This window comes from Pecten maximus, chromosome 12 (genome assembly GCF_902652985.1).
Source record: "Pecten maximus chromosome 12, xPecMax1.1, whole genome shotgun sequence".
In the NCBI taxonomy this organism is placed as follows: domain Eukaryota; kingdom Metazoa; phylum Mollusca; class Bivalvia; order Pectinida; family Pectinidae; genus Pecten; species Pecten maximus.
The window spans coordinates 25,413,462-25,701,819 of record NC_047026.1 but is presented as its reverse complement, the minus strand read 5'-3'; the positions used below and the strand labels follow the sequence as shown (position 1 = coordinate 25,701,819).

The 288,358-nt window shown below is 36.4% G+C and overlaps 6 protein-coding genes and 1 long non-coding RNA gene across 12 annotated transcripts; 5 read left to right on the top strand and 2 right to left on the bottom strand.

Annotated features, from left to right (window-relative positions):
* Positions 1-5,623: 5,623 nt before the first annotated feature.
* LOC117339182 (M-phase inducer phosphatase-like) lies at positions 5,624-11,517 on the top strand. The gene is made up of 9 exons (XM_033900630.1): positions 5,624-5,736; positions 6,802-6,923; positions 7,089-7,181; positions 8,109-8,279; positions 8,823-8,993; positions 9,420-9,512; positions 9,847-9,980; positions 10,185-10,302; positions 10,672-11,517. The coding sequence occupies exons 2-9, from the start codon at positions 6,810-6,812 to the stop codon at positions 10,807-10,809; spliced, it is 1,032 nt and encodes a 343-aa protein (XP_033756521.1). The 5' UTR covers positions 5,624-5,736; positions 6,802-6,809; the 3' UTR covers positions 10,810-11,517.
* Positions 11,518-17,450: 5,933 nt separating this feature from the next.
* Positions 17,451-31,955, top strand: LOC117339435 (pyridine nucleotide-disulfide oxidoreductase domain-containing protein 2-like). Its single transcript, XM_033901010.1, has 15 exons — positions 17,451-17,734; positions 18,008-18,027; positions 18,486-18,579; positions 19,090-19,163; positions 19,710-19,865; positions 20,211-20,364; positions 23,965-24,026; positions 24,508-24,605; positions 25,279-25,420; positions 27,333-27,464; positions 27,635-27,864; positions 28,298-28,452; positions 28,637-28,743; positions 29,186-29,306; positions 30,339-31,955. The coding sequence occupies exons 1-15, from the start codon at positions 17,578-17,580 to the stop codon at positions 30,431-30,433; spliced, it is 1,797 nt and encodes a 598-aa protein (XP_033756901.1). The 5' UTR covers positions 17,451-17,577; the 3' UTR covers positions 30,434-31,955.
* A 3,444-nt stretch (positions 31,956-35,399) lies between these two features.
* LOC117339850 (protein MIS12 homolog) lies at positions 35,400-43,512 on the bottom strand. Of its 2 annotated transcripts, XM_033901556.1 has the most exons (8): positions 43,385-43,512; positions 42,309-42,419; positions 41,412-41,479; positions 40,518-40,616; positions 38,239-38,382; positions 37,245-37,365; positions 36,012-36,144; positions 35,400-35,876 (listed from the first exon to the last, which is right to left on the bottom strand). In XM_033901556.1, exons 1-8 carry the CDS (start codon positions 43,464-43,466, stop codon positions 35,843-35,845), a joined length of 792 nt encoding a protein of 263 aa, XP_033757447.1. In that variant the 5' UTR covers positions 43,467-43,512; the 3' UTR covers positions 35,400-35,842. The 2 variants fall into 2 exon arrangements, with proteins under 2 accessions (XP_033757447.1, XP_033757448.1); XM_033901557.1 differs by having other exon boundaries at positions 35,400-36,144; positions 43,283-43,392.
* A 122-nt stretch (positions 43,513-43,634) lies between these two features.
* On the top strand, positions 43,635-85,868 carry LOC117339980 (pleckstrin homology domain-containing family A member 1-like). 2 transcript variants are annotated; one of them, XM_033901708.1, is made up of 13 exons: positions 43,635-43,737; positions 50,963-51,231; positions 51,736-51,795; positions 52,675-52,720; positions 55,904-56,001; positions 56,608-56,727; positions 57,054-57,167; positions 57,812-57,880; positions 58,204-58,265; positions 61,810-61,870; positions 62,672-62,752; positions 72,833-72,925; positions 79,255-85,868. In XM_033901708.1, exons 2-13 carry the CDS (start codon positions 51,091-51,093, stop codon positions 79,327-79,329), a joined length of 1,020 nt encoding a protein of 339 aa, XP_033757599.1. In that variant the 5' UTR covers positions 43,635-43,737; positions 50,963-51,090; the 3' UTR covers positions 79,330-85,868. The 2 variants fall into 2 exon arrangements, with proteins under 2 accessions (XP_033757599.1, XP_033757600.1); XM_033901709.1 differs by lacking the exon at positions 79,255-85,868 and adding an exon at positions 66,279-66,332 and having other exon boundaries at positions 72,833-72,942.
* Positions 85,869-87,993: 2,125 nt separating this feature from the next.
* Positions 87,994-98,706, top strand: LOC117339979 (coiled-coil domain-containing protein 1-like). 2 transcript variants are annotated; one of them, XM_033901707.1, is made up of 8 exons: positions 87,994-88,127; positions 89,519-89,647; positions 92,987-93,112; positions 93,526-93,625; positions 94,511-94,863; positions 95,519-96,661; positions 97,947-98,059; positions 98,254-98,706. In XM_033901707.1, the coding sequence occupies exons 1-7, from the start codon at positions 88,076-88,078 to the stop codon at positions 98,057-98,059; spliced, it is 2,016 nt and encodes a 671-aa protein (XP_033757598.1). In that variant the 5' UTR covers positions 87,994-88,075; the 3' UTR covers positions 98,254-98,706. The 2 variants fall into 2 exon arrangements, with proteins under 2 accessions (XP_033757598.1, XP_033757597.1); XM_033901706.1 differs by having other exon boundaries at positions 92,987-93,121.
* A 37,442-nt stretch (positions 98,707-136,148) lies between these two features.
* Positions 136,149-259,921, top strand: LOC117339083 (protein slit-like). 3 transcript variants are annotated; one of them, XR_004535058.1, is made up of 36 exons: positions 136,149-136,880; positions 141,999-142,070; positions 147,419-147,490; positions 151,582-151,653; positions 209,144-209,215; positions 213,147-213,218; positions 215,865-215,936; positions 226,457-226,620; positions 228,947-229,088; positions 229,962-230,033; positions 234,280-234,351; positions 238,217-238,288; positions 240,313-240,456; positions 240,765-240,928; positions 241,047-241,197; positions 241,916-241,990; positions 242,254-242,325; positions 242,762-242,833; positions 243,401-243,472; positions 246,184-246,255; positions 246,439-246,602; positions 247,026-247,085; positions 247,328-247,460; positions 247,873-247,941; positions 248,214-248,285; positions 248,390-248,461; positions 249,013-249,084; positions 250,401-250,573; positions 250,741-250,957; positions 251,478-251,632; positions 252,425-252,518; positions 253,017-253,303; positions 253,869-254,348; positions 254,628-254,828; positions 255,106-258,767; positions 259,121-259,921. XR_004535058.1 is itself a non-coding variant. In XM_033900463.1 (35 exons), the coding sequence occupies exons 1-35, from the start codon at positions 136,684-136,686 to the stop codon at positions 255,342-255,344; spliced, it is 4,446 nt and encodes a 1,481-aa protein (XP_033756354.1). In that variant the 5' UTR covers positions 136,149-136,683; the 3' UTR covers positions 255,345-259,921. The 3 variants fall into 3 exon arrangements, 2 of the variants coding, with proteins under 2 accessions (XP_033756354.1, XP_033756353.1); XM_033900463.1 differs by having other exon boundaries at positions 251,493-251,632; positions 255,106-259,921; XM_033900462.1 differs by having other exon boundaries at positions 255,106-259,921.
* On the bottom strand, positions 167,143-180,798 carry LOC117339084. The gene is made up of 3 exons (XR_004535059.1): positions 180,644-180,798; positions 167,880-167,920; positions 167,143-167,434 (listed from the first exon to the last, which is right to left on the bottom strand). It is a non-coding gene; the product is annotated as an uncharacterized LOC117339084 (long non-coding RNA).
* Positions 259,922-288,358: the final 28,437 nt, after the last annotated feature.

Genomic DNA, 288,358 nt, shown 5'->3' with positions numbered 1-288,358 from the left:
GGTTTTCTCTAACACGCCTTGCCAATTATTTCCACATTTATATCTTCAAAGAAGCGTTGATACCCTGATGAATTCCTTGGGTTTAATATTAAGACTCTTGCATAAACTGATTTACTACCCGCGGGGTATAATACAGAAAGTCTGGTGACTGACACTCGGGACTCATCGGCTGTGCTTCACACACACTGTAATAGGTGTAAGGATATGTAGTATAATCATACATTTTATTCGCCGGAAAACTAGTTACGCCTGTTTATGCGCGTTTGAAAAGGATGCGTCTAATCACATTCGAGGAGTTCCGAGTGGATTTCCGGTCCACTAACGGAAGTAGATTATATACCAATGTTTCTGTTCTGAAAATAAACATTTTAGATGTTTCCAACATGTACACAAGGCACGTCCAATACAATAAATCGTCTTCCGATGATATTTTAAACCTAAACATCTCGTTATACTTACTTAAAATGTAAAAATGGGCATTTTTACTGACTTGATTGTTTAAGTTTTTTTACTGGGCCATGTCCTGTGAGCAGTCAATGTAATTTTGAGGCTGAGCCGATCCTTGTAGTATCGGGTGGCTATCTCATTTAACAACCTACAAGAGGGTCGTCGTATGCAGATCAATGAGGTATTTTACCCAAGGAGAGAACCGAGACAGCACATGTAGGTTCCTGATTTCAGCTTCAATGAGAAACACAACCTGCACCGGGTAGGGAGCACGCGCTACATACCTTGGCCTGAGGTTAGACCTACATGTACCTATGGTCCGATACTCTACACTGTACGCTGATTGAGCTAATGCGGCCTTATGTGACCTTATCTGATAAAAAAAAAACACTAAAAAACTAGAAGCATTTCTTGAAATTAAAAGAAAACAAAAAGGGGAAAAGAAAATGGAATGAACTAGAACTATGAAATAGTTTAACAAATTGCTTTCGCACTGTCTGTTGAAGACATCGTCTTTATAAGACCGGATTTCAAAAATGTAATTAGACAATATGAGAAGAAAAGTGACGTATAGATATTTTGGTGTTGTTTGTACATACGTCACCACTTACTGTGTAATATTTACAATGACGCAGTCAGCGTCAACATCTTAGCGACATGGTATCATGAGAAATAAAACAATGTATATGCCTTTTTTTTATTATACTTTCGTTATATCAACATTTGTGGTAAATCATATATGGCGATATGAGAATTACAATCGGGATTCAAAAACCTTTCCGTGCTAAGGGGCCGCGGTGGGCAAGTGGTTAAGGTGTCCCAACATTTTATCACTAGTCCTCCACCTCTAGGTCACGAGTTCGAAACCCACGTGGGGCAGTTGCATGGTAATGACCATAGGCCGGTGGTTTTTCTCGGGTACTCCGGCTTCCTCTACCTCCAACACCTGACATGTCCTTACCTGATCCTGGATGTTAATAGAACATTAAACAAAATAAAGTAAACGTTTCGTGAGTATAGAAAGGTTACAGAATAAGTAATATACTGCGCATGTCAGAATTGTGTAATGATAAGCACATATCTGGCCGAAATATGGCACATTTATTGCCCACAATAAAAGGTTTACTCTGTAAAAAGGCAGATCAAATAAGCAAAATCATAGTAATAGTTTAAAAGGTGTAATATCAGTAGATAAGAAAAACAGCGGCGCCATAAACTGTCATATCACAGTAATAAATGTTTATGAGGGTAGTTGCAAGTTCTTACATGAAGAACAACTTTAGCACAAATATGTGCATATGAATTAATTGATGAAGACATTAGTTCCACAGGGACTTGACTTGACATAAACTCCTAGCCCAAGGTCTACTATACATGTATATGGACCGGTACCATGGACTGATAATTTGTGCCAAGACCCCGTGGTCAATACCTGGTGCACCGTTTGACAGTCTGACCGTCCGAAACTAACAACCTGGGAGCTTTTTTTTGGTCTTATGTATATGTAAGTATAGATGTATTGTAAATTGAGCGTGATCTTTAAATCTTAAAAAAAAAAAAAAAACAAACACCTCTTAGGCTTTTTTTTTTTTTTTTTTTGAGAAATCAACGAATCTGAAAAGCCGACTTCTGTTTAATACAAATGTTAAGACAAGACGGTAAACCTACAATTCACATTCTCGGATGTATTTTAGTATCATTGCGGGGTTGTCTGGGAGATAGGCGCTGATATCACTGTATCAGGAACGATAACTATCAGCGCCACCCTGTGGCGTGATTACACTGCTGAGAGCAAGGGGAGATAACATCACAGTTGAAACATGACAAGAAACGATGTCATAACAGCTCTCTGATTAACACCAGACATCTAAGCTGTGATAGAGTGCATGATATTTTGGCAGGAAAAACTCAGTTGCCCGAGAAAAATCGAAATGATTAAGAAGCGATACAGTTCGTATACGTACTATAGTATACCCATAATTATGATGACCAAGCAATCTCTCTAGGTATAAATGCTTGGCGATGCTTAGTGCTTATAATCATACCCAATTCTCCATTGGATTATAACAGTGTTGTCTTGTCTATGAGAGAGAATGTACGGTACCACATATGATGTCTTGTTTCTTCAAATATTGCCATTCATACTAGTTTTATCATAATCAATAAAACCATTATAATGGAAGTCTATCCAAAATACTGCGAAACGAGTCTTTAGAGTAATTCGCCGTTTTCACCACCTAATTAAACTGTATACCACAGGTCCCGGGAACTCGTTATAGTCTAGGTACATATAGACACACAGGGACCCGGGAACTCGTTATAGTCTAGGTACATATAGACGCACAGGGACCCGGGAACTCGTTATAGTCTAGGTAAATATAGACACACAGGGACCCGGGAACTCGTTATAGTCTAGTTACATATAGACACACAGGGACCCGGGAACTCGTTATAGTCTAGGTAAATATAGACACACAGGGACCCGGGAACTCGTTATAGTCTAGGTACATATAGACACACAGGGACCCGGGAACTCGTTATAGTCTAGGTACATATAGACACACAGGGACCCGGGAACTCGTTATAGTCTAGGTACATATAGACACACAGGGACCCGGGAACTCGTTAGTCTAGGTACATATAGACACACAAGGGACCCGGGAACTCGTTATAGTCTAGGTACATATAGACACACAGGGACCCGGGAACTCGTTATAGTCTAGGTACATATAGACACACAAGGACCCGGGAACTCGTTATAGTCTAGGTACATATAGACACACAGGGACCCGGGAACTCGTTATAGTCTAGGTACATATAGACACACAGGGACCCGGGAACTCGTTATAGTCTAGGTACATATAGACACACAGGGACCCGGGAACTCGTTATAGTCTAGGTACATATAGACACACAGGGACCCGGGAACTCGTTATAGTCTAGGTACATATAGACACACAGGGACCCGGGAACTCGTTATAGTCTAGGTACATATAGACACACAGGGACCCGGGAACTCGTTATAGTCTAGGTACATATAGACACACAGGGACCCGGGAACTTGTTAGTCTATGTACATATAGACACACAGGGACCCGGGAACTCGTTATAGTCTAGGTACATATAGACACACAGGGACCCGGGAACTTGTTAGTCTAGGTACATATAGACACACAGGGACCCGGGAACTCGTTATAGTCTAGGTACATATAGACACACAGGGACCCGGGAACTCGTTATAGTCTATGTACATATAGACACACAAGGCCACAATTTCGTCCAAGGTGCCCACAGACCGTGAGGTGCTATTAATGTCTGCCATGTCCCTGTGTTAAGATATAACCCAAGGTATGTTGGAGGTTATGACAACAAAAGGTCCATGTGATTCATCTGTTCGTAGTGGTGTTAATGAACACCATATAGGAGATTTTATGATCGTTTGAAGATTTTGATATTATTTTGAAATATTTTCTTTACACTGTAAGAATTCCCTTTAGTGTGACAGGTATTAGTAAGGTTAAACGCCTTCTATACATACACGGCGTCTCATAAATATAATGAAATTATCCTTATAAACAAAAATTAATACTCATTCGCATTAGAATTATTACCATTCATTTAACCAATTAACAGTGAGTTTAATGTTGTTATAGTCGATATGACAGCAAGATGTAGGGGCCTTCTTCGATACCCTATGGGTACATTCATGGAGACATCCTCGATACCCTCTGGGTACATCATGGAGACATTCTTGTTACCCTATGGGTACATTCATAGAGACATTCTCGATACCCTACCGGGTATGGGTACATTCATAGAGACATTCTCGATACCCTATGGGTACATTCATAGAGACATCCTCGATACCCTATGGGTACATTGATGGAGACATTCTCGATACTCTATGGGTACATTCATGTAGACATTCTCGATACCCTATGGGTACATTCATGTAGACATTATCGATACCCTATGGGTACATTCATGGAGACATTCTCGATACCGTATGGGTACATCATGAGACATCCTCGATACCCTATGGGTACATTCATGTAGACATTCTCGATACCCTATGGGTACATTCATGTAGACATTATCGATACCCTATGGGTACATTCATGGAAACATTCTCGATACCGTATGGGTACATCATGGAGACATCCTCGATACACTACCGGGTATGGGTACATTCATAGAGACATTCTCGATACCCTATGGGTACATTCATAGAGACATCCTCGATACCCTATGGGTACATTCATGGAGACATTCTCGATACTCTATGGGTACATTCATGGAGACATTCTCGATACTCTATGGGTACATTCATGGAGACATTCTCGATACCGTATGGGTACATCATGAGACATCCTCGATACCCTATGGGTACATTCATGTAGACATCCTCGATACTCTATGGGTACATTCATGGAGACATTCTCGATACCGTATGGGTACATTCATAGAGACATTCTCGATACTCTATGGGTACATTCATAGAGACATCCTCGATACTCTATGGGTACATTCATAGAGACATCCTCGATACTCTATGGGTACATTCATGTAGACATTCTCGATACCATACCGGGTATGGGTACATTCATTGAGACATCCTCGATACCCTATATGGGTACATCATGGAGACATTCTCGATACTCTATGGGTACATTCATTGAGACATCCTCGATACCCTATATGGGTACATCATGGAGACATTCTCGATACTTTATTGGTACATTCATGGAGACATTCTCGATAATCTATGGGTACATTCATGGAGACATTCTCGATACCCTATGGGTTCATTCATGGAGACATCCTCGATACCCTATGGTTATACACTAATGTACACTGCAAATGTTACACGCTCACATTCCTATTCTGGTTTTCGTCCTTTCCATCTTTAGTATAATGTGTATTATTTGTATATTGGTTTTGTCATGTCGCCTTAAGTTCCATGTACATATGGATGATTTTAACTCCTGCCTTACTCCTTTTAACTAGCATCTGCCATTCTTACGTTGTTGTACGAGCATGGTCGCCGACTGGAGTTTGAATGGTGATGTCATTGAATTAAGACCTAGTTATTAGAATTACCTGTCACTGACCAGAGTGGTCAACACTAATGACCTACGGGTTGTAATCATCATTACTTATTTGAAAGTGTTTAGAACAGGTCCTTACCTGGAGCGCGAGCGACAGGACTGAACACGTTATACCTGTAATTATTACTGACGTAAACAGTCCGTCAGGTAAAGGTGATATTTGGACGGAGAAACAAGCAAGGTATGTGATATATGTCTGTTTTAGCAATCCTTATAATGCTGTTTTATATTTAATTTTATTATAATAAAAGTTTACGATTCACAATAAGAAAATGCTGTAATAACTAGAAATCAAATTTAATAGATAGGTCTTGCAAATCGCTTCAGAATCAAATGTATACAAAACCGTTATATGGGTTTGGGAGTCAGAGGTATCACATTTAGCAGTATATGTCAATTTACGATAGATCTATTCATTTTTTATCCGAAACACTTCCATTTTGAAATAATTCTACGTTAAAAGTGAAATTAACTTATTAATCTGACCACTTCTAATATTGACTGTGGTCGGCAGTTTTAGATTTACAGTTGTACCAGCAGATTTTCTATATTCAAAGATAAGCTATGAAAAAAAATCCATCCTTTTGTGATATTTTACTGTATATCAGAATCATTTACTGTTCGTATGATCCCGTCGTCGCAAATTCTCGTAGGGTTCTGACGATGGTATATCGTGTCTAAAAAACATAAGCAAGGGAAGTGACCACAACACTTCTGTGGAGAAAAAACTGTAAATCAATGTTAGTGTGATAATTTCAACAACTACCACGTCAAAAACAGTAACCGTGGTTTAATGTATATTTTTTTTCTTATGAGCCACAGTTGGAGTGGTTTGTTTCCTCTACATAGGTGTTAAAACGGGTTTTGTTACTCAGTGGACGGACCTTGATAGTATCTGTCCGGATAAGACCTGGGTTAGATTCCTGTCGGGAAATTCTACCGGAATATGATCTTTCACAGACATGTCGTTTTAACAATAGGCACAACTTGAATTTTTCAAGGACGCCCCCAATTCATCTGTTCAAAGTACTCAGTTGTGAAATGATTACGGATATAAAGATAAATATAAAAACTAGATAAAATAACTATTCCCTGTTACGTATGTCCCTTGCGTCAGTAAAGGGAGGTACACAGACTACGTGCTGGAGACGGATGTCACACACATTATTGCGTTCGAACGCAATGTTATCTTTTATGATTAATCGCTGTACAGGTGATACTTAACTATGTTTTTTTTCTCGTGAAGGTTTTACAATGAGGCCGAACAGGAGTCGAACACGTCTTACCAGTACCTTGGATCATGTGGTGACCCCGTCTGTCAGGAAATCGCTTCTCCGAGATTTCATGACATGCGATGTCCAAGAGCAGGTATGTCCGTTTGATTCCAAGCCTTGGCTGACTCAACCGAGAAAATGAGGTTGAAAATACGGTAACTAGCGCGACAAAGACAATGGCCAAAACGACGTTTAATTGGGTCGAGCTGTGGATTATATTTCATGATATTCTTATGCTTCGTTTTGGTCTCAATTTCAGGAAGAAGAAAGCGGGATGCAGGTAACGATGGTTACCGATGAGTCTGGATCTCTTGAATTAGGCCATCTGAGCCTGGACGAACTGGACGCTGTGGTACGTCACTACTCTGTGATTTAATGTCATCACTGCTATAACGTTTTCTTGTTATTTTTTAAAGATCGGGAAGATATTTAATTTGTAAAATAGTGTCAATCACACAGGGACTGAGAATTTTTTGCAGACTAAATGTATTTGGACCTTTCCTAGTGTATACCGAGTGTACCATTTTTATAAAATTTAAATCTAGCCCCTAAAAGCGTCTGAAATGTACTATTGATTCAAGGGAAGGTTCAAATACACATAGTCTGTAACGAATTATCGGGTCCCTGTGGTCAATCATTAATCAGAAAACCCCATTAGAAAACTACAATAGAAAACTTCATAAGAAAATCTCATTAGAATCTCTACAAGAAACCTTCATTAGAAAACATTAGAAAACTTCATTAGAAAACTACATTAGAAAAACTCCATTAGAAAACTACAATAGAAAACTACAATAGAAAACTACATTAGAAAACTCCATTAGAAAACTACAATAGAAAACTACATTAGAAAACTCCATTAGAAAACTACAATAGAAAACTTCATTAGAAACACCATTAGAAAACTACAATAGAAAACTTCATTAGAAAACTCCATTAGAAAACTCCATTAGAAAACTACATTAGAAAACTACATTAGAAACACCATTAGAAAACTACAATAGAAAACTTCATTAAAAAACTCCATTAGAAAACTCCATTAGAAAACTCCATTAGAAAACTCCATCAGAAAACTACATTATAAAATACATTAGAATCTCCACAAGAAAACTTCATTAGAAAACTACATTAGAAAAATGCATTCGAAAGCTGCATTAGAAAACCCCATAAGAATATTCACACGAAAATTCCATTAGAAAACTACGTTAGAAAATTCATTATAAGCCTCCATCAGAAAACCACATTAGAAAACTACATATATTCACGATGGTTATTTCAGTCAAAATCGCCAGTATCGCCCATACCGAAAACACCGGAAGCGTTTAATGGCAGCTGTCTGGAATTACTTGCTCCTCGAAAAAGCCAACAGGATAGCTTGGAAGAGCGAACAGCAACCATAACGGGCCCTAACCAGAGATTACCACGAGTGAGACGAAGTTTGTCGTTCGGGGTAAAACATCGTGACTTTAACAGTCCGTTTACAAAATATCTTCATTTCCATCTTGGTCTATAAAAGTCTATTTATATCTACTCATCGTATTCTAGATTTGTCGCCAGGAATTGTCACCAGAACTCGCCATTTTGTCCCATTTTATCTCGTTCAGTTCCACCAAAGCTCGGAATCAAACTGAAGAATTCCGGGCTTTGAAGGAATTGGCCGAGATGTTACATATTACTTCCAATTTGCATACACAGTCAATAAGATAATCAGTGCTTTGATTATAAAATGATAAGTTTCGTCCCTTTACCATATTTCCCACAGTAGATTTAACTTATATAAAAAAAAACCATATTGCTCATTTATCCCCCTTCACCATACTACAAAAGGTCTTTAGAAACTAGAGTAATCCTGTTTTAGGATAACCTGCCAATTCTAAATATATCAGGTGTACATCACATCACGATGTTTTAAAGTCTTATAATCCGGAAATAATTCATATATTGTATTGTCTGTTTCTAAATTGTTTATCAACATTATGCATTTTATTTAAAGGCCATGCCTGAGGTTAATCTCCCCTCTCAAGAGACAGATCATTCCGACATTCGGGCAATGGTAGAAATGCTGTCCGACAACGACTTTCTGATCGGGGACGGAAGTGCGTCACACCATTTAACTACAGTGGCGGGAAAACACATCGGTATCAAGTGTGTCAGCTCTAACATAGTAAGTTACGTCATTCCGTCGCTTCCGGTTTTTATTCGAAGCCTGTATACCGGTTAAATCTGGGTAACACATTAAATGATTATAAAATATTCAATTTCAACTAAAAGTATGTTATAATTGTTTAGCGAAGATGTAAACGTTATAAGATAGGGGAAATGTATATAATTATTGGGCAACAGGAGATAATATATGTTAGAAGCCAAACCTCAACAGATCGGCAAGTTTCGTGATGACTGTGAATCAAACTAATAAATAGGAACATCAATCGGGCCTTTCCGGTATTTGTAGTAAAAACTAAGACAGGCGGAAAAGGCCGAATGACTCTCCAATTGCCTGATATCGCTTGATCCGAGTTTTGACGGAATTGGTCGAGATATTGCGATCACTTAGAATTACATTATGAATTGTACCGTTGTTGACCAACAGCTGTCGGAGACCATACGGAACAAGGACAAGAGGGAACAGATCAGGCTTGTTGACTGTCGATACCCATACGAGTACACCGGCGGACACATCCAGGTTCGTAACCGGAACCGGATATGCAAATGCATCTAAATTTAACCAAACATATTGCAGGATTTTTTTTGAAGTGTTTATAACCATGTACATGGTACATGTGGACCAATGGCATAGCGTGGTTCTTGGTACATTGCAATAGAGAATACATTAAAATAAATTTCATCTAATGAAAATAACATCTTGGCGTGTTGTCGTAGTTCGTCCGCTGATGGTATCCATCCTGTTAATTATCATTTTAATCTAAGACAAAAAGACAACAATAAATCCATGTTTTAAAAAAAGCGTGCATATGTAAAAATAAATGTTCATGTTGGTTTTACGCGTGTTGATTTAGGGTGCTGAGTGTCTGTACAGCCAAGAGCAAATCCTCAATCTGCTGGAGGAGGGGTCAAGGTCAGCAGAGAGCGGAAGAACGCCTCACAAACTCGTCTTTTACTGCGAATTCTCCTCAGTACGGGCGCCCTCTATGTAGGTACATGTATACAGTAGCCGAAGATTATATACATATTTGTCTCGACCACTGGACGACAGCTGTACGCTACATATATCTAAAATGATCCGATATGACCACACGGTCTCCTCTCCTTATTTGTGAAGGTTAATGGAACTTCTCAGTTTTGACCGTTAGTGTCGATTTTCGCTGTTTGAACTTTCCCCTTCTCGTTGATATAGGTACCGGTTTCTCAGAGAAAAGGACCGCGCGCTCAACAGAGACAAGTACCCGTCCCTTATCTACCCAGAGATCTACCTCCTGGACGGTGGCTACCAAGCGTTCTTCCAGTCATTCAAGGTACAAGTCACACCTTACGAAATAAATACCTATACATCAGATGCTTCATTTATTTACAATTTGTATGTCCTTTCTCGAGAAATGTATATACATCTCATCAATATACAATTACATGTACATAGAATATAATCCAAGTCAGCCTGGGTAGAGCAATGCACTGGCATATGACATTATAGCATGTTATCTAATAACTACAGTACACAGTAGGTATACAATGTATATGATTCAATAAAGTTAAAGTAAAGATGCGTGGTAAAAAAAACTTGCCCATATTACCAGATGATAGTTAATTGATTAGCTTATAGACGGAGGGATTAACCCGATAGTGAGGCTTTATGTATTTTATTCTGATATTCCGTTATTTTACAGGAACTCTGCACACCATCGTCTTACGTGCCAATGCGTTCACAGTCTCATCTCGACGACCTACGTCATTTCCGGGCAAAGTCAAAGTCCTGGACAGCGGGAGAAAAGAGGCGGCTATATTTAAAATGTTTGCGACTTTGACGTTCGAATAAGAACGTCTCATGTGATTTTTATTGTGTTCATATTTATGAAATGTTTTGTTATCTTATTTTGTTAAATAAATATACATGCAAAGTGTCAAAGGACATTATCTGTGAACGAATCGTTGATACAAATTGTACAATATACATATTTGATGAATGTCCGAGCCAAGTTGATTTAGAATACATTACATATTTTGAAGACAAAAAACTTCATCTTCCATCTCTAATATCTTCTTATAATGTTTCTCTGAAATGCATATGTTAGCTTTACGATACTCGCACTATGTGAATTAGTTTGTATGACAATAAGTAGCAGGCCATACACCAGAGGACCTCTGTTGACTATTAGGACTGACCTAATGTTAACACAGCAGCAACTGGCTAAATAGCACGACTCTTGAAAAGACCTTCATTCGCACATTGTGTGCCATTCCTGTCCACGAGGACCCGATAATTTATTACAGTCTACTTGTAGGCCTATTTGGATCTTCCCTATTATTTAATAGCACATTTCATATTTGAATAATTGTCGATAATTAAGAGATAAAATTAAGTCAATAAATTCACGAAATCTGGCGTTTTAGGGGGCTAAAATTAAAATTCTGTAAAAATGGTGTAGTGTTCATTATATACCGGGAGTGTCATTTTTACCGAATTTAGCCCTCTTCAAAATGTCTGAAAATGTGCTATACACACTACGGAAGGTTAAAATACACATAGACTGTTACAAATCCTCAGGACCCTTTGCTATAAAAAAAAAAGCTATATGCTGACCAAATGTCTTGAGCATGGGTGTTAGGGTATTCAGGTGAAATTTTCTGGTGTTAATTTTTACCCTTGTGACCTTGGATAGGAATCAATCCTTAGGCTTCATCTCATGATGTTTTTCTAGTCATATACTACGACACTACACCAAATAAATTAGCAGTCCATACCAGCAAGCTATCCAGACCAAATTAACGTTATGACTTTTAGTTAGCTAAATGTAATCTGCATTTCATTTTTTTTAACCATTGTCGAGGCATCATAACACTTCTTCATCTTTTAAAGAAAAATATCACTATTTAGACTTTTAGAGCCCCCAGTTTATTGCCAAATGTGAAACTGTCATATGCAAGGGGTGGATTATGAAGACATAAAAGGGATATTAACCTATCAATTGTAGGAATTAAATATAAAATAACCTTTTTGTATGCCTATTTATCAGAAGCATGCACGGTAAAAAGTTTGCAGAAAAAATTCAATGTATTTTAGAAACAAATTAATTTTCTCAGTGAACCACCACATACTTGCATAGTAATGAAACTTTGTTTTTGTTGCTTTTGTTTGCCTTGTGTGAAATACTTCAGGAATTATAAAGTCCATCACAATCTTTAGTTCGATTTTTACTAACAAGGATAATTTGTCCTAAATGAAAAAGATTCTGACTAAAACCTCAGAAGAGTTTGACCAACTAAGGACAGATTTTCTGTTGGCTGTCTTCAAGACATATTGAGTTATTGCCCTTATGTTTGTAAAAGTTATTGACCTTGGGCTGACCAAGCTAAGCACAATGGAAGAGCAAGACAATAAGTATCAGTACATTACTTAGAACCAGTAAATTTTTTAAAGATCATAAAAATCTGTTGCAAGTTATTTTTTTCTTTTAATATTTCTATACATAATACATGTACACCAACCATTCTACAGAAAATTATAACAGGATGCAGTTTGTATTAATTATATGGACAATTGTTTTCTACATAATGTACATATACATAGTCACTATTGCTCAGGTAGGAATATTTTGTAGTCTTATTTTCGAAAATCTAAAACATACCAATTAACAGAAAAGACATCTTAAGTGGAGGTCAAAATTAATATTTCATAATTGAAACTTCTAGAACTACATGTAATTTCATGAGATTTCAACAAATCTTGACAACGACTTAACTCATTAGTTCTACATCATCTCAGTAATGTCCAGAGTTACGTAAATAATGACATCAAATCAAATTACTAGTGCTGTCCTGTCTTAATAATATGAGGAATGTCTGATTCTATACTTATAAACTTTATAACCTAATGTCAATGATCAGACATCAGAAAAACAACTTGTTTTGATATTCCATAGATCTACTAAAACTATTTAAAAAGACCATTACAATGTGTTACTTAACATTGGGAGATTGGCAACTCTCTCACACATCACTAGAACACATGAATATCAATGAATACCACAAGTTACACAAACCCAAACATAAAATAACACTAATTATATAACTTGTTTATATCCACATAAATCATCCCCCATTAACATCATTATACAATCACTCATGTATCTTCCAAATCTAACTTTGCATGTATTGCAATTGAATCAACCACAAGACTCCCATCCCACTCTACCCCATCCCCTTTAATCAACCAAAACACAAAACCTGTGTTTCTTATAAAAAATTCTTTGCATGATCCGATTGTTGAGTGTATAACCAATTGATGCTTTAATCAAAAGAAATTTGAGTTGTTTATGACATACAAACATTAAATGATTTACTTAAGGGAATTTCCACATTTAGAATTTTAAATACTATTTAATACCTTAATTAGGATAAAAACAGTTTGAAAACTGTTTGTGGGAATATAACAGTATATAAAATCAAATATCACATAACTTATATCTTGATTAAATAAATAATGAGCTGACAATAGTCTAATTACAATTACAATTAAACAATGATAAGTTTGTCCTTGCAAGCTATAACAAATTGTTCGTGCGTTTCCACTCTGATGAACTTCAGCACAGATTCTTATGCAAGTAAGACTGATGGGAATGATATCACTGGAAAGACTAGCATGTCATCTGCAACAGAAAGAAGTTCTGTATGAAATAAATATCAATTAGTCCAAATTATTACACATCGGCTATCCCCCTTTAAATCTGTAACAGTTTCTGTAATGAAGAGATCATGATCACCCATCCTGTAATATAATACACATTTCAAAATCAAAATTAATTTTTATTTCATTAAATTCAACAAACAATGTAAGTTATATAGAGCTTCTATTACAACACTGCTAAGGGAACAAATGTTGTTTTGGATGTTTTCATATGAAAAAACTGGATTTGTGGGGAAACAACTATTAAAGTCAACAGAAATCATCATTCCACCTGTGTTTTTTTAAACCATATTCTAAAAGAGAGTTGTCTGAAGCTTAAGCTTGACTGTGCACAATTAGAAATGACTAACTGAACATGATACAATGTATATACTAAAAGTAACACTTCTACAGAGATGAGGAACATCAGTCTACCTGGTTTTTGACTGTTTTGTGACAATATAATTTTGACTATTCATTTAGATAATATAGATGAGGGTCACTATTTTTTTTTTTAACTACAGAGGAGCCCACTTATTTGCATATCGGTTATTTGAATATCCCGCTTATTTGCATAAAATTCTCAGGTTCCGATTTTTTTCTTCTTTATCTTTGTATTTTAATCCCGTGTATTTGCATCGACTAAAACACAGACTCCCGCTTATATGCATATAAAATTCCAAAAAATCGGAAAAATTTTAATTGATTTTAGGGTATTTTTGTGATTTTCCCATAATAAAAGTTTTATGAAAAGTGTTTTAACTTACATATTGATTCGACACGATGTACAACGTTATCTTATCATTGGTTCACACTTCGTCATTACAGGTTACGTTCGATGCATCGATATCGACATTAAGTTATTATCCAGACCATATCAGTAGCAATGTGCAGAAGAATTACTGAATAAAATATTTATATGCCTCATCTTTTGAAAAGATTTGTTTATTTATTATATCATCGATCCAAACCTGTGTTCTGTGCACTTGAACACTCGCTGAGGCAGGTTGCGATCGCCATGATTGTTTACTAGGCGCATTGCATTGTGGGGACATATGTGTAATGAACGACAACTCTTTGTGTTTGTGCGCCATTTTCCAAAACAAACCCAAACGACAATACACATCTCACGGTCATTTAAGACAGTCTATTGCTTAAGCAGTTCATCATCTATGGTCAAACAACTAATATACTCATAGCAGGAACAAAACGCATCTCGAGACGATAATGAATGTTAATTGAAACGATGACATTGTACATCGTAGTGCCAACCCACGTGTGTATGACCGATATCGGACCCAGAGACTCGGAGTGACAAGTAGTAAACGATGAAGTATATGCAAATATTTGTACATTTACAAAGAATAACAACCCATGTATTTCTTATTTACTCTTATATTTTAAATACTGTTTTTTTTTAAATATATTTTTAATTCAAATAACGTAAACAATCATATAGCGCCCATTTTGAGTACCGACCTGACGATCTACATAGTGTATAAGAGGGGCCAAAACCCAACTCCGCCTAGACGAATACTCCGGTTATTTGCATATTTTGTCATGGAAAAAGGGCTATGCAAATAAGCGGGTTGCTCTGTATATAGATAATATAGATGAGGGTCACTTGATGTTTTTTTTTAACTATATAGACAATATAGATGAGGGTCACCCGATTGTTTTTTAACTATGTAGACAATATAGATGAGGGTCACATCTGTTTACCTGTTTATTTTGGCCCTTGTCACTTTTTGTCTCCCCACTCATACATCATCACTCGTATCAGGCCTGTATCAAGATCAGGTCCCAAAAGGGGATTCAGTTGGAAGAGGAATGCACAAAGCCAGCTGCAAAATATATAGAGTCATGATAATATAATTATATATACATTGTTCAGTCTGCTGTAACCTATCTATTGTTTGAAACTACTGTTAATTATTTTAGGTTTGTTACAATATCTAATTATGGGGGAAATTATGAATTCATGCTATGACATTCTAGCTAGCTAGGCCGTACAAATTTTATTTTCTCAATTTTATTACACATAGAGCGATTTACATAATTCAGTTGTACATTATGTAGATAAAGTTCCAATCTTCTCTCACTTACAATATATAGCAGCATGCAGCTGTCATCATACACATCAACTGGACAATCCTGGAAAGGAAAGAAAAGTTAACATCACGATGTAAAAATTTACAAGAAAATTAATGTATATAAGTAGATTTATTTTTTGCATATTATATTAAGAAGTTTGATGTAGATGTCATCCCTGTTTTAAGTCTTGTGTAAACTGTATAATTAATATCGAAGTTCACACAGCAATTCTCTGAACAGGGATCACTGTTAAACTCCTTTATACAATTTTATTAGCCCTTTACATGATTCCTGTTTATGTGGGAAAAGAAACTGTTTGCATAAATAAATTTGTATTCTTGTGTTTCAATGCATATCTTTTGATGCCTACAATGCTGATTGTTCTAGGCATGGTTCCCAGTTTAGGTCTTGTTAATAACTCCATTATGAATATTTTCTGCAGTTTTTCTTGGCCATTTATTCTATCACAACTTGCAGTTTATTAAGTCCTTTTTTGAGAGTATGCCAAATATGCTATCGCTAAATAAATTGGGGAATTCAATAAATTATATTATGGGATTTCAGTCTACAATTTGGTCATATTATTTTGTATGTTGTTCTCTGATTTCTAGTCGATATATACTTAATTATAACATATAACTAATATAATGTAGCCAGGAAAGCAAATTCAACATTTGGCTTCCGAAGACGAAATCTATGCAACTGTAACCAAATCTGTAAGAAAACTGCCTACATCTCGCTAGTAAGATCCATCAAGTCAATCCAAGTTCACAGCTCTAAAACTACTCAGCACAAGAACTCTTTCTTCATAAGAACAGTAGTTGACTGCAACCATCTGGACGACAATATTGTGTGCGCCAGAACAGTGGAGGGATTCAAAACTATCCCTCTCAAAGCAACACCAATAAAGTGCTGTTCCTTCTCTCTCTCTCCGTCGCGAAAAAAGAACAGAATTGGGACCTGCGACGTACCTATACAGATACAGATACTTCAAAGCTATATTTGTTTTGTTTTTTTTCGTTATTATTTTCGCTGAGCTTCACTTTGTGCTTTTCCACATTACAAAAATTACAGTCAGATATCAGCATGTGTAACTATATCTATACCTATTTTAGTAGACAAATATATGCTTCCAAGTTCGGTATTTTTTTTTGAAATGTTTACGTGTAAATACAGAGAATCTACAATCACATATCCGTAACTGTAGGGCATTCCTCTGTTGTCAGTGTCAATCTGATTGCCAACTCATGATCATATGCCACCTCACGAAGGAAGATCATATCCTTTTTTCAGGGAAGATGTATCAAGTCATGGCTAATCTAATAGATACAAACCCTTTGTTTGGCGATCCTCTCATGAAAAATTGGGCCAAAATGGGGAAAACAATCCCCACGACGGCCCAAAATCCCGTAACAGCAACTAGCGGAACAAGGTGTCTCTCCATTTTTATTCGCCGGAAGTTAGACGTATCACATGATTTTGTAATTAACAACTAATATCCGCACGTTATTACCGTAAATTCCGGAATATTTTGTATTTATTTCCAAGGCAATAAGTTTACGTCTCTTCATCATATAATAGAGAAACAAAGATTGAGCTAAGTATCTATGTCCAACAGCTTGATGAATTAAATTAATTGAAAAAATAAGTTATCAATATTTGAAACTACATTTTGATACAATCCCTAAACGAAGGTCACATGACCAGAAAATGGCGTCTGTCATCGAGGAAAAGCTACTGTAAAGTTGCACAGGTGCTTTGAGTTTGCACTGAATGTGTTATATTTGCATGTATGTTTGTCTAAACAATCTCGAGAATGGCGTTTAGAGGGAAGTTAAATGTGATATATGGTACAATATATAACAGTGCAATTCGGAATTGGCGTCAGCCAAACTGCAAATACAGCACAACGTGCACCGTTAAAAGTAAAAGTGACCTGAAATCGAAATATGATGTCATTATAGTTGGAGCAGGTAAGAAATGATTTTCAGTAAAATCCTATTAAAGAACAGAAACTTGCAAAAAAAAGTTCATAAAAAAATTAAACAATCGGAATCTTATTAGATACATAGTAATGATGTTAAATGAATGTATGTACATACAAACTGTATCAGTGTATGTGTTATATTTGCATACACGTATAAGTTAATACACAGTCATGCTTATGTTAATGATAAGATGTTTATCACATAAAATAGTGAACTGATACATTTGGCTTTTTTAAAAGTCATGTTATTTTTTAACAGGACATAATGGATTGGTGTCAGTAAGTATAAAATCATTTAATCTTAAAGACCTTCTTGGTTCTTCCATTTTATTTTCAAAGGGGAACTTTTTTTTATAGAAATCTTTTATTTGCAAAGTAAACCAATTGTTCATAATGTTGATTGTTGCATTACAGCTAGAATTTGTATGCACAACTTTACACACATTTGTGAGGACATCTGCTTAATTTATTGGAGAAATGTGGTGTAGGGCCCCTAATAATAATAAGTAATTGCATTGTTCTACAGTCTGTGATACTTTGATTACGTATGACAAATACAATGTATATATGGACTTGAAGGATAGGAACTCATGCTAAGCCTTCATGCTAGGTATCAGTTACATTCCTGTTCCTCCAATTAAAAAGATCTTTGTGGTGTATTGGAGTTGGATACTTGTTTACACTCTATGATATTTACACATTTGAAAAATCTTATTATCTTATTTAACAATAACCAGGCAGCCTACCTACAGGAGGCAGGACTCAGTGTGTGTGTTTTAGAGAGGAGACATATTATAGGGGGCGCCGCTGTGACGGAAGAGATAATTCCTGGTAAGTACAATTGGACCGATTGGAAGAATGGTGAGATTTATGAACAATGGACAGACCTGGTGATTAATCATTTCATTTCCTGGCTGGCATTGATGAACATTTTCAAGGACTGTAATAACATCCAAAGTTCCATTAAGATTTGCTATGATATACAAATGTTTATAAAAAGAGAACATACAGGGGAAGTAAGTTTTCAAGTTTGGTGTATTGAAGTGGCAATTCAACAATAGACAATGTATATGGCAGCTTCATCTTGACAGCTTGATTATTACCAAGATCAATACAATAGCCTGACAGTCCAGTTAGTATGGTGAGCATTGCTCACATTCTTTACCTCTATGTATTGTATATAGACACCATTTCATCAGTACCTGTCATCAGCATTTCATTTTAAATGTATGTTTTGCTTCATCATGATTAATGGTGCTAGATGGATTGTTGACTATATAGCTTTAGTCACCAAGATATCGTCATATTACAAAAAAAAACAATTTTTTTTTTTTTTTACAGGTTTCAAATTTTCTCGGGCATCATATGTCTTAAGTCTACTGAGACCAAAGATAGTACAAGATCTGGAACTTAAGGTAAATTAATTCATTTGTAAGAACCTTAACATGAAATATAAAAGCATTGTAAGTGAAACCTATTTTTAGAAATATCAATTAGATGTAAATGTAATTTGTTTAACAGTAGGCTCTAAATTAATATCAGAATCCATCTGCCATCTTATTACCATCATTAAATTACATTTTTGTATTTACACATGTTTAATATTTCAAAGTGTTAATTTACTATTCTCTTTGAAGTTGAAAAAACTGAGATTTTGATCATTACGTTTTCCAGTATATGTATTAATAAAAGTTGCATAGCTTTATTATTTACAAAAAAAAAAAAATGAATTTTCATCTTTTTTTTTTTACATTTAAAGAGTAACTTTGGATTTTAGTGCTGTATCTTGTCAAATAATAACATATGCACAATTAACAGTACAGACTGACTTTCTTGTTGTGTAGATGTCCGTTACATTTAAAGATGTTAGAAAGAAAAATCATCCAGTACAGAAAGTATAGATATCATATTTTCACTTAAGATATTCAATATTTCATTTGTCTTATTCCTTGGTTATATAGAAGTATGGACTGGAGGTATATCTTCGCGACCCCAGCTCATACACACCCCTCCTGAAACCTGGGGGCAGGGACGGAAAAGCAAGGTCCCTCCTTCTTCACAGGGACAGCAAAAAGACAGCTGAGTCTATTGCGCAGTTCTCTCAGAAAGATGCAAAGGTAAATATGTAAATAGATTTTCAAAGGCAAATCAATTATTCATTAATTTTTTTATGCATGTAAAGTAATAAACAAATATCAGAAGTGAAAATGCTGTCACTCCTAGGACTGAAAGGTGAATCAGAGTGATGTCTCTTCTCAAACATTAATTATGGGCATGAGTATCACTGCTCACTCACTATTACTCAATTTCCTTTTAACATATTCATACCATTCTGAGTTGGTAAGGATGAAACATGTCAAGGTCACTGTGACCTTGATTTTCTGTTTTGTGTCTAGCACTGTCTTGATGACCTATACATATATTTTCTTTTTTGTAAAAGATGCTTTTATTTACATTTCTAGAATTGGTTTGAATATGAGAAACAACTAGAACACATCGTGTCAGCTATTGAGCCCCTGATGGACACTGCCCCAGTCCACTTACCAAGTGTCATGGCAAACAATATTCGAGATCAACTCAAAAGTCTGCCTGCCATATTTACCCTTCTCAAGTCTTGTAAGTATATAATCACTATGGTAGTCCAATAAACAGAAAACCAATCAAACTTCAAATTGTTTAGCTATATTTGTTTGCTAAAAGTGTTACATGTAACTGTGTCAGTGGTCACCAGACTCGCCTCTCACAAGTCTAAACTGATATGAACTATTGGTTGTAATTTGTCGCAGGCAAAATACTTAAATGTTGAAATATTTATATGGTGTGAAGGAAACATTCATGATGGTATTGGCATGGACTGAATGATCTCTTTAGTTGGTAAATATACACAATGTAGTCATAATGAGTTTTTGTACCCAATGTACAGTAACCAGATAAGGGAAACACTTTTTTTGTCATTTTGTGATGACATATGGTAGGGGAGATAACTTTGTCACCTTGTCGTGGAACATTCTAGGGGAGATAACTTTGTCACCTTGATATGGTCTAATACTGTTTTAAGTCCTATCAACAGGTATGGTCATCAGGAGGGCCTCTCTGTGTGTGAGATGAATGTATGAGGTGAATGTGTGTTCAATGGGGGCAGCAAGTACAATTATTGAGCCCTACCTGCAGGACAGCGTTGTTGTCTGTTTTAGTAGGGAAAATAACTTTCTACATACTCCAGGGATAGGTTCACCTTCACTTTCTGCATTCTTGGAATTATATCATGGCTTTTAGGAAAAAAACAAAAAGGCCAGATCCTCTGATGTGAATGAAATGAATCTTGGGGTCACCATACAATTACATGGACTACTTATTGAACTTGTTTGTTGCTCCTCTGTAATCTTCAAAAGAAATGTATAAGCTTAGCGTTTGTCAGGTTTTGTTTTTCCAGACACCAATCCAATAGACATTTAATTTAAATGCCATGACATATTCCAGGAGTGCAGAAAGTGAAAATGAACATAGCCCTTGGAATATTAATGGTGGGTAATAAAACTGGTCGGCTGGTATTGAAATACCTGGTAGGGGAAATGACTCCTTGTAATGGTATAGGAAGGGGAGATAACTTTAACACCATGTAGTGGTATAGGGAGGGGAGGTAGCTTTGACTCCTTGTAATGGTATAGGAAGGGGAGGTAACTTTGATGCCTTGTAGTGGTATAGGAAGGGGAGGTAACTTTAACACCTTGTAGTGGTATAGGGAGGGGAGGTAGCTTTGACTCCTTGTAATGGTATAGGGAGGGGAGGTAACTTTGATGCCTTGTAGTGGTATAGGAAGGGGAGATAACTTTAATGCCTTGTAGTGGTATAGGGAGGGGAGATAACTTTAACACCTTGTAGTGGTATAGGGAGGGGAGGTAACTTTAACACCTTGTAGTGGTATAGGGAGGGGAGGTAGCTTTGACTCCTTGTAATGGTATAGGGAGGGGAGGTAACTTTGATGCCTTGTAGTGGTATAGGAAGGGGAGATAACTTTAATGCCTTGTAGTGGTATAGGGAGGGGAGATAACTTTAACACCTTGTAGTGGTATAGGAAGGGGAGGTAACTTTAACACCTTGTAGTGGTATAGGGAGGGGAGATAACTTTAACACCTTGTAGTGGTATAGGGAGGGGAGATAACTTTAATGCCTTGTAGTGGTATAGGGAGGGGAGATAACTTTAATGCCTTGTAGTGGTATAGGGAGGGGAGATAACTTTAATGCCTTGTAGTGGTATAGGGAGGGGAGATAACTTTGATGCCTTGTAATGGTATAGGGAGGGGAGGTAACTTTAATGCCTTGTAGTGTGACAATATATGAATATTTTATCCATGAAAAACGTATCTAATCTATATTTTGATTGACCCACAATGATGTCACCCTAATGATGTTCTACCTTCTGTTGCCTAGGAAACCACTGGAGGTAATTACTGCGGTAATAGTTGGTTTGGTTGTCGCATGGTTTGGTGGTGTCTTGTTTGTGGATTATCTCTGACAATAGTACAATAAGGATAATAAAACACTTATTGTTTGATTCCCATAAAAGACAATACAATAACTGATACTGTATTACAGGAAATGATGGTGTGTACTTTCTTTTCTGGTTTGGTGCTTTCAAATCACTTTGTTGGTACAAATTCTCCTGGTTAGCCCATGCAACAAATTATTAATAACAATAACACTTAAAACAATTTTCATTGTTTTTATATTTGTGGTTCTGTAACAACAAAGGTTAATACACATTGAATGTTTCATGTTATACAGTATAGCTTATACATTGTCTGGCCCTATAGTTTCATCAATGTTCCTTAATGTAAGGAAATTTCCTTACTTAAAATTTTCAATAGAAAAGCATCACTTGATTAACATTCATGAGTTTTTTTTATAAGTTAAGGAATATTGATGAAATAGGGGCCTTGTTTTGTGGCTGGACACGTCTATGTACATGTATTGCAGTATTAAGTACATCAATACCATGGACTGCAGAGACAAAAAGCTCAGTCTTTTTACTGATTTCAGACTTTTAAATAACAATTAAGCATATGTAATTTATAAGTATATAAAAAAAAATCCCTTTGCATGGAGTCATACAATTTTCTCTATGAAGTCATGAAATGTTCCCTAATAAGTCTTGAAATGTTTCCTATGGAGTCGTGAATTGTTCCCTATGAAGTCATGGAATGTTCCCTATGGAGTCATGAAATATTCCCTATGGAGTCATGAATTATTCCCTATGGAGTCGTGAATTGTTCCCTATGGAGTCATGATTTGTTCCCTAAGGAGTCGTGAAATGTCCCTTATTGATTTGTGCATGGGTTAATGCATGTGCCTGTTACACTATATGTACAGGATGATTTGTCACCATGATGGTTAAACATTATAGTAAACCAAATGTTTGACCATTGGTGTCGTGTATATGTAGAGGAAAAATATTATGTATAAAATGGAGCTCAAAGTGTCGCAGAGCTTTCATTGTCTTCTCTGAAGTTTACCATTTGACATTGCCAATACTCCTAGTTAGAAAGGATCTTTAGGGACAGAGGCTCAAAACCTACACAAGTTGCTGACATCCACAGGGGCATGAGGGTGTGGCCCAAAACGGTCACGGGTGTGAAAACATCTATTTCAGAATTTTGTCTTGACTTTTCTGCTGTCAAAATATTTATGCTGTAACATGCACACAAAAGCTGTATAAAGATATTTTCTTTATTGTATGGTTCTTTGTTAAATCAAATTTCCAAATATGATATAATTATATACCCTCTTTGTGTATTGTTATTTGTTTGAAACACAACAAAAATGAACGTATTTAAGTGTCATGAACTCGATTTATTACAGTCATTGCTATTATCCATTCCCAATAACAGCCGAGTTCAGCCATAAAAGAGAAAATCTGATTCTTATGATTTAATTTGTTAGATTGTCACTCATACATATACAGAATAATTAATGCATTGTACCTTGGGTCAGAAAATTGTATATCAATATATCAAGGTCTATTAGGTGTGTAAACAATTAAATATATTGTTTTTATATGATGTAACATCAAATGAAACAACTTTTTTGTACTTTTTCAACAAAAGGAAATATATTTCTAAAAAGGTACTTGCTTTTTTCAAGTTGGAATAAAGATTGATATCTATCTGTTAGTAAATGAGTGAAGTAATGTTTAAATTTATTTACTTTTTACTGCAGTCAAATCCCTGGGAAAGGAGACTGATGCCTTTTACGAACTGATGACTGCACCAACTACAAAGGTATACTTTGTGTAAATGAAAAAGAAAATCTAACTTCAGTCAAATGATCTCAGCTGTAAAATTCTGATTTCTATTGAATTAAAACTTTTCTAATTAATATAGGTTTTATTAGTAATAATTCAAAAATTATGAATCAAATATTTGTATCTGTATGTTGAATCACTACTTGACATTTACACAATAATGTTTTGAGCTTACACATGTTACCTGTGATTATGCCTATTAAATTTTATCACAATTTTAATTATGCCTTTATGTCATGGTTGTCATATCTAATCAATTTAACGGTTTCTACTAGTTACTTATAAATGTCTAAAATTAAAATCAAACGTGCAATAATTTACTTGATAGAGAAATTCCATATGTGCATGTGCAAAGTTTAATTTCTATAGGGGGTTTTTCATTTTAAAACAAAGAAAATACTTTGAAATGTTTATGGTTGTCTAATTAGATATAAGACCGCTGTGATATTTGATTCCAGATTCTGGACAAATGGTTTGAGTCTGAGCCTTTGAAGGCAACACTAGCCACAGACTCGGTCATCGGAGCTATGATCAGTCCAAAGACACCGGGCAGTGGGTGAGTACGTACCCAGTACTGTGGGTCAGTATCTCAGCTACTTGATGATATTGTACCTGGTGGGTATTAACTTTATAAGACAGTATGTTGAGGTGAATTATGGAAAGGAAATGTTGCATGATAAAATATGTTCACTGTAACCTCCATCTACTTAACATTTTCAATTGACCTTAAACCACAAATACTTAAAAAAAATAAAATTTTATAGACTATATATTGACTGTTTCCTATACAGAAAACAACTTTGTGTGACTGAATTACGTTTAAGAAAGTCAATGTGTCACATGATAAAGTGGGTTAACTTATATCTTCACTTGATCTTTGACCCTGACCTGAAGTACAGAATAACAGCATATTTGCAGATTTCTGGAGTATACCACAGCTACTCTTTCATGTATGGACATTGTGTGACACTGAATGAAATGAGGAAGAAACATTTTTAACACTTTAAAAATGGAAGTTGTTCAACAAAATTGCTAGGAGAATTTCCACCAACATATATCTTCAGATTTGCCACGTTTATTGCTATATATGCTACATTTTTTACACTTAAGGTATGGGGGTATCTATGATTGAAGCCCAGTCTCCGAATTAAATCTAATTTAAAACACAAATGAAAAGACATGTTTTTCTGTTCATGAAATTGCACCTGTAACTTTGTTTCTCGTTACAGGTATGTGCTTCTGCACCATGTGATGGGGGAGTTGGAGGGCGTAAAGGGGGCGTGGGGAATTGTCAAAGGGGGCATGGGGGCAGTGTCCCAATCAATCGCTAACTGTGCTGTGGATAGAGGGGCCAGCATCTTCACTGAGGCGGTGTGTATAACATTATCAACAGTCAGTATACTTTGGCTGAAAACCTACTCCTGGCTCAATTACCTATTGCTTATATGGTATCAGTGTTTTTGGTTTGTCAGGAAACAGGGGCCGCGGTGGCCGAGTGGTTAAGGTGTCCAGACACTTTATCACTAGCCCGCCACCTCTCGGTTACGAGTTTGAAACCTACGTGGGGCAGTTGCCAGGTACTGGCCGTAGGCCGATGGTTTCTCTCCGAGTACTCCGGCTTTCCTCCACCTTTAAAACCTGGCACGTCCTTAAATGACCCTGGCTGTTAATAGGACGTTAAACAAAAACAAACAAACAAACAAATTGTCAGGAAAACACTTCTTTTTTGCTGATTGACAATATTCTGAATTAGCGTTATTGATGAAACCTGATCTTTATAATAATAAAAACTATGTAATGTACTGATAGGTTTGTATGATAGTTGCCTGTTAATTTGTCTTTTTAGATATTTTCTTTTCCAGAATATTATATTCAGTGGGGTATACTGTATAAGTGTTCATACCAATATTTTGATACCCTTGTATTTATCTTGTCAGAGGTTAAAGGTCGAATATGGATGAATCATTTAATGGATATTTATCAATATTTTGTCACTTTCAAAAAGGTTATGGATTTTGTGACATGATAATTTTAGAACTGCCCTTAAACAGAAGATTAATTGATAATTATATGTTTACTATCATTAAAATCAAGGTACTGGTACTTTCACAACAGAACAAAGTCAAAGTTTAAGGGTCAAGGTCATTGATCTTATTGTTACGGACATGTACCTTTATATGTGTGGCATTTATACCCAAATTTAAAATAACTCAAAATTCTAGACCAACACTGTAAACTTACTTTGACACACTCTTTAAGTGCATAACTGACTTAAGAAAGATTAGTCTTCTGGTGAATTGAGGCACTAACAATGCTCTCTGTAGAAAATGTATAGGAACTGTGGTTAGCAGAATCATGATTTTATTATAGACCTATGAATGCTTTTGGCATGAAAAAAAAATGCTTAAATAAGATCATAACTGCAATATTAAGCTTACAGTATATTGATCCATCTCAACTGCTGCCCTGCAGGTAGGACATAAGAATTTTACCTTTTACCTTTAGTATAGATGACTTATAGATGAATGCTTTTGGCATGAAAAAGATGCTTAAATTAGATCATTACTGCAATATTAAGCTTACAGTATACTGATCCATCTCAACTAAATTTGGGATATCCTCTTTTTTCTAGCAACTTTATTCTTCCTAATGTCTCCCTAGACACGGCCTCACTTTTTGCCTTTAGTTGAACCCTCTGAAGAAGGCTTTGGGTTCTGTCCCCTGGTCGAGAAATACCAGAATGTATAAAAATGGTAGTTACTACTCCTGCTTAGTGCCCAGCATTTTTGGACTAGTTCATCTGTTGTCAGTATAATGTGACCGGATGGGGTGTCCTGCTGGATGTCTTCGGAAGTATTCTTCAGTAAGGTAGCACTATAAAGTCAGCAGCAGTTCTGTGCTATCACAAGGAGACAAACATGACCATACCACATATACTACACAGACATGCTGCACACAATGGAGGCTGTCCTATAAATGATCATACCTGTTTATAGGATGTTAAACAATACTAAACCAAACTCATCATTTCAACTCTAGTTTGATCAGCATGGAGAAGACTGTTCCACCTATAGCCATCTCTGCTACACTTATCGTTGTAACAACGTTGGTAAAAACTCAGCCTGCTGTATAAATTATGTAATACTATGTCATAGCTTAATTAAAGGCTGTAGAATGATATGATGAAAACTATTTTTGCATAATTGCTCTAATGATCATAACATCGTGGAACATATTGCTATGGATACTGATTTTGTCATTTTGTTTTGTATCATTCTTTCAGCCCGTTCAGGAAATTCTGACCAGTGACAATTCTGTAAAGGGAGTGCTCTTACAAGATGGAACAGCCATTGAAGCCAAGGCTGTTCTATCAAATGCTACACCAAAAGTGACTTATCTAGATCTGTTACCAGAGGTGAGGATTAAGTTCACCAGTCTACTGAAATAATGGCTTAAGTTCATGTTTATAATTCTCTATCTTTCTGTCTCTATACACTTAAATATGAAAATGCTTTTGAATCTGTTGTATTAATTTTTAAAACATATGAATGTGACAATCATGCAGCAGATAACTTGTATGTACAGGGTAATCTCCCTGAGGATTTGATGACGGAGATCAGGAACTTTGATTACACATCACCTGTGACAAAGATCAATGTTGCCTTAAAAGAACTACCAAACTTTGTGGCAGATCCCAATATTAGAAAAAATGAAGTCATGCCACATCATCGAGCAACCATTCATCTCAACTGCGAGCATTCTGATCTTATCCATGATGGCTTTTTGGATGCTCAGGCAGGCAGGTTTTCTAGCAAGTGAGGATCTTTGAGTTTATTTAGACATTATATGGTATGTTCATACTTTAAAATGATAATGCGTGTATTTTGTGACTCTCAAATTTTAATACAATGGAAAATAATGACATATCCCTGCAATGATAAATTGGCAGTGTGACTCTCATTAGCACAAAAAAGTACACTGTACTATAAAGACAAGAATATACTGCTCAAGTATATTTACAAGTATTTGATGGACTAAATATCATTTTAATAATGCCTCCAAATTTTATTGTCATTAAAATTGTTTGGAAAACTCATGGTTATTGATTACAGTGCTGGTAAAAATTGTTCTAAGTTATCTTGGATCAGGAGCATGGGAGTTTTGAGTTTTGTACACGATGAAAGTTTATTATCAAAGTGAATGTAGTTGTGTTACGGAGATTCATAAAACTGTTGATATCTTTGCCAGGCCTATGATTGAGATGGTGATTCCCACAAGTCTTGACCCTACCATGGCGCCCCCTGGCTGCCATGTTTGCCTCTTGTTTACACAGTACACCCCTTACCATTTGGCCGACGGTCAGGAGTGGGATGACCATAACAGGAACAAATATGCAGATACTGGTAATCCACTGCTCATTTTGAAATCTTAAATTCTGTCTTTGGTCATGAAAAAAATTGACATATAGCCTAGTGAAGAGCGACTATCATTTTAAATCTGATAACAAATCACGATATGCAAAGAAAATGTTTTTTTTTTTAAAAACCCACATTTATTATGAATTGAAATTGCTTGTGTTTCTTGCAGTCTTTGATGATATAGAAAGGTATGCACCAGGGTTCAAGGCCAGTGTTGTGGGACGGGACATCCTCACTCCACCAGATCTCGAGAAAACATTCAACCTAACTGGAGGAGTAAGTTCTCATTTCCTCACACCCACTGTATATTAACTGGGTTAAACTAACATAGAGAGTATCAAAATGCAAAAACACAATAATTGAATTCAGTCCGTAGATATGAAGAGTTTTTGCACTGAATTAAATCAGCAATGTCAAGATGCATTAACATAATAAAGGTGATCTACAGGTTTACCGCTATACTTTAGTGATCATGATTTTAACAACATGCACCGCCTTGACAATTGCCATGAAAAGATAATTAAGGTTAGTAGGATAACAAATATTGTTAAATTTTATACATTAGTATATTTTTAAAGCTTTTTGGTTTGATATAAATATTTATTACTTTGTACAGAAACTAGAACATTATACAGGTCACTGATCAATAAACACTGCTTTGTACTGATGTCGGCTATAACAGAAACAATTGTATTCTATTGTTCTTTTTGTGATGTAGAATATCTTCCATGGAACAATGGGTTTAGATCAACTGTACATGTCCCGTCCAACCACCAGACTCAGCAACTACACATCTCCTGTGAGGGGCCTTTATCTGTGTGGAAGTGGAGCACATCCAGGTAATTAGTGTCCCTTTGGTACCGCACAGGTCACCAAGGCCCCCCTCCCCCAATTATTGTTTTGGGTAATATATAAAAAAAAATCACTGTCATTATTCTTTAGGAGAATAATGTAGGACAAAGAATCACCAACAAACACATATTCATTAATGTGAAAAAAAGACAAAGAACCATGGTAAAGCATTGTTCCCACATTTTGAAGCAGTTTATAAGAAAATGGATAATGTTTGGTATGAAAATAAAAATATATCCTCCTGTTTTTTCACCTATAAAATGATGAGTAATAAACTTTGTCTCGCCTTATGTTAACATTTATATGCCACTTCAAATGTGTTGCTATGCCATATGAACATTAATGATTAGTAGAATTCTTCTTTTTTATCTTACAGTATACATGTACATTCTTAAATATGATTTTCCTCGTAGCATTTAAGTCTGTAATTGTTTTAATGATTTGAAATAACAATTTATTTAGTATTCTCTGATTATTTCTCCCAAACACTAATACTTTCAAATGTATTAACCACCATTCCAACAGAGGGGCAAATATATTTCTGTACTTTTATGTCTCCATAATGCTAATCTACATACATATAACACTATTGGTTGCTGGTTACCAAGTAACACACGCAGTTGGAAAAATGCTAGATTCTGACTAACATCTACGAGATGAGTCTATCCCAGACTATAAATAGGGTGTTCTCTCAATACTAACACATTTCTTCTCCTGATCATTTGAGATTTTCTTTGTTTCACACTGATATTGTTAACCTAAACTAATATTCAGTTGCTAGTTATCAACCATGAATGATATTCAGTCATATTCACTGTTTGAATTGTATAATTTTGGCAGTTGAAGTTTTTTGTTGCCATTTCTCAGGAACAGCTTACATTAGGATATACTGGACAAACAGATTACCTTTTGTTTATGTTATAAACAATTTGAATCTTTTGTCTCTTGTCTATGATAGGCATTCAGATTCTTTGTTCCTTTTTTCACCAGTTATCCCCGGTATATATTCTGTATTACAGGTGGCGGTGTTATGGGATCAGCTGGAAGGTTGGCTGCCATGGCAACTTTGTCCCATTTCAAAAAAAAGTATGTCAAGCAGAACTCTAAAAAGTAGCGATAGACCCAGCTCAACATTTTATTTGTATTACTGAGATCTGCAAATGGAGAGGAGCTATCATTAATTTGCCTGAACATACTACAGTATTGATATATAGCTCTCATGATTGGCTGTGATGTAGGCCTTGAGATATTTAGCCAGTAACCAAGAAATCATCTGAAAATCATTGAAATCCAAGCTGCTGTTCATAATTGATCCTAAAATTAAAATAAAACACTGGCTATATATCAAGACGTAATAAGACAATCAAACATCAATACACAAGCCTGATCAGCTCCATGGAATGTTGTGATCATTAGAATTGTATCAGAAAATCAATTTTTAGTTCATTTCCTATGATCCTAGAAATCCATTTCATGTACATGTCTCTGAATGAAAAGCTAGCAAAACTGTTATTGATATGGAAGTATTGACACTAATGTGGCCAATATTTTTCCTTATATGTTGTATTAGTATCATTTTTTTTTTAAATGCACCATTACAAAAGGTGCATAACCAATTGATAAAGCTTGTACAATCAAAAATTTATAGAAACTGTGATATTTACATTACAATCTAATTGTTGAGTTTAATTTATTGTTATGATAACTAGAGTATTTATAGTTGATACAGTTATAAATAAACCCAAGTCTGGTAATAAGCCCTGCCATTTTAATGGCAGTTCTATGAAAATGCTAACACATTCTCAACCTATTTACAGTACAATATAACCTCAATATCTTCATTTCATCAGGTCTTATTTCAGTTGTATAATACAATATTACCAAAACAGTTCATTTTGATACCTTTATTGAAATTTCCAATACATTTATTTGAAAATATTATATACGATGTATATACATTACCATGGTGTCAAAGATTAACTATTAATATGTAATATAATTTTTTTCACCGTTTACCCTAACATTTCAGGGCCAAACAACAGATTTATGTTAAGGTTACCCTAACATTTTAGGGCCAAACAACAGATTTATGTTAAGGTTACCCTAATATTTCAGGGCCAAACAATGGATTTATGTTAAGGTTACCCTAACATTTTTGGGCCAAACAACAGATTTATGTAAAGGTTACCCTAATATTTCAGGGCCAAACAATGGATTTATGTTAAGGTTACCCTAACATTTTTGGGCCAAACAACAGATTTATGTAAAGGTTACCCTAACATTTTTGGGCCAAACAACCGATTTATGTTAAGGTTACCCTAACATTTTTAGGGCCAAACAACAGATTTATGTTAAGGTTACCCCAACATTTTAGGGCCAAACAACAGATTTATGTTAAGGTTACCCCAACATTTTAGGGCCAAACAACAGATTTATGTTAAGGTTACCCTAATATTTTAGGGCCAAACAACAGATTTATGTTAAGGTTACCCCAACATTTTAGGGCCAAACAACAGATTTATGTTAAGGTTACCCTAATATTTTAGGGCCAAACAACAGATTTATGTTAAGGTTACCCTAACATTTCAGGGCCAAACAACAGATTGATGTTAAGGTTACCTTTACATTTTCAGGGCTAAACAACAGATTTATGTTAAGGTTACCTTCACATTTCAGGGCCAAACAACAGATTTATGTTAAGGTTACCCTAACATTTTTGGGCTAAACAACAGATTTATGTTAAGGTTACCCTAACATTTTTGGGCCAAACAACAGATTTATGTTAAGGTTACCCTAACATTTTCAGGACCAAACAAGATTTATGTTAAGCGTTGTCTCCCTTTATTCATAATAATGAGATTTGTCTCATTAAATCAACCAGCTGATCAACTTCATTTGGTTTCAATTTAAATTTTCATATACAGTATACCTGTATATGAGTTTTATATTTTTAAAGAATATTTAAGATATATAGAGGATATCTAACAGTGTCTTCAGAGTGAAAAATATCAAAATATTAGCCCCACTCGTGAAATATATTTGGTATTACTGAAGACACTGTTAGATATCCTCTATATATGAGTTTTATATTTTTAAAGAATATTTAAGATATATAGAGGATATCTAACAGTGTCTTCAGAGTGAAAAATATCAAAATATTAGCCACACCAGTGAAATATAGTTGGTGTTACTGAAGATACTGTTAGATATTCTGTGTAATACGTTTTTATAGCAAAATATACCGGGTCAGATTTATTCTTATCCTTGGACTTTTGAAGATAACAGGCGACTGGCATGATCTATTTACAATATTGCCATTAAGTACTAAGTAATGTATCAGTATTCAGAATGGTTGTGATAAAGTATACCATCACTACCTCTGTACAAATCAGCATTATTAGTGATGTACTTTTGATACTGATAAACAGTGTAAGTGCCATTTTATCAGTCTATTTTTAATTAAATATGTGATATTTTATTAATACATGTATACTACATATAAAATTTATTGGGCTAATAAAATTGTATTATTTCAATTTCATGTTTTACTTTTTGTCCTCGACACAATACCATGACCATATGCCAGTGTTATTCTGATTTTAGGCAAGGTTTACATTTGACCCAAGTGATTTTCAGGCAAGGTTGACATTTGACCCCGGTGATTTTCAGGCAAGGTTGCCATTTGACCCCGGTGATTTTCAGGCAAGGTTGACATTTGACCCCGGTGATTTTCAGGCAAGGTTGACATTTGACCCCGGTGATTTTCAGGCAAGGTTGACATTTGACCCCGGTGATTTTCAGGCAAGGTTGACATTTTACCCAGGATAGCCTCCAATGACCACACATGGAATTCTTATAATGACAAACTATTATCATTTTACTCATGTCAGCTGAAGTGTAGGTCAAAATGATTCTATTTCAACTTCATAGCATTCCATCCCAGGTAAAATTACTTTTGACCAAATAGCATGGCCTAAGGTTTCGCAGTTATCAAAAAATTACAATACAAATTTTACAAGTGACAGATTAACCTTGCTACCACCATCACCATAAGATTTCATAGCCATTGAGCTGAAAGTATCCTTGTTTGAATGTTACCATATTTATTTAAGAAATAATTAACGATGATTCATGTATTGTTGCAGGATATCCTCGTCCGAGTTGTATATCCTGCAACAATACACGAGTCAAAGTTGATTATTTCTATTCTACCATGTACTGTTTAGTTCTGAGATCGACCTCTTTCTAATAGAAAAAAAGCAAAGAAACCCTGAGAAAACCTTGTAATTTATTTCTGGAGTATTGCATTATTTGTTGATGAAATATACAGGCAATACAGTACTACGATCAAGAGCATCTATCATATGGCATTGATTTTGAAAAAAAAAAGGATAAAAAAAAATAAAAAAAATAAAAGGGGGGGCCTCCGTAGGATTCGAACTCACATCGTGATAAAAATTTATTGAAAGACTAACCCATTAGCCCACTCGGCTATAGTAACCTTTTATAAAATGTGTGAATATTAGATATATAAAATTGTAACAGCCGTGACTCACTACAGTGTATTATTGGCACGAGCATGGGTTATTGGAAAATAATACATGGTTTTAAACCAATCAAAACTGGCGTTACATAGCAAACATGGTAGAATCACTAATAAGCCTAACAACGTCTAATGCATTTCAGTGAAAGGTCCAACAAATTTTATTTCAATGCCCCTTACAATAATAACCCCATCCCATATTTTACGTCATCAGTAAAGGGAGGTAATTTGTTACATTTGGTATTGTTTAATACTCCAATGTCCAACATATGGTGCATTGATACTATTCCCTTCAATACAAACTACTGATACATTAGTCAATTATTACAATTCTAATTAGAGGTAATTTGTAAGTGAAACATCTGCTGTCAGAGGAGGATCTCCCAATATAATCCTGAGAAAATGTTGAGGATATTTTAAAGAGTTTTCCAGTCATACATATATATCCTACAGATGTACTCCAGAAATATAGAAATCTATGGTGGGTGCCGACGTGTCACTGTGGTTTATCATATGATACTGTTTTCATTCAGTTCTTTAGGTGGTTCCTGTTTGACAAATTTCCCCTGATTGGTAGATATTTTACTGGAATAACCTTAAACAGTATATGTGAGAAATAGAATATGAATATCTATCACCATGGACTAAAAAAAAACCAAGAGATCCCAGAGGGATCTTGGCGCCCACCATTGAATGATCTTTACAGGTCCCATGTCAGATTGATCTTCTCTCCATTTCCCCCTTCCTCTTACTAATATGTGTAAATTGAGAAACATCCCTCCAGTACTTTTCAAACAAGGGGAACCTATATATGAAATTTGAGATTTAGTGATAATGGCTGTCTGTAGGCCATGTTGTTTTTAGATTGGTCCCAAAATGTAATACGAGGAACCAAGGGGAACCTACATATGAAATTTGAGAAAGATCCCTTCAGTACCTTCTGTAATATAGCGATGACAAACTTCAATTGTCAAAATCCAAGATGGCTGCCTGTCGGCCATGTTGTTTTCAGATTGGTTCCAATATGCAATATGCATAATTAGGGACCAAGGGGAACTACATATGAAATTTCAGAAAGATCCCTTCAGTACTTTCTTCGAAAAAGTGATAACAAACTTAAATGGTCAAAATCAAAGATGACTGCCTGTCGCCCATGTCCCCCCCCCCCCCCCCCCCCCCGACTGGTTCCAAAATGAAATATGCATAACTAGGATCAAGGGAAACCTACATATGAAATTTGAAAAAGCTCCCTTCATTACTTTCTGAGAAATAGCGATAACAAACTTCAATTGTCAAAATCCAAGATGGCTGCCTGTTGGCCATGTTGTTTTCGGACTGGTCCAAAAATGCAATATGCATAACTAGGGATCAAGAGGAACCTACATATGACTTTTGAGAAATATCCCTTCAGTACTTTCTGGAAAATAGTGATAATAAGAATTGTTTACGGACAGGGGGACGGACGGACCACAGACGCAAGGCAATTTGAATAGCCCACCATCTTATGATAATGGGATAAAAAACCAGAACAATAGTAAAATGTGAAAAAATATATATCTATTGCACAAAATTACAGAAACATGTCACAAGATTCACTTATACAGCACTTTGCAGCACGAACATTGGGTATTGGCATTCCTGGTGTTTCTCAACAAACAAATTATTCTGTCACGTCTGTTTCCGTCGTACTACACTTGTTGTCGTGTCAGTCTCTCTTGTCTGTTTCCATAGTACTGGATTTGTGGTTGTGTCTGTCTCTCTTGTCTGTTTCCGTTGTACTACACGTGACTTGTTGTCGTGTCAGTCTCTCTTGTCTGTTTCCGTTGTACTACACTTGTTGTCGTGTCAGTCTCTCTTGTCTGTTTCCGTCGTACTACACTTGTTGTCGTGTCAGTCTCTCTTGTCTGTTTCCATAGTACTGGATTTGTGGTTGTGTCTGTCTCTCTTGTCTGTTTCCATGGTACTACACTTGTTGTCGTGTCAATCTCTCTTGTCTGTTTCCATGGTACTGGATTTGTGGGTGTGTCTGTCTCTTGGGTCTGTTTCCATGGTACTACACTTGTGGTTGTGTCAGTCTCTCTTGTCTGTTTCCGTCGTACTACACTTGTTGTCGTGTCAGTCTCTCTTGTCTGTTTCCATGGTACTGGATTTGTGGGTGTGTCTGTCTCTTGGGTCTGTTTCCATGGTACTGGACTTGTCCTTGACCTGCATGGCTTTTACTTTGGACACTAATTCTAACACCTTCTGTGATGTAAACATTAGACAGTCCTTCATATCTGAAACTGGGAAGAAAAGAAAAATATTGGTACAGTAAGCACTAAGCAAAACAAACTTGCCCATTACAACACACAAAACATTCATGTGATCCAGATGATCAGTGGATCAAATCACACAAAAAATGAGATGACCATGGGGCCTAAAGTATCACCTAAGTGATACTTTTATGTCAAAACAAATGACAAGAGGCCCACAGGCCTTAACAGTCATCTGACTACAAAGACTTACAGCAGGGAGAATGATAAGCTTTCCAACTTCAGTAAAATCACACTAAAAACCTGTTTACCACAATAGAAGTTTAGGTGACCAGTGGGTAACTACCTATCAATATAGTTATCAAAAAGCATTTAAAGCCAAATTTGAGTTAATTTCCCTATTGAAACCCCTCCCCTTTGTCCCCTATCTTACTTATTTAAAGAAATGATTCTCCCTCTTTCAGTGATATATTTCAGTCCAAATTTAGTTGAAACCAGCCAATTTCATGTTGAGACCTTATTTAATTACCCTTCTGTCCCCAGGGGTTCAACCAGCCTTATATATTATTTAACAAATGACTGCCCTCCCCTTTTGATGTTTCAGACCAAATTTGGCTATATAATCCACTCAAGGATAAAGGAAGAGTACCATTTTAAAGCAAAATTTAAGTTCTCCTTTTTCAGCCCTGCCATTGCCCTTCTGCCCCAAAGGGTTTGAACCCACCTCATTTATTTAAGAAATGACTCCCCTCCCATCCAATGAAGTTCAAGGCTAAATTTGGTAGTAATCTACCCTGGCAGGCATTAGGAGGAGTTAAAATATTTATTAAAGTAAATTTTTTGCTGAATTACCCTTTACCAGTCTCACTTTTTAAAGATACAATTACCATTTCTCAATGAATCAGGCCAAGTTTGGTTGAAATCTGTTTTGGCATATGCGACTAGGATTTTCAAGTAAAACTTAATGCACAGCACATGACCAAAGAGGAAACATGATGGCTATCAAAATTTCAGAAATATATCACGACAGTTTATGTGGAAATGTATGTCGCTTCCTTCTGGTCCCACAACTAGCCTCTGTTTCACACAATACCAACTGGGTTATATATAACCTATTGTGTTATACGAACCTCCAGAGTCTGAGTTGATGTCGTCCAGTCTTTGGAGCTGTTTTTGTGCCTGGTCAAAGCGGGCCTGGACAATATCTATCAAGTTCATCTCCTGCTTCAGTTTACTGTTAGCATACTTCAACTGTCAAAATACAAAACAAGACACTGTTAGCTAGGGAGCTTTATTGTTCACATAATTAAATGTCAATATTATGGGAAAAAATTGTTCATAGCATTGGATGCTGTTAATGACATGGAAATTCTCTTTGTCTTTGGAAATTGTTAATACCTTTGGAAATTGAGTGCCAAAGCAGGGCTTTCATTCAGTCCTTTGGGATCAGAGCCTTTTTGTCTCATTTTGGGCAGAAAATTGGTGAGATGAGAAGGAAATTGGTGAGTTGGGAAGAAAATTGTTGAGTTTGGAAGAAAGTATTTGAGTACTTATGTACACTGGATATTTGTGTTTGATATGAAATAAATTCAATCAGAAATAGGATTTTTTACCAGCCCCTAAAACCCTCAGAACAAATCCTGCAAAGTGTGATGAGATGAAACTGAAACAAAAATATGTTTGAAGATATAAGGAAAGGTAAGTGTTACCAGTTTTTAATCTGAATTTATCACGATGTTCTCATACACTTCACAGGGAGATCTCATGATTATTATGGATGGGATAAATTGATCCTACAAGGGGTAAGGAATGATCCGTCAAATGCTATCATTCTACTCACCATAGCATAGCATTTCAAATTGACGTAAATTTTGATGCACAATTTCATGATGGGGTGATGAAAAAGATTCTCAACACCTTAAAATCTATAACTATTTTAAGTACAGTATGTGAGAAAAAAAATCAAAGAGATATTTCACCTCTTGTGTTATTGTTTGACCAGCCAAACCCTTACACTCAGGTTGTGATATCCCTGTCCATGGAACAAGCCCATGTAAGATTCTATATTTACACCTACCCTATTCCACTTGCTATGAGCCTGGATATAACACTGGTGATACCTACCGCCAGAATCTTGTCCTTAAGATCCTGTATCTCTGTGTCAAGGACGTCCTCCTGTTCTGCCGAGTAGGTCTCTCCTGCTTGGGCCTTATCCTCAGGGAGCAACACATTATCTGGTATGGTCAGCACATTCTTTGTCAAATAGGTCTGGTAATGTAATATATATATATTAAAGTACAGAGAGTGAAACAATGTATGTCGAACATGCCACAGGGATCATTTTGGAGGGGGCCATTGGATCACAATTTTCCTTTATGACCCACATGATTCAGAAAAATCTTTTAAATTTCTATAATTATAAATGGTCCATAAATTATATTACAGATAGTTTAAACTTGCTTTCTTGAAAATGACCCATCCATTTGGTAAACCCAAAATAATCCCTGTGCCATGTATTTCTTCATACTCAGACTCTTAATGTCAGTATAGTACATTTGGTGAACCAGCAAAAGTGTTATGAATGTAAAGGAACACAACATCCGACATAGTCAGTATGGAGTAGTACACAGCTATTCAGCTGCTATCTCCTTTTGACAGACTCAGAAGTGATAAGTATATTACTATGGTTTGCATAGGTCCATTGAAGTATATTTGAAGCATTTTTTCCCCAAAGCTAAAAAAAACAAAAACTGAAGAGCACAAAATGTTTGCGCACAAGTTGCATCAACATTAGTAATACGGTATATACCCTTTTCTTATGTGAATCATTGTACATGTACAGTCTATATACCATACATGTTTGGTTTATTTGGTTTAACCATCATAGTTAGAACATTTAACGATCAATTGACTTTGAATTAAAAAAAATACTATCATTTTACTTATTTATATATGTGCCATTGTTCAGGCCGCCGTTGTTACGTATCAGATTTACAATGGATGTGTGTGTGTCTAATGACTTTACTCTGCCGAGATTTTCGTCGATATCGACTCGAATAGTTCGAACTCGCACTTATTTTCTGAAGCATAATTTTGAACAATTAATTCGAACAGGTTTGTCAATATTTATTTAGTTTTGTTCGAACTAACTGGAGGTTTACTGTATTTTGTTTAGTGTCCTATTAACAGCCAGGGTTTGGAGCAGGAGGAAAGTACCCATAGAAAAACCACCGGCCTATGGTCAGTACCAGGCAACTGCCCCAAGTGGGTTTTGAAATTGCAACCCAGAGGTGGAGGGCTAGTGATTAAGTGTTGGGACTATAGGTGATGAAGAATAATGAGGAAATATCCAGTGGTCACTGGTATTGAAGACATACATGTATATAAAGGCCACTATATATCTTGTCTATTATGTATAACAGTAAATCACTATCAACAAACTACATTCAAAGTTAAAGCAAACCAACATGCCAGTGTTTGCCAAAGTCCGATTTTGTCAAAAACAAACAAAAAAACAAACAAAAAATGCTGGATGTTTGGCAAAATCTTTTTTATCAAAATCAAACAAATTGTTGATGTATTAGACTAATACAAGTTAACTTTCTGATTTCTGTACTGTAAGTAGTTAGTAAGCTTGCCCCCAAAAGTTTAAAAGAAAATAGCAGACTTCGTGGGCATTTTTTCCGTATGTTGTGTTTTCAATATATATAGAAAAAAAAGGTTTTGGTAATCATCTAGCATTAGTGAGGAAAAATTTTACTTAATTTTATTTAGACATTGCATTGAACACTATGCAGCATTCTAGGCATTGCTATCCAAAGGGAAAGTGGAGCAAGCTGCCATATTGTTTATGTTACTAACCTTGGGAGAAAATATCACCTTTGACGGAAAATATGTAACCTGGCTGATAGAAACACCATTTTGCAACCAAAATGTTTGCTTCAAAAGTCTTAATCGCGTTTTATATACATAGTATTTTGTGAATGTATGTGTATGTGTGACTGTCATCTAATGTCTTCAACAGGTCAACATTTAGTCACTAGTCAACAACAGGGAAGAGAGGGGCAGTTATTTTTGCCAAATATAGTTTACAATGGGAAGAGGGAGCACACATTTTTTACAGTATCATAAGAATTAAATTCTGCAGTACAGTGAAAAATCAAGCACTCCAGAGTCAATTGAACAACAATAATTGAAATGTCGAAATTCATGCGCTTCACAAGGAGTTTTTGAAAAAAAAATTCCAATACTTATCGAGCAATGCTCTGAATGAACCATGACTTTAAAGTGACTTTGGACGGTGAACATAAGTAAAACAAGGACAACATATGAAAATGGTAAAACTTCATGAAACTGTTCCATGCCTTCCCTATACAGATTAATGACATTTTATAACCACTCACCTCTATTATGTCGAAGTTCTTGTCCAACTTACTGACCATGGTAGATAGAATCACTTCACAAGCTTCTTTGATTTGTGTCGGTGTCATTACTGTACTGTACTGTAACATCAAAAAGTCTATTAATACCACACAACCTGGTCTCTTTAACAGCACTGATAATAAACACAGAAAAAAACAATCTAGAAAAGTTAGCTGACGGCTGAGTAATAACTTCCTAGTAGTTTCCTATAAAAATGTAGAAATAAATTCATAACACAGTAACATAATTTGATGAAAATGTGGAGAACCTTTCTTCATATTAATGTTTTATGTGCATTTTGATTTACACAGTATATTCTGTGTACTGTGCAGCTTTGCAAAAAGGGGCATAATTTCCATAGAATGTTCAATTATAGTATAATTCACCAAAATGATATGAAAAGTGTCTGAATTATTTATACAAGATTTAGCTAACATCATTTCACAGTTACTTTCCCTCCATCATTTTGAAATACATTTTTTTTCTTCTTCTGGGAAGAAAATTGATTCATTCAGGAAAAACACTCATTGAGTACAAAAATATTAGTTTAATGGTCTCAAAAAGTCCTCAGTTAAAGGGTTATGTTATACAAGGGGCATATTTATCACAAAAGTAAAAAAAAAAAAAAAACTTCTGTTCTTTATGTCTTGGCTTGTTGCACGCTAAGTATCCAAAGTAAACTGGAGAAAAGTATCTTGCCCAAAAGGAAAAGATCTAGACATAGCCACAACAGCATGACCATGATCTCCAATTCTTGAGAAACATGCATGGAGAGCACAGTTGCACAACTTTCGAGTATGGTGACTTATATCAGTATTGTTTTTGTCATCTTGATTCACCAAATTAAAGGGAGAACATCTGCCTACATGTCTTACCTCCTCCGACAGGTAAGTCTCCATTTCTTGGATAGCTTTCTGGATGTATTCAAGTGCTGCATTGTATACTGAAAGTTAACAATATGTTGACCAGTTACCATATTAGTATACATATTGAAGTTCTTAGATCTTCTGATGAAAACTACCATTGATTGATCTCAAAAGTATTTTCAAATCAACATTAACTATGATATATTCCTCACGTTGTACTGTACACACAGTAATTATATTTGCATTGACCATATGAAAAATGTTTTGCAATTTTTTGTGATGTTTTATTTTGACGTCTTCACCTGCACTCAGAGCTGATTCCAATTACCTGCCTTTGTTTTAATAACCTCTTGCTAAACATTTTTATATTATTAATAATATTATAATTGTGAAGAAGTAAAGCACATTCCTGCCAATGTCCTTGTCAAGAAAGGTTGATGCCGCACTACAGCATATTACTAATAAATTCATCACTTGCCTTTCAGGTGACCTCATACTACGTATACATCAACAGTGTCATTTTCTCCATGCCATTTGGGAGTTAGTTATCCAGTGAACAAAATGCAAGATATTTTGACATTCCTACACATATCACATTCAAAAATATGTGTGTACTGCGAAACACATCCGAGGAGTTTCAATGGGGCTCGCGGATAACCTCCCTTGGAGTTTCCTCCAACCCCCATCACAGTTCTTGATAGATGTAGTTTATGTCTATAGCTATTGTCTGCAATGTCGAAAAGTCTGGTCTTTGGCAAATTTGAACAGGGGAGACTTGGATTGACTTATCTACATGTATCTATAGCTACCAGAGAAAAGAAATAATAAGCTAACTTTATGACAGCAGTGCTGGCCTAGGAGTAATAGTGGATACCGTATCATTTGCCTTATGTATTATACATATACCTCCATTGCAGAAAGCCTTTGGAGTGAAGCCCAGATGCTGTGTCTCATATTCAAACATCCGTTCCTCTTCCTCTGTTGAAACGCAGGTTGTTGTGTTGGAAGACATCATGGCTACAAGTAATAACTTGAAATAAACAGCATGTCATTTAACAGCACAACAAGATCTTAAATGGGAAATCCCACATGTACATTAATAACACTAAATATCACCTGGAAAGCAAACAAGACCATGGGCATCCTGAGAAAAAATTAAAAGAAGTTCCAAGAAAATAAGCAATTTAATCAAATATTAATACGCCTATATACACATCACACGTCGTCCATCCCTTCGACGAGTGTGCATTTCCTATTTGGGACCCTCATGATCACCTGAAATAAGACACAGATGAATTAGAAATGTTACCAAATGAAAGAATGGCTGCATGCTATATATAATATAATGTCACCAACAAATTCCCTCTAGCATTGGTGACATTTTATTATATCTTGGTTGGCGCAGTCTTAAGGCATGACGTAGGGATGCAAAACTCTCAATGTTATACAAATTACACACAACATATAGTCTCAGTCCAGCAAAACAACCTCAAACCCCAAACATGACAGAACAGATTTTCTCAAGATTCCAAAAACTTCACTTCAATAACAACCCTTCCTCCACAGAACCATCTGCTATTGGAAGACTGCTATATTTCTACACTACAGTTTATTTATTCAAAGCTGCCATTCTAACGTTTCAATACTAAAATTTTCGGTGTACCTAATGAGTGACCAGGGGGTGTCCCGAGACATTTTGCACGCCCAGGAATTCGTTAATTAATATTTTTGTAACATACCACTTATGACACCTTTATCTGTTTATCTAATACCGTGCAAAATGTTATCGCCTGCTGTTTTGACCTAGGCCTATAGTATAGGCCCCTATAAACGATATTGATAATGAAAAGAATATTCTGAGCAAAAAACTGTGGGATTACCCTTTTCAAAAGTTATGTCTGGTCTAAACGTGCGTTACCAATAGGAATCCGTGTTAATACGGACACGCAGAATTTTGTTGATATGCCAGTGTTTGCACTTACCGCCATTACACGTCGTTCGTAAAGTTATCCGGGAATCCGAAAAGGAAATCCGGATAAAAATATGTGTGTGGATATCTCTCATGTTAGATGAGTCAATCACATAATATTTAAACTAATAACAAAACATATCAAATTAGTTTTTAGTTACATTGATGGATTGCTATTACCCTTGTCATAACAATTAAATTTCTTGTTAAATTTCTAAGTTTTCCTTTTGAGATTGTCCATTTCCGCCTAACTTCCGGTAAAAATTAATATGGCGGGTATGTACTCCGGCGCTTCCTTGATTCATGGTTGATCAGTTGCAGATGGGGCATTAAACTGGCAGCACATGTTCTTTGTGTATATTGAAGGTAAATCAAGGTTAATGTGATATTATTCTTAAAATCTGTGCATTATTTTCCTTATAAAAATGACGCTTTGCCTCTAATATGAGATCAAACGAGGAACTGGAGTGTTTGTTGCTGTCAATTATCCCAATCTTTGTTGTATATGTACGTATACTAACGGTATCTTATATATGACGAATGCTTCGTCTGTATTTTGCAGTTTTTAGTGATATGTTGATATAAGGGAAATATACGCAAGGAAAATCAAAGCAAATCTTGTGAAAAACACTTTAATGAAATCGGATTGTGAAAATTGATCTGTTCATGATGATACATATTTGTGCATTTTTATCTACACTGATAAGTGTTACGATATAGGCATACACAGTATGTAATCATATATACAGAGAAAATCACAGAGCTGTCTAGACAAACTAGTGATAGTGATCCCTTAGTTATACACTGACAAACGCAGATGCTGCAGGGCTGCATGTATGCATACTGAACATGTAGAGGATTTAGATTGAGTTAACATATTTATATATGCAGTGTTAAAAAGATGTTCATGCTTATATTGATGATGTCAAAATAATATGAGCAATGATTTAATTGGGGTACAGAAATATAGTTATATATTAAATGGCCAAAATGGCTTTAGCGTATGTGACACAGATCATTGAAACCTTATTTAATTAGCATTTTCAAATTTAGTAATTATACTTTCAGAATGATGAGATATTGAATAAGGTTATCAGCAAATTTTATATTTTCCCAATGAATAGAAGCAAACAATTAGCTGAATTTTGTAGTGATATCGACTTGTTTCTACATTTTAATATACAAATGACATGTTTTGGTTGTTGCACATCCCAGGAATTATATAACTAATACACTGGAAGTTGGTAGGCTGTGATTTGATGGTGAGTTGTTATATGTAACATGACTTGATATTGGGAATTTATATGGTTTCAATATATCAAAAAATCAAGATTTGATTCTTTAAGTCGAAGTGATTTTGGCCTAACTGGTTATTTTACATATCTTTGGGTCATGGATGAATGATATACTGTAATTACATTCATAAATATGTAAGGGAGAGACGTGATATTGATCAGGCCTAAATACAAATGTAGTGACTGTGTAGAGTCTATATTTATAAAATGGCTGATGCGTTTCTACAAAAAGACTGCAGAGAGGAAGTATTGTAAAAAATATTTAAACCTGCATTAAATGCCAGTTATTTCTTTAAATTAAATTTACATACATACGTATTTTATTGATACTTAATTAATTATAAACAGATTAATGTCAAAATACTGTTAGCAATATACCTTCCAATAACATTATTATCTCCCCTTCTATTATATTATGCTATGTATAACATCATAATGTGGTTATAAAGACGTTATAATTAATGTATTGCCTGAAGATGTGTTGCTGTATAGGCGTGAAAGTGAAAACATTAGTGAAACACAGTTGTCATGTTGTTTTTTTTTTTTTCCAATTATCTAATCGATAAACAAAGCATCTAAACGTGATATCTATCTTGTCCTCAATTAATGATCATATAATGTTGTACAAATGTTCCAGTTGCTGCCTGACCAAGTGTACATATTAATATTTACATCTTTTGGGTCAGTAATTAAGTTATCTTTATAACACTATGATTGTCTCTATTCAATTTCTTGTCTCTATAGTTCTGTTTAATAATTTGGTTAATACAGATCCATTGGGCCTTTTATTTAACCTGTGCTATTCTATCTTTTAAATCCTCTTAAACATGTAATATAACATTTGCATGCAGAATTATGTAAACGTACCTTGTTACTCTAAAATATTTGAATTTAAATTTGGAGGACCCAGGCAGAACAAGGAAATAGTGATTCAGGAATGCCATTATGTTTGTTTTTTATTTCGTCAGTCAACATATGCATGGTACAAGATGATTTATCTTGGTTGTAAATTTTATAAATAAGACCTAGCCCTTATAATCAACACAAGTGCATGACGGAAGCAGTGCTGTCAACTGGGAGTACGAGATGTGTGTACGTAGTACTTATGTATATAGGGACACTTCAGAAAGGGTAGATGATGAAATTCACAATGGCATTACAGTATTTTACAGGTTTGTAATATGTATAGCTAATGATAATAGATCATTAAAGGTAGAATGGAGTCTATCAAAATGAAGTTCCCAATCTGTTTATTCCACTTCAGTCACCATGAAAGTATAATTCTGTGATTACTTACTATAAACCAATTCTAACAACTGTGACAAAGCTTTATAGACTCGGGCAAAGAAATCTTTAGCAGTGTTCTTTGATAATTATCAGCAAGACTTTGAAATTTCATCTGCATTTGTCATCAAAGTTTTCCTTTTAGCTTGAAGCAGCCTGTGTCAATTTGTTATATCATCTTACTATCCAGTTTCATAATGCTCTATAACCTGCATATTAAAGTTTTATATTGAAAGATATTTTTTGAAGACAATATCAGGAACTTTGACTGTACCTTTACTAGGAATGCTCCAATTTTGAGCAAAACTTCTTTTTATATAAGCAATCATTTTTACCTTCTGTTATATACTTAGAGATTCTCCACCAAATGCGTGATCAAATTCATTTACTTCAACTTTACAATCCTGTCTTGACAATGAAAAAACATAAATGCATACAAAGAAAAAGCCTACCGTATATGACCTAATAAGGGCGCAGGGCGCGGGTAATTGACAGTTGGGGCGCCCTTATTAAGATTCATTATTCTGAAGTTTTATGAAACAGACTATACCTTATAGCAGAGTACCCAAGGCTGTGGAAACGGTAAAATATTCAGTCATAAAAAATATTTCAGATGAAGATATCTATTCATTATCATATATTAAGCTTAAATATCACTTGAATATTCCTGTAAACTTGTAAACCATGCCAGCTGATCTTAGCTGACCAGAGAACGTGTGTTCCACCATTTATGTTCCAATGGAACTCTTTTGTGTTCTATTTATAGACACAGGTGATTTCCCAGATCATATCAGACATCGTTTTCTTTGACGTAATGATTGATTTACAATGTCTTTTGCTGGCTTTCTGTTCGGAACAATAGTTATTTATCAACAAGAATGAAGTCTTTTTCTTTATCTTCAAATAAAGATGGTAAGTTATTATTTGTATATATATATGTGTTTAGTTTTGGGTGCACTTTGCACTGACATCTGTAGGAATAGACAAAATGTGGTGAAAACTTGTGACTTAATTTGCTGAAGAAAATGGACACATAAAGTAGCAAAACATTTCACATGAATTATTACTTTTGAACACCATTTTGACACTCAGTCCTTATTAGGGCAGGCGCCCTTATTAGGTCATATACAGTATGTAATTTTAGTAGTACTGAAAGGATATTCTCAAGAAATAGTGATAACAAGGAATGTTTACAGACGGATAACAGACCACAGTTATATTTGATAGCCCGCCATCTGATGAAAACATGTACCCGGGTAGCTATTTATATAGGTTCCCCTTGGTCCTTTGTTTTGCTCATTCAGTTTTGAGCCTGATCGGGTAAACAAAATGGCCAATAGGTGGCCATTTTATATTTTGAAAAGAGAAGTTTAATTTGTTATTGCTCTTTCTTCGAAGTACTAGAGGGCATATGTTTTAATCCTAACATATAAGTTCCCCCTAGTCCCTAGTTGTGCCCATTCAATTTTGAGTCTGATCAGGAAAACAAAATGACTGATAGGCAGCCATCTTGGATTTTGACAGCATAAGTTTGTTATTGCTGATTCTTGAATAGAAATGTAGGGATATTTCTCAATCTTGATATGTAGGTTTCAGTTGGTCACTAGTTGTACCCAATAAATTTCAAGTCAGATCTGGAAATCAAAATTGTCTATAGGCAGCCATCTTGGATTTTCACAGTTGAAATTTGTTATACAGGTGTATATATCTCAGACTTTTATCACAGATCTTTCTAAGACATGTATATACAGGTTCCCCATATTAGTAAATGATTAAGATGAAGATGGGAAAGAAGGGGCAGTAGATAATTAGATCAGTATTAATATTTCACAGGACCAATAAGGATCATTCAATGGTAGGTGCCAAGATCTTGTAAATTTGGTACCACAATTACCAAAACGCCAGATATATATTGTGTTCAATTACAACTGGAGTGCAGCACCTCATCACACGTTCTACCTCTATTATACTAATGTAGTGTCGAGGTTGACAATAATACTCTTTACTGGATTGTAACAGGTACGATGGTAACGTTCTACTTTAGTGTTTGCCCTTTACATGTATAACATTAATAGTGTAGATTTATGAAATATTTGGCAATGACTCCTTAGATTGGCTTAAAATAAGTTAATGTACAGATCTAGAATTATATACATAAAACAGAAAGATTTTCAATAGCTGAATGACATCTAAATATATATATGATACTGTGTTGCAAAAATCGATCATCCCCCAACCCCTTATATTACTCTAAGGAAGTTACTTGTGTTATCAGATGTAATACTGCTATTTCCGTATCATATAATATTGAAATGATGTTATCACACTCTGTACATTTCCTGGCCATTGTTTACAGCAGGGTAATACAAATGCACAAGTATCCTTGACACTTGTTGATGTTTCCTAGTGGGTTAAATATAGTTATACAAAAACAACATGTTTCATCAGTTTGAAATGAAATTAATTAGTTTTTAGCTCATCTGGTCCAGTGAGCTGATGCCATGGCACAGCGTCCGTTGTCTGTCAACTTTTCATATAAATCACTAGTAGCTACTCATGAACTACTGAGTAGATTTTAATGAAATATGGTCTGAAGCAACCTTGGGTGAATGGGAACCAATTTTGTATAAACAGTGGGTCTGGCTCCCATAGGAATCAAGGAACAAGGCCCAAACATGGAAAATTTAGCAAATTCTTCAAAATCCCTTCTTCATCTGTAGGAATGAAAGGATTTGATCTATCTTGTATTTGATATGAAGTAACCTTGGATGAAGGAGAACTAATTTTGTATGAATGTTGGGTCGGGTCGAAGTCAGATTTTCAAATTTTTCACTAATGAACATTTTGTTATGACATCATAAAGAAAAGTTGGTTGATATTGAACAAGCTGTCAACTGGCCAAATATCAAGCTAGGTCAGTGGGCAAAGTTCAAGGCCATTTAATTGGATCCAAATTTAAAGGTCAAGGACAAATTTGATCTCTGACAATGACAGTGGATTAGAAAAATCATTTGATGGAGGATGCAGGAAACAAGAGCCACATCATCGTTAAATTTTGCCTCCTTTTTGCAATTGCTTTTGAATTTGCAAAATGTCGAATGTCATCCTGAACCTCAGCGATGTGATTATGGGGAATACATGCATGGTATCTACATGACTGGGCTCTTGCTGACCTGTCAGTGTTCTAGTTTACTTTGAATTTACTCTGAAACCAGAACATTAGTTTAAAAAAAAAAAGCTGATGGAAATACATGATACTGAGAGGCAGATCTATAAGTATCTGTAATAAAACTTAAAGTGCTTTGTCATAATTACTGAAATATCCAGGTGAGTGATACAGACCACATGGACCTCTTATTAAAATATTTCTTGTTGTGTTTAAAAAAAAATGATTGTTATGTTTCATCAGTTTGAAATGAAATAAAGTTTGTAAAGTACTTTTCTGGTAAACAAGTCACTATGTGCATGTATCTCATGTATAGTTAGTAGAGGTCAGTCACAACAGAGGCTAGTTCATCAACTTATAAGTCATACAATAAATTGATGAAATCATTCGCCTGTTGTGATTGACCACTACTTACCTAGTTCTTTTATCCATCAGTCACCCTCCATACTTAAGGGTGTCCAGACAGGAGGCCTAGGAACCCTTTATCCACCTCTGAAGACAACCAGTTTTCAAACACTATTCCCCCCTACCTCATTTTTTTTCTTCGTATCATATATTCCGTTTACCTATAAATAAAATGTATGGTTTACATACGAACACACACTCATATATACATATGAGACTTTTGTCATCTAGCCAAATTGATAATTGAAGTTAAATAATGGCATTATTGCACTGGTTAAAGTTCTATTGATGACAATCAGTACACAAAGATATAGAGATAGTTCCTGGCTTCCTTTGTGATTTATAATTAACTTATTGTCAGGTCTACATAAGGAATGGCAGTCACTTTGTTATAGCTTATATAGTTGTCCAGTTGTATTGAATCTCATTCACATTTGGAAAAGTAAATAAAGTATTTAGAATCTGATGAAGGTACATTTGATCTAAAGGATCATTGCCGGAGGCCTTCATGACCTACAGTTTTGAGCTCGAGTCTGTTATATATCCGACTTGAAGACTGAAGTCAACAGGTCTACTGGGAACCACGGGATATAATATTTACATTCTGTGCTGTGATCTTTCATACCTTTTTCTTGTTAATCTGAATTTAATTAATATTGTAGTCACAGAGATATAGATACATTCTGGTCACATGACAATATATGACATCATTTTGATATCATGTTGACTTACGTAGCGTTAACACATGGTATAGCTTTCCTTCAATAACAAACATGTAGATGATCATGATTCTCAGGCCAACATTCTGTCAGCATGGCATCTAGTAGCTCTCCTTAGTTGGTTGGTTAATTCATCGATGATTTGTTGGCATGCAGGTGGTATATCTAGTAGTTGGTTGGTTAATTCATCAATGATTTGTTGGCATGCATGTTGTATATCTAGTAACTCTCATTAGTTGTTGGCCATGGCTCATCAACAAAATTAGATAAGGTAGCTGGCTGGCTGGTTGGCTGGCTGGCTGGTTGGTTGGTTGGTTGGTTGGTTGGTTCACCAATAATTTGTTGGCACGTATTATATCTACTTTCAATTGGTAGGTTTAAATTTTGTAGGTTGGTATTTCTTTTGCCTGACTCTGTCTGTTACTGCATTTGTCTCACCAATGTTTTCAGATTGTCTGTTGCCTTTTGCCTCTAGCTATATCTGGATAGAAGTTTATAAGACATGTACATTGACTGTAGTTTTAAATTTACCTTAGCTATATATATATGGCCATTACTTCATATAACGTTAGGTTAACTGAGACTATGGTTGTGATATAACAATCACAAGGAAACAGTACCATACATTGTATCTTTTATCTATCATAAACACTTCTGATATCAGCAAACACCATTTCTAGCATGTAAAATGAATTTAGGCTTTTAATATTTCCTGTTACCAGATAAACGGATGTCAGACGAGGATTAAGGACCACATCAGAGATGTATAGAGTCCAGACTAACAGACTTTACTAGACAAATTAACGATGTATTGTGTGTAGATCCTTACTGTCTCCTACAAACCTCCACCATGCCTTATATGGACAAGCGCGGGCGCTTGTGCGGGTTCCTCAATGTGGAGGAAAAAGAAAACAGTGGACGTTTTAGCCGAAGATACTTTATACTTAATACCAAAGAAGGGAAGTTTCAGTACTTCATGGATAATCCATTGGTAAGATATAAAAATTTCATTTTTTTTTCTGTATTTAGATTTTTTTTCACAGTATTTAGAAAAGAGGGTTTTATCAGCTATATCAAAACTTTTTTTTTCTGTATTAAGATTTTTTTTCTGCTGTATTGAGAAAAGAGATGTTTTTTTCAGCTGTATCCAAACATTTTTTCTGCTGCATTGAGATAATTTTTATATGCTATATAAACAAGATAATTTTCTGTCCACAGACATGTATACAAGCTAAGAGTGTATTGTGTAGAACTATCAAGTCTCTCTTCCCTAATTACCTCTTCTTTAATTTCTTGTTCTCTCAGTTATGATAAATTATAAATGATACTTTTAATTTATTTTGAAACTAAGTTTACATGTATGAGAATGTGATGTATGGAATCCTTTTCAAAGTATCCAGAAGGTCATCATTTAATCTTAGAGGGATTATTTATCAATTAACAAGCATAAACTCTGCATATGCTTTATATTTATTTTTTGTTTTTGTTTACACAGAATCTTCCCCACAACAATAGAACACCAGTAGACGGTATTCCTCTACAGTTTATTTCTAAGGTAAATATCACAAGGACTTTGGATGTGATTCTGAGTTAGAAAAGTGATTGGCCATTTAAGGAAAAGTCAAGCGAATATATCTGTTTTATGAGACTGTCAGTACCAAAGTATTAGAAGAATTGGCAATTACTACAATAGATAATAGAAAAAAAAACAAGGGAAAATTAGAAAATTTTGATATTCAAATTACCTTTGATGCCCCTTAAAATGAACTTCCAAAAGTGCAGATGTGTCTACTGTATACATCATGTATCCTCTTAGCTGCATCAGATATTTATTTTCTACTTCAATTTCCAATTTTATAGTAATTTTCATAAGAGGAACCCAAGTTATTATACAATAATCCGGATGTCTGTATCTCCCTTGGTATGGGATATTGTATCTGATCCATATTTGTGTAGAAGTTACATGCACTCTAGAAGGTAGGGGGCCGTGGAGGCCGAGTGGTTAAGGTGTCCCGACACTTCATCACTAGCCCTCCACCTCTGGGTTGCGAGTTCAAAACCTACGTGGGGCAGGTGCCAGGTACTGACTGTAGGCCGGTGGTTTTTCTCCGGGTACTCTGGCTTTCCTCCACCTCCAAAACCTGGCACATCCTTAAATGACCCTGGCTGTTAATTTAATAGGCTAGGACGTTAAACAAAACAAACCAAACCAAACTCTACCAGGTACTTTTCACTTGAAATTGTTCCGTTTGGTTTCTGCACATTTTTAAAACCTCAATTCTATCATAGACAAAGTAGGCCTGATTAAATTGAGCAGAACAGCTTTTATAATTGTCATGTTAATATTTATAGCTTACACACTGCACATTAAAATACTACTTAATGATACTGACATAACTGATCAGTATATAATTATCATCTTGTATTTCCTCAGGTTAGTGATGCAAGAAAACAGCGCCCAAAAGTTGATAGCTGTTTTGGTAAGTGAATCATATTTAACATCTTATGATATAGTAGCTAGTGTTTGATGGGCAGCAATAGGTCTGTAATGATCAGTAGAGTATCATACTATAAAGGCAGCGTCAGGTGAAGATCTAGGGTGGGTGGTTTGATCCCTATTCAGGGTGGATAGTTTGATCCCTATCTAGGGTGGATGGTTTGATCCCTATCTAGGGTAGATGGTTTGATCCCTATCTAGGGTGGATGGTTTGATCCCTATCTAGGGTGGATGGTTTGATCCCTATCCAGGGTGGATGGTTTGATCCCTATCTAGGGTGGATGGTTTGATCCCTATCTAAGGTGGGTGTTTTGATCCCTATCTAGAGTGGGTGGTTTGATCCCTATCCAGGGTGGGTGGTTTGATCCCTATCCAGGGTGGATGGTTTGATCCCTATCTAGGGTAGATGGTTTGATCCCTATCTAGGGTGGATGGTTTGATCCCTATCTAGGGTGGATGGTTTGATCCCTATCCAGGGTGGATGGTTTGATCCCTATCTAGGGTGGATGGTTTGATCCCTATCTAGGGTGGATGGTTTGATCCCTATCTAGGGTGGGTGGTTTGATCCCTATCTAGGGTGGATGGTTTGATCCCTATCCAGGGTGGATGGTTTGATCCCTATCTAGGGTGGATGGTTTGATCCCTATCCAGGGTGGATGGTTTGATCCCTATCTAGGGTGGATGGTTTGATCCCTATCTAGGGTGGGTGGTTTGATCCCTATCTAAGGTGGGTGGTTTGATCCCTATCCAGGGTGGATAGTTTGATCCCTATCTAGGGTGGATGGTTTGATCCCTATCTAGGTCGGGTGGTTTGATCCCTATCTAGGGTGGGTGGTTTGATCCATATCTAGGGTGGATGGTTTGATTCCTATCCAGGGTGGGTGGTTTGATCCCTATCTAGGGTGGGTGGTTTGATCCCTATCTAGGGTGGATAGTTTGATCCCTATCCAGGGTGGGTGGTTTGATCCCTATCTAGGGTGGGTGGTTTGATCCCTATCTAGGGTGGATAGTTTGATCCCTATCCAGGGTGGATGGTTTGATCCCTATCTAGGGTGGGTGGTTTGATCCCTATCTAGGGTGGGTGGTTTGATCCCTATCTAGGGTGGATAGTTTGATCCCTATCCAGGGTGGGTGGTTTGATCCCTATCCAGGGTGGATAGTTTGATCCCTATCTAGGGTAGATGGTTTGATCCCTATCTAGGGTGGATGGTTTGATCCCTATCTAGGGTGGGTGGTTTGATCCCTATTCAGGGTGGGTGGTTTGATCCCTATCTAGGGTGGGTGGTTTGATCCCTATCTAGGGTGGGTGGTTTGATCCCTATCTAGGGTGGGTGGTTTGATCCCTATCTAGGGTGGATGGTTTGATCCCTATCTAGGGTGGATGGTTTGATCCCTATCTAGGGTGGGTGGTTTGATCCCTATTCAGGGTGGGTGGTTTGATCCCTATCTAGGGTGGATGGTTTGATCCCTATCTAGGGTGGGTGGTTTGATCCCTATCTAGGGTGGATGGTTTGATCCCTATCCAGGGTGGATAGTTTGATCCTTATCTAGGGTGGATGGTTTGATCCCTATCTAGAGTGGGTGGTTTGATCCCTATCCAGGGTGGATAGTTTGATCCCTATCTAGGGTGGGTGGTTTGATCCCTATCTAGGGTGGGTGGTTTGATCCCTATCTAGGGTGGGTGGTTTGATCCCTATCTAGGGTGGGTGGTTTGATCCCTATCCAGGGTGGATAGTTTGATCCCTATCCAGGGTGGATGGTTTGATCCCTATCTAGGGTAGATGGTTTGATCCCTATCTAGGGTGGATGGTTTGATCCCTATCTAGGGTGGGTGGTTTGATCCCTATTCAGGGTGGGTGGTTTGATCCCTATCCAGGGTAGATGGTTTGATCCCTATCTAGGGTGGATGGTTTGATCCCTATCTAGGGTGGGTGGTTTGATCCCTATCTAGGGTAGATAGTTTGATCCCTATCCAGGGTGGGTGGTTTGATCCCTATCTAGGGTGGGTGGTTTGATCCCTATCCAGGGTGGGTGGTTTGATCCCTATCTAGGGTGGGTGGTTTGATCCCTATCTAGGGTGGGTGGTTTGATCCCTATCTAGGGTGGGTGGTTTGATCCCTATCTAGGGTGGATGGTTTGATCCCTATCTAGGGTGGATGGTTTGATCCCTATCTAGGGTGGGTGGTTTGATCCCTATCTAGGGTGGGTGGTTTGATCCCTATTCAGGGTGGGTGGTTTGATCCCTATCCAGGGTGGGTGGTTTGATCCCTATCTAGAGTGGGTGGTTTGATCCCTATTCAGGGTGGGTGGTTTGATCCCTATCCAGGGTGGATGGTTTGATCCCTATCTAGGGTGGGTGGTTTGATCCCTATCTAGGGTGGATGGTTTGATCCCTATCTAAGGTGGATGGTTTGATCCCTATCCAGGGTGGGTGGTTTGATCCCTATCTAAGGTGGATGGTTTGATCCCTATCCAGGGTGGGTGGTTTGATCCCTATCCAGGGTGGGTGGTTTGATCCCTATCTAAGGTGGGTGGTTTGATCCCTATCTAGGGTGGATGGTTTGATCCCTATCCAGGGTGGGTGGTTTGATCCCTATCCAGGGTGGGTGGTTTGATCCCTATCCAGGGTGGGTGGTTTGATCCCTATCTAAGGTGGATGGTTTGATCCCTATCTAGGGTGGGTGGTTTGATCCCTATCTAGGGTGGATGGTTTGATCCCTATCTAAGGTGGGTGGTTTGATCCCTATCTAGGGTGGGTGGTTTGATCCCTATCCAGGGTGGGTGTTTTGATCCCTATCTAGGGTGGGTGGTTTGATCCCTATTCAGGGTGGGTGGTTTGATCCCTATCCAGGGTGGGTGGTTTGATCCCTATCTAAGGTGGGTGGTTTGATCCCTATCCAGGGTGGCTGCATTTCGTAGGAGGCTGAGATCATGGACTGTCCTTTGCTACTGTGGTAATATCCTTGGGGAAAACACTTCACCACAATTAACAGTATGGGAAAGGTCTCCCATACATTCTTTACAAGGTCACTAATAACTTATGTTTAATGCCTGTTAAAGAGAAAAACAATTCTGTATATACTGGTAATGTTCTTATTTGCAATATATGATTTGAACTTTCACATAAGCTGCATTGTAACTTATATATGCATATGCTGTGTTACAGTGGTAAATTTTGCGGGGAAGATGATGTTCCTACAGGCCGATGACAGTAGTGACATGAGGAAGTGGATAGAGTCTCTCAACGACGCCAGCAGGATCACGGTAGGTCTACTGTGTACAATTAGATCTTAGAGGGTCTACTGTGTAGTAAAGTGTGTGTAGTTTAGGACCATTCAGATCACGGCAGGTCTGTTTTGTAGTAAAGTGTGTGTCATTTAGGACCAATTAGATCACAGTAGATCTAATGTGTATAGTAAAGTGTGTGTCATTTAGGACCAATCAGATCACAGTAGATCTAATGTGTATAGTAAAGTGTGTGTCATTTAGGACCAATCAGATCACAGTAGATCTAATGTGTATAGTAAAGTGTGTATCATTTAGGACCAATCAAACCACAGTATTTGATTAGGAATATAGAAAATCTTAAATTTGTGCTTTGTACAATTTTACAAGAAAATCATCATTTGCTTCAGTGGTGACCACCTTTACTGTTTATTTGAATTATACTTACAATTCTAATAAAATGTTTTAAATTGAGAAATTAACTTTCCTCTTTTTTTTTCAGTTTTTTTTTTTTTTTATATATGTTTGTTTTATAGATCTATGATATAGCTATATTTTACTAAATAACATATCTTACTAAATAATAGACTGCAAGACTACATGTTATGAATTTGATAAATATACAAGTTTTTTTAAAATGAAAAGGTTCCAATGTCCATGGAGAGTCCTGAGGAAGGAGTCAATGAATGGCATCAAGATGGTGTGTCAGACCGGGGTTACAAAACAGAGATAGCTGGCGGTGTTGTGTGTAAAATCCCTATACAGGTATAAACTGTTGTTTAATATCAAATTCATTGGGAGAATGTTTGTTGCCTCTAAGTTGTTTATGGATATATGTATTACAAATACATAAATTATCAAGTTTCTTGTTTACACTCCTATAAATTAGAATTGTGACAGTCCTATTGTGTTTTACAATTTGCTGCAGTAATGCCAGTATATTGTTCTCTACTGTCATAAAAAAACAGTATTTGTATTGGCTCTTGTCAAACTCAGTTGATAACAGTGACATTGACAGTGAAAATATCATGATGTACTTCTACAAAGAAACAGGGTTATCATGGAAATGATATTGAACATTATGTTTACAGACCAGCGATGATGAAATGTCAGAGTCCAGTGAAGGGGAATTTGATTCACACGGTGAGCCTGCGTACCGCCTACCAGCCATCAAAACAGGCTTCGGAGTCAAACAAGGGGGAATGGTAAGGACCTGAAGCACTACTGTAGTGCTAGAAACACTGATACATTAAGAGGATTATTAGATACAGACATGCAGAGATAATCTATTTCTCTGTGTTATAGATAAAAGAAGAGCATTACTATGACATGGTATAAGAAAAATCATGTTTTATGATAAATAACCTATTACATCATATTGCAAATTCTGGATAGAAATTGAAATAATTATAATTAAAAAAAAAATGAAAATCAAAACATAATATTATCATTAAAATATTCTATGTCACAAATTACAAATATTTGTTTAAGGGCTATTTCAGTCAAATATACCTAACATGGAAGGATTACAGAAATAAAAAATAATATATGCGTGGTGTTTACTGGAGAAAATGTGTCTTAGTATATGGTACTCACAGTTTTAATTAAATTGTGTTTTTCAGGGATTGCTGTTTGACAAATGTGGAGTCTTATATATATTTTACTAATAGCTGTAACGATGTATGATACTCCTGCATGTAGGAACAAGATAGACATTATTAAAAACAAAAAATATTAATATTGAAATATGTATCTAGGTTTTTCCCTCTCTGGTATATACACTTTACTGGATCAGTGTTTCTTGGTTTCAAACCACGATATTATTTAACTGAAGATTTTTGTTTTACAGAGAAAAAACTGGAAGAGAAGATACTTTGTGTTAACAGAACAAAATATTTTATACTTCAGTTCCAAGAAGGTGAGTCAGTCAGTTTATTTGAAAACAACCGGAGAATTACTGTATCAAACTGATTGCTAAAACAAAAGAGGATGTCGAAAAAGGAAAGAGTTTCCAGTAAGGGATATTTTATAACAAGCTTAAGCTTGATAATAAAAGATTTAGGTGGAGTAGAAATAACCTTAGAGATTATTATAATTATATTAATTATTTTCACCTAAAGTATGTAAAGAGTAGAGTGAACCCTTGGATTTTGACTTTACCTCTACCTGTGAAGAGTATCTATACTGAACAGAATGATCTGCTGTTTACAGTGTATATGTATTTGTTTACTATATATATAGGCTAAAGAACCCCTCGGTATGATACCCAGGAACGATGTCCAGGAGGTGAAGATATCTACAAAGTATGTTACAGCCTGCCATCTTTTACTTCACAATCATCATTGAAATCATTATTGAATATAAAAAAAAATTGAAAATCTAGATCTCTGACATTAGGCCTAATGTGTCTTGATGTTAATTTGAAATTATGATTACATTGTTCAAATCATTTAAAACTTGCAACATTGAAATCATTATTAAATATATAAAAAAAATTGAAAATCTAGATCTCTGACATTAATGTGTCTTGATGTTAATTTGAAAGTATGATTGCATTGTTCAAATCATTTAAAACATGCACTGCTCTCTTAAAGTGAAATGTTCTTGTGTTTGACACTGAAATGTAACATTTTTGACATTTTTTCTCAGTGATGTATCAAACCGAGTGTGATTATGTATGCCCACTACCTATACTGTTGGTGTCACAGATTTTTATTTATTTAATCAATACAGATCTCCTTCCCTGTCAGCAGTTAGACAATGGTGTTACTTTATGAAATATTTATGCTAAGCAAAAAATGGGCTTTTTTCCTGTTACATGTTCCCAAGATTTCGATAGTGATTTGTATATTAGGGATAAAAAGTTTAAAAAGATGATTATGACTGAGAGGTTGTGGTACAAGCTTTATAACCACAAATGATTTGTTTAACTAAGGGTTACAATGTATGATGCACAGTGATCATATCATAGTAATGCTTCCTTGAAAAATTGACTTAAACTGTGTAAGATAAACACAAAATATTTTTGTTACAAAGGAACAGGAAATATATTTTACCTTATGTGGCCTATTGAATATTGACATCGCTGTATGCACTCTAGAATATTCTCAAGCCCGAATCTAAAGAATTGTTGTTTGTAAACATTTTATACAGAGTGTAAATAACAAAATTTGGATTCAAAATGGTTTTATTAGCTCACCTGGCCCGAAGGGCCAGTGAGCTTATGGCATGGCGCAGCGTCCGTCGTCCGTCCGTCGTCCGTCCGTCAACTTTTCCTTTAAATCGCTACTAGTCCTAAACTACTCAGTGGATTTTGACCAAATTTGGTCTGAAGCATCCTTGGGTGAAGGGGAACCAATTTTGTATAAACGGTGGGTCTGGCCCCCCAGGGGCCTTATGGGCGGGGCCCAATAGGGGAAATATAGCAAATTCTTTAAAATCCTTCTTCTTCTGTAGAAATGAAGGGATTTGATTCATATTTGGTCTGAAGCATCCTTGGGTGAAGGGGAACCAATTTTGTATAAACGGTGGGTCTGGCCCCCCAGGGGCCTTAGGGGCGGGGCCCAATAGGGGAAATATAGCAAATTCTTTAAAATCCTTCTTCTTCTGTAGAAATGAAGGGATTTGATTCATATTTGGTCTGAAGCATCCTTGGGTGAAGGGGAACCAATTTTGTATAAACAGTGGGTCTGGTCCCCCCAGGGGCCTTAGGGGCGGGGCCCGATAGGGGAAATATAGCAAATTCTTTAAAATCCTTCTTCCTCTGTAGAAATGAAGGGATTTTATTCATATTTGGTTTGAAGCATCCTTGGGTGAAGGGGAACCAATTTTGTATAAACGGTGGGTCTGGCCCCCCAGGGGCTTGGGGGTGGGGCCCAATAGGGGAATATAGCATATTCTTTAAAATCCTTCTTCTTCTGCAGGAATAAAGGGATTTGATCCATGTTTGGTCTGAAGCATCCTTGGGTGAAGGGGAACCAATTTTGTATAAACGGTGGGTCTGGCCTCCCAGGGGCCTGAGGGGCGGGGCCCAATAGGGGAAATATAGCAAATTATTTAAAATCTTTCTTCTTCTGTAGAAATGAAGGGATTTGATTCGTATTTGATCTGAAGCATCCTTGGGTGAAGGGGAACCAATTTTGTATAAACGGTGGGTCTGGCCCCCCAGGGGCCTTAGGGGCGGGGCCCAATAAGGGAAATATAGCAAATTCTTTAAAATCCTTCTTCTTCTGTAGAAATGAAGGGATTTGATTCATATTTGGTCTGAAGCATCCTTGGGTGAGGGGAACCAATTTTGTATAAACAGTGGGTCTGGTCCCCCACGGGCCTTAGGGGCGGGGCCCAATAGGGGAAATATAACAAATTCTTTAAAATCCTTCTTCTTCTGTAGAAATGAAGGGATTTGATTCATATTTGGTTTGAAGCATCCTTGGGTGAAGGGGAACCAATTTTGTATAAACGGTGGGTCTGGCCCCCCAGGGGCTTGGGGGTGGGGCCCAATAGGGGAATATAGCATATTCTTTAAAATCCTTCTTCTTCTGCAGGAATAAAGGGATTTGATCCATGTTTGGTCTGAAGCATCCTTGGGTGAAGGGGAACCAATTTTGTATAAACGGTGGGTCTGGCCTCCCAGGGGCCTGAGGGGCGGGGCCCAATAGGGGAAATATAGCAAATTCTTTGAAATCCTTCTTCTTCTGTAGGAATAAAGGGATTTGATCCTTATTTGGTCTGAAACATCCTTGGGTGAAGGGGAACCAATTTTGTATAAACGGTGGGTCTGGCCCCCCAGGGGCCTGGGGGGTGGGGCCCAATAGGGGAATATAGCATATTCTTTAAAATCCTTCTTCTTCTGCAGGAATAAAGGGATTTGATCCATGTTTGGTCTGAAGCATCCTTGGGTGAAGGGGAACCAATTTTGTATAAACGGTGGGTCGGCCTCCCAGGGGCCTTAGGGGTGGGGCCCAATAGGGGAAATATAGCAAATTCTTTGAAATCCTTCTTCTTCCATAGGAATAAAGGGATTTGATCCATATTTGGTCTGAAACATCCTTGGGTGAAGGGAAACCAATTTTGTATAAACGGTTGGTCTGGCCCCAAGGGGCCTTCAGTGTGGGACCCAATAGGGGAAATAGGGTTAATCCTTTAAATCGCTACTAGTCATAAAGTTATGAATGAATTAGAACCAAATTTGGTCAGGAACATCCTCGGGAGAAGGGGAACAGAGTTTGTATACATTTTTACTCTGAACCCCCAGGGGCCTGAGGGGCGGGGCCAAATAGAGGAAATAGGGTTAATCATTTAAATCACTACTAGTCATAAAGTTATGGATGAATTTGAACCAAATTTGGTCAGGAACAAGTTTGTATAAATTTTTACTCTGAACCCCAAGGGGCCTGAGGGGCGGGGCCAAATAGGGGAAATAGAGATTAAGTCTTTAAATCGCTACAAGTCATAAAGTTATGAATGAATTAGAACCATATTTGGTCAGGAACATCCTTGGGGGGAGGGGAACAGATCTAGAGTTTGTATAAATTTTACTCTGAACACCCAGGGGCCTGAGGGGCGGAGTCTAAGAGGCCCAAGGGTCTTTCCCCACCCTAAGGGACTTATTTTCTTCACAATTAGGTTGTAAAAATAATCCATAGGGTCTTTCAGTCCCTTAGAGAGTATGTGTATGAACAAATTGAACATGAACATTATTTTGACATTTGGTCAAATCAAACAAGGTGAGCGATACAGGCCCCATGGGCCTCTTGTTCATCAGATGTTTCCCTTTAATTTATTGAAGGTGTTTTTCACTCTTTTTGTTGATACAACACTAAAGTTTTGTCTCATTTGTGTTTTCAGACATCCTAATCGTGATAACTTGTATGAAATAGTAACAACAAAAAGAACATTTTATATACAGGTAAGTATCACAAACCGTTCACACTGTACATAGAGAATTATAGAACAGAATAGTACATTCATGTACATACATCATTTATCCTGTTTGAAACCCAGGGGCCAACACATAAACGTTGATTCAGTGTAGGGTTAAGCTCATTGCTGAACATTGAAATAACAACTATTGACTTTCTTACTGAACTGCAAAAGACATAGGTGGGCTTATTACCAGGCAAGAACTTATTACCTTATCAACAGGACATGGGCTTATTACCAGACATGGGCTTACCAATGAACTTATTACCAGATATGGACTTACTGCCAGACATGAGCTTAAAGGCAAAACATATGGTCCCCCAAGAAGCTTCTTCTCAAGACCTAAATAATGTAGAATCAAATACTCTTCATAGATGGAAGGGTCTTAAGGTGCTTTACCATAATTGTGAATTTCATGACCCTGGGGTCACACATTTGCCCTGGGGGAGGGGGTAAGTTTTACTTAAGTTTATATAGGGAAATCACATTTTTGACTATCATTTGTTTGATTTCTATTTGAATTCATTCTAACTTTGTTAACATTATCAGCATTGGATGACAGCTTGATGGTATGCACATGTTGGCACTGACTGACCCCCAGGGGCTTATTGGCGGGGCCAAAAAGGGTCAATTAAATTAACTTAAATATTTCAAAACTCAGGTGACCGTTAAGGCCCATGGGCCTCTTGTATATAATTATCTACCATTTGATTAGAACCTAAGCTAATGTCACCTGAACATTAAATCTGCTTAGTTGGGTTGTTAATGTGATACTATTGTGTTTCAGTGTGATAATCCAGAGGAGATGTTCAGTTGGGTTGATGTCATACAGAAAACATATGCTCTTGAAGCAGTTAAACCTACCCAGGTTAGTTTTTCTAAACATGCACTTTTTATTATATAATTTATTTATTTTTTTCATACCAAATGATCAAATCTCATTGGTCAATATCTTTTTTTTTCATACCCCTATGAAAAACAAATAGGCCACGCTCACTTATTAAGATTGGAGTGGTCAATGGCAATGCTCCACCTACCGGAAACTCCTTTTTCGTGAATGGAATTCCTGTTAACTATAATTACTATTGTTTGTTGTAAAAAAGCGAGCCACAACAAGTGAAATATTTGAATATATTTCATTAAGAAGAAAAATAAAACAATGAGGCAGTAACTTAAGAAATTAATCATAAACATTGATGGGAATATTTTTTAGTTTCATGCTTTTATGAAAGAAAAACCCAGCATGAAACTAAAAAAATATTGCTATCAATGCTTAAATAAAATAATTAGGAAAGTGTTGGAATAAACATCTTTTTATTATTATTTTTTTTACTGTCTCTGTCTTAAGGATTACAAAGTATACCTTAGGGCCCCTGTGTCCTAGTGTTAAAGCCATGTGTCCTAGCGTTAGAGCCCTGTGTCCTAGCGTTAAACCCCTGTGTCCTAGCGTTAAGATGTAACAGACTCTCACTAACTACCCCTAATAGTTGTCATTTAATAACTGTCCCTGTAATGGTTTTGTATAATTGGTAATATTCACAGCAGATTTGATTTGTCTATAATCGCATTCATTTAATACAGTGAACACTCGGTGAATATTTATATATACAAACCAATGTGTATACCCTAAGTGTATACTGCAGAATGTCTGCGAGGCATGTATATGTAAAGCTGTGAGACATTTACTACCCACGAACAAGGTCCTTCTGGGAAACTATCAAATAACAACTATACAGTACTGATTCCTCATTGTAAAGAGTAACATTTCCATCATATTTAAATTGGTCTTTGACCTGGAATTAAGAAGTATTGAGTGAGTGGTCAATGTTTTGAAATATGTAAAGGAAGTATTATCTGAAATGGGAGTGAACTTTCATCACAATGTGATTTTATTTTGCGTAAGACATTTTATAAGTTTAACTTAGTTTACCTTTCTTTTTTATTCTTCATAGAAAAGTAACACATTAAATTCCCCATTATCGTTATGGCTTTTGCCAAGATTTCTCTGTTTAGGGAGTTAGTCCATCTATCATGTGATAGTCTGATTGTCAGAATGCTACAACACAGCTAAGACAGCAGTTTGTGAATCTGTTTCTATGGAAATGACTGAGCCAATCAGTTGAGAGGTAGGATGAGTCACAAGACTCCTCCTAGTTGTTACTGATTGAGTCGATACACCTGTAGATAGGATTTTAGAAGTATTGGGTTACTATTTTGGGTTATTATAAAATATTGGCTTCCTAGTAGAAGTATTGGGTTACTATTTTGGGTTATTATAAAATATTTGCTTCCTAGTAGAAGTATTGGGTTACTCTTTTGGGTTATTATAAAATATTGGCTTCCTAGTAGAAGTATTGGGTTAGTTACTATTTTGGGTTATTATAAAATATTGGCTTCCTAGTAGAAGTATTGGGTTACTATTTTGGGTTATTATAAAATATTGGCTTCCTCTAGATGAAGGCTATTTCTCTGTTTCATTGAACCAGAGAATTAGTGTCAGAAAATTGAAAAAAAAAGCTATATCCATGTCACACAGTGTGTCCCTCCTGCTCAGTAGAGGATAACTAGTACATGTAATCACTGCAAAGGTCAAGGTCACGATCAATATCATTCGGTATCAAGGTACAATGTATGATATTTTCCTTATCTAACAGAAATACAAAGTGGGAAGGTATTTGTGAGTTGATTTGCATGCACATTAAAGGAAAATTCCTTCATGTGAATAAAGTGTAGGTTGTCAAAATGAAATTTAATGCGAATTATGTATTTTTCCCATAAAGTAAAAGTTATAATCTTTACATCAATAGGAAAGTTCTACTTCAAGGGAAACCAAATTCTTTCAAGTATTAAATCCTAAACATTCTCAATTCACCCAGAAGTTTCACTAATTACCGAAAAGATAGATGGTATTTGTGTATGAAACATCATTTTTCTGTACATTTCGGTGTTACTTTAATTACTGGTAGGCCCAAAAATCATATAATCCTCATTCAGGCATAGATTTTATCAATAGAAATTTTGCTTGTTTCTGATGTACAAATGAAGGAATGTCCCTTTAAATTTTGCAAAGAATTACAAAAGTGGTACAGATATTAATATCAAACTTCCAAATGTTATGATTTTTACAAAAAAACTATTTCTACAACATACACTACCTTGGAGTACTTTCCGGTCAAAGGTGCAGAACAAATTTAATAGGAAACAAATTTTAAAGGTCTGTATACAAATATTAAGGAAATACATGTAAATCTGAGGAAATTCCAAAATACAATGATACTTATGTTTTTTAGGATAATAAGGTTATGATGGGGAAGGGAAAGATGTTGGTGTCGTAAATAATAGAATAATTCATAACAAAGTTTCTTAAGTGTTCCTTGTGCCTTGTGTTTTGTATGTAATGTAAACTTAATTTGGTGTATCAATTTCAGATTACTAAACTGTAGTTTAGCATGTAAGTGTTTAACTCGCTATTATCTGCCAATGTAAGACAGTTGAGACTTGCCTGATATTGTTGCTGCGTTAATTTTTCTGATCAAGCAATCTAACAAATTTTAGTCTTAGACTATGTACATTGGATTAGAAGGGAATATGCCTTTTAAATTCTCTGATGTACAACTCAAAGTGTTTTGTATCAATTAAGTCTGTTAATACATTAATACATTTGATATTAGGATGTCTTTCTGATAATCAATTGTCTCTGACTGCTGTCGCTTTGAAAATTTGCCAAATAAATGGAAAAAAAAATTTCATGGTGGATCAATTTCCATTCATAATTATCCAGTTAATGAAACAAGTTTAAGAATGTTTTATTATAGTGAGCCACTGGTAAGGTTAAAATTAACAATAAGTGCCAATTTTCGTAAATCTAATAGAAAATGGAAACTAGTATAAGGTTCTGTTCATCACATAATTAAGATTTTTTAAAACATTTGTAAAATCATCACTTAATTTCTATCATATGCCCTGTCTTTTATGATACCAAGAGATTATGATGTCATAATTAAAACAATTGGATCTACAGCCAATCAGATATCTTTAAGGTGTTAGTACACTCACATATGATAATGGGGCAGTTAGGTGATACACCATGTAGTCTCTTATGCTACTATATTGCTTATAATGTGTTTAAGGTTTCAGTTTTAATAATTAATTAATATTATGTATATAGTTTGATATTTATGGAACCATATGAATGTGTAGGATAAAATATGTATGAAAGTATTTGATTTGCATAATATTATAACTAGGGAGGAGAAATATGCTTTTAGTGTGAAGCTCCTTATTGTTAAAGGGAGTGAACTCATGTTTTAAGTGTTGAATGTGTTACACGTGAGGTACCTGTTTTAGCCATATATTTTATTTGTCCTTGTTTGTAATGCTAGCACTGTTTTCAGGCCTGTAAGAAACGTCGCTATGTGTACGAATCAATGATCTAGGCATGATGACAGGTATTGTTTACCCATTGTATCCATAGCAACAGCTAGTCAACATTTCACAGAGTTTGCAGTTTATGGAAGAAAAGTAAACTTTATTTCATCTTAATTTCGTTATTTTAGTGCTGGAATGTATATTTTCCGTCGTCTTGGTAATTTTTTTCTTCCATAAACTACATTTTGAATACACTTGTTTTAGAATACAGAAACCTTCACGTGTGTGTCATATCCTAGTGAGTCACTTCCTCCACTAAGGCGACGTTAAAGTTGCAGGCACACAGAATTTCTTAGCACAACTTAATATATTCTAAATAGAACATTCTTTTATTAGGTCACCCGAGAAAAAGTCTCATGTGAACTTTTCTAATCACCATTTATCCATCATCGTCCGTCGTGCATCCATAAACAATTTACATTTTCAACTTCTCGGAAACCATGAACCAATTTCAGTGAAACTTTGTAGAATCTTTTCATGGCCAGAGGTTTACTAAAATTGCGAATTATATGGTTCCCACCACCCAGGGACTGAGGGGCAGGGCCAAAAGGGGTCTAGTTGACTGAAATTTCGAAAAAATTTGCTGAAGACCCAAATAAGGTAGATCAAATACTCCTCATAGATGGAAGAGTAACTGGTGTCTCATGTTTGCCTCTGGGTAGGGTGTAAACTTGATATAGTTTATATAAGGAATTAAGGAAATCACATTTTTGTCTATCATTTGTTGGATTTCTATTGGTATTAATTCTAAATTGGTTTGATTTAGCATGATGGGTTGACAGTTTGATGGTATGTACATGTTGTCCTGACTGACCCCAAGGGACTGATTGGCAGGGTCAAATTGACTGAAATATTTCAAAACTCTGGTGACCATTAAGGCCAATGTGTCCCTTGTTGTAGTTTTGTGTATCAATCTCGATATAATAATTTTCTCCTAGTATCTTTTTAATCTGCTGATATTTTATTATTAGCAGGAGTTGTCATGAGAAAATAGGGTTTTCTGAAAAATGAGAGATAACTTTCCTTTTATGAGCAAAACCACTTGTTATATATGTATAAAAATCCTTATCCTATTAATAAAGAAAAGTACATAAACCCATGATATTTTAGTATAAAATTATTTTTTTTATCTTATTGAAAGATTTGTGAGTGCAAAAAACATTTCCGGAACAGCATCATCAGAATCTTTCATTGTAGTCTTAGAATATTTTAGGCAACACTATTTTGAAAAGAGGTATGTACTGTCAATTTTAAGTTCCATAAATGTTTGATATCCATGTTTTTGACATTTTTGTTTTTGAATGAAAGAAAAAAAAAACTCATCTTTTCCTTTCAGCTTGACACATTATATTATATATGTACTGCCTCCCTCATCACACCCCAAACTTATAAACTTTGATAATAAAAAATTGTGCCTCATTCTTTATTTCTTTCTTTAGAATCAAAGATTACTATCCTTTGTGAACATGTTTATCTAGGAAAGTTTCCAACTGAAGTTACCTCTCTTGCTTTAACATTGATATCTTCTTTAACCTACCTTAGTTACCTCCCCTGTTTTATCATTTTGCCGTGTTAACCTACCTTATTTGTCTCCCCTGTTTTACCATTTTGCGATCTTTACCTACCTTAGTTACCTTCCGTTTTACCATTTTGCCATCTTAACCTACCATAGTTGTCTCCCCTGTTTAACCATTTTGCCATCTTTACTTACCTTAGTTGCCTCCCCTGTTTTACCATTTTGCCATGTTTATCTACCTTAGTTACCTCCCCTGTTTTACCATTTTGCCATGTTAATTTACCTTAGTTACCTCCCCTGTTTTACCATTTTGCCATCTTTACTTACCTTCGTTACCTCCCCTGTTTTACCATTTTGCCGTGGTTACCTACCTTAGTTGCCTCCCCTGTTTTACCATTTTGCCATGTTTACCTACCTTGGTTACCTCCCCTGTTTTACCATTTTGCTATCTTTACCTACCTTAGTTGCCTCCCCTGTTTTACCATTTTGCCGTGTTTACCTACCTTGGTTACCTCCCCTGTTTTACCATTTTGCTATCTTTACCTACCTTAGTCGCCTCCCCTGTTTTACAATTTTGCCGTGTTTACCTACCTTAGTTACCTCCCCTGTTTTATTATTGGTGCCTCCTTTTACCTACCTTTATTATCTCCCTGTTTTACAATTTTGCCTTGTTTCCCTACCTGAGTTACCTCCCCTGTTTTACCATTAATTGGGCTCGCTGTATCTGAGTAGGTAAGGTGTCCCAACACTTTTTTTTAGCCCTCCACCTCTGGGTTGCGAGTTCAAAACCCAAGTGGGGCAGTTGCCTGGTACTAACCATAGACAGTGGATTTTCTTCGGTTCTCCGGGAAACCTGGCATGTCCTTAAATGACCCTGGTCGTTACAAGGACATTAAACAAAATGAACCATTGATGCTTCCTTTTACATACTGCAGTTACTTCCCCTGTATCTGGCTACCTCCTCTATTCAATTATTATTGTAGTATTTACCATGTTATCTACATCACTTAAATATCTAATTTTCTGTCTGGTTTTGCATCCACAACATGTCCTATGACCTATCAGATGTTATAGTGTTACACTATTCTTATGTTAATCATGATTATCTCCCCTAGTACCTACTGTGATGTTATCACTATAGTGACCTTAATCATGGTTATCTCCCCTAGTACCTACTGTGATGTTATCACTATAGTGACCTTAATCATGATCATCTCCCCTAATACCTACTGTGATGTTATCACTATAGTGACTCTGATCGTGATTATCTCCCCTAGTACCTACCGTTATCTTATCTGACTACAGTGACCCTGATCGTGATTATCTCCCCTAGTACCCACTGTGATGTTATCACTATAGTGACCTTAATCATGATTATCTCTCAGATACATAATGCCTACATTGGTATTATATCTGTAGCCTCTAAAATCATGATAATCTGCCCTAAAAGGGACATTGATTATAATTATCTCCCCTAGTACCTACCGTTATCTTATCTGACTACAGTGACCCTGATCGTGATTATCTCCCCTAGTACCTACCGTTATCTTATCTGACTACAGTTACCCTGATTGTGATTATCTCCCCTAGTACCTACCGTTATCTTATCACTATAGTGACCCTGATTGTGATTATCTCCACTAGTACCTACCGTTATCTTATCTGACTACAGTGACCCTGATTGTGATTATCTCCCCTAGTACCTACCGTTATCTTATCACTATAGTGACCCTGATTGTGATTATCTCCCCTAGTACCTACCGTTATCTTATCACTACAGTGACCCTGATTGTGATTATCTCCCCTAGTACCTACTGTGATGTTATCACTATAGTGACCCTGATCGTGATTATCTCCCCTAGTACCTACCGTTATCTTATCACTATAGTGACCCTGATCGTGATTATCTCCCCTAGTACCTACCGTTATCTTATCACTATAGTGACCCTGATCGTGATTATCTCCCCTAGTACCTACCGTTATCTTATCCCTATAGTGACCCTGATCATGATTATCTCCCCTTGTACCTACCGTTATCTTATCCCTATAGTGACCCTGATCATGATTATCTCCCTAGTACCTACCGTTATCTTATCTCACTATAGTGACCCTGATGATTGTGATTATCTCCCCTAGTACCTACTGTTATCTTATCACTATAGTGACCCTGATGATTGTGATTATCTCCCCTAGTACCTGCCGTTATCTTATCACTGTTTTACCCTAATTTTTCACCTAGCGCCTGCTGTAATATTGTCACTATAGCAAACTGTATTGTGATTAACTCTCATGGCAGTCACATATCACATTGTGTTGGCTTTTTAGTTGATGGGACATAGTCCAAGGGGGCTTTGCTTTACCCCTGGCGTCCGTTGACAGCTCGATTAAAGTTTGATATAAAATAGTACTGTGTCTAATGCTGGTACTAATACTAATGAGGATACGTCTTAGGTATTTGACACATGTGTTCCTTGTGACAAGATCTTTCCATTGATACTACATAAGGAGACCTGCTGACCATAACCATGTCACTTGACCTACTTTTAAAAAATCTTAATTTCAACCCACTTGGCGAGCTATGTTGTCTCCTGACACCTCATGGTTTTTTTTACTCAGTACAGTCTTTAGGATTATGCTAATCTGGATGGTTTTAATTCTATTGGTTAAACAGTGTTGCAATGAATGAATCAAGCCTGACATCCTCTCAATACAATGGTTAAAAAGATTTTTATAACTATTTATTAAATGAAAACATATATTGTACATCAACAGATCTTGCCTGGCTTATAATGCATCTAAGTTAATGATGCTTAGCACAGGTGATGCTTCAGATGCTTGGTATATCTTTGTTTTGAATATAAACATAAGATCTGAATTGCATATTTTTGACATTGATAATGCCTAGCATATCATTCAGCTCTGTGATGTTTTCTGTGATTTGTTGTTCAATTCCCAGAACTCTCGACACACCATAGTTTGTCTTTCCTTGTTTTAAGGAATTTCATTATTTTGCTAAAAATAAATAATTCTTAATTAAACACATTATTCCTAATCCAGTAGATAAAAATGTGCATTTTTGTTACATTTACCGGTAATTGTTTGCCAATATGAGCAAAGTTTTTGTCAGCTTATTGCTATGATGCTTCAGTTTTATTGATGAATGAAAATGATTTTTTTTTTTTTTTGTGGCACAACATGGCTATTATCCCTCAATATGGTCATTTCCATTCTCTTAACTGATAATCTAGCTAATTATACCCCCGCAACGAAGTTAGGGGGGGTATACTGGAATCAGGTTGTCTGTCCGTCCGTCTGTCTGTCTGTAGACGCATTTTGTCCGGACAACTCCTCCTAAACCGATCGGCCAATTCTGATGAAACTTCACATAAATATTAATGATCATGTGTAGATGTACATGCCACTTCTTTTTCTCAAAATTATGGTTGCTATGGCAACTGTTCACTATAAACAGGTTTTCCGATAAGAACCATAACTTTAAGTTTGTCCGGACAACTCCTCCTAAACTAAATGGCCAATTTCAATGAAACTTCACACAGATATAGAGGACCATATGTAGATGTGCATGCCACTTTGTTTTTTTCTTCAAAATTATGGTTGCTATGACAACTGGTCACTATAAACAGGTTTTCCGATAAGAACCATAACTTTAAGTTTGTCCGGACAACTCCTCCTAAACTAAATGGCCAATTTCAATGAAACTTCACACAAATATAGAGGACCATATGTAGATGTGCATGCCACTTTATTTTTCACAAAATTATGGTTGCTATGGCAACTGGTCACTATAAACAAGTTTTCTGATAAGAACCATAACTTTAAGTTTGTCCGGACAACTCCTCCTAAACCGAAAGGCAGATTTCAATGAAACTTCACACAAATATAGAGGAACATGTGTAGATGTGCATGCCACTTTGTTTTTTTTTTCAAAATTGTGGTTGCTATGGCAACTGGTCACTATATTAATGGGTTATCTTAGTTAGCCTCGAATTAACAGTTCTAATTCACCATTGACTCGTGCAGATTGCGGGGGTATTAGTCAGCCATCCTGGCGACAGTTCTAATTGAACTCGGTAAAACCTTAATAAGGTTACCTTTTGATAAAGCATCCTTTATCTCCTGTGAGGTTTGTCCCATATGGTTTAACACCGAGAGATATTTGTGTAGTATGAACTTAATAAACCGTTAAGTTAAAATCGTTTGAAAGGAGAACAATTTAATTGATCCAGCAATGTATTTTGTTTTAACATTACAGACCCCCGGAGATCTCATGGTTTTATGTTAAGAGTCTCCTATCTAATCCACATAGTTTGATGATACTTAATCACAGTCTGCTATCTAAACTAGATTTTGCCAATATTTCTTCAGTCGGAACCAATTCCCTGGCAGGTTTAAACAGATTATATCATATATTGTGTTCTTCAATGAATGACCGGTCACAATCATATTGAGAGTGTCAAGGATTTTTCCTATTACGTTATAAAAGCCTCCATTTCTGTAAAGGCCTTGACTGAGTAATATTGTCTGGTTAACAATTTGGAGATATATATTGTGACTTTGCGGCCTAGTTAGTGCACAGGTCTAAATCGACCATAATTGGTACAGTTGTTAATTTCGTGATTTCTCAAATTATTTTTAAAAATGAAATAAGTTCTGGTTAATATATTATAAATCTGGTATATTGTATGAAGGTAATAGTTAATATATTATAAATCTGTTGTATGTTGTATGAAGGTAATAGTTAATATGTTATAAATCTGGTATGTTGTATGAAGGTAATAGTTAATATATTATAAATCTGTTGTATGTTGTATGAAGGTAATAGTTAATATATTATAGATCTGGTATGTTGTATGAAGGTTATAGTTAATATATTATAAATCTGTTGTAAATGTAATATTGTACCTAGGTTATGTTTCCTTGTTATCACTGTCTGTTAATTATATCCATTTTTTTTGTAATTAAGTTTATGTTTTATATTTACAGTCATCAGGAGACCAACAAATGAAAGATCCTGCCACGGAGGCGTTTGATATGGAGAATTTTCCCGTCACCAAAGTCTACCCCCACGGGGAATGGGTATGACCTCTCACCATCTGCTGCATGGAATTTTGTCTAGTTATCTCCCCCTTGTTTATCTTGTGAACCCACCTGACACTTGAGGACGGACAAAATCACGGAGATCAGTGATACAGTCTTCAGACAATGATATAACTTTGGGGGGGGGGGGGGGGGGGGGATTTATTTGATATTCTTCTTAAATGCTCACTGTTTGTGTGCTATTGTGGGGGGGGGGGGGGGGGGGGGGGGGGGGGGGGGGGGATTTATTTGATATTCTTCTTAAATGCTCACTGTTTGTGTGCTATTGTGACCATCAGTTTCATTTTTGATAAAATAAATTAAGATATAAGATTAATATAAACACATTAAGTCTCATAAATAATCATTATTGTTTTGATTTCAGTACCCACCATCATTAATTATTTAAATCACTTAACATCAGTCCATCCTGTGAACAAATTTTGTTCTTTTTGTCCCTATCATCATACCATGTTCAGTTTTGAAACTTTTTAGAATAAAAGTACTATTTTTTACACAAAGTAAGAAAAATGAAGGAAGAAGAGAAAAGTAAAACCTACATAAAGAACCAATAAAGAAAATACAATGGAGCTTTTAGGTGATCCCTCTGGGATCTGTTATTGATGTTTATAAGTACTAGTGAAATCCTATCATTGACCAGTTCACTTCAGACACAGTTGGATTTGGTAATGATTAAAACAAATGAGTGCCTCAATAGTTAAACTGATGAAAGAGCAGATGAGAGAAGTCCCCTGAAAGAAGGACATGAGATCCTGAGATATTATATTCTGATTGAAAAAGAAATTGTTGATGTAAGACGTAAAAGTTTGAGGATGAGGATCTGTTCAAGTCGGATGTACCTCTCTGCCCTGATATACTCCCCTTGATAAGGCCGACGATAGTGGGTATAGAAGTTTCTGGTGGTATTTTGTCAGTTGTCAGACGTGTTACAGCATGCTTTGTTAGTTTATTTTGATGTTGTCTTGTTGATTATTGTTTGTTATTAACAAGCTGTATATTGAATGCAATATATGTAGAGTAGATTTGCTTACTTTTATTTCGTATGTTAAACCATACAGATTTCCCAAAAAATGACAATGTTGAACATGTAAAATGTACAGTTGCCCAAGAGATTAAGTTTGCCAAAACTAGACTGTGGAAATAACTCCTGTTATATATGAGGTTTTGTTCTGTTAGACTTTAATTTTAAATTATGCATAAAAGAACAAACATTTTAGCATGCTCCCAATTAACACTTTACCGTCAACTATAGAATGTTTGAACTGTCATTAGACCGTCACACAGAACAAAGCTGAATCGATTCCTAGAAGAGTTTTAAGGGGAGGTAACTGTTGAATTTTAGAGATATTGGTGAAGAAGATACTTTATTTTTCTGCAATAAATACTGCTGTTTGTTGGATAAAACACTGTTAGAATGTTCAGTAACCTATAAAATGTGTATTGCGAATTTTATTTAGCTACAATTAATATCACAAACTGTCTCATTTTTTCCTGATTCAGGGCTAATGAATGTTTTATTTATGTTATACATGTATATATATAGTACTAGTTAGTGCTAATTATCGTCAAATCATACACTATACTTCAAATCAATATGACAAAATGATTTTTTGACAGTGCTCATTAGATTTAAACATGATCATTGCTTGCAATATATAATGTTATTTGTGTTGATTTTTACAATATGCTATTACCTACACACAATCATATACTATTGTACTTTAATGTTTAGTGATAACAGTGATTTGTATCTAGATATAAGTAGATATATATTAGTTAACGAGGTCGAGTGGGAATTATTGTTACTTATAAAGTAGTGTGGTTTTATCAGCATTATTTAGTTCAGTATTACACATCAATGTGGTGTTAGGTTTATGATCACACACTCGTAGATTATATATAAAAAGTTGATGGTATGATACATTGACCTTCACAATGACCTTATAGAGAATGAAAAGGAATTCAGAGATATGTCACCATTTGTCATTATCATCAACATACTGTTTGTATATATTCTACAATTAAAACAACGATCGGTCAGTCATTATCTAGATTATTTGACAGTGTGTATTGGATTAAAACCTATTGTATTACCTTGTTAAGCCAATAGATTTCAGCATAAGTACAACATTTGTAAGTAGATGGTTTTAAGTTTGTATATTGGGTTTTGTCTTGGTGACATTATAACTTTTGAGATAATAAAAAATCTTATTAATGTCTGAATTCAGGTTATTAGGACATCAACTATAAAAATCATTAAAAAAAAACACTTTTTAATTCTCTCATATGGTCATGATTATATCAATTTAAGCTGAAAGTATGCAAATAAAACCTGAATTAGTTGACGCTAGTTTTAATTGGATGCTTTTTAACTTGCACTGTCAACTTAAAATCTATACTATTTTTAGAAGAATTTTTTTTTAATCTTATGGCTTCTTATTTAATCCTTATGTGCATGGAAGACATGCTAGCTGAATTGTAACACATAATTGTATTTTGTTTTATGTGCACTTGATCATGCCATGTTATAGTCTTGGTACATCTACATGGATTAAATTGAAGATCCTCATTACCAAAGGCTCAAATTCATTAAAATGTTATTGCTAAGAGAAATTATGTTAATGATACAAAGTAGATATGTATTAGACGCAGTAGATATGTATTGGACGCATCTTGTTTTTGCCTGATTTCACACATCCTCAAAGTTTCAGGGGTAATGTTCACACGTGATCAGTGATCAGGAGGATATAATTGGGAAATGTGAAATCCTTGGATTTTGAAGTACCTAGATTAGAAGTACATTTTTATGAAGGGAGATAACTCTAGTTTAATCAACAACATCATATTGAAATGGATGCATGAACAATGAACAATTTGAAGGTTCATATCATGATTTTTTACGTTTGTTATTGGATATTTACATTTTTGTTATTTGTCGAACCTCGAAGTCTTATTGATAGTTGCAAAAAACACATACATATTCATTCAAACATTTCAAAATTTTCCTTAAAGTTGAAAAGTTTCACAATGAAATCAGAATACTCAGCCAAACATGAAGGTTTTTGATTATATACATAGTAACAATAACTTTTTTTATGTTTGTTTAAATAGAATGGGAAAATCTAAAATTAAAATGTAAGTTTGAGCTTTAAAAGACACTATCTCAGGTCACTGAATCAAAGGAGTTGATGGAAGGCCTGATACGGTAGGTGTATATCTGAAGATTTTTAAATATGATGTAAAGATATTGGACATTGATCGATAGTAATGTTCCTTTTGAGTGCTGTAAATCAGAATATCTCATAATCATTTGTGAAGTAAAAAGTCTACAAACCACTAAGTTACCATATCAGTTTTGTGTATATTTATAGATTAGTTACTGATCTCATTGACGACTTGTCCTATTGTGAAATCTTATTCATTATACATTTCCTTATATTTAATTAATTAGTCTGTGTTGGTGTTTATTTGAAGTTTCTATAATAGTTTTATCAGCTCTCCTGATTAAAAAAACTGGTGAGCTTACACTATGGTGTGGCATCAGTCAGTTGTCTGTCAATATTTGTCCCATCTGTGACAAAAAGTTACAGAAAAAAGACTGGTATTACTTATCCACCGCAAGCATCAACCTTTCATTTAAAGTTTTTGAACAAGATATAAGTCCACCTCAAGCCAACTTAAATCACATAGAGGATATCTCAGCACACCATTCTGTGGTCTGGTGACTATAAGGGAAGCTGGGTGACTGTTAAAGTTTTGTGTTTAGCTCAGTTTCTCAATAAGCCTTTTTTTCCCAAACAAACCTGGTATATGTTTGTATTGTAGTATGGACATCCAACTAAACCTATAGATTATATTAAGTCTTTTTAGTTTTGTTTTTTTTGTTGTTTTTGTTTGTTTTTTTAACTTTTAGAGCATTTCAAATTCACTTGTTCACTAAATAAGTTTTAGGTCAAGTTCTATAATAAAGCAGATGTAGTTTCTTCTCACTTTTCATGAAGAATAATTTTGTTTGGGGAAAACATCTTATTTAGATAAATTTTGAGCATAAGTGATTTTGCGTAATTTTAAAAAAATTTCCTTTGTAATTTTTCAATTATTACAAATATTTAGGTCACCTGAGACAAAGTCTCAAGTGACCTATTCTAATCACCTTTTGTCCGTCGTTGTGCGTCGTCCTTCGTGCGGTGTGCGTCGTCCGTCGTCCACCGTGCATCCGTAAACAATTTACATTTTCAACATCTTCTTCTCTACTCTCAGACCCTGGGGTCTCACATTTGCCCCTGGGGAGGGGTAAACTTTACTATAGTTTATATAGGGAAATCACATTTTTGACTATTATTTGTTGAATTTCTATTGGAATTCATTCTAACTTGGGTAACAATAGCAGCATCATGCCAAGAACTGTCTGTTAGGAATGTTTGTAATATCATAACTGATAATGCTTATCCAGTCACTGAAAAATTTAGGTGAGTGATACAGGCAGTTTGGGCCTCTTGTTATTCTCTTTTTGTTCAAATTTGATGGAAGTGTTATGGTAATGGAATTGTCCATCCATTCATCTGCCTGGCATAAATTTTTGTTTGTCCAGAGATCTGCATTTTTTTCCCACTGATCTCTTTGAAACATGGTTTGCATTATAATCATGATATGAAGTTGTGTTTCTCTGAAAAGAACTTTGATTCGACAATTTTTCCAAAAATGATCACTATTTGTTTATTTTCGTATTTGGTTTTTGTACGGAGATCTCCTACAATTTTTGAACGATTTTTTAAAATTTGGTTGGCTTTATAATCATGATATGTTGTTATGTTTGCCTGGGAAGAATTTTGATTTTTTTTTTTGTAAATGTCATTGACCTTTGCTGATTTCAGTATTTGATTTTTGTCAGAAGATCTACAATTTTTGACTGATTTCTTTGAAAGTTGAAGTACGTTATAGTCATGACATTCATGATATAAAGTTATATTCCCCTGAATTATAAAATTGAACATTGACTTTGTAGTGAAAGGTGAGATTTATGGCATGCAGCTAGCCACTTTTAGTTTATGAACACTAAGGGTATTTAATGGGCGTATAATGTTTATATGATACTCCTGTTTATATTAGATTATCTTAGCACTGCTTTTTGCCTCATTAATACATGAACAAAGTTTCAATGAGAAAAGTTTACAATTTTTTAATTTTTAAAAAAAGCAATAATAATAATGTCAAAAAAGTGGATACTAAGCTGTATGTAGTCTCATGTGTTGCTTTTCTTACTTCACTTGATTACAAACAAAACAGTCCCCAAGTGTTGCTATCAATAGTCAAAGTCTTTTCTGATGAGGAAGGATCAACCAATTAAAATTTCAGAAAATTGATTATTCCCAGCTCTGTGATTGGTTGAAAAACATCATTGATGTGATAGGTTGAAAGATATTGTTTATCAGTTTTCAGCTCTGTGATTGGTTGAACAATACAGTATATATGGAATACAATATGGCCTAAAACTTGATAAACATGTAAAAAGAATAAATGAGATATGCCAGAACAACTGGTAAGGATGTTTGTTTCTGCATTATAGGCCAAGAAATTAGAATTAGTGGTAAAATAAAAAATATTAGGACTAAATTTTAATGTAATCCCTAATTTATTCAATGTCTCTTCTACAATACATTAATTGTTATGACCACATGTATCTCAGAGAGCATGAAGCATCCCAGCTTCACTGTGTCCTGTTCATGTTTTGCATGTATTTTAAAATAAAACCACTTATTCTCACAACATGTAGTTTTTTGTTGTATATTGTAGTTTGAATGTGCTTCTGTGGTTTAACTTGCTGGCTGCTGTTCTGTTGTGGTCAATTTTTTCTTGTATTGTTTTGCTCAAGGTCAGTGAAATGTCTAAAGTTACAAAAAAGATCATGCATACCTGGATTGATGAACAAAACAGAGAATGCATGGGACTGGACTAATTAAGTTTTGAACAGAGTAATAGAAAGGTTTCATTGTTAAATTCATTGTTATGCATCAACCAAGGTTGGGATTGTAAAAGGTATGTATTAAAGTTATCAGCTTGATGGAAAGTTATAATATGAAATTTCATGAGTTCAGCAAACTTTAGTGGAGTTCAGCAAACTTAATTGCTGCATTTTTATGCAAGATGTTCTCATTTTTATTTTTATTTTAATTATATATTTTTGAAGCCTGCATGTTTTGAATATGCATTAGTTAGTATTTAATTCAGTATGCATGAGTAGATATATTGATTTGATGTTTGAATTATTTGTTGATTGTATTGTTAAGGATTTTTATATTGTGTTGCAGTGTGCCTCAGATGATGCAGCAAAAACTGACAAGGACACAACAAGACAGAAGAAAAAAAGTTGGCTGCTATGGTAGACTGTTGCTAGGGTTACCAAAATGGTTGCCACCTTAATTGTGTCTGAAATATATGATACTATACACTACAAATTTATAGTAAAAGAGAAATTGTAAAAGTTAGAAAAAGTACCAGGAACAGATCCAAAATTTCAATAGAATACACTCAATTATAACAATGGTCTAAGTTATATCGTTTCACTCATCCAACATTTTGTTTATGTTTATTGAACCCGCCACTTTTTCTATAGATTTTACAGATAATGTCCCATTATAATATCCTCTTGTATCAGTCTCTGAGGTGAAACAAAGACCCAAACTTACTAATACTAGATATTGCTGTGAAAATGGGAACAGTTACATCAGTATTTCATTGCAGGGTAGTTGTGATTTCATTAGATAAACCTTACCAAATACCATAAATCTCATGAAACCGAAAGACTTCTCCCATACTTAGTGCGAATTTCACCAACGGATAATTTTTTTTTCAATGGCAATGGGTGCCACTGCATCAGTTTTATCCAAACTTAAACCAGGCAATAAACATTGTACTCATATTGCTGTTAAGGACTATTACAGACCCGTGTACAATTTGATTCAGCTGATTCATCATTTCTACGGAATTGCCAAACAATATAGATAATTTATGAGACATGTAGCAACTGTGGTGTGTATAGTCAAAAATGAGGCCAGTATTATATTTGAGAGTCCGTTGTCAAAATTAGCTAATCAGAATTATCAGAATTCAGTGTCTAGGTACAAGGTAGTTTTATGAACAAGGTGTTTTAAGTCAAGAAAAACCTGTAAACCAATGCTGTATCGTGGTGTACATTGTCTGTCCTGCATAATCTTTATTACTTAATAACTTCTTAAGATTCATAAGGTCCAGAATCATTATGTCTTGGCATATGAAAGCTCAATGTAGGGAAAATATTGGCATGTTTATTTAAACATTTAATGGAAAATGACCTACATTTAAAACGACAAAGGTCATACATTTCATGTTTTGGGCAATCAATTTTAATGAACCTTGGAACATATCGACTGATACGTTCAAATTCAAATAAAACAAACATTAAACAAGGGTGTCTAGTTTTAAAAGTAAATTGTTCGTATTGTTACTGCTTCGCTACCAATGTCCTTAGCAAGGCCTCCATCATTAGGTGTTTCCCTCGGCACATCGTTCGGTTGTCTGATGTCAAAAGTAGTGAGCATTCACATAATTCCCATTGTAGTGGGTGTACAGTCACGTCCTTCTCTCTTCTTCCCAATCCAATAGGGATATGATTCTCTGTACTGAAAAGCAGCATTTTGGTTTCAACCAGTTATATAAAGTGCACTAAACAGTGCATCGCTTGGTTTGGAAAGCCCCTATGCCCAACGTCTACAGGAAAACCCATGTCTGCCACCCCTTGTATCTGCATTCTGCCAGTAGTTCTTCATATCCGCTCTCTTTCCTCATGCGAAGCAGAACACTTCTCCTTCCGGGATGATTTACTTTGTTCAGGGGACCAGAAGACCTTGTCAGTGCCGAAGATATTTTGGTATTCCTTTTAGAAAAGCAAGTAGCTTCTAGTCTCCAGCTTAGTCCTTACCTATAAGTTCTTGTCAAAGATGCAAACCCGTTCCTCATCGACAGATTATTTCGATTTTCCATCTCCGAGTACCCCGTTGTGACTCCAAGAGTATCTCTCCCGAGAGAGTGGCTTGGTTATAGTATGTGGTCTAAGGTTCCTCTTCTGTCACAAGCTGGCAGTTAGCATTTTCGACACTGGTTCCTTTTTTTCAAAATTTACATTGACAGTATCATCTAGTGTCCAAGAAGAAACCTATTCTTCTTGACGGTACTTTGGGATCTCAAAAAGTGTTAAATCTCTGTAAAACGTCCCACCTTACACATGCCCCTTAATACTGCCCTAGCCAGTCGTCTTTCCTCTTCCTTGTATCAGATTTCCTTCTGGACCTCTTTTCTTCTTTCTCTTGCACTTCCTATCAATCCGTCTTTACCTGTACACCTGTCAAACGTAAGGACTCCACTACCGCTGCTGTAAAAGCCGTGTGAATTTATGTTAAGGCGTTTGAAGTGGTCTGGAATATTCCACTTGCTGCCTTACAGACACAGAGGTGGATCTGGTGTATATTCGACTAACGTAGATCTTAGCAGAATGTTCCACAGTGGCAACTGCTTTCAACCGTTGTTCCAGGGCTTGTTTTGGCTTATCTTGTATTTTAACATTGGTTCAAATCCTGAATGACCCTTTCCTAATAAACCATGATATCCCAGTAAGTTGTAAAGATTTAAGGTCACTAAAGTTCAAATATGCTAAATTTAATGATACAGGACGGCACACAAGATCCCTTTCCACGGACTATATAGGTAAATACAGGCAGTAGCGTCTCGTGATTGGCCTTAACAGTGTTTTAATTGTTTTGGTACTACACGTATTTTTAACCTGCACAATACAAAAACAGATTAGCGATACTAATTATTTGGACTTCTTGTCTTCACCAAATTTATTCTTGTCATTATCAAGTTTACTCTTGTCTTTATCAAGTTTATATTATTGATTTTCGATATCGCGGTCATTACGGTTTGCCAGTGATAGAAAGCCATAGTCAAATGTTTTGTCACAAAAAGGCAGATAGTACAAGGTTGTGTGCCTTATTGAACCGTTATTATGGCCCAGCTAGGTTCTAGACTGGTGATTTAATCTTTATACAAAGTGGCACGTCATCATAGTTAGATATGTCATTTCTTCAAACCCTGTTTTTTAAAGTGACGTAGATTTTTTCAGCGTCTGTGTACAACATTAATAGGTAATGCTACACTAGTGGTTGTCGGTCAAAATACTCAATTACGTGTGGACTGTATTGGTACAGGGATATTGGTTTCTGGATACACACTATATGATTTATACTCGCATGTCAATTAAGTCTTCCAGAACATTTAATTGCTTTTATTTTATTTGTTTTAAAGTAACAATCAAGTCTGTCAAAACCATTTATGATTACCAGTGTCTGATATTTTCCGTATTATTAAGATTTTAAACAATGGGTTTTAAAAGATGCATTGTAGATGTATGTATGCATATATGTTTTTCCTTACTATGGCTACAAACCACTTGTTAGTAATGAGGGGTGGGCTGGGGAGATGCCTGGTCTGGATACACTTTTGGTCGGTTCCTTGTCCGGATACACTTTTGGTCGGTTCCTTGTCCGGATACACTTTTGGCCGGTTCCTTGTCCGGATACACTTTTGGCCGGTTCCTTGTCCGGATACACTTTTGGCCGGTTCCCTGTCCGGATACAATTTTGGCCGGTTCCTTCCCAACTTAATTCTTGTTCCTTCGCCTTTATTTACCCCCACTCCTGTCGAGCTTGCTGCCGGTTCCTTCCCTTCAGTTATCTCGGCTGAAATCTATCAATTTTACAAAGGTTCCATGACATATGTTAAATTCTCTTTACTTTGTGAGATATAATCTGAAATCAATTTCTGAGGGAAAGCAATTTGGAATTAATATTGCTTGGAAACCGTGCATTTACACAATATACGTAATTTTCATATTTTCATAGCAGACATCGCAATCATTTACAGACAGACACTCTCCTATGACAGACCACGTCCTCTTACCCTGACATGTGTCGATGGAACTACAGATACCATGTCCTTATGATAGACCACGCCCCTGACCAAGCCTCCGTGACCGACCTCATTCCTGTGACAAACTAAAATATCATGTTACTGTGACAGTGGCTAAACCTGCCTTGCCCCTGTGACAAACCTCCCCCACGATGATAGTGACCACTTCCCAACCCAACCATCACCTTGTCACCTCCCTGGTAATGGAAGCCACATTCCCAATCTCTGAAAGAATCCGCCCCATATCAGTCACCAGGCCTTCATCAGACGCCATAGATAACATATACAAACCTCGTTTAAGAACTCGCCCCAAGACACCTAAGATAACAGACACATGCTTCGTTAGAGACCACGCCCCCGTGACAGTGACCACGCCTTCATCAGACACAATAGATAACAGAGAGACAAGCCCATTACAGAGACCACGCCCCCGTAACCGTGACTACGACCTAAAAAGACACCTTACATAACAGAGACAAGCCCATTAGAGAGACCACGCCCCCGTGACCACGACCTAAAAAGACACCTTAGATAACAGACAAGCCCCGTTAGAGACCACGCCAACATCAGATACAATAGATAACAGAGACACAAGCCAATTAGAGAGACCACGCCCCATGTGTTTGGGACCATGCCCCAGTGTCGAGGGTATGTTGAAGTGATTAATTTATTTCGCTGTATACTTTTAGATTTGTTTTGTAGAATATCTGTATAATAATATATGCATTGTGTACATGTTATTAAAATATGCTTTTTACAAATATTTAATCATTTTCCCCAAAAGAGCATGCATGATCTCATAACCTGCAATTCCCTTTAGAATTCCACAACGCTGTTTTGTTTTGTAAGATATGTTACTACACCAATACGAACCATATACTTTAATGAATATGTCTGATAGGTACAGGTGTGTAAAATGGCCTCCACGTGGACTGTTATCAGCTCTTAATGTAGATGTGGTAGTACTTGAACCATTGTACTATTACTTCGTTGTTATGCGATAGTGTCCTTTCTAGGTAGAAAAGGCCACTATTCCCTAACAATAAGTATATTTCGAATTTCGGAAGAGCTGTCATACCAGGTAGTTTCCACTGACACTATCCGTGCGTTCCTTTATTGGGTTCGTACCAGTTGTACCGATACTAATCGGCTGTACTCGTAATGGAACGCGGCGTACCAGTAGAGCCGAACCGGTTCGCTTTTTATGTTTGGAGCGTATACCTTGAAGAGAAGGCCGCCATCTTGGAAACTCACCTAAGATTCAATTGCGTTTCATTATATGTTACCGAACCTATTCAGTACAACTGGTACAAACCAAATAAAAGAACACGCGGTATGTCACCTGGCTAAATACCTCCAAAAGGTGTGAAGCCTGTGTTCGTGATGGAGGTATTTTATGTTTAATCAATGAGACTATGCTTCCGATGAAATCATATTTTCATGTCATCATTGAGCCCTAAACATGAGGTCTTCTACTTAGGTCTTTCGTCACCTAAACAACTGTACAGACCGTTAAACACCCGTCACTGCCGTTTCATATTGGTAAACAGAAAAAAAAAGCATTCTCAGAAAATCCATGCTGCCATGAAATCAGGGAATGGAACCCGACCGGGTTTTAATCCGTCTTTTTTGCCAGATGTATGTTAATCAAACCTGACATGCAGGATTGATAAAAAAACATGTACAATATGCATGTACAATGTAGTTAAAATCATGGTATATTCAATGACTATACGTTACATTTAGTTTCATTTTTATAACTCCAATTAAGAGACACCTTTTTCAACCTTTGGTTTTTCGGAGACTGCTGTAATTGTTGCGATCAAATCAAATCCTCTCCTGGACAGTTCGGTCCTGCAGTGCTAGTTACCTGGACTAGATAATGTCTTTATGTCTAGAACTGTTGTATGTATTGTTTTTTTTATTTATTCTGTGTGATAACACGTGTAGTATAACATGTTATTTGTTGTTTCAATGTCGTTTTAGATAAATTTCTGTGCTTGTAAACTTTCCAAATTTCCCATAATTATCCACATTTATTGCACTTCATACCGTATAAGGTAGGTGACGACCATCACCATATTACTAGATACATGGAATGCCTCGATATTTTTATTGGAAGGTGTAAATGAGACAATATTAAAAATTAAATAACCATGTAAGATTCATAGAGGTGTTAATAATTGAAATTTACATTCTATCAACTAGATTTAATGTGTCGCCTCATTGTGATATGATTTAGGGTTAACGACATTCTAATCTTCAAGGTTACCGATTTACTTCCCTTTGTTCCAGTTTGACAGCTGACGAGGGCTGAGAATTTGGTTAACCCTAACTTCTAAGCATACACAAGGATATCTCAACCCGAAGGGAAATCTATCCCGTGTGTTGAGATACCTCTGTTTACATGACATGATATTACTTATCGCCTACACATTCCTGGCGTTAAATTCCTCAGTAATATAAAGGAGAACTAAATGACACCATCGGTGGCAAACAATGATGACGTTACTTCATTGTCATATGGTTGCATTGTATGCATGAAGTGATGACATAGCCAGTGGTGACGTTTTCAGAATAAGGATGCGTAAGAGCTGTCTTTTCATCGGTAGGGAAAGACAGGTTTATCTCTTCCCGGCAAAAATATTGAATGTACCTGTGATGTGTGGGAGAACGATGTTTCGGTAATAAGGAGAGATATTGTATATTTGAACTTAATGATTCCCGTTAATTTAACCCCAGAGTTCATGTAAAGTTATGGTGTTATTGTGTAAGCAGCTGTGAAGTGTTTTATGTTTTTAGAATATGGCTTCACCATGTGTAAGATATATGTATTTTATGCAAATTATATTTATTTTCAGCAATTTTGTCATGCCTGTGTTATATTTTGAATAAATCTTTGAAAGAAGATGTTATCGAGGAGAATTGGTTTGTCTTTATTTATACAATTAATTAATTATGGTTGAAGTGAATATACATGTATGCTGAAGGGATGATATTTTTTGCATATTATCTTTTTACATATTATGTTCAAGTTAAGATTAAAACGTTACTTCTGGTAATTTTCGATTATTTACAGGGTTAGATATTTACCATATATCAATGCATAATTAAAAGAAGCATTAAAAATAATCAGATTTTCAAAGGAGCAGGGGCAATACTGAGGTGTAATGGCCTTTCAAAATGTCAATTTATAATTTCATCACGATGCCTTTCCTTGCATACTTTTGGTTTATTTACTCGGTGATTTTGCTGAGGTAGTGGATCTGACGATGAGTTAGGCAGTTTGCTGTCCGTTGTAATATATATACATACCTATTACCTCAATATTATGACAGTAATACAACCATTAAAAAAATAACATGCTGTAGAAAAACGCGACACGTGGGAGGAGGTTTTATCATAACAAAGACTTGTTCCACTATTTATCACTATGTCCGTGCCAGATGCCTTCAATAACATTTGGAAATACTCTGTTTCCTTGTGCTATATGAAGTCCGTGTTCGATGATCTTTGGTATACCTTTTGTTCCGTTATTACAGCCCTAGTTCTCATTTTGAGAATGTGAATAAACCCAGATTGGCTGAGAATGTGAATAAACTCGGATTGGCTGAGAATGTGAATAAACTCGGATTGGCTGAGAATGTGAATAAACTCGGGTTGGCTGAGAATGTGAATAAACTCGGATTGGCTGAGAATGTGAATAAACTCGGATTGGCTGAGAATGTGAATAAACTCGGATTGGCTGAGAATGTGAATAAACTCGGATTGGCTGAGAATGTGAATAAACTCGGATTGTCTGAGAATGTGAATAAACTCGGATTGGCTGAGAGTGTGAATAAACTCGGATTGTCTGAGAATGTGAATAAACTCGGATTGGCTGAGAATGTGAATAAACCCGGATTGGCTGAGAATGTGAATAAACTCTGATTGGCTGAGAATGTGAATAAACTCTGATTGGCTGAGAATGTGAATAAACTCGGATTGGCTGAGAATGTGAATAAACTCGGATTGGCTGAGAATGTGAATAAACTCGGATTGGCTGAGCATGTGAATAAACTCGGATTGGCTGAGAATGTGAATAAACTCGGATTGGCATGTTTGTATTGCGGGTGTCGTGGATGAAGCAAAAGACGCTTTCCTTTCTGGAGTACTTGGATTTTTTTCCTTGTACTTTGATGAGGGTCTCTAAGCAAATTTTTGCTTGTGTTTTGCCCTCGCTTTATGGATTTTCAATACAGATTTACGGTTTCTTTATAGATTATATTTCATTTTAAATTAAAATACATTATTCATTACTGAGACTGATCCGTTATGATGGAACAACCATTTTGACGGTGAACGGTCGCTGTTTAAAGTTTATTTATTTACCAGATGTTCCTCGCCAGCAAAACATTACTCAGACTGAAACAGATAAAAAATATATTATTTATAATTTGTTTCCTTTACAAACTTTGATACAATTAAGGACGATTTAAAATTAAGAATCCGTCCTAAATTTAAACAAGCATTCCCTAATGATTTATATAAAACTATATAAAATGGCGTCGTTGTTTGTTACATTGATTCCGATTGGCTAATAGAGTGGTGTAATGATTTCGCAGGGAAAAGAGGCCGTTAGATAAATATCTAAGAATTAATTAAGAATTGAATATTATTTATCAATTTTAATATTTTGATTTCACGATTAAAAATTAGATTACGTATCAATATTTTGATTTCTCGATAATGAGCCATAACACAAAATAGCACTTCAGATTACATGGTATACCTTTCTCTTTGTGTTACGCTCCAGAGGGTTAAGGTAATTAACTATTTGGTTAAACAATAACAAATATAGGAATTAATCAACGGCAAATTTCTTTGTAGTCCTTTTTGCGTCATAATTTACATAAGACCGTGTGTACAGCCATAGGCTATACAAGGACCGGGGTCAGTTGTCATCCGTTGATTACACATTGACAAGCTTCTGTACAACAATGACAGGTTAGCGTGCCACTGCATCAACTGTGTCATTACCAATATCACAGTAGCGTAACATACCTCCAACACATCCAGAAACAGTATTAAAAGACACTTGTGGTGCATTAGTAAGTCTTTTTAACTGGACGTGTAACCGGCGACATCATGGTCACAACAAAGATTGGAATTATTGTGATTTTGTGTTCTGTGATATATGGTGAGTAAGATGGAATTGCCATTTTTTGTTATTAATTAAGTTTTAACTTGTTTTATTTACAAAATCTTGGCTTACCTGTTGTTACGTTCATGGATAATAATTTACTTAACTTATTACTAAAATAAAGTTACATTTTCAAAATGTATTGTTTTATAAGAATTGCGCGTCGACAATCGTTAAGAGATCATCTATTGTCGGTCGGTGGACTATTTCTTGACGCTCATTTGTTAGACTTGGTATTCTAGGAAGGTATTAAACAAAACATGAAAATAAGTGGATTTAACTTTATAGCAGTTATTCTTTTTTCACATATAGGGACACTTTCTCTTTAAGTATTGATAAATAATTAGATTTCATTCGTGATTTTGTTTTCTTTCGTGAAATGTAACTGTTAGTTCAGGACTGACCAAGATGTAGATAACCGAGCAGCATTCATCCCGAATAAAAATTATTTTTGTAAAGGGTACATTTCGTTTTTCAGCCTAGACATCAGTAGATTGTATATTTCAGACTAAGTTCGATCATGGTAAAGGTTAAATATACCCCGTCCTTACAACAAGGGCGAAAATTGTACAAATGACACAAGATATTAGCAAATCAAAAGTTACATTGGAACCAAACAAAACTGTTTCGTCCTTCTAGTTAGGACTCGTCAGAGATGCCGAGGGCCTAGTTTATTGATCATAGAGGGGCGATCAAAAAATCGAAACGGGTTAAAAGAGATGACAAGAAAGTACAAAATACACCATGGTGTCGCCTTACAAGGACAAAATACACCATGGTTTTACCAAACAAGGTAAAATGCACCATAATGTCACCAAACAAGGTAATTGCATCATGGTGTCGTCACCACGCAAGGACAAAATACACCGTGGTGTCACCAAACAAGGACAAAATACACCATGGTGTCACCACACAAGGACAAAATACACCATGGTGTCATCACACAAGGACAAAATACACCATGGTGTCACCACACAAGGACAAAAATTATCCTACTATCAAAACATCGAGACAAAATATATGGTATTGTCAACACACAAGGAAGAAATATAACAACATACTAGGACAAAATTATCCGAAGCATCATCAAAAAAAGTTACAACACGATATAAACATATACACAATGTCACCAAATAAAACCGTGTCAACAACTAATGACAAATTCAACGAAGCGTTAACGAAAGAGAACAGTACAGAACAAGTTAATACTGTTACTCAATGTACAAAGGTTAAAGTTACATAGGTCAACTATGTGAGGTCAAAGTTGGTAAGGTCAACAGTGCGAGGTCACAGTAACTGGGAACAATCTTGTTAAGTTAAAGTTGACAACGTAAGTTTGATACATCTTAGATACACTAGTGACGATATACTTTTCTCTTTACTTTCAGTCTCATCCGTCGAAGGAAGGAAGAGTAAGAGCCGTCGTCGTTCTATGATTGGAATGCTGGAAAACACAGCACCTACCAGCAAGTACAAGATCCCGATATCCACCATATTAGGAGGACAGCGACTGTCGGGTAAGTCAATACAACGATATATAAGTCATTGTAGTGGGCATCGCCTGTAAAGTATGTCCGCACGCTGATTTCTACTCTTTCTAGGGAGGTAGCACTTTCCAGTCAGTCTGCTCGCCTATAAAGTCCTCAACCCGATATCTATCACACTTAGTTCCATATCACAATACTGTTCACGCACTTATTCCCGCGCGCTTTTGGAAAACATTGTACAATCTGTTTGGATAACTGTTGAGAATTTCAGCGCGAGTTTACAGTTTATTCGTTAGCTAAAATAAAACTAAAAACAACTTATCTACTAAACGCGAACTCAAGAAAAGTAAGCGTGCGTTTATTAGCTCCATGAATCGGATGAACCTTATTAAAATTATGAAACTCTAGACTGTATTGTGTCACGCCTGAAAATGATAAGATTAATTAATTATTAATTATTTGCTTCTGACACATATTAATATGCTAAGGACAATTTTGAACGGATATGCGACAGAAGATACGCATGCGTACAAACAAGTATCTGCTAGTTTGAAAATGGACGATATTTATAAATATCGATAAATCTCCTTCCAAACGAGAATTGAAGATAAGTGTTTAACTTTGTCGGAGCGACAGGGAGAAAAGTTCATAATCATAAATCGATATGAATGACCCAAAACTGTAGCTCTTATCACTTTGGCATTCGCTCTCAATATTTCAAAAACAAAACAAGAAAGGAGCTTATAGGTATTGCTTACGGTATTAAGATATATGTAAAACAAAACATGTTCTTCGATGTAGAGTTCGCAATCTTGACACAAATATATCTCTTAGATTTAACGTGGACTTTTTTCTTTATAAACTTCATGAAAACAGACGTCTGCAATTTAAAAAAAAAAGTTATTTCAAATGATATTTTCAGGGATAAACTCAAATTAATTTGATTTTCGGTAATATTGGACAAAGTTTTAACATAGCTGAGTTAGATAACAAAGAATGTTATCCCATTGGGATAGTTTCCTACTTACGTAATCGGTCGTTTGTCCACATCATTATTACACAGGTTATATGTGATTGATAGGTCAGTTTGTCATTAATGCTGACGGCGACTCTGTCCGACTGTCACAGCTGTTCATATTGTACAGTCATGTCATGAAATATTTCTATAACAATGACTCAAGGCTACAGCTACTCACGACAAAGTGAAAGACATATAATTCATTATTCAATTATAAAATAAAGAATGTTTTCATGTTAGATTACAGAAGTTAATAGATATGTAGATAGAATATATACCCTTTAACAAATAAAAAGATCATTATACTGCTGTTTCATCATATGCTTCTAAAATTCAAGTATAAGACTAGGACCCAATAGTAAGCTTTAATGTAGCCATAGTATAGATTGTGTAACAAATATAAAATCACCATACTGCTTTTTCATCATATGCTTCAAAAACTCAAGAGTGGGGCTAGAACCCAACAGTTCAGAAAGCAAGAAGTTAGAGGAATCGAACTGGAACTTAACCAATACAGAGGAAAAATGTATCAGTTAAGTAATTTTGTATGTTGGATAATTAAGGAGCACGAACCCTTTTGTTTCGACTGATCACACAACTGAATTGATTGAATCGGTGCCCCTCCTCTGCTATGTTTTAACATTTGTTTCGACTGTATTTCATTTCATTTGCTTTGAGTCGATTTTGTTTTTCCCAACTTCTCTTCTGTAGTTCAGCGCTTGTGGTCCCTGCCATCGCAAATGAATCTATAAAAGGAAGAAATAACTGTATAATACAATTTTACATCCGTTATGAGGCATATTCTGTCGTTATTACTACTTGTATTCATATTGAAATCTGTTATTAACTTATGTCTCCGTACGGTAATATATATAATTGTCAAGTAGTAATAACGACAGTACAGACAAGTAAATTGTCGAATTTTCAAGGCAATCTGCCCCTTTATCAAGACACAGGTAAATTACAAACGATCACATTTAGACATAGAACATGGAACAGTTACACAAATTTGTTTGTTAGGATCCAGTACCTATATTGGATTATACCGTCGTTATTACTTACTAGACCCTATATATATATTTTTATATATATAAAAATCAATGGTATACTAATAATTAAACATGACTTACAACAATTAAAACGTTCCTTTTGATATGGAATCTTTTAAGAACTAAATTAGATAGTTTTCCACACTATGTGGTACATGTATTCAGTGTAACACAGTATGCAGTCATTGAAGACTCGAACAAAAGACACACGTGTAAAACACACCTTTCAATATGAATTATTCATCATACACCTGTTTCGTTCTTCTAGGATGTGTCAGTACTTTATGAACAAAAAGCGTGGAAACCCAGAAAGGGAGAGTTGTTCGGAAAGTCAATTTTCAATGGAGGTCATGAACACCTTAATCTAATCAGATTAGCATTTGTTCTATTGGATATTTTAAAGAGGCTTACCCGCAGACGGACCGGTAAACGGCACAGCTCCGATCACTAAATAAACTTCAGTACACGTTTCTATGTGACAAAATTAGAGGCTTTCCGACTTTATTTCTTGAAAACAATTACAGAATATGTATTTAAAAGACGTTTTAAAACTCAACCTGAGAGGGAAATGTATGGAATATAACGGCAAATCTTCTTTGCAAATCGCCACTGCCTTTGAAGTTATCACTGTGCGGCACTGTGCACGTGCTTGTTTCTTTGATGTGTCAATCAAATTAGACTCCACTTTATAGCGGGGACTTATTGCGGGTTGCGATTAAATAAATAATATTTAAAAAATGAGGTTTTATATCACTTTTCAGCGTTTTATAAGGAAAATAAAATGAAAAACTCAACAATTCCAACAATCTGTCATGTGTAAAAAATCTTTTTCTTTTAGCCAATTTTTCTGATCTCTCTGCCGGCAAGCCTCTTTAAGAGATCATGAAATACCTGCGTATACCTAGAGTTCCGAACTGGTGCAATCATTCATAACAGTTCAAACGTGGTGTGCAGGGTAACGGCAAGCATCCACCAGTAGAATTTACTGACCAGTAATCTTAGAATACTTGCTTAAAATCTGTGACGCCCAACTATATCATTGATACAGACATGAACGTTTAAGTCAGTGACGGCAGGATGGGACAATTAACCAAACAACCATAATTAGTAAATTTAACTAGTAATGAACACAAAAGTGTTTCCAAACAATGAGGATCATTATAATTAAATTTCTTTTGAAAAATGGTTAGAAAGACAGTGCATATATCTCCACTAACAGTTAAGACATTTTATGTGGTTAACTAATATTGCCGTTAGAAATAGACGGATTGATTGGATGTTGGGATGTTGTTCATTTTTCAGTACCGGAAGATGAGGGAAAGACAAAAGAAATGGGAGGAAGGATTGTAACAGGGTCCATCTCTAAGAACCAATACAAGTTGAAGTCCCCCGTCTCCCTGATGGGCCGGAGATTATCAACCAAAAAAGGTGGCTTTGGTAACTATTGCCCGTCCACGGGAACTCAAAGTGTTGCTTATTCCCAAATGATTTTCCAAGAATTAGTTTACGTTTGTATTAATTATTTGTAGGAAATGTGATTTAAAATTAAGCAATGATGTCATATTGTTTCAAGACAGGTTTGTGTTTACTACTCTAGTATTTAATTTAACTAATCAGATTTTTAATACCCATGGACTTTTAAATAATATGTAAAGAAATATCCAGCAATCTAAAAAGGTTTTTAAAACATATTTTGAAAATATTATAATATCTCGGAAAACTGATAGCTTGTAAATAGATCGACAAAATCAAGATCTGGTTATTAAATTAAATTATTAGGACCGCGAAAATTTGAAGTTTCACAAAATGATAAAACTATTCACCATGTATACTATCCACAGTCAGGAAGTTGAGTGGTGGATGTGGGCGGGGTACCTGTATACGGACGATGGAAAGTTTGATTAGGGCGTACAGGCGAGGTTCTAAGGTACTCTTGTGTAGGTAAGTTACGGTAAATGTACTTACATATGTATATTGATACACTGAAGAATTTGGTGCATTTACAAAATTTGATAAATGATTGAAATGATGAATTGCCGTTCCCACAATGCAGATGACAGGAAATAATATACAAAATATACAGTTAGTGCATCCATATCTAAGTTAGAGCAGCCATATTTAAATTAGTGCATCCATATGTAAGTTAGTGCATCAATATGTAAGTTAGCGCATCCATATATAAGTTAGTGCATCCATATGTAAGTTAGCGCAGCCAAATTTAAATCAGTGCATCCATATTTAAGTTAGCGCAGCCAAATTTAAATCAGTGCATCCATATGTAAGTTAGTGCATCCATATCTAAGTTAGCGCATCCATATGTAAGTTAGCTCAGCCAAATTTAAATCAGTGCATCCATATGTAAGTTAGCGCAGCCAAATTTAAATCAGTGCATCCATATGTAAGTTAGCACATCCATATGTAAGTTAGCGCATCCATATGTAAGTTAGCGCAGCCAAATTTAAATCAGTGCATCCATATGTAAGTTAGCGCATCCATATGTAAGTTAGTGCATCCATATGTAAGTTAGTGCATCCATATATAAGTTAGTGCGTGCATATCTAAGTTAGAGCATCCATATTTAAGTTAGCGCATCCATATGTTAGTTAGCGCAGCCAAATTTAAATCAGTGCATCCATATGTAAGTTAGCGCAGCCATATGTAAGTTAGCGCAGCCATATTTAAGTAAGCGCATCCATATCTAAGTTTAAAGCTTAACATTTCCAGTGTGATATGGGGTTCGGTACTTCGGTAACAGTAATATTTCCTGTGAGCGTATATTCTGTTGATTTTTAGTTGAAATTAACTTATTTATATTTATGTATACAGGAAACTAAATCGTCATATGGATTGTCTGAATTACAAACTACAGAAGTGTCCAATGACATACTGGCGCGCCGTACGGATGCTGAGGAGAACGTTTGGGGAGTACCTATGGCGGTGTGACATTGACATTCCCATCCGACTGGATATTGCTCTACAGAAACAAATCCCCAAGTTTGAAGATGATGTCATCCCCGCCAACACTCTTCCCGATAACTACCCCGAGGAACTGGCCAACTACTTTGATAAGGACGACGATGACGATGACGACGATGATGACGACGATGATGACGATGATTATTATGAAGATGATGATGATATTAAGGAATTTAAAGAGAACATGAGGAAACTCGTTAGAGGTATGATTTTAGGCTCTTCCGTCTTCTGATAGCTGTCCATTTATGACTGAATTAAATAAGTTTTTTTTATCTCTGCCTGATTAATATCAGAAGATAAATAAAAGAATTTTACATTTTACAAAATTAACGCTCCTAATACGTACCGAACATTGTTGATAGGTCACATTCTTATTGTATTCGCTCTGGGGTCTTGATACATATTAGTATTTGGAACTCGTTTTATCGACACCGAGTCAGATTTATTACGTTTTCGTTTACACACCGGAAGTCCTCACTGTTTATGTAGCTATTTCTTCTGATATTCTGCTATATCGAACTATATCATTCACTTAATTTTTATTTGACTTTTAGCGATTTTATTCTTTATCCTCGGAAATATATATATATACAAAATGTATACTCTTTACAGTATCTGCCAACTCTTTACAAACTCTGCCAAGAACCAGTATTCATATATTTTTAGTCATCAGTTATCATGATTATATGTAAGATGTATGAACTACGTAGTATCGATAACCAGAACTTTGCTAGTCTATCACAGAGGTAGTATACGATCAGATACTGGCACTAGGGCCATGAGGATAGAAACCAAGCATTTATTTTAGAGATGTTATATTATGCAGTTTTACAAAACAGTTTTGTTTTGATTTTACAGCCGATGACAAGGATCTAGACATCTCTGATGATTTTGGATTTGACGACGATGATTACGAGCTGGATGATATATTAGAGGATACGAAAGAAATGATTGATGATAAAAATGACAGAATTGACGAAAAAGATGATATTTATGATGATATCGATGATTATGAGATCGATGACATGTTAGAGGATGCAAAAGAAATGATTGATGATAAAAATGACAGAATTGACGAAAAAGATGATATTTATGATGATATCGATGATTATGAGATCGATGACATGTTAGAGAATGTAAAAGAAATTATTGAGGATAAAAATGACATAACTGACGATAAAGATGATATTTATGATGAAATCGATGAGTATGATAATGATGACAAACGCGATGATATAGACGATGAAAATGACGAATTAGTAGAGCATATCGAGGACATTATAGAAGATATAACGGACAATGATAACGACGACAACGATGATATCGACGATGACTCTGAACGTGAAGATATTGACAATGATAAAGATGATGTCGACGATGACGATTATGAGAATGACAATGATAACGAGATAACAGACCATATCGAAGACCTTATAGAAAATATAACTGAGAAAAATGAGGATGATAATGATCGTGATGATGCCGATGACCGTTACGAATACGATGATCTCGATGATAAGGATAATGACAACGATGATTTTATGGATGATGACGATGATAGATATGATGATGATAAATATGACGATGATAGATATGACGATAGACGTAATGCTGATCGTATTAAAGACGACGATGATTATCGTGATGAGTACGATGATCTCGATGATCGGTATGAAAATGATAATGACGATAATGATTTCGATGATAGGTATGAAAATGACGACGATGATGATGATGATGATGATGATGATGACGAAGATGATTACGATGACCGTTACGAAAATGATGATCATGATGAGTATGCTTTGGACGATAATTTTGCCTTTTCCGAAATGGATGATGATAAAAAACACATTTCTGAAAATGATGAAGAGGAAGATGACGTCGTCGTTATGCCTATGCAACTGTATAATCGATTGGCAAGAAAAGCTTTTGTTTCACGTAGAACTCGACACATGAGCAAACTATTAACAGACATGAAGAGGAAAGGCCTTCTCAAAGGTAGATAAACTTACTGTTGTATCTAACATGTGATACTTTATATAGGAAATAAATTCAACTTGAATGATTGTTTACGATATAGATCAATAAAACGGTTGCAATGTAAATCATTTATATCAGAATGTACCTCTGCTTTTGGCGTTCTTTTGAATTTCCGATATCTATTGTGCTTCTCCATGCTGATTTTTATACATATATGTAGTTCAATCTCTACTTTTTTTTTTTTTAAATTCCCTCCGTCGCCTCCTAGACATCAAGATCTTTATCAGAAATGTTGAGTTCTAGAAGGAAGAAAAAGCTTAATGATCTCGTTTAATTTATTTTATCGCTGCCATTCATACTTTTTGCTACAGTACCTAACTTTCAATTTGTATTGAAATGTGCTGAATCTTATGTGTCTTTTGTCCAATCCTGGTTAATCATGTTACTTAGCGAGCACACTTAGATAGATATATATGCAAAATAGTTCTTATAATTTATCTGTGCAAGACCTTTTTTCTTCCATCTATTGAATCTTCAACTCAGAGAAATTAATACGCAGCTCGTAAAGCTAATCCGAAGTGGTGTTAAACTTGTATATCCTGGTACAATACCATGTTTAACTTGTATGTCCTGGTACAATACCGTGTTTAACTTGTATATCCTGGTACAATACCATGTTTAACTTGTATGTCCTGGTACAATACCATGTTTAATTTGTATGTCCTGGTACAATACCATGTTTAACTCGTATGTCCTGGTACAATACCATGTTTAACTTGTATATCCTGGTACAATACCGTGTTTAACTTGTATGTCCTGGTACAATACCGTGTTTAACTTGTATATCCTGGTACAATACCGTGTTTAACTTGTATATCCTGGTACAATACCATGTTTAACTTGTATGTCCTGGTACAATACCGTGTTTAACTTGTATATCCTGGTACAATACCATGTTTAACTTGTATATCCTGGTACAATACCATGTTTAACTTGTATGTCCTGGTACAATACCGTGTTTAACTTGTATATCCTGGTACAATACCGTGTTTAACTTGTATATCCTGGTACAATACCATGTTTAACCAATATAAATGATTGTTGCTAGCAGGGTTACATTAGCAAAAAATATATTTGATGATCGCGAATGGGAATGATATTTTATAAATTCGTCATTATCACAATAACGGGGAAATCTGTTTGTTTGCTATTATGATATGGATGGTATCTCAACAATAGAACACGGATATCTTCCACAGAGAAATATCTATGAAATTTAGATTGAAATATGTTATATCTGCAGGAAAACGGCCATATTTCGATATGAAAATCCCCATCTACAGACGGATAGGAACAAAGAAAATCGACAGAAGTAAGAAGATTGACTTGGCGAAGTGGGGTGTGAGGTTGATGTAGGTAAGTATCAACTAGATGGATTCAGTCAGTAAACGTATATTATATTGTTTTCTTATTACTCATCTGTGTTTATTGAAAAGTAAAACTGCTTTGTTTATTAAAAAGTAAAACCTCTGTGTTTCTTGAAAAGTACAAACCTGCAAAGATCTTTCCTTTATCAGTATGATTTTATTGTTTGCCTAATTTTGTTGCAGGCACCAAAGGGCACAAATATACAGCGGATTGAAAGGATAATTCAATTAGTGTCTGGAAATATATTAAGTGGTATTGTTATTGAAAATGTTTTGTTTGCTATAAAGAAACTGTGAATACCTTAGTGAACTCTCAACTGTACTTAATGTACCCTTGTACGTTGACATAAGCAATTATTTTGTGTTGACGGAACAACTTGTTTTTTATGTATTTAGCGGTAGTGTGCACTGTCACTGTTTCGTTTTTATTGTGAGTATGTTTTTCATCTATAAGAAAAAAATGAAAAAAAGTTTACATGGATTTCGTTAATCAACACAAGCGATATGTCAAAATACATGTTCTCGTAACAAATGATTTTTCGCAATTACAATAACAGATTTCCGGCTCTTTGTAATCTAAATTAGACATAGTTTATTTATTATTCTGACATTATAAATACAATGATTATAACAAGAGGACCGTTTTTGTTATTTATCCTCTATCACTTGTTCACAGCTCAAAAGAGTTAGTGCCCTTTTATCGCTATTCTGCAATACCCGATTACATTCAAAACTCCAAATCTCCGAACTACATCATGATAAGTACCCCTGTACTAGCACCATACACCCATGTACTAGCACCATACACCCATGTACTAGCACCATACACCCATGTACTAGCACCATACACCCATGTACTAGCACCATACACCCATGTACTAGCACCATACACCCATGTACTAGCACCGCACGCCCATGTACTATCACCATACACCCATGTACTAACACCGCACGCCTATGTACTAGCACTATATACCAATGCATTAACACCATACACCCATGTACTAGCACCGCACGCCCATGTACTAACACCACCGTTATTCGTTAATATAGTTTATCTATTATTGCGATATTATTTCCATCAATGCAATAAGTGGAACTAGAGGAGCGTTTGTGTTTGCCTCTACCACTTGTTCACAGCTCGAAAGAGTTATTGCCCCTTAATCGCTTTTCTACAATACCCGTTATAAGCACCCATGTACTAGCACCATACAGCCATGAACTAGCATCGTACATCCATGAACTACACTATACACCCATTTAGTAGCACCATACATACATCTACTAACACCGCACGTCAATGTACTAGCACAATACACCCATGTGCTAGCATCGTACAACCATATTTTAGCACCATACACCGAATTCCTAACACCACCGTTATTCGTTGCGCGCGCCCATGTACTAGCACCATACACCCATGCACTAGCATCGTGCTTCCATGCACTAGCACCACACACCCATTCGCTAATGATACATAACTCACTTTATATTGGTTTAGTTTATGTAATTTTAAAGAACATAATTCGGGAATTTTCGGAAACAATATGTGTTACAATTCAGAATGGTTTGCCTAACACACTTCATACACACACACACATTTCAGGCAATTGAAAACTGAAAAATAAAATATTCAAATGAACCAAAGAAAAACGTCTGAAGACGCCTTAACACTTTTCAATGCTGTAACGGCGACATTGTAAGTTTCCACAAGTTTCTCTCAGAGTAAGTAATACTTTAGATAATTACACTGTGTCTAATCTACGCGTGAATAAAATCTAACTAAGGGTTCCGTTCTACCAAAATAATAATAAGATAATTGATCGTCGACTTTCAGAGATCTCTTAATGATATCCAATGAAGGTGATTACCTAATAGATGTATTGAATATATTCAAACAGCAATATCTCCGTTAGGTCATCACCTTAATCAATTATCTTTGAAAATGCAGGTTTCCGTGTGGGCCGTGCTGATAAAGAGGTTTTTATGTTTTCTAATTAACATGGTTGTGTTTACACATGTTCTGTAATCACCTGACATGGTCTACCCATTGTAACACCTATCTGGTACAGCCATATCTATCTCTTCAATGTTGTTTTAATATTTACACTAGATGGTGTGATAATTGATATATCAAAGATACATTGGCAGCGTATATCAAGGATCGTTTACATATCTGACAGAGTATGTATAAATAACCTACCACGCGCACACTGTACCCCCGCATTCGTAAGGGCACGTCTGTCCGGGTCACGTCTCGGCAAACTCCGTGAATTTGGGACCATAGTTTCTTGATCTGGAAATAATTAATACGTCATTAATTAACTAGATAACGGCGATCATTAGCCCAACCAGTCAAATAGGATATGACAGATAAACAGGCCAATCAGATGCTATCTTACAGATAAGCAGGCCAATCAAATACAATCTGACAAAATCACATGGCAGTGAATCTTTATAACGTTTATCAAGCGGATCAATTGACAACGCCTTTATTTCAATTATGAACAACGGATTAAGAAATGCAACATGAAAATTTACTTCATCAAACGTCGTTTACAACGATAACACACACCATCAACTCTATAGAGCTTTTATTGTGCTGACATTAAGGGAACAAATGTTGTTTTAAAAAATAGCTTTTAAAAAATAGCTTGTTAAGTTGTGTTTATCGCATCTTGGTTTTAAGCACAGGCGCTTGCATAGAAAATGAGAATAAAAAAAAATGATATCAGTGGAGCCGTTTCGCTCGTGGCGGAGTTGCCAACCTTGTACTTTAGTGTACACATACCACTGTCATATCGACAACAACAAAATGAAAATCACATTTTCTATGCAAGCACATGTGGTTTTAAGTGGAAGTAAATGTTCAAAAAGAAATGTTGTTAAACCAAACGAAATGACCAGTAGTTCTTCTGTACTTTGATCGATAAATATACTTATATAGACAGAGTATGTCACTATCATTTGTGATAGACGATACAATTTCATTAAGATCATGAGGATTCAGAAATAAGGTTAAACAAACGTACAACATAGATAGGCCTTTTGTAAAACCTTAATCGAGATAAAATCATATATCACAGTGTAACCGTAAACAATAATTGTTACATAGTTTATTATCGCCAGGCCCTTAAGTAGATTACGATAGTCCCGTGCTATTTAAAACTTAGCAATGGTTCAAAGACTGCTGAACCTTCCGGAACAAGTCACTCCATGAAAGCGCCCTGGTCGCTGTAGTAGTCACGGATCCAAGCGTTTTGAAGATGTGCCATTGATTTTGAAGCTCCGGCTCAAAACTTGTCTGCCAGTACAGCCTGCGCTGTTGATGTGCTGATTTCCATAAAGTACGTTCAACATCATTAAAACTTGAATTTCAAGAAAGATTTGCTCCAGACCATGACATATTCATATGTATATAATATATATATATATATATATCGTATTACATATCGGAAAGGCAATCAATTCAAGAGGTTTTCCTTGGTTTGTATTGTATGGGTTCATGACAGTAGTGTATACCATACAAACAGCTGAACCGCTATCTATTGTGTTGAATATTTCTCAGAACTACCTCATCAATATTACCCAGGGCAATGATATCAATGTTTAACATTAAAGTTATTGACCTATCACAAGCGAGAGGAAAAATAAAATAAGTTTTCAACAAACAACAAGAGGATACTGACATGCAACAGGGGAGTGAAGATGCAACGACCAGATCGGGACTGGAACACGGGACCTTCGAGCTCTTAAATGATGGTCTACCCATTTGAGCTACCTAGTGACCGATGCTCAGCCAAGTTCATTTCAGCTATATTCCTATCTCCTTCTTCGACCCCGAAGACACACATGAGACCCCATACCACCTCCGTGGGTATTTATTTTGGGCGCCAAATGTATCAGCCTCATAAACATCCATTATGTTAGTCGTTTTCAGGTTATGTCATGTTCACTAAATGAGTATAATTGCATTGACAAGGAGCCACCAGTCATATCAGCGAGCTTCAAACATGTCGTACTTTACATCGCACAAGGGAATATGCTTCCTAATGATATCGTAGCGTGTATCTAAGCATGGACAAGGTAACATCTTATCTCTATCCATATCGTAATAATTATAAATAAGTGAAATAAAAATGATAATTAAAAAAAAATAATAATAAAAACAATGATTTTGTATCTTAAATTACATAAGGGAATTTTCAGTTCAGAACGAAAGAAGAACTTAAAGGAGTTCCGAACGGTCGGAAATGACTACAGTACGAATGGAAGGATTGTTTCCGCCTTATATTAACGCACAGTGTACCTATCCAGAGATAAACGTTCTTTATTGCATTTCATGTGTATTAAGTATATTTTATATAACACTATTAGTATGTATCTATTCTTGTTGAAGAAAATGCACTTTTGACAAGAACTTAACATTTTAAACAGAGTGAGACGTGACCTTGGACCAGAAAAGAGATACGAGCGCCACCTACAGCTTCGTCACGGAAGTTAAAGCCATGCTCCATTACTCCGCACTCAAGCTGAAAATGTTGGCACACAAAATTCGCCTAGTAGAAGGAGGCATACATTGTAGTCTTTCCCCTCTCCAAACAGTGCAAGTCGAGACACTGATGAGATTATCTGGATTTTATCGTTAGTAAGGCCTTTGGATTTCTCTGAAATGCACCAATAAAGTTATGAATCATTGGCATCTTTCTTAATTAAGTTCCTTAATTTAGGCGGGGAAATGTACATATCTATTCACGGTCTATCATAAAATATACATAGAAACGGGTATTTTTGTCATTGATCTTTTTCGATAATTTCTGTGATTGGTCGGTCTTAACATTCTAACGTTGGCATGTTACTGTAAATAACATAATGTCGTAAATTTGTTTTCAGGATAAAGTAAAAACTTACTCAATTATCATACCATGACGTTTCGAGAGTACAACTCTCTTGTTCAAGTGGAGAATGTTTTTTACTCATCACCAGGGAAGCTCCATGGATGATTGTTTGAGCTTCCCTGGTGAAGAGAGCTGTGCTCGTGAAACGTCGTGGAATAATTTAGTGTGTTTTGTCTATGGCATGGCATAAAATGCTATTAAAGTCTTCGGGTTTAGGTTTGAGGTTTATGAGGTTTAGGTTATCACCCTCGCCAATATGATTACAGCATTATCAATCGCGTGACCTTTAACCTAAGAATTTAGAACTTGTTGACAATACACATCAACGGGGAGTGGGCAGCACGAGAATAATTTACATTGAATTCACTTTCTAAATTAGTTAAATCTATAAGGTTCATTATCATTACAAAATATAAAGATATCAATTTTATTATTACACTTTAAAATTTACAACATACTCGGTAACACAGCCTATACTAGTGTTGTAATCATTTAGATAACGTGATAATGATAGAAAGAGATAAATACCAGCCTCGTTAATTGGGCTCCTTTCTTTCATTCACAAAAAAAAAAACAAAAAAACGAATAAACAACAAAACCCACAAAACAAACAAAAAACAATAAAACAAAAAAAACAAACTAATCAAGTGTGTTATTTTGCTTGGCCAGTTGCTAAAACTAATGAAAATTTGTCATTACCAGTAGTTTTGTTGAATTTAAAGAACTCCAAACAGTTTTTGATTAATCTTAAAACATCTCCTAAAAAATCTCCTCTTCCTTCAGCACATAAACGTATATGGTTTTCCACTATCATTGCCCATCTACGTATAATGTGCTCTTAAGAGCTTTCTGTTCCAGACAAACGAGGATACGAACATATGGTTGTTAACTAACTAAACTGAGAGAGTATGTTTTGAAACACAAAGCGAACATACTGGTATCAATCATACAGTCGTGAAAATGATTGCATATCAGATTGTCATCTCTGTGTTTAGTGTCTAAATTATCCTACAGACTTTTGGCAAAGTGATGGCAAGAAACTGTGCTCCTCTTTTGGTCGGCTTGGTTTTGTATTCAACAAGGCTGCATTCCTCTAAGAACTTATGTATCGTCTTTAGATACTAAGAAATATATCGACCATGTCCATCAGATATGCCCCAAATACTGGACATCAATGACACTGAGGACTCTTCTACCGCAACCGCTTACCTAGATCTAGATTTATAACGTCACCAATAGGAGCAGCTCATCACAAATTGTGTGACAAGTATTGCGCTATCAACTTTCCTGTCGTGCATTTCCAGTTATAGTAATCAAAATCACTAACTCTCCAACCCATGGTATTTAACATGACAAAGTTTATTCAATGTTTAAGGGGATATTTCCAATGACATGATTGCTGTGATAGATGTCAGAAGGTGACGGAAAACCAATACTATTTTTAACAAAACATTTCGAGAGATGTGGTTTGATGAAGAATGTGGAAATTCGGCGCCATCCACTCATTAGGAAGTATTCTATCACAGTGTGTGATATGAGGCCAGACGTATTCGATAGTCGTTAGTATATTGAGTGGTTCTGTTTTTACTAATCCAGTAACAATGTTGACAAAAGCACATTGCCTGGGTTAAACTAGATTTACCTGACAGGATCCCTCGACGAAGTTAAAGACGCTTATCTGTCCGGAACTCCCAGTGCTTTTGTCCGTGTAAAATCTATAATTTGTTTATATTGTTATAGACTTAACAATTCCTTTAAACATTGGTATAGATTAACCTGGTTCTCAACTTTTAGAATAAACTTTTCATTTATATGTATTAGTATAGAATTACCTGTTCCTGTATATATCGGTATAGAATTACCTGTTCCTTTGTATATCGGTATAGAATTACCTGTTCCTTTATATATTGATATAGAATTGCCTGTTCCTTTAGATATTAGTATATAATTACCTGTCCCTTTATACATTGATATAGATTTACCTGTCCTTTATATATTGGTATAGAATTACCTGTTCCTTTATATATCGGTATAGAATTACCTGTTCCTTTGTATATTGGTACAGAATTACCTGTTCCTTTATATATCAGTATAGAATTACCTGTTCCTTTGTATATTGGTATAGAATTACCTGTATCTTTATATATTGATATAGAATTGCCTGTTCCTTTATATATCAGTATAGAATTACCTGTTCCTTTATATATCAGTATAGAAATACCTGTTCCTGTATATATCGGTATATAATTACCTGTTCCTTTGTATATTGGTATAGAATTACCTGTTCCTTTATATATTGATATAGAATTGCCTGTTCCTTTAGATATTAGTATAGAATTACCTGCTCCTTTATACATTGATATAGATTTACCTGTTCCTTTATATATTGATATAGAATTGCCTGTTCCTTTAGATATTAGTATAGAATTACCTGCTCCTTTATATATTGATATAGATTTACCTGTCCCTTTATACATTGATATAGATTACCTGTCCCTTTATATATTGGTACAGAATTACCTGTTCCTATATGTATTGGTATAGAATTACCTGTTCCTTTATATATTGGTATTATCTTGTGTATCTATAAATGTGTAGATTGGTCAAGAATGAGTTGCTTGTTGGAAACATATTACACCGCTTTTTAAATTAGTAGTTAGTGTTTTATTTTATGATACTTTTACTTTGCCGTGTGTGTGTTATATATTATTCTTACAATATCAAACCCTGCTGCTGCCGCTAACGACATATTACATATTCTGAAATGTTAAACTCCAACAAAAAGCAATTTGCACTGTTTTCGAGTTTGAAGTTTATATTTACTTTGTAACCTGGTACACGAACATAAACATGTTTTTACGACATGTTTCTACGACATGTTTCTCCAATATTTTTATTCACAAAAAATGTTATGTGTATTGAATATTTCTTTATACCACCGGATGTGATTCGTTTAAAATATCATCTTCATTGTTTGTCTGGAGTTCCCTGCATATTATCATCTATTATGACTGAATAAAAGGAAGGCAACTCCGAGTTCAATGAGTCGATAGCTCGCCTGGAACGTTGCAGATTATGATGGTGACTTTTAATCAGCAATACACCTCATTCTTGAGAAGTTCCTGGAGAGTTCTCAGCATTTTCCTTACTTACATCGGGAGCATCCAGGTACGGCTCGATGCGAAGCAAATAGCGGTTAATTTAAGTGGCGATATGGTCCGCCATTCTTCTTCAAATCAAAATTCCGTCAGAAACGAGCTTAATGAATCCGCGGGAGCTCAATACATCTCCTCCGACATTTTGGTTGCTAATTATCATCATCTAAGGGGTAGTTAATGATGTTACTCGCCCACGCCAGCCTAACAAAGTGAGTTGTCGTTTTGGCGCCAAATGGTCATCCATATAGTGTCACTAGCTGTGTCGACCACTTTATGTGAACATGCATTAGATTTTCTATAAAACATCTGTAATTCAGGATAAAGTTAGCGATACATTACTTAAGCACACTTTTGGGTTCGGGGAATAGTTTCCTCCTATGATAGACGTTTTTACATATACAACGAATTTACAAATTGTATATTGCAATTTGAAGAACTACTCTTAAACGGATTTTACAAAATGCCGCCAAAAATCAGCACATTTGATACATCAAATTCGTATCAAGGTAGATTATAACATATGTATATGTGGAAATCCAAACAAGAAGTCTTCGAAATCAAAATGTTTCTGAACAAGGACGGGGAGGTAGATTACCCTCTGATTTAATCAGAAGACGTATTGTGACAATTAATTTCACAGTTTATGTTATACAAATAGTGGACTTTAGTAAATGATCATCACATCAACAAATAAAATGGTGTGTGACCAAATATGGAGAAAGAATTAACAAACCTTTGTATTTCTGGTTTTATGTGTATAGCATTCCCACGATATGGTAACATGAGTCATCAGAAAGACTTTTTATAGAAACATTGATTCAGAGTTAATTCAATGTTTAAAACAAACATTTTTAAGTGCAGTCCGCTCGATGCATATTCAAATCTCTTATTACACGTTAGAGGTAACGCCCCCTCTCTCTATCAGATTTGCATAATAATAAGATTGGTTTCTTGTTATCGAGTCTCAATCACTTGAAGCTGCCTGTCAGCTCACGATAGATGTTGTCATCGTTTCCCTAATTATACTCCCTGGTAATCACACTAAGGGAAAGCCCTTAGGACCCCCAATTAGAGGCAGGGATAGCCCCAAAGCATCATTTGTACTTGTTAATGTTTTTCCCAAAGTGCCTTTGTCTGTGTCTGTGTATTGAGGATTGGTAAGGAGTCTATTTCATGTATTGTTTACTTTTTCACATATTGTGATTTATAAGTAATATATTACCATTAGCTTGCAAAGAAAATTAAACAATTTAAATTTTGATCATGTAATATCATCTTATAACAATCTGGTTGAGTGATGTTTCGTATAAATTGGCCTACGAGGTTAAACGAAGTAGTTTTAATAAAGCAGCTGAGAGTATGCTGGCAGCGACTGAATTATGGTTTCAGACCTTTCGTTACTTCTCGGGACTTTCAAATATATATCAACACCGGATGTATGGTGCCTTCATAAGGTCTGTTGTTGAGATCAATTTTCATTATCTGCCTCACTAGGTACAATTTCATAACCACCGTAACCAATATTGAAATGCATATATCATTATGGTACAAAAAAGAACCCAACCCTTGAAACAAAATATATTTCTTTTATTATTACTGTTTGGCGTAGTGGTCACGGCTTTACACAATCTTGGGCTACCACAACTGGTGCCCTAATTATAATAGTTATTAATACAATAGTAAGATGGAGACAATATATCCTTATATAAACAATAAACAATGTTCCTTTAAATCCAAAATTAATATTTGGATGTACCAGGTTATTTGTCATATTTCTTTTTGCAACTGTAAGTTAAATTGTCCATAGACACCAAAAAAAGACAGTTTAATCCTTAAAAACCTTGCAAACAATCGTGATTTTGCTAATTGAATTGACCAATGTTCTAATATGTTGAATTTACTCATATTTGAGTAAACCAAAAACAACAAAGAATAGCGATATGATAACGAACCGTAATTCCAACTCAAAATCGAAATGTATACCAAGAAATACAGTAATGAATACATACTGTACATATGGTGATATTCGCGGGTAATGAATACATACTGTACAGATGGTGATATTCGCGGTATGTTTAATTTCGCTATGTTCTCCATCATTTAGCGCAACGAAAAATTAAAAAAAAAAAACTAGCAAATGAATAATACTTAAGCCTTACACATATATAGATAATATTTTGCTTACTGTTAAGGTTTGACAAGGAGATATTCCGCGAAATGAAATCCTCGCGAACTAGTCTCAAACGGAAACGTTGCGAAATATTAGTCCTGCTAATTTAAACGCCTATACTATGTTATGCTTCTAATTAGTTATAAACTCTATCAATATACATTTAACCATTCAGAACTGTTTGATATTTATAAATATAATTTGATTTTTTCCCAAATGAAGCCACCAGCCAGAATAACGAATGTAGTACACAAGACCCCGGGTGTCGGGGTGGACATAAATAAATGTCATCACGGCACGTGGCTTTGTTCCATGTTTTAATTAAGTCAGTCATGAATGAATTGAGGTTAAGGAATGCGTGATACTTTAGGACGTATTTTTAGAAATTTTGGCGAGAGGAAACTACCTTTCGTGTAAAGGTTATACTAGCTTGTTCGTATCTACAGCAGCAGTTGTATGCTGTGTCACAAAATTGATTTATTAGTTGTACATACATTATATATTCAATAAAATTATAGTTTGATACCGATCTCTTGACGTTATATTTTTTATAGTGGCATTTTCATATTAAAACCAAACAAAAACAATCAGATAAACTGTGATGTATGTGATAAGAATTGTATTTAAATATTATATATAGTTAAGTGAGGCCAACGAATGATTAACACGATGTAGATATAAGGTACAAAGAAAGTAAGACAACGTCATACAGATAGATAGACGTATTCGGCTTCATGTCAAATACAGGTAATGTCACGTACTCAACATAAGAGCTGGGGCAGCGTCAACGAACCAAAATGGGTATTTGTGTGCATAATACAAAACATCGACCCTCATATCGCATCAGAGAACTAATATTTGTCAATGAAATGATGATGGCGACAAGGAACAAGAGTGTAGAAAGTTTCAGTTTAGCGAAGTTCAGTTGAAAAAAATATGAATGATTCGAATGTAATATGAAATGGGAACATTATAATTGTTTTAACCCATCAAAAGAACCAATATACCTGAATACTATTGTCTTCAGTGTCAATCAATAAAGAAATATTACAGATGTTTTAAAAGACGCGTGTCAGTAAAAAGTCTAAAAAAAGAAAGAAAGATGCAGTTTAAACACCAGTAAACAACAACAAGAAATATTGTTTATAGTAATATTTTGACAGCGTTTTATTTATGCTACTTAAAAAAAATAAATAATAATCGTCATTAATTTGACGTTATATGTACTGACGGAACAGTCCGACAACTGATGGAATCATTCTGATTTGGCGGGAAAGGTTCCAAGGTGACGACACTGGACGTCATACCAGGGTTTGATTATTTGGTTCTATACAGGGATAGTGTAAACGAATTTCCATCTTAAAGAAGATTTACCAAAACCAGCCAATAAGTTGTCCCTTTCATAAACAGCAGTATGATACAGATTTAAGGTTCCATATCGTGTATGTCTTTAATACTATTGCTTAATAAGCATGACTACATTAGAATTTTTTTTCAATCTGATACGAAATGAAAACAAACTTCCGATTTTTTTCTATCGCATGATCATAGTGTGTGGCAAACATAACAGAAAACACGTTTCCGGTGTATTCCTTTAATTTGTCTTAGCCCCACATCTTTAGTTTCCACTTTGAAGTCATGTTTTGATTTGCAATGGAATATTGTTTTATAAAATATATATTCAATAATATTTTACTTGTTCATACTATCTTTTCATACAATACCTTCATTGTTTTCATTGAAGTGATGGCAGATACTATTTGGATTTCCATTGAGAAATTAAACAGAGATAAAATTCATTGCACTCTGTATGAATTCAGTTTCATTCACAGAATGTAATGGTCTCGGACCATTCCCAAATAATGTATTATACAAAAAGCAATGGAATTCAAATATTATAAAAGTACTTGATATTAACAACATATAGCCTGTTATATGTGAACACTGCAGCTGCACCATAACTTTATTACATAAGTATTGCCCATCTGATTAATTAAGTGGCATTTAACGGCACGTTTAACGAATATAGTTCGCATTAAATGAAAGCACATCGATCAATCACACATTTCCTCGCATTCTGTAGTTCTTCTACATTGCAATTATTTTAAGAGTTAGATCTTCTCGATATTTCAATAAACAATTAATAAAAATATAACACTAGAAATCTGAAAGAGGTCTATAATTAAGTGTTACATCATATTTATGATCTACAGAGAATGATATTCTAGAAATTATTTTAGAGATTGTTTTGTAGATTGTTTATTAAATACTACCACTGTAGCGGACACAACTTGTTAGTTAAACAGCAACAAAGTATGTTTACAGATAACTTGTGGAGTATTCACCGGAGATATAAACGTGCATGTTATATGAAAAACAAATAAACAATGTCTGTTTTAATATATGGAATTTGCCTTGATAATACATATATTAATGTACAATGCGTTAGATAGATCCCTAATTTCCTACACACGTTGTAACTGATTTTGATTCACTTTATTGTCGCTACAGGTATAAATGGCGAGAACAGCAAAGATAAGACAAAATTAGAAAAATCCATTCAAAAGGGATTAGTAAATTTATAAAATTGTGTGTTTTATCTTGTTCAAAGTAAAATACTGATCCATCCTGTTTTACTAAGACTCCTGGCATGTTGCAGTGCCCCTCCTTGATTAGAACAGACATCGTTCATTACCGTGGAAGAATGTTTACCATAGCAAATCTAGAGTTATAAAAGGCCATGAGAAGGTAAACCCGTACGCTGCGTGGAAACTGCCAAGGCGCAATTCGTTCAAGAATGTATCCTGTCAAGGGAATACATTCTCTCGACCTTTTCTAAATTGATTGTACCTACGTTAGAAAGTTTGTACATCTGACAACTATAGAGAAATAAGTGTAGATAATGGAGATACCAACTTGTGTGGTGTCCAAAAGACTATCACCGATCAAAGAGCAAATGATGATAAATCAAAGAAATAAAATGAATATCTGATAAAGTCTTTCATACCCTTGTTATGTGGACAAAATGTAATGAAGGTATAATAATAATAATGATAAAAAAAACAAGTTAGATTTTAAAAGACATGTTTACTTAAATAAATTTATATTTTCACGATATGAAATTGTTTTTGACCTCTCACTGGATTTTCCCTATCGCGAAAAAGAACTTTAAAGATTATTCATATATTGCACAAGTAGATACAATCCATGCATATTGGATTATATTCCTACACTGCAGTTTTATCAACACAATCACAAATACTGTAAAAGTACATACTCTATAATTGTACACTCAAAGTTAAGTGCCACCGTCAAACGATTAGCGCAGTGACGAATTGGTGCAACAGTATAATATCTGGAATGAAATAAGATGTGGAACGTGAAATTTGCGCAAATATATTTTGACGCGATGGTTCCAGAACGAAAAAAGCGTACAAAATAAGTTTGAAATATAAAAAAAAATAAAATAAAATATTGTTCACCAAGAACGCAATAAAATGTCACTTCAAAAAAGGAATCAAGTAAAAGTAATAGAATAAAGAGATCAACCTTATATAACTACATTCCATTAATGTTCCGTCCTTCCAGATCTCGTCAGTAATGCTTGGGACATCATACATCTGTTTTGTCCTTCTAGGACTCGTCAGTGATGTTAGGGACACCATACAGCTGTTTCGTCCTTCTAGGAATCGTCAGTGATATTAGGGACACCATTCAGCTGTTTCGTCCTTCTAGAACTCGTCAGTGAAGCTAGGGACATCGCCCTTTAAGACTCGTCAGTGAAGCTAGGGACACCACACTGCTGTTTCGTCCTTTTAGGTTTCGTCAGTGATGTTAGGGACAGCACACTGCTCTTGCGTTCTTCCAGATCTCGTAGGTGATGTTAGGGACAACATTAATCTGTTATCCAGAAAGGAAGTAAAGGATATCCTAACTGGACCTTAGTATATACGTTTAAAGTGCATGTACTTAAAATCAGGGATTTAATAAATGAATAATAATGCCACGCTTATCTGTTTTTGTTGTTTTTTTGGGGTTTTTTTTTTGTGTGTATATTATTTTTCAGATAACTACATACCCACGGACTTAAGTTGAAGGATCGTGTTTAGAAGGATGTAATTATAAACTAAATCTTTAATATGATGTAAAGGGGTGCAGAAAGCTTTTAACAAACACTATTTAAATGAATACGTATTTTACTTATTAAAATCGTTAATATTTATTCCGAAATACAAATTGGATATTAGTATAGATCTGGCAATATTTAACCATAGAAACTGGCCAAATCATAGCATGTCAACGAGTACAGTATTGAAACTTCCCTTACTTCGTAAATTGATTAATTACATAGGTATGTAGACAGATGTTAGCTAGATGGAAATCTCAGTCTTAGGTTAGCTTCATGTGGAATAAATTGCGATTTACTTTTTTATCAGATGTAGCATTTACTACAAGTGTTATCAGAATTATACAAAATAAATTTGAAAAAAACAAATTAATTTTACATATTATCGAATATTTCGATTTGAAGAAGATGTTTGGTGTTTTGTAAAGCTAACTATACCGAACTAAGGAATCTTATACTGACACTGAAACGAATTAAAAGTCGAGGGTGGTTTACAGGGAAGGGATTCCAAGATGGCGGACTCTCGCGTGACGTTATCTCCAGGTGAGATAAGTAAGTCGACGTAAGCACGGGTCAGTGAAAGTACGAAACTAAAATGTAACGTTTTATCACATGTTGATTGCTATTCGTCACCCAAAGATTTCTGTCAATACCCCGGATGTTACTGAATGAGATATTTACCAGTAGTGTAAAATGCGTTGAATACAGAGATGTTTAGTTGTGAATGGCTTGTTCTCGAGGCTATCGTACTACACACGGCCGGTAGTTTGATACATATTGCTATATCAATAATATAAATAAGATTAACCCCTGAGAGCGTTAAAACGACAGTAGTTCATATGATGTGCCTTCATGCTGCATCGTCTTACACACACAACATGTGCCATCCTCTTTAATTGAAACAGTTGTAGTGGAGGTTAGATTTTTTATTTAGCAGTGTATGAGGTCTTCCCAAGTGATAAAATGTTTGTTTGTATACCTCCAGTTATCAGTGTCTGGAAGTTGTATCTTCATAGACATGCTTCCTGTACGTCACGAAAGGCGAGAAGTGTTTGGCAGATTCCACGTGATCATTTGAGTACACTGGTCGGACATTGGTCATTTGAGTACATTAATAGGGAATTGGTCATTTGAGTACATGTACATTGGTAGGACGTTGTTTTTGTTACTTGTTGGCCGTATGTTAATTAGGTAGGACGTTGTTGTTGGTCACTTGTTGGACGTAGGTTAATCAGGTAGGACGTTGTTGGTCAATTGTTGGGCGTAGGTTAATTAGGTAGGACGTTGTTGTTGGTCACTTGTTGGACGTAGGTTAATTAGGTAGGACGTTGTTGTTGGTCACTTGTTGGGCGTAGGACGTTGTTGTTGGTCACTTGTTGGGCGTAGGTTAATTAGGTAGGACGTTGTTGTTGGTCACTTGTTGGACGTAGGTTAATTAGGTAGGACGTTGTTGTTGGTCACTTGTTGGGCGTAGGTTAATTAGGTAGGACGTTGTTGTTGGTCACTTGTTGGGCGTAGGTTAATTAGGTAGGACGTTGTTGTTGGTCACTTGTTGGGCGTAGGTTAATTAGGTAGGACGTTGTTTTTGTTACTTGTTGGACGTAGGTTAATTAGGTAGGACGTTGTTGTTGGTCACTTGTTGGGCGTAGGTTAATTAGGTAGGACGTTGTTGTTGGTCACTTGTTGGACGTAGGTTAACTAGGTAGGACGTTGTCATTGGTCACTTGTTGGGTGTAGGTTAATTAGGTAGGACGTTGTTGTTGGTCACTTGTTGGGCGTAGGTTAATTAGGTAGGACGTTGTCGTTGGTCACTTGTTGGACGTAGGTTAATTAGGTAGGATGTTGTTGTTGGTCACTTGTTGGACGTAGGTTAATCAGGTAGGACGTTGTTGTTGGTCACTTGTTGGACGTAGGTTAATTAGGTAGGACGTTTTCAAATACAAATTTGGACGTTGCTGTCTATTTTATTTACATTCTTTACTGTTTATTTTAAACCTCGTAAAATGACAGCAAAATTAACACAATATCGGCCGTGTCAGCGCAGATTTTTCTGCACTATAAAACACCATTAGATAATGAAATAATATCACTAGTTGTGATTAACCTAAGTAAGTTGTAATTATGTAAATGGTGCACAGCCTGTCATCATCTTATGTTATGTGTTTTGTTGTGGAGAATATTAGAGGAACACAAATTGCCCTGGTGCCATAGGCTGGTAAAAATTAACAGACTTTAATTTAATATTGTGTATAATAACTGCATCAGCTTTACCTAATGAAAGTCGTCCGTTTTACATCAATATATCGTATCCACAGGAACTTCATCTAGCATGTTCACCAGAAAAGCTGTTTTGTTGATAGTTAGCCATTTTCATTCAACCTATAGATAAAATGAAAAACAAACTGAAGATATTTTTTCAATGCATTCCACATGTGTATCAAAATAAATGCTATCATTTTTATAGATTGGAATATCTCGGCCAGGGGACGGAGCCAAACGCCTTTCTCATAGGAATGAATGCTCATCTAACGGAATTGAGGTAGTGTCAAGGGAGACATTAGGAAAAATAAAGTTTCTGAAAAGAAAAGATAAGATCCCAAGTTTAGTCGCCTCTTACGATCATGCAATGGAGGCAGCAGGTACAATTCTTACGCCCTACCTGCAGGGACTTCCCCGTTGTCAGTATAATGTGACCGGGTGAGGTGTCCTGCTGGATGTCTTCGGCAGTATGCTTCAGTGAGGTAGCACTATAAAGTCGACATCAGTTCCGCTATATCATCAGGAGACAACACGAACATACCACAGTCTCCCAAAACTCACCCATATTCACTACACGCATGCATCTTGCATACAGGGGAGGTCGTCATAAATGACCTTAGCTGTTTATAGGACGTTAAACAATACTAAACCAAACCAAACCAATCTTCTTTCTCACGATACATGAATTTAACTGACTGCACATCAATTAAGTGTTTTATGCGCGTGCTTAACTAAATTACAACTCCTTAGGTTTAAAACCACGGCAAGACGAATAACACTTGAAATGTCTCCAGTGATATGGCTGTATTTATCGCTACGTCACAATTCTGGAATTCCGTTCAAAAAATCTAGGATGATGTATTCGGACACTCAAGTCATGACAAATTGGAAAACTTTTGTGGTGAATCAAACAATGTCGTAATGTAGTCTATGCTATTGATGGTATTGTAATTGTTGGTGATATGGTTGTGGAAGTAGGGGGCTTTTGCGGTGGAAAGAGATGCTTTTTGATGGCGAGATGGATTTTGGAAATGAGAGATTTGTTTGTGATTAGATTTAGATATCTTGAATTAGCAAGATGTTTTGGTGGTGATTTTTGTTTTCGGTGGTAAGATAGTTTCTGTGGTGATTTGTTTTCGGTAGTAAGATATTTTAATTAGTGAGGTGGTTTTGCCTAAGATATTGGCGATGGAGAAGTTCAGGAGATTAAATGTTGTAGGTCGTAGGATTTTTGGCGGAGGGATATTTCTGATAATGAAATGCGTTTCGCGGTAAAAAGTTTGCGGTGGTGACATGGTTTTGATGAGTGGTATGGTATTGATGGTGACATGGTATTGATGGTGACATGGTAGTGATGGTGACATGGTATTGATGGTGATATGGTATTGATGGTGACATGGTATTGATGGTGATATGGTAGTGATGGTGACATGGTAGTGATGGTGACATGGTAGTGATGGTGATATGGTATTGATGGTGACATGGTATTGATGGTGACATGGTAGTGATGGTGACATGGTAGTGATGGTGACATGGTATTGATGGTGACATGGTAGTGATGGTGATATGGTAGTGATGGTGATATGTGTTCGGTGCTAAGTTTTTTTTGTACTTTCGGTAGCAATGAGCTTTGGTGCTAAGACGATGTGAGAAAGTTTAGTTTAAAAAATGTCTTTGGTAGCGAGATATTTAATGTTGATATGTTTTTGGTGGTAAGCTATTTTGGTAGAGATATGTTTTAGTGGGAAGATGTTTTCGGCGATCTATGCAGATATGGGTATTACCTTTGTATCATGTTAACAATATGATTTAAACATTACTCTGCATATAAAACCTATACCAAAGGTTGACCTTCCTATTACCGATAACCTATGTGATTTACAACAGGAATTGCGCACGTGACACACACGTGAATAACACATTTATATGTGAATTCATTATAAGATATACTGTAAACGTGGAAATTTTCGCGAGAGGAAAATTTTCTCTAAATACATGTAGGCTATTCGACCGCGAAAATTTTCCCATGCGTATTATTTTTTGACCTGCGCAAAATAACCAGGTTTATAGTAGTGCAATCAAATTACTGAATAAAGATGCATCATAGATCTGGACAGGTAGGGGGGAGGAGGGGGGGGGGGGGGGAGGGGATTAGGAAAGGGATGTCGTTATTAAGGCCCTTCGCATCAAAGTCGAGTATATGCACTAGCAGGGCGTTTTGACATTCCTTTTTACCTATTTCGAATTTTTGATCACATTTATGATCAACGCTTTAGGCTCTTAGCATCACTGACGAGTACTAACAGGGCGTTATGACATTGCTTATGGTCTATTTCGAACTATGAGGTTGGACTTTTCTCAAGTAATATCAGGTACGTGTATCACAGTGTGAGACCTTGGGGCAAGAAAATATTGAAACAAAATCTCGTCCAGAGTAGTAATACTAGCCGTTATTGAAGCCAGATATTCCACAGCCTTTCAAACACTGATGTCGACGAGTTCATGATCAGGTCGCGAAGTTTAAGTCGGTATAATTATCAGATTTGGTGTTAATTGCAACTAAGTTAGAGGTCTTACCCAACATTAATACCATAAATAAAACAGAGCAAAAATCTTACATCCATATCTACCTCCTAAACCAACCATTATCGTATGATCGTAATCTATATATAGCGTGAGTCGGTTTTAGTGTTGTTTTGTCACGTTTTGTTTGGTCTTTTGCTCGTCATTACAAGACTGGTAACAAGCACGATTTTCTCCAGATTCATATCTACTATCATATATATGCTGAACTCAAGTCTAGTAACTGTATCTAAATCTGTCAGGATAATCACGTGGTACAACGCAGGAGGTCTCTTTGTGATCTAGTTTCCACACGTTAACTGCTACAAGCCCTTATAATAGGCGCATCTAAATGTCTCTTTATGAGTTCTGATCTGCTATGTTAAATCACAAAGGTGCGACCTTATGTCAAAGATTACAGTGGAGGTATCAACGGTTTAAATGGATATGGTTAAACTGTACACGAAGTTCAAATGAAGGCAATCATGATTAGCGCCGATTTACAAGGGCACAGTTTGTTTATGTTTTGATTAAGATGACTGATAAGCAAAGATCACAGACGTTTCGAGGTTAAACATTCATGCAAAGAAATTAACGATAAAGCTTAGACGTTAATTGTTGAAAAACAAATCGGCTGTAAGAACAGCCATATTCTCAGTATCATAATGTCATAACGTTGCGATTCTCTCTACCGCAACAAAACATTCCATTCGTATTATTGACTGTTTACATCAACCACCCAGTCATACCTGCATGATGCAGAGACAACAGTACGAGTCCTGGCAACACCAAAACAAAAGGAAAAACAACATGATTATCCATAGAGACATCTAATAGAGACAACATTACGAAAGTTGGCAACACCAATCCAATACGAAAAACAACATGATTATCATTAGACACGTATGATAGAGACAAAAGTATGAGTCCCGGGAACGAACACACACACACACACACACACACACACACACACACACACACACACACACACACACACACACACACAACGGAAAAACAACACGAATATCCATAGACACGCCTGATAAAGACATAGTATGAGTCCCGATAACACTAAAACACACCCGAATGAAGATTATACTGTACTTTTAATAAATTTGCTGTATAAGAAGTACTAGTATCAGATACAAGTTCCAGGAATGGGATTAAACTCCTGTCCGTTACATGTGGGAGAGATGGTCTCTAATCACAAAACTCATTGACCTGAGAAAGTTTTAAACATCCTTTTAAGAATGATTGCATTCCTCTAATACTTAATACCCAGAACAATTGTTTCTCTCTAATAACCATTTAACTTGAAACAGGCAATTTATTACAGACGATCAAGCTGCGGAAGCTGTAAAAATGACCCACCATAACGTCTTATGGTAAGAGGGTTTTGTAACAATGGGGCCAGTACTAGCCTCGTAATGGTGTGTACAATGACAGCTGATTCCGCTTCCCACATATGAACGGTAGACGTATTTATCATACTTCCCCATACCCCTCCACTAACTCCTCTAAATCGACTCATAAAACAACCTCTGTTGCAGTAGGTGCAGTGTAATAGCCCTCGAATTTACGACTCAGCCCTATAAGGCTTTCTCTATCACGTTTTTAGATGCTAAATCTCTCCTGACTGACAAAGGAGCAGCTTAAGTTGGCGCATTTAACTAATCTCACCTTAACAGGTGGTCTATATGTTTGTTGATCTCAAAATTCACCATAAGCAATAAGTTTAGTCAGGTTTGATTTTATATAGCAACGTATTTGACGATTTGCTAATAATAACTTATGCAGCATAATAAGTTTACATCACGTGCTACAAAATAAGTTATAATTATCATAATGAACTCGACTGTCAAAATACCAAAGCTTACCAGTCTCCCCCTTGTTTTGGCCATTGTCTTGCTCGTTGTAGGGGTGTTTGGTTCTACACTAATGGTTATATATGATGAGAAGTACTTGACGTAACGATATTCTATTCCCTTCTCAAATCCTGTTTAGAGTTTGAACACACGTTTGGCATTGACCTCGAAGCCTCTTCTCCCCCACCCGTTCTTTGATACATCTCAATTTGCGCTAGACATACCTGTTTCCTAATACTAATATGTTTCAGTTAAGTGTGTGAGCGGAGTATTCGATTTCGTTTAACTCTGATTTCAATACATATACACCGATTTGCATTTCGATGGTGTGTATGCACAGCTGCACTTTTAAACATCACTACTGTAACACGAACATATCAATTAGTGATCACAGTGTCTGTCACAAGGTCTTCAGACGGCCGTCCCAAATTCGGCAGATCAACCACCACTATTAAAGGGACTCGAAACACTTTTATTACAACCAAGTATTCTTGAAGAAGAGAATAAAATCAACACAAAGGAAAAGTGAGCAACGTGTCTATCTTGGAACATCTTTTAATATCCACGTATTTCAAAACGTGATAGAGATCATACTCTTCAACGAGACCATGCACATCCCCTTAATTCACATTTCCAAACCAACCCAAGTCACATCTGCCAAATTCCACCTAAGTGAACATTTGAACTCAAACCTTGGAACACTAGTAACAGTGGCATTTCATTTTTCCAAAGGAACTGCTCTTCGTGTGTTGGTTAGGAAAACTCAGAAATTAACTATTGTATATCATATAAATTCTCCTCTACTTAACCTTAACTGACGTAAATCGTATGTGACGATTCTTATGCAAATCACGCGTAACCAGTCATGTTCTGAGTACAGAGAACGTCTAGGAAAAACAGATAAGTATACGTTGTATACACCACGTCTCAAAATAAAATAATGGCATATCCAAAATGACAAAAGATTTGTATCATACTGTCTTCCAAGCTGTCTTTAACTATACATGCATTGTATTTTATCAATAAGTATTTACAGGTATTGTTTTCATGTCCCACAATTTATATTTCCAAAGCCAGACATTCGCAATTATAAGAGGTTAGCGACTCGCTACCCAGATGCTGGCCATTGGTTTCTGCCGATCGAGGACATTTTATTCTATAAAAGGGTTATCGACTCGCGTGCCGTTGCGACTGCTGACTGGCGGTTTCTCCTGATCAAGGACACCTTGTTTTAGAAAAGGTTATCGACTCGCGCCTGCCACAGTTGCCCCTGCCGCATATCTACCTCCTATTAGGACATCGTGTCTATTGGAAGCAATATTCCGGAAAGGAGCCGCGGAATGGTGAATGCTGGAGGAGAGGGTTGGGTTTCGTACTTCATAAGGCACGTGGGAAAACATGGCTTATCTTTTCACATCAGGTTTAAGTTTTTAAAGCATCTACAATTAAAACAATCAAATATATTTTACTCGACGCAATATACATTATGGCGATTCACAACCTTTAAGCGATAGATTCCCCACAGAGAAAAGTAGTTCAAGTTGAATTCAAAATAACTTTGGTGCTTAATACATGAACATATAAGATGTATATGGATGCTCCTTTTTCTCTGGACGCAAATGAGTTAAATTCCTAGTTTTTGTTCCAGCTAACGTGCAGTCTGTCGCGTGCCTCTCTGGACGTTAAGAGATGTTTCTGGTTCGTACTGAAGAAGAGTACGTCCCACACATCCCTGAACGGTTAGGAGTGGAATACGTTTGTTCTATTGTAGTTTTTCCTATCGTCAGTCTGATATACAAGTAGTTAGACGGTTTATACTCCCAGTCCGTGTTTACACTAGCCCCGTCGTTGCGTAGGGGGGAGGCGAGATGACGGGATTCATTGATAGTGGCAACGGATGAACAAGTGTCAAAGATAATGGAACATCGAAAGCCATCAGATCTGGTGTCTACCTTATCATAACACCCCGACAATATACAGCTGTTCTTTAGTCTTCTACTCTATACTTATTTCTGTTGTTGTTGTTGTTGTTGTTGTTGTTGTTGTTGTTGTTGTTTATATCAGAGAATGCAAATTGAAGAATATGAATACTACCAATTGAAAAATATCCTTAATTCTTAGTGAATCAATATACAAAAGATAGCGTAAATATCGTGATAAAATTGCTTCTTGAATGCAGTAATACAGGTCTGATATACGATGTTAGGTACCGTAGGTACATATTATATATAGTACATACTGAGATATAAAAATATACATTGTATGTACAATGTTGTTACTATCTACAGTGTTACAGTTTATTCCAGAATGTTATGTATATGTAGCTTACGGAACCAATTTAGAAGCATTGACCCTGAAAATGTTACACAAACATTTACATCTCATACGACGGACGACCATGATGGTGGTCAATGATTAGTGATACGGCAGCATCATATTGACCACTTGTCACCTTCTGGGTTAATTAGGGGCCTGTGATACGTATGTACATTGATTACCTGTAACGAGTATTTGTGGCTCCACGTGCTGCCCCGTAACTGTCCAACCATAACAAATCAGACCGTTCCTTTGGCTGCCCCCGAGCAATACAATCAGCTCAACCAACTTTGATCAACTGCCCTATCTCAGGCTACGAATGCCTGTTCCACGTGTTTTGGATGATTATTTTGGAAGCCATTCTTTTTAAAACATAGCGCTATATTGTACATGCATTGGTTAATGTGTGAATTAAACTATGATTCGCTGAGGTTTGAGATCGCGGTACACATCGTCTGTAAATGTAACAGTTAGATACTACTAAACGAATTCCTCCATCTTGTTTATATGGGGGTAATAATTAGTTATTACTAGTCCAGTCTCCTTAAGACATCCCTGAGCAAGACGGCTTATCCTCTGTTGTGTCAAAGAGTCAGCCATTTCTAAATAAACCAGTCTATTCCATCTATCCCTTTCTGTATAAGTTAGGACTGGATACCTGGATCTCAGAATAGCATATCACTATGCAATACAATATTGCTGTCTATATATGTACATATTGGTGTTATTTAATAACGTATACATCAGATTATCACGTAACGGAATGTCGTGTCATTCAAACGGCTATAACAACAAAGAGTCAGGTCAATTATTAAATTAGTTAACGTTGTAACCACTCAGGCGTATAAAGATAATAAAACCATGTGTCCTGGAAGGGTAAGCGTCTTCCGATTCATTGACGACATCCGCCGTGTAAATCTAGGTCAAACAAATGTAATATCATCAAACTGATAACCTTGATGCCTCTTTATAATTAAATTAAAATGTGTGCTTCCGTATCTTCATCTTATCCTTTTATTTTCATTTTATTTCAAGATTGGATCGATTTAATAGCAGATACATATCCGATTTTTTACGTCACATGTCACGTGGTGACCTTCATCATTACGCACGTGCACTTTGAATACATTTTGCGTAACTGTGATTCTTTAATGTTTAAAGGCATAACTTGTGTGTGATATATGACCAATAAAAGAGATAGTGATCTGAATGTCGATACTTAATACACAGAAGGCTGTTTCTCCTCTTACCTGTGGAGGTATATATCATCTTTGCCGTACAGGTGGTAATAAAGCACTACTTTCATCATTCCATTTCAGTGAGAGGTTTATTTTCTTCCTTGATGTACAGGTATACCCTATAGATCATTGTTGTATTGAACCCATTCCTTTTAACTTCTGAATAATTTATTTCCATGACACATTTCAGAAGAGGAGGAAAGTTATTTTCCCTATCCGAGAGTCTGTCTGCCATGATGTCGTTGTCATTGTCATTACTGAAATATTAAGATTTGACGAACTTGCACGTCCCTGAAACAGAAAGATTCTTTTTAGTATAAACGAGATTTGTTTTTATTTTAGCGATTGAACGCTTACATCAGATGAGCTACAAGAGCATGGTGGAATTTCTATGAAGTGATTGACAAATGTGAAATTAATAACAGCACGGCAGTACACATAGACATGAAAGACACGGATCTTTAGGTGTTTTTTTGAAATATCACTTAAACAGGACGACAGCGCGCGGAATGAAAAACCTCTATCCGGCCGACATAACTGAGATCTGTATCACTCCCAGGTCGATGTAACCTCGGCGAGTGCAGGTTTTATTAGTCTCATTAAGTGGGTATAAGGGAGCTGATCAGTTTATGATTTATGTTGTAACCCTGTTTAAAGGAATACAACCATAACATCGCCCCACACGGGACGAGAGGTAATCCCCAACAGGCAAGACGTATCAAAACTACTCTACTTGAATAGCTAATGCAAATTTACGTTAAATTGTCAATCACGTTCTATAACATTAATATAACACACGTGAAATATATAAAGTAACAAATATTAATCCACTGTTAAACATTATATGTTGAACGTATGATACATTGTTCTAAAAATGGGTAACATTGTTTACTAAGGTTTTCATTATCCCTAGAGATACATAACACACTGCAAGCAATACAATAATGTATCGGGTACAAATGGAAACAAAAGCATGTTTATCAATTATGTTCAAATGATATGTATTTATGTAGGTATAGGGATACATTGCATGGCTTTTGGTCACTTCAGTACATTTCAAACCATATTATATTAAAAACCGTTTTTGAAGGGTGATACATGCATAGGCTTAGACATGCTATATACTCATCTATTAAGACACAGGATATTGGAATTATAATCCTAAAGAGAATTGAGGCAAAACATTAATGAGCGTTTTTATCTCTTTCAGCGATATGGAGTTTAGCTTGATGAGTGCTCGATAATGTACCGGTTCTCGTTTGGAGAACATATCATCCATTTGATTTGACCAAGTACGTGGCGATGTGGTTGGTGAAGTCGAAGACGCTTACCCTTCCGTGAACTCTGGTCGTATTCTACTTTTACTTGTTATAGAGTGTCCCTGTGCGTGCGACTCTATATTTTCGCTCTCGTTTTATCCATAGAGTTCGAGCTAGGATCACGATCTATTTTACACGTCGGTAATATATTGTTCTTTTTAAGTTAGACTCGAGATTATTTAGTTTATGTAGTACATTATTGGCAAAAAGCAAGAAAGTCATCTAGACAAAGGCATATCGACTTTTCCTATCAGTTAATGCCACGTTTTCATTACAGCTTTCGGTGTCCATTTTGCCTAGCCACACATAGTGCTAATTGATTAATCCATTTGTGAGATATATAATCTTCATTTGATATATTTCCCTTTGTGCTATGTAGTGCGTCTGGACGTGTGTATACCTTGGTATACATAGTAGATACATAGTCATCCCGTCGTTTTCCGTGCCAATCTTTTCTCACTTTCCCATAACGCACGCATTGGCTATCGGAACAGCCGCCTGTAATGTCCGCGTCTTATCGTCCATGACCGGAAGTGAGTAACCAACGGTAAGCTCTAGGGTTCTGTTCCGGATCGTATGACGTGAAAGAAGATTATTCATGAAATGTCTTAATCTCATACCGTCAAGGCTAATGCAATTAATTCTGGGGCCAAACTTCCTGAATTAATGAGTACGTTTAAAAGGTTTTCCTATAATCACATAGTTCCATAAGGCTATGGTTCTATGTTGAATTTTCCTTATGAATCAAAACTTACTTCATTACCCCGGTTAATAATGGCAATGTCCACATGTCTTTATATTGCTTGATGTAAGATTTAAAACCCTATCACTAGCTGATTTGAGTTATCGTCACACATGGTGAAGAATAAAGGGAAATGATTGCCTGCTGTTCCCTGATTCTGATTTGAACGTATTTTTTGTTTAAACACAATTAAATTGGGCACAAGTTTTTTACAACTTATAAAAGCCCTCTCCACAAATATATATTACAAAGATTGTGATAGCGACACAGTATACTTATGATGATTATAAAGAAAAAAGCAAAGAAAGAAATGAAATGACAGGAAGAAAAACAGGAAGTAAGATGAATGTTCTACAGAAGAACCAGCCTTCCCTGTTTCATCGAACACATCTGTCACAGCAATAGCGGACCAATCCAAATAGTGCCATCGTTCTCAAAGAGAGAACCGAGGCAATAACAATGACTCTACGAGTCATATTGATCTGAATGATGCTTACAATGGTATCACAATGTTAGATACACTGATATAATGCATGTTTAAAACAAGCAAGTACAATTTAGTGTATATTGTTGGGGCTTCCTACAACACATTTAAAAATGTATAAAATCTCCATTAAGGGTGATACTATTTAAACACTTAGCGTAGTTTTACTAGTTTCATAACTCCATGTTTTCAAACAAAAACAGTAAGCCGACAATACCAGAAAAGAATTACTTTGGTAGCACACTAAAGTAGGAGAGCCTGGCCATGGGCGATTTTTTTGTTTAACAAATAACTTCTGTGTTATGATATCCATAAAAAAATGAAAAAATAAATGTACATACAGGCTTCACATTTGTTAAAACTAAAATAAATAAATTGGCTCCGGATAATAAATTTCCGGATTTTCCAAAAGTGTGTTTACACAGGAAATTTAGTTTTGCCTACAGCGAAAAATGGAGGCTCATAATCAAGGTAAGATAGCGGAAAAACCTAATGTACAACATATGTCAAAACAAAATTAATTCTTTCTTTGGGATAGAGATATTTAATTTCAATTAAGTTTCAGAAAAAAAATGTGTAGAGAATTGTGTCATTTTGGGTCAAATATCATAATATTTCGCAATTTTTAAGCTATTTTTAAGTTGTTACCATGGTATTCACAGCTCTAAAAAAAAACATAGAAAAAATAAGTTAACTTATCCTTCAGAGCTGTATTTGAAATTGCAAATGTATAGATTACAAATATATATACGTTATTAGAGGTAATATGTAGGGTTAACTGGCAATGTTCACATATCTAAAACATGTGCCATATTTTTAAGAATTGGGCTTTTTTTCTGTACACTGCTACCTTTGTTAGCCCGTTCCTACTTCGAATCATATAATAAATATTCCTCCTACGCTCCGTTGTTACCGATATGTACAAATACACAAAGTATATACATGTAGATGTATTAAAGTGATGCTGCGGTAAAAAAACAGTTATGGCCGAACTTTTATATCCATAAATGTTTTACGTGCATATAGTTTTCATACAGGTGTAGATGTATTTATCAGTTAATACTACTCAAAAATATCTGTTCTCCCAAGTTTTACACTCACCTAAATGTCAACTAAAATAGCATTTCGCATATTACAAAAATAATATAAATTCTGATAATTTCCCGCCGTTTCGGATATATAAAACGGATAAAATTCATCCATAATGTTTCTTTTAACGGCTTGCTTCCAATAGTGCGGCGACTACTGTACATGTGGCATAACATTGTTTTTTACATAATAACCACGTACGGTCTAAAAATCTTAAGTTTTAATGATTAAGTCGTGAAACAAAAGATTTGTTGAAAATTATCATCAATTCATTAATTGTGTATATTCTTTTCTTGAGACTATTGCTTTCCTCTGGTCAATTTGGAACGGACCCGTCTCTACTGAAGGATTCGATTTTACCAAATAAATGAGGGCGTCCCGAGTTAATCTGGTGTAACGCGATGGTTGACTTTCATGGATTTCCTACTACTACATCATTAATGTAAAAGCATTAATATAAATCAGAGGGGGTGCGTCCATAAAAACAAATAGCCTTTTTTTATGATGAAATCAAACAAGATTTATGACAGAGTTATGACAGGAAGCCTTTAAAATTCTGAGATTTATTTCAGATCTTGTCAGTCCTAATATGTGTGGTACCATATTGAAAAGAGAGAAAAAATGCAATAAAGTTGTATATTTAAATGAGTATAATGGCGTATGTGGTATTTTAGTAGTATAGTGCTTTATGTGAAATAAAAACAACTGTGCAACACAAAATTGCTCTTTTCATGTTTTACGCCATTAAATGTGTCTGCCATATACAACCAAGGTTCAACTGTTGTCTCGAAATTTGCATCTTTTAATTAAATTCCCAGAGTTTCTCTGTTTTGTTAGATATACACAACAGTTATTTCATACAACTATTGAACTTCATTTTTTACAATTACAAAAGTGTATGTAACTCCAAGTGTGACATTTTATCGCAAATCCCGAACTGATTCGTATATTTCTTCCTATGTATCGGAAGAGAAGTCCATAGGTAACCAAATTGCTTAAAACGTTTTTTGGAGAAAAAAAAAACAACATTATTTCTTCTCATACTGCTACGGTACACGTCGGCCTTAAATTTAATCAACCACATTCCAGTCAAATACGACAGGATTTAATTAATAGAATTCAATTACCGTATATAATGAAAAACTTAATTTATAAACTTTCTATCCTTAAGATAAAGACAATTATATTCAATTATCGGAAGTTCTTTCGGTGCTTTTTCGGTAAATTGAATTAAGGAACTTCAATATTAATTAGAATGGAATCAAATAGGGCTTATTTTAAAGTTGCTTCCAAGCGTCCCTCAGTCTTGATCTCTGATATGCTTGAAGGCCGCGGTGCTGTTTCGATGAACACATTGTAATGGGAAGTTCCCCAATTAGAAAGTTAAGTTATCGTGGATGATGATATTGGGAAGCTAGTCGCATAAAGCATTTTAAGATCGTAAGAATACAATGTATATATCGACCAATAAGAAGTTTTTAACCTCTTTTTGAATAACCATTTTGTATAACTAACCTTATATCCGCTAGCCTCGTATTTTGATACTTCCGAGGGACGCCTGGCAGATTTATAGAAAACAATTTATTCTAATAATAACCGAGGTCATGGCCACTGTATCGGGGCAGGGTTCAGCAGAGATTTACTTCAATCATCAATTCATTACGGTGACATGAGCAATGGATTTATCTCGCTTACTTAGTAAGTGTTTTACAAAGCACAGGTCTACGAAATGAAAATAATTATTTAGAAGATTGTTAATGTTATGGCTGAATCAGTTAAGATATGTATACATTAAGTATAAAACTTCCAGTGACTTCAGTACATAAACAAAATGACCAAGATTGTGGCTATCGTTTTCCATGAAATTCCAGACGTCATGATATCGGAACGGAAACCCTCATCGAAATAGCAACCAATCAAATAACAGGATTGGTAAGGAAGAAAAAATGGCCATGGAAATACAATTTAACTATGTTTGTGATTGTAAGTTTGGGGAGAGACAACATTGTAGTGTATGATCTTCAATGTTCTATATCCGATTAGATGACTAGTTGTTGAATGTCCTTTATTATAACATATCTGATACAACACGTCAGAACAAGTCATCCACCCAGCAGTTAGAGCGTAAGAAATTTTATCTGCTTTCTCCATTGCTTGATCTAAGAGACGACTAACTTTTGGGTCTTATTTCTTTTCTCTTCTTTCCAGCAATTTTCTTCCTAATGTCTCCTTTGATACTCTCTCAGTTTTGGTCTTTCGTTGAGCATTCGCCTTTGTCAGGAAGGCTTTGGGTTCTGTCTCCTGGTCGACACATACCGAAGTTTATAAAAATGGCAGTTACTTAGCGCTCAGCATTTTGGAAATTGGACGATTTGTTTGCCTGTTGTTAGTATAATGTGACCGGGTGAAATGTTCTGTTGAGTTTCTTCGGCAGTATACTTCAGTGAGGTAGCACTATAAAGTCGAAGTCAGTTCTGTGCTTCACACATACAGCTCCCAAATCACATTCACCACAAACATACACGGGGGAGGCAGTCCTGAAATGGCCATTCAATATGGCACCGTATTATCAACTAGTCTAACAATAATTGACAGGAAACAAAGACTATCGGTAGACGTGAGATTTCAGGGACTGTGTGTGCGTGTAGACATGATGTATATATTTTGTCTTTTTCAAATCGCACCAATCATCTCTTAGTGTCATACATCCAGTTTGTTTCTCTTGACACAGGAATCAGTGATTTCCTTTTGTGTTGGGTTCAAGGGTATGCTAGCGGCTTACTTATTAAATAGGCTTTACTGTCTGCTGTTACGACCTTTTGGGTCAACAGACTACTGAAGTTTACTTAGACATCGCAGCACTTTTTGAATATTCATTAGGGCTCCGGCGAACACCTAAAGTGTCAATGGCTGATTGCCTTAGTCTTTGGCTATAATAACGGAACACGTCTACAAATCCTGTCATTTTTAATGACCAAAATTTACGTTTCGCTTGCCAAGATTAGGTTTGGGAGAAAAACAAATTTTCACTTCTTCCGATCGATCCTGTCAGATAAAATGTGGTGTCTCGGTTCCAGTCTCATTCACTTTTCCTCCCGAATATGGGTTTGGCCATGTAAAGACACTTTGTGGTTTACCGTCGTCCTCGTGCATAGTTGCGAGGGGTTTCACGTGGTAATGCTGGCGTGACGCTGGAAAATCTTATAAAATGGTGCTTACTAGTATTATATTTTGCATGTATTCTTGAATTTACTGTTTATTTCTCCGTGACATCGAAAGTGTAAGTGCCCGGAAAAACGTGTCGACTTAGCCGTAATATGATTGTTTGGTTTGTACTATCGTATACACTGTCAGGATTCCGAGGTCTTGTTTTTGTTTTTAACTTTACGGTTCGCCTTGATCAGCCTGATTGTGCTGACCACTACGTCTACATAAAATTTCGTTTTCTATATTCCTTGTAATTCACCATATTGTTTGTTTGAGATGTCTGTTTGCAGGGTTTAACTCCTCATGAAATGCTAGGGTGTTTTGAGGCGGAGTATCCCTGTAGTAGCAGGTGGCTACCTCAATGAACAGACACGTGATCATGAATGCCTGACGAATTATATGCAGAGCAATAGGAGTACAACAGCGACAGCACATAGCGGTTCGTGATTTCGGCTTCCTGAGAAACATAAAACGCCCTATTTAGTGGTTTTGCGTCCTCACAACAGACAAAGAGCCATATGAAGTAATCTCTTCGGTTCTACCCCACCCCTACACCGATCACAAAAACAAAACAAAATTAAAAAGCAGCAAACAAACAAACAAACAAATGAATTTTTAAAAAATACACAGACACAAACATCAACCCTAATTACTTGCCTCATTAGCATTTATCATTAAATTATCAAACATCCATTTCAAACGATGAAGTGGATGTTTGTTAAGAGAAAAAAAACTAAACACTCGAAAGATTATAAGAATGTCTCCGGTCCAATTCCTACCTTTCTCTACCTATACATAAAATAGATTTAACTCACGCTGCCTAAACAAGTAATGAAACGGAACCATTGTTTGGATTAGTTTTATTTTTTTTATCTTTTTTTTATATTTTATTTTTATTTTATTTTTTAAACTAAAATAGAGCTTTAATAGACTCATTTTATATTGGCAGAGACATATATATATATATATATATAATTTTTATTAATACGTATTTATTCAATATTTTAATCCTTTAAATTGATTTCTCATTTTTTATCTTGACAAAGACCCTCTATATATTGTAGGCGGACAGTTTCGACCAAATCTACAATGTATAAGAAATATAATACTGGACAAAACTGAATGACCTTCACCTCAGTGGTAATCGTATAGGTCATAGGTCACTGGTTCCGGTCCTGGAACACGGCAGGTCACAAGGTCATCGATACCCTCCCTCTGGTGGTGTTCGGAAATATAGGGGGTACATTGTTTGGATTACACACATTCTTCTTTGTCTCAGGGACGATTTGTAATCTAGGTGTAGTTAAAGGAACACGTTTTACAAGTTATCAAAATTAATTTTATCTCAGTCATCATGAGAAGAATGTTTTAAGTGGAAAATCTGTACATTTCAGACGTTTACCTGCCAGTTAATTACACGGTACAGAAAAGTGTGAAATATGACGGAATAAGTGTTATCCAACTTTGTGGTAAAAGTTAGCAACCGAAATATCCAGAAAGAAACCGCAATCTTAGAAATTAGCATGGACGTCGAAGTAAACAACAGTTTTGACGTCACGTGGTCGTTATCATATAAGCTACATGGAAGTGAATGCTATGCACCCTTGGAGAATGTGTACGCATTTTTTTCATCGGGAACATAATTTTATGGCATTCTCTGTAAACAACAAAATACTGCAAGGTAGGTCCTCGTTTCCGAAGGTTCGAATTTCCGATTGCCCAATCTCTACGAAGAGTTGTCGTTCCTTAATCACACATAAAGTGACAGGAGTTACGACTCTGGACCCTATACAGTTACATTTCCCTTGTGTTCCTTTAACCGTCTGCTACGTTTAACTTATATATTTGTATCAAATGTGATTTTAATCTCATCGTATTTCCAATAATGGCATTATAATGTCTGATAAACTCAACGATCAAAGATTTACAATAAAGATACATCCTAAATTGCCTCTGAGCGATTGTTATGTAATACATGCAGATCTTAGGGGTGGGAAAGTAGGGGGAATCAAAATACAAAATGAGGGTGGACATTATTGTAAAATTGCAACTAATATAATTTATTTCGTTTATTTTCGTTCTGCAATGATTTGATACGATAAAGATCAGTAATTGTACAAAATCGACTTGTTATTAAATACCCATATATTTCTGCTACATTAGACTTTATTGAGCGTCCCCTTTTCTTAACTTAACCTGCCTCTCCCCCTCCCCACGGGTTGGATGGACTCCTCCTGTACATTGATCTGTTGTCTGTGGGGTAGTTTCTGTACACGTCATTTATTAATTACGTAGCTAATTGATAAGCACGTTATTAAATTACGATATTTAAAACAATCCTGTGTAACAAACTGTTTACATAATTTATGATTTATAGGTTTATTTATACACATATGTATATCTATGGTACGTAGGACTAACCAGGGCCATTCCGGGGAGGTCTCGGCTGCTGTTAGAGACATAATAAGTCATATTGTACCTGTCTGATCACGTGGACATGGGAACTCATACGTGTATTTTGTCCTTCCCAGAGTGTGTTACGTGTAAACTGTTAGAGACAAGTTCCGTTCTATTTAACGAGTTACTATGATATCACACCAATAAACACATGGATTTGTTACATTTTAAAGAGGCTATGTCTCCGACACAGAGTAATTATGATCGATTGAAAGTAAGAGTATATTTTTATACATAACTAAAATAACATACATTAAGATATTACCACCCTCAAAAGGTCTGAGGTTCTCTTACATCTTTTAAATTTAAAGTAAATAAATAATTAACTGTTTTAAGAAGAAATTCTATCGTGATCCGCGTCATCATTTGTTACGTAACTTTTGGCTGATTAGCAATCATCGACGCTGTTATATAGAGGATATCTAACAGTGTCTTCAGTAATACCAAATATATTTCACGAGTGGGGCTAATATTTTGATATTTTTCACGAGTGCGCATCACCAGTGAAAAATATCAAAATATTAGCCAAACGAGTGAAATATATTTGGTATTACTGAAGACACTGTTAGATATTCTGTTTATTACATTTTTTATCAACGAAAAACCTACCCCGTATGCTAACTAGGCCTACAGCAAAAGTTTGCATACAAAAAAAGTAGTTCTCCCTGTCCAGGTGCTGACATATATGTCGGGCTTTCTGATTGGTCAATTATTTTGGTATTTTCTAATCATTAATTTGATTGGTCAAATCAGCAAAAGTGATCATATTTTCACTTTTATAGAATGAATAATTTTTGATATTTCACTGGTAAAAATGTAATAAATGTTCTTTTCTGTTGTTAGTGTTAATTAGATATATTTTCATACCGTGTCATTTTATACATTTTTTTATGCAGACATATATAACAGTAAAAAAAACAACGCGGATTTAAATTCGAATCCAAGTCAGTGAAAAAATGCAAGTATCAATCTGACTTAGATTTCTGCTAGTTGTTGTACCAATAAATAAGTTTATTTGAATCTCGTAACATCTTTCTTCATCTCCGACCAAAATCTGTCAAATCTGTCTTGTTCCTGCAGTTTCCAAAAGCTAACGCGAAAATTTGGAGGTGACTTAATTGTTTCATATTTTAAAAGTGGGTTTTTATACGGGCTTAGAATAGAATATAAGTCCGTGTGATTTTCCGTTAATACTGTATGACGCGGTCTGAATTTACCTATCAAAAGTATAATCTCTTACAAAGATAATTTTCCGTCTTATCACGGATTTAGATTAAAATCTCATTTATTCAGGTATAACACGGATTAAACATATCTGTAATACGATACCTGAACTCGGAAATACACAAAAAAATACTTAACTTTGTGATTATTGTTTTTAATTCTTAATTGAATCAATAGAATAACAATAGATTTAAACTGAAAGTACAAATTACATCACATAGATGAACAGGTGAGCTTGGTATGCCATCTTATAAAGTGTTGTTTGATGAAGGAGAGTAACTCTGGTATACAAAGATTCGTTTAGGCGTGGACAGGTGTGAAATCCGCCCTTTCGTGATAAATAACTTATTGATTACCCTGTCTGCGGTGGTCAGTCTTGGTGGTCAGTCTCGTCCGTAATTGGCGATTGAATGACCGTCGCGACCGTTATTTGTTCTGCCATTAGCAGTGAGTCGAGGTGACGTAACCCGTTGTGATGTCTACGTAACGCAGCAGGTAAATCATATACCTGGAATTATCAGCATTGTGATATTGTTCTGACTGTAGGTACAGGTATCACCTTTGTAGTTTCGTCTGTCACTCACGCATGACCTAGCGTGGAAATCGATCAATCCATAAATGATCTGTACACAAATTCACCATGCGTTATTACTTTTACTAAAATTACATTTCATTATTTTGTTGTCGTCCTGTCACACCACGACTTACATGTTAGGTTAGTGTCAAACCCCATGTCGCGTGATGTGCAGTTATAACATTGGTGTTTTATGTATAGGTATACCATCATTATATACAAATTAGGATCGTCCATAAAGCACAAAAGATGCACAATTGCATGCTGACAATACTTCAATCTAAATTAAAATATACGTACGCCCGGCTAAAATTTATAGAAGATTTGCAATAAATGTAGATGAAAACAGCAAAACATTCTACCCAGACAAATATGACACATTTATCCATCTCCGACACACAATACCCAAATCTCCTCCACAAGACGAAGGAGGTACAGTATAATATGTATCTATGTCGGACGTGATACTCGCTACACGCTCCCTATAGGTCGTTACTACATGTTTAACTCCAGGAGTGAAATTGACGACTGTGTGTAGCAAAAATAAAGGTGTTTCCTTTGATGTTGCCGATTACAGGTGTAAAATCCTTCCCCGTAACGGTGAGTTATTAAAGGCCGAGAGAGTTAGGCTATTCTGCTGTCAATCACTTCCTTCTATTATATTGAATTTTGAACATAATCTGGATAACGAGAGGGAAAAGTGGTAATGTAGCATTAACTATCAAAAACTGACAAACCAAGTGCAAATTTATGTATGGGCCAATGCTTACCATATTTAATAAAATTACCTCAGATATGCTATTCGTTTCATGTTGTATTTTATTTGTGAAATCAGTTCTTCATCCGTGGATGAAAAGTTAAGAGGTGAATCTGGAAGCTGCAGGTTGTGAAGACTTCCATATTTAATGGACAAATGAAAAATCGATGTAATCTCATATTTTTTATAATTGTACACGACTGAAAATGGTGATTTTAAGTAAAGAGAGGATTAAGATGACCTAATCTGAATAATATAATCTACTAATTACTCAATCAGCGACGTTCACTGGGCCCAGTTGTTCAAAAGGTAATTAGGCTAATCACATTTTAACAACATTTTTCAAATCCTGATATAAAAATTTCTGGTAGAACTTGCTTGACAAAACTTTATGAAATTCTGTAATTCTTAGTTCTCTTCCAACTGGCATAATTTCAAGACAATATACTCACAGGTTTTGCAAGAAATGAGAAATGATTTTTTTACTAATCAAGTGATTAAGCTAATCACCTATTGAACAACTGGACCCAGATATTTATATACCCAACTGTCCGTTAACGAGTCCGATAATTTCAGCTAATATAACAGGAGTTGTGTCTTGATTACCTGGAGTAAAATCGTCCTGTCATCTGTAAACCGACTCTGGGTATACGAGTGACTCGTGTCATTCCCAGGCCGTACCCGACAGACGTCGGGAGTGTGTGTGGGTCCAGGTACAGTTAGTATATATACTTACCAATCCAGCTAACTGATAACCTCACATACCTGTATACAGTTGTCCTAAATATGACGAGATGTAGTACACAACACTTTTTAATTAAGCTTCCAGGACAGACATAACATAAGATAAGACCAAGCTTTGAGATTGCTGGTCGAGTTTCCCACGACATGTATTTAGATCTCCCGAAATATATGGACGTTTGGAATTAAATATGCTAATTGTTTGATAATTATAAGTGTCGAGGTAAAAGTCTAAAGAGATAAGCGACGAAAACAAACATTTTATTGTATATGTTTTCCGTCAGACAAGTATCGAGCTAATTATCTATAATATGTACAATCTAATGTACATTGATAATGTTACGAGAATGCGAGACACTTTTCTCTAATTGTTGATAGGTAAGATTATATCAAATGTAAGGATGCTTCTGGTATTACAAACGGAATGTTTATAATTAAAGCATGCAGTTGAATTTTGACATCTTGAGACTTAAATAACACACTATTTAATTACGGTACAGATATTTTAATTGCCACTTGCGTAACTTAATTAAAACGCACAGTAAACATTATTTTTTGGTGAAAGGATAATAAAAGGTAGCTTTCGATAGTGACGTGAAGCTATGTATAATGTGTTTTGAGTATTTTACTTAATTCAAACAAGTGTGGACGGTTTTTTTTTCGAACATTTTGTAAATCATTTATAAAACATGTTTTCCTAAACTGAAATTTGTAAAAAGCGAAATATTTAAAACAATTTGAAATATTGATTTTAAACAAAGATCCAAACAATTTCGTAAAGTAACGAATTTTTTTTAATTAAGTGTATAACCGTTTGCTCCGAGTGAATAGGTTTGACAGTCCCGCGTTCCGACGAGCGTACGGACGAGACCGGATTGGCTCAGAGTTTAGTGTGTACAAACTTAGTTATCTCCCCCACATGGCAATGGACCGTACCAAGCTCGGCGTGTGTAGTATATGGTCAGGCTAACGGTATGGACTGTACGGAACAACAACAAATGGATTTACCTAGGTTGTGAGGGGAAAATTCAACAAAAAAAAGTTGGAAATACACCGATTGTAACATCGTGGTGCATCCATAAGGTTTTCGGATTATTCGTGTGCTATATATACCTGTACAGCAGTCTAGCGGATTGTAGCTTTTCGTCGAGTGCCTCGGGGATTTATATATCTCTGTCTTAGCGTTAAAGGGGTAGTAATGTGATTGTGAGTGTTATTGATAAACCCCGTTTATAGTGTATCACTGTATCGGTACCTCGACACTCACACAGCAAGGATTGGTATCCACTCTCGGTGGAAAACTTACGATGTAGTGCAATCATCATATCGACATGGATTAATATTTTAAAATTAATACTAGATATTTTTTGTGATATATTTTTTTTTCAAAAAAATAAATAAATAAATAAATTTGTAAAAAAGGCAAGATGAAACCCAAAGGATATTTAAAATTCAACATGGATTTTTCGTTTTGGATTTACTGTGTTTGTATACTTATAAGTTGTATAGAATGTGTGTATGGAGGTTGTCCCGAGAAATGTGTCTGTGAAGGGAAAACTGTTAATTGTGCATTTAGAGGATTCAACAATGTTCCCCAGGATATGCCGAAACAAACACATAAAATGTAAGTATTTCTCAAAATCCAACAAAAACATCTCTAATTCATCAATAAGATCACTAATTTATTGATTTTCAAAGAACGCAAACTATATATAACGTAAGAAAAATATTACATAAATCTATAACATTCAATGATTTCAAGGAATGTGGTGTGTATTCTGGAACACATGAAGTGTAGTTAAACAAATGTAATTAAAATCTCGTTTGTATATATCAATAAATTGTATATATACAGGCGCTAGATTGGCACGTGCAATATAAACCACTAATGTATTTCTGGCCTTAATCCAGAGAGGCTGTCCCTTTAGAAAATTCAATTTCAAAGTGTAGGTAAAAAATTCAAATGTCCCAATTAAATTTTACATGTTAAGGCGAGAATAGAGTGTCGAGAGACCCCAATACACCAGGGCGGATTGTGGAGTGTTTTTTACATCGTATATATCTCGTGTTAACGACTCGAGATATAGCTCTTTGCCCCTATTTGTGTATTCCTAGACAATACTAGCTTTACAGCGAGACGTCTTTTGTGGCGTTTTTACATATTTGATGTCTCTAGACCAGTTTCCTTTCCGTTAAGTACACATTCCAGTGTTTTTGTCAAGTGTCGTCTTGACACAAAAATGTATTCCACAAAGTCCCGTCTTTCTGTCAAAGAAACAATAAAAGGCAACACTTTCCACAAAAATAAATTTATTTACATCTGGAACCAAACAAATGATAGGGGTATCGTGTATTTTCTCTCAAAAGCAAACCAATTTATCAACAAATGATATAGCACAGAGCCTCTGAACTGATGCCGTATAGATTCTTTCACAGAAATTAAAATAGCATTGTATACATTCTGTATATACAATGTAACGCCATGCATAAAGTATCCAAAAATAATTTAAAGCCAGTAAATGAAAATTCAAGTCTTGGCAGACTATTTAAGATAATTTTCAAAAACCTATCAAATATTTAGTGATGTTTGATAACATCAAATATTTCAAAACGATTTAAACAGTTGAATCTAATTTGACCAAGTATATGTTATATATATTATTTACATCTGTCCGACTTTCCTTTACGTCTGACAGACAGTAGTATTTCGTGCCATTACATTAGAGTACACTAATGGAATTGCTAATGAGAATTCAGATTCATTTCTAATTAATGTTGGCCCTTTACATAAATTTGAAGAAGAATGACAGAAGAACTCAGCCCATTCATTTTTTAAGTTGTCGCCAAATGTTAAAACCTAGATATATCCCTGGCAGGTTTATGATATTTTTGTTACGTAACCTGATTGCACCATTAAATAATCCAAAACCTGTGTGTTGACAGACGTTATAAACTGTTGATTTACAATATGGCCTCAAGACGTTACAGAAATGACATGACAATATTTTTAAAACGAGTTTTATACCCCCTGGGACATCACAAAATATCGACCGGTTATTGAAATATCACCAGCAATTTAATCTTATCTAACCATCGTCATTACGGTATCCTAGGGGATTAGGGACCGTATCGTATTCCTGGTATCATTACAAATATATCTTATTTGTAAATAATAGTTCTGGTACTCGCTGGCTATCTCGGCATTCCAATGCGATATTTAAAAGAATATTGGTTAGTTCAGCACGTTACCTATCTATCACCGTCTGACACTAGATCTCAATAGATATATCATCGATTTCATTTCGGTTGTCATAAAATTGTTTTCTAATCCGCTAAAGTACAATTTCTGATTCATAAAAACAGTTATTATTAATCACGAGAATCCCTTCTGTTTGTATCCCTTTATTGCCTGAAATGGACACCCTCATTCATCTCCTACAGACTTACTATATACCCTCACAGTGTATTTAATACTCCCCAATCAAGTGTCGCCAGTGAATTACACGTATATTTATCTCACCTGTAACACAATAATATACAGGTAAGTCTACACCTACAACATTTATTATCAGTCAATAATTATATATAATTGGTGTTCAACCACTACGAACACCTCTAAGTCTCGTGTGTTATACACTGGGTATTTACTAGATTTATAATCGTTATACAACAGACATTCCAATCTAATGTCTTTTAGATCCGATTAATTTCATGTCAATTTTTTACTAAGTACTTTAATAATAGGAACAATGAAACAATAAGTTCACAAAGTATGCAAAATAGCCATTGTTATACTTACTCCAAAATTTAACCGTACATATAATTATAATCTACATCTTACTCGTGTCGGTAACTTTTCGGACTCTATTGTACCTTACGAATTCAAAGTGTATGTGAAGGATACTGATGAGTGGGAAGACTCAAAGTTAATAAAGAACTTGAACTTGTTGCTACATATCTTTATTAAATCGATAAAAATATATAGACAATGCACGTGCAAATCCCGAAGTTATGTTTTACAGTTAAAGTCAAAAGCTCGCTTGTCTTGTTGGGAAAGGCATGGTGTGGCAGGGAGGAGGTCGTACTGGTGTTTACAAGTAGTATTACGTTAATACCCGCAAGATGTATGTCACAGAAATCCTACGTCACCGATAATTAACATAGCTTTTAAGAAGAACGCAGCACGTGCGACGTTTCAGGGCAGATAAGATGTGAGAGAAAGCGAGACACAAAGAGTGTGTTATCATCAGTCCCCATGACATATCACTCACCCGTACAGAGTTTGTCAAATCTCGGGTTTTAATCCAAAACTACAACCAGCATGTACGGTACAAAATAAATGGTGGTCGCCTTTACTTACACGTCACAGCGTGCACATCAAGCAAAACTTTCTCAAAAACATTCTTAATCTAAAACGAGCAGAGTGAATGTCAGTTTTGTTTGAAAGTAGAAAAAATAAACAGGCGTGAAAATGTGTACCGAGTACCATAGGGGTTTGACACGAATTTCCAACCCACAGTTAATACCGTATAATTATGTATTATAGATACTGAAATTTTAAATATAATGTCTGAACCGTGCCAAGTCCCTGTGTCGAGTTGTACATCTTAGAGATTCACGATCCTAGATATCTGTACATGTGTCTGTATACTATCCATGTATTGCGTGTTAATATGGACGTGTTCTGAATAAAATTAAGTTTAGCAATAGAAAGACGGGTGGCGTTCATTGGCCAACACGTTTGAAAGAAAGTTGGAATGAAAAGTATGAACGCAAGAAAGTCTTGGACATAAGGCCCATGTTTTTCTCGCCCCTCGTGTACGCTTCGCCACCGGTACAGTCAATATCATCCAGACCTCAGAAAATCCTCCCTACTCGAGATAAGCTTTGCATGGACATCTCATCTCACAAAACTGTAAACAAAATACTTTTACAGACAAACTCGGTAGTGTAAAACGCATGTGTGCACGTGTTTGCTGACTTCTCCGCGCGCCAAGGCGACAGGAGTTGGCCATCATTTTGACTTCACGTATAGTCTAAAAATTAATATAGATAAAAGTATGGGGCGCTGTTGATAAAGCTCAAGTGGTCTTACTGTAGGTTTTGATAAATGCACGCGCTAAATAAAATCACGTGGCCCCAATAAATAATTTGTTTGGAGTAGGTCTCAAAAATTAATATAGATGTATGCGCGTCCATAGCTCCAATAATTGGTGATCGCCCCGATAACGCGGAAGCTCTATATTTTCGCGTTTCACGTGACGTGCTCGCGATACGACGGGCTCTCTAATATATTGTAGGATTAACATTGAGTTAGAGATAATTGATAAAACTAAGGCATATCTACCATAAACTACACAGATACCTGTAGCAGAGCGCTCTCTGTATTTTGAATTATTTGCGCGCTCTCATGCACGTGAGAAACATAAAACAGGAGTTACGACTCGGGGTAGGTCTGCATGTATACATGTACTGACACTCGACAGACCTACACACACTAATTGCTGATTTGCCCGTAGACATATTAACTACATTTGATGTGCCTGCTCCTACTTCACTCAGACAAAAGGGACTTTTGTAGCCAGAAAGAGAAGTGAACGTCATTTATACATGTACCAAAACAAAAAAAGATTATAAATAGTATATCTAAATCTTATATTAAGGATTGGAATAATAATTGAGAACTTGTGTGTACGAATTTCATTTACCTAATACATGGCTATACGTGCTAGAGACATATTATGACTTGCTTATCTTGATAACTATAAACAAAAAATTTCATATCCGATAATTCTGGTAAAAAAAGGGAAATATGTAATATCTATTAATATAAAATAGAGCGATATTTAACTGATATTTAAAGAACTATAAGGACTATAAGTAAAATATCGGTTGTACATTTACTGCCTTGCTATACGTCACTACTTTGCTGTGTTTAGTTTAGTTTAAACATATTTTATTTGAAAATATTCAAAAGGAATTGGACACGTCATTTTCCATAAACATGTATACAATAGTATTTACAAATGGCAGCATTTGTGATATAATATAAAGATATAAATATAATATACATAAGAAAACAACATCAATATATAAGGTGTCAATACACAATTTCGTGTTCCACACCAGTACCAACAATTTACATTAAATCTATTGATATCTTTTAAGCAAATAAGTACAATGAACATGACTTCGTTATTAAAGTGAATATCATGCACAAAATACACTGTAACAAGTCAAATATTGGTATATTACTAAAGTTAGTAGTATATGATGATCACATGCAGTGTCTCGCTACCTTGTGTCCCACTACCTTGTGTCCCACTGTCTTGTGTCCCGCTACTTTGCCGTGTCGCACTGCTTTGTTTCCCACACTACCTGGTGTTCCACTGCTTTGTTGTGTTACACTACCTTGCTGTATCCCATTTCCTTGTGTCCCACTACCTTGTGTCTCACACTACCTTGCTATGTCCCATTGTCCCACTACTCTGTTGTGTTCTATGCTTTGTGTCCCACACTACCTTTTGTCCCACTGTCTTGTGTCCCACACTACCTTTTGTCCCACTGCCCTGTGTCCCATACTACCTTTTGTCCCACTGCCTTGTGTCCCACTACTTTGTTGTGTCCCACTACATTGTGTCCCACTGTTGTGTGGTAGTACGAGGTCAGGATGACAGCTTTGTATGGTTTGATATCTATATGGATGCATATCTATTTTATTTTTTCACTTTTATCATTTCAGAGATTTACAAGGCAACAATATTACAATTATAAGAAGAAGGGACTTTGAAGGATATCGTCAACTTCGAAATCTGTAAGTAAAGAAAGGCTAACTAATACATAATAGAATAATAGATAAATATTTACCCTATATTTCAATGCCACGCAGGTACAATGTATCTGGTTTAGAAATAAATCAGTATCGTATATGTCATTTGCATTTGTTAAAAATAGACATGGGATCGAATGATTTAGTATATTTCATATATCTACTCTGGTATAATTCATAGATCTACTTTGGTATAATTCATAGATCTACTCTGGTTTAATTCATAGATATCTGTATTGTATCTAATATCACAATGTTTTGACATGAGGTGGATACTTTAGTTTACCAACCTCAGATTTATCTATAAATAGACAAAGTCAAAGAAGTGTATGGAAAACAAAAACAATAACATATCTGTTTATCGATACACACGATATCGTTATACAATATATAGTTCTTTGATGTGTTAATCCCTTAGTCTTCTTCGCGAGGGACGACATGGGAGGGGGAGAGATTATACAAACCTCCCAGCTACGTATAGACGTGTAGCGAGGGACACGCTAAGTAGATTTCACGGTGTTTAAACGTAGTAGTTAACTGATGTAAAAACAGATGTCCCCCATCAGCCCCGAGTAAGTGTTCTGCATACCAAAGGAGAGAAGACTACTGTATTCTGCATACCCTTGGATCGAGGTTCTCATGTGAACGAGATACCTTACCAGACCTCTGTCTGTTCCTGTATGTGCCGAGAGTGTCGTCTGGAGTTGTAAACGTCGTCGTTATTGTCGTTAGGGCGATGATAACGCCTATCGGGAATGCACGTGTGGTATAGGTTGGGCTCGTTTTTCTTGTTTTTGTTAGTGTTTCAATGTCTGTGAAGAACTGATTTAGATTCAATGTGGACAAAAGGTGAAACACAAAAAGACAATGAAATGTATGGTCGTATTACTTTTTATTAGGTTCTACAAGAGTATTTACCATCGAAAAATGTTTTGACACCGTAGGGCAGTGGGTAACGATTATACAGCACGTGCATTGTAGGCACGGCATCACACGCCACCTGGTGGTCTACGACAGTATACGTACTATGGCCAGGTTCTGACATGGATATGAAGACTTCGCCGGTAACAAAACAAATAATAACAGCAAAAGAAAATTGTTTACAGAAAATGCGGCAATCTCCAGCTCCCCTGTTCTTCTCTGGAAACGAACACAGTACAGTAAAAACAAATTAGATACTCGAAATAGCAGTATAAGCGCCCAATAATCCCAGAGTACATACAGTTAGTGTTTCCAATGGCCATCTCGCCATTTTTCTTGTTCAAACAAAACACCCTCAACAAAATCCCCTCTATTTAGTATCCGTGGGTTATCGTTAGCAATATCCGTGCTTATTTGACGGTTATAAGTATTTGGCAAACTTTGCATACAATTTAAATCTGTAATATACCATAGAAATATTTCAATTTCTCTCGAGTTCTTCTCACGTGAACAAAGACTGGGGCTATCATAAACACGGGAATGCGTAGTCGAAGGCTTAAGTGCCCGATAAATATAATCCTTTCTGCAAATATCAGACAATTTTGCACCCGTTCGTAATACGTTCCTCTATTGTTTCCGTCCGCGCGTAACTTTCAAACATGAGAAACAATCAGCGAGGTTTAGGCACTATCGGGTAGGGCAATATGACTGTTTGATGCTAAGGTATTTGTCAACTCACACACTGTACAAAGTTAATCAAAAATAAAACGATGTAGATTTTTTGCCCAAAAAACGTTTTTTGTCCAACCTCATTGGAAGTGATATTTACAAAAATAATGTCACTATACCATGATAATGTGGGAGACGTGACTTAACAACAATATTCAATTTCCAGAAATGCTTGTTAAAACTAACAATGCATTCATTAAAATGTTGGCACCCATGTGATATGTTGACCCTCTGTCTTAGACTCCGGAGATCGATACTCATACAGAACCAATATTGATGACGTAATAAATCATTACCGAAACACGGTTGTTTACTTATAGTGAGTTTGTGTGAATATACCCCAACAAAGACAATATTCTGGGCCGGTGTGAAAACCTCTTCATCATAAATAAATATCGCAATAGGTTAGATAAGCCAGGAAATTGCTGTCAATGAAGTCACTCGTATTAATTCGCGTCTTGCGTTATGTAGCCCGAGTTTCCTCGATCTCCAAACACCATTCGTTAGACGTTTTGCCCATACTGGACATAATCTTTTTGCCTTCTCGAAAAAATCGTCAATTTATAGAAAATAGATTACATACTATATATATATATATTAGGAGAGGACAGCTTTCCCATCGCTTTCTAAATTGAAATATTGTTTTTTTCTGGGCGTGTTCCGTAAAGCCAGTCCTACATTTCTGCTTCATGATTAAGCGATTTTCAATATGTAAGCACTTTCTTTCATAGACAGTTGGCACCACTATCGGCTTTGATCAAAAATAATAACAAATATTCTTTATACTATTAAGATATTCTGTACTATTTTTTAATATTTTGCAACCGCACCCAGGTCAACTTTTAACTTTTTGGAAATCTCATCAGTAAAGTTCCTGACTTTAATCTGGTAAGATAAATAGAAGTTTAGCAAATTGTTTATAAATTGCGACTTTTAACCCCTATCAGGAATTAAATACCAGTATTAAAAACTTCGATTAAATCAATACCATTATAAGTCAGAATTGAAGTTGGCTTTATAACAATTTCTTTTATGTTGGTTTTCTCCATTTAGAAACTAAAAGTGGACCGAAAACTTGAATTTCTAACCTTACACCATCTGATACATATAGGTGTGATTAATGCCCAATATCAATCGGTTATCCGAGATTTAGGCTTACCTTTTAACCTATCCCCAGAGACTTGCCTAATCTTGGTCTGGATTTACGATTTTGGTGCCGTTATTATGAAATTCAAGCTAGAGTATCACTAAATGGGCGGAAAATACGTAACTCTGTAATGCAAACTGGAGAGAAACGCGATGTTAGAACTAAGAGTTCACGTCGTGTAATCTGATCTGCGTGAAAATGGACAATTGTAGAGTGTCGTACACTTATCTCAATGAGTAACCGATACGAGAGGAAAATAATGTCAAATGCTTTGTACAGATACTTCGGTACATCATATTAACGTCAAACTTAATTATAAATCACATTGTATCTGAAGTTTTTGAATGGAAATTCTTTCATATCTCCCTCCTCCTCCGTTTGTACACTTCAACAGTGGAGGTACTCTAACTAGTGGTATACGGGCGGTACGGGTGGTGCATAAGGGAGTCTGTAGGACCCAGACAAATAATGGACACTAAGTTTCTATCTAGTGATACCAAGTCCAAGTAGATGGTATCTACGCATGCCCGCAGGTATGTGACTTTTACCTGACTTGTGGCAGCTACCATCGTAAACCGATATGTCTAGAACAGTTAATTCATAAAATATTTACTCATGCGGAAGAAAAATAACAACTCGGATCAAGATTTGTGGAGCCATTAGATTAGAAAAAGTGTATACGTGAACTACTCGATTACGTGATTTGAAAATAATCTAAAAAGGAACAGCAGATTTGAAATCGTTTGTGTCGGAGGACGAAGAATTTTAAAGACTTTTCTGTTAATGCGCTCGTCGTTGACTAACAGATAACAATACGTGGAATTACATATATTAATTAACATCTGATTAAGAAACCTAAAGGAGGGAGCTTAACCCAAATCACTGCATCGCTTCCGATAACAGTAGGTCGTGGGCTTATCTGCGGTCATATTACTACATGTCGTGTGTTTCTGTCCAACACGGAGGGCTAAAAATTGTACCTGCTGTCCCCATATTGCATGATCGAAAGAGGCCACTGAAGGATCTTATCTTTTCTCCTCTTTCTTAACTTTCTTCTTCCATATGTCTCCATTGACAATGCATCACTTTGGCCTTTAGTTGAGCGTTCGCCGCTGTGAGGAAGGCTTTGGTTTCTGTCCCCTGGCCGAGACATACCAGAGTCTCTTAAAATGGTAGTTGCTACTTTTGCTAAGCGCTCCGTCCAGTGGTAGTATAATATGACTGGATGAGATGCCCTATTGGGTGTCTTCGACAGTATGCTTCAGTGAGGTAGCACTATAAAATCGGCTATCAAATACAAACAAACCACAACCTCCCAAAACACGTCCTTAAATGACCTTAGCTGTTGATAGAACGTTAAACAATACCAAACCAAATCCATGTCTGAATAGCGACTCCCGCCCAGTCAACAGTGTGTCATTGTAGATAAATCTGATGACGTAATTTGCGGAGTGAAGAGGATACCAGATCATCTAGCTTTTAATTTAAAAACCCGGACTGAAACTTAAACAAAACAAAACGAACTTCCGGAAAAGTGATAAAGATCGAGTCGATGAATGTATGTTTTCTGTATCAACGATTTCCTTTCAACTTTGCGTGAAGTTCGAATCGTTAAACCAGGAATCTGGTTAAAGCGTTAATTCCCATCCAGGTGCAAAACCACTACGCCATTTCTAAGCTCAAAGGATTCACAGATTCGTTTTACAACCAACTTTTTGATTTCGTGAAATTTGAAACGACGTGCGTAACCATATTAGTGTTTTATCTGTTCTCGACTCTGCTTGACGGGGAAATCTTTTTAAAAATCTAATCAATCTCTTTAAAGTACTCTACTGTAGGTTCTCGTCTTTAAAAACTCGACAAGCTTGTCTTTTAAAATACCACTGTATTGTTATACATTTTCGTTTTGTGTTTGAAATTTTATTTATGAAAAAGCTTACTATGTGAACTTTCAATGTTGTTTTTGCTTTGTTTAAAAAAATGTTGTTTTATTAAAAAAAAGTGTGATATATAAACGTACCTTATTCCATTTATACTTCAATTAAAACAAATAAATTCTCAATAAATATCATCAAGCTGACTGATCTGCGCAACGTTAGAACGTGTTGAATAGAGTTCATTAGAAATTAGACACGTGTTAAAAACATCTTTAATCGTCATGAAGGGTTTCGTATAAAAGGGTTGACCCGCCACCCAGCGCGAATATTACCTTGTAATCAGTGACATTCCGAGTGGATCAGATTACCTTCGGATTGTCTCTGGTATTACCTTAATACTTAATCGATTGTTAAGTTGTCTTTTGTTCGATTGATTTCTTTTCGGTGTTAAAAAGTTTTGTTTGAAGGACAGTGGTTCCTTTTGTGGTTACTTTACACCGCAAGCATAAGTTTTTAATTAGTATACCATTAAGTTTAATATTACCATCAAGTGAAATATTCCCTTCAGAAAAAAACAATAGACTTCATCAGATTAAAACATGCATTATATCGATATTTTCAAGCTTGAATGTACATTTTGTATTTTGTTTTTATTTCAGATTATTGTTGGAAAATCAAATACACACAATAGAGAGGGGGTCGTTCGAGGACCTTACAGAAATGGAGCGATTGTAAGTATAGACAGAAATCACTTTAAGGTCTACTGAACCAAAAAAAAATCAGAAATGCCTTGTTGTAGATTTTAACTGCACCCCAAGTGTTCCACTTTTATAGTGCGCACGTCTAACTCTACACTTCGCAGCTACATACGCCCTACTGACTCTACAGCTAAGACGTGCGATAAAATATTGCTTTAATCCAACAGATTAAATTTATTGAACATGTTAATGGAATATATTATTAGATTAAGAAATAAAATGAGGGGATTTCAGTTATACAGACACGCATCTAAAGCGCTTTATGATCGTAAACATACAATAATGTTATTTCTGATCTAGCGTTAGAGGAGTCCTATTTTGTGACATTTCATGATATTTTAAGTTGCTGCCTTGTTCAAAAACAGTACAGATCAATGGACATATATCATTTATCATGTCATCTCTACCTGATAGTGTTAAGATACCACATTTGGGTAAACGCCGCCCCATGTCGGTGAATAGCGTGTGACGCGAGGGGTTGACGAAAGACTATGACGTAACATCATATCAACATGTCGGCCCTATCGATAACCTAAATCTTGCTCAAATATAAATCACGTCCGTTAACATTGGCTATGATCGGCCCCTATTGTAGGTCCGACAAAACAGTTTGTGCTCCATTATCACCAGCCTTGGGCGTTAATAAAAACGCCGATAATTGAATCGAACCTGTATCCGGTGCCATACAGTCCAAACATTACGTTTATGTTTGCATTGCCGGAGACCAATATCTTAAATTGATTTCTCAAACTTCCTTGTTACGATGTTAAACACATTGCTCCATTTGTATCAACAGGTTAGGTAACTCTATGGTACATTGTTGTAGAAATATGCCCCGAGTCATTGGCCTCACGACCTTGTCAACATATTTGTTGAAGCTATGTCTTGTCCGCCGCAGACCTGTCCAGCTGGTATATAATGAAAGGGAAACATTGTATAGTTTTGATCAGTGATTAACGTCGGTACTTTGTCTTTATCAATTCTTTATACAATGAACTTGGGACATTTATATATATGTAACTCTTGTATACTTTGTTTATATAGTATATAAACGGACTGTTGTTCCGGTTTGGAGACGGTTGTGACCGGTTCCGTAACTTAGAAAGTACAATCTCATTTGACCCAATCCTCCCCTTTTCGAAATGTTTATTTATTAACATACATGGGTGGACTATTATCTGTCCATCTCGGTAATCAATTGTGCGACAGTAAATCTTGACCACTAGTTGACCCCAGGGGTCAATCTTCCCTTTTGTCCCGGCCGTTCGATTTCAATGATACTGATTTAGGATAGATACAAATCACTGATTTATCTGTAGATCAACAGGCTTAGGCCCCACAGCACAGTCGGCCATTTTCTGGGGTTACGGCATGGGGCATTTTATCCTAGACTCGCGGACTCCGGGATAGACAGGGTCGGGAATCTCGGACTCCTTGATACGCACTGGAAATCTCGGACCCCGGGATTTTCACGAGGAATCCTCTCCATCAACAGTCCCATCAACTAGGGACTCAAAATATTCTTCTAGATCATGCACAGATCCATAGAAACGTATACATTAAGTTCTTAAAGAAAAACTTTTGATAATTGTAAACCTGTCTCTTTCGTGAAGATAGGGAATGATGACAATTCATACTCAATTTGAAGACTTTCGCGAGAAAGAAATTGAATTATTTGATATGATAAACTGTGACATGCAGTGTCGCTTCTAAACCTTTCTAATATAGGTCACTGTGAGCGAGTTATGATATAAGCTAGGGGTAATGAAAATTCCTTACATATCACATATTAAGTAACTAATCAGGCAGTTTCATCCAATCACATGTTCTAAATGTCCCGCGATAATTGCTCTGCAGAATTCCATTAGTCTAAACATATCTTATTTGTACTTTAACCGATTCCAGTGATACATTTATTTGAGACTGTAAAATTCTGCCAGGCGTTTTCAACATTATGACATCTTTCTGGGTTTGGTTTGGATCCGCTGCCTCTCGGACCCCGTTTGCTTGTCTGTAACGTATGGTCAAGTATACGCACTAATGGTTTATTCTTGTTCGGACTACAGGTCAGCAGTCATCACACTTATTATTTTATCTAAACTACGTCTGCATTGGCCGGCTGGTAACGGACAAAGTGGACATCCTTTCCGGTTTCTTTATTGTGACCAGCGAGGGTTTCTGTAAACAAACTTTAAAACTTTTTTTTTCTGGTGATTGATTGAAAATAGAAACACTAAAATGCTCGAAGGTCAATCTGCTGATAAAGAAGCGACTGGCCGCCCAGGAACACGTGCTCATGACCGTCGGCTGACCAGTGGTGCGGATAGCTCTGGTTAACGTCAAACGCTTTTATCGTTGCAAAAAAAAAAAGTTTATTTTTCAAAGCATTTTTTAAATAATGAGTTGGAATTCGACGACATAAAGTGTTAGCTATTTATTTACTCATTAATTACATAATTCGTTGAACTCTAACCTTCACTGGCAAGTAGCTCTTTATTGTCTTTCTGTTATTCTTCGTGTCAGACGGAAGAAAGCAGGGACAGGACATCAAACGACAATTGACGGACGTCGGACCACTTGAACTCAATTGGCCAAACATTTTTCGAGACGGCATCCTTTTTTTTAGTTATCTATCATTTACCCATATCAGTTCGCATGCTTCTTTCAGTAGAGGTTATTACCAAGAGTTCGTCTTATCGTTCAAGTGTACACTCGTTGACCTCATCTCGAGACCTGGGGTGAAAACACAACAGATTAAGTGTCGGAGGACTTAATTAAATAAAATCGATATGGGACGTTCACATAATATACTTCATTTATTGACAGGCGACATCTAGCAGTGGGTTGATTAGATGAGGGGATACCACGTGGTTTATCACGAGACAGATAAGGCGGGAAAGTATTATCGTGGACATCTCGATTCTATCGACGTTCGTGACGCTGGTTCTTTTTAATGAGAAAATGAATGATGGGGAAATCAAAGACGAAAAGATTTCTCTGTGTAAAGCGGGAAATCTTTTAACCTGACGATCTACGTTATGATCAGACAGCAGGTGTGTTATAGGAGGAGGAGGAGCAGGCAGATGTGCTACCATAGCTGCACGGCTTTTCTGTTATCAGAAGAGAAAATCCAACGACGAAAACCCTTTTTGTCTGATTTGATAATGATATCTCTGAATGACACTGGTACCATTTAACAGCATCGGAACCGTTTAACTGGTCACAGTAATATCCTGATTATCTCATCCGCTCTATTATGACAATCCGGTAATGGATCCGACTGAAAGACGGAAATACATTTTTGTAACGTTCGTTTTAATGATAAACCATATCTTTCTACAGTAATTCTCTGGATGCACGGAGCTTTGAAGTTGGATAAAATGCGACTTTTTCAGAAAATAAACCAGTCCAACAGAGAATAAAACTGGGTTGATTGTTTTTTTTTAAATCCGGACAAATGTATACGGCAGTTGGTTTTACTAATTCAATTAGTATAAACTTAACCCGGAAGTAAATAACAGCGGGAAATCTGATGAAAACAAACCTGGAAAGTTGACCGTATTTGGTTCCTGTGAACCGTTATGATACTTTAATCGTTGTTTGTCGCTGTGGTATAGTCAGCAGATGCATTTTTCAATCCAATGGACGGTTGTCACTTTTGCACGACCGAAAGTCGTCTGTTGACCACAATGACCTGTACCGTCATGAGACCCAACAACATGTAATATTTGTAGCAACTTGATAGGTTAATTATTTCACCATTTAACACTCAAAATAAAAAAAAAGTTATGGATTGAATAAAATATGTTTTTAATAAAGATCATACACAGACTATCAATCTAAATATAGGCTTGATCACAACAATCTGTTACACTGTAAGTATGGTATGTATTTAATCACGGACATGCTATATAAGATAATTTGATATGCGTTTCGGTGATTTGATGTAGACTAGTTCGTACCTGAGTATGTGCCATCATATTTATATAAGTTTCCAACACATCAGTATTTATACTGTGGTGGTTAAAGTATAGTGATAATAAACTTAATATTTTATTTTACAGGAGACTGGATAGAAACCGACTTGTGGCTGTTCCAGGACATCTGTTTAGCACAATGCCCAACCTACAGAGATTGTAAGTACTCAATTCTATAACTCTATCATAATTATAACCAGAGACCTATATACTAGTATATAGGTCTCTGTTATAACACAAGAACAATTGAAGCCTGCTGAAAACTTGGAAGACATTGTTTTTGTTTTGATAATAAAATGTTGATTTTCTTTTTATGCCCTACAACATTTAAGTGTTTGCAAAGAAAAAAATGAAACACTAGAACAGTAGCCTACAGATAAAAAGTTGTGTGAAATATAGCCTTGCTACAGGCTTCTACATGCCTCTCACTACCAGTCTTAGTGTGAACAGTTGGCTTACAAATCACTTGTGAAATGTTTCATTCACTACACACTATCAATTACTGAATATATACAGGTGTTAGCCCAAATGTTACGTTCACAACACTATCAGCTGCTAATGAATGTTTTCATTCATTAATTTAAATATTTATACACTGCACGTTTCGGCGTTTCATTCACCTTGCGTGCTGATAGCAGTACTGTAGTGTATAGTATATATATGGTTATTGGCAGGTCTGAAGATTAGTCCACAATTCCAGACTATTAATATTATTATGTGTACACAGTCTTATATTGCTAAAGATCTGCAATCTACATCAATGAACTTGGCCAATACATATGATATGTATGGTTACAAGCCTTAGGTTTATATGTGTAACGAGTGGGGAAGACACTTGTACTGCAGTGAGGGGACATGGTGTTGAATGCTGCCACACAATTTTAGAAGTTAGCTGATGTGACATAAAAAATTTAAATGTGTTCTAATAAATTTTCTTGATGAATTGTACTCATCAGCTCCTCAGACAAGGAGAATTAATAATCCCTCCTACATATTTTGGGAAAGTGATTGTTTCAAATTTGTGGTTAGGTTTTTGATAAACATTAGGGATTTTAGATATGATTGGTATTCTCATGCATGATGTTATAGACACATTTGTATGAAAACATATCCTCATATATGAATTGGTAACTTTTTTCTAAATAAATCTCAATTATTGTGAAAATCTTTTATCATTTTGTTTAGAATTTATCCAAAAAGTCAAATACTAAATATTTAATCTACATGACACAGGTTCTTCAGAATGGACTTCACCTGAGAGGAGTGCCATTGTCATCCTTTTTAAATATTTGTTAGTTTGCAACATAGAAAATGTTGTGTTAAAGTTTTCAGTTTTTTGCTTTTATTTTCACCAACAAAAACATTTTGTATAGGTTTTAAAATCATAATGGTTTGATAGATAATATTGTTTTATTTCTTTTCTCTAATCAATTTTTTAAAAGTAATGAAATCTGAAAATAAAAAAATAAAATTGTGAGAAAGCTGACTTGTTTGTAAATGATGGCATCCAGGTGTCCAGATCTGTTTTCAATATTTGTGGTTGACATGAATTGGTTCCCTACAAGCTGTGTACCAAATCCTACATTTGAGATTGAAGTCATGCCTTTTTTGTGTTATCAATAGGGGAACTCTTTTAAACGTGGCAAGCAAACCCTTAAAAGAGTAATTTGAAAATCGTATAGGGCTGATTGTTGTACATATCTCCACAAAAGAAGAGGAAATCCCATCGTATAATATTTGTAGCAGACCGTCACGATTTGAATACTGTACAAGTCCCAATTTCCTTGCTGTTGAATTGATTGTGATATTTTTACGGCTGTGATGGTTGATCTGAAACCGTTATATGCACAACAGAGATCTCAAATATAAAATAAAAAAGTTTCCGGTATCAATCAATTACAACCCTGACTGAGCATGTGACCCTGCTACTTAGTTGTGGTGACTTCAGTCGTGATTGTGTAACTCTGATTGTGTACGTATCTTTTAAAACTTCAGTAAAAGGCTAAATCATGTTTATGCTACTTCAGTGAGCAGAGAATATTTGTATAGATATTGTAGAGACATGCTTTGAGATACTTCTAATATTTGGCCTTAGCTGTTGATAGAATATTAAACAAAACCAAACCGTATACTGAGTATTAAAGAAGAATATTGTTAAAATAAATTACAACAAATTTTAGATGCTGATTTCGTATTTACTGAAGCAGTTTTTTACTTACTGTGTATGAGTGTATATATAGAATATTTTCCATGTGTGCTTATCAAATACCCTTTTTGTTATAAGATCCTGTAAGATTACAAAATAAAACTGATAAAATGGTTTTCATTTCTTGGGACCATTTTATAATGTAATCTGTTTTGAAGTTAGTTTCCACACAAACATCATTCTCCAGATATAAACATTAACAAGTTCCATGTGACGCGCAGCTATATATCAGAGTTACGAAATCAGGCTGTAACAAAAAGTATTTTCAAACATTCGTTTCTTGGAAATTAGTATCGGCAGTAGGGTGAAAGTTTAACCCACTGACAAAATAATTTTCCATTATGTAGAGAAAGTGTTGAAGAAGTGATATTGATTTTTGTGAAAACCTTTGTCAATAAAATTAGGGAAGGTTGTGAAAATGTAGAAACAGATATTTATTTGTTTTGGCCTGATATCTTCATCAGTATGAAATCCTTTCCTGTCTGTAAAGCAGTGAAACTGTAACATAGAATTGGTCTATATTACCGAGTGCCATTGCTAATGACCTTTGAAGTGAGTTGAGATGCTGATTGCTGAGGGGCCCCTGTTTGAATGGACCCAGTATTATCCTTTTTCTGACATGATTTCATGTGCAACTGTATACTAGATAAAGGATATAGACAACAATATCAACTAGAGATCTGCAGTCAAGCTGACAGTAAAGTATGGTTTACTTAACCCCCCAAAAAAACTGTAAAACCTGGAACTAAATATAGTTAATGCAAGTAATTTAATGTTTAAATGAAAAAGGTTATGATTTGGTCTGAGGTTTTAGCGAGTCTGTTGATACTGCGTCAGTCAAACTCCTTATCAGACAAGACTACATAGAAATGTTGTTGTATAACACAGCATGTTCTAAGTTAACTAATCAACAGAGTTGCCACATGTCGGAATCAACTTGTAAAAACATGAGTTTTTCAGGATCAGATTGTGAGCTCCGTATTCAGAAAACATTTCCTATCACATCTAAATGTTCTGAAATACATTTAATTGACAAAAGAACTACTAGGGGTTTATGTTTATGCACTCAAGCAATCAAGTAATTGAAAATGAATTTGGTATGAAATTCCTAAAAATCTATATTTCTCGAAATTATTAATGTTATCAGCCATCTTAATACTTCTATGAATAGCAGACTGAAGTTTTTTATGTATGGTGCATTTTTCGGAAAATATTACAAACAGATAACAGAATTGGTTGAGTATAAAACAGGATAGAATATTTTATAGGAGATGTATGAAATAAGTCTCACAAAATTATCAAAATCTTGGGAGCTAAAATGAGAATACTTTGTGCCAACATTCATAACAAATTTTTGTTTCGTTGTTGTGCGATAATGATTTGTTCATTTATATGTGATAAAATTAAAATATACATGAACATGTTTTGACAATTTTTCTGTTGTAACTGTGTAACATTTGTGGAATTTTAAAAACCACATACCACACTTAACTTCAACAGAAAAATGTGTGATATAATTTTTTTTTCTAATTAATGTAGGATAGGTCCTTTAGTGAAGTGAAACGTCTTATTTCTCCATTATCATACTTATCTAAATTTATCCTATATATATGTACAGTAGACAGGATATTGCACAAACAGCTTTATTTAAAGGTCTGAGCATTCAGATTTTATCTATTTGTAAATGTTTTACTTTGAACAAATATTTATGACGTCATATTCTAGCCAGCAATCAGCATCTAACTTTTTACCCTTGAGTAACTTAACTGGTATTCTTCCCCAAATATGATTTTAATTCGAATAAAATGAGATTCTCATAAACATGTAACTGTTGATACTTTATCGGTAGATGGACTGTAGCTACAGTATCCAAGTCTTATGAGTACCCATGTCTTATGAGTATACAAGTCTTATTAGTATACAAGTCTTATGAGTATACAAGTCTTATAAGTATACAAGTCTTATGAGTATACAAGTCTTATGAGTATCCAAGTCTTATTAGTATCCAAGTCTTATTAGTATACAAGTCTTATTAGTATCCAAGTCTTATAAGTATACAAGTCTTATGAGTATCCAAGTCTTATTAGTATACAAGTCTTATGAGTATACAAGTCTTATTAGTATACAAGTCTTATTAGTATACAAGTCTTATGAGTATCCAAGTCTTATTAGTATCCAAGTCTTATTAGTATCCAAGTCTTATGAGTATACAAGTCTTATGAGTATACATGTCTTATTAGTATACAAGTCTTATTAGTATCCAAGTCTTATGAGTATACAAGTCTTATAAGTATACAAGTCTTATTAGTATCCAAGTCTTATAAGTATACAAGTCTTATGAGTATACAAGTCTTATAAGTATACAAGTCTAATGAGTATACAAGTCTTATGAGTATCCAAGTCTAATGAGTATACAAGTCTTATAAGTATCCAAGTCTAATGAGTATCCAAGTCTAATGAGTATACAAGTCTTATGAGTATACAAGTCTTATGAGTATCCAAGTCTTATGAGTATACAAGTCTTATGAGTATACAAGTCTTATGAGTATACAAGTCTTATGAGTATACAAGTCTTATTAGTATACAAGTCTATTAGTATACAAGTCTTATTGAGTATACAAGTCTTAATGAGTATACAAGTCTTATTAGTATACAAGTCTAATGAGTATACAAGTCTAATGAGTATCCAAGTCTTATGAGTATACAAGTCTTATGAGTATCCAAGTCTTATGAGTATACAAGTCTTATGAGTATACAAGTCTTATGAGTATACAAGTCTAATGAGTATACAAGTCTTATAAGTATACAAGTCTTATGAGTATACAAGTCTTATAAGTATACAAGTCTTATGAGTATACAAGTCTTATAGTATACAAGTCTTATTAGTATACAAGTCTTATTAGTATACAAGTCTTATGAGTATACAAGTCTTATAAGTATACAAGTCTTATTAGTATACAAGTCTTATTAGTATACAAGTCTTATGAGTATCCAAGTCTTATGAGTATACAAGTCTTATTAGTATACAAGTCTTATTAGTATACAAGTCTTATGAGTATACAAGTCTTATTAGTATACAAGTCTTATTAGTATACAAGTCTTATGAGTATACAAGTCTTATTAGTATACAAGTCTTATAAGTATACAAGTCTTATTAGTATACAAGTCTTATAAGTATACAAGTCTTATTAGTATACAAGTCTTATTAGTATACAAGTCTTATAAGTATACAAGTCTTATGAGTATACAAGTCTTATAAGTATACAAGTCTTATGAGTATACAAGTCTTATTAGTATACAAGTCTTATAAGTATACAAGTCTTATGAGTATACAAGTCTTATTAGTATACAAGTCTTATTAGTATACAAGTCTTATTAGTATACAAGTCTTATTAGTATACAAGTCTTATTAGTATACAAGTCTATATTAGTATACAAGTCTTATTAGTATACAAGTCTTATTAGTATACAAGTCTCTATAGTTACAAGTCTTATTAGTATACAAGTCTTATTAGTATACAAGTCTTATAGTATACAAGTCTATTAGTATACAAGTCTTATTAGTATACAAGTCTTATTAGTATACAAGTCTTATTAGTTACAAGTCTTATTAGTATACCAAGTCTTATGAGTATACAAGTCTTATGTATCCCAGTCTTATTAGTACACACGTCTATTAGTATACAAGTCTTATGAGTATACAAGTCTTATTAGTATACAAGTCTTATTAGTATACAAGTCTTATTAGTATACAAGTCTTATTAGTATACAAGTCTTATTAGTATACAAGTCTTATGAGTATACAAGTCTTATTAGTATACAAGTCTTATTAATAAGTATACAAGTCTTATTAGTATACAAGTCTTATGAGTATACAAGTCTTATGAGTATACAAGTCTTATGAGTATACAAGTCTTATTAGTATACAAGTCTTATTAGTATACAAGTCTTATGAGTATACAAGTCTTATGAGTATACAAGTCTTATGAGTATACAAGTCTTATTAGTATACAAGTCTTATTAGTATACAAGTCTTATTAGTATACAAGTCTTATGAGCAATATCCTGAAATATGGGATAGTCACTTGTCCTTTCCATTGTCGGCTGTTATAAACAATATAATGTACTGTAGCGATAGCCGAGATGCCAATACCATCAGAATGTGTGATGTATGTACTAATACCTGTGAGAAGACACCTCAAGCCTATCCTTTGGTATATCGGTCTATGTAATAATAAAATGTTTTAGGTCTATAGTCAGAAGCCTTACCCACTTCAAAGGAAACGGAATAATGATTTATGAAATTAATTCGGATGATTCATTATTTGATCAGGTCCTATTCATGTTAGAGGATGAACCTTTCTCGTGTTGTACTGCGATCATAGGTATATTGACATAATATTTCCGATCCTTACAGACAGCATCGCCTACTCATCAGTGGCAAGTCATGTAAATTTCCAAACCTCCATGGAGTTGTTAACGCATCAGTGATAATTAAAAATGGCTACCTTGGTCCAGGGTAACCATCATTATGTAAATGATGGGGCGTTGTAACGACTGTGGCTCATGTGTGTTTTTACAGGTGTGTTTAATGACGCAATTAATCGAATATTTACAATTGCTTATTGTAATTGATTCATGGTAAAATGCACCTTCAACTGGCTTTCTGAGAAAGCCTTCTTAATTAGTATTGGCCTGTATTAAAAAAAAAATTCTGACCTTTTTAGTCCTTATGTTGCTAACTTGGAGTTCTAGCCCCTGGCAAGATTTCCCGAACCCCTAATGTTCTATTAAGTGATAAAGACATGCCCATATTAGTGAGTAGGATCTTGGTGGATTCCCATTGAACTTATCATCAGTTTCTTGCTGGATCTAGTCACAGATTTATATTAGATCTATGTCTGATCTAGCTTAGCTCCTTGTTCCTAATGGCTGGTTGGTCATCCTATAGGGAGCAGAGGTTGTCTCTGTTCATGAAGATCTTAGTATTAAGTAAGTGTCCTGTATTCTTAAACACTCCCCAGCTTAGAAGCATTGTCCTAGATAGGTTGTACCAACCCTTCACCTATTTCTATAAATAATGACCTAGTATATACCCTTTGGGATGTGCGAGCTCCGCATTGTCCTTGATAGGTTACCTATAAGCTAGTGGCCTTGTCCTTAGGACGTGATGACATGTCCCCGGGAGATTTTACCCCAAACTTTACCTGGACTGACCTAGATCCTACTGACAAGCTGTAACCCCCACTTGCAGAACTATCCTGCTTCAGTAATGTGAAAGTCTAATTAATCTCCTCCCAATTGTTCCTTATCTCATCAAGGTGGTTATGGAGGAGATATCTCGTTATTATGGCAGAAATCATGATGCCGTGGCCCATTGTAACATGGCGGAGGAGATTAGAGTTCTAATAAACTTGGCCGCTATTAAGTAGTGTCCGATAGGCCACAGGAAACCACCAGGTGGACGTGCTTACAGAATCTCGTTAGAACAGGTGAAAATGACTGTAATCTACCTGTGTGTTAATATATCTGGGTACTTACCATTATTGATTAAAGTACAGTTTCTCCTTTCAAATTCAATGTTGTTCAGCAAAATGTTTTCCTGTTCCGCAGAACCAGATTTTCTATGTTATTGAAAAGTCATCAAATGATATTACCGTTAAGACCCAGCTATTCAAAAGTCTGTGTTGGTTTCACTCTCTCAATCAGAATCTAGATCCTCACATAAGTTGAGAATAACCTCTTGGTCGTCTTATAAAACCATTAAATGCTCAACTATTCTTACGGGAAGTTTTCTTTATCACACGACTCGGGTTCAGAATAGAAAATGGCTAACCTTATCTTTTAATGAGGTTTTGGTCTTTCTAATAAATATTTATTTCTGAATATGAAATTGATTTTTAGACACTTTTTATCATTTCTTATTACTCAAATTTGCTGTGGAAGTTTAAATTAAGCTGGGTGAAAAAATCTCAATCTTTGCTATGATTGATAGCTAGTCCTATGTGTACATAGATGTAAGTGTACCACAATATATAAAGGTATTTGTCAGATTTTAACGGGGATATTTCGAGTTTTCGAGGTTATGTATCTACAAATTGGTCCTTTTTTTCCATTTCAAATACACCTAGTCCTTGAAATGACTGCTTTCAGAATTTTTTATGCAATCATTTTCCCCCAGGACCAATGAACAACAATTTCCTTGTCAGAATATTATTTTGGAAATTAACATACCTGTACATGGGTTATAAACGAAATATACCACTTCCTTATCAGGAGAAAAATTAATCACGAATCTACCATAAAATATCATTTTACACAAATGGCATATTTATACCTATAATACTAGTAAATTAGTTTTGAGTTATCTTGAAAAAATGAATTAAATTCTTATTTATTTATTCATTTAAATTCATTTGTTTTTAAATTATTTGGTATGGTATCTAAAATACAAATCTTATAATTACAGTACTTTTTATATTAATATATACAAAGTGTATGAGTATTTGGTCGACTGTTAAACATACAAATGTATGCAGTATGTAAGGTAACTGGGAACTAACATTATTTATTTGGTCTAAATGGCCTCATGTAACTAAGATGATAATACTGAAATGTATGTATAAATTATTTGTGAATAAATTATTATTAAATGAATTGTAAATCTGAGACAATGTTTAATCTTCAAAAAGAATAGTTTCTGTTGTGTAAATTGATCGTAAACACCTGGGAAACAAAGATGTAAGGATATTTTAGTTGTTGGTACGTACCTGTGTGATACAGGTAAATGGTCTCCTATGTGTCCATGTATATGCAGGAGTTGGTCTGAGATGTACATTACTTTATGATAATACATCATTGCTTTTTCTCCCTTGGTGGCTGACCCAGAAGTTTGACCTCATACCTGGGGATAACTATACATAAATTAACACTTTCACACCTGTGGCTGGCCCGATGCCCTTACCAGGACCATAAATAACGTTGATAGGGTCTCCATTCCACACTGGCTACCTTCTCATTGACTCATTGCCAGGGACATTTTCCTATGTTCAGCCAGAGACCTGTTTCCTTGCACAGCTTTCCTCAAAAAGATTCCCTGGGAGACCTATTGTTTTCAGAGCCCAGTACTATTTCCCTGGGAGACCTATTGTTCTCAGAGCCCAGTACTATTTCCCTGGGAGACCTATTGTTCTCAGAGCCCAGTACTATTTCCCTGGGAGACCTATTGTTCTCAGAGCCCAGTACTATTTCCCTGGGAGACCTATTGTTCTCAGAGCCCAGTACTATTTCCCTGGCAGACCTATTGTTCTCAGAGCCCAGTACTATTTCCCTGGCAGACCTTTTGTTCTCAGAGCCCAGTACTATTTCCCTGGGAGACCTATTGTTCTCAGAGCCCAGTACTATTTCCCTAGCAGACCTATTGTTCTCAGAGCCCAGTACTATTTTCCTGGGAGGCCTATTGTTCTCAGAGCTCAGTACTATTTCCCTGGGAGACATTTTGTTCTCAGAGACCAGTACTATTTCCCTGGGAGACCTATTGTTCTCAGAGCCCAGTACTATTTCCCAGATTTAAGTTACCTGGTGATGTGTTTCCCCACAAAGCTTTCCCCAATAAGTTAATGATAGAGTTCTCTATTCCAACATGTCCACTTCCTCAGTCTGCTGACACCAATCACTTGATGAAGATTTCTTTCTATAACATAATCTCTTCCATTTGCTTACAAGGGTTTTGTTCAAACATTTTAATCTATGGTCAGATATGGCTTTTCCGTAAATATCCATGACCCTACCTTCTTCTCAGCAAGCACTAGAGATTCTACTGCAGGGTCCCTCAATGATCCTTACAGTCCTTCAGTAAACCACTTGTTGCTGTCCAGATTTCGCTGTACAAATAGTCTCTCTGTAGAAGAGTGTACAGGTATCACCGACAGGTAATGTTGTAATAACGATGGAAGTAAAGTTTTGATAGGGTTTAATTGTCTGTGATTATAGGTTTACATTGTTATACCAGAACTTGGCAGACCCCTATGGCTCTCTATGCTACAGGTATATGTCATTATGTCATAGAGAATCTGTGTGTACTAAATATACCACACCTAGGTCATCTTTGATTGCCAAACATACTTGAATGGACCACCCAATCATATTTCCTATACCATGGAATGTGAAAATTATTTTGAAATAAAACATTGAGTGATTATTACATGTACACTTTGGTGAAATATTACATAACAAGCATAAGTATTATTACAACAAAAGAATTTGATATTCTATCAAAAAAATAAAGGAACAAAGGAAAAATGTCCATTTCTGTCTAATAGAAAAGTAGAAACCTACATTGGTTTTCTTTTCTACGTTTTTTTTGTAGTAGAATATCAAATTCCTGTGGTTGTAATAACTTGATAAAGACATATCTCTTCAACTGAAGAGTTCCATGTAGTGACATAATTATCTCTTTAACTAAAGAGTTCCATGCTGTTCGACAATTATCTCCCATAAACTGAAGAGTTCCATGTTGTGACGTAATCATCTCCATAACTGAAGAGATTTGCATTCAAATTGGTATAAAGTATCTGTCTTGAATCTTGGTCCTAGCCATTGTTAACAGTTTCTCAGAATTATTTAACAATATTTGAAAAAGGGACATAACTCTAACAAAATCAAATATTTGAAATATAACAATTGCCAGTGCTTACTGCTTATGTCTATATTCTAAATATGCATTGTCTATGATGACTTAAATGCTTTGTAAGACCCCCAACTCTGGCACGGTTTTAGTTTAGATCCAGTTTAATCTGATTGACAGGGAGGGATAAAAAGATCAAACAAACCGAAACAAGAAGAAATCAAGTGATATGAATGGTACTCCAGACAATCAATATCGCAACCGAGAGTCTCAACACTATCTCGAAATATCATAACCTCCAAATCGGCAAAGGAAGGGGAGTGTTTTTTTGACAGAGAGAGTAGATCTGATACCTTTAAATGTGATAAGTGCATAGAATTCTCCACGACTATCTCTCTGGTACTGTGTGTTGGTACCCCGCCCCCTCTCTCTTTTATCTCAGAAACAGGTAGACTTTGTCACAAAATTAAAGGTGACTGACCCCAGAAATACCATACAAGACAAAATTCCCAAGGCGTACCTATGTACATATCTTAAGGCGTTGGTGTGATATCGTAATTCTCCGCCCCAAAACATAAAGTTATCTCAAATAAGGGTCGGCTTGGTTATTCAGGACAAAACCGACTATCTCAGCATTGACAAAACAGCATACACTGTCTGAGACTCTGGAGACGTATCAGAGGAAATGGCCATTATATAGTAATGGAGTGCTCCTTAACCTTCTACATATCTACACAGGGGCGACACTGTACCCTGAACACCGGGCGACTCGGTAGCTCTAAATGACCCAGTGACAGAGAGTAAACAGGGATCGCTACTAGACATGTTTTAATGTATGTATAGGACATGTGTGTCAATATTTAACTCAGAACCCATTCTAACTGACACAGAATGGGGAGATATTGTAGTGGACCAAGGGTAACACTACCAATCCCTTGGGAACACTGTTGGTGGCCTTCCAGAAACACCAGTTCTACTGTATATTGTGAGCCCAATTTTGTGCCACTCAAAGCAAGGCCTGGAGATATATGGGCCCTAAGTTTCAGAGAAATTTAGGAAATTCCAACAAACACACTGAGCCCTTGAACAGTGCTTGGTCATACCCTGGGTTAAAAGAAAATTTTGGATTTTCCAGCAAGCACTGAGCTCTTGAATAGTGCTTGGTCATTCCCAGGATCTAAGGAGATCTTGTGTAAGATATTTGTCAAGATGTTGCATAGTGCTTGGTTGATGCCAACACTGTTGAACCATAGCGAAACAAGTAGGGAAAAAAACAACACTATAGTCTATATGACAGGTAGTGGCTGTATTTAAGCCTTAGCTTCCATGCGGTCTTCTACTGTCATGTGACCTCCTTAACAACCAATATCCCGGAGGGCTTGCTGTAGTCCTAGGATATATGTTACCACATCATACCATTTAAACATTACAAGACTTTTCTCTAGAGGAAAGCACCAATTTAGGATGGAGCGTCAGGTGGAACAATGAACTGTCGATCATGATTATTTTATTAATGTCTGACGGCTGTAATGCGGCTCTATAAGAGGTAGACATATTGTAGGGATGTCGGATGTACCATCTGGTTTTAAAATACTGGAAAATTAGGCTTTTATAACGGTTTTATTTGGCAAATATTAGAAAGTTGGGGAAACTGGAAACACAAATTAAATTGTTTTGCCCTATTGGATGCATACTTATATAAATACAACGATTTATGCTAAGTACATGTACTTAGAAACATTTGGTGATTATATGGTTTCAAATTTAATTTCTAATTGAACAATAAGGGCAGTTCTGAATGTTTTCCAGGGAATTGTTTATATAAATATCTATGTATACTGTGGATATATATAATTCTACTATTGAAACCTCGGCTATGTGGAAGCTCTCAGATAAGACTGCTATGTAACCTGTTTAAAACTTATGACCGTGCAGACATGCATTTTTAGTGATAACCTGTGGCAATATCAGAATTGAGCTATATATTTCTATGCGAACTTGCACATTTTGATATAAGATATTTATTTAATTTAGATTGCCAATGTAGATAAATGCTATTGGGTAATTGAGAAATACATGTGTACAACATATGCACTCTATTTTCATGTTATGTGTTGTTACATGTTTTACGACAGGACACAATGAACTGAAACTTGAATTATCACAGTCGTGGTCAATCACAGTTTTGTACGTGATGTGTAAACAGAATGAAAACTTTACGTAACGTCATTAACTTCAAAACAAATTCTTGGACATAAAGTAAAGCCAGTTTTTTAACCTGAAAACTTAGATTTTCCATGGTATATTAATTCTTCCGAATCTTTATAAAAACTTTGGAGACCATTTGAAATCGAAGAAAAAAAAAACCCATTAAAGCATGTCTCACCTGGATTTTGTGAAGTGTAAAGTTATTTTTAAACTTCATTTGTGCACACGCGATAGAGAAAGTGGATTTTGATATGTTTCATTGTCCGAGGTTTTTGTTTATCAATGATCGGATGTGTACACTCACATCTTACCTGTCTTATATGTAATCTATGGAGTTTCTCAATGTACTTTGGGTTTTCAATTAGACTATTTGGATCTACAAAAGTGATTAATTGTAAATAAAGCAGGCTGTTCCATATTTATCATAAAGTTGACATGGTATGTCCAGCTGGTCCAAGGTCAGAGATTTGTGGTCGTATCGGGTACCTAAGGGTCAGTGACCTTATCAGGAACATTGTATATTATATATATAATACCATTGGTGCCGAGAAAGCGTTAATTATTCGCTTCACTGCTTACTGCAGAGCTGTTAAGAAATTTTTGTGATATAATATTAGTTTTCTGGAATATTTTCATTATTGTAGAACATATTAATCCTGATGGCCAAGTCCTGTAATACACATGTGGTCACATACAATGAAATCAGTGATTGTATATAATCAATCAGGTCTACAACTAATAATATTAGACCAAGCTCATTAGGGTTTGTAGCGACTGGAATACAATCAGTGAGCTTTATATCTGTAAAGGTGAGAATCCTACAGGTGTTATGACCTTAATATCACTGTACACACAATCCAATCCCTCAGAAAAATTACACATAATAACTTCATCAGTCATCTAATAAAATCATACTTAACAATGTTCTGAACTGAATACATTTTTTGAGGTAATTTTCATAGAATCTTCAAGTCACCTGGAATCTTGTAACAAAGGAACTACAATGTATACTATTACAGTTTTAAATAAAACATCATCATTGCTTTAGTTGTTAATGATACATGTAATATCGGTTAAGAGATTTATTTAATTTTGAAGATTTATCAAACATTGAAATATCATTACAGAATTGTAGTTAAAATTCAGAATTCAGAATAAATCAAGTTTTTATAACCTAAGGTTTTTGAAAAGGGACATGTATTCAATATTTAGTATGTAGTGGTTTTAGTAATAACTGGTAAGATCTTATTAAAGAAATAGTAAAAAAAACCTTAAAAAACCTCTGTATGACATAATTAATGATGCCCTGAGAAATTGTCACATGGTACTGGTAGTATCAATCAAACATATTCATACCATTCAATTACGTCACAGGTATTTATTGTCAATCTTCCTGTGGGTTTTGTTTTGTACGTTAAAGCAACACTCGATGACTGAACATTGGACCGTGGGATACTTTCTCTGATTGAATTCGTGAAAACATTGGGAACTTGAGATGTCCACCTCCTCCCTGAGGATCGGTTATGTATTTGATACACAGATAAAAGGTACTTGTTGATAAAATCCTTGAATGTGAGAGACAACATTGAGAATTGTTCTGTGAGCATAATGAACCCATTAAAATATATTTGTTCACACACGTCCGACTTTAGAATGTCTGTTTACAGACAGAACACCTATACCCTGGCTAATTTTGACATATAAAACTAGTTTGATGTCTTTATTTCAAGTAGCTCATTAAAATCTAAAAAAAAATCATCAATAATAAGGTGGATTTCATATAAAAAATTCAAATTTCATCTTAAGATTTATGAAAGTACAAAGGTAACCAGACTGTTTCTCCTATCCAGGTGTATTAATGGGCCCTGCCTATAGTACACTGTACTCCTATCTACCCTAATAAGCTGATGACTTATGAAAGGGTTTTAACTGTGACACCTACTCGCGCTTCAAATTGGTCACTTTAGGGGTATCTCGAGTGTCCATAAATTGTTCCCATTTCTCATAGTATTTACCTGTCCATTGTTAACTAAGAGGCAAAGCGTTGTCACTTTCAACAGAGTCTCAATACACTAGGAAAACCAGGTAGTGTTAATAGTCGTCGATAAACATCTTGATGTCTGATGGAAACGTCAGGATTCAGTCGCCTGGAAGACGTACCTGTACAATATTTACCTGTTGATTGGAGATACCTGTGTTGTACTACCTGTAGATTTGTAGGTAATTAACCTTCTAACCTCTGTAAGACCACAGATTGACGAGATTAATAGACCACTATAGGAACATTTTGGCTCTCTATTATTGTTGTCTAGTAAGTTAATTCTGAATTATACATCTCAGATTGTCGGGTAACACACTGAGAGGTCATGGTGAACAGGATCTCAAAGCCATATCAAACATGGTATAAATCTGATACACGACCATCACTAATAAACAAGGGAAGAGATCTTGAAATATTAATCACAATCTTCTTTCAGAAGAAAAAAATCAACCCCAAAACCCAAAATATTTAAAATACACGCGTACCAAAAAAAAAGTCTATGGAAATGGAGGAAGCAATGCCATGGACTTATTTTAGAGACTCTTACATTAAAAAATTGACAAAATCTATTTTCAAGAATTCTTTATTATTTTGATTGCTGTTTATCACAAATGTATAACAATGGAAAAATATTGATCCAACGAACCAGTTGAACTTGCAAGTTTTGATGAGGCTGTGGGAAAAATAGTTTGAGTCCTCTTTAGGAGTAAGACAGGGCGCTGTGTTGTTGCTGTGTATCTAAGTATAGGAGATGAAATGACCCCTAGCGTGCTCTCCTGTTAGTGTCAGCATTCTTGGTGAAGATTTTCCTGGTAGGGATGACCTGCTATCTCTTCCGATCTCCTGGGTCATTGCCAGCCTAATTGGTCAATTGGAAAATGTATGTTGATATAAAATGATACAAAGGAACTTACAAAACATGGCAGAAAAACTCCCTCAAGCTGTTTACATAAAAATGTTAGATTTTTACTGTTCTCAGATTCACATTTTATGCTAGAGAAACTTGAATGGGTCTCTGTATGATAAATGAACACAAATAAAACAAAAATTAATGTGATAAGTTTTTTACAGGAAAAAATTGACATAACTGAATATTTTTTTTCTGTCAAATGCATAACATAGTAAGTACCGTATATAATGTGCAGTTTATGAAAGCTGAATACTACTTTTTATCCTGGATATGCTTAAGAACGAAAACTTGTCACTAATATCTTATGTACTAAGTTACACAGATAGATACCGTATGTATAAATGTAGTTGATACATTTGTGTACAGGGTTCAGAGGCGGATCTCAAGTACATACCTGGGCACTGAACCAAAAAATATCAGATTTGATACTTTAATCTGAAATATCAATAAATTAAATGTTATATACCTGTTAGTAGAGCAAGAAAAAAGTGGAAGATTTTGAGCTGAGATATTTCAATGTTGTTTGCACATCAAATTTTACCAGCCCATTAAAGGGAGATAATTTTTGCTAAAGGTGTTTCAGATGTCCCCATTACATAATTGTTCGTTGATACATTAGCAGGAGCTATAACAGAGTTCAGTTGTATCCCAATCGTACCATTAATCTATAGGGTACAGCAAAATATTCCTTCAATATAAAAAACACAAGTACATGTAATATATATTTACTGTCAATTTAAATCAAGCTTTTCCCTTAAGTTGAAGCATACATTTTAAATTTCTGCAAATGGCTGGCGTTAACTTAATTGAAATAATTTGTACAGGTAGTCCTTTAAAAATAAGTGGCAATAAATTTCTCCAGGCTGATCAAGATAATAGAAAAAATGCAGTTAACTTATTTAAAGTAAAATGTTGTTTACTATAATTGTTATTTTATTGATTCAAAAAAAGTTTTATGTACTATAATTGATATTTTATTGATTAAAAATGAATTAGTACATAATTAATACCATTAGAAACTATAGTTTGGCATCATAATGTCATATTAAATTGGTTCTACACTGAGTTTGTTCTGTATACTAGGTGTAGATACATCTTTGACTAACTTCCCTAACTAGTAACATAGTAAACGTGCCTAACTTCCCTAACTAGTAACATAGTAAACGTGCCTCACTTCCCTAACTAGTAACATAGTAAACGTGCCTAACTTCCCTAACTAGTAACATAGTAAACGTGCCTAACTTCCCTAACTAGTAACATAGTAAACGTGCCTAACTTCCCTAGCTAGTAACATAGTAAACGTGCCTAACTTCCCTAACTAGTAACATAGTAAACGTGCCTAACTTCCCTAACTAGTAACATAGTAAACGTGCCTAACTTCCCTAACTAGTAACATAGTAAACGTGCCTAACTTCCCTAACTAGTAACATAGTAAATGTGCCTAACTTCCCTAACTAGTAACATAGTAAACGTGCCTAACTTCCCTAGCTAGTAACATAGTAAACGTGCCTAACTTCCCTAGCTAGTAACATAGTAAACGTGCCTAACTTCCCTAACTAGTAACATAGTAAACGTGCCTAACTTCCCTAACTAGTAACATAGTAAACGTGCCTAACTTCCCTAACTAGTAACATAGTAAACGTGCCTAACTTCCCTAGCTAGTAACATAGTAAACGTGCCTAACTTCCCTAACTAGTAACATAGTAAACGTGCCTAACTTCCCTAACTAGTAACATAGTAAACGTGCCTAACTTCCCTAACTAGTAACATAGTAAACGTGCCTAACTTCCCTAGCTAGTAACATAGTAAACGTGCCTAACTTCCCTAACTAGTAACATAGTAAACGTGCCTAACTTCCCTAACTAGTAACATAGTAAACGTGCCTAACTTCCCTAGCTAGTAACATAGTAAACGTGCCTAACTTCCCTAACTAGTAACATAGTAAACGTGCCTAACTTCCCTAACTAGTAACATAGTAAACGTGCCTAACTTCCCTAACTAGTAACATAGTAAACGTGCCTAACTTCCCTAACTAGTAACATAGTAAACGTGCCTAACTAGTAACATAATAAACGTGCCTAACTTCCCTAACTAGTAACATAGTAAACGTGCCTAACTTCCCTAACTAGTAACATAGTAAATGTACATTTTTACAGGATTATGTTCACCACATCTTATCACTGTGAAATATACTGTAAGTTTTTTGTCCAGGAACATTTACACCATTTGGAATGACAGCATTACTAGACTGTTTAACAGTTTTTCAAAATAAGTAATATCGTGTGCAAACTTCTCTAAACTGAACATATATTTATCGAATGTATTTACCCTCACAGCTAATCATAGGCAATTATAAAATATAGATAAGGGATAATTAAAATACAAGTACATGTATGTAAAACAGTCATTTCAGGAGTAGATATATATATATGTATAGTATCATAAGTCTGTATTGACCATGGTGTTGTAGTATCGTAGGCCACCAGGTGCTGTAGTATCGTAGGTCTGTATTGACCATGGACTGACCACCACCAGGTACTGTAGTATCCTAGGTCTGTATTGACCATGGACTGACCACCACCAGGTACTGTAGTATCGTAGGTCTGTATTGACCATGGACTGACCACCACCAGGTGTTGTAGTATCCCAGGTCTGTATTGACCATGGACTGACCACCACCAGGTTGACCATAGACTAACCACCACCAGGTGTTGTAGTATCCTAGGTCTGTATTGACCATGGACTAACCACCACCAGGTGTTGTAGTATCCTAGGTCTGTATTGACCATGGACTGACCACCACCAAGTGTTGTAAGGTTTCCCCCGTACATGAGTTGACCAGCTGGACTGACTTTTGCCACTTTGGATTTTTCACTGACTGTTGGATACTGACATGTTTGATGAATATAAAAGCAGTCAGAAATTTGTTTATGTTTCTCCCGCCACTACTACAACACATCACTTCTCGAGATGCTATGTCATAAAGCCATGAATGCCTGAGGTGAAAAAAACCATAGTGCTGTCCACAGCAGCTTGAGTATTATTGGGGCTACCAAAAACAGCATTAAAACTTTCTAAAATATACATATAAGTAGTTTGAATACTAATTATCCTCATTTAGTGAAATAGAAGAGTAGAAAGATATATATATGTAGCAGAAAACCATAGCTACAGTTGCGAAGATACAATTGAAGTATGACACTGTTAATTTATCAGGGCAGTTCGGGCCGCAACCATACCTAAGTAAGGTACTGTGCATAGATAGCTAGAAATGACCAAGGCATGGTCATAAATCAAATCTACACCTGTGTGTGGAGAAAAACTTCATCATAAGGTCTCCCTCTCTATAAACTGACCAGCGCACAGGTGAGGTTGCTTGACCAGTGCAGGTGAACAAGGAGAAAAATCATATCACCATAAGTCAACTGACCAATAACACTTAACATGATGAGCTCTTCAGGTGAAATGGCTTGACCACAGCTACAGGTGGGAATTTGACCAGTACGACACTGGCTAGAGAAAGGTGTTCAACCATTAACAACAAATGGCAAACTTCATTAGCATCAATCATGCCTGTTTTTGTCCAGAAATTGTAAGAGGACAACGCTCTGTTAAATTATATTACCAGGTTTCAAGGGTTGTGGGATAGGTGTAGGACTCTGGTTACCTAAATAACTTTTAAGGTTTGGGATAGGTTTCTTGAATAACTAGGTGTAGGACAGGTTATCTAAACTTTTACGATGTGAGACGTGAAACATGAAATACATTGTACAAGTTTGGATAGGTAATAATAGATAAGTATAGTGACAGTTGATGTTAGACTAACATTGTATTGGCTACTAACCTTTTTTTTTTGGTGCCAAAGGAATTAGGATTGGGGAAAATTTCTTTGACATAACTGGTATCTTGGAACTAGCCTTATCAAGTCTCTGCAAATCAGAAAAATAAGGCTTGTAGAATGTTAAACCTTCCAGGATCATAATTCACTTTTTCAAGTGTATTTGTAAGTTATGGTGTAAGAACGTTTTAACAACAGCCGTTCTTCCTAGTAATGTGGCTAACACTAGCCTTGTTCTATGTATATCATATGTAGACCATGTTAATCAGGTAGGAGTACAGAGGTGACTTCAGCATTAAGGTACATCTCACAGATACCGCTGTAGTAATCCATGCATTAAATCATTCACACCTGATAATTTTATGAGTTAATATCTGGCGTATGTTCTTTTTGTGGTCACGAAGAGTGTTTGGTATGGAGAATAAGGGATAGACTTGTCCCCTAAATCATTGCCCCCGCTACCTGGTCCATGTTTGGTACAGACATCCCCTAAATCATCCTACCTTACCGACTTATAATGTCATTCTCAGGTGTATTGTTCTAAACGAGCTGAGAAATGATATTTGTTGAATGGGCTCTAGTATTCATTATATGTCAGTCTCAAAATATCAACAATAACCCCCTAAAGAATTAATCTACAAATGTTTTATGTATACATTTTCATTGAAATATAACCATTAGATACAAAGAGAAATGATTGCATGGCAATAGCTACTCTATAGTATAGATACCCTCCCGCAGTCTACCAATCCCTTCTCCCCAGGCCTCCACACACTTTCTACCAATCCCTTCTCCCCCCCCCCCCCCCCCCCCCCCCCACCCACCCCCGCCCACCCCTTCTACCACCCTTCCCCTCTCCCCGACCTCCCCTCCACACACTTTCTACCAATCCTTCTCAATCCCCCCTCCACACACACACTTTCCTACCAATCCCATTCCCTTCTCCCTCCCATCCACTTTCTACATCAATCCTCTCCCGACCTCCACACACTTTCTACCAATCCCTTCTCCCCCGACCTCCACACACTTTCTACCAATCCCTTCTCTCTCTCCCCGACCTCCACACACTTTCTACCAATCCCTTCTCCCCTCTCCCCGACCTCCACACACTTTCTACCAATCCCTTCTCTCTCTCCCCGGCCTCCACCAACTTTCTACCAATCCCCACTACCCCTCCATTCTTCCACACATCCACCTCTTAACCATTCTACCCCTAAAAACCTCAACCCCTTAACCCTTGAACCCCTGAGCCCCTGAGCCCCTTCTTTACTTGCTCCATTTATGTACATAAGTATGCAAATTGTGAAGTCTATAGGTGAGTCTGATTAATGTACCTATTCAACCTTACCCAAGATATGTATAAGATTTACAAAACAATTCACCGAATTAGTCCCAGCTTACAGCCTCAATCCCAATTTTTAGATCAGCAGAGATCAGGGTAGATCGGTTCTGATATGAATATGTCCCATTCATGACTAAACTGGCTTGATTACATAGCGAGACTACTGATGATTGTACCTCGCTCACGACCCTCTTCTAAACCAAGACACGTCCCATATCATATTTAGGATACAACAGGAAAGCTGGCGTTTTTGTAATTGTTTGAGTTGTCATTATAGATGGTGCTGTCAGCTATCATATCCTCTAACAACAACAGATTAGATTCTGTCTATTCAAACAGAGCAGAGTGATAGCAAAACCTGAGAAATTAATTAAAAAATAAATTCAATTCTAACCATTGCAGATTTTTCGACAGTCCAAAAAGGAATACAATTTTGAATTGAGTTAAGTTGCGTAAATAGAAATAGGATACATCCTGTGCATTCACAGACTAAGAGTTGTGATATTTTATGTCTTGAGAAAGGTCAGAATTCTGAGCATGCATATATATAGTCACACTAACGTTCTGAATTTTTCATACATCAGCATTTTGAATAATCATGTAAAATTTCATGCAGGTAGGGCTTTATGCATAACTTCATTGTTGTTATTTCATATTCTGGTGATAAATTTAATGTTTTTCATCTTGTGTCCATCATAATTCGTCTTTGCATAGGCAAGTAGGGAAAAAAAGATAAAAATTCCATATGGTAAACAATATTATATACTCCATATATGGTAAACAATATTATATACTCCGTATATGGTAAACAATATTATATACTCCGTATATGGTAAACAATATTATATACTCCATATATGGTAAATAATATTATATACTCCATATATGGTAAACAATATTATATACTCCATATGGTAAACAATATTATATACTCCATATGGTAAACAATATTATATACTCCATGTATGGTAAACAATATTATATACTCCATATGGTAAACAATATTATATACTCCATATATGGTAAACAATATAATATACTCCATATATGGTAAACAGTATTATATACTCCATATGTTAAACAATATTATATACTCCATATAATAAACAATATTATATACTTCATATATGGAAAACAATATTATATACTCCATATATGGTAAACAATATAATATACTCCATATATGGTAAACAGTATTATATACTCCATATGTTAAACAATATTATATACTCCATATAATAAACAATATTATATACTTCATATATGGAAAACAATATTATATACTCCATATGGTAAACAATATTATATACTCCATATGGTAAACAATATTATATACTTCAAATATGGAAAACAATATTATATACTTCATATATGGAAAACAATATTATATACTCCATATGGTAAACAATATTATATACTCCATATATGGTAAACAATATTATATACTCCGTATATGGTAAACAATATTATATACTCCGTATATGGTAAACAATATTATATACTCCATATGGTAAACAATATTATATACTCCATATATGGTAAACAATATTATATACTCCATATGGTAAACAATATTATATACTTCAAATATGGAAAACAATATTATATACTCCATATATGGTAAAACAATATAATATACTCCATATATGGTAAACAATATTATATACTCCATATGTTAAACAATATTATATACTTCATATATGGAAAACAATATTTTATACTCCATATGGTAAACAATATTATATACTCCATATGGTAAACAATATTATATACTTCATATATGGTAATCAATATTATATACTTCATATATGGTAAAACAATATTATATACTCCATATGGTAAACAATATTATATACTCCATATATGGTAAACAATATTATATACTCCATATGGTAAACAAGCCCCTCATTTACATACAGTAAAATCTCTATATAAAGCCCCTCATTTACATACAGTAAAATCTCTATATAAAGCCCCTCATTTACATACAGTAAAATCTCTATATAAAGCCCCTCAATTACATACAGTAAAATCTCTATATAAAGCCCCTCATTTACATACAGTAAAATCTCTATATAAAGCTCCTCATTTACATACAGTAAAATCTCTATATAAAGCCCCTCATTTACATACAGTAAAATCTCTATATAAAGCCCCTCATTTACATACAGTAAAATCTCTATATAAAGCCCCTCATTTACATACAGTAAAATCTCTATATAAAGCCCCTCATTTTACGTGCTTTATCCATTCATCTTCCTCCTCACAAACTAATATAATTAATTTTTTTTATTTTCTTTTTTCTTGTCGTCATTGATATCACCTCTATGCTATAGTAATCGTTCATGATTACTGTTATTTTAACGTATTCACAAACAGGCATAATAACGTTCTACTTAGTGCAGCAAAAAATTGTTTTTCTTTTTGTATCAAAATATTATTAATTTGTGTAGCATTGAACTATGCACAGAAAAGATTACATAAGCAGGAAAAAAATAACAAAAACCTGAACATTTACATCTGTTGGTATCATTTGAGCTTTGTAGTACCTTTGTGGTTAGACTTAAAACCTAATTCAATAAACGTTGAGGTGAACGGTCTATTGAGAAGAAATACGGTAGATAATGAATGTGTTCAATGTTGGTGTAATCATATTTTCCATGGTTAATACAACACTTCTGAGCTGAAAGTGAGGAGTGGAAACCTAATTCTGACAATTCCCTTCATTATCGGTGGCACACTTGTTAAATAAAATGGCTTTTTTCTCAGAGACTTTTACATAGAGCTATCCTCTTTTATCTTAAATGAACTGTATTTATAGGATCTTTGATAACATATTTTTTAATTATGATAACGATGCTAATGATTTGATAAAGCTATTGGTGCACTGAGCACTATTTACTCCCAAATTCATTTGTGAGCTGCTCAAGAGCAGATATATAATTTGACAAGAAATGGAAGAAATTCTGATAATAATACTATTTTGAAATATTTTCTTTGATAAAATCATTGATATATTTTTTGAGTTTCCAATGTTCCACAGTAATGTACTATGTGAACCACATGCTTTTACTACCATAATACAAAACGTTTTATCATCGGTAACATGTATTACACATCTGAGAAATTTGATCGTAGAATTTAAACTGATTTTAGCGTTAAGTTATTAATAAATTTTCTTTATTTTGGATACTCGCGTGATATTTTCATTAGCAGGTTACGTATAGCTTCTACCGGATGTTTACGTGTACATGTAATTATTACAAGCTTGTCTTATTTTGTCACTGAGAATAATGTCGATGCTTTTGAAAGATCAAACACTTCTATAGCTATTAGTAGACATTTATAAATTAATGGAAAATGTACTTTTAAAAAATATATATCAGTCTTAAATCCAATGATACAGTACTCCATTCATCCATCATTGCTTTTGCTTTTTCTGACTGCAAGACGAGTCTTGTAAGTGGTAAGGGGATGATGTGGTTAAAAAGGGGAGTGGGAGGGCTTGGGTCCAGGTAAAAAAAAAGGGGGAGGGGGGCAGGGTAACATACATCATATGTCTTATATCTACTACACCTAGCTACCATTAGAGTCTATCACAATCGTTCAGAAAACTCAAGAGAAATTGATTACTGCACGATTGCTTTGCAGAGTCTTTTTCTTCTTCTTAAAAAAACCAAAAAAACAAGGAATATATTTGTAAAACAAGATGGATCATTTGTTTATTACAGGGTAAGAAGGAAGTGTTTGAATATTGCATCTAAGGTGTAGCCAAGTTCACCTTTACTTACTATAGATCTACAATATATATACATTGTACATGTATCCACATACACGAAGCTACAAAATGCAATGGACGTCATTTTGCATGCTCCTTTGTGCATAACGAATTCCTATGTAAATGTGTTAAAGCTTGGACACAATTGGCTGGTTTTACTTGTAGTTGCTTGGCTTTCATTCTTAATAGTGACATTTTCTTTTCTAAGCGTCGTGAGTGAGACATCTTCACCAGAATAAGTTAATGTAAATTTCCTTTAATGGCGTTGTCATTATTAGCTGAATAACTTGTTTAGATTTGATGGGAGATATTTATAAGCAGAAAATTTAAAGATGTTTTACATGAATTATGATTTTTTATGAAATAGAAGTCAATGTTTTAATACAGCTTGCGGTTTTCATGTGGATTTTATTTTCCTCAGAGTATTTTGTAAGATTTATGGCCATATTTTTCATCATAATACCCTTTTGTGGGAGAGGTGGTTATCTTGAACATCATAACATACGTAGTAATAAAACGTCCTCCTTTATTGCTATAACTGGTTACAGAGTTGGGAATAAAACGTCTACAACCTTCATATAAAAATGATATTTTAGTACATTGCTTTGAGTTCATGTGAGTTTACGACAAAACTATAGACTTAGCCTACTTCAAGGAAAAGTCTATCAGTTTACTCGACTATTTGTAGGACTATAAATCACAACAGTTTTACTTACATTTATGTGTTGAATGCTGCTGGGATTTCTTTTTTATGAGACAAATTTATCCTGTCAGCAATTTTTATAAAAAAGATACATATGTTTACATTGCTATCAGTTAAAACATTGTTGAAGTAAATTGAGTTTTCAAAAAATCTAAATTAGATTAAATTTCTTAAAAACAATAGTATAGTTGTATGAAGTGAATATCTTGGTACTATCCAGCAATGTTACTCGAGTTAAAGGTACTAAGAAATGTAACAATGTTTCTAAGAGAGTCTCAAGTAATATACTACAATTAGTAAAGGAGACTTGAATAGGAATCCTGAAATTCATCACCCTCAGAAAAGTTGGCAGTATTTGGCTGAATTCCTTTCAGTTTTTATATCTTTCGTACAAAACTGTTCTCAATTGTCTGGTTGAAGACTGACCATCTCTGATCCGAAACCTCTCAGGCTGAAGTGACCATCCCTGATCCCTATCCTGTCAGGGTAAAGTGACCATCCCTGATCCCTAACCTGTCGGGGTGAATTGACTATCTATGATCCCTAACCTGTCAGGGTAAAGTGACCATCCCTGATCCCTAACCTGTCGGGGGTAAAGTGACCATCCCTGATCCCTAACATGTCGGGGGTAAAGTGACCATCCCTGATCCCTAACCTGTCGGGGTAAAGTGACCATCCCTGATCCCTAACCTGTCAGGGTAAAGTGACCATCCCTGATCCCTAACCTGTCGGGGTAAAGTGACCATCCCTGATCCCTAACCTGCCGGGGTAAAGTGACCATCCCTGATCCCTAACCTGTCAGGGTAAAGTGACCATCCCTGATCCCTAACCTGTCGGGGTAAAGTGACCATCCCTGATCCCTAACCTGTCTGGGGTAAAGTGACCATCCCTGATCCCTAACATGTCGGGGGTAAAGTGACCATCCCTGATCCCTAACCTGTCGGGGTAAAGTGACCATCCCTGATCCCTAACCTGTCAGGGTAAAGTGACCATCCCTGATCCCTAACCTGTCGGGGTAAAGTGACCATCCCTGATCCCTAACCTGTCAGGGTAAAGTGACCATCCCTGATCCCTAACATGTCAGGGTGAATTGACCACATATCATCTGAATGTTTCCTTTAAATCCACTGATCTTTCTACTTGAACTATAGGAGATAATCTTTTTAGATAATGTGCCAATTTCTCTTCATCTGGAGCCAAATCCTGCTAAGCGCTTAATGACATTCTGAAAGACTGATGGTTATCTCGGCACCTTTCTCATTGAGTTTAAAACAAAAATCAGCTTCGTTTCTGATTTAATGAATCAAATTACAAGGATATAAAAGGGATTTAGCCTGGTAAACGTATTATCAATTAAATTCTGTAGACTATTGTTTTAAGTTTTAGAGTAGATATAGGTATTAATTTCTTTAATCTTGATTTCATTAACAGATCTCTTGCGAGCCAATAAGATTCTATTTGACTGCTTTTATCTATGGCATATTCATTTCTCAGCACAAGAGATATGCATCTTATTACTGGTCCAGTGATTGGCTGTACCCAATCGACACATTCTTCATCCACAATTCAAAGTTTTGCCACTGATAAAATTGATCTAAGAATTTATCTGATCATGCCGTGAAGAAAATTGCTTAAACTGAAATCAGATTTAGATAAATAGAGGTGTTAACCTTAAAACACCTGTCTTAAATTGTTTCATTTTATGTCGTTTGCTTTTCTTTTACAGGTTATTCACTGTCTGGAAGAATTTTAACTCATGATAGTTGGTACCTTTAAAGATATTTTGATTTCTGGATGTTCTGAGAATAGAAATAGAAGTAATGTCAGTGCTTTATTGGAGGTAGTTTAACCAGATTATATTATAAATATGGTTTTGTAGGTATATACCACAAATACTGTTTGGGGGGAAATTAAAGTGTCTTAAGACTTCATACCTTAATAAGTTGATAAATTTGTCAAGATAATTGATATATTTCCAGTAATTTGATATTGTTCCTGCTTAATTTAGAATTAATATGGAGGCAAAAAATTGTTTCAAATTGTAATCACTCGATCTTTTCATGAATTGTGTGATGTTGTACAAGCATGGATCAAAATTAATTTAGATTATGTTTAAGGCACTCTTCCATTCTGGCCTCTTTAATAATACATGGTGCGCTGATTGCTGCATGGTGTCTTCTGTATAATGAACAGGAGAGTTCTGGTGTCAGGGACAGGTGTGGTGATACTGCTCCCAGGGGAAAGTTACACAGGGACAGGTGTGGTGATACTGCTCCCAGGGGAAAGTTACACAGGGACAGGTGTGGTGTTACTGCTCCCAGGGGACAGTTACACAGGGACAGGTGTGGTGATACTGCTCCCAGGGGACAGTTACACAATAGATATACAAGTTCTATATATACAGCATACAGTCTTTACTACACAAACCAACATTCTCAAGTAAGGAATTATTAGAACTCCTACATTTCTGTCTGTGACCTTCAATTGACCTTGACATGTAAAGTCTGATTAAACATTCTCAACCTGCTAGAATTTGTAGTCTGATTATATTTTCACAGTAGGAGGAAGGTTAGAAAAGGAATTCTTGGCTGGAGTAGAATAACTCTGTCTATACAAGAGTTCATTAGATACAGAGAAGATCTGAGATTTTTGTGGTGAGGTATCAGTGTATATTGATAGACACATTCCAGATCTATACCATCCTACCAGGGTACAGCCTCACTGATCCCCAGTTTTGTCAGCAGTATTCCAAAGGTGATCTACGTATTTGAAATCAACATTTTTTAACCTTGTTACCATTCAGTTTACTGATTAAGCTGAATTCAGGTAAACAGTGTTCTTTGACTCACCTTGGTGGGAGGTCATCAGAGTTGATAACTGTAATTAAATCTAAATAGAGTGGGGGTAATTTTCCCTCAACCCTGTCCAGTTGTTAATAACGCTGAACTGAATCAGGAACCCAATACCTTACCCATATGTCTGTATCCCTATCCTTATTTACCTCACACCTACGTGTACACCTGTATCCCTATCCTTATTTACCTCACACCTACTAATGTACACCTGTATCCCTATCCTCATTTACCCGACACCTACTAATGTACACCTGTATCCCTATCCTTATTTACCTCACACCTACTAATGTACACCTGTATCCCTATCCTTATTTACCTCACACCTACTAATGTACACCTGTATCCCTATCCTTATTTACCTCACACCTACTAATGTACACCTGTATCCCTATCCTCATTTACCTCACACCTACATGTACACCTGTATCCCTATCCTTATTTACCTCACACCTACTAATGTACACCTGTATCCCTATCCTCATTTACCTCACACCTACGTGTACACCTGTATCCCTATCCTCATTTACCTCACACCTACGTGTACACCTGTATCCCTATCCTCATTTCGTCACACCTACGTGTACACCTGTATCCCTATCCTCATTTACCTCACACCTACTTGTACATCTGTAAAATTCTTACCCTCTCAAAGCAGCATAACATTTTTTCTGGATAAAGCTAAGGACTCTTGTAGCATCAGGCATTGTGGATCATCGACACGAATTAATAAACCAAATCAAACAATTGTGGTTTTAATCATTGGGGTATCTCCCAGGGACAGATCGAGGAGGATGACACCTTCTCTGTGTCCTGTGTGGCTAGATCAACACACATCCGGGGATCATTAATGACAATGTTTGCTCCGTCACGCCAGTGTTACGGTATAGCCCTTCAGATATGCTAATTCAGGAGAAAACCTGTGATTGCTACATAACGATTGAAGTGGATATTATTCTGTTATGTAAAAATTCCTGTATCGGCTGTCACATACTTAACTCTACTAATTATGTTCAACTCATCACATTGTCAAAGTAGAATATACATATATAGTACAAGGTCTTACACAAAGTGGCTCCCGGGGCCTGCACAAGACTATGCATGAAAAGATGACAGGAAGAGGTATCCAGGGCCTTTACAATATACAAGGCTGTACACAAAAAAGATGGCAGGAAGAGGTACCTAGGGCCTGTATAAGGTTGTACACCAAAGAGATGACAGGACATGAAGAGGTACCCAGGGCCTGTACAATATACAAGGCTGTACACAAAAAGATGACAGATAGAGGTGCCCAGTGCCTGTACAAGGTTGTACACCAAAGAGATGCCTTGGGCATATAAATAAAAGAGGTGCCCTGGCTACTGGGGAATCACTGTAGATCTTAAATGTGATCATTTCGGTAATTGTTTTTATTCTTGTGTAAAGTCAATATCCAGGAGACTGACCCTGCCCTGACCCTATGGAAACAATGAACTGTGACCTGAACTACCCTAAACCTTTTGCTAGTTAATTGTGTGAGAGGATGGCCCTGCTACTCTGAGACTTCCGCCCTGCCCTCAACCCTGTGTATTGTGAATTGTGTCCTTACTCTGGCCATGGCCCTGTCCTGACATTAACAGTGAATTAATTGTGTCCAGCCCTGCCCTGACCCTTTGTAAACATGGATTGTGTACGGAGACTTCCGCCCTGCCCTTAACCCTGTGTATAGTGAATTGTGTCCTTACTCTGGCCATGGCCCTGCCCTGACATTAACAGTGAATTAATTGTGTCCAGCCCTGCCCTGACCCTTTGTAAACATGGATTGGGTCCTGAGACTCTAGCCCTGCCCTGACCTACTTGGGCTGCTAAGAGCAGCTTCCTTTGGTACTTGTGTGGGAGATTCCTATCTGAAGAGGGAGCACTTAGATGATATGGTGATATCATTGCCTGATTCCCTGCTAGACAGGGCCACTTTACATGCTCCCAATCTAACAAAGCAGGTCTAACAATGCAGAAGACTCGTGTACAGTAACCCCATCCCTACACAGAAATCAATCAGTATATATGTGTCCCTATTCCAGAACCCCTTCCCCTTCCTCTTCCACAACCTTGAACCTATGACAGGGCGGGTCCATTAGGAATTACCGTCTACCAGCTCAAACATTGCTTCTTAATTAGTTATTTTGTAAATAATTAGTAACTCCGACATTTGTTTTTAAAGTTTAATTCAGTACATGCTTAACTGATTGGAAAGGTTTTCTGGTAATTGACCTTTGTCTGTTCAGTTGCCATGGTGACCTTTTGTTTTGAAGACTGGATTGGTTTGTTCAGTTTCCATGGTGACCTCCTGTGACTGGCACATCTTCCCAAGCGATGTACCAACTCAACTTCCAATTTTAACGACTTAACCGTGCCATGGTGAGTCTAAACCCTGGGAGTTGAAAGATAACAGAAGATTAGTGGCTTAATTTCTTGTTAATCTTGAGGACCTAATTCCTTCATCTTAATTAGATAAACCAATAATCCATGGAATCCTTTAATCTAATTACCCTCCATAATCAAAGTTGATTTAATTTTTGACGACAATTGGAATAATTCCCAATTTTAATTCACCTGGATGGGAGATGATAGTCAGGTATACAAAGTATACTTCCTTGTGTTATAGTTTGAGACCCTATTTTTTAGGTTTCTAAAGTACAATGTTTTTGGGTTTTTTTCATTTTTTTTTTGCTGTTTTATATAAAGCAATTACAATTATTAGTATAAAAGTCCTGTGTTGGGATATGTTTACTTGGTGTCAACATCAATCTTATCTACATGGGGGTTCTATACCGGCCACCTCAGTGTTTTAAACAATCACAGTCCTATTTACTTGTAGGTAGACAGTGGCAGTTATTACAAAATTATTCCATTTGTTGATCGCTAAAACAAGAGTTAGAGAGATTTAGTAATTAAAAATGTCGGTATAATTAAGTCTGTCCAGAACCCTGACTGTTTGGAACCTTCTGATTTACTGCATGGCATTAAAAGCTTTGCCCTCTTACACTGATCATTCCTGGCATAGCAAGCTTTAACAGTATAAAACATCAGTTTATATCTAATGACGTCACACAAAAAATAAAGTAAAAAAGATTGTAAAGGAAATGAAAATAATTATATGTCCATAAATAGATAAAGTATTAAATCCGGTATTACTTTAATTAAGAGAATTGATGAAATGAGATGATAATAAAATAATAAAGCTAACAAGTCATGTCTATAGAGACCAGTTGTCAATGTCTGGTTAGCTTAAACAATATTGACATGATGTCATCATAATCCTTATACAATGTAAACTGTATATTATAAAAATGACTAGACCTTTCAACAAGCCAAATTGGTTAAAGATTAGAGCATTTAGTGGTCTTAATAGGTTTACTGGTGACCATTTAGTCTCAGTAATGATTAGGTATAATCTGACAGAACTTATACACTGGTCAAGCTTGACCTGAGAAATGACCAGTAAGGTACTAATTTTATATTTCAACTGTAAAAGAAGAAATGGTTCCCACCCTGGAAACCTTGAAATTATATTAGATCTACCAACCTCGGCATTGCTTTCCATGGAGGTGTTTAACCGCTCCTTTTAGAGACCGTTAGATACCACAATTCTCTGAACACTTGGTATCAAACAATCAGGATAAAGCCACTTGTGTCTACTTTATCAAATGAATTGTTCTACTTAATGAGATTAGCCACTCTTCTGATCATTCTATTGGCAAATTATGGCCTCACTTGATCTCTAAATGATGACCTAACAAATGTTTTCTTTTTAGGGCACAAAGATTCCCCCAGGGGACATAACTCAGCTTAGTCATACAGGAAACTCTCTGTTACACTAGACTTTGTCTTTTCTCTATGGTTTGTCATGTGAATATTTTATACAATGTAGATATAAAACACAACTAGATTAGTTGAACTTAATTCTAGTAAGATCTTGTATTTTTCATCATATAATTGATACTCTTAGTCTTGATCCCTTCATTGAGAATTACAGAAAGCTAAAAACAAGGCATTCTCTGTGCTTCTGAATTAATTAACTTCACAGAAATCGTCTGAGAATGTAATCTTAAACCTTAATTGTATAAGATCTCTAGCTATGGGACCTTGCAGTCAAATTTATATAAAAAATAGGAAAAGCATTAACATAACGTGTAAAAGCAAGAGTCCTTTTTAAATGTCAGAGTCGACTGCAGGCTGTTTTATACAGAATGCTTGAGCCATTTGGGGAGGCATGTTTCCAGTACATTATTATCTGCTATAGTGGACAAAACACCGCATGACTGGAGCAGTGTTGTGGAAAAGTGCATCAGGATAATGGCAGTCATGTCAGGATCCACAGATTCAATCGAAACTCCAGAAGAACAAATGGTGTGCATCCTTACATAATCTCATTTATTCTGGGGTAAAACGGCAGAAAAGTCAGACTTCTGTCAATTAAAAGATGGTCACATTTGAAGATTTGATGGTAATTCAGGCTGATTTTCAATTCAAAAAAACATTTTTTACCGAACCTTTGTAATTGTGATGCTTTGTAAGGACGGTTACTCGATTCCTTCTGATGTCTGGAAACTCCAAAAATGTGTCGCCAATGTTCGGACAAAGAAAACCTCATCTAAATTTTTGTCTTCCTATTAATCATTTTGCTTAATCATGTAGCTTTGTTCTAATCTAATAAAAAAGCTTTTTGAAATGTTGGTCTATTCTCAAAATAAAGCTTGGTCATATCTTTTTTTTAATGACCTATTCAGGTAATTTTCAACACATCACATATCCTCTTAAGTCAAACCTCTTGACTGGTAGCTGAACACCTTGACAGAGGTAATGGGTACTAAACTCTATAAAGACCCCAAATTAGGCCCTAAATGGGGAAACAACTATTGAGGTGAGTTAAAAAATACAACTGACTACCAGCTTAGATCTGATTTGAAGATGTTTATTACATACTTTTGACTGTATATATGACAGCTGGCCTAAGATAGTGTTGAACATGATCTGCCATTACTGATGAACCATTGCACTTTGACATGAATGTTTCTTGTGTAATCGATGACAGTGACTATGTTACATTTGATCAGATTGTTCGCCTCTGATCACCTCTGCATTATTGAAACGCAATGGAGAATCTGAGAAATAACTCTGTCCTTTGACAGACACAACTGTATCTAGTTTCATGGAAAAAAATGAGACCCCTTTTAACAGCCCTGATAGGTTTTACTGACAGATTCCACAAAGGTTTGCGAAAAGTAATATTTCCTGTGTGTTTTAGTATTTATATCGTACCTGTTAAGTTTGGAGCGTGTTTTCGCTGATTAAAATCATTTGTAACACATTAGATCTAAACATCTACAGATAACATGCAGTTTAATCTGGCCTATTTTATGAATTAATTTTTTTTGTGTTGAATTGTATTTTTTTACGTGAAGGAATTTTAAACCTGAATTATGATTGAAGGGGATAAGGATAGCATATAACAGGAAATGTCACCTGATCAGAAATATAAAGTAAGGCATGACATGAGATGAGCTTATAGATAAACAGATTACATTCCATGTTGCTGTCGGCTGTTATTTTGATTATCGTCCTGATATATCCTGATATTTTTGGGACTCTGTACTGTATTTAAGGTTGCGTGCGTTAACAGAACTAATAAAGCACATCCTAAAATAACAAGATTTTAAGGCAGCAAACAAAAGCAGAACTATGATAATATAGTTATAATGAGCTAGGTAAATGACTATTTCATGGTCTTAAGTAACTTCAAACTGCATGGCATATTTTGAAAATGTTGGATTATTTCAAAACCATTGTTTACTTCATCAGTCAACAAAATCAGCATTACGTTGTGATTAAATTGCCTCAAATGTCTTTTTTTTTTTACGTCATCCACATTTAAACTATAACAGTCCGGGAATGTTAAGGCTACTGTATACATATTATCCATTAAGTTCTACAAAGTGTGCCTGCTAATAGGGGACAAGATCTGTCTGTACAGAAATTCAGGTAAAAAGTTTACCTGTAACGAGTTTACCTGCCAGCCAGGTAGGGTGTACCTTTACAACCCAGTAATTGTTCTTGCGTATACCAAGTGGAAATATCTTTCTGTCAATCTACCCAATTTTATTTTGTCTGGAGGGTGAAATGGGTATTCATCGGTAAATGAGTTCATCAATGGCCGCAACATTTTGAGTACAGGGGTGGTCTTTTGGTGACTCGCAAGGTTTCAAATAAAGCAACAAAAGTTAAACTACATAATTAGAGTTTGATTGGTCATGTTTTCAGGCAAACAGATTAGAACCCATTAGTTATATGTATTTCACACCTTGGGAACAAATCTATCCCATTAACGATTTAAGCTTATGACTTTCGATAATGTACTTACCACAGATGTATATTTTCCAGTAAACTTTTTTCTCCCTGTTTAGGAAATCATCCATCATTATTTCAAAACAGAAAAATTTAATGGTTAAAACTGTTGCAATATCTATGATAGCATAACCACTTCATATGAATATCTTTTAACAGATATCATCACTGAAACTGTTCTTATATTAGTTTCAAAATTAGTCAATTAAGATTTTTCGTTGTAAATGTTGACAAATTGTTTTTAGCATACTGTATATTACTGGTCTAATTTTGATGATTTGTAAGAAATCCTAAAAAATGTACAGGTAAACAAAAGATATTGAAAATGAAATGTTGTAGGATTATAGTGTATTTCTGGTGACCTCAGGCTTATATCATATGTACCCAAACAGTCATGTCACACAACAGAGTTGACAGGTAAATTTACTTGTAAACTGTAAAATCACTTGTATTTCATATGTTTGGTACAAATCTTCAAAAAATATCAAACAAAATCTTCTACTAATTCCTGACGATGTATTTTTAATCCTTTCCAATCGTTTGTTATTGGTTTATCATGATTAGGTTGGCAAGTTTTCTCTAACAGGAAAAACAAAGCACTACTGATTGTCTGTGACTATATGTGGGGTGTCGTGGGATGGACCTCAGGCAGATTCTTCTGTAGCAGCCATGCTTCTAAAGTTTATGTAACGTACAGGTCCTGAAATGGTTGTTTGTCCAACCACATAGTCATTAAGGATTTAAATAAAATAAAAATGATACAGTATTTAATTTCGTAGGCCAGACGTTATGTTGTTATTCTCCATGAAATAAAGAGTATTTAAAAACAAATTTATGGCATGATAAATCATGAAAGCTGAAGGCTTCCCTCACGAGAGTCAGACCTAAGACTGTAGACCTGTGATGTTTGAAATGTATGTTCTTTGCAAAGCTTGACATGATGGTTGTTTGAAATGGCGGTTGTTGGAAACCAGAGGAATTGTTTGTAGAATTGACCATGTTGTTTTGAGATAAACACAGTCAGAATAAAGGGTGTTTTGAACCTGTCTGCCAGGCCTGAGATGACCCAGTGACCCTGTGATAAAGCAAGAGAGCTTGCTCTCATTGCAGTATGGTAACAGCATGGCTGAGTGATGATAAAGGAAATTTCATTGGTACCAATTTTCGTTTCTCTCAAATCAGTATCAAATAAAATAGATTCCTATCTTGTTTCCTAAAATAGACCACAGAATATTTCTGTCAGGTGTGATTTTACCTGGAGCAAAGTTGTGTTATCTGTTATGTACGAACCACTTGCAGTTTTCATGTTGACGAAGATTTCAAAGGATTCGTTGTCAGACTATTAAAATCACAAAAATTATGAAAATTTTGAAACCCTAAAAACATAGCTGAAATTTATTGATATAATATGCTTTGCTGTTGAGTGTAAGAGGAAAACTGCATAGTTATGAATACTGATTTATTTGATATCCGTGTTTTGATTGACAACATGAAGTACGATAACTGGTATCATGATTCCAATAGATAGATAGAACACATTCCTGTAGTTTTCATCCAATTTTTGGATCTTCCAAGAAATTAATCTTTGGAAGGTGAAACTTAAAGATGGAATAGCTTTGATTGATTTGGAGACATTTAACCAGAGTTACATGTTTTGGTAATAGATCATCTTCAGATTGAGCTACGTATACACTGCCATACTCCCTAATGTTTGTCTGGGGTTCTCACCAAATACTCCTCGGTTCACGGTCTGGGTTCTCACCAAATACTCCTCGGTTGTCTGGGTTCTCACCAAATACTCCCCGGTTGTCTGGGTTCTCACCAAATACTCCTCGGTAGTCTGGGTTCTCACCAAATACTCCTCGGTTGTCTGGGTTCTCACCAAATACTCCTCGGTTGTCTGGGTTCTCACCAAATACACCTCGGTTGTCTGGGTTCTCACCAAATACTCCTCGGTTGTCTGGGTTCTCACCAAATACTCCCCGGTTGTCTGGGTTCTCACCAAATACTCCTCGGTTGTCTGGGTTCTCACCAAATACTCCTCGGTTGTCTGGGTTCTCACCAAATACTCCTCGGTTATCTGGGTTCTCACCAAATACTCCTCAGTTGTCTGGGGTTCTCACCAAATACTCCTCGGTTATCTGGGTTCTCACCAAATACTCCTCGGTTGTCTGGGTTCTCACCAAATACTCCTCGGTTGTCTGGGTTCTCACCAAATACTCCTCGGTTATCTGGGTTCTCACCAAATACTCCTCGGTTGTGTGGGTTCTCACCAAATACTCCTCAGTTGTCTGGGGTTCTCACCAAATACTCCTCGGTTGTCTGGGTTCTCACCAAATCCTGTTTGTCTTTGTTTTCGGGTGGACTCAGTAAATTCTAAACTGCAGGAAAATGTTTTCAATTATCTTGCTTTAATTGAAATAGTTTTCATTATAAGTGCTGAACACATAAAACTAATTTGTAATTTTGATAAAGACAATCACTTTTAAGAATGATGATCTCCACAGAATGTCAATAAAGAGCAATTATCACATTCTTATAGACGAGGGCCTCAAATTACATTTTGGTTGGGTTTTTCTGTTCTGGTGTCTTCAGTAATGGCAAGAATCCTTCCCGACCTATATAGCTCCCACATACATACATCGGTGATAGTTTAACATTTGAATATACACCTATATATACAGATATTGATTATTCACATTCTATTTTGAAATTTTGATTTTGTTATGAACATGTGCAGGTGAAAAAAAAGGTGTTTAGATTATTAAGCTGACCATACTGAGAAGTGAGTGAGAGGGTAAATTCGGTGACAGATGGGATTCGGCCATGAAATGATCCAGTGACTTTAGGGTGGAAAATGTGTGCAAGGTATCAAATTCAGTCTACTGCTTAGAAATATAGGCTTAATTGTAGGAGGATGTGGTTTAATCGGGAGTTAATGATGGCATTCGAATGTCAAGGTGTGAAAAAGGGCCAAGTTCAACTCTGCACATTTATGGGTGTAGTTTTCCTAGACCATACCTTTCCAACACAAGACATAGCGTGGTTAATATATACAGACTCGTGAGGTAGAGGTTAAAAAATCATGATAGAAAGGTGTTTGACATAGGAAAGGTCTGTTGCAGTGACCTAGAAGGATAATAGCATATATGACATACAATTTGTTCCTTCAGAAATAATTTCCCTATGCATCTTGTGACAATTATCCAGAGGACACTGTATAATTTTGTTGAATGTGTCAAAGTAACACATTTGTAATTTAATTGGTCGAAGTAAAACATATGTAATTTAATAGGTTGATGTAGAACATTTGTAATTTAATGGGTCGCAGTAACGCATTTGTGATTTAATTGGTCGAAGTAATATTAAACATTTGTAGGTCCTTGGGTTAAGACACTGTAGAGGATGGCCTAGCCATTCGAGTTCAGGTAAACAAAAGTTCACTGATATACCGGCCTATATTTACTAAATTTTTTATGCTGTTCAATGTTTTGGTGAAAACATCATCTATCTGTTAGTAATTTGTTCCTGAAATTCTGAGTAGAGAATTTGAATGGGTGGGGGTTGAGGGTACGTGAGGCCACATATATCCACATATATCCCATATAATATATACTTTTATCATGTCAGTATAGAGCAAAGAAGATTCCCCATGGCAGACATTTCACTGTCCCTCCCTATTCAGGAAGGACAGTTTATGAGTTCCTGGGTTTTTCATTACTTTTCCCAAATGTATACAGGAATCAGACTGTTCTATATTTACTAATACAAGTTAAAGTGCCGAGCCAGAGCCCTATATTATCTCATAATTGGCAGTTTTTTACCCTCCCAAAAGAGATTTATGTTTCGATGCGGTAACCTTGGACTGGAAGGTAAAATAGTTAAGTTTAGAATGTAGAGCAGATGTTCTATACCACCCTCTAGAGTATGGCATCTCTGGTGGGTTGCTAGATTCATATTGGGCTTGTCCATAATGGAAAGCACTGTCCAAAATTTCTTATAAATAACACTATTCAGTACAATCCAAAGACTTCAGTCTAGTATGGCAATGCCGGTAAATAAGTCCACGCATGTCTGCTATCTCATTTTCCTGTTACCTTTTTGAGTCAAGTTATGTTGATGACACCCCCCCCCCCCCCCCCCCCCCCCCCACTCCTTTTTTGTTGATGATCCCCCCCCCCCCCCCCCCCCCCCCCCCCATCATCATTTTTTTGAGTTATGATATATATTGATGATCCCCCTATCTTCCTTTTTGAGTTATGATATGTTGATGACCCCACCCCCCACCCCCTCCCACCCCCTCCCACCCCCAACCTGGTGTCCAGGTAATTGTTGCAGTAGATTTAAATAAATAATTCTGGTAATCAAAGTCTTCATTCATAGAGAAAGATGTGTTGAACTGCTTACACGACAAGGTCAAAAGTGGAGGTCAAAAGTTCAACCATCGTAACTGTGCTACCATACTCTTGAATGACTAGGCTTTGTGTCCATACTAAGGAGCCCTGGTATACATGGTATAAGGGACAATCAAATAAGCAGATGTCATCAGTTGTCAGAGAATGTGAGGGGGTCAAGGTTGTAGAAGAGGCACTAAGTCCATGGTCATCATAATAACTTTACTAGAAAGTCCTGTGAAGAGAAATATTTTAAGATTGTAAATAATGTATGTAGATCATTGTTAGTGTGGAGTAGCATTATTTCATTATAGGTTTTTCTGGATTCAGCATCTTCAGCTGGCCTTGACTTTCGATTAAACGTATGGGGATATATAACTAGTTTGGGAGGGGGACTGTGGTATAATGCTTATCGGACCAAATGAGACGCTCTCCTCAGTAAAAACAAAGAACAGATTAGTATTGAGTTTCCCCTACAGCAGTGTGTGTCCTGGAGATTACCAGTACAAGTATTCTCCATCCCCCCAACCTCTCTCAAAACACATCTCCTCTCCTTGTATACTCCACTCCGAACAGATCTATCTGCTTTCATCACCTGCAAAAACATGTTAAAAGTCAGATAGGTTCCTGATGAGTCGCCCAGCTGACAGGCTGATTTCTCCAAAGACATTAATTGTACTACCAACCAGACTGGAAATTTTTAAGAAATGCCACATGGAGAAAACATGTGTTCAGGAGGAGTATTTAGTAGATTTCCTTGTAAACTAGGCATTATAGATATTTATTGTTTTTAATGGTCTAAGAATTTGTACAGTATTTATCCTTTTTAATGGTCCAAAGAATTATACAGTATTTATCCTTTTTAATGGTCTAAGTATTGTACTTTATTTTCCCACTTAGTAAGATACAGGTTTACCGCCTACATGACTCTCCCTATTGCTAGGTATTGTCTCACCGACTATATAGTCAGTGTTAGGTATTGTCTCACCGACAATAGTCAGTGTTAGGTATTGTCTCACCAACTATAGTCAGTGTTGGGTATTGTCTCACCGACTATAGTCAGTGTTGGGTATTGTCTCACCGACTATAGTCAGTGTTGGGTATTGTCTCACCGACTATAGTCAGTGTTAGGTATTGTCTCACCGACTATAGTCAGTGTTAGGTATTGTCTCACCGACTATAGTCAGTGTTGGGTATTGTCTCACCGACTATAGTCAGTGTTAGGTATTGTCTCACCGACTATAGTCAGTGTTGGGTATTGTCTCACCGACTATAGTCAGTGTTAGGTATTGTCTCACCGACTATAGTCAGTGTTAGGTATTGTCTCACCGACTATAGTCAGTGTTAGGTATTGTCTCACCGACTATAGTCAGTGTTAGGTATTGTCTCACCGACTATAGTCAGTGTTAGGTATTGTCTCACTGACTATAGTCAGTGTTGGGTATTGTCTCACCGACTATAGTCAGTGTTGGGTATTGTCTCACCGACTATAGTCAGTGTTAGGTATTGTCTCACCGACTATAGTCAGTGTTGGGTATTGTCTCACCGACTATAGTCAGTGTTGGGTATTGTCTCACCGACTATAGTCAGTGTTAGGTATTGTCTCACCGACTATAGTCAGTGTTGGGTATTGTTCTGTCGGCATTAGTTAGATACAGGTTAACTGCCTACATGCCTCTACCTATTACTAGGTTTGATGGTAATAGTCAGTGTGTACTGTCAGCGTTAGGTTTTAGTTACTGGTTACTGGTTTACTGCCTACATGACTGTGCCTTTTGCTGGATTTCGTCTCACTGATTAAAGTTAGTGTTCTGTTTTGCATTTTTATTTCACAATAATACCCCAACCCCCAACCCCAACCTCCCGACCCCTTTTGTATTTCAATCATTACCCTCTATTTTGTGTCAAAGTTAATGTGCCGGCCTTCTAAGAAATGTTACAGGATTAAAAGTTGAAGGATTAGAAGGACACAAAGTTAATTAAATAACATTAATTAATGCACTTGTCCAAATGACATCAGAACCAGTTTCTGATATCAAAGTAAATTTGATCATGTGTATGTATTAATTAAAGCTGTCTGGTATGGTGTCCCAGACGATATTGGATAGCGGGTTTGTATATCACAGAGGAACGGCTTTCAGGTTGTCATGTAAGATACCTCAAAATAAAGCCATCTCGGTCTATAATTGAATATTTATGTCAAAGTCATGATGACCAGTCACGTTAGCTAAGTATTAGCTGATATTTGTGTTTTAATTAAAAACCTCAGGAAATAACCTATTTTCAAACATATGTTTATGACAGTAATCTTCTTGTGAAATTAATCTTGTGAATTGTTGGAGACTAAATCTTGAAATTAAGTGTTGACTAACATGAAGCATAATTAAGTAATAATTTGATATAATTGTATATAAAACATGAATGGTGATTTAAGACTTTCTTCTGTTATCTTAATATTTATCAAATTGTTTCGTGTACTTGATTTTAACTGATGTTAGGGGGGAGGGTCTGTGAAACTGTAAAGATGAGGGTAAAATCTATATATCGCTAGGTGGGAGGGTCTGTAAAACTGAAAAGTAATGGTAGAATCTATATCGCTAGGTGGGAGGGTCTGTAAAACTGTAAAGTAATGGTAGAATCTATATCGCTAGGTGGGAGGGTCTGTGAAACTGTAAAGATGATGGTAAAATCTATATATCGCTAGGTGGGAGGGTCTGTAAAACTGTAAAGTAATGGTAGAATCTATATATCGCTAGGTGGGAGGGTCTGTAAAACTGTAAAGATGATGGTAGATTCTATATCGCTAGGTGGGAGGGTCTGTGAAAATGTAAAGTAATGGTAGAATCTGTATCGCTAGGGGGGAGGGTCTGTGAAACTGTAAAGATGAGGGTAGAATCTATATCGCTAGGTGGGAGGGTCTGTGAAACTGTAAAGTAATGGTAGAATCTATATCGCTAGGTGGGAGGGTCTGTGAAACTGTAAAGATGAGGGTAGAATCTATATCGCTAGGTGGGAGGGTCTGTGAAACTGTAAAGTAATGGTAGAATCTATATCGCTAGGTGGGAGGGTCTGTGAAACTGTAAAGATGAGGGTAGAATCTATATCGCTAGGTGGGAGGGTCTGTAAAACTGTAAAGATGATGGTAGAATCTATATCGCTAGGTGGGAGGGTCTGTGAAACTGTAAAGATGGTGGTAGAATCTATATCGTGATGGAAGGTCAAGAAGTGCCTTGTCATTCTACACTAATAGGACCAAATAGAAAACATTTTCTTTTACCAAGGTAACATACCGTGTGACATTTAGCTACTATAGTGTACGGAAAATACATGTAAGTAAGTCATCCTGTAAGTGTTTATCTTCGAACTGAATGGCAAATGACAACAAATACGTGTTTACCTAAAAAAATTACAGGTAACACGTCAAAGAAAATTACAGGTGTCTGTACGTAACGGCAGGTTAACATTTATGTGTGGACAAATATGATGATAGATCAGTATCTCACACTAACTCCTGGACGACTTACAAACCATTGTCCAGAACGGCCAGCCCAAGGCCATACACTTGTCGCTTGGATGGACAACAGGTAAATGGTCAAGCGATTAGCGCTGTATCATCACAGTGTTGGTCCTGTAGTGACCGTGGCCGGACAGTAGGTATCAATTAAGACTTGTTATCTGTGTTGATAGGTTGTCTACCCCTCCCATACCTGTCCTAGTCATACAGACAGGGGTCTGTACAGGACTAACAGGGACTGTCTGTATCAAACGCCCGGCCCTTTATAAGGCTCTATTACTGTATCAAAACATCCGGCCCTTTATAATCTATTATCAATGCCTTGTTGACTTCTAGCTGGATTCTATAATGATATTGAATCAGATCTCACCGTCAGTCCTATATGAATGAGTGATGTTTTGAAGTCTTTGTTGTTTGTCTTATTGTTAACTTGCTACTGTAATTTATAATATATGCTATGAATTATAGAAACCCTGTTTTATAAACCTATGTCATTAGGGAACAACCAACACAACAACAAATTATCAATTAATGCCTGTGTCGTCTCTGTGAGCTGCATTTAACTAAATGCATCATGTAAACACTAATGTTTCAAGAACAAGAAAAGAACTGAAGAGGTGACGCTCTTAGCGCCATCTAGTGCCAGCTTTTAGCGCCATCTAGTGTCAGCTCTTAGTGCCATCTAGTGTCAGCTCTTAGCGCCATCTAGTGTCAGCTCTTAGCGCCATCTAGTGTCAGCTCTTAGCGCCATCTAGTGTCAGCTCTTAGCGCCATCTAGTGTACGTAGTAGAAAGTGTGGTTATTTCCCCTGACTACACACTGTCTAGCAGAGAATATTTGCCCAGTGATAAATTGCTTTTTACTGCTAAAATCTGTATTCATCTTAATAATCAATTTACAATAAGCGCAAGTAGTAGTAACACGGTCGCCGTTTTAAAGTAAGGATTTGCTTATTACAGGACAACATAATAGGATTGGTTGGCATTTCAAAGGAATATACAGTAATGATATGGCTTGGCTTATTACCAGGCATGGTCTTATTGTGGGATAAACACAGTAAGTTTGCCACTCACAGTAAATATGCTTACAATACCGAAGGTAATAAGGGCCAGTCTTTAGTGTGAGCCAAAACAGTAGGGAATCACACTCTGAGTTTATAGATCCTGTTCGTGCAACTCTCCATTAATTATCAGATGTGTGGAATGAAAATTAACTTTATTTAATAAGATTTTTTTTATTTTCCAGAAATGATCTTTAATAACATGTGATTTTTGAGAAAAAATTATGCATGGTTGTATTCATGGCAGTTGTTTTGAATAAAGAGAGAAGGAAATCTGGGTTGGATGGATGATGGTGATAGCTGTATCCCACTTTATATCTTAAGCTAATATTTTCCTGCAGCAGATTTTGATAGCATCACAGGTATTGGGCATCCCCAGATAATGAGAGCTTACTATACAAACACAGGACGTGTGTGTGCTCATTACATGTGTATCTCATGTTTCTTGTGGACCCAGGTGTGCATCAACAGTCCTAGGTGTCTCACTGCATTCCATCTGATGTAATCCGATTTATGGGAAATCCTCAGATTCTCCGAATGAAAATATAACACTGACTCTATAACCGCTGAACTTTTTCAGAAAAGTTACTTTGAAATTATGATTGGGTGTTCCATGCCTAGGTGACAATGCATTCAAATTACCACTGCGATAAATGACATCGGTGTGCATGTATTTAAAATATCTTGAAAGACTATAAATATTTGCTGGTCACAATTTCAAAAGACCACCTGGGGCTGTCTTCAAGGCGACAGAGCAGGTTATAGTGTTAGAGATGTTGAGAGCTATAGCTTAGTGTTAGGAGGTCAATTGTCATGGTACTTGTTACCTATGGTTGTAAGGGTGTAGATATGTCTACTTTAAAGCTCAAGGATGTATATACAATGTACAGTAGAACGATTTGTAGGACTACAGTGGTACGATTTCTTCAAGATGTAGGATCAATGTTTTTCAACCCCAAGACATCTTTTAAGCTACAATCATTTAATAAAAGAAAAGATTTTCCAACTATGATTAGTAAGAACATGACACCAGTAATAATCACTTCCCCAGTTCTTATTTTGAGAACATGAAATTACACTTATTTATAACAGACTGATCAATTTATTCACCTTGTACTTCTTCAGGGGTATCTATGGAAACTTACCGTTCATTTATGGTTTACCGTCATTTAAAAAAAATTTATATCATTATCACAATTTTATTTTTCATGGTACATGTATTACCTCTTTATTCTAAACCGAACAATCCAAAATTTTAAAAGGTTACAGTACTGTGTGGGGTTTTACATTATGTCCCTGCCGGCGGTGTTTTTTTACTGAAGACCAGTGTGTGCTATGTTATAGATGACTCCCCCAGGTTGACAAAGTAATAGATGTTTAATTTTAGACAGCAGAGCTCTCTTTTTTTTACTTAATATCATAGTAATTAAAATACTTAACATCCTTCTTTGAAGAGTATTCAGTTTTTGCCAATTTATTTATGAGGAATGCCAAGAAATTAAGCAGTAACATATCAACAACTAGGCTGAGAGGCTTTGTTTGTGACTGACAGTGTTTATAGACTACGAGAAGGAGTAGAATCGAGTGAGACCAGGCTGTTGAAAAAAACGTATGAATCTATTTGAGATGTCAAAAAAACAAAACAAAAAAAACTCAAGGATGTTATGAGACGTTTTTTCTATTTACACGTAATTCTAAGCTTAATGTAAAGTGGCGAATAGACGAATAATTTAAACAGTGATGACTTTTGTTTGAGGTCAGGGGTCAAACATTTGTATTATTTTCTGACTGTATTTAAAAAGATAGAATTGTTGCCCCATTCTGTATATGGCCCGTATATCAGCAGGTGGAGGTGTAGGTCGTACATCAATGTAACACTAGTATACCTATAAACACCATAAAATTAGATTACATGGTCCATAGCTCACAAAGCAAGCGCTTTCTCATCAAATTTGTCATTATGAAAAATGTGGCTGTATATTTAATAAGAGCAAACCCATCTGGTGTTAGGGGGTATGCAGTGTGGAATAGTCTGTAGAATATGTGTGTAGAATAGTCAGTGTGGAATTGGGTGTGTGGAATAGTCAGTGTGGAATTGTGTATGTGGAATGGTCTCTGTAGAATAGTCAGTGTGAAATAGTCAATGTGGAATAAGTCTTTCTATTAGTCAGTGTGGAATAGTCAGTGTGGAATTGGGTGTGTGGAATAGTCAGTGTGGAATTGTGTATGTGGAATGGTCTCTGTAGAATAGTCAGTGTGAAATAGTCAATGTGGAATAAGTCTTTCTATTAGTCTGTGTGGAATAGTCAGTGTGAAATAGTCAATGTGGAATAAGTCTTTCTATTAGTCTGTGTGGAATAGTCAGTGTGAAATAGTCAATGTGGAATAAGTCTTTCTATTAGTCTGTGTAGAATAGTCAGTGTGAAATAGTCAATGTGGAATAAGTCTTTCTATTAGTCTGTGTAGAATAGTCAGTGTGAAATAGTCAATGTGGAATAAGTCTTTCTATTAGTCAGTGTGGAATTTTTGTGTGTGGAATAGTCTGTGTGGATCATATTCTGTTATTTAAGAACATTTAAAAAGAAAAAGTTATTCAAAAGACTGGAAACAAGAAAAAATAGAAGTCATAATGAAAAAAAAACTAATATTACAATGACATTAACGTCAGCACATTTCCAAAGATTACAAGCTTAAGCTTGAGTGACATCAGCACATTTTCCTTTTAAAAAGTTACCTCCCTTTGATGTGTTATTATAATGGATATATAGAATTGACTGTAAAAAGTCTGTCAAAACATCAAATCTTTTTTATTGAAGTCTCGACTAGATAAACATAATATTCATACAAAATTGTTGCGTTCTCATGTTTTATGCCGTAACTTTTTATCACATAAAGGTGAAATATTACGTTTTTTTACTATAGTAATTAGATAGATGGGTTTAAAGCCATTTTCTTTTTGAAAGGAATGATATGTTTAGATATCGTTGTTGACAGCTTGGAGGTAATTTCCAAAGCTACTATTTATGACTTTTCTTGCTATAATTTCAAATGCCTGTAAATATTCATAACTTTCTTTGACAAATATTAATATCGTAGGAATGAATGATATAAAGAACGAGAGCTCGAGGGTAAGGTCCGGCTCCGGTGGGAATACAATCTGTTTCATACTCAAATAAGGAATACGTATCATTGTGTATTTTGGAAGATCTGAAAACTGGTCTTTAATTCTTCAAAAAAAAATATACACTGTATGAAGGTAAAATTCTACTGTGTGATACTTTGATACCTGAATTGTGTGCTTTACAACAACATATATCCTCCATACGATTCTCTGAAAAGTCCATGCATGCTGCCGAGTGTGAAATTACTTCCTGAAACATGTAGTAGGAACAAAACAAAAAATGTTATTTGAATATTATCCCTTCAATATCTCAGCTTAGTATTCAACCTTATATCTATATCTTATCATTATCTGTTAGCTTTAGAAATTTTTTTTTCAAACATGAAGTGTATGTAGAAATAAATTTCCTCACCATTACAACATTGCAAAACCCTCCCTCTGCCAAAAAGAAAAAATAAATAAAATAAAAATAAAAGATCACATACACATTCAACCTGTTAGTTACACTTATGAAAATTTATATATATTTGGAATATTTTCTCCTGTTCTCTCTAACCCTTGTGAAGTGTAGAAACAGCTAGTTCAAGTACTTTTCACTCAGATTTCCCTCAATGGCAGATTGAGAAATGATAAGAAATACCCAGAAGGCTAATTCTGCATAACAATTCTGTCAAAATGAATGTTGCTCCCCATCAAACAATTTAGGGCCTAAGTTCTGTCCACACAGACAAATATCTGTTAAAAAAAGAATTGTTATATCAATATCATGCATCAAAGAAAAGAATTGTTATATCGATATCATGCATCATACATGCAAGTGATCACAACACAGCTAGTTTATACAATTAGGTAATGGACATCATACTAGATTCAAAATGTAGTTAATTCAATGTAGTCAAACCTATCATTTTTACAGGAATTTATGTTCAGCTAAATTAGTTTCGGTGGTTTGTACTAGAAAAAGGTTATTTTTGCAAAAAAAAAAAAAATGTTGAATGATGTACATGTATTGTACTTATGTATATATACAAAGTTATATAGTTAATTACAGTCAAACCTGCCTTAGCGACCACCTGAATTAAACGACTTCCTTTCATATGCGACCTTATTTTTTCCTCCCAACGTTATTTACTATACTAGTGACCTGAATTAAGCGACTACCTGTCAGACGCGACTAACGACCATCATTTCCGTGTCCCAAATGCTGAAAAGCGACTTTTTTCAGCGACTTTCCGAGTTTTAAAACGGAAGCAGAAGTCATAATCAAGAAGAAACCGGACGAACTTGTCTGCTTTCAAAGATTAAAAAATACTTTAGAAATGTATGAAATGTCTTATTCTGTCTCAAAAAATGTATTGAATTTATTATCTTTGCCCTGATAACACCCAAAAACGAACGAAACTGTACTTTACTTCTAAAGAATGAAAGGAGATGGGATATGGCGAAAAAACGTCCTCGCCATTCAGACGATTTTCACGAAATTTTGATAGATAAAAATACAAACATTTGCTTGACAAGTATGAAAAAGAGTGAATAAACAGTCAACTTACTGTTTAACTGAAATTTATGTTCTTTTTGAGACATTAGGACAGATATTTGCCAGTTAAAAACGTCTCCATCGTTATGAAGGAAATGCAGTTACGTGACTAATAATCCGGACGGAAGTCCGGACCAGGAATTCAGGAATGAAAAAAAAAAAATTTTTTTTTTTTTTTTTTGTAAATGTATCCGGCACTGGAAATAATCAAATTAGCCATTCAAACTCTTTGATTATTTTTTGTATTTTAAAATTAAAAAAATTATTGTAACATGCTAAAAGAATTTAAATATATATATTAATGAAAATAAAGAAACTGAATTAAATTTAAAAAAATAGATATTGTACTACATACGTAGAAATGGGGATATTTCTATATATTGTCCATTATTAATATTATAAGCATTTTATTTCATTAAGTGAATAGTGTTGTTTTTTTTTCTTTTTCTTTTTTTTTCTTTCGTTTTCCTCAAGAGGTCTCTTACAGATTTGATTATATTCACAATCTTAATTGATGACTGAGGTAATTCCTTTTCATATATGTACTAATATTTGTAGCTGTTAAATTTTACATATGTGGCAGACTAATCATGAACTTTCCTTTTCGGGTAATTTTCTTTGAACCTGGATTAAGAGACCACCTGTCATATGTGACCTTTTTTATTGACTCCCTTGGAAGGTCACATATGACAGGTTTGACTGTACTTTTTTTTTACACTCAGATGCTGAAAAACTTATTATTTTGAACTTTTATTTGATTTTTTAGAAGATTATCACATGAAATGAAAACAGTATGAAGTAATATGTCTTTTGATTTCAGAGTCAGACATTCAATGAAAACACATCAAAACAAGATATATCCAGAAGTATTTTGACCGCAGACACGCCTAAATAATGAAATTAACATTAAATGTCAGATTTGTGTTTTTGCTTCGGCAGCATGGGGACGTTAATACCCATGAGCCTCTCTGATCCACACACATCCAGCCACAATGAGGCTTCTCTGTGATTCTGATTGACAGTAATGAAATCAAAGATCAAAGAGATTATTCAAGTCATTATTCTTATAGAAGATGATACTGTCTGACAATGAGGTGTAGAATGTCAGACTGATACATGGAGTGGAGAACAAACACGACTTTGTGTGACCTACACTGTTATATTCCTTGGCCAGAATCGATTGTTGTACTTGATATTTTTTGCATGAAAAACTGTTTTTATATTCTTAATTATAACAAATTTCATACACTATTTAATTATTACTATGATTCAGTTTTCTATATGAAATTTGAAATTCATTTAAATATTCCAATCAGTTATTTTATCTATCTGCAAGTAAAAGTTTGTAATATTTCACTGAAACCATTGGCCTATGATAGGAATGACCCTTCCTGTAGCTTCTTATCCTCTAAATAATGTTTTGTAGATAAGAACATTTATATTTGATGTCTGACATTATTTGAGACAATATTTTGTAAAGAGAAATATTTTGTAATAGGTCAAAGATTATACAAGTATTAGTGCCTTATTATTTATTAACAGGCCTGTTTAGTGCGGCCACTTCGCCCATTGATCAATTGTCAGTATTTCGTGGTTGAATGGTCTTTTGAGCTTATTCACCCTGTCAATTCTTGCAGAAATCAGAACATAATGGCAGCTTTATTTAAACTAAAATCTCAAAATCAGCATTAAACAACACTTGTTTCATGGATGTAAACATTCAGCTGGATAATCTTTCAATGGTTATATAGTTTTTGTGGATTTGATCATTGCTCATAGTTTTGTCCCTGTGAACCTATTAGGATTGATGCCTATCAACAAAGACTCTAGTTTATGTTTTAACGGATTCGTTATTTCTGGTCAGATAGTTTTCTATAGAAGATTCACCCTTCAAGCTCTTAAAACAGACCTTACAGGTCATAGGTCAACCGGTTCCTTTAATTTGCTTGACATTACGGCGGTATATCGAACACTTAGAGATCAATGAAACTGAATGACAATGGGGAGGGGGAGTAATCCCCCTCTACAGGTAAAACAGTTATCTGTATATGTTTTTAACCCGTGTTATGTCGTACACGATGAATGACTGGATTTTCTTTAAGAGGTTTAGATATACGGGCCAAAAAAGGCATAAACTTTGCAAAATGACATTATCTTAGAGGTTAATCTAATCCATTGCGCTGTCAATAAATCCAGCGAGGTTTTTAAATCGAATTCGGAGTTATCACTGTGATAAGTCATTGTGAGTTGACAAATTTTAAGTCGGTAACGTCACAGAAGTTGTCATATATGTCCTATCCCATTTCTGTTATACATACGTTAGGGGGATCACGACAGCTGGTCGTGTCGAAGATAGGGTAATGTCGAGTGTGATAGGGACCTTAGAGGTACCGGATAGTGCTGTATATTACCTGATATGTATCAAACGTTTTAACGATACTGCTGATTAACTCCGTACTCAATTACCAATCAAATCTCGGGATTGGTTTTATGGCCAGGATTTAGATCTTTGAGTGTTTTTTATCATAATTTTGATGGAATTGTTTGAATTAAGTCCCATTTGATTCCTGTTTACTGTAGAGTGACCTCTAAGTTTGAGTTGGGAGTCGTATCTGTTTCACTGTTTAGTAGTAGTGCCACCATTAAGCCTGAAACAAGGGTGTTAAGGATATTAAGATTTGAATTCAGGAAGAAAGCTTACTATCAGTGCAAATAATACCTTCTACTAATATCTAAATGCAACAGGAGAGTCCTTTTAAGTTGAAACAGACTTAGAGAGCTTCCGTCTAGGAATGAGAAATGCAGTTTGTCGATCACAGTAATGCATCTCTAGGTTTCACTCTCCATAGCGTAACTAAATACAATGTCTGTCGTGGTGAATCTTTAAAGCGAACTAGAATGTCATACGCTTTTAAACTGATGAAAAAAGGCACAATGTCTTTTAAACTGATGAAAAGCTGTAGTATGTCTGAACTAATGGCCAATAGAAGTATTCTAGTGTTACTGGTGATGTGTACTGTTGGTGTCGAGATGATATTACACTTTTATTACTGGGGGAGGCGGGGAGGAGCAGTAGATTCATCAGATAGCTCCGTTATTCACCAATGACTATCCATAAGTATACAATAGACATTTAGTAAAGTCTCACACATGGTTTTTCAAAAGGTAAAATAGAGTTGAAAGAATTGTTTTTCTGTTAAGAAAATTATTTTTTTCCACTTGGCAAAGAGAAGGATTTCATGCAAATTGAATTTATATTGAAATTAGTATTAATCTGAGCATAGATTTGTTAACATCATATATGTCATACAATTTTTACAGTTCTGAAATAAAATGAGGATGCCAAAAAGTCAAGTTTTAGTGCAGACCAAATTTCAATAAATACATCTTTTACACCTATAGGTATTTGATGAATCTTTTTTATATATCGCTTTGCCAGATTTTTAATGTGTGACAAATATAATAAAATATTTGATTTGTGTGGTATTGGGAAACTGGTGAAAAGCATAATACATTACCTACGTCATAAGTCGTCCACATTAGTAAACATGGGCCTAATTATGTGTGTATGTTAATTAGTAATGTATACATATACCACTGTTTTAGAAATTCCTGTGGTCATTAGCATTTTGTCCCGTTCTATTCAAATTAACATCCGTTTACGTATTCTGCCAGGTGTCTCACTTTAACATTACGTACCTGACACAGGAGCGCGACCTTATTGTCAAGGTCACCCAGGTACTTGAGTCTAGGTCATATAAATCACCGTTGTGGAATTCTGTAAGTCTATCATGTTAAAATGCTAAAAAAAATAGAAAATTTTATTTAAATGTAAATTTTGGATATGTTATCAGATAAAGTAAAATCATATCAATATTAATTGTGGATTGTGAGGATTGCGACGTTTATAGAGTTGACTATGCTTTAGTACATGACTCCGGTCTCAATATGACAACCCGGGAAGTATCCGATGTTACGGACATAGTACCGTGAACATGCTGGGAGTAGAAAATACACGAGATAGCAGTGGATCAACAGTTACCAATAAAACCTACACAGTCTACTGTCAGGAATGTACTAGGTGCTTCAATGGAGGAACGTCAGGGGTCAATACCTTACAATAGGGGCAGTGTTAGATCTCCACTAGGGGGAGACACTATCTCTAAATTCCATCAATTGTCTTAGTGTTACCTGCTTGACCTGTGTCAGTTTCGTAAATCTTCAATAACCGGGTCGTGTTTTAATTATTAGATATTGGTCCGTTTTTAACGCAGTCAACTTCAAGGGGGTACACAATGCATGGAGAAATTCCAAGTTTTGTAATTAATTATGGATAATTAGTCAAAATAAAAACACAGGTGCAACCAGATGTAAAATCAATATAATTTGTATATTTACCAAAAATATAATTATATATATTATAATAATAAATTAATATTTAAGGTGCCTGATACAATAGATGGTCAAAATTGAAAAATAAAATATATTATATCAGTATTTTTTTTTCTTGCATAGATGTATTAGGTGTAAAACTAAAACAAAAAAAGTAAGTGAAATTGACTGGACATTTTAGTCGTGTTTAGATATTAGTTGGTCGCCGCTAACTAGCTGGCTGATTATTTACGGGGTGTAACATGACACCTGGATACTGTAGTTTGTGTGAGGTAAGGTTTCTTGGTCCGTTTGTAACTGAGCCTTAGTTTGTAATCATAAAACAATGAAAAGGCATGCTTTATCTGCTTCATTTATTACAAAGGGGAGGTAAACTCGTCCTGGGAGATACCTGGACTGAACAATAACTGTTTCTCTAATGGTGAAGGGTAGCTTTAGCAAAATGCGAAATTTGAACCATCAGGGGAGATAACTTCATATCCTCTCTCCTAAAACAAGACAGAAAAAACTAAGAGATATCTGAATGTGTGTGCAAAATAAACGTGGGAGGCCCGATTTAGACTGATATCTTGGCTTGAACCCTTATCTGTAGATAGTACATGCTGTTTCATGCAAAAATGCTATTTCTTTTGAGAAGTATATGCAATATCTATTTTGGAAGGAATTTTGAGTCCTGGACATTGTCCAGACAATAAAATTAGGATCAATGTGTTTAATGTTTTGGCAGGCTGCAAACATATAAACACACCAACCTTTCTTATATAAGTAATAATAAGGCCATTCATTGTTTGATATTTTGTACATTCACATAATTATGTCTGTTTTCAATAATGAGTCACAATGGACTAAGATACCACTCTGCCTGTATGTTGACAGTAATTGGTAGTAATTAATATATTGATACAACTACTGACTGTTTATCTTTATATACATGACAATCTAAGAGGTGTGTTAGTATTACATTTAGAGACAAAATTCAGATACTTTGGTTAGTTTTCCTTTCTCAGCCCTGTCTTCCTGACTAGACCTACTCCTCCTTAGTCCCATTCCTCCTGACTAGACCCCTCCAACTGCTCTCGACTAGATCCTCTCCTCCTGACTGGACCCCGTCCTCCCAACTAGACCCACTCCTCTCTAGTCTCTCCGACTAGACCCACTTCTCTCAACTAGACCTGCTTAGGATGAAAAGACCCTCTTAACATGAGTAGACCCCTTCCTCCCCACTAGACCCACTCCTCTCCAGTCCTCCTGACTAGACCCTGTACTCCAGAGCCTGACTAGACCCACTCCTCCCCAGTCTTCCTGTCTAGATTCTACCAACTAGACTCGCTTAGCGGGACTAGACCAACTCCTCACAGACACTTCCGCCAACACCCTGAGTGTCCTCCCTGATGTTATTCCATAGATAGACAATCTGTACTAATTACACTGTTGAGTTATATCCGTACTAATTACTCTATTGAGTTATATCCGTACTAATTACTCTATTGAGTTATATCTGTACTAATTACACTGTAGTTATATCCGTACTAATTACTCTATTGAGTTATATCTGTACTAATTACACTGTAGTTATATCCATACTAATTACACTGTTGAGTTATATCCGTACTAATTACACTGTTGAGTTATATCCGTACTAATTACACTGTTGAGTTATATCTGTACTAATTACACTGTAGAGTTATATCCGTACTAATTACACTGTTGAGTTATTCCTTACCTGTACCCATTGTACATGTCACCTGATTACTATTGATGATACATTGTTATTACGGGGAATCCACAACATATACATGATAATATTGTTAATCTAGAGTTTTATTGTTGTTCTTACATAAACTAATTCTACAGGTAGGCAGTGTATCATTAAAAGATCTTTTGATACCAATTCTGTTGAATCATTCTCAATAATATAAAATCAATGTTTTGCAATTTTTCCTCCATATTTGATTACTAATGGTATTGTAGAGGTATTGATAAGCTTACCTAGAGATCAGACGTCATAAGTCTGCGACCGTCTCAACACAAGACAATGATTGTACCCGGTATTCACTGTCTGTTCATTTAGAATGCATACCATTAGGTACTAGTAAGTAAATCGATAGCTTTTAATTGAAAAAAATTAGAAAGAGGCATGCATGCTTCATTATACAATTGTTATAGATACCAGAGGTTTATTACATGTATACAGCAGAGTCATCGCTCATTGCTAATATCATATTTTAATATTTGTCATGTTATTTAGCTTTTGGATGTTTAAACAATGGTATGGATATTCAAATCAGTGATTTGAGCAATTTTGATGGGAGTTATCTGCTCGGTTACGGATCTGAGGTGTTTACTGAGACAGTTTTGTGGTTGTACTGCGTAAATATGTAAAGAGTTAATTAATGACGGGCACTTTGTTGTTGTTTACAAGTTCAAGTTTACAAGGCTCGGCTCTTGGGTCAGGACGTCTATAATACACCGAGTTCATGCTTGTCCATGTGTGCTCAGACACCGTGATTAACACGGGTTGAATTCTTTTGTATTTCAAACATTCAATCATTGTTTTATACTAAATATCTGTCTGTTACTCATCTGCGTGTGCCGAATACTTAATTCTATTTAGTTATTCAATAAAAAAAGAACAAATGTTCTGTTTGAACATCTGCCACCCTCAGACACATAGGTCATCAAAAAATGTGAAAATATGTCTTTGATAATATTTAATCAGTAAATCTAATCAGATTAAGTAGTTAACGATCTGTCATAAGTCATTGACGCCCCGACATGTAACTGGTGATGTTTGGCTTGACGGTAGATTGTCTATAGTACTGTATATAAGGTTGACATACACATGTTAATGTTGTATTATATTTGGCTGCTTATGATCTAGAACATTTTTGGTCAAAACACTTGCTGAAAATGACTAGCTGTCTTCTCTAGCTTCATATATTGACTGATTTAGAATATATATCATCCAACAACTCATACATTCACTTACTGTTGAATTTGGCATCCAACACCTAAAAAACATTCACTCTTCACGGATGCTATTTTTTAATGTAGATAATTTGAAAATGTTTATAAACATTCACAAGTTATTAGAATTATATAGTTATTTAGATTTCATTTTGATGAGTAATTCATGTATCGTTGCCATGGTAACATCCTAGGAAACAAATTACATGGCCATGTCTAGGACAATAAAACAGGCATAAACAAAAATTCTGATTAATTAGAGATGAGACTTGCTGTTCTTAGGGCCATTTTTTTTTTACTAGAGTAATATTAAATGATTTGTGTGTGTGGTGCTTACATATTAGTGATATGAATCACACGGATGTCTGAGAAGAGAATCTTAAACTGTTAAACCCTATTTCAGAATTGTATACAAACAATTATATAGAACTTAGCTTCTCAGGTCAATTGTCAGGATGACATCAATAATATTGGCTAGCATTTTTCATTGGTCATAATAAATGTGGCCAATTAATATTTTTTATTTATTTTTTTATCTTGCATTAATAAAATTCGGATTGGATAACTTTCAAATCCATTATTTGAATATCAAAGTCACGTCCCCATTCAAACAAAGACTAGGACCCTTCATTTTGATTTCCCATTCAAGAATCCGGATGAGGTTGGGGATATTTTTAATAATTTGACGATTTTATACAAGAGGCAATGTTTTATTGTAATATAATCTCAATTATGAGTTATGACAATTGTTTCTTTATTTATGCAAATATTGTAATATTTAATACAACATGTAAGATGAACATACATTGTGTATCATGTACTGTCACACTAAAACGTCACCTGGTATTTATATAGAGGCATTATTTAACGTAAGGTTATATCATTACTGTATGACTCATCTACAATAACGCATACCTTTTATGGAAGTTCATAAATTTTTTACATATAAATGACAAAAAAGATACAAGATTCTCTTTCTCTTTTTCTCGTGTAGCTAGCTGAGACACTTTTTAAAGTCATCTAACCAATCATTAACTAAAGCTGATTCTAATCCTGATATCTTTGTATATTTTAATAATAAATATGATTCTGTTATACCTCATTTGCTAGTCAAGTCACTTTTCAAGGGTTAATGTCAAGCATAAATCAATCAAAGAGAAGCTGCTTTTAATCCTAAAAATATGGTATATATTATAAAGTTTCTATTTCCTGTTCCTACTCCAGTCAATGGTGAAGTGTGGAATGTGATGAAAACCTTTGTTAGGTTTATAGGGTTAAACACTTATATATAACTGAGCCTGACCACTGAGACAGTGACAAGAGATCTCTGTCTCATATTGTAACAGATCACAGGATTAATTAAATCAGACACAGGTTTACTAGTTTTATGCTCAACTGATCAAGCTAAAGAGAAGATATCTCTGGCTGAGAGGTACATTGCGGCTAGTATTTACCATGGTTACAAATGAACCACTTAAATTAGTCTTCTGATAGGGTAGTTGTCTCCCTTTTAAATCTGTATACTGATTATCTGCCCCTGTAATTTCAGATACATGTTAGTTATCTCCCTTAATATATGTATACTGATTATCTGCCCTTGTTGTTAGTTATCTCCCTTTATATCTGTATACTGATTATCTGCCCTTGTCATTTCAGATACATGTTAATTATCTCCCTTTATATCTGTATACTGATTATCTGCCCTTGTTATTTCAAATACATGTTAGTTATCTCCCTTTATTTATGTATACTGATTATCTGTCCTTGTTATTTCAGAGACTTGAGCTATAACAGACTGCGGTTTATTGGCAAGGACACCCTCACAGGATCGATGGTTCTCAAAAACCTGTAAGTGTCAACTTATCATCAGAAATCTGATGGCCTTCCTGTAAAACATTCAGCAAATTAAGCAGAAATTATATTTATATCCCAAAAGACAGTGATAAGTTTCAAAACACACAACATTATCAACTTAGCTGTCTTTCGAAATATTAGTAAAAAATTATGTTTTTGATAAAAATAAAGTGTTTAAGAAGAAATTTCATAAATGTTCCATGTGGTAGATGTTAAGGTGCTTCCTGATAACAACCAAACTATTTAGAACCGCGTATTTTATTCATAATTATAGTCTTTATTAAGACAACTATTCTGTAATGGCTTAAATTGTATTTAATCTCTTGCCAGTCTTGGCACAAGAAAGATATTAAATTAAAAACAGTCCTCTGTACTCTATGTGTGACATAAGTAAAATAGTTTTGTTTTATAGGAGGAAGTTTTTATAGCTACCATGTAGAGAAACAGGCAGGTTTTGTCATAACAATACTGAGTATTCAAAAGTTACTTAAAAAATGGTGAAATTTTTCGAGAGAAAAAAACAACCTTTTATGACACCCTTAATGCTTCCAAAAATATTCTAAAAAAAAGCCTCTTAACAGCAGTTTAAGCAGATTTTGTGAAAATTTCCCCCAAACTATATTGTAAGTTTTATGACAAGGTCTTTTTATCAATGATTTCAACATGACACATCACCAGGATTGTACAGTACCCTGGTGAACTTTAGTCTGAACTCGTGGGGATCTGTATATTTAACAACAGATTGTGACCAGTGCATTATTGGTCTAAACAATAAACTTTTCTGTATGTAATAATACTGTAGTGATGTACTCAAACAGAGGTCAACAAACCTCATGACTGCTATCTCAAATTTCACAAAAAAATATTTCAATCGTTTTGAAATATTTTTACTCTGCTGCGGTTTATTAAGTTAGAAGTGTTTTATAATTTGAACAGCCACCTCAGTTTTCCCCCCATCCTATCAATTATGAATTTGGGATGGGATGAGTGCATAATGGTCACCTTATTAAAATTGGATTTTTAGTCCAGCATCATCAGCAGCTATTTGTATGAAATATATTCTTATGGTTATATTTATATATATATATAACATTTTGAGAAGTTCTGAAACAACCTTTTCCAAATCTCATATGTTCATTATCTCTCTGGTCCCTATTTTATATTATGAAACTTTCTGGTTGCCATATGTCTGAATTAATGTCACATAACATATTCAGGTCAGTTCTCCAAAGGTCAAGGTTATTGGAAGGGGTCAAATGTCAGACATTGTCCAGCAATATAACCTCAGGTCACCTCAAGGGGAGGATGGTATTTCATTAATCAAGCACCTGTTCACTTTGTTTTATGTATTAATTAACCTAACTTAAATGTAGAATCATTTTTTAGTAACTTATTTCATAATGCATAAGTGTTATAATTATGCAAACACAGCTCAGCCCAGAATGTACTTTTGTTGTATCTTACAAATGCCAGTGTGTTTTGAAAGATGACAGAATGTGATCTCAGTTTGTAGTAGATAGGGTTTGTGATAACCCCAGCTGTTTTAGCTGGTAAAATGGTTCATGGCCTAAAGGAGACCTACAGATGGATTACACGCCCTTCTTACACAGTTTCCGGATACATGTGCCAATATTTTTATTATTGAGAGTTGTTCAAGGTGGTACAGTTGAACTTCAGCTAAATTCCAATGGCACATTCCATGTTGGGTGCACACAAGCTGGTATATGTCCTCGATTAAACACACAAAAAAGTGATAATTTGGTAGATTTTGTTTGGTCTCTTTATCAAAGTGAGTGCATTTCCATAAGGTCAAGGCCTTTGTTCTAAGTTGGTGGTCATCTCCATAACCTCAGTCAAGAGTATACGTAGATACTCTAAAAACAAAAATGTACTTAATTTCAGTGTCACAGCCTATTCTTATTGTGCAATTTCATTTTAGATATTTTTTTTTTTTTCATGATATTTCAATTCAGATGAAGATATTGTGTTAGCTATAAAACTAGTTTGTTGAAATTTTGAAGATGAACAAGAGAAAGTTGATGGGATCCTTATCTGTCTCATTAATAACCTCGGCTTAGTGACACAGAAAGCCTATATTATTTTATGATAAACTGGGAATCGTTTTCTAGTATCATGTTGACAGCTTCAGCATTTTTATGGTAATTGCAAAAAGCTGCAGACAATTGGCTTAAAGTATGTTTGCCCCTTCCTTCAGAATAGAGGGAATACTGACTCTGGCAGAGCCTATTGACGACTAATAAACTACAGTCTAACATAAAGTGCTTGTTTCAGGTTTTGTGGTAGGGAATCTAATTTACTTGCCATTTGTAATTACAATGACAAAAGGATACTTAATTCGTACACGTTGCTCTTGTATTTTCTATTATCTTTTTTATTGTTTTCTTTCTCAAGAAAGAAATTACAATTTTAATGTTTGGAAGGACAGGCTGTACTCTCTGTAGTCTAAAAGTTTTAACTAAGTATCAAACAAATGTCACTTAAACTTCAAAGCCCTAGTGATTCAATGTTTTATCTCCAACAATGAAGAGTTCCGATTAAAGGATGTAAGGTATGTCAGACTTGGTGTTGCCTGTCAACTTCACTATAGTTATTTCATTATATTAATACTGTTATGCCACATAACTTGGATTTATTTCTAAAATATGTATAGGTCTACAACCTATAGTTTTGTTCGTTTTTATATAGATCAAAGTAGCTAAAGTGAACTTAATATTTACATTAAAAATCTGTAGTAGAAAACTAGTGGAACTCTCATCTGAAAAAAATGTAGGAGTGTACATATGCTTTATTATTAAAGAGATATTTTGTTTTGTGAATTGGCCTACTACAGATATCACATGATCACAATATCTAGATGCTGCATACTTGCGGTGGGTGTATATATAAGTCCATGAATGACATCTGTGATCATGGAATTCTTCTCTTTGAATCAGTAAAATTGTTCCTCACGTTTGCACTACTACCAGGTTTATGAACTTCCCTGTTGATAATAAAGTCAGGCTCCATTTAAATAACAAAGCATTATGGATATAGCTGGATATGATAAGATGCTAAGAATGTTTTTGTTTTTTTTAAACTTCACCCAGCATCAGGGAGGAGATTTCTCCTGTAGATAGTAACTGTCATGCCTAATAAATATACATGATGATCCTAGCTTATATGATGCTGTTGTGATATTGTTTATACTTCAAAGTTTAGAGAAACACTATATAGCTTTATATACTGCTTTCTAGTTGTCTTGTAGCTTCACCATAAATGTCCATGTTACCTACGAGGTTGTGATCAGATTGCTTTAAAGACAGGCATTTTAACATACTGCAAAATTATGGTAACTAGAATACATGATGACTTCAGAAAAAAAATTCTGAATTTATCTGAGCTGATGTCCCACCTGGGTCAATCTGAACAGAATTTAGCAGAACAAAGCTGACATAAAGTACTGTATTTGTAAAGAGAAGCTTAAAACCTCAAAACTTCCGTAGCAAACCTCAAAGTATGGAACTTAGAAGTGACAAATTATGATAACAAGCATACTGGATACAGACCGTTTCTACTCTTTATGTACTAGTGGTTGATTTGTCCTGAGGTTAATGTTGATGATTTGATGGGAACCACAACTCCTCATCTGTTAATAGAATTAACTGGTATGTTTGTAGGATGTGATATACAGTTTCCCCCAAAGACAACCACAACCCAGGTTCTTCAGGTCCAAGGAAGGCTCACGATCTCCTATTACACTTGTACTGGTCATGCCATCTCTACTGTAGGAAGATGTAATGAAAAACTAAATGTCCTGTTACTCTAGTGGTTATCCTACTAGGTTAAAGGGAACTTCCTACCCACCTAGGGCTAGTTATGTTACCTATATTGTCCAGTTTTGCATTCTTTTTGTTTATTTTTGTAGACAACTTGACCACAACGAGCTCACCTGTGTATCCGGCCAGGCTATCAAGACACATCGCTTCATGGAGATTTTGTAAGTTCATTTTGAATACATCCTTAACGAATGAGTCGTCATTGTCTGATTTCCAAAATAAATATTGCTTTTGATTTATGCATGTACATTACAGCTAAGCTGGCAAAACCTAAGTTTATTTCTGGGGATCTGTTTGATCAATGTTATAATCATTATGACAGCTGTACGATATCACGCTGGTCGTTAGGTGGTGGATTATTATTGACTGTCTACATCATATCATCTTTATCCCCCTAGGTACATGGCCACACAGATCTGATGTAAGCTTCTCCGCAATTATCATTAAGAAAACATTTTCACATCATATTAACAATTTTGTATATATTTATAGAAGTCATGGTGAACTTCTTTGTGAAGGGTAGAAATCTAATTATCATTAAGAATGCATTTTGATATTGAGATAATGTTTTCTGTAAGTAGAATGTGGGATATCGTGGTATCAACAGCTTGTACATCCTGCTGGTTTCTTAGTTGGATATTTTAGGCTTCTGTCCACGTCTCAGTAAGACCATGGGGAGTAATCTAACAAAACACTTCAGACGTAACACCTTCGCCAAGACCTCGTCACCCCACACCAAAAACCTGACAGCATACACTATACACAACATTTCAGTTTAAAGCGACATGTATTTATGATGGAAAATTATTCAAATATATTTTCAAACTTTCTGCATTATCAGAGGGATTTAAGCTAGTTTTTTTAGAAAAAATTATAAATATTTCAAGAACATGTATGGAAAAGAAAACAAGTAAAAGCCTGAAGATGTTGAGTTTGAAGCTAACATTACTTCCTCGGACAAACCCCAGATGGGATGAAATGACAGGAGTAAAAACGACATTTATTCGTTTGTCATTGGAAACCAGCACAAATGAAACAGACATTTTCATCATAGCTAGCATCATTAAGTGCCAAAAGGGCCTCAGTTATGTATTTTCTGGCATCTAGGTCAATACTTTCTTCATTATAGTCTTGTTTTGTCTAGCTCAATTCTGATTTGGCTTTTCTACAATTTTTGATTGTTCTTCATTATAGATGGCTGTTCCTTGTCTTTCCTCCCCCTTTCCTTCATTAGCTATAACTGTGTATTTTTCCCTTCTCATATGCCTTATTTTTCCCTTCTTCATTCTTGTCTTTCATTTAAGATGGCTATATAAATGCTGTATTTCCTCTGTAAGCGATGATTTTGCGTTGTCTTTTCTCCCGACCTGCCCTCCTTTCTCCCTATCTTCATTAATGTCCTCATTAAAGATTAAAGATATCTTCCCATTGCCTTTTTCCTCCACACTATCCTCTTTTCTGTCCTTCATTAGAGATGACTGTATATTGTCTTTCCTCTTTTCTTTCCTTCATTAGAGATGACTACATTGTGTTTCCTCTTTTCTGTCCTTCATTAGAGATGACTACATTGTCTTTCCTCTTTTCTGTCCTTCATTAGAGATAACTGTATATTGTCTTTCCTCTTTTCTGTCCTTCATTAGAGATGACTACATTGTCTTTCCTCTTTTCTGTCCTTCATTAGAGATAACTACATTGTCTTTCCTCTTTTCTGTCCTTCATTAGAGATGACTACATTGTCTTTCCTCTTTTTTGTCCTTCATTAGAGATGACTACATTGTCTTTCCTCTTTTCTGTCCTTCATTAGAGATGACTACATTGTCTTTCCTCTTTTCTGTCCTTCATTAGAGATGACTACATTGTCTTTCCTCTTTTTTGTCCTTCATTAGAGATGACTACATTGTCTTTCCTCTTTTCTGTCCTTCATTAGAGGTGACTACATTGTCTTTCCTCTTTTCTGTCCTTCATTAGAGATAACTGTATATTGTCTTTCCTCTTTTCTGTCCTTCATTAGAGATAACTGTATATTGTCTTTCCTCTTTTCTGTCCTTCATTAGAGATAACTACATTGTCTTTCCTTCATTAGAGATGACTGTATATTGTCTTTCCTCTTTTCTGTCCTTCATTAGAGATAACTACATTGTCTTTCCTCTTTTCTGTCCTTCATTAGAGGTGACTACATTGTCTTTCCTCTTTTCTGTCCTTCATTAGAGATAACTACATTGTCTTTCCTTCATTAGAGATGACTACATTGTCTTTCCTTCATTAGAGATGACTGTATATTGTCTTTCCTCTTTTCTGTCCTTCATTAGAGATAACTACATTGTCTTTCCTCTTTTCTGTCCTTCATTAGAGATAACTACATTGTCTTTCCTTCATTAGAGATGACTACATTGTCTTTCCTCTTTTCTGTCCTTCATTAGAGATGACTATATTGTCTTTCCTCTTTTCTGTCCTTCATTAGAGATAACTTCATTGTCTTTCCTCTTTTCTGTCCTTCATTAGAGATTACTGCATTGTCTTTCCTCTTTTCTGTCCTTCATTAGCGATGACTGTTCATTGCATGTTCCTTGTCATAAATGAATGTTTTAGAAAATCAAGTTAATTTGTTTCACCAACTGCTATTGCTGACAAATTAAAATCTAATAGGTTGTGATCTCAACGGTTTGTATCCATAGGATCAATAGGTCAGAGGTCAATGTCACACCCTCAGATAATTTTCACCATTGTTTCAGACAGAGGCTTTTGATATCCTTTGACATTTTGTTTGTTTCTGAATGTCTTTTATGTTATTTTAATGTTATTTTCAGGACCCTAAATAACAACAATTTGACCACGATGCCAAACGACATCTTTGAGAACATGAGGAAACTGAGAACACTGTAAGTACTGAAACGTACCGGCTGTTTAACCTGACCTGGAAGGGGGGGGGGGGGGGGGCACTCATGTAGCTGGTGTCCAGCTGACCTTGAGGGGCTACACTCACGTAGCTGGTGTGCAGCTGACCTTGGTGGTGGAATCCATAGACCTATAGGGCCACATTGTTATTGGTAACCTTAAAGGGGGTTTCTACTTGACCTTCAGAGAGAATTATGTAGGAAGATTCTATTGACCTTCACTAAACCTTGTGAAAGAATCTTGGTTAAGATTTTCTGATGTTGGTGAAGAATTATTTTGTGTAGTGATATTATATGAGACACTATATATAAGTACTATTTTAATTAAGATTGAAGGTTTTAGTAAACATACATGTGTAGAACATCAGGACACGTACACAGCAGAACCAAACATCTGTCAGAGAGGCAGAATTGTCATCAGAATTCAGTCTTTGCCTGGTGGAGGAGTTGGGACAGATGTATGGAATATATCATAAGCAGTGTTTATAGGCGGAGGCCGGTTGTCATGCTGAGATCTATCTCTGTGAAGTGTATATCTGCACACCACCACTGCAGACTTCCCCTGCATCTGTTTCTTTAGATGTAATCTCAACGCTCACCTGTGCTGTTATACACCATCCCCTCCAAGCCCTGTTAGGCCCCCATATCCCAGTACTGAGAAATCAGGTTAACAAAATGGAACAGCTACATGTAACCTACAGGAACGCCATGCCCTTTAAGGTTAAGTGTATTATACTTAACAGATAGCAGTTAAGGAATTAAAACATCATATTTCTGTGTTATTAAATGATCATATAGTTTGATTTTACTGACCGAGCTTTACCTATTACTGACCAAGCTAAATTACCTATTACTGACTGAGTTTAACCTATTACTGACCGAGCTTTATCTATTACTGACCGAGCTTTACCTATTACTGACCGAGCTTTATCTATTACTGACCGAGCTTTACCAATTCCTGACCGAGCTTTACCTATTACTGACCGAGCTTTATCTATTACTGACTGAGCTTTACCTATTACTGACTGAGCTTTACCTATTACTGACCGAGCTTTACCTATTACTGACCGAGCTAAATTACCAATTCCTGACTGAGCTTTACCTATTACTGACTGAGTACTAGCATTACTGACCAAGCTTTACCTATTACTGACTGAGCTTTACCTATAACTGACTGAGCTTTACCTATTACTGACCGAGCTTTACCTATTCCTGACTGGGGTTTACCTATTCCTGACTGAGCTTTATCTATTATTGACTGAGCTTTACCTATTACTGACCGAGGTTTACCTATTACTGCGGGGCCGCGGTGGCTGAGTGGTTAAGGTGTCCCGACACTTTAACACTAGCCCTCCACCTCTGGGTTGCGAGTTCGAAACCTACGTGGGGCAGTTGCCAGGTACTGACTGTAGGCCGGTGGTTTTTCTCCGGGTACTCCGGCTTTCCTCCACCTCCAAAACCTGGCACGTCCTTATATGACCCTTGCTGTTAATAGGACGTTAAACAAAAACAAACAAACCAATTACCTATTACTGACTGAGCTTTACCGATTCCTGACTGGGCTTTACCTATTCCTGACTGAGTTCTAGCATTACTGTCCGAGCTTTACCAATCACTGACCAAGTTTTATGTATTACTGAGATTTACCTATAACTGACTGAGCTTTACCTATTACTGACTGAGCTTTACCTACCATTAATCAGTGTTATGTTAGGTATCCTAGGGTCCCCAATTCCTTCCCAGCACCTCCAACCATGCTGAGTGTGATTTGATCAACCGGATGTTAACAAGTTAATCTAGTTCACACCCTATTCAGCTATGATGTAGGAATTCTTCTGACAATCGAAAGATAATGCTTTTACTGATATTTTCTTATTTTGATGTTGTGATGCTATTAATAGAAATGAATACAGAAGTTGGGTTTTATAGCAACATATTAAAGAAAAGACTTATTTTATGGATATTATTTTGTTAAACCAAAAATCAGTGCTGATGTAATACATCTTATAAGAAAGCTGTATAGAGATAACATTCTGAACAAATTGTGTCAGTGTGTCAAAAGGAATAGTTTTTATTAGATTTTTTGTCTCAACGTTGGCTAAAAATTACATGATCATGATGGTACTACATCTAAATATAGACTAAGGTTAGCGTTTTTTGTCGGGTGATCAATACCTGTTGTCTCCCTCACTAGATAACTTAATAACAATGGAACATCACACATGTTATTGCATTGTGATAAAAAACTTCAAAATAGTTAAATGTTATTCCTTATACAATTTTTATATTCAATCAAATCATGTTAGCTTTAAGTCACTTGGGCCAGAGAAAAACTCTCCTGTGTATTGGAGGTGAAAGAGTAAATTTCATATATGAAATTTTTACTTGTGTGAAGTAGGTCTTCGTGTTGTCAGAGTTCTAGATAACGGATTTATCATCAGTAGGGAATTAAAATCCGAATATTAAAGTATTTGTGTACTGTATGCAGGTGTTCAGACGCTATTTGCTTGTTCATACAAAGAGACTTGTTGGTACGTTGCAGATATTTTTTAGGGAACTTAGAACATTTTTGAAAATGTTTTTTCATTGTTAGTCATGTTGCAAAAATGTATTAAAATGACAGATATGGTCAGTAGTACAGAGGATATGAAAGTTCATATGTAATATAGAGGTCAAGAGTTCAAAGATATGTGCCAGATATATTCTGAAGAAAAGTGGATTTTGTGATAACTTTTTGCTATCATAAATGAGTTTTAAAAACAATGCAGAACAAATCAGAACTCTTCGTCATTGGAGATACAAGATAGCACTGGGACACTCTTCTTTAAACATGTTATTTTGAGAGAGAAAAATGTTAGTCCAACAGTTTAGTTTAATATCACTAGACAATCGAGAGTCTGAAGAGGGGTTGAAAGGTGGATTGAAGAAGGACAGACTTAAGAGCGGTATAAATCCTTGTCTAGTCTATGGCCAGATGGTTCCTCTCATTATACACACTTGATATGGAATCCTTAGCAGTCAAAATATCAACATAGACATCAGATAGGAATTACTACAACTGTATATGTGTGTGTGTGTGTGTGTGTGTGTGTGTGTGTGTTGGGGGGGGGGGGGGGGGGGGGGGGGGGGGGGGGGGGTACACCAGTGACAGGTCAGAGAATATCTGAGGGTGGAGAGGGGGGATGAACACCAGTAACAGGTCAGGGACGAATCTGAGTGGGGGAGGGGGTTAACACCAGTAAGAGGTCAGAGAAGAATCTGAGGGGTTTAGAGGGAGGGGCGTGGCGTGTGACAGAAGGAAGAATCACAGAATAGGGGGGAGGCATAGGGATGAAGAATCCAAATCATGGTGTAGTGGGATACAGGAAGGAAAATATGGGGTAGGGGATGATACCATAGGGAACATACAAGATATTGGCTATGAAAGGGGAGATATGGTGAGGTAGGATACAGGGGGGAGAATGGTGTCATGGTGGATACAGGAGGGAGATATGGTGAGGTGGATACAACAGGGAGATATGGTGAGGTGGATACAGGAGGGAGAATGGTGTCGAGGTGGATACAGGAGGGAGATATGGTTTGGGGATACAGGAGGGAGAATGGTGTTGAGATGGATACAGGAGGGAGATATGGTGTGGGGGGATACAGGAGGGAGATATGGTTTGGGGGATACAGGAGGGAGATATGGTGAGGTGGGATACAGGAGGGAGATATGGTGTGGGGGATACAGGAGGGAGATATGTTGAGTTGGGATACAGGAGGGAGATATGTTGAGTTGGGATACAGGAGGGAGATATGGTTTGGGGGATACAGGAGGAAGATATGGTGTGGGGGATACAGGAGGGAGATATGGTGTGGGGTATACAGGAGGGAGATATGGTGTGGGGGATACAGGAGGGAGAATGGTGTTGAGATGGATACAGGAGGGAGATATGGTGTGGGGGATACAGGAGGGAGATAATGGTGAGGTGGATACAAGCCTTCTATGGGCAAAGGAGCAGATCTAAATCACAGCTTTAACAGGTGTAGTAAAAGAAGAGCTTATGGGTGTTTAATTTTTGGATGAGAAATCATTTGATCTTCCTGGAATATTTTGTTTAGATAAAGGTCAATATTTATAAAGAACACAAGCATAGCTTTCAAAGTTAATGTAAAGCCCTTGTTATATTGAATAACATTGCATGATTGATAACCCTCGGTTTTACTGATATGATTCCAAAAGTTTTAACTTCCTGTTGTCATTTGTGTGGAAATTAAAGGGATTCCCCAGAGTTTGATACATGATTTGATAACTATATCTGCGCTTTGATGTCATAAAGTGCATCAGCATCACTTTTTACGGTGATTTTATTACATCACTGATGACATACACCAGCAGCATCAGTACCTGTGGAGAATAGCGGAAGTTATTATCATATAAAGTTACTTTTCGTTTCTAAAATTACTTCTGCTGAAATCTTAAACAAGCATGTGATAGAAGGAAACAAGAAAAGGGGGCTGGGAGGTAGTGATGTCATGGGAGGGGGGCTGGGAGGTAGTGATGTCATGGGAGGGGGGCTGGGAGAGGTAGTGGTGTAAGAGGAGAGCCTGGCTAGGGGTAGTGGTGTAATGGGTGGGGGGCTAGGGGTAGTGGTGTAATGGGTGGGGGATAGGGGTAGTGGTGTAATGGGAGGGGGGCTAGGGGTAGTGGTGTAATGGGTGGGGGGCTGGGAGGTAATGGTGTAATGGGAGGGGGGCTAGGGGTAGTGGTGTAATGGGTGGGGGGCTAGGGGTAGTGGTGTAATGGGAGGGGGGCTAGGGGTAGTGGTGTAATGGGTGGGGGGCTAGGGGTAGTGGTGTAATGGGTGGGGGGCTAGGTGGTAATGGTGTAATGGGAGGGGGGCTAGGGGTAGTAGTGTAATGGGTGGGGGGCTAGGGGTAGTGGTGTAATGGGAGGGGGGCTAGGGGTAGTGGTGTAATGGGAGAGCCTGGCTAGGGGTAGTGGTGTAATGGGTGGGGGGCTAGGGGTAGTGGTGTAATGGGAGGGGGGCTAGGGGTAGTGGTGTAATGGGAGGGGGGGCTAGGGGTAGTGGTGTAATGGGAGGGGGGCTAGGGGTAGTGGTGTAATGGGTGGGGGGCTAGGGGTAGTGGTGTAATGGGTGGGGGGCTAGGGGTAGTGGTGTAATGGGAGGGGGGCTAGGGGTAGTGGTGTAATGGGTGGGGGGCTAGGGGTAGTGGTGTAATGGGAGGGGGGCTAGGGGTAGTGGTGTAATGGGTGGGGGGCTAGGGGTAGTAGTGTAATGGGTGGGGGGCTAGGTGGTAGTGGTGTAATGGGTGGGGGGCTAGGGGGTAATGGTGTAATGGGAGGGGGGCTAGGGGTAGTGGTGTAATGGGTGGGGGGCTAGGTGGTAATGGTGTAATGGGAGGGGGGCTAGGGGTAGTTGTGTTATGGGTGGGGGACTAGGGGTAGTTGTGTTATGGGTGGGGGACTAGGGGTAGTGGTGTAATGGGTGGGGGGCTAGGGGTAATGGTGTAATGGGAGGGGGGCTAGGGGTAGTAGTGTAATGGGTGGGGGGGCTAGGGGTAGTGGTGTAATGGGTGGGGGGCTAGGGGTAGTGGTGTAATGGGAGGGGGGCTAGGGGTAGTGGTGTAATGGGTGGGGGGCTAGGGGTAGTAGTGTAATGGGTGGGGGGCTAGGGGTAGTGGTGTAATGGGTGGGGGGCTAGGGGTAGTAGTGTAATGGGAGGGGGACTAGGGGGTATTGGTGTAATGGGAAAGGGGCTAAGGGGTAATGGTGTAATGGGAGGGAGGCTAGGTGGTATTGGTGTATAGGGGGGGGGGGGGGGGCTAAGTTTAGTGGTGTAAAGGGAGATGGATGGGGGGATGTGGTATAATGGGAGGTAGGGTTGTCTGTAATAATGTGTATGGGAGACTGCCTGAGGTCCATCAGGAATGTTGACCTATTAAATCCATACATTTCTCTGGGTAGGGGGGGATGGGGAATACAGGTGGGGTATTTGGGGTAGGGATGGGGATGGGGTTAGTAATGGAGATAGGGGATAAGAATGGGGTGGTGATAGGGGTGGGGTTTGGGGAAGCGAATTGAATGGGGATCTAGGCTGAGGATGGAAGTTGGCATTAGGATGCCAGGGTGGTGATGGAGTAATTATAAGGATAAGGGATAAAGATACCAGGATGGGGTCGGAGGTGAGGATAAAGATACCAGGATGGGGGTCGAGGTGAGGATAAAGATACCAGGATTGGGGGTCGAGGTGAGGATAAAGATACCATGATGGGATGGAGGTGAGGATAAAGATACCAGGATGGGGTGGAGGTGAGGATAAAGATACCAGGATGGGGTGGAGGTGAGGATAAAGATACCAGGATGGGGTGGAGGTGAGGATAAAGATACCAGGATGGGGTGGAGGTGAGGATAAAGATACCAGGATGGGGTGGAGGTGAGGATAAAGATACCAGGATGGGGTGGAGGTGATGATAAAGATACCAGGATGGGGTGGAGGTGAGGATAAAGATACCAGGATGGGGTGGAGGTGAGGATAAAGATACCAGGATGGGGGTGGAGGTGAGGATAAAGATACCAGGATGGGGGTGAGGTGAGGATAAAGATACCAGGACGGGGGTGGAGGTGAGGATAAAGATACCAGGATGGGGTGGAGGTGAGGATAAAGATACCAGGATGGGGTGGAGGTGAGGATAAAGATACCAGGATGGGGTGGAGGTGAGGATAAAGATACCAGGATGGGGTGGAGGTGATGATAAAGATACCAGGATGGGGTGGAGGTGAGGATAAAGATACCAGGATGGGGTGGAGGTGAGGATAAAGATACCAGGATGGGGTGGAGGTGAGGATAAAGATACCAGGATGGGGTGGAGGTGAGGATAAAGATACCAGGATGGGGTGGAGGTGAGGATAAAGATACCAGGATGGGGTGGAGGTGAGGATAAAGATACCAGGATGGGGTGGAGGTGAGGATAAAGATACCAGGATGGGGTGGAGGTGAGGATAAAGATACCAGGATGGGGTGGAGGTGATGATAAAGATACCAGGATGGGGTGGAGGTGAGGATAAAGATACCAGGATGGGGTGGAGGTGAGGATAAAGATACCAGGATGGTGGAGGTGAGGATAAAGATACCAGGATGGGGTGGAGGTGAGGATAAAGATACCAGGATGGGGGTGGAGGTGAGGATAAAGATACCAGGATGGGGTGGAGGTGAGGATAAAGATACCAGGATGGGGTGGAGGTGAGGATAAAGATACCAGGATGGGGTGGAGGTGAGGATAAAGATACCAGGATGGGGTGGAGGTGAGGATAAAGATACCAGGATGGGGTGGAGGTGAGGATAAAGATACCAGGATGAGGGTGGAGGTGAGGATAAAGATACCAGGATGGGGTGGAGGTGAGGATAAAGATACCAGGATGGGGGTGGAGGTGAGGATAAAGATACCAGGATGGGGTGGAGGTGAGGATAAAGATACCAGGATGAGGGTGGAGGTGAGGATAAAGATACCGGGATGGGGGTGGAGGTGATGATAAAGATACCGGGATGGGGGTGGAGGTGAGGATAAAGATACCGGGATGGGGGTGGAGGTGAGGATAAAGATACCAGGATGGGGTGGAGGTGAGGATAAAGATACCGGGATGGGGGTGGAGGTGATGATAAAGATACCGGGATGGGGGTGGAGGTGAGGATAAAGATACCGGGATGGGGGTGGAGGTGAGGATAAAGATACCGGGATGGGGGTGGAGGTGAGGATAAAGATACCGGGATGGGGGTGGAGGTGATGATAAAGATACCAGGATGGGGGTGGAGGTGAGGATAAAGATACCAGGATGGGGTGGAGGTGAGGATAAAGATACCAGGATGGGGTGGAGGTGAGGATAAAGATACCATGATGGGGGTGGAGGTGAGGATAAAGATACCAGGATGGGGGTGGAGGTGAGGATTAAGATACCAGGATGGGGTTGGAGGTGAGGATAAAGATACCAGGATGGGGTCAGGATTTTATTGTGTCACTCCTAGGATGTCCTTCCTCACTAATTAAATTTCCCTATGAATACATATACTTGTAACAATTTGTATGTAAACCAGTGTTAATATATTAACGGTTTTATTATAGTATTGAATATGAAAATGATAACAATACATACACATAACTATAAAGCATGAGTGTGGGTGTGACAGGCTTCGAGGAGATAACATAGGGGTATGAGTCAGGCAGTTTAAAGTTGTATTTTATTAAGACTTGGTAGAGGGAATTCACTTCACGGGATCAAAGCTGTTACATCACTAACTGGGAATAGTTTCTCCATCAGAAATGAATATTTCACAACTTTATGTCATTATAAGGTTCAGAAGAAAAATTAAAGCTTCCTTTATGAGATTAGAATTGTGATTTAATGATTGAAAGAGCAACTTTAGGAGTAAATATCTTTCTGAATGAAGCCTGGTGTTACTCCTACTGTAAATAAGACTCTAATGATCTGGAGGACAAACGATAACCAGCTTACGATGGAAAATTTACCACAGTACCATACTTCTCCTTTGAATATGCTCAGGGGTCAGCATATCAGCTGCAACTCAAAGTAAGGTGTGAGCCTATCACAAGACAATACTTTGGTTTTTGGTTTGTTTTTGTTTAACGTCCTATTAACAGCAAGGGTCATTTAAGGACGTGCTAGGTTTTGGAGGTAGAGGAAAGCCGGAGTACCCGGAGAAAAACCACCGGCCTACGGTCAGTACCTGGCAACTGCCCCACGTAGGTTTCGAACTCGCAACCCAGTGGTGGAGGGCTAGTGTTAAAGTGTCGGTACACCTTAACCACACGGCTACCGCGGCCCCATGCACAAAGACAATACAATTTGTAATTAGCAGTTATCAATTTTTATTGGACTGCAATATAAATGGATTTGCATGGGCTTAATGCTAGATGAAAATGGCCATCATTATATACATATTAATCAATACCTTAATAGATATTACAAACCTTTTAATTTTTTTTGTTTATTTCTTTGTTATTTGTTTTTTCAAAGTTTGCTTTATACAAATTTGAAAATTTCATTATGTTAAAATGAAGATAACAATATTTCCGTTACCTCAACCAAGTTTAAATGCACTTTAAATACTGAAATGTATTAGATGATATTCAGGATCCTGTCTTTTTAAACTAACTACCCATGCTATGTAATTAGGCACTGTGGAAATGGAGAGTCTGGCGCCCATGTCAATGTTTTCTCTACAACAGACTTAGGTTCAAAGATAACACAGCCATTTTCCTCCCCTTATGTATGATTTTAATGGAATGAAAAACATTAACTAATATTTTTGACGATAGGGTGGTAGTAAATTAATTATACTTGTGTCCCGAGTCACATGGAAATGTTTTCTGATCACGCATAATGTTGCTGGATGTTAGGGAAACCGTGTGTTCATACACACTCGCATCGTTATCTCAAATTAATCCTCTAACTCAGAGGTAGGACCAGGAGGGGCAGACAGGAGCAAATGGATGCTGCTCTCACAATTATTTATGATAATTTCATTAAGTTTTGGTGAATATTTTTTTCTGAATAACGTACTAGAAATCTAGCCTTTGTGGGATTGACTCCAGTCTAATTAATGTGACAGAAATCAGATGGACAATAATTCACAGTACAGAACATTGGGTTTAAAAAAAAAAAAAAATTAGATGTTTCCTGATGGAGGATACTTGAGATACATTCAAAGTTCATGATATTTTCACAGATCTGTGTTATAATTTAGTAAACATCTGAAGGATTTATGTTTTCTATTTTCAAAATAAGAAAAATTATAATCAGAAAAATATCAGCTCTTACTTCAAAGACACCAGATTGGGAAAGCGTGTGGTTGTAGTTAAATAATGTTTCAACCAATGGGAAAAAATTCTCAACTCAAAGAAAGTCTATTATAACTGACAACTAATAGAAATCAAATAAATGCATTTGTTAATCAAAGCAGATTGATGTTAAATTAGTTGGTAAAGAGTTCTGTAATATTTCTGTACTTTTTCTTCTAAGAATTAACATCAAGTTCCATGATGATACTAGACATCTAGCAAAACAGACTTCTTGTCTTTTGGAACTGTGAATATTTTGACAGATTATAGCTGCATGTATTTTCATTATGTTTCACACATGTCTTGCTTTAATGTGTTTGACGGTATTCAACTTGACATGGTGCTGCAGACTTTATTGTGTTCACATCTGACACGGGGGATATTTAAAAACATTCAGTGCTTATGACTTTGATATTTGATTGAATCTAAAATGAAAATTAACGATGCTTGAGAATTTTCTGCTTCTGGTAGATGAACATTTGAGAAAGTGTTTTACATGTTTTATTTGGCCTTGTGTTAAGCTTACAAACTTGTGTAAGGATGATTCCGTCTAGACCGTCTGTAAAATAGTCTCATTAGGGTAACGCTAAATGTTTCAATCTCCAAACATCAGCCTTCCAATCACATCTCTATGTTTTGTTTTGTAGGCGTTTGATGAACAATAATTTCAATTGTGATTGCAATCTGAGGTGGCTCGCTCGCTGGTTACGGAACGTACGGAGACTCGGCCGGGGAACAGAGTGTTCAACTCCGTCAAATCTACAAAGCATCGAGCTCAAAGATCTAGATGAGATGGAATTTAAATGCAATGGTTTGTATGTTTTTTTGTGCACCAGATTACTCATTCCCACTAATAGGTTTAATGGGATCTGCTGGAGCATCTGGCCAGGGTTCTCTTTGTATCGGCTTTCTGCTAAAGAAACTCAGCGGAAAATCGTTGTTAACTTTAAACCTACATGAGCTATTTTAACACTTGATTTGAATTGGCAGAAAATTGATTGTAATTGTATTAGTTACAGACTTAATTAAGTTGTATCCACAGACAGACAGGAAATGCACACCAGAGATTGATGGTTGTTGAGGGATCATTACAAGTATTTCAATTCTAATCCTTGACATTTGAAGTGTTGTAAAATTACAGATTGACATAGTCTTCTGCTATAGAGAGTAAGAGTCTTCTGTTATAGAGACTGAGAGTAAGGGTCTTCTGTTATAGAGAGTAAGAGTCTTCTGTTATAGAGAGTAAGAGTCTTCTGTTATAGAGAATAAGAGTCTTCTGTTATAGAGACTGAGTGTAAGGGTCTTCTGTTATAGGGACTGAGAGTAAGAGTTCTGATATAGAGAGTAAGAGTCTTCTGTTATAGAGACTGAGAGTAAGGGTCTTCTGTTGTAGAGAGTAAGAGTCTTCTGTTATAGAGACTGAGAGTAAGGGTCCTCTGTTGTAGAGAGTAAGAGTCTTCTGTTATAAAGACAGAGTAAGTCTTCTGTTATAGAGACTGAGAGTAAGTCTTCTGTTATAGAGAGTAAGAGTAGTCTGTTATAGAGACTGAGAGTAAGGGTCTCCTGTTATAGAGAGTAAGAGTCTTCTGTTATAGAGAGTAAGAGTCTTCTGTTATAGAGAGTAAGAGTCTTCTGTTATAGAGACTGAGAGTAAGAGTCTTCTGTTATAGAGACTGAGAGTAAGGGTCTTCTGTTATAGAGAGTAAGAGTATTCTGTTATAGAGAGTAAGAGTCTTCTGTTATAGAGAGTAAGAGTCTTCTGTTATAGAGAGTAAGAGTCTTCTGTTATAGAGAGTAAGAGTCTTCTGTTATAGAGAATAAGAGTCTTCTGTTATAGAGACTGAGTGTAAGGGTCTTCTGTTATAGGGACTGAGAGTAAGAGTTCTGATATAGAGAGTAAGAGTCTTCTGTTATAGAGACTGAGAGTAAGGGTCTTCTGTTGTAGAGAGTAAGAGTCTTCTGTTATGAGATATTGAGAAAGGTTCGTGTGAGGTAAATTTCTGTTATAAAGACAGAGAAGTTTTGTTATAATGAGGGCCTTTGTTTAGAGCTACAATATTTGTAAGGATGAGGATTCCGTCTAGAAGTACCGTCTGTAAAATAGGTCTCTGTATGGGTGAGTTTCTAAGACTAAGTAGGTTTCTACTAAACATAAGCCTTCAAGAAGTAGTCTTTGTTTGGTTTGTGCGTTTGATGACGATAAGTTTCATTGTTATTGAACTGAGGTGGCTCGCTCTGGTTACGAGACGTAAGAGCTCGGTCTGGGAACAGAGTTTCTTACTCAGTCAAATCTACAAAGCATCGAGCTCAAGATCTAGTATAGAGAGAATTTGATAGAGAAGGTTTGTATGGGTGTTTTGTCACCAGATTAAAATCATTCCTCTATAAAGGTGTAAGGGATCTCTTTTGGGCATGGCCAGGGTCTCTTTGTATAAGGCTTTCTGCTAAAGAACTGAGAGTAAGGGTCTTCTGTTGTAGAGAGTAAGAGTCTTCTGTTATAAAGACAGAGTAAGTCTTCTGTTATAGAGACTGAGAGTAAGTCTTCTGTTATAGAGAGTAAGAGTAGTCTGTTATAGAGACTGAGAGTAAGGGTCTCCTGTTATAGAGAGTAAGAGTCTTCTGTTATAGAGAGTAAGAGTCTTCTGTTATAGAGAGTAAGAGTCTTCTGTTATAGAGACTGAGAGTAAGAGTCTTCTGTTATAGAGACTGAGAGTAAGTCTTCTGTTATAGAGGGTAAGAGTTCTGATATAGAGAGTAAGAGTCTTCTGTTATAGAGACTGAGAGTAAGAGTCTTCTGTTATAGAGACTGAGAGTAAGAGTCTTCTGTTATAGAGAGTAAGAGTCTTTTGTTATAGAGAGTAAGGGTCTTCTGTTATAGATAGTAAGAGTCTTCTGTTATAGAGACAGAGAGTAAGAGACTTTAGAGAGCATTGACTTAAACCTTTACAGCTGTGAAGCATCATTTCACAAAATGAGATATTCGTGAGACCGATCTGTTTCATAACAATGTAAAATGGATACAGACAAAAATTATATATTGAATCTGGTTTGTATTCTTTTATTTGAAACTTCTGCAAAAGAACAATAAATACACACCTCCATTAATATAGATAACTATACTGTTTGTCCTAATACAGACTTACAGCACCAAGTTGTGAACCAGTGTTTGGAAGAAGCCATGTGCCCGTCACGTTGTCGCTGTACCGAGGGTGTTGTCGACTGTCGTGATCTCAGACTTACCGCTGTGCCGAAAAACTTCCCAGAGGATGTTGTGGAGATGTAAGTCAGGGTCTTCATTATGGTTAAATCAAGGTCATAAAAATGTTTAAACATCATATCAACTTCATAGCAACGTTTAAACTTTAAAAATATTTAATGATAATTCTTTAACATTTGATCATCCAATGTATCTCATAAGAAAGTTTGAACAAGGTGACAACAATGTTTAATCTTAATTCAAGGTCATGATAATGTTTTTACTGTAGCAGAATTCTACTGCTTTGAAAATATCCGTTTTTATTCTGATGTTAAATTTTGCCTACAAAATGGTAGGTATCTGTTGGCAATGCAGGAACTGTCTCGTCCGCATGGCGTACCCACACCATAAGGTTTCCTAGACAACCAAACATGGCTGTATCGGAGGCCATCCACTGGTTCCTGTCCAGTGTGTCGTGTTTTATACCTATAAATACTGCTCTTCAAAACCAAGTGTGTAATTTCTGTGGTACAGAACACCCAATCTTGCTGCCACTAATGGCTGCTGCAGGAATAAGTGGTCAAAGAAGATGGGTTGTTTTTCTGTCTAACAGATTGTTAGGAAAACACAATCACTCTTTGTCATTTTGGGATATGTGATGATTATATATTAAGTTTAGGGCAGACAAAGAGTCAAGGTCATACAGAGATAAGGTCATTTGGAGAAAGGTATAATTTCAAGCTAAATTCCATTTAACAGCAATTGCATTTTTTATTGTTAGACATATGGCAAAGAAATATCAAGGTCACATAAAGTCATACTTGAAGGTCATATTAGCTATTAAAAGTATAAAGGTCATTGCAAGTCGATATATCCACTTGTTTATTAAACAAAGATAAACATCTTAAATCCTTGTTTTCTGAATGCTTCTATCAATGTCAAAAAATCATTTTCAGACGTTTGGAAGGAAATTCCATCGCGCGGATACCATCGAGAGCTTTCGCTGACCTTTCACGCCTACGAAGGATGTAAGTTAATCTGGTGTAGGGAGGGAGATAGTATGGTGTGGGGAGGGAGATGGTATGGTGTGGGGAGGGAGATAGTATGGTGTGGGGAGGGAGATGGTATGGTGTGGGGAGGGAGATGGTATGGTGTGGGGAGGGAGACGTATGGTGTGGGGAGGGAGATAGTATGGTGTGGGGAGGGAGATAGTATGGAGTGGGGAGGGAGATAGTATGGTGTGGGAGGGAGATGGTATGGTGTGGGGAGGGAGATAGTATGGTGTGGGGAGGGAGATAGTATGGTGTGGGGAGGGAGATGGTATGGTGTGGGGGGGGTAGTCTGGTGTGGGGCGGGCGCTTGTCTGTTGTGGGGGCGGGGACTGGTCTGGTGTGGGCCGGCGCTCGTCTGGTGTGGGCGGGCGCTCGTCTGTGTGGGGCGGGCGCTGGTCTGGTGTGGGGCGGGCGCTGGTCTCGTGTGGGGCGGGCGCTGGTCTGGTGTGGGGCGGCGCTGGTCTCGTGTGGGGGGGCTCGTCGTGGTGTGGGCGGGCGCTGGTCTGGTGTGGGGCGGGCGCTGGTCTGCTGTGGGGCGGGCGCTGGTCTCGTGTGGGGCGGCGTCCGTCTGGTGTGGGGCGGGCGCTCGTCTGGTGTGGGGCGGGCGCTGGTCTGGTGTGGGCGGGCGCTGGTCTGGTGTGGGGCGGGCGCTGGTCTGGTGTGGGGGGCGCTGGTCTGGTGTGGGGGCGGCGGTCGTCTGGTTGTGGGGCGGGCGCTGGTCTTGTGTGGGCGGGCGCTCGTCTGTGTGGGGCAGGGCGCTGTTGCTGTGGGGAGGGCGCTGGTCTGGTGTGGGGAGGGCGCTCGTCTGCTGTGGGGACGGGCGTGGTCTGGTGTGGGGGGGGCTCGTCTGGTGTGGGGGCGGGCGCTGGTCTGGTGTGGGGCGGGCGTCGTCTGGTGTGGGGCGGGCGCTCGTCTGCTGTGGGGCGGGCGCTGGTCTGTGTGGGGGCGGGAGACAGTATGGTGTGGGGAGGGAGACGGTATGGTGTGGAGATTCAGGGAGATAGTATGGTGTGGGGAGGGAGATAGTATGGTGTGGGGCGGGCGCTCGTCTGGTGTTGGGCGGGCGCTAGTCTGGTGTGGGGCGGGAGCTGGTCTGGTGTGGGTCGGGCGCTGGTATGGTGTGGGGGGCGCTCGTCTGGTGTGGGGCGCGCGCTCGTCTGGTGTGGGGCGGGCGCTCATTCTGGTGTGGGGCGGGCGATGGTCTGGTGTGGGGCGGGCGCTGTTCATGTGTGTGGGGGCGGGACCAGTATGGTGTGGGAAGGGAAACGGTATGGTGTGAGAAGGGAAACGGTATGGTGTGGGGAGGGAGACGGTATGGTGTGGGGAGGGAGATGGTATGGTGTGGGGAGGGAGATAGTATGGTGTGGGGAGGGAGACAGTATGGTGTGGGGAGGGAGACGGTATGGTGTGGGGAGGGAGACGGTATGGTGTGGGGAGGGAGATGGTATGTTGTGGGGAGGGAGACGGTATGGTGTGGGGAGGGAGATAGTATGGTGTGGGGAGGGAGATTGTATGGTGTGGGGGAGGGAGACGGTATGGTGTGGGGAGGGAGACGGTATGGTGTGGGGAGGGAGACGGTATGGTGTGGGGAGGGAGACGGTATGGTGTGGGGAGGGAGATAGTATGTTGTGGGGAGGGAGATGGTATGGTGTGGGGAGGGAGACGGTATGGTGTGGGGAGGGAGATAGTATGTTGTGGGGAGGGAGATAGTATGGTGTGGGGAGGGAACCTTTTGATGTGGTGAGGGGACAAATGATGTGCCAGGAGAGAGGATACTGAAGTGTGGTTAGATGATGGCCAATGGGACAGAGAGGAGACCTTCATGTGTCCGGAAGATTTTAGTGCTGTGGGGATCAGATCATTGATATGTAGAGGGGGTGTATTGATTTGTGTACATATAGTTGACAGGTTTTGTCAGGGGTTAATAGGTCTGCCTGGGTCACCCTAGTCCTGTATACAATACAGGTACACACTGAGAGAGTCAGGTTTACACAAGCTGTCATTTACTCTGAGGAGGCTGTGTAAACCAGTCTGTCTTATATAGCACTGGTTGGCAGGCAAAATCATAACATTTCAAAATTATATATAATAGGGGCTCCAACAAGCAACCTTTCACCCCCTCTGAGACTTATAGGCTTAAAGGAAATTATACTAGTCTGAGCTGGTCACTCAGAGACTAGGCTTCAAGGAAATTAGAGTAGTGTGAGCTGGTCACTCTGAGACTTATAGGCTTAAAGGAAATTATACTAGTGTGAGCTGGTCACTCAGAGGCTTAGGCTTAAAGGAAATTATACTAGTGTGAGCTGGTCACTCTGAGACTAGGCTTCAAGGAAATTAGACTAGTGTGAGCTGGTCACTCTGAGACTTATAGGCTTAAAGGAAATTATACTAGTGTGAGCTGGTCACTCAGAGGCTTAGGCTTAAAGGAAATTATACTAGTGTGAGCTGGTCACTCTGAGACTAGGCTTCAAGGAAATTAGACTAGTGTGAGCTGGTCACTCTGAGACTTATAGGCTTAAAGGAAATTATACTAGTGTGAGCTGGTCACTCTGATACTTATAGGCTTAAAGGAAATTAGACTAATGTGAGCTGGTCACTCTGAGACTTATAGGCTTAAAGGAAATTATACTAGTGTGAGCTGGTCACTCTGATACTTATAGGCTTAAAGGAAATTATACTAGTGTGAGCTGGTCACTCTGATACTTATAGGCTTAAAGGAAATTAGACTAGTGTGAGCTGGTCACTCTGAGACTTAGCCTAAAGGAAATTATACTAGTGTGAGCTAGTCACTCTGAGACTTAGGCTTAAAGGAAATTATACTAGTGTGAGCTAGTCACTCTGAGGCTTATAGGCTTAAAGGAAATTAGACTAGTGTGAGCTGGTCGCGCAGAGACTAGGCTTAAAGTAAGTTAGACTAGTGCATGGTAGTGACGAGACCTATTTTCTCTACAAATATATGCCCATAGAATTTTTTCTACAGTCATAATCCACATCATTTAGAAATAGAAAAAAAATTGAAAAAGAAATTTCTATATACCAAGACAAAGGATATGTTATCAAAACATTATTGATAGAATGTACTTTTAGGTCTAAGAAGTCTAAAATCTATTTCTGTGTTGTATGAAGGGGGAATATTCGAAAAATTTATATCCTTGAAATGTGAATTCAAATACATTTAAAGTTTGTAAGCTAATGATACATAATTTCCAATAGAATATTCCAGGCTATATATGTGTGTGATTTTATGCATTTTCTGAAAAGTCTAAAAATCAACAAATGGTTTTTTGTTCCTGTCCAATTCCTTAAATTTAGTATGAAGATTTTAATTCCAGTATTTCTAATTTGAACAGAAAGAAGAAATATTTTCATTAAGTTATTTTATTTTAACCACTGCGAAGTGCGATATTTGGTTTTTAAGATGTACAAAGTTAGACATTGATTTTTGAAAGAGTGTGAATTCCCATATAAATGGTGGCCAGTGTTTATGAGAGATGAACTCATATTACTGTGTTATTAATGCATTTGCTTCATTAAATATCAATCAGCAGTCGTTTGTCAAATCATGTGGTCGCTGTTACACATATTTCATTACTGCTATCAAGTGGGCTTCAAGATGGGAGATTTTTAACACTACAGTAGAATCCACTTGATGCTGGAGCCCAGGCAAAGCCTATTTCATAATTAGCTTCTCATATAAGGCCTGTATATATTAATGATTACGAAGTTCTGGGTTTTTTTCTTTTTGTTTAACTAAGGTTTGTTTAAATGTGGAGGATCTTGAAAAATCTAGTCATGAATGAAATTTATGTACTACTCCAAAGAAAATATTTATTATAAAGTTTTCCGTGACAAGTTCGGAGAAGTACCATCTGGTTTTTCTGAAGAAAACATGTTTTACTATAGAGAACTAATTTTTGGGGGCCTATAAATCTTTTATTGCAGTAGAGAACTGAATGTCACTTTGAATTAGGTAAGTCAGTTAGTAAAGGTGTTTTACTGGAGAATATTCATCTATAAGCTGGATTTCCTGTGGTTGAGGTCTCAGATAGACCAAATATTTGAGTTTAAATCAAGCACCATGCCAGATTATACTGGCACTGGAACCACAACAAACACATACCTTGGCCTGAGTAATCTTTTCCATGTAACCCCTACGCCTGAATATTACCCCAGATTCCATTAACGACTTCTAGTAATATTGTTTCAAATTTGTTTTTTTCAGTGATATAAGCAACAACAAGATATCCCACATTGCACCTGATGCGTTTGCAGGGCTTTCATCTCTTAATTCGCTGTAAGTATCTGGAGAGGGGGGCTAACTGTGCCTCCCCAGGGGTTCCAGCCAGCCAATCAGATCTATGGAATATTTTCACACTTGTTAAACTTTTGAGCCCAGTAATCATAGTGCTTCAAGCTCAGTCGCTTTTTGTACAGTTAGCTTAAAACCATATTTTCTTTTTCTTTTCTTTTTTTTTTTGATAATTTTATCTTTATCTATTATGGTAGTTGTTTACAAACATATTTTAAATTAATGTACATTTTAGATTAACTCAAAATAGTCTCTATTACAGATAAGGAATTCATTTTTTAAAAGATTTTTTCATGCACTTTTAAATTTTACTATTCATATACATAGAATGACAATGTGAGTTACGTTTGTGAAGAGGGGGCAGCTGGACAGAGATTATAGATAGGGTATCCAGCCTGATCCAGCAGTTTACTTGTCAGATCACAGTAAATATACCCTAGTATCAATATAAACTCTGCTCTGGATTCAGATTTCACGTCATTAGCCTTTGGCTGGGCTTCAATCTCCTACAGTCTAGCGATCATGAAATCTTACATTATATCTTCCAGTTATTACAGAAAAGGATTTTGAACACAATATCAATTTAAATTCTTTCCTAGCAAACTCTGAGTGCAGTTTAGAAAATGTTTAACATTTGGTTCACTTTAGAATACAATTTCACTTGAACAATATCAGTTTAGATTCCAGCTATGCCACTTTGAGATCATGGTAAATAGATTTTGATGTTAAAACAATATCTAGTCACATTGTATGTGTATTAAATTACGGTTTCGTCTAATACAACTGCGGAGAAGCTTGATCAGTGGTTAGTGAGGATAATTTATAAAACATTTATAAGGATCTGTCTGTAGATAGCTCCATGTACTCCTTAAGACCGGATTTAACTATGGTAAACTGGCTTTTAATTAGATTTGATATCATCTCTATTAAGTGTCAATTTACATACAGGTATGAAACACATTCAGCATCGTACACAAAGGCTGTTCCCAGGTAGATACATATGATAAAATCTTCAGCTTGCCTTTGATATACTCTAATTTCTAATTTGGAAAATGTTTTTGGATTGACCATGATCTGTTGTAGGATTGGGTTGTCAAATCAGGAATTATCTTGCGATCAGAACCTTGATATTATCAACTCACTCTCAGTCAGACCCACGCCTATCCTAACATAACTCACTCTCAGTCAGACCCACACCTATCCTAACATAACTCACTCAGTCAGACCCACACCTATCCTAACATAACTCACTCTCAGTCAGACCCACACCTATCCTAACATAACTCACTCTCAGTCAGACCCACACCTATCCTAACATAACTCACTCTCAGTCAGACCCACACCTATCCTAACATAACTCACTCTCAGTCAGACCCACACCTATCCTAACATAACTCACTCTCAGTCAGACCCACACCTATCCTAACATAACTCACTCTCAGTCAGACCTACATCTATCCTAACATAACTCACTCTCTAACATAACTCACTCTCAGTCAGACCCACATCTATCCTAACATAACTCACTCTCAGTCAGACCTACACCTATCCTAACGTAACTCACTCTCAGTCAGACCTACATCTATCCTAACGTAACTCGCTCTCAGTCAGACCCACACCTATCCTAACGTAACTCACTCTCAGTCAGACCCACACCTATCCTAACATAACTCACTCTCAGTCAGACCTACACCTATCCTAACGTAACTTCAATCAAACAAACCTGATATACTGCCATTCCAGAGTCTGTGTAACCTAACATACCAGTTTAGCTATACCCTATAGAATATAAAATGGAGATTTGAAGGTTTGGTTTCTGTTGACAGACAGGTTTCAGTTTAACAAGTGGGATCTGAAAGTGAAGACAGAAATGTAGGCATATGTTTTCAACTGTATTGTTTTACATGAATATCAAGATGATATGTAAATCAGGGAATCATGTAGGAGGTTTAGAATGATGAGTTTATCTGCAATGTCATCATGATGTGTCTGTGACTGTGTAATGGTGTATTTAATACCAGCCAGTGCCCTTAATTTAAACTTGATACAAATAAACTAAAACAAGACACCACTTCAAGCCTACTGAAGGTGTTGCTGTGCACACATTAGAGGTGCTGCCACGTTCATGGTAGAATAGAATTAAAATATGACAGGTGGATCATGATTCCTTTCATTATTTTTGCTAATTTGTTTTTATAAAGATAAAACGAATCATTCCTGTTTGAACTAATCGTATATCACAACCTTTGCAGCACAGAATTTTGTATATGGATATTTTCTAAAACATTTCAAGCAATTTTCACTCAACTTATGCAAAGTTAGTTCATTTTGAAATTTGACTTAAAGAGAGTTAAAAGGTGAGTATATAGAAGTACTTAGTGTATGTTGTTGTTGTAAGGTGGAGCTGAAGTATAGAACCCATGGATTCCTCAGGAGTTATAAAACAGGTGGTTTTGTGTGGCTATGTGGTGCAGCATAATAGGGATATGTTTATCCTTAAACTTTTAGCCCCTTCCCCCTCCTCAAAAAAAATAAAATAAAAAACAGTGGTGCAACTTCACTGCATTTTTGTGATTTCCAGCTGTTTTGTGTAATTGGGGCAGAATAATTAAAGACAGTATCTATAGGATTCTGAGCATGTTCCTCCTCTTATCTAGATAGTTAGGTTGATATCTCTAATTTTAGAGGCCAACATGAGTGTCAGCCAAGGTCTTATATCCAGTAAATCTGTGCCTCCAATCCTTCACTGGTGATGCCAGCCCAGGATACCGACTTGTTAGCAGCCTTTAAACTTGCATTGGAAATGGCCTACAATCTCAACTTTTTGCTTTTAAGTTGAGATTTGAAATATTTAATTTCTGTATAATTTCTACTGGATTTTATGAATAGTTTTTTATTTTAAGATCAAGGAAGTCTTTGTTTCTTCTTTTTCCTTCAATTTTCTGATTGTAATACATGTGTACATATATTTTTTAAATTTTAGCTGTAGAGAAAAACCAGTCAGATAAAAGATAATATCTTACTGTGATATAAGGTCAAACCAACTGATTTTATTTAGTTTTAACTTTTTTTAAAGTCAAAATTGACAAGTTTTTCTTTATATTCAGAAAGGTCTTTCAATTTATCTCACTGAATTAGTGAGTTGATTGAATTAAAATTCTGTTTGCCATCCCTAGATGTTGGAGGTGTGGCTACGATAAGGTTGCTTGTCAGATATGTCGGAGATAAAAACCTAAACTTCCAATCACATGTTGACCCTGTAGATAATGTAAGTAATTAGAATACCGCTGTCTAATAATCCACAAAAGTCAACTTAATACTGAAAATATACTTCCAATGGATAAATGTTCATAAGTTTCTTACAAGATAATAATAATGTTAGTATATAAAAAGTCCTATTTTAGAATTGTCTAGGACTTTGTGGAGGTTCAGATTAGTGAAAGCAGTTCATGGATGTTGGGTGACATATTGGACTAGTTTGCAATTGCTTTCCTGTCTCTTGTTTGGTTTTCCCCAGTTTGGCCAAAAAGTCATCAAAATTCCAAAAATCTTTAAATATGTTTTTTTTTTTTTTTTTTTTCATGTGAAGGCACAAAATCCAGCAATATTAATGTTCCCGAGTACCCCCTTAGTTTAAAAATTTACTACAATATTTTTTGAAGGGCCCACTTGTTGGTGGTTTTTTCCTTTTAATAATCACATATAGAGATTTCCATCTACATTGTCCTCCTTTATAAGTAAGCCAGAATATAAAGCTGTCTATGTTGTATTTACAGGGTACTTTATGCTAACAAGATGTCCTCCTTTATAAGTAAGCCAGAATATAAAGCTGTCTATATTGTATTTACAGGGTACTTTATGCTAACAAGATAACAGAGCTTCCTCTGGGAGTATTTAGGGACCTCAGCTCCCTCCAACTGCTGTAAGTATATTTCAATTGTTGGTCTTTAATATGAGGGATTCCAGGTGAGTGTGGTGGAAGAAAATGAACACACCCACACATCTCCCACTCTTTGATCAATCTTTCCCCCTCCGTCATGTGAAACCCTTGACATTATATATTTTGTTGGTACAGGTACAATTTACCCCCAAAATTTGCTGAAACAGCTAAAGGAAAATGCGGTTTTGTTGGGTGTAATGTGTAACAATATCCTGGTTTGACCTCTAATTTACTGGAATCTGTCACATATTCAGGTCTGGGGGTCCTCCAGGTGTTTGACCGGCTTGGCTAACAGCATTTGGTGCCAAAACTGTGCTTACTTTTATTTATTGGTTTGCACTATTATAGGGCCGCATCCTTTCAAATATGATTTATGGATTATGATAAATGTAAAACTCCCAGTTCACCACAGAGTAAATATTTGATAATGTAATTCTGTCAGACATAGATATATGAGAATATATACATATATATTATAAGACTTGAATCACATCCTCAAGCTATTTACAAAATGTCAGTGCTAATGATCTGGTGATAGATATGTAAGGTTAGCACTGTACTACTGGAATCAGAAGTCTGTATCTGTGACTGTAAGACCAGGACTAATGGACAACACATCTTATCAGGGGGATGATAATATAGGAGTTTATAGACCCCCTGCAACTCCACAGGGGTTAACTGATAAATCCCCCACCCCCTGGGAGATAAGGCCCCTCCCCTTGGGTATTAAGTGTGGCCAGTACTTAGTAGCCTGATTGATAGAGGTGGCTTAACTATACTACTTCATCTCACTGCAGGGAGTAAAGAGATAGGGTGTCCCCTTAAGGCCTTGAGTCCCTCCACCTCATCCTCTGTCCAGTCCACCCCAGGGTGAGAGGGTGTCCTCCTTAAGGCCTTGAGTCCCTCCACCTCATCCTCTGTCCAGTCCACCCCAGGGTGAGAGGGTGTCCCCCTTAAAGCCTTGAGTCCCTCCACCTCATCCTCTGTCCAGTCCACCTCAGGGTGAGAGGGTGTCCTCCTTAAGGCCTTGAGTCCCTCCACCTAATCCTCTGTCCAGTCCACCCCAGGGTGAGAGGGTGTCCCCTTAAAGCCTTGAGTCCCTCCACCTCATCCTCTGTCCAGTCCACCCCAGGGTGAGAGGGTGTCCCCTTAAAGCCTTGAGTCCCTCCACCTCATCCTCTCTCCAGTCCACCCCAGGGTGAGAGGGTGTCCTCCTTAAAGACTTGAGTCCCTCCACCTCATCCTCTGTCCAGTCCACCCCAGGTTGAGAGGGTGTCCTCCTTAAGGCCTTGAGTCCCTCCACCTCATCCTCTGTCCAGTCCACCCCAGGGTGAGAGGGGTGAGAGGGTGTCCTCCTTAAAGCCTTGAGTCCCTCCACCTCATCATCTGTCCAGTCCACCCCAGGGTGAGAGGGTGTCCTCCATAACTAGTGACTCCTAAGTTTTTACCCCACCCACCTACCCCACCCCACCCCACTCTCTTTCCTCTATCCTGTATCTCTAGTTCCCTCCGCCTCATCTTGTGTCCTGCCCCACACCAGTGGGTGTGCAGGCTTATAATAACACCCCTCCCCTCCCCAACCTTACCAGCTGTCATTGCCTCTAAAAACACATGTTTTCTGTCCAGGCTTTGAGTTCTATCTCCCTGGTCAGTCCAGATTTTGGTGATAAATGTTTTCCCTGACCCCTGACCCCTGAACCCCTGACTCCTGCCCTCACCACAGGATATCATAGATAAGGTTCTAAAAACCTGTGGTCAGCACATGTATTGGTATATGGCTGGAGTTGTTTTCTTTGTGATTTATGTGTATCCAAATGTCTTTACAGCACAATCATAGCTTGTATTAGGTTTGATATAGATTTCTTATCAGTTGAAGGGAGACAACTCCTGCATTTCTGCATAACTTCAACACCAATTCATCATGACCAAGCTCAACTGAGTGCTTAGTATATGTATATAAATATATTTGAACCATTTTAACATGGGAAAATTGATTTCGTTTACAGATTATTGAACGCTAACAAGATTAAGTGTCTTCATGCTGACATTTTCCGTGACCTGTTCAGTCTGAACCTTCTCTCCCTCTACGACAATAAGATCATGTCTATGGCCAACGGAACCTTCGACTCGCTCCGTAACATCCAAACTTTGTAAGTTATCACTGGGAGAAAAACCATTCAGGAGTATCCAAATAACAAAGGTTCCAATTTAATCAGAGATTGAATCTAATCGTTATTTTAAAAATATGTTCCTGAGATAAATGCTCAAAAACATTTACAGTACAATGTAGCCATACTTACTTTACATTGAAAGAAGTGCTAACAAGTCTAATTACAAGAGATAAAATCAGCTTTTCAAAAAAGCATGGCTGTGCTTGTCATTTGAAGTTTCAAAAAATACTTTGGTACAACTTTGGTTAAAATTTAACTCCATTCACCTGACCTGTTCTTTGCATTAGACATCTGGGCCGGAACCCATTCATCTGCGACTGTAACCTGGCATGGCTGGCAGAGTACCTTCAGAGGCGGCCAGTAGAAACGAGCAGTGTCCGATGTGAGAGTCCACGGCGCATGGAGCGCAAGAAAATAGCACGGACACGCCCATCCAAGTTCAGATGTAAAGGTAAAAGTGAAAATTTACTAAACTTAACTCTCTGATCCAGTTCTTACAAAAATGCTTTCAATAATATTGTACAGTATACGATATATATAATGCTTGAACTTTGACCTTTCATTGCCAGATTCAGAGGTCCATCGGACAAAAAATGCAGGGACTTGTATGGTGGATGTGGAATGTCCGGAGGGCTGTGTATGTATGGGGACCCTAGTGGACTGTTCTGGCCGGGAGCTCACCATCATGCCGTCAAACATTCCTTCTTACACCACAAAGCTGTGAGTTTATGGTTTTACATTTCTTTGAAATTTCTTATTATAAATTCAAAATCCCAACTATATAATGTATCTGTATCATCACATATAACAATACATCATCTAATGATTTCTAATTCTTTACCAGCTAGAATTTCTAAGCTTCTGCAGTCTGACAGCTTCATAAGAAATTTAAAGTTTATCAACTGAAATAATTTCTCCTAAATCTGAAGAATACCTTGTTACTATCTAGTCTATTTGTATTCCATTCAACATTGTTGTCATACACTGTATACAAGTTCAGGTTAGTCAAAGTAATAGAATCCGTTGTTTTTAAACTTTTGATGTAATAGACACTGACTGTATAATTAAACAGTTAAAAAAATTCTGGTGGTTTCATATATGTTACCACAGTTCTTTTTTTTAATGAATGGTACATAATTTTTTCCTGAATTTTTCAGGTCATAATTAGGTCACATTCTTTAAAATGAGAACTGGGATCAATATTAAGAGTGTCTTTGATGCAGCATACAATTCTTACCTATCTGGAACATCTGATCTTCTCTTGTCCAATTTTAACGACTTCAATGGAATTCTCTATCAATTGATGTTCATATTTTACCTTTGTTTTTTTATATTTTCTATTTTTATATTTTATATTTTATATTGGAATTGACTTTCATACATGTCATAGTTATTTTTGAGAACCTGTTTATCAGTTAGACTGATTGTCTTCCCTTAGGTTACTTAAGGGAAACCGGATCACCAGGCTGGAGGCCAATGGACTGTTTGTCCACCTGACCAACATACAACATCTGTAAGTCCCTGTCAGCTAACATCTGTAACACTTAACCCTGTCCTCGCTTCTTAATAGTTAACACATTATAGGAACAAAAAATTGTCGGTTGAAGTTATATAGAAATTGTAAAATACTTTTGTAATTATATACATGTATGTTTATTTGATAGTTAAAGCATTAAAGAAAACAAAATGTCAGTTTAATTTTTTGTAATAACAAGGGTATATACATTTATTGGGATTTATGTTATTGATACCTTCATTAATGTATGTCTGTTTCAGAGACCTTAGTAACAACCTGATAGAAGAAATAGTGCCTAACGCCTTCGAGGGAGCATCCAAACTGGTCGATCTGTAAGTGATACCTGAAATTTATACCAAAGTTTTCTAGATTATCTCCCCTAGTTTGGAACTTGGGAATCAGATATACCTAGAGACTATAGCTCAATTATATCAATATATATATTCATAATTTATTAATATATTATATATATATATATAGATTATATTATATTCTTTTATATCACATCAATTTTATTTTTAGAGACGGGGTCATAATAAAATGTGTTGTATCCATTCGTATATTGATGGTGGGAGACAAGTCGAAGTGTGCCTCCTGTAGCATCAGTGGTTGTCTCCGTGTACACTACTACATATGTACAAACATAGATAGGACATCAAATCTTATCTCTATACATTTAGTTATTTTGGTGTGAATTTTGTTGATATTTAAAACTATTGTTTCTGGTATAGGAAACAAACTAATCACCATTGTTATTTTTTCTCTTAGAAACCTTTCCAACAACAGAATCAACAGGGTAACCAGTAAATCACTAGCTGGACTATCAGCTCTACAAACATTGTAAGTCACAACTCGTATCTGTTTATAGAAAGAATGAGCCTATCATACAATGAAGGACAATGTCTAAACAAAACATCATGTCTAAACGGAATATCATGTCTAAACAAAATATCATGTTTAAACAAAATATCATGTTTTAAACGGAATATCATGTTTAAACAGAATATATGTCTTAATGAAATATCATGTCTTAACGGAATATCATGTCTAAACGGAATATCATGTCGAAACACAATATCAACATGATCAGTATAGATACACAGTCTCATTGAATAGATTTTCGAAGTTTACAGGTTTATTCACTGCAAATTATATGAAATTTGATTTTGTTAAGAGTCTGTGACATTAAAAATGAAATACAAAAACAATTCTAAAAATCACAGAGGTCATGACATTGTCCTATGGTATGAGATTGTATAAAGAACCCTATTTCCAATATGTTGCTTGTGTGGTTCATAATCAACCTGTCGTATACAGTGTTAGGTTTTGACAAATATACTGGATAAATAAGTATGTTGTATATAACAATTTTTTTTCTTCAAATAATTGTTTCCTTTCTCTCCACAGATCTTTGGACAGGAACAGAATCACATGTTTGAGTAACACAACATTGTCCTCCAGTCTCCATCTTCGTAAACTGTGAGTTTTATAGTCGTAATATATCAGTTACCTAAAGGACTATGTTTACATGGATGTTGAAAGGGGGTGGGGTATGGAGGATAGGAGTTTGAGGGGTTAAAGAAAGCAAGTTTTTGTAGCGGAGGGATGGGATATGGAAGGTAGGGTTTGAGGAATTAATGAAACAAGTTTGTGGAGATGTTGGGGGGTGGAAGATAGGGTTTGAGGGGTAAATGGAAGACAGATGGGGGGGGGGGGGGGGTAGAAGATGGGGTTTGAGGGGTTAATTAAATTAAGTTTGTGGGTGATGTTTGTGGAGAGTAGGGTTTGAGGGCTAAGGTTATTTTCACATATAAAGTGTCATGCATGACAAGACATAAGTTTACCCATATATAAATACCACCCTTTTTGTACCAAATATAACAAAAACATCAGGTGCACTTAAGATTTCCTGCCCTATCCTACTACCTTTCCAACCTGTCTGCCATTATCAATATCCTTATCATAGACATTATTTTCTCTCCCGTAACCCCCAAAACACGAAGAAAAGATTATTTGCATACATTTCATTCCTTCACATACAAAATGGATTTTCTGTGGACTAGTGTACAGCCCTCCTCTGTTCTCTTACACAAATGCCATTTTATCTTTGTCTGTTTTATCAGTCGATCAGTGTTTTTATCAATGCTCTGTTTTTTTATCTTCACAGTTTTGGATGTTAACTGTTTTGCACTAGGTGAAGCTGTGGCCTGAGTTTGGTTATCTCACATGTATTTTAGGCTATACATGATTGTATTTGTTTAAGATATGAAATCTGTTTCAATACTATTTCCTGTAAATAGATTTTTTTACATTTTCACATAAAAGTGTCATGCATAACAAGACATAAAAATAACTGCTTCCAATGTTAAACTTACCTATAGTACGATTGTAGATTATCTAACAGTGAATATTACAACTGATCAACTTGTCAGAGATGTTTTATACGAGTGTAGGACAAAAGCCCCCCCGGACATTAGCCCCCCCGGACATTAGCCCCTAGGACAAAAGCCCCTCCGGACGAAAGCCCCCCCGGACATTAGCCCCCCCGGACAAAAGCCCCTTCTTTAGAAATTTAGCTGGTATACTTTATGTAAATCTGTACTTTTGAAAAACAGAAACTATATATATATATATTGTTGTTTTTATCTCTGAAATTTGGAGAATAATTGTGTGGAAAATGAAGGTCCTTGGTTCAATGTCAGTGTAGCATTATATGTCTGTGGTTAAACATCATAATTTATTTTTTCAAACTTTATATTATTAAGTAAGCTAAAAATTTCAGGAAAACTCTCAATGATGAACATATTGTTACTGATTACACGTAATTTTTGACTTCCTAATATACTGCAAATATTGATAATCAAAGAAATGCCTACAAAAGCAATAAACATTTGATCCCTATTTGCAGTGTCTCAAATTATAATATAATAAGTACCTAACCAAACATGTTGCTGTGCGTTGTAATAAGAAAAGTTTAATTTTAGGAATGATTAAAATCAAAGAAACAATGAAGCCATTAATGATATATTTCTTTCCAGGAGAACACAACATCAATGAAAAACCTACCAAAAACCTGTGTAACAGCTTATTATTTATGTAACAGTTCAAGTAGTTGTTGTTGAAACCGGTTGTTTACATTGCCAAAGCCACTGATGACATATGTATATGTAGCAATTAAAAATCATAAAAAAAATGTATCATTTTTTTTATGAAGGGGCTTTTGCCGAAGCCACTGATGACACATATATATGTAGCAATTAAAAATCAATAAAAAAATTAATATCATTTTTTTTATGAAGGGGCTTTTGTCCACTTTTTGATTAGTGTGAAGGGGCTTTTGTCCGGGGGGGCTTTTGTCCTAGGGGCTAATGTCCGGGGGGGCTAATGTCCGGGGGGGCTTTTGTCCGTACCTCGTTTTATACATTATACCCCCATAGTGACGTCAGGGTGTATACCAGGTCAGGGTTTCTATCCACCTGTCAGTCAGGAGACCATACTCTCTCTCCATACATTGTACCCCACAGTGACATCAAGGTGTCTGTCCATCTGTCCGTCAGGAGACCATACTCTCTCTCTATACATTGTACCCCACAGTGACATCAAGGTATCTGTCCGTCAGGAGACCATACTCTCTCTCTATACATTGTACCCCACAGTGACATCAAGGTGTTTGTCCATCTGTCCGTCAGGAGACCATACTCTCTCTCTATACATTGTACCCCACAGTGATATCAAGGTGTCTGTCCATCTGTCCGTCAGGAGACTATACTCTCTCTCTATACATTGTACCCCACAGTGATATCAAGGTGTCTGTCCACCTGTCCGTCAGGAGACCATACTCTCTCTCTATACATTGTACCCCACAGTGATATCAAGGTGTTTGTCCATCTGTCCGTCAGGAGACCATACTCTCTCTCTATACATTGTACCCCACAGTGATATCAAGGTATCTGTCCGCCAGGAGACCATACTCTCTCTCTATACATTGTACCCCACAGTGACATCAAGGTGTCTGTCCAGCTAGTTGTGTTTTTGGCATGGAAACAACACTACATTAAGTTCATTTTTATTTTTCTATTTACTTTAACTTGATGTATCCTTTTTAAGACAAAATGTTTAGACTAAATTCAATTAGTATATCAGCTTGAATGTCAAGACTATATCTTTTCTATGCTGTCTTTGATTTTCAGATCTTTGTATAACAACCAGATACGGTGTATAACAGCTGGAAGCCTCGATAATCTCCGATACCTTGTTACTCTGTGAGTAAATAACTTTTTTCAGCTTAATTTTGCAAAACATTTTTGCACTTTTTAAAAAAAGAAAACAAGAATAAAGTTACTTTTGATATATCATTACTGAGTATATTACTCAAGTGGGATACAGAACTATATCATATTCTGATAATCGTGCAAGCTTGTCTGAAGATCTTATTTTGTTTTCAGGAATTTGGAGGCGAATCCTTTCACATGTAACTGCCACTTAAGCTGGTTTTCCGACTGGTTAAAACGAGTAAACATCATCACTGGAAGCCCAACCTGTTTCTCTCCCCATAACTTGAAGGATTCACCAATTCATGACATTCGTACTGCAGACTTTGTATGTGAAGGTGAGTTAGTTCTGTCACTATAAACTGTGAATGTGAGGTCTTTTATCAAATGACGGTGACAAAGATGATAAGTCAAAGGGTAAAGATGACCGTAACAATGTAGTTGACTTGTTTCCACACTTAGGTGTGTCGTCAACTCTGATAACGACATGCCTAAGTGTCGAAACTAGACAACTACTTGATCCACCCAGCACAACGTTCTTATGGTCATCTTTACCCTTTGACTATACTCAACTTTACGGCCTGACTCTTGTATTCCTTGTGGAATCCGTCAGCTGGGTAACACAAAACAACACCGAACTTTTTACACGGACATTGGATTTCCAAACTCCTGTGAAGACGATAAGTGTATTTTGATAGGGCAACTATATTAAGGTCAAAACTGAATTCATTTTTGTAAGATCACTGCAATTTGTCTTTCAGCTAACAATGAGCTCGGTTGTAATATTGGGGTTTCTCCATGCTGTTCTGATGAAGAAGTCGGTAAGTCATTCACTAATATACAATCTTATCATTTTTAACCCATCTGTCAGTCATAGATATGTTTTTGTCTATGGAATTTCTCATGTAAAATGGAAACTATCAAGAGACATATAGCAGATAACTATTATGTACAATTTTTTTCATCTGGATATATTTTTGATTCTGCATGGATTAAAGAAAACATTGGTTGACTAATGTGGCTTTAAGATAGCAGTATGATAGCTGTGAGTTATCTCCCCTAGCTCCTGTGGACAGTAGCTGTGACCCCCGAGCCTACTGCCCACCTTTGTGTACCTGTACCGGAACTGTTGTAAGATGTAGTAGACAAATGCTGACGGAGATTCCTTCACACATACCCCTGGACACAACAGAGCTGTAAGTATGATAGAATGAAAACAGAAATAGACTGTTTAATATACAACACAACCAAAACTTACATGATACTGTACATGATATTATCTACACCAAAGTGGAGGGTTTTTTTGTTTTTTTTTGTTTGTTTTAATTAGGAATAGGTAATTAATTGCATCCCATAGAAATTCCGTCATACTCCTCCCCTGTAATGTAAGTTTCCGTCTATCAAGCTATCAGATTTAGGACACTGTTATTGAGGGTTTTTAAATTGATGTTAATTACATAAATATTCATAACATGGATTCATTTTAAACAGTTTAGTGACAAGTAGTGTATATGCCTTCAGTACTGTAGCATCATTGTAGCATCAGAAAGGGTCCAGTGTAGTGTGACCATGTAAAGGGGGATAACTCTACCTGCATTATTGTTACAGGTACTTGGATGTAAACAACATAACCCATCTAAACATGGACATCAGCCAACTCAGCCAGCTCCAGCGACTGTAAGTCTTATCTCAAGTTCTCATTTAAACATGTGCTCGTCTGAAGGGTACATCTTTTGTTTTTTGTTCTGGTGTGTAAATTGAAATAAAATAAGTTAAAGATTATTGAAATGAATAGGTGTGATTTGTGAATCTATTTTCTGATGTAAATAATTTAAAAAATAGAAATTTACAAATGATTGAAATAAATGTCATTTGTCATTGAGTAATTGTCATTTGTTGATAAAAAAAAAGAAGAAATACCCAGAAAATATATGTTTTCTTTCCTACAGGGACCTGAGCAACAATAAGCTTGTAACACTACCAGAGAGCATCTTCTCCAACCTCACACAGTTATCAACCTTGTAAGTGTTATCTCCCTTAGTCTACTCTAGCCAAAAAATGACTTAAAAAATTACTGAACAAAGTTTTTAGATATCAACTAATCACTGAATATTTATACTTTCAGGATTTTGAGCTTTAATAAGCTAGAGTGTATGGCAGCTTCCAGCTTCTCTGGTCTCCGGCGACTGCGAATATTGTATGTATTTTTATTATCAATAAAAATCATGATTTTATTTCAAAGTCCTATCAGGCCTATATGATACAATTTTGATAAAAATTACAGAAAAGCGTATGCTTGTATTCTTATGGAAATCGTATGCTTCAATTGGTTTTCATTTTACTAGCCAACAGGGTGAAATATTTGTGTACATTTTTAAAATTGACAAAAAATAAGTCTAGAAAAGCAATGTATTTGGAATCGCAGTATAAAGTATGAGTGAAAAGCGTACTCACTTTTTTTTATCTACCTGATACATTATAAAATCTATGACTCAGTGATTCATGATTTCTGGAATCCCCAATGTATTTAGTCTAATCTTAGTTTGGCTGGGGTATTATCCACCAGTTTTGCTTGTCGTAACTGACAACAGGAGAGATATTTGATGCTGACATCATTTTTAAAAGTCATAAGAAAGAGTCCAGGACAGCGAGATAGTGTCAGACTTGATAGAGACTCTTATCGACCAGACATCAAATGTCCTTCAGAAGTTTCTACTTCTTTTCATCTTCGTTTTTTTTCATCTTTAGGTCTCTCCATGGAAACCAGCTGTCCACCATTCCATACAGCTCCTTCAATGATCTCGACTCTCTTACTCACTTGTAAGTGTATATACAGCTCTGTTAAGTCTATTTTTCTTAAAATTGGGAGATTTCTGATTAATGTTAAAGATTTTCTTAAATGAAAAATACAAATACTTGCATGTTGATGATGTTTTGCCTATATTGATAAATGTCGTTATTAATTACAATTTGATTAAAATATTAAGAATTCGCACAAAAGCATGCAGTTAATCATATGAAAGAGGTTTTAGTTTTGGATGTTTCTGGAAAATATTATGTGCTTGGTACTCTATAGGAAACTGCCATACTTGTCTGTGTAGCATCTTGTACTTGAGTAAAAGGATGTTCAATTAACACTATATCACTTCCTCTAATAAGGAGGTACCTCAAAATTAACACCAACCTACAAGAGTTCCTTCATATAAGGGTGGTTTTAGACCCTGAAATCTGTGAAAAATAAAGACGAACCCATCCTAGTGTGAATGAGTAGGTGTGACTGTTCAGCATCTGTTTTCCCAGGGGTCTGCCTTGTTACATCACAGTTCTTTGATATCATAGTGATAATTATCAAGGTTTAGCAATGCAGCTCTCATGTGCAGTTTTATGGCCTTTGGTTAGAACATTTTACCTTGTACTGTTTCAGGGCCTTTGATTAGAACATTTTACCTTGTACTGTTTCAGGGCCTTTGATTAGAACATTTTACCTTGTACTGTGTCAGGGCATCTGGTTAGAACATTTTACCTTGTACTGTGTCAGGGCCTTTGTTTAGAACATTTTACCTTGTACTGTTTCAGAGCCTTTGATTAGAACATTTTACCTTATACATGTACTGTTTCAGGGCATCTGGTTAGAACATTTTACCTTGTACTGTGTCAGGGCCTTTGTTTAGAACATTTTACCTTGTACTGTGTCAGGGCCTTTATTTAGAACATTTTACCTTGTACTGTGTCAGGGCCTTTGTTTAGAACATTTTACCTTGTACTGTGCCAGGGCCTTTGTTTGGAACATTTTACCTTGTACTGTGTCAGGGCCTTTGTTTAGAACATTTTACCTTGTATTGTGTCAGGGCCTTTCTTTAAAACATTCTACCTATTCTATTTTATGGCCTTTTGGTTGGAAGTTTGTGAAATTGGGTTAGAAAATTTTACCTTGTAATGTTTCAGGGACTTTGGTTGGAACTCTTTATCTGTTTACTGTTTCAGAGCTCTTAGTTAGAAATGTTTACAATGTACTGTTTCAGGGCCTTTGGTGAGAAATGTTTACAATGTACTGTTTCAGGGCCCTTGGTGAGAAATGTTTACAATGTACTGTTTCAGGGCCCTTGGTGAGAAATGTTTACAATGTACTGTTTCAGGGCCCTTGGTGAGAACCCCTTATACTGTGACTGTAACCTGAAGTGGCTTGTTGACTACATAAAAAATGATTACATGGAGCCTGGGATAGCCGGCTGTGCAGGACCAGTCTCTATGGTTAACAAACTCATATTGACCACTCCACCAGCGGCATTCCAGTGCAGTCAGACTGCAGGTAATTCACTTCACTTTGCTGAAGAGAAAAAAAAATATGACACAATATTTGAAAAAAAAAATGAATGTGATTCCTGTCTGATAATTTTGGAAACATATCAACATTTAAGTTTGAAAAGTTGAATATATATATAATCAATTCATGAATTATCTTGATTTTATCCTCAGATCCAGACAGTGTGGCAGTTGCTGCTAAGTGTAATGCCTGTCACCAGAACCCCTGTCTCCATAATGGAATTTGTAGAATCAGGGACTTCAAAAACTTCACCTGTGACTGCACACCTGGTTACCATGGGCAACGATGTGAAAATGAAATCAACGCCTGTTTTGGAAATCCATGCATGAATGATGGACACTGTGAAGTCCTCAACCATGGAAGGTTCAAGTAAGCTGTAATTTATCAATAGTTAAAATGAACAGTTACTAAAGTCTTGTAAATTGTCTGCTTTAAACTTGTATAACAGATAAACTAACAGTTAATAAATTATACTTTTAGCTTTTGAGAGCATATTTATACACTTGATATGTGTTTTGTAATATTTAGTTTGAAATTATATCTCATATTGACAAACATAGTTTTAAAAACCATATACATTTATCATATGTCATATATGTTTTTTTTCATTGCATTATTTTGATTTCATTTAAAAAAAAAATAATTCATTGGTGAGTTTACATCTCCTGATATTAACTTGTAAAACTTTCTGTTAGCATAACAATTCTTGCTTTTGCTTTGTGCATAACAGTTTTTTGTTTTGATTGTTTTTATTTCTTTTCTTTTTCCTTCTTTGCGGAGAGACTGTCCTAATCGCAGACAGCGCTGTCCATGTTGTAAAGATCAGTAGAGTTGATTATAACATATGTTTACCTAACCACTTATTAACCGAATCCCAATTTTATTGTAGCTCCTCTACTTTCAGCTGCCGGTGTCGGGCAGGTTTTGAAGGTGAGCGATGTTCCATCAACATTAATGACTGCAAGACAAACTCCTGTCTGAACGGTGCTACCTGTATCGACATGGTTGAGGGATTCTCTTGCCAATGTGCAATGGGCTACAAAGGTAACATTTCTATAATAAATTAGGCATGGGTTAATATTGAAACTTAATTACACTAAATCATCTTATTGATTAAATCAGGGGGTTTGTCCTAATGTCCTTAATTATTATATTTCTACAATTTTGGCCACCAGATATCACAGACGAGTCCTAGAAATAAAAAAATAACACCCATAAGATGTCTCTAGCATCACTGACGAGTCCTCGAAATAAAAAAAATAACACCCATATGATGTCCCTAGCATCACTGACGAGTCCTTGAAATAGAAAAACGTCTGTATGATGTCCCTAGCACCACCGAGAAATCCTCGAAATATAAAACACCCATATGATGTCCCTAGCATCACTGCCGAGTCCTCGAAATATAAAATACCTGTAGGTGTCCCTAGCATCACAGACGAGTCCTAGAAATTTAAAACACTAGTGTGATGTCCCTAGCATCACTGACGAGTCCTAGGAATGTAAAACACTTGTATAATACAGATTTAAATCATTGATTAGCATACACTTTATTTAATACTTAATTGCTATTCAAAGTTGCTGATTATTTGTGTTTGTCTCTGAAGCCTTCTATGATCTTAGTCATTGAAGTTAATTATTAGACCTTTAGCCACTGACCTTTCATTCAATGAATAGATTCTATCAAATGTTTTGGCCAGTTAGAGTCATATATCTTCACTTTAAGTTTGATTTCTGATTATAGGATTTATTCAGCTGTTATGTATTTATATGTTAACTAAATTTAATTTCAAGATTTAAGATAAATATGTTAACAAATGATCTTTTACTTTGTAGGCAAGTCCTGTGAGCACGAAATACAGTATTGTACCGGCGAAGAGAATTATTGTCAGAACGGAGCTATGTGTGTTCCACTGGACTCCGATTACAGGTAACAGAACTTTACAATCAAACCTTTTGCTAGCAATTTTTTCCAATAAAAATCTAGAATATGTCAGCTGATGCCATTGTGTAAGTTTTGCTCTTTACCTGAAGTCACTTAGATTTCCTAGATGTTAGTATCAGCATTCATATATTGTTATTGCCTGTTCTGCTGTCTTAGTTCAAATACAGATGAGTTATGTGGAATCGGTCAACTGGTGTTATATGCATCTTTAAGTTATAGGAGAGAGTATATATGTTATAGCAATATAGACTTCTCAAAGTGGTTCACAAAACAGGACACAACACAGTAAAGTATCTTGTTCAAGGATACAACACAGTAAAGTATCTTGTTCAAGGATACAACACAGTAAAGTATCTTGTTCAAGGATACAACACAGCGTTCGTGCCTGGACTCGAACTAGCGATCATCCTACCACAAGACCACCGTGCGTCCATTTTCATATTTAATAGTGGTATTAAGAGGTTTTTTTTTATATCGTTTCAGATGTGAATGTACAGCAGGTTACACAGGGAAGAACTGTACAGATGACATTGACGACTGTCTGTCGCACATCTGTCAAAATGGGGCACAATGTGTCGACCTTCTGGGAAAATACACCTGCACCTGTCTCCGTGGCTACACCGGCAAGTACTGTGAGATCCCTCCAATCAACATATACTACAGTAACGACTACTCTGCTCCAGGAGCCTGCCGTAACCATGAGTGTCAGAACAATGGAGTCTGCTACAAACCCAAGGGATCTCAGGACTACATGTGTCAATGTGCCCCAGGTGAGAAATTAGCTCGTTAGGTCAAGTGTCTGAGAGGAAATCCACAAGCATATGCAAATTAAGTGATTCTTGTATCAGGAAAAAAACAATTTCGATCTTGTCTTCAATATTTGAATGTATTGCTATCATTATTATCTATAGAAATTTGTTTTGACATTTTAGTATCTTGTTCTGCACTATTTAGAGAGTAAAGATATGACTCAGTTTCCAATTTCATTGTTCTGGCCATCTGATCTATAGAAATTGATAGAGAACATCACTAATTAGATTTATATGACCTGTGTCATCATTGAACCAGAAGCTTACACTTCTGGAACGCCTGGTCCGATTCTTACACTTTTCAAGGCTAGCAATGTTAATATTCCTTTAGTTAATAGGCGTGTTTTAATTTTATCAATATTGAAGCAGAATTGATTTTAAGTGTACACTCATGTTTTCTCCTGTTTTCAAATATCAAGGGATTCTTGACATCTTAATAGTTATTTATAATAAGTGGGTTATCAATGCGGAGATCAAGATGATTACGCGAAGAATGAGAACTTAAAGGATATTGGTATTATTTCAGGATTCTCCGGAAAGATGTGTGAGAAGATGACCAGTGTATCCTTCCTAGATACTGACTCTTACATCCAATGGCCTAAATTAGACTTTGAGTCTTGGGTTAATATCACCATCGTCATGAAAACCCAGTCAGACTCTGGCCTTATATTCTACACAGGACAGGAACAGCATTTAGCCGTGGAGCTGTTCCGTGGCCGAGTGGGCATCAGTTTTTATGTGGGAAACACACCTACTTCTACAATGTTTAGTTACATCTTTAGCTATGTCGAGGTAAATGATGACAGGATTCACTATATCGAGTTGATGCTGAACCGACGTAATTTTACCATGAGAGTAGACGGAGGAGTGTCACGTTCTGTTGTCAACCAGGGTAACCGTGATTTTCTGGACATCAATGACGATGTCTACTTTGGGGGTCTGCCAACAGATGTCAGTGCTCGGGCACGAAGTAAATTTCACATTAGGAGTGAATCAAGTTTTAGAGGTAAGTAAAAGTATAACATTTAGTCATGTGATATATTGGAATGTGTAACTGAAATCAGAGTTTAAAAGGTTTCTTAACAATCCTATTGAGGACTACCTATTAGCAAGTTTAAGTTAATCATAAGGCTACATATATCAAACTTTTGGTGTTTCATGATATCTTCCTACTGTGAGATGTTTAAAGCTTGAAAGTTGTAGGAATGTTTTGGAATTTTATTGGGAATTGTTATGTTTGACTAACGGTAGATATACTGATTTATTGATTTATCTTTATCAACAGGTTGCTACCAGTCCGTGTACGTTAACAACAAACTAATGGATTTCATGTCGTCTAAGTTAAACCGCAAGATAATGCCAGGCTGTAAGGTCGACCCCTGTCTCAACCACCAATGTCAGAAGGGCCGCTGTAAACCCCGTAAGAAGCGTCAGGGTTACAGATGCAAGTGTACCAACGGATATTCAGGTCGCTTCTGTGATGTCGGTAGGTTAAGACAGGGAGAGAAATATGATCAGATGTCTTTACTTCATCTATGTTTCTACAACAATTCCGTTTTAATGATTTTAATTCATGAAGGACCATGATAAAATACTGAAATTTATATCAAGATTTTTCCCCTTGGAAATTGTCCCTTCAAGCAGAAAATATTCGACTGGCATTCATAGTAAATTGTGTGTATAAATTGAGTAACAGTTTTCTCTGTTTGGTTGCATATGTAATGTATATGTCTAACTAATAATTTCTTTGTTTTGAATTCCAGGGCCAACCTGCCGTCCTAAAGTTTTCAGAAGTTATTATACACATCCAAAGACAAATTGTAAATCCCGTACTCGGATAAAGTTCCGCCGATGCCAAGGATCATGTGGAAATGGTTGCTGTAAACCAAAGAAAATTAAAAGTCGGAAGATAAGATTGTACTGTCAAAATGGAACCAGCTATATGTACAAAATACAAATCATTCGCAGATGCGGTTGTCAACGGTGTTCATTTTCAAATTAGATATATCATAAATCAGCTGATTAATTTCAAAGAGGAGCTAGATAATGTCTTCCACAGGTGTAGAAAAGACATTATCTGTGAAGAAGGTTGCCATTAGAATATGATCCAGCTCATATTTAAGTCTGAAAATGTGATTTAGATAATTAAAATATTGAATGGTTCAAAGTGGTCTTGACCTAGACTCTGGTCACGGCACCAGGCTCCTTTGAGTTATTGAATGAATCCTGGTCACGGCACCAAAATTGTATTTATATACTGGTTTCACAATGGACAGTTAACACACTTTCGTTACCTCTCAAGTCAAACTGAACTTCACATCAACGATGAGAAGAAAGCTAGGATTTCTGGGACCCCTGAAGAAAATGGCACGCTCTACATAACTGCCTTGTCTGTTTTGACGGATTGCTGATATACGTGTGTGGTAAACTAACACACATGAGAGACAGTGGAGGTTAATTGTAAAGTTTCAAAAGTGTGAGAATTTTATAGAAACACTTTGACCCATGCTGAATAAGGGGAAGCAAAGACATATCCACACATATCCACACATTTTCTTCTGTGACCCTGAATACTTAATTGTAAATATACAATGACAGTGTAGGTGGCAGTGTTTAATTACGAAGCTATCTTTTGTACAGGAAATTGCATGCGGCTGTTTCATGTAAACAAGTACTTTTCACCTACCTACGCATTTCTTGGAATATTTGGTGTACATGGATATATAATAAGAAGTGTGTGCATACAGAATTTAATCATGTGATTGTTTAATCAATTGTGCTGTGAGAAGTAACAGGTTGCCACTTTATATTAGGTGGTGTGTGGATATGAGTGCCAAGCAGACAACCAGAGGGTAATTCAATCAGTGACTCCACCAGTGTTAGGCTCAATGGTTGGAGAATATACGGGGATGTCATCGGTAAAATTGTTGATAAAGGAAGACAACAATTTCAGACTACAAAATGTGATGTACATTTCTGTGGTCATTATCAACTTAAGCCAGCCAGTAAACTGTTAATCTTATTATGATGTATATTTAACATTTTGTGAATGTGCGATAAAAGAGACACTCCCAACAAATGTCAGACGATATTTCTTTATGTATGTATTTGTGTAACATATGTACATATGTTTCTGATAATATATCTATTTATACAACAGTTACATGTATCATTCATGGATTGATTTGTGGTGACCACAGGTCAGTCTTGAAGTGACCATTGGTCAGTAGTATATGTTGACTGGGCTGTAATATCATGTATATACGTGTAGCTATGATTCTACTGACTCGTTCGTTAGTGGACCATACAGGTAAAGTGGTCAGAATTAATCAACACCTGAATTGCATTAATACTGCAGTTAAGATTTCCATATGATATATCAATAATTTAATGTTTGATTTCAATTTTTGATATCTATTTCACTTTTACTTAACACCTTTTTTTATAATGAATACAAATTTTAGATAAAAGGATGACTGATACTGTAAAGATAGGACAATTTCAGAAGCAACACCTATATCAACATTGTCCAGGACCTGTTGACTTTTTAAAAACTGTTTTCATTTCAATGAAGTGCTTTTAGTCGAAGTGGGCACTGATGCCTTGCAGACATTTTCTAGTCTTTATCTGAAGTCATCAGAGAAATGCTTTTTACAAACAGACAGTGAGTGAATATAGATATTACACGATGTGTTATTATTTTGAGATTATCAAGAGAAGATACACATTATAGCTACTGGTACATACATAGGTACAGTTATATGCTGGCCATTTTAACAACAGAAAGTATCAGAAAGATGTCTTGATGTCCTTCTAAATTAATAATTGTCATTTAAAAAATATAACTCCTTGTTTTAAGTTTAAGTTTTAAATGTTCATAGCTCATATTTTAAACCCAAGTCATACTTTTGTTGATTTTTTGTTAATTTAAACTTTGGGCACGTGAAGGGTAAGAAGATCAATATGATGTCTAACTACTGTAGGTTGTACATTTTGTTTGTTTTTAAATTCATATTGTTTATATTTCATTTAGTGTTTCAAGACACAGAGTCAAGAAAACATAAAATTCATATTTCATTCATCGATTTATCAAACAGAACTTACAGATGTGTCATTATGATGTGGAATATTAATTTGATATTGTTGTATTGCATGCTATCAGTTTTGTAGGTAAGGTGCACATATTTGCATGTTAAGATGGACTAACATTACATCAAATCACATATATACCATCAACGTTGTTACTTTTTCTAGTAGTAAGACAGTCTAACTTGTATCCCTGATTAACTCCATAATAATTTAGAAAAAGAGAAAACATAACATCATAAGTTAAAGTCGATAATATTGTCTGTGTCCTGCAGATATTTACTTTGAAATGGCCATCATCTGTGTTGAAAATTCTTTACTAATGGCTTGCTCGTTAGTGTAATTGTTTCTGCTGATGATAAAATTAATGTAAAAGTAAATTCAAAATTGATTAGACGGTGAAGGTATTTAACACGGACCAGTATCTAATATTCATACCCTTCACATTTGCTATCCACGTGGTCTCTCCCAGTTTTTACAGAGTCCTATGATATCACAAAATAAAACATTAATTGTAATGAAACAAGGAAATGTATGTTCTTCGGGGAAAAAATCAATCTTTATTAAAAATGTATAGTGTGTATCAAATCCTGTGGAATCGGAAAAGTTTCATAAGTTGCAATCAAATATGAGTTTTGTTTGTCCTCAGAACTTAAAATGCCGTTTGAATGAAGTGATGCTGACTGATATGCCATCAGATATGTTCATTTTATCTCCGGACTTCTTCTCTAACAAAGGAAAGGTTTACAAAAAGCTTGTTAGTGTTTTATTTGTACTGTTCTATTTTAATTGAATTATTGTTTTATTTGTTACATTGGAATTCGACAATGTTCATTTCTTTTAAAAGCAGCTACATTGAATTTTTGTTAATATGTTTTATTAATCCTTTCCTGAAAGATTTTTGTTCTGTTTAATTCCAAATAAACAGTGATTACGGGGGAGGATGGTAATACACTATGGAGAGACAATACCACGCAGATCTTTATTAATCTTGTTAATCTCTGCTGAATAAAGATTTTAATCTGTTCTGACTGAAGGAAGATTTTCGTGAACAACAAAGTCATCAATCAAATATAATAACTAATTGGTTGGTTTAAGATTTAACCAAGTCCCTCCCTATGAGATAATTAAGACAAGCCCCTTCCTCTCCATAGTATAGGACAAGCCTCTCGCTCCCTAGAGGATAGGACAATCCCCTCCCTCCCTATAAGATAGTACAAGACAAGTTCCCTTCCTAGAGGTAAGGACAATCCACTCACTACCTAGAGGATAGGACAAGCCCCTCCCCATAAGATAGGACAAGACCCTTATAGGATAAGACAAGTTCCCTTCCCTAGAGGTAAGGACAAGCCCCTCCCTCCATATAGGATAGGACAAGCCCCTTCCTCTCTATAGTATAGGACAAGCCTCTCGCTCCCTAGAGGATAGGACAAGCCCCTCCCTCCCTATAAGATAGGACAAGACCCTTATAGGATAAAACAAGTTCCCTTCCAAGAGGTAAGGACAAGCCCCTTACTCCCTCCATATAGGATAGGACAATCCACTCACTACCAAGAGGATAGGACAATCCACTCACTACCAAGAGGATAGGACAAGCCCTCACTCCCTATAAGATAGGACAAGACCCTCCCTATAGGATAGGAAAAAACCCTCCCTCCCTATAGTATAGGAAAAACCCCTCCCTCCCTATAGGATAGGACTCACCCCTCACTCCCTATTGGATAGAATACAATGGTGAGTCCTTAATTGTTGAAGCAAAGTCTTAGTTTTTACAAGAGTAGTCATTCTGTATTTGCCACGTCATTATGATTTTGATTTAAAATCCCCTTTCCCCACCCCTTCCCTGAATTCTAAAGGACTTCAATTAATATTGGTCACTTAACACCAGTTGCAATAATACTAACGTTTTCACATCAGTAAGCAATTTTGACTTTGGTTTTTAAAAGTAGTGAACTAAAAGGTTAAGTATGATAATGTTTGTCTGTACCAACATTGTTTTCTTCGTTAGTGATATTTGTCAGCTCTAGACAAGAGAAATACTTCATATTCTCAGAACATACGTTGTGTTTCCTGTATGTTATTGGTGATATTTGTCGACACTTGAGGAATTATTTAGATTCTCAATGCATTTGTAAAACGTAACGTGTTTACGTTTGTCGGAAAATGACAAAGAAATAATTCAGATTCTCAGTATAGTTGTAACTTTTCTTGGTGTCAGTCAGTACTAGGTAATTCAATATGAGTAGATAAGTCTGTACTTTGTTCCAACCCTCAATGTTAACGACTTTTTGTGAATGATAATTTGATCTGTGTGGGTGGATCGATGTCAAATGTTGGATGTAAACTAACGCAACCAGTAACCTGGTCAGTTACATGTAGACAAAAAAACACAGTCAAGTCGTACTGTTAACAAAACAACTTACATTACAATCAGCTGATTAATCAGCTGATAATCTGTCATCGTATATAAAATAAATTTTATTTTATAATGTTCGTGTTGTGTTCAGGTTATTCTGTAGTTTGTGATGTTTCCCCTCAGAGATTTGGTTATAAACCGTTACTGTAATACATTCATGGTATTCACCGTCACCGTTACTGTTATACGTTCATGGTATTCACCGTTACTGTTATACGTTCATGGTATTCACCGTTACTGTTATACGTTCATGGTATTCACCGTTACTGTTATACGTTCATGGTATTCACCGTTACTGTTATACGTTCATGGTATTCACCGTTACTGTTATACGTTCATGGTATTCACCGTTACTGTTATACGTTCATGGTATTCACCGTTACTGTTATACGTTCATGGTATTCACCGTTACTGGTATACGATTATGGTATTCACCGTCACCGTTACTGTTATACGTTCATGGTATTCACCGTTACTGTAATACATTCGTGGTATTCACCGTTACTGTTATACGTTCATGGTATTCACCGTTACTGTTATACGTTCATGGTATTCACTGTTACTGTTATACGTTCATGGTATTCACCGTTACTGTTATACGTTTATGGTATTCACCGTCACCGTTACTGTTATACGTTCATGGTATTCACCGTTACTGTAATACATTCGTGGTATTCACCGTTACTGTTATACGTTCATGGTATTCACCGTTACTGTAATACATTCATGGTATTCACCGTTACTGTAATACATTCATGGTATTCACCGTTACTGTTATACGTTCATGGTATTCGCCTTTACTGTTATACGTTCATGGTATTCACCATCACCGTTACTGTTATACGTTCATGGTATGCACCATTACTGTTATACGTTCATGGTATTCACTGTTACTGCTATACGTTCATGGTATTCGCCGTTACTGCTATACGTTCATGGTATTCACCGTTACTGTTAGACGTTCATGGTATTCACCGTTACTGTTATACGTTCATGGTATTCACCGTTACTGTTATACGTTCGTGGTATTCACCGTCACTGTTATACGTTCGTGGTATTCACCGTTACTGTTATACGTTCGTGGTATTCACCGTTACTGTTATACGTTCATGGTATTCACCGTCACTGTTATACGTTCGTGGTATTCACTGTTATACGTTCATGGTATTCACCGTCACTGTTATACGTTCGTGGTATTCACTGTTATACGTTCATGGTATTCACCGTCACTGTTATACGTTCGTGGTATTCACTGTTATACGTTCATGGTATTCACCGTCACTGTTATACGTTCGTGGTATTCACTGTTATACGTTCATGGTATTCACCATCACTGTTATACGTTCGTGGTATTCACCGTCACTGTTATACGTTCGTGGTATTCACCGTCACTGTTATACGTTCGTGGTATTCACCGTCACTGTTATACGTTCGTGGTATTCACCGTTACTGTAATACGTTCATGGTATTCACTGTCACTGTTATACGTTCATGGTATGCAACGTTACTGTTATACGTTCATGGTATTCACCGTCACTGTTATACGTTCATGGTATTCACCGTTACTGTTATACGTTCGTGGTATTCACCATTACTGTTATACGTTCGTGGTATTCACCATCACTGTAATACGTTCATGGTATTCACCGTCACTGTTATACGTTCGTGGTATTCACCGTCACTGTTATACGTTCATGGTATTCACCGTCACTGTTATACGTTCATGGTATTCACCATTATTGTTATACGTTCATGGTATTCACCGTTACTGTTATACGTTCATGGTATTCACTGTTATACGTTCATGGTATTCACCATTACTGTTATACGTTCATGGTATTCACCGTTACTGTTATACGTTCATGGTATTCACCGTTACTGTTATACGTTCATGGTATTCACCGTCACTGTTATACGTTCATGGTATTCACCGTTACTGTTATACGTTCGTGGTATTCACCGTCACTGTTATACGTTCGTGGTATTCACCGTTACTGTAATACGTTCATGGTATTCACTGTCACTGTTATACGTTCATGGTATTCACCGTCACTGTTATACGTTCGTGGTATTCACTGTTATACGTTCATGGTATTCACCGTCACTGTTATACGTTCATGGTATTCACCATTACTGTTATACGTTCGTGGTATTCACCGTCACTGTAATACGTTCATGGTATTCACCGTCACTGTTATACGTTCGTGGTATTCACCGTTACTGTTATACGTTCGTGGTATTCACCGTCACTGTTATACGTTCGTGGTATTCACCGTCACTGTTATACGTTCGTGGTATTCACTGTCACTGTTATACGTTCGTGGTATTCACTGTCACTGTTATACGTTCATGGTATGCAACGTTACTGTTATACGTTCATGGTATTCACCGTCACTGTTATACGTTCATGGTATTCACTGTCACTGTTATACGTTCATGGTATGCAACGTTACTGTTATACGTTCATGGTATTCACCGTCACTGTTATACGTTCATGGTATTCACCGTTACTGTTATACGTTCGTGGTATTCACCATTACTGTTATACGTTCGTGGTATTCACCGTCACTGTAATACGTTCATGGTATTCACCGTCACTGTTATACGTTCGTGGTATTCACCGTCACTGTTATACGTTCATGGTATTCACCGTTACTGTTATACGTTCGTGGTATTCACTGTTACTGCTAAACGTTCGTGGTATTCACCGTCACTGTTATACGTTCGTGGTATTCACCATTACTGTTATACGTTCATGGTATTCACTGTTACTGTTATACGTTCATGGTATTCACCGTTACTGTTATACGTTCATGGTATTCACCGTCACTGTTATACGTTCATGGTATTCACTGTTACTGTTATACGTTCATGGTATTCGCCATTACTGTTATACGTTCATGGTATTCACCGTTACTGTTATACGTTCGTGGTATTCACTGTTACTGCTAAACGTTCGTGGTATTCACCGTCACTGTTATACGTTCGTGGTATTCCCCGTCACTGTTATACGTTCATGGTATTCACTGTTACTGTTATACGTGGTATTCACCGATACTGTTATACGTTCATGGTATTCACCATTACTGTTATACGTTCATGGTATTCCCCGTCACTGTTATACGTTCATGGTATTCACTGTTACTGTTATACGTTCATGGTATTCACCGTTACTGTTATACGTTCATGGTATTCACCGTCACTGTTATACATTCATGGTATTCACCGTTACTGTTATACGTTCGTGGTATTCACCATTACTGTTATACGTTCGTGGTATTCACCGTCACTGTAATACGTTCATGGTATTCACCGTCACTGTTATACGTTCGTGGTATTCACCGTCACTGTTATACGTTCATGGTATTCACCGTTACTGTTATACGTTCGTGGTATTCACTGTTACTGCTAAACGTTCGTGGTATTCACCGTCACTGTTATACGTTCGTGATATTCACCATTACTGTTATACGTTCATGGTATTCACCGTTACTGTTATACGTTCGTGGTATTCACCGTCACTGTTATACGTTCGTGGTATTCACCGTTACTGTAATACGTTCATGGTATTCGCCATTACTGTTATACGTTCATAGTATTCACCGTTACTGTTATACGTTCATGGTATTCACCATTACTGTTATACGTTCGTGGTATTCACTGTTACTGCTAAACGTTCGTGGTATTCACCGTCACTGTTATACGTTCGTGGTATTCCCCGTCACTGTTATACGTTCATGGTATTCACTGTTACTGTTATACGTTCATGGTATTCACTGTTACTGTTTTACGTGGTATTCACCGATACTGTTAAACGTTCGTGGTATTCACCATTACTGTTATACGTTCATGGTATTCCCCGTCACTGTTATACGTTCATGGTATTCACTGTTACTGTTATACGTTCATGGTATTCACCGTTACTGTTATACGTTCATGGTGTTCGCCGTTACTGTTATACGTTCATGGTATTTACCGTTACTGTTATACGTTCATGGTATTCACCGTTACTGTTATACGTTCATGGTATTCACCGTTACTGCTCGGGGGGGGGGGGGGGGTCAATTTCAGTTGAAATTATCTCTTTTTGTGAGAATATTATAAAACAAGCAAGCTGGGTATTGCTTTAACTGGAGCAATACATGTTCCCTAACGGCCTCGCTAAAAATAGTAACCTTGACCTTGACCCAAACTAAGTTACACACTAACTTTCACCAACATACTTTGAAGCATGACTTGAGACAAGTGCGGAACACTGGTGTACAGACGGACGGGGAGGAAACCTATAGTATCCCCGGTGTCACCGGAAGGGGACTAATAAAGGGACGCCGACGTGTACATGAGGCTAGAACGAGGGTAAAATACGAACAAAAGACGATACAGAGAATGAGACAATGTGATCCGGTAGAGAAAGCGTCTTCTGCTTCATTAGGTACGACCCCTATAGATTTAGGTCAAGGTTAGTGATACATTAAAATAAGAATCGAGATGACATTTGGGTCACGTGATACACAACGCACAGGGAAATAGGATATATAATTTTATGAATGACACCCATGACACTTCTACAATAGGTTTCATCATTCATCGAAACCTTATTGAAATGTTTTTTAATAGCAGTTTGGCATTTATCACAAGGATCATGATTAATGTGGAACAAGCTATTGAATATCAAATCAACTGTGACATTTAAACACCGTAGTTAGGAGAGCGGTGTCATATCGCACAAGGAAACATAAGTATTTCCGAATGATACCATTGATGTCCACTATTAAACTTGATCATGTTTTTCATATTTTCGCATCTCTCGAAATCTGGTGTTAATTTTCTTTTCTATCCGTAGTCGACACGATCACGGAAATCGTGATAATAGGCGCAAAGCCCTGAATATCGAATGAACTGGGACATGTAAAGGCCAGATAACACACCGTTATTATACCTATAGGTAGAGACCTATATTAATATAGGTCTCTGCTATAGGTGAACCTGAAGAACTTCGCAAGGTCCCCTTCAATATTCAAGTCTATCGACATATTCTCGGGTACCACAATAATCGTAACTTCCCTTTTCGCGGTTGGTTATTTGTATACGAGAGAGGTTATACTGAGAAGCACTAAAATAACAGAATAGGTATCGAAGACGTTGCTAAGTGTAAATTACATTGTATGGAAAATAATGAGGATGTTTTGTCGTTAAATAACAAAATCTTTATGTGTTTGTTAATGTATCATGTTGAAATATCTATATAAAAAAGCATGTAGATTACACACGAGCGAACGATAAAAAAAACAAGAATCATTCCTTATAAGTATTTACATTTTAACATGTTTTTGATTAATGTAATCAAAAAATTAAATCGGCATTCCAGCGTCATTCCAATTTGGCGGGAAAAGTTATCAGCAGCAGTAATACACAATATATAGTTCCACAGTAGCATTTTTTATTCGATTCCTGCAAGATGTTTCACACGTTTATTTTTTCATTGTTATATTTTAATTAATTCTATCATATTCCATTGATATTTTATTTGGGGAAAAAGTCAAAACAGAAACGAAAATAGCCATTGCGCATTCACACTAACTGCGCATATGTGCACCGGTTCGGCTATGAACACTGTATTCCTACGCGTCAAATTTTATGTTTACACATTGTACACGATGTTTTCGTTATAAAGGTCATATAACGAACTTACACATGGAATGTCAATATATAATCGTAAACAACTCCACATTTCAAAGAGTCTATTGGCTGGTATTCACAAATTACACAATAGCTGGACTACCAAACTGTATAATCGTGATTATCTTATTATTTTGTATCTAATGGTAATATTGATATGATAGGATGTGGCGTCGCTTTATTTCGCTTGTCGGTTCGCTTTACACAACCGTTTCAATTACAGTCTTGCCAATCACAGGATATGTTTTGTTGGTTATATATCCACATTGGTAACAGTTCCTGTCGACTATGTAACAACCAAGTAATGTATTTGGTGATTCAAAGATCACCAGATAAAAGGGGAAGAAATAATTCTCAGAACAAAATATTGTACAAAAGACAGTATATATTAGCACTTTCCAATACAAATTAAGAAAATATTTCTTTGTTTGCTGCATGGTTTATCGCCCCTTGAACATCCAGTGACATTTGTAAGTTCTTGTAGTAGTTGGTGGCTACCTCGCTGAACAACATACGCCACCTGAATGCCATCTAGAGCAATTGGAGTTTGTGTGGCCCAAGGACATAACCACGACATCATAGACCGCCCGTTTCTCGACTTCGGTAGAAACACAAACCGGCACGGGTAGGGAGTGTCGAACCACGCACCTCGACTCTTCACCTGAGGCTACATGGCCGGCGTTCTAACCGACTGAGCTATAGTGGGACCCCTCACCTGAGGATACATGGCCAGCGTTCTAACCGACTGAGCTATCGTGGCCCCCTCACCTGAGGATACATGGCCAGCGTTCTAACGGACTGAGCTATCGTGGCCCCCTCACCTGAGGCTACGTGGCTGGCAATCTAACCGACTGAGCTATCGTGGGCCCCCTCACCTGAGGTTACGTGGCTGGCAATCTAACCGACTGAGCTATTGGGGCCCCCTCACCTGAGGTTACGTGGCTGGCAATCTAACCGACTGAGCTATCGTGGCCCCCTCACCTGAGGTTACGTGGCTGGCAATCTAACCGACTGAGCTATCGTGGCCCCCTCACCTGAGGTTACGTGGCTGGCAATCTAACCGACTGAGCTATCGTGGCCCCCTCACCTGAGGTTACGTGGCTGGCAATCTAACCGACTGAGCTATCGTGGGCCCCCTCACCTGAGGTTACGTGGCTGGCAATCTAACCGACTGAGCTATCGTGGCCCCCTCACCTGAGGTTACGTGGCTGACACTCTAACCGACTGAGCTATCGTGGCCCCCTCACCTGAGGTTACGTGGCTGGCACTCTAACCGACTGAGCTATCGTGGCCCCCTCACCTGAGGTTAATTAGCTGACACTCTAACCGACTGAGCTATCGTGGCCCCCTCACCTGAGGTTACGTGGCTGACACTCTAACCGACTGAGCTATCGTGGCCCCCTCACCTGAGGTTACATGGCTGGCACTCTAACCGACTGAGCTATCGTGGCCCCCTCACCTGAGGTTACATGAGCAGCGGTCTAACCGACTGAGCTATCGTGGCCCCCTCACCTGAGGTTACGTGGCTGGCACTCTAACCGACTGAGCTATCGTGGCCCCCTCACCTGAGGTTACATGGCTGACACTCTAACCGACTGAGCTATCGTGGCCCCCTCACCTGAGGTTACATGGCTGACACTCTAACCGACTGAGCTATCGTGGCCCCCTCACCTGAGGTTACGTGGCTGACACTCTAACCGACTGAGCTATCGGGGCCCCCTCACCTGAGGTTACATGGCTGACACTCTAACCGACTGAGCTATCGTGGCCCCCTCACCTGAGGTTACGTGGCTGGCACTCTAACCGACTGAGCTATCGTGGCCCCCTCACCTGAGGTTACGTGGCTGGCAATCTAACCGACTGAGCTATCGGGGCCCCCTCACCTGAGGTTACGTGGCTGGCAATCTAACCGACTGAGCTATTGGGGCCCCCTCACCTGAGGTTACGTGGCTGGCACTCTAACCGACTGAGCTATCGGGGCCCCCTCACCTGAGGTTACGTGGCTGGCAATCTAACCGACTGAGCTATCGTGGCCCCCTCACCTGAGGTTACGTGGCTGGCACTCTAACCGACTGAGCTATCGTGGCCCCCTCACCTGAGGTTACATGGCTGGCAATCTAACCGACTGAGCTATCGTGGCCCCCTCACCTGAGGTTACATGGCTGGCAATCTAACCGACTGAGCTATCGTGGCCCCCTCACCTGAGGTTACGTGGCTGACACTCTAACCGACTGAGATATTGAGGCCCCCTCACCTGAGGTTACTTGGCTGGCACTCTAACCGACTGAGCTATCGGGGCCCCCTCACCTGAGGTTACATGGCTGACACTCTAACCGACTGAGCTATCGTGGCCCCCTCACCTGAGGCTACGTGGCCCGCGTTCTAACCGACTGAGCTATCGTGGCCCCCTCACCTGAGGATACATGGCCAGCGTTCTAACCGACTGAGCTATCGCGGCCCCCTCACCTGAGGCTACGTGGCCCGCGTTCTAACTGACTGAGCTATCGTGGCCCCCTCACCTGAGGTTACGTGGCCGGCGTTCTAACTGACTGAGCTATCCCGGCCCCCTCACCTGAGGCTACATGGCCAGCGTTCTAACCGACTGAGCTATCGTGGCCCCCTCACCTGAGAATACATGGCCAGCGTTCTAACTGACTGAGCTATCGTGGCCCCCTCACCTGAGGATACATGGCCGGCGTTCTAACCGACTGAGCTATCGCGGCCCCCTCACCCGAGGCTATGTGGCCGGCGTTCTAACCGACTGAGCTATCGCGGCCCCCTCACCCTGAGGCTACGTGGCCCGCGTTCTAACCGACTGAGCTATCGCGGCCCCCTCACCTGAGGATACGTGGCCCGCGTTCTAACCGACTGAGCTATCGTGACCCCCTCACCTGAGGAGACATGGCCGGCGTTCTAACCGACTGAGCTATCGCGGCCCCCTCACCCTGAGGCTATGTGGCCGGCGTTCTAACCGACTGAGCTATCCTGGCCCCCTCACCTGAGGCTACATGGCCAGCGTTCTAACCGACTGAGCTATCGTGGCCCCCTCACCTGAGGATACATGGCCGGCGTTCTAACCGACTGAGCTATCGCGGCCCCCTCACCCTGAGGCTATGTGGCCCGCGTTCTAACCGACTGAGCTATCGTGGCCCCCTCACCTGAGGATACATAGCCAGCGTTCTAACCGACTGAGCTATCGTGGGCCCCCTCACCTGAGGATACATGGCCAGCGTTCTAACCGACTGAGCTATCGTGGCCCCCTCACCTGAGGCTATCCGGCCGGCGTTCTAACCGACTGAGCTATCGCGGCCCCCTCACCTGAGGTTACGTGGCCGCCGTTCTAACCGACTGGGCTATCGCGACCCCCTCACCTGAGGTTACGTTGCCAGCGTTCTAACCGACTGAGCTATCGCGGCCCCCTCACCTGGGGTTACGTGGCCGCCGTTCTAACCGACTGGCCTATCGCGGCCCCCTCACCTGAGGTTACGTGGCCCGCGTTCTAACCGACTGAGCTATCGCGGCCCCCTCACCTGGGGTTACGTGGTCGCCGTTCTAACTGACTGAACTATCTCGGCCATTGAGCAATAACACTGTACCATACAGCTGTTTCGTCCATTTATGACTGACGGAGTCGTCAGTGATGCTGATGACACAAAGTGTTGATGCCTAGGAGACTATTATTTTTGTATGAAATTGTCTTTTGGCCTCCATTTATACATCGACACTCCCATAATCTTCGTCGTTAATATAGTAATTGATTCAAATATATTCTCTGCGTCATAATACCTCTTTGTTTGTATTCATGGTGCTACATTTTTGTAGTTCGTGTAGTTCATAACAGTAGTTGACGTACATATATGATAATTAATGTAGATATACAGTAATTCTATAGCACATATTTGTAACTCCTAAAAGGTTTATGCTAATATGTTATTGATCAACAAGTGATATATGTACGATGTAACATTTACATATCGTACTAGCTAATGTATTAAACTTAACAATGATGATGAAATAGCATTCTTGGTCTAATAGTTATGATATATACGGACAATACAGGTTTGGGCACTAGTATTCTGTTTATACAAGGGACATCGGTTCCTGTGCTATCCTCACTTTCACGCTTTAAACAAAATGGACGCCAATTTCGTGCCTCTGATTGGTGGAAATTTAGACATAGTTCGATTTCCATTTAATTCGGTAAAAGGAGGCATTAGGTGACTGCTAGTTCAACTGTATGGGTATTTTTTGTCTTATGAACCACACAGTCTTTTATTGGTCGAAACTCAGATATTGAACAGTTTTGATGAAAACTGCTGAAACAGAGTTATCGCCCCTCACTACACTTCATTCTTTCTGTGACATCCTTCAGGTGTCACCTCACTAGTATTCTGTTTTTATCAGAACACTTTGTCGATATCCCATTGAAGCATACAAGAAACTAACAGACCAACAAAATCGGCGGATGGTATCTGATACTTCCGTTAAAAGACACATTTGTGAATTAGATTGTTGCCCTTGGAACACACCTTTATCGGTTTAACGTGTTTACAAACTGTCAAGATTGAAAAAACAAAAATGTTTGTTGATTATATTATTTGCTAGATGTGTCCAGATATAGAACAACTGATGTGATCACGTGATGACATATGTCATCTATCCTTGTTTGTCTCTTCCCCGATATCAGTTATACGACACACCTCTCATCAGCACATTGACGGGTGTTAGCATACCACACGGTGACTGATCGATTTAGGGCCTGGTCTCCTGTTCATATCCTCTCTTGTGCTGCTGTGTAATGCTTCTTTACAAACCATTTGCTGTGGCTCCTAACAAATTTGGAACTGCCGCACCCACATGAAACCCCTAGGAATCAATTTGTTGATTCGACACTGATATTGACAACCGCTCTCTGTTCCAGGGAGCACCATGTACATTTGTTCTGTTGGTCAACACCAGAAGAGTAGGATTTCCTCGTAATGAGGATGGATTCTGTGATGGGGGAACACCTTGCTTGATTGACAGTCGACTGGATATCTCCGGAAAGTTATTGGTTTTCCTGTGACATGTCAGTTTGACTGTAATGAAATAAAGGACACAGAGCCTTAAAGTGGTTAGTAAGACACCAGGACACACCAAAGTATATGTTTGTTTTACTCTCATAGATAAAGGATAGCATTAATCAGAGACCTATATGTCTCTGCATTAATACAGTCTACCACCAATAACAGTGACACATCTTGTGTCCTTTAAACTATAAGCAATGTCGGGGCCACTAAACACACTGAGAAATCATTATCGGTATGTTTCCTTGTTAAAAAGTTTGTCTACAATTGCCTCCACATTTAACTCTTTATAATCAGAGACCGAGGCGACTATCATTGTGTCTTTTCGTTTGATGTTTTCTCTTGTGAGTGTGGCAGAGACGTGTATATACCGGACAAGTATCGGATGAGTGCCTCGTTCTGATACCCAGATGACACCGAATTCGCGGCCATATTGGCTGCATCGCCTCGTAGCGTTTCGAAATACACTTGGATTAAAAGCCTATTTTGTTGCGAAATAGACCGAAATTAAACGCAAGTCACACGTTTGATTTCTGGTTTTGTATAATTTAACAAATCTGTGTATAGTTCGCGTTATTTTATTGATGTTATGAGAGGTAAATTTGTCTTCAAATCAAGGTCGATAGATTAATATCCAAACGGTCCAGGACACTCTATTTTGTTCTAGTGAAGTGAAGTTTAATCTGTTGAATGCTTTATTTTCTGTGACATTTCATACATTCTTGTTCTTAAATTCAAATTGGTCAGACGTTTAGAAAATACTTTATTTTATATAAGAAAACGAGCACTTTCACGTGATGAGGAAGACACAAATCAACACGCTACTAATTGTTGAATCAAAATGACCAAAACGGTCCTAAATACTGTTTTTTAGTGAAGTGAGGTTTTATCTGTTGAATGATATATTTTCCTTGACATTTCAAACATGGATGCTCTTTATTTCAAACTGATTATTACAAATACACCATTTTATATACTAGAAAATGGGCACTTTCAAACACATTACGATAGAATTTACCATAAATTGATTCATTGTGAATGCACCTTAGTGAAAAATGCGTCTGCTTGTTGCGTCCTGCGTCACCCGGTATGTACATTTATTGGCAACCTCCGGCTAGATGTCACCATATTAACCACCCCACCCCCTTACCCTCCGGCCATGGACGGTTTTACCTACAACTTATACATGTACATATATCTCCAATACCAGTACAGGTAGGACTGTAGATCTAAAGTCCTCTGGCTGCAGTTCAAAGGAACCTAGCAACTTACCTGTCATGAAATTCACAACTTACCTACCTGTGATCGGGTGACATGTTGACAAACGGTGATGAGTACACAAGCAAATTCAGACATGTTCCTAATAATCTGATATTTGTATAATTGTCTGTAGCCAATTTCAGGAGGTATCAAATGCTATTTTCATCAGCGGTATTATCAAGCAGGGACATGAATGTCTTATATATGCCCCTTTACCAGAAACATATATAACCTAATACATGTTACTGCCTTTATCAAGTAATAATTAAGTTAACTTTAAAGGAAAATCAAAACCAGGAAAAAATATGCACAGAAAAAAAATATTAGGAGAAAGATCCTACGGTCGGTTTATGTACATGTTTGTGATATATAGACACACTTTAAAAAGCATCTAAACTTTGTCATAGTAAAATTATTATCTGTCCGGAAACTTTTTGAATATCTCAAACTATGACGGTCAAAACTTTTATTTTTTTGTTTTGTTATACCCGGCGATTTCGGGTAATATTTATCTGATCTAAATAGTAATTATCATTAATATCATCAGGTCTCTGATATCATTTACAGTATTATTTAGTCTACGAGCTGAGCCTTGACCAAACACTAGGTTCAGTGTTAGGCGCACAGTCAAATCTCGCGAGATGGAGCGAAACTTACACGTCTCTAGGTTTTAAGATGTAAGTCTGTTCAGAACAAAACCAAATGACATACATTTTGTATGACGTGTATTTAATTAGATCATGCCAATACATTTGTATGTAGATTCGATTTGTTTACATGATAAATCCTAAATGCCGCTTTCGAAATCAATATGTGACAACACTTCGGAAGATTCTCAGATCGGGTGATAACTGATTGAGATGGTGAGAGTATGAAGACACTTCTGCTTTTATAAATGACGACTGTTTGCTATAAGAGTACGAAGGAATTTCGGCGTTACCAATGACAACTGTTAGACTTTCCCGCCGTTACCAATGACAACTGTTAGACTTTCCCGCCGTTACCAATGACAACTGTTAGACTCTCCCGCCGTTACCAATGACAACTGTTAGACTTTCCCGCCGTTACCAATGACAACTGTTAGACTCTCCTGCCGTTACCAATGACAACTGTTAGACTTTCCCGCCGTTACCAATGACAACTGTTAGACTCTCCCGCCGTTACCAATGACAACTGTTAGACTCTCTTGCCGTTACCAATGACAACTGTTAGACTCTCCCGCCGTTACCAATGACAACTGTTAGACTTTCCCGCCGTTACCAATGACAACTGTTAGACTTTCCCGCCGTTACCAATGACAACTGTTAGACTCTCCCGCCGTTACCAATGACAACTGCTAGACTCTCCCGCCGTTACCAATGACAACTGTTAGACTCTCTCGCCGTTACCAGTGACAACTGTTAGACTCTCCCGCCGTTACCATTGACGACTGTTAGACTTTCCCGCCGTTACCAATGACGACTGTTAAACTCTCCCGCCGTTACCAATGACAACTGTTAGATTTTCCCGCCATTACCAATGACAACTGTTAGACTTTCCCGCCGTTACCAATGACAACTGTTAGACTCTCTTGCCGTTACCAATGACAACTGTTAAACTCTCCGCTGTTACCAATGACAACTGTTAAACTTTCCCGCCGTTACCAATGACAACTGTTAAAAACTCCCGCCGTTACCAATGACGACTGTTAGACTCTTCCGCCGTTACCATTGACGACTGTTAGACTCTCCCGCCGTTACCAATGACAACTGCTAGATTTTCCCGCCATTACCAATGACAACTGTTAGACTTTCCCGCCGTTACCAATGACAACTGTTAGACTCTCTTGCCGTTACCAATGACAACTGTTAAACTCTCCGCTGTTACCAATGACAACTGTTAAACTTTCCCGCCGTTACCAATGACAACTGTTAAAAACTCCCGCCGTTACCAATGACGACTGTTAGACTCTTCCGCCGTTACCATTGACGACTGTTAGACTCTCCCGCCGTTACCAATGACAACTGCTAGACTTTTCCGCCGTTACCAATGACGACTGTTAGACTCTCCCGCCGTTACCATTGACAACTGTTAGAATCTCCCTCCGTTGCCAATGACAACTGTTTGCTATGAGAATAATTATGTCGTTGTTGATGCCATCTGTTGCTGTAATGATATTTAAATATTTTGATATTAAGATACTACTGAAGCTACTAATGCCATCTGTTGCTGTGGTGGTATTTAAATATTTTGATATAAAGATACTTCTGTAGTTACTCAGATCTTATGACTGGTATTGCTTTGGCTTAAGGCGAATCAGCGTTAAAATCGACCTCTAATTGCAAATCTTTGTAAACATAATGTGTGAGCAGGCGGTAGAACCCGTTATGCCCTTCCCAACTTGATTAATTTGTCAATGACGCAAGGATAGCCTTTGAAGCGCCACGTATCATGAAATGTTTACTTTATACAAAGCAGCAACATTTTCGATATACGTGTTATTTTTATATGGTGGAATTACTGACAATGAATTTCCAATATCTCAGCATTATTCACAAAAAAGTTATAGTTTAGATAGAAGATAAAGGATTGATATTGTTTTATAGGAATTTGAATTAAGTTCCTCCTTCGTCCATTTGAAGGGGTTGATTTCCGTATAATTTCAACTGTGAATTTGAATCCATTGATCGACAAGTGTTTCTTGTCCTAATTGTCAAACCTGGAGTGTCACCTTTGTATAAATTGATTGTTATACGGATTCAGCATGTTGTAATTTCCTCTCTTGTGCTTCTCAGTTTCCTGAGTTTACAATAGTACTAGTAAGTGATTGTATTGTGTTGTGTCTGTTGCATTGTGTATTGTATTGTATTGTATGTTGTATTTTGTGTTGTATTTTGTGTTGTACTTTGTGTTGTATTGTGTGTTGCATTGTATGTTATATTACGGGTTGTATAGTGTTGTATTGTATTGTATTGCATGTTTATTGTGTGTTGTATCGTGTGTTGTGTTTTTGTTGCATTGTGTGTGGTAGTGTCTGTTTGTTGTGTTGTAGCGTGTGTTGTGTTTGTGTTGTATCGTGTGTTGTGTTTGTGTTGTATTTTGTTATGTATAATATGTTGTATCGTGTGTTGTATTGTGTATTGTATTGTGTATTGTACTTTGTTTTGTATTGTGTGTGTTGTATTGTGTGTTGTATCGTGTGTTGTATTGTGTGCTGTATCGTGTGTTGTATTGTGTGTTGTATCGTGTGTTGTATTGTGTGCTGTATCGTGTGTTGTATTTTATTTTGTATTGTGTGTTGTACTTTGTGTTGTATTGTGTATTGTATTGTGTGCTGTAATGTGTGTTTGTTGTGGTTGTATTGTATCGTGTATTGTATTTTGTGTTGTATTGTGTGTTGTGGTGTATTGCATTGTGAGTTGTATCGTGTATTGTAATGTGTGTTGTATTGTGTGTTGTAATGTGTGTTGTACTTTGTGTTGTAATGTGTTGTAATGTATGCTGTATTGTGTTGTAATGTGTGTTGTATCGTGTGTTGTGTTTGTGTTGTATTGTGTGTTGTATTGTGTATTGTATTGTTGTGTATCGTATTGTTGTGTTGCGCATTGCAGGCCCGGATCCCGGATTTTCGAAGGGGGGGGTTCAGTGATTTATGAGAGCGCTGTAGCCACGAGCCGAATTTTTTTCCATTCCCCCTAGTAACGGTAGTGTATTGTTGTGTTGCGTATTGTTGTGTGTTAGGTATTGTATTGTGTATTATATTGTGTGTTGCGTGTTGTATTGGTGTGTGTTGTATTGTTAACGTTGTGTATTATGTGGTTGTTTGTTGTTTGTTGCGTATTGTATTATGTATTGTATTATGTATTGTATTGTATTATGTATTGTATTGTATTATGTATTGTATTGTATTATGTATTGTATTGTATTGTGTTTTTGTATTGATGCACCTGTACCAACGTCTGGCCTCATTATTGCTGGCAAGTAGATTGGAAACACCTGATATATTTGAATACCAGGTTTGTTGTTATAAAATCATTTTTGCAAAACCTGTAAAGCTTCCGGAGACAATGAGAACAACACAAACCTCACACAAATAGAACGCTGTAGGCGACACAAAACCGGCTGACAAATAAACAACACAAACCCCACACAAATAGAACGATATAGGCCACACCAAAACGGCTGACAAATAAACAACACAAACCCCACACAAATAGAACGATATAGGCCACACCAAAACGGCTGACAAATAAACAACACAAACCCCACACAAATAGAACGCTGAAGGCGACACCAAAACGGCTGACAAATAAACAACACAAACCCCACACAAATAGAACGCTGAAGGCCACACCAAAATGTACTAGTGTATCTGACATAGTGGATTGGAAGAAGCTTCACAGCACTACCTGTCTATATTCAGAACTAGGTATAATGTCACAACCGATAAAAAATATGTATTTATTATTAGTCAGATGGATTTAATATTCAAGCTTTTTCATCATAATTTGAGGCGTCCCGATATGAAATGAAGCTATATATGACCGGGTTAGATCAAACTAGGTCTGTGTCAGTGTGCGGGGGAGTAGCGGAGTGATACTTATCACTTCCGGTCAGTCAGACAGCTTACAGATGTCCAGCGGTCACTCGACTACTCGGGCAATGACCTACACTGTATAGACAATTCATTTGATTATTGACAGTCATAAATAATGCCTGATAACAGTCATTGATCGATTACCCTGATCTCGTTCGACCGTCCAGCGAGTAAACACAGCCAATAATAACATTATGTAATTTCGCCTTGTCGCTCACTATCGACATTTATTATGATGTTGTCAAGATTTGTTTATTCCGGTATTATTACTGTTTAGATTCGTCTATTTAGTTTGTTTTAACTTCACAGGCGTGAACGGAGCACTACCAACACGTAGTTAACTTTCCTGAATAATCAAGAAATGACAAACCGTTTCCATTCAATACGCAAGCGCAATGAATTCGATACCGGAGGGCTGATTGTCGTAAAGAGTTTTTCTCCAATTTGCCGTTTCCTTGCATTATGGCCCCTAATAAGCGTTATATATGACTAATGAAGGCCGCGCCTTGGTTTGATTATGATATATTTGAACAATCCCTTTCATTTAGGAAACAATAGCCAGGTCTCTACTGACAGTTACACAAATATTACAAACCCTATTATTCAATGCCAATTAAGTTATTAGGACACGGAGCGTTGTTATTGTGAAAATGCTGTACATTCAACAGTGACTTGACAAAAAATTCCAAACCCTGAAACCACGGTCCACATGTACTATATGTGTGAACACAGGGTTGTGAATTTGTGTCAAATAGAATTGTTTCCTGGTGTTTACCTACCCACCCCTACTCCCACACAAATTTCCTTGTGTTTACCCCATTTCCTGGTGTTACCCCACCCATTTCCTTGTGTTTACCCCATTTCCTTGTGTTACCCCCCTACCTCCATTTCCTGGTGTTACCCCCTACCCCCATTTCCTTGTGTTTACCCCATTTCCTGGTGTTACCCCCCTACCTCCATTTCCTGGTGTTACCCCCTACCTCCATTTCCTGGTGTTACCCCCACCCATTTCCTTGTGTTTACCCCATTTCCTGGTGTTACCCTCCTACCCCCCATTTCCTTGTGTTTACCCCATTTCCTGGTGTTACCCTACCCATTTCCTTGTCTTTACCCAATTTCCTGGTGTTACCCCCCTACCCCCCATTTTCCTTGTGTTTACCCCATTTCCTGGTGTTACCCCCACCCATTTCCTTGTGTTTACCCAATTTCCTGGTGTTACCCCCCTACCCCCCCATTTCCTTGTGTTTACCCCATTTCCTGGTGTTACCCCCACCCATTTCCTTGTGTTTACCCAATTTCCTGGTGTTACCCCCCTACCCATTTCCTTGTGTTTACCCCATTTCCTGGTGTTACCCCCACCCATTTCCTTGTGTTTACCCCATTTCCTGGTGTTACCCCCACCCATTTCCTTGTGTTTACCCCATTTCCGGGTGTTATCCCCCTAAATTCCTAGAAAGGATTACAGTCTGTACTTAAATTATAATGATAGAGGGGAAAGTGTCTAGAATTTATACTAGTTGTATAGATTATACTAGTGTCTAGATTATACTAGTGTCTAGATTATAACGAGTGTCCTAGATTTAGATTATACTAGTGTTTAGATTATACTAGTGTCTAGGATGATACTAGTGTAGTCTAGGATTATACTAGTGTCTAGATTATACTAGTGTCTAGATTATAGCTAGTGTCTAGATTATACTAGTCGTATAGATTAAACTGGTGTCTAGATTAGACTAGTGTCTAGATATTATACTAGGTGGATAGATTATACTAGTGTCTAGATTATACTAAGTGTCTAGATTAGACGAGATTTATACTAGTGTCTAGATTATACTAGTGTCTAGTGTCTAGATTATACTGTGTCTAGATTATACTGGTGTATAGATTATACTAGTGTCTAGATTATACTAGTGTCTAGATTATACTAGATTATACTAGTGTCTAGATTATACTAGTGTCTAGATTATACTAGTGTCTAGATTATACTAGTGTCTAGATTATACTAGTGTCTAGATTATACTAGTGTCTAGATTATACTAGTGTCTAGATTATACTAGTGTCTAGATTATACTAGTGTCTAGATTATACTAGTGTCTAGATTATACTAGTGTCTAGATTATACTAGTGTCTAGATTATACTAGTGTCTAGATTATACTAGTGTCTAGATTATACTAGTGTCTAGATTATACTAGTGTCTAGATTATACTAGTGTCTAGATTATACTAGTGTCTAGATTATACTAGTGTCTAGATTATACTAGTGTCTAGATTATACTAGTGTATAGATTATACTAGTGTCTAGATTATACTAGTGTCTAGATTATACTAGTGTCTAGATTATACTAGTGTCTAGATTATACTAGTGTCTAGATTATACTAGTGTCTAGATTATACTAGTGTCTAGATTATACTAGTGTCTAGATTATACTAGTGTCTAGATTATACTAGTGTCTAGATTATACTAGTGTCTAGATTATACTAGTGTCTAGATTATACTAGTGTCTAGATTATACTAGTGTCTAGATTATACTAGTGTCTAGATTATACTAGTGTCTAGATTATACTAGTGTCTAGATTATACTAGTGTCTAGATTATACTAGTGTCTAGATTATACTAGTGTCTAGATTATACTAGTGTCTAGATTATACTAGTGTCTAGATTATACTAGTGTCTAGATTATACTAGTGTCTAGATTATACTAGTGTCTAGATTATACTAGTGTCTAGATTATACTAGTGTCTAGATTATACTAGTGTCTAGATTATACTAGTGTCTAGATTATACTAGTGTCTAGATTATACTAGTGTCTAGATTATACTAGTGTCTAGATTATACTAGTGTCTAGATTATACTAGTGTCTAGATTATACTAGTGTCTAGATTATACTAGTGTCTAGATTATACTAGTGTCTAGATTATACTAGTGTCTAGATTATACTAGTGTCTGGATTATACTAGTGTCTAGATTATACTAGTGTCTAGTGTCTAGATTATACTAGTGTCTAGATTATACTAGTGTCTGGATTATACTAGTGTCTAGATTATACTAGTGTCTAGATTATACTAGTGTCTAGATTATACTAGTGTCTAGATTATACTAGTGTCTAGATTATACTAGTGTCTAGATTATACTAGTGTCTAGATTATACTAGTGTCTAGATTATACTAGTGTCTAGATTATACTAGTGTCTAGATTATACTAGTGTCTAGATTATACTAGTGTCTAGATTATACTAGTGTCTAGATTATACTAGGTGTCTAGATTATACTAGTGTCTAGATTATACTAGTGTCTAGATTATACTAGTGTCTAGATTATACTAGTGTCTAGATTATACTAGTGTCTAGATTATACTAGTGTCTAGATTATACTGGTGTCTAGATTATACTAGTGTCTAGATTATACTAGTGTCTAGATTATACTAGTGTCTAGATTATACTAGTGTCTAGATTATACTAGTGTCTAGATTATACTGGTGTCTAGATTATACTAGTGTCTAGATTATACTAGTGTCTAGATTATACTAGTGTCTAGATTATACTAGTGTCTAGATTATACTAGTGTCTAGATTATACTAGTGTCTAGATTATACTAGTGTCTAGATTATACTAGTGTCTAGATTATACTAGTGTCTAGATTATACTAGTGTCTAGATTATACTAGTGTCTAGATTATACTGGTGTCTAGATTATACTAGTGTCTAGATTATACTAGTGTCTAGATTATACTAGTGTCTAGTGTCTAGATTATACTAGTGTCTAGTGTCTAGATTATACTAGTGTCTGGATTATACTAGTGTCTGGATTATACTAGTGTCTAGATTATACTAGTGTCTAGATTATACTAGTGTCTAGATTATACTAGTGTCTAGATTATACTAGTGTCTAGATTATACTAGTGTCTAGATTATACTAGTGTCTAGATTATACTAGTGTCTAGATTATACTAGTGTCTAGATTATACTAGTGTCTAGATTATACTAGTGTCTAGATTATACTAGTGTCTAGATTATACTAGTGTCTAGTGTCTAGATTATACTAGTGTCTAGATTATACTAGTGTCTAGATTATACTAGTGTCTAGATTATACTGGTGTCTAGATTATACTAGTGTCTAGATTATACTAGTGTCTAGATTATACTAGTGTCTAGATTATACTAGTGTCTAGATTATACTAGTGTCTAGATTATACTAGTGTCTAGATTATACTAGTGTCTAGATTATACTAGTGTCTAGATTATACTAGTGTCTAGATTATACTAGTGTCTAGATTATACTAGTGTCTAGATTATACTAGTGTCTAGATTATACTAGTGTCTAGATTATACTAGTGTCTAGATTATACTAGTGTCTAGATTATACTAGTGTCTAGATTATACTGGTGTCTAGATTATACTAGTGTCTAGATTATACTAGTGTCTAGATTATACTAGTGTCTAGATTATACTAGTGTCTAGATTATACTAGTGTCTAGATTATACTAGTGTCTAGATTATACTAGTGTCTAGATTATACTGGTGTCTAGATTATACTAGTGTCTAGATTATACTAGTGTCTAGATTATACTAGTGTCTAGATTATACTAGTGTCTAGATTATACTGGTGTCTAGATTATACTAGTGTCTAGATTATACTAGTGTCTAGATTATACTAGTGTCTAGATTATACTAGTGTCTAGATTATACTAGTGTCTAGATTATACTAGGTGTCTAGATTATACTAGTGTCTAGATTATACTAGTGTCTAGATTATACTAGTGTCTAGATTATACTAGTGTCTAGATTATACTAGTGTCTAGATTATACTAGTGTCTAGATTATACTAGTGTCTAGATTATACTAGTGTCTAGATTATACTGGTGTCTAGATTATACTAGTGTCTAGATTATACTAGTGTCTAGATTATACTAGTGTCTAGATTATACTAGTGTCTAGATTATACTAGTGTCTAGATTATACTAGTGTCTAGATTATACTAGTGTCTAGATTATACTGGTGTCTAGATTATACTAGTGTCTAGATTATACTAGTGTCTAGATTATACTAGTGTCTAGATTATACTAGTGTCTAGATTATACTAGTGTCTAGATTATACTAGTGTCTAGATTATACTGGTGTCTAGATTATACTAGTGTCTAGATTATACTAGTGTCTAGATTATACTAGTGTCTAGATTATACTAGTGTCTAGATTATACTAGTGTCTAGATTATACTGGTGTCTAGATTATACTAGTGTCTAGATTATACTAGTGTCTAGATTATACTAGTGTCTAGATTATACTAGTGTCTAGATTATACTAGTGTCTAGATTATACTAGTGTCTAGATTATACTAGTGTCTAGATTATACTAGTGTCTAGATTATACTAGTGTCTAGATTATACTAGTGTCTAGATTATACTAGTGTCTAGATTATACTGGTGTCTAGATTATACTAGTGTCTAGATTATACTAGTGTCTAGATTATACTAGTGTCTAGATTATACTAGTGTCTAGATTATACTAGTGTCTAGATTATACTAGTGTCTAGATTATACTAGTGTCTAGATTATACTAGTGTCTAGATTATACTAGTGTCTAGATTATACTAGTGTCTAGATTATACTAGTGTCTAGATTATACTAGTGTCTAGATTATACTAGTGTCTAGATTATACTAGTGTCTAGATTATACTAGTGTCTAGATTATACTAGTGTCTAGATTATACTAGTGTCTAGATTATACTAGTGTCTAGATTATACTAGTGTCTAGATTATACTAGTGTCTAGATTATACTAGTGTCTAGATTATACTAGTGTCTAGATTATACTAGTGTCTAGATTATACTAGTGTCTAGATTATACTAGTGTCTAGATTATACTAGTGTCTAGATTATACTAGTGTCTAGATTATACTAGTGTCTAGATTATACTAGTGTCTAGATTATACTAGTGTCTAGATTATACTAGTGTCTAGATTATACTAGTGTCTAGATTATACTAGTGTCTAGATTATACTAGTGTCTAGATTATACTAGTGTCTAGATTATACTAGTGTCTAGATTATACTAGTGTCTAGATTATACTGGTGTCTAGATTATACTAGTGTCTAGATTATACTAGTGTCTAGATTATACTAGTGTCTAGATTATACTAGTGTCTAGATTATACTAGTGTCTAGATTATACTAGTGTCTAGATTATACTAGTGTCTAGATTATACTAGTGTCTAGATTATACTAGTGTATAGATTATACTAGTGTCTAGATTATACTAGTGTCTAGATTATACTAGTGTCTAGATTATACTGGTGTCTAGATTATACTAGTGTCTAGATTATACTAGTGTCTAGATTATACTAGATTATACTAGTGTCTAGATTATACTAGTGTCTAGATTATACTAGTGTCTAGATTATACTAGTGTCTAGATTATACTAGTGTCTAGATTATACTAGTGTCTAGATTATACTAGTGTCTAGATTATACTAGTGTCTAGATTATACTAGTGTCTAGATTATACTAGTGTCTAGATTATACTAGTGTCTAGATTATACTGGTGTCTAGATTATACTAGTGTCTAGATTATACTAGTGTCTAGATTATACTAGTGTCTAGATTATACTAGTGTATAGATTATACTAGTGTCTAGATTATACTAGTGTCTAGATTATACTAGTGTCTAGATTATACTAGTGTCTAGATTATACTAGTGTCTAGATTATACTAGTGTCTAGATTATACTAGGTGTCTAGATTATACTAGTGTCTAGATTATACTAGTGTCTAGATTATACTAGTGTCTAGATTATACTAGTGTCTAGATTATACTAGTGTCTAGATTATACTAGGTGTCTAGATTATACTAGTGTCTAGATTATACTAGTGTCTAGATTATACTAGTGTCTAGATTATACTAGTGTCTAGATTATACTAGTGTCTAGATTATACTAGTGTCTAGATTATACTAGTGTCTAGATTATACTGGTGTCTAGATTATACTAGTGTCTAGATTATACTAGTGTCTAGATTATACTAGTGTCTAGATTATACTAGTGTCTAGATTATACTAGTGTCTAGATTATACTAGTGTCTAGATTATACTAGTGTCTAGATTATACTAGTGTCTAGATTATACTAGTGTCTAGATTATACTAGTGTCTAGATTATACTAGTGTCTAGATTATACTAGTGTCTAGATTATACTAGTGTCTAGATTATACTAGTGTCTAGATTATACTAGTGTCTAGATTATACTAGTGTCTAGATTATACTAGTGTCTAGATTATACTAGTGTCTAGATTATACTAGTGTCTAGATTATACTAGTGTCTAGATTATACTAGTGTCTAGATTATACTAGTGTCTAGATTATACTAGTGTCTAGATTATACTAGTGTCTAGATTATACTAGTGTCTAGATTATACTAGTGTCTAGATTATACTAGTGTCTAGATTATACTAGTGTCTAGATTATACTAGTGTCTAGATTATACTAGTGTCTAGATTATACTAGTGTCTAGATTATACTAGTGTCTAGATTATACTAGTGTCTAGATTATACTAGTGTCTAGATTATACTAGTGTCTAGATTATACTAGTGTCTAGATTATACTAGTGTCTAGATTATACTAGTGTCTAGATTATACTAGTGTCTAGATTATACTAGTGTCTAGATTATACTAGTGTCTAGATTATACTAGTGTCTAGATTATACTAGTGTCTAGATTATACTAGTGTCTAGATTATACTAGTGTCTAGATTATACTAGTGTCTAGATTATACTAGTGTCTAGATTATACTAGTGTCTAGATTATACTAGTGTCTAGATTATACTAGTGTCTAGATTATACTGGTGTCTAGATTATACTGGTGTCTAGATTATACTGGTGTCTAGATTATACTAGTGTCTAGATTATACTAGTGTCTAGATTATACTAGTGTCTAGATTATACTAGTGTCTAGATTATACTGGTGTCTAGATTATACTAGTGTCTAGATTATACTAGTGTCTAGATTATACTAGTGTCTAGATTATACTAGTGTCTAGATTATACTAGTGTCTAGATTATACTAGTGTCTAGATTATACTAGTGTCTAGATTTATACTAGTGTCTAGATTATACTAGTGTCTAGATTATACTAGTGTCTAGATTATACTGGTGTCTAGATTATACTAGGTGTCTAGATTATACTAGTGTCTAGATTATACTAGTGTCTAGATTATACTAGTGTCTAGATTATACTGGTGTCTAGATTATACTAGTGTCTAGATTATACTAGTGTCTAGATTATACTGGTGTCTAGATTATACTAGTGTCTAGATTATACTAGTGTCTAGATTATACTAGTGTCTAGATTATACTAGTGTCTAGATTATACTGGTGTCTAGATTATACTAGTGTCTAGATTATACTAGTGTCTAGATTATACTAGTGTCTAGATTATACTAGTGTCTAGATTATACTAGTGTCTAGATTATACTAGTGTCTAGATTATACTGGTGTCTAGATTATACTAGTGTCTAGATTATACTGGTGTCTAGGTTATACTAGTGTCTAGATTATACTAGTGTCTAGATTATACTAGGTGTCTAGATTATACTAGTGTCTAGATTATACTAGTGTCTAGATTATACTGGTGTCTAGATTATACTAGTGTCTAGATTATACTGGTGTCTAGATTATACTAGTGTCTAGATTATACTAGTGTCTAGATTATACTGGTGTCTAGATTATACTAGTGTCTAGATTATACTAGTGTCTAGATTATACTAGTGTCTAGATTATACTGGTGTCTAGATTATACTGGTGTCTAGATTATACTAGTGTCTAGATTATACTGGTGTCTAGATTATACTGGTGTCTAGATTATACTGGTGTCTAGATTATACTAGTGTCTAGATTATACTAGTGTCTAGATTATACTAGTGTCTAGATTATACTGGTGTCTAGATTATACTAGTGTCTAGATTATACTAGTGTCTAGATTATACTGGTGTCTAGATTATACTAGTGTCTAGATTATACTAGTGTCTAGATTATACTAGTGTCTAGATTATACTGGTGTCTAGATTATACTAGTGTCTAGATTATACTAGTGTCTAGATTATACTAGTGTCTAGATTATACTAGTGTCTAGATTATACGTGTCTACATTATACTAGTGTCTAGATTATACGTGTCTAGATTATACTAGTGTCTAGATTATACTAGATTATACTAGTGTCTAGATTATACTGGTGTATATATTATACTGGTGTCTAGATTATACTAGTGTCTAGATTATACTAGTGTCTAGATTATACTATTGTCTAGATTATACTAGTGTCTAGTTTATACTAGTGTCTAGTTTATACTAGTGTCTAGATTATACTAGTGTCTAGATTATACTAGTGTCTAGATTATACTGGTGTCTAGATTATACTAGTGTCTAGATTATACTAGTGTCTAGTGTCTAGATTATACTGGTGTCTAGATTATACTATAGTGTCTAGATTATACTGGTGTCTAGATTATACTGGTGTCTAGATTATACTAGTGTCTAGATTATACTAGTGTCTAGATTATACTGGTGTCTAGATTATACTAGTGTCTAGGTTATACTAGTGTCTAGATTATACTGGTGTCTAGATTATACTAGTGTCTAGATTATACTAATGTCTAGATTATACTAGTGTCTAGGTTATACTAGTGTCTAGATTATACTAGTGTCTAGGTTATACTAGTGTCTAGATTATACTAGTGTCTAGATTATACTAGTGTCTAGATTATACTGGTGTCTAGATAATACTAGTGTCTAGATTATACTAGTGTCTAGATTATACTAGTGTCTAGATTATACTGGTGTCTAGATTATACTGGTGTCTAGATAATACTAGTGTCTAGATTATACTAGTGTCTAGTGTCTAGATTATACTGGTGTCTAGATTATACTAGTGTCTAGATTATACTGGTGTCTAGATAATACTAGTGTCTAGATTATACTAGTGTCTAGTGTCTAGATTATACTGGTGTCTAGATTATACTAGTGTCTAGATTATACTAGTGTCTAGATTATACTACTGGTGTCTAGATTATACTGGTGTCTAGATTATACTAGTGTCTAGATTATACTGGTGTCTAGATTATACTAGTGTCTAGATTATACTGGTGTCTAGATTATACTAGTGTCTAGATTATACTAGTGTCTAGATTATACTAGTGTCTAGATTATACTAGTGTCTAGATTATACTGGTGTATATATTATACTAGTGTCTAGATTATACTAGTGTCTAGTGTCTAGATTATACTGGTGTATAGATTATACTAGTGTCTAGATTATACTAGTGTCTAGATTATACTAGTGTCTAGATTATACTGGTGTCTAGATTATACTGGTGTCTAGATTATACTAGTGTCTAGATTATACTGGTGTATATATTATACTAGATTATACTAGTGTCTAGATTATACTAGTGTCTAGATTATACTAGTGTCTAGATTATACTGGTGTCTAGATTATACTAGTGTCTAGATTATACTGGTGTATATATTATACTGGTGTATAGATTATACTAGTGTCTAGATTATACCAGTGTCTAGATTATACTAGTGTATAGATTATACTAGTGTCTAGATTATACTAGTGTCTAGATTATACTAATGTCTAGATTATACTAATGTCTAGATTATACTGGTGTATAGATTATACTAGTGTATAGATTATACTGGTGTCTAGATTATACTAGTGTCTAGATTATACTAGTGTCTAGATTATACTGGTGTCTAGATTATACTAGTGTCTAGATTATACTGGTGTATAGATTATACTAGTGTCTAGATTATACTAGTGTCTAGATTATACTAGTGTCTAGATTATACTAGTGTCTAGTGTCTAGATTATACTAGTGTCTAGATTATACTAGTGTATATATTATACTAGTGTCTAGATTATACTAGTGTCTAGATTATACTGGTGTCTAGATTATACTGGTGTCTAGATTATACTAGTGTCTAGATTATACTAGTGTCTAGATTATACTGGTGTCTAGATTATACTGGTGTCTAGATTATACTAGTGTCTAGATTATACTAGTGTCTAGATTATACTAGTGTCTAGATTATACTAGTGTCTAGATTATACGTGTCTAGATTATACTAGTGTCTAGATTATACGTGTCTAGATTATACTAGTGTCTAGATTATACTAGTGTCTAGATTATACTAGTGTCTAGATTATACTATTGTCTAGATTATACTAGTGTCTAGTTTATACTAGTGTCTAGTTTATACTAGTGTCTAGATTATACGTGTCTAGATTATACGTGTCTAGATTATACTGGTGTCTAGATTATACTAGTGTCTAGATTATACTAGTGTCTAGATTATACTAGTGTATATATTATACTGGTGTCTAGATTATACTAGTGTCTAGATTATACTGGTGTCTAGATTATACTAGTGTCTAGATTATACTAATGTCTAGATTATACTGGTGTCTAGGTTATACTAGTGTCTAGATTATACTAGTGTCTAGGTTATACTAGTGTCTAGATTATACTAGTGTCTAGATTATACTAGTGTCTAGATTATACTAGTGTCTAGATTATACTGGTGTCTAGATTATACTGGTGTCTAGATAATACTAGTGTCTAGATTATACTAGTGTCTAGTGTCTAGATTATACTGGTGTCTAGATTATACTAGTGTCTAGATTATACTGGTGTCTAGATAATACTAGTGTCTAGATTATACTAGTGTCTAGTGTCTAGATTATACTGGTGTCTAGATTATACTAGTGTCTAGATTATACTAGTGTCTAGATTATACTAGTGTCTAGATTATACTGGTGTCTAGATTATACTAGTGTCTAGATTATACTAGTGTCTAGATTATACTAGTGTCTAGATTATACTGGTGTATATATTATACTAGTGTCTAGATTATACTAGTGTCTAGTGTCTAGATTATACTGGTGTA

What these genes read in the sequence shown, in the direction of transcription:
- LOC117339182 (XM_033900630.1), top strand. Translation starts at nt 6,810, where the DNA reads ATGAGGCCGAACAGGAGTCGAACACGTCTTACCAGTACCTTGGATCAT. An exon ending in CATGCGATGTCCAAGAGCAG is followed by an intron (nt 6,924 to 7,088) that starts GTATGTCCGTTT and finishes TCTCAATTTCAG; the next exon opens with GAAGAAGAAAGCGGGATGCA. An exon ending in TGGACGAACTGGACGCTGTG is followed by an intron (nt 7,182 to 8,108) that starts GTACGTCACTAC and finishes TGGTTATTTCAG; the next exon opens with TCAAAATCGCCAGTATCGCC.
- LOC117339979 (XM_033901706.1), top strand. Translation starts at nt 88,076, where the DNA reads ATGGTCACAACAAAGATTGGAATTATTGTGATTTTGTGTTCTGTGATA. An exon ending in TTTGTGTTCTGTGATATATG is followed by an intron (nt 88,128 to 89,518) that starts GTGAGTAAGATG and finishes CTTTACTTTCAG; the next exon opens with TCTCATCCGTCGAAGGAAGG. An exon ending in TCTAAGGTACTCTTGTGTAG is followed by an intron (nt 93,626 to 94,510) that starts GTAAGTTACGGT and finishes TTATGTATACAG; the next exon opens with GAAACTAAATCGTCATATGG.
- LOC117339083 (XM_033900462.1), top strand. Translation starts at nt 136,684, where the DNA reads ATGAAACCCAAAGGATATTTAAAATTCAACATGGATTTTTCGTTTTGG. An exon ending in CCAGAGGATGTTGTGGAGAT is followed by an intron (nt 229,089 to 229,961) that starts GTAAGTCAGGGT and finishes AATCATTTTCAG; the next exon opens with ACGTTTGGAAGGAAATTCCA. An exon ending in GAGTGAATCAAGTTTTAGAG is followed by an intron (nt 254,349 to 254,627) that starts GTAAGTAAAAGT and finishes CTTTATCAACAG; the next exon opens with GTTGCTACCAGTCCGTGTAC.
- LOC117339435 (XM_033901010.1), top strand. Translation starts at nt 17,578, where the DNA reads ATGGCGTTTAGAGGGAAGTTAAATGTGATATATGGTACAATATATAAC. An exon ending in TGACTGCACCAACTACAAAG is followed by an intron (nt 24,027 to 24,507) that starts GTATACTTTGTG and finishes ATTTGATTCCAG; the next exon opens with ATTCTGGACAAATGGTTTGA. An exon ending in CATTCAACCTAACTGGAGGA is followed by an intron (nt 28,744 to 29,185) that starts GTAAGTTCTCAT and finishes TTTGTGATGTAG; the next exon opens with AATATCTTCCATGGAACAAT.
- LOC117339850 (XM_033901556.1), bottom strand. Translation starts at nt 43,466, where the DNA reads ATGAGAGATATCCACACACATATTTTTATCCGGATTTCCTTTTCGGAT. An exon ending in ACGAACGACGTGTAATGGCG is followed by an intron (nt 42,420 to 43,384) that starts GTAAGTGCAAAC and finishes TATTACTTGTAG; the next exon opens with CCATGATGTCTTCCAACACA. An exon ending in AGACTTACCTGTCGGAGGAG is followed by an intron (nt 40,617 to 41,411) that starts GTAAGACATGTA and finishes TTGATGTTACAG; the next exon opens with TACAGTACAGTAATGACACC.
- LOC117339980 (XM_033901708.1), top strand. Translation starts at nt 51,091, where the DNA reads ATGCCTTATATGGACAAGCGCGGGCGCTTGTGCGGGTTCCTCAATGTG. An exon ending in TGTGTAAAATCCCTATACAG is followed by an intron (nt 56,728 to 57,053) that starts GTATAAACTGTT and finishes TTATGTTTACAG; the next exon opens with ACCAGCGATGATGAAATGTC. An exon ending in TATACTTCAGTTCCAAGAAG is followed by an intron (nt 57,881 to 58,203) that starts GTGAGTCAGTCA and finishes CTATATATATAG; the next exon opens with GCTAAAGAACCCCTCGGTAT.